This window comes from Pipistrellus hanaki, assembly GCF_964339955.1.
Source record: "Pipistrellus hanaki genome assembly, chromosome: 4".
NCBI lineage: Eukaryota > Metazoa > Chordata > Mammalia > Chiroptera > Vespertilionidae > Pipistrellus > Pipistrellus hanaki.
In genome coordinates, this window is record NC_140506.1 from 48555954 (window position 1) to 48844311 (window position 288358).

The window sequence follows — 288358 nt, forward strand, 5'->3', positions numbered from 1 at the left end:
CTCAGATCTTCATTTATTATGATTTTCTGAGTAGGATCGGGGGTGATGTTCCTGTCTGAGAAGAGATAAAGGTGAAAGTAGCAAGAGTGGAGGGAAAGAAGAAGTGGAGAGTGGCTTAAAGCACATGCAGAATGTCTATGTGGTAAGTTTGTCTGGTGGTATAGAGGTTATTTCAGGACATTCTGGGATCAGCAAAAGTGACACAGAATTGCAGAAAAGGGAAAGTAATTTCCCCCAGCCTTTAAAAATACAAATCACTCAGGGAAGAGTCACATCTTAAATCTTTACAAACTAATACCTTAATATTATGGGGAGAAACATATAAAGCTATGTTTCAAAATGGTTCCTATATTTCAATATATTTAAATTAAATGTTAAGATATTTAAAAGAAAAAATAAAGCACAGCTCCTAAAAGAAATATATTGGAAATTCTGAAATTCAGAGTGAACTCAACTGTTCCCACATTTGCCAAGGACTTATGAACACAAAATTGGCTAAGATACATGTCTAGTTCTCAAAGAACTCACAATATAGTACAGGGTGTGGGTGACACACACACAGCACTGAATAAATACTGTTCAATGTTGTAGATGGCCTATCAGGCTAGATTTCCTCCTATTATAATGGGGTGAAGGATGGGCTGGCTCTGGGAAGTTTTATTATCAGGTATTCTCCCTTTTTATCCTTGTTTTTTTGTTAATTGTATGTGTGGCTTTTTGTGCAAGTCATCTCAAATCCTTTTGAGAAGTAGAAAATATCCTTTAACAATCAATCAATGAAGATAATCCTCTGATAAAGTAAAATCTGAATACATGAATCATAGAGTAATCTTAAATCATTATGTATAAGATATCCCTCAAACAAGTAGGCTGTTCAGAAAAAGTCTCAGAGTGAGTTAGCTGAAGGACTTGTCAGGGGTCATGTCCCCCCCTCCCCCCCATCCCCCTCACAGAGAGATTATCTCTGGGTAATTTCCTTGCATTCATATGTCAGTCTCCTGTTCTTTTTACTCTAGCTGAGTCATAAAGAATCTGGCAAGGATTTTGAAGGAGGATTCTCCCTGTGGGAATGCTGGTGAAATTCTGATTCCAGGATGTTATAGGAGGGGGGAAATGGGACCTGCCTAGGTGGATTAGAAGGAGACAGTAAAAATTTGATCTTCTGTCTAATTCCATGTCTGATGCCAAGGAGCAGGTTGAAGAGATACTCTTTCACTCAGTAGCTCCAAAGCACAATCAGGTGACTGTCTATAGTGGAAATGTTTCCAACTCTAAAAATTAAGCCAGGGAGAAATTTTGTTTGGGCCTAAGAAGCAGCATTGCATTAAATTAGACAAGTAGTAACAGAAAAAAAAATCATGTGATTTATATGTGTTTGCATTTCTTTAAATCTTATTTTATGTAGTATTAAAACAATTTTATATTGTTTACAGACAGCAATGTTAATGAGTGGTTTTCTTTTTATGTTGTTAGTTTAGTGAATGCTTCTTTTATACCAAAGGGGAAAGTGCTAAATATTCAGAGAGATTGTCTGGCTAGAGACGGCTGGAATACATGACAGTAATCCAGGGCTCCATTGTATTCCTCAGGCGCCACAACAGGCCCAGTGATCCCGCCCAGGAAGAATTAACCAGCCTTGCAAATCCGAATGTACTGAGTGACAGTACACATTAAATCATGTCAGGGATGGTTGGCAAACACTTTAAATCAAGAATGGGGCGTATTATATTGTCATTTTTACTCCTGTATCCTCCATTGGGTGATAATTTTATGGGAGTAGGGACTACATTTTACTTACTTAAAATTACATCTCTAGAGCCTAACAGTCTGTCATTCATAGTTGGTATTTGAAAAAAGTTATTAAATAAACCCAAAAAATGGGATGAGAGGTGAGGAGGGAAACAAATCAGGGAGGTAGGAGGACCTCAAAATATAACTATATTTATTTTCCAATTTGCCAACAGACCCTCTTGGTTTTCCCATGAACCATAGATGGTTAAGTATTAAAAACAATCTTAAGTATCAGCCATATTAAGTATCAAAGACAGTCGAAAGTATAGTTTTCAAAGTATAGATTTGTCTTTCCATTGCCAGCATATTTCTTAACAACATTAGTAATTTCACTGGTAGTTTCTTTGCAGCCTTAGAACTAATACTTCAGCGCAAAGATGTGGGTTTTCAGACAAAAATATATTTTCCATCACCTAAAATGCACCAAATCAAATAAGACTGTTGTCTCCAGTGAATCCTCAGCATGTGGGCTGTCCATTTTATGGCCCTGTTTTGCAAGTGTCTATTTAATTCATCTGAATCAAGTGGAAACAACAAAACAAGAGTTTTAACTGCAGAGATAAAGTCACCATTTGAATTACAAAGCCAAGAATGATTCCCAGTTAATGGACACACAGTAGAAAAGGCTTAGGAGAGCCCAAAAGAACAGACACTGCAAAAATACAAGTGGGGCCTTGCAAATAATCTCCTTTATAAAGATTAAGGATTAGTGCTTTGAAAATATGATAGCACATAGAAAAATAGCGCTGGGAACTGAAAAAGCCATCTTCTAAAGGAGCCTTTCTCACCCAGAGTGCATAAGACGCCTTTCAGCCGGCGTGGAGTGTGCCGCTGCCCGGTGCCAGGGAGCTGCAGCATTGGCAGACAGCTTCACCCAGCAACTTCCCCGCAGGAGTGCCAGCAAGGAGAGGCTTCCAGAGCGTGTCTGCACAGGAGACCAGGAGGCTCAGGTTCCTTAAGGGCTAAATAAGGCGATTCATTCTGACTAAGATTTCTCCTTAGTCCTCGGTGACTCCAGAGACAGTTGCTCTGTTGGTTTCATTGTGTTATTTAAAACAGTGTAATGAGGAAAATGTTAATAGGATCCCAGGATTGACTGTGTACATCGTACCACAATGAAGTACACATGATACACTTTTTGTCATCATCAGTCTCTCTCTTTTATCTACTGCTAGCCAGACTTCTTAGGCCTTCCTAGAATTCCAGTGAACAATTCCAGACATCCCAGAAACGTTTTATGTCAAAAGTACTATTTTTCAGTATCGAGCATATGAAAGTAAAAAATTGACCATCACTTCTTGGCAAAGGTACGTTTTTTTTTTTAGAAGGTAAATAAACAGAAACTTGTTTTTAAAAATGCAACAAACCTGGGCAAGAAGTAGTAGTCTGGAGATAAATTCAAGAGCATGAAGGACAGCAGAAAGGGAGGAGCAGTCTGGGTGGAATGTTTTACAACCCTGCGACTGCAAGCGTGGGCTGTAGACCAGCAACGTCTGCAACATCTGGCAGAGTCTCGGTTCCCCTCCTGCCCCCAACCAAATCAGAATCTCATTGTTAAAAGGATTTCCAGGTGATTTGTATGCACGCTGAAGTTTGAGAGCTCAGTTCTGAGTAAATCTGCAATTGCTAGGGCTCTGAAATTTCCATATGTATATGAGAAATACTTGGGGGGAAGTTAAAAAGCAAGTTCAGGGCCCCAGGTTAAAGAGGTTCTGATTCTGTAGGCCTATGTAGTATCTGGAAAATCTGTATTTCTAACAAATTTCCCAGGGGTCCTGGACCACATATTAATAAATCGCTGCTACTGATAACAAGATCTGGTGAAGGAAGAATATGCTTACAAAATAAAATCTATTGAAGCAGTAAAATACGTTGAAGCAGCCCTAGAAGCTTCCTTTCTGGAAACAGTATAATAAAGCTCCCTGGGGGAGACATGGTAACTGCTTGCAGGACTACCACATGCTCACCTTGCTGCTTTATCTGTGTTCTAAGTGCTCTGAGCTCTTTGCTATTTCCCACAATTCACTGTGCCACTTCAACAACTCAGTCTTTGATATGCCATTTTCTCTGTGCAGGTCTCAAGGTCTGAAAGGCTGTGTTTGGATTCTAGCTTAAGGCATGTACTACTTTATTGACTTCATATAAGTGATCCACAATCTCTGACAGTTTCCTCAGATGTAAAATGGGTACTGGCCAGCAGGCAGAGGTGGTTAGGAGCAATCTGACAGGCAGGAGAGTAGTTAGGGGCATCAGGCAGACAGGGGAATCAGGTAGGCAGGCAGGTGAGTGGTTAGGAGACAGTGGTCCCAGATTGTGAGAGGGTACAGGCTGGGTTGAGGGACTCCCCCACTCCATGCACGAATTTTGTGCACTGGGCCTCTAGTATGATAATAAAGGCAAGGTACTTGTTTATATACTATGCACTATTCCAAGCACTCTCAATATATTGACTTATTTAATCCTCAGAACAAACCTAAAAGATAGCTATTGCTGTTATCTCTACATTAGAGATGATTAAGTGAGGTTAAATAATTTGTCCCAAGTCACACTGCTAAGTGGTAACCTATAATTTGAACACAGGCAGTCTAGTTTCAGAATTCACAATTTAGTAGCCCCTTAATGAAAGCTTGTTGAATTGCATTACACTGTGACTACACCAAATCCAGGTGAGGTCTTTCCCCCTCAGAAGATGATGTTCTGAAGATGACAAAGGAGCAAGTCAAATCATTGTTCAATTTTATGATGAATCTTATTAAGTTGAAACAATATGAAAATAAATTAGAGATATAAAATGTTTAAAGAGTTCCTTTTGAAAGGAAACCTCAAATCTATTGTGAAATTGTGATAATAAACATTCAGATTATTTAAAAGAGCAAGATTTTATAGACTTCCTGACTCAAAGATTTTTTTCTTTCTTTCTTTCTTTCTTTCTTTCTTTCTTTCTTTCTTTCTTTCTTTCTTTCTTTCTTTTTGTGTGTGTGTTTAGGTACAATTTACATATCATAATCTTGCTCATTTAAGTTTTCAATTTAGTGAATTTTAGTAATCATATATAGCTGCATAACCACCATCACAATCAGATAAAGAAAAATTCCACCACCTATTAAGCACCCTGTGCTGCTTTGCAGCTGATCCTCTCTTTTGACCCTTTGGCCCTAGGCAACCATTGATTTGCTTTCTGTCACCATAGTTTTACCTTTTCCAGAATGTCATATAAATGGAATCATACAAAATGGTCATCTTATCTGTGAGGATTGTTTTACTGAGCATAAAGTTTTTGAGATTATCTGTGTTTTTTATCAGTAGTTTTTCATTCTTATTAATAAGTAGTGTTTCACATTATAGACATACCATAATTTCTTTATCCATTTGCTAGTTGATGGGCATTTGGGTTGTTTCCAGTTTTGGATTATTGTAAATAATGCTGCTATGAACATTTATGTATAAGTCTACTTGTGGAAATATGCTTTCATTTCTTTTGGGTAAATAGCCAGGAGTTGGATTACTTAGTCATATGGCAAATCTATGTTAACTTTATAAGATACTGCCACACTGTTTTCCAAAGTGGCTGTACTTTTATACGTTCCCCCAGCAATGTACTACAGTTCTGTTGCTTCTGTTCTTCACAACACTTGATATTGTCAGTCTTATTAACTTCAGCTCTTATAGTAGATGTTTAGCGGTAGCTCATTGTGGTTTGAATTTGCATTTTCTTGATGGTTAATGATGTTGAACATCTTTCTTGGGCCTATTGGCTATTTGCATATCTTCTGTGATTGTCTGTTCAAATCTTTTGTTCATTTTAAAAATTGGGCTATTTCCTTATTGAGTTGCAATAAATTCCAAATAAATACTCTGATTATAACCCTTTATCAAATGCAAGGTTCGAAAATATTTTCTCTCAGTCTGTGGGTTGCATTTTTGTTTTCTTAATTGTGCCTTTTGTAGAGCAAATGTTTAAACTTTTGATGAAGTTCATTTTGTCCAATGTTGTTTTTGTTTTTGCACTTTTTGTGTCTTATTTAAAAAAATCTTTTCCTAACTCAGTGTCATAAATATTTTCTTCTGAAAGTTTGTTTTTTACATTTAGCTCTACCACCACAGTTAATTTTGAGCCTGACAAAGAAATTTATTTATTTATTTATTTATTTATTTATTTATTTATATATTTTTTTAATATATTTTTATTGATTTCAGGGAGAGGGAAAGAGAAACATCAATGATGAGAGAGAATCATTGATTGGCTGCCCCTTGCATGCCCTACACTGGGGATCAAACATGCAACCTAGGCACGTGCCCTGACTGGGAATCTAAGCATGTCCTCCTGGTTCATAGGTCAATGCTCAACCACTGAGCCACAGTGACCAGGCCTGGCATAGAGATTTAAATTTTGCTTTTGCTGGAGTCCTCTCTTCTTGCTAATGTGCCATATTGCTCATCATGTAACCAGTTAGGTGGAACATGGCCGTATAGAAACTAGAATAAGAGAGCTGGGTATGAGACTCAAAGTAACCTTTTAAAGCTGGTAGGTATTCTTTTCTCAAGTCCCACAATAAATGGGATTGTTAAAGTGAGCTTGTGACTTTTTTGTGGGGTGTGTGAGAGAGAAATATCTCATGGTAGATATGGAGTGCCAGTCATTTTTTGAAGTCATTAAACTTTGGGTAGACAGATATCTTCGAATCAGTTAACAAGATAATGTAGAATAAGGTCTGACTGAAATGCCAACTTAGGACTCCAAGTTTTGTTGAATCTTCTAAATATTAGTCCAAGTGATATTATTTTGCTTGATTTTTACTTTTCTTCTCATTTCTAGGAAGCACAAAGTTCTTTTTGGAGGAAGAAAAGCACTCTTCTTTTTTCTTTTAATTGGTGCAAACCTGTTTGAAACAGGGAAGGACCAATCTTGGGGAAAAAAATTCAGCTTGATGTCTTTTTTCCTAGCCTACTTTTTGCCCAGAACCACTCCCGCATGCTCTGTTCCTAAGATAGTCTGAAGTTTCAAAATGCCAACAAAAAATTCTCTATTTAGGCTGTTTTGGATTGTTAATTATTGGTGGCAATGGATGAGTGTTCAGCACCTTGGAACTTTTGCAAAAGAAACTTAATAAGGATACATTTGCTGTAGTTGGAAAAGTATTTGATGAACAGCTGACCTTTCAAATGTTTACATGAGTTGAATCTCTGAACTGCTAATGTTAGGAAGGTCCAAGTTCTAATTCAGACTCAGACACTGAATCCCTTTGTAGGGAAAGCCTTTAAATATCTCCAGTTTTTTTCTTTTTCTTTCTTTTTTTTTATAGGCTGACTTCAACCACCAATTAATTGGTTAATATTTGTGAATATTTTGAGAGGATGAAAGGCAGTGCCCTATTGTTCCCTCGCATGATTGTGGTTTGCCCCCCACCTGAAGTACGTGGGTAAGTCATGTGCCAAGTTTGCATTGTAAAAAGGAAATGGTTCTACAGGTCTTTAAACATGGGATGGAAAAATATGTTTCTTTCACTTGGAGCTTGTGAATAAAGCTCCCACTGTTCTGAGGGGAAAATGCAAAAGGAAGCCTAGTTGTCTGGATTAGGTCACTTATAAATACCTTTAAAAATATTTACATAGATCTCCACTGAGTAACCAATTCGCTGAGCACATTCTATAAAAATTTCTTCTCAAGTAATTTCTTTTGGAAATTAATGCATATATATATTTTTGTCTTTGGATGAAAGGGGCCACATGCTAACCTGACAAGCTCAGGGGAGGCCTGCAAGGCGGTCCTGCAAACTCAGAGACCTAAAGTATCCACAAGGGATGGTCTGAAATGAAACTTTAACTAAAAGCAGTTATGGTGGGCAGTTACGTCCTGGACTGGTATCTTCACTGACAAGGTCAACCTTTACCTTAACTGAGCCTATCTGTCTTTTTGCATCTATGATAACATATCCTTAAAGTGTCTGGGTAATTTGTAACTTCCCTTTTTCTGGGCCCCCTGGGGCACAACCAAATGTGGTGGGTGCCAGGACAGATGCTTCATTATCATGTTAATTGTTCCTGCACCCACCTAAGTATGTGTCCATCATTTTACTCCCCCCCCCCCCAATCCCTGCTTTGCTTTCTCCCCCCTCTCTAATCTATCACCAATGGCTATCATATAACCCCCCTATGTCCCTTCCTTGGATGGCAATGTATAAACACAGATGTAGCCAGGCATTCTCCGGAGGGAGCATTATCTCAATTCGTTGAGGTTCTGCTTCCCTGCATATGTTGACAGTTTGTCTCAAACAAACTCACAAAAATTCTTTACAGGTTTCAGTGTTGTTGTTTTTTATGTTAAGATGTCTATTGTGTCTTTCAAGAGCCCGAAGTTCATGGTGCTATTTTAACTTGAAGAAGCCAATGCATACATCTAAAAGAACTAGGTTGATGGGCTGAGGAATAAAGCTAGGGCTGAGGAATTCTGAAGGGCCTTTCTATTGTGGCTTCTCCCAACCCCCACCCTAGGTCCTCTTTCAGCAAATTTTTTTTCTTACGCTCAGAGTTCCTCTTTTAGTTGAGTTCCTGCATCCCTCAGCAAGTGCCCCAGGCAACATGGCTCTCTCACAGTAAGCAGTTCCGAAACTTCTGTTTCTGGACATTATGCAGGGAGCAGCAGCCAAGGTGTTAGGTGGCCGAAGGGCACGAGGCCGGAGTGGTGGGATTACAAGTTTATTTGGGCACCTGCACACCAGGTGGCTGAGCCAGGATAGCTCCAGCACCCAGAGAGAGGAGTCAGCAGCTTTTGGCATTCCCCCCCCCGACCTAGACTTCTTTATGCATACCTGGAGGGGAGAGAATGGAATATGGTCACAGCAAGTGAAAAGTGGTCTTCAGCAAAAGAAATGTCCATAGTGAAATGACCTGAAAAGCCAGTTCTCTGGGGAAGGGTATCAACTCAATTGCTCCACTAAACCTAACACAGGGCACTTCCATTTCTTTACTGGATAATGCCCTTTGGAAGTTGTTCTAAAAGCATAGGTCATTTTAGTTGCATTTAGAGTATGAAGGGAATTCTCAGGGAATTACATGTCTTAGTCATAGACCTCATCTCATTGCCAGAGGGAAAGATAGGGTTATAATGTTATGATTGGAAACAAGGAAAAAGAAAGCCAGACAGCTGGTCATCTCTGTTGCAGAGTAATCTGGAATGGAGAAGAGAGGCCACATTTAGGTGTTTAGTTGATCTATAGTGTTAAAAAATTTGAAAAAACACAAGAAACAAAAGCCAAAATCCACCACCACCAAAAGTTTTTAACTTAATACTAACAAACAAATAAATAAAAACCCAAACCAAATTTTCCAGCATTTAAAATTTTCAGGTTTCACATTAAAATCTAGAATCTCAGTTTCTTTTGGAAAGTTGGAAAATCTGGTGTCTCTGAATCTGCATTTTCATGTGGCAAAATTGACTAGATTGGAGCAGCAGTGGTTCCTTTAGAAGCTCTAAAAGCTTGTATTGCCAGCTTGTGCCCTGGAGAAATTATCTGTAAGGTTTATATACTTAGACTATATCATTTTAAATCATTCTTTTCACTCTCTCAAGATCATTTTTTAAAAAAATAGGAAATAGACATGGGAAAGCATGATAAGAGAATGAGTGGCTCTTTATCATGTTTTCCCATGTCAATTTCCTGTTCAAAGGACAGGAACTATCTAGAGAGAGTGAAAAGAATGATTTAAGATGATATATTTGGACTTTTATTTGGTTCTTTATGGTCAGAAATTCATAAGGTTATTCAAATAATTTGAATTTAAATACTATACTGATTCAAGTATACTTCCTTTGATTCTTCTGAGGACAGGTATATATATGTGTTATGTATCATGTAGGCTTAAAGAGAAAATTCAATGTTTTTCAAAATGATTTATTTAGACATTCAGGGCCTTTTAAGAAAAACTTTGTAAGTGTGACCACTTGACAGCAAACTAAACTAGTCTCCAATGTAGTCTGATAAGTACCAAGATTAGTATATTTATATCTAGAGTGAGGTAAAGTGATAATCGAATATACCAATACCTCTTTGCTGAAAAGTATGGGTCAATATCTTTTGTTTATAATTCTGCATTTATCAACTAGACATAAATTGCTTTTTAGACTAGGCTTCTTGGCATTCATTCTTTTTTCCTAATAGCATCCTGATTTCCTTCTGTGGTGTTATCTCTCTCCCATCTTATGTAGTCCTGGGGGTTTAGAAGGTGGCGGTGGTAAATCAGACTAACTTGGATTCTCACTAGAGAAGCTCTCTACTGCTGGGTATGGGCTAAGGATGGGCCTGTGACTCAAATTTGTAAAATTCAATTCTCCTGGTCATTTGAATTTTAAGTGGTGCAAATTTAGAAGTAATAGTTGAAACATATGCATTCCTGGAATTTTGGTCTGATGGTCAGGTAGTACCTGGCCTTGTTCCTATCCTGTTCCCAAATCTGGTTCTCTAGGTTCCTTGCTGATTTCATGAGATTCACCAATGTTCTGTTTATTTATTTACTAGAGGCCAGGTGCACTAAATTCATGCACTGCAGGGAGCATTGTCCTTCAACCTGGTCTGTGCCCTCACATCCTCTTTACATTTTCCCCTACCCAACATATGCCGATTATACCAAATGGCACTGTGACCAAAAGACAAATGTAATTCTAATCTAAATTTAGTCTATTCTTTCAGTTTGAATATTTCTTTTCTTACTTTTGCAATTAAGCATTCTAATTTTCTTTTCCCACTCCAAAATCATGTCCTTTATGTTGGCAGGGCTTTAAATAGTATTAATCATAATTTCTAATTATTAAGCTATTTCAATGATTGAATAGAATTTCTATGATTATAGGATACTGTTGAATAATGAAGTACTTTTAGAATCTCATTGGACAGTTTCAAATTTGTTAGAAAAAATTACAAAGACAAAAATATGAGTTTTGAGAAACTACTGTTTTTAGCTTCAAACACTAGCTTATGTTCTTATTAGAAGTAGAGAAAAGATTTTGCTGCAAACTTGGGATAATATTGCTTAAGTTACACTTCTTTATAAGAGGATGAGAACTTTTCTGAATTTCAGCCATTTTGAAATGCTGAGATACTTTCATTTTTTCTTTATAACTTAACTCTGAAACTAAGAATTTGTTTTTTGGATTGTGAATTCATAAACCTCAAGAGCATTTTTAATCTTTTTTATTTTTTTAAACAACAACAAATAACAAAAATAACACTGGTAATATTTAAGTTAGATAAATCCTAAATAGGGGCAGGTCCTCTTGTATTAGACCTGCTATTCAAGTAAAAATCCTGGGGCCTGTGGTGGTTCTGCTGCACCCATGTATGTGAGAAAACAAGTGAGGAACCTAGTTAAAGGGAGTGGAGTGGAGTTAACTCTCAGACTTCATGTGCCCTTTAAGAGGAACTGTCTTGGTCTCCAGTAGCCTCAGTGTCACTCAGCCACATTCCCACTGATTTTTATAGCCTGAAGTTATAAGGACTTTCTTCCCCCCCCCCCTCCTCAGCTCTAGAACCCTGGGCTGGGGGTCTGGTGTGGGTCTGGGACCCCTTGTGCCTCACATGGTGGGGGGGGGATTGCTCTTCCCTCCTGACTGAAAAACGGCACACGTGAATGTCTGACCAGCCTGTTCCATGCCTCTGCCTCTTTTACCAGTCTCAATGTGCTTTCTTCTTTACTTCTCTAATTGTAGGACTTCTATTCAGCCAGAATTCAGGCAGTTCTGAATGATGGTTATTTTGTATTTTAGTTGTAATTCTGATGTGGTTGTGGGAGGATTCAAGTACCGAGTTTACCTATGCCACCATATTGGTTCTAAGTGTAAGAGTGATTTAGTTTTTTGACTTATAGAAATGTTATCTCTTTGATATGTTCCATTTTCGTGGGAAATTCTTAGGACACACATATTAGGCTTATAAAAATATCTCCTTGAATTTGAACAAATTTATGAGAAACACTCATATCCATTATTTTTGCCTGTTTACACCAGCTCTCTATGAAATCAGAGGCATGGAAGCCTATAGGTTAGGAGATTGTTCATCATTTTTTGCTCTGATCTTTAGATCAGGGCTTGATTTGTTTTTACTAACAATGTGATGGGCTTAATAAGTACATTATTAACTTGAAATAAAAATAATTTCCTTCCTAGAGGCTTATTTATATTAAAATAATGATGGGGGGACATAAATTAAGTTTCTGACATCTTTACATTGTTGTCATGAGTTTTAGAGTTTTATTTTAAGAAGCTATTTTCCAAATTGAAGTTCAGCATGGTGGAAAAATCACCTCTGGCCTATCTGCTTGAGAATTGTTTACTTGGTGGATTAGTAAAATGGTTGTTTTTTTCCAAGGCTGGCTTCTCACTGGGGATTCCACAGAGTACAAAATCGTTTTAATAGAAAAGTCAACATATTGAAAATAACTTCTGAATTGTTAGACTAATGTACGTATTGTCCAACTTCACAGTGAGGAGACTTGAGAGATGATTTTGTGAATACTTATAATTGAAAATCTTACTTAAGGCTTGCAAACATATTAGACACAAAAAGGCCTGTCTTTTCTGATAATTTTCTGCTTAAAATTTTTCCTCCACTTGGCCTGTTTCATAGTCTTTTTATTTTCTTCTCAGTGTTCTGAGGCTTTAGGGTCTATTCAGTTGCCTCTTCTTTCTTCCATAAACAATGTTTCCAGTTGGTGCTGCCAGATAGGCAATATTTGTTTGTTTGATTGATTTTTTAGAATTTTAAATCTGGAAAAGTATTAAGTTTTCTCATCCAAATTTAATCATCCTGATCATTGAGATTGTTTGTTTGCTCAGATCAAACTTTCCCCATTTCTTAATTTTTTTTGGTAAAGATAGAGCTAATAAAACATCCAAAAACTTTTATTAAGGCAGTGAAATTGAACTTTAATCTTTTGTTTTTTTTCTCTAAATAAATAATCTAATCCCAAATATTTAAAGATGTTTAATTTTTAAAGATCTTTGTGTGTGTGTGTGTGTGTGTGTGTGTGTGTTTTTTAATGCCCTCTAATTTTCAATATCTTCAAACATATACCCAACTATATGGTTAGGTCAGATTTAACTAATTCATTAGAACTTTTAAATTCTTTTCACCTAATTGTGCAAACCCCTTAAGTACAGAGACCTGACTTTGTTTCATATTCCTGCATGGGAGTGGGGTGTGGGGAGAGAGGTTGTCCCTCAACCCAGTCTGCACCCTCTCCAATCTGGGATCCCTCAAAGGATGTCTGACTGCCCGTAGGCCCGATCCAGGTCAGACATTCACCTCACAATCCAGGATTGCTGGCTCCCAATTGCTCACCTGTCTGCCTTCCTGATTGTCCTTAACCGCTTCTGCCTGACAGCCTGATCAACCCCAAACCACTCTCCTGCCAGCCTGATTGCCCCTAACTGCTCCCCTGCCATCCCGTTTGCCCCCAACTTCCCTCCTCTGCAGGTCTGGTCACCCCTAACTGCCCTCCCCTGCAGGCCTAGTCACCCTAACTGCCTTCCCCTACAGGCCTGGGCACCCCTAACTGCTCTCCCCTGCAGGCCTGGGTTCCTCCCAACTGCCCTTCCCTGCAGGCCTAGTCACCCCCAACTTCCCTCCTCTGCCAGCCTGGTCCCCCTAACTGCCCTCCTCTGCAGGTTTGATCGTCCCCAACTGCCCTCCTTGCAGGCCTAGTCCCTCCCAACTTCCCTCTCCTGGTGGCCATCTTGTGTCCACATGGTGGCAGGATCTTTGACCAAATGGGGGCAACCATCTTGTGTATTGGAGTAATGGTCAAACTGCATATTAGTCTTTTATTATAGAGGCCTAGTGAATGGGTGGGGGCCACCTGGTTGGGTGTCCTTGATCAGGGTGTGGGTTCCCTTGGGGCGAGGGGCCTGTGGTGGTTTGCAAGCCGGCCATGCCCCCGACAACCCAAGTGGAGGCCCTGGTATCTGGGATTTATTTATTTTCTATAATTGAAACTTTTTAGCCTTGAGCAGAGGCCAGGGCTGGCTAGGGCAGGCAGGAAATTTGGCTTCCTCCATTACTGGGGGCAACCCAAGCCTCCTGTTTGCTCCAGCTCCGTGGCTGCTGCCGTATTTGTTGGGTTAATTTTCATACTCACTCCTGATTGGCTGGTGGGCATGGCTTGTGGGCATAGCAAAGGTATGGTCAATTTGCATGTTTCTCTTTTATTAGATAGGATAACATAGAAAGTACCTGGTACCTCATAGGAGAAGCATCATACATAATTACTTGCTTGATGAGCAAACTGATTGTAATCCATACCTGTATTTCATAATGATAACAATAAACACTTTCAGCATTGAGCTCATATAAATATTAAGCAAGTTAGAAAGAGTGGTAACAAACCATGCAAATTATTGTTTTAGAACTAAAAATTATGGCAGCCATTAATGCATAAACATGTATACTGAAGATAAGGTAAAATTATCTCAATCTCATTTTATTTTATATCCTATCACTTTCTTTTCTACATCCTTTGATGTTTAAATAAGACATCAGTTGACTTTAATGACTAGTCTTACATAGTTATCCTTCTCCCCCCCTTGATTAATTTTTTTAAATGACTATCCCCATTCTTAGCACAAAACCTCAGGATGGGGGCAAAGATGGGATAGTTTATGTGAATGTCAACTGCCCACATCTTACCAAATCAGGCTCTGATTCTGTGCACATTATTTTAAGTCTGTTATTTAACTAGGATAACTTTGCAGCCTTTAAGAGCAAAGTAATCATCAAATGTATTCTCCAAAGTTGATGATAGGTTTTTGCTTAACATTTCACATCTAAAGTGCCTTTAAATTCAAAGAATAAAATTTTGGGTTGCTAGTCCAGTGATTAAAACTCTATAAATGTCATATTTTATGGATAAATATAAATCATTGTAATTTATTTATAGTGACCTCAATGATTTCCTTCAGTGGTAGAGCATGCATTTAAAGGTTAGCTCTTTAAAGTTTAAAGCTAACTTAGATGATGATCTTACTTGATCAGTTGTGCGAATGAAGTTTTTATCTGATGTGAGGCTTTGTGGAAGAGCTTTGGAGTTAAGCTGCCTGCCTTTGAATCACTGACCCTGCCATTTGCAACCCAGGTGGAAAGTGCCAGAAAAAAGATTGGACATTTTTCTCTCTGTTTCTTTATTGGCAAAAAGAAAATAATAACAGTACTTTCCTCGTAAGGTTGTTATGAGCTGGAAGTAAGATTATTAGCTTGAAGTGGCCAGTTAGTATTCAATAAAATTCAGGTATTGTTGTTATTCTTTTTCTATGACATGCTGTGGAGAGGGAGGGAGGGAGGGAGGGAAAGAGAGAGAGAGAGAGAGAGAGAGAGAGAGAGAGAGAGAGAGAGAGAGAGAGAGAGAGAGAGAGAGAGAGAGAGCTGTATGACTGCAAGAATTACCTGACCCCCTGGACTATTTCAAAGTCTATTCCCTAGGACTTCTTCTCTCTAATTTGTTGTCCTTTTCATTTTCAGGTTTTAACATTACTTTCTAAGAGAAAACAGAATTTAACAAGCATGAGAGAAGATGTGAGAACTTCTACAGAGTTCTTAGTTATGATCTCTGGTAGGATTCTTGCCCCCTTAAAGAGATGTTCTCCATTCATTCAACCTATTTTAAGGCAAAAAGTGTAAGGTTTGAGGCACAGGAAACTGAAGTCGGAGACCAAGACATATTAAAGGAAGATTTATTTCCTAGTAATGAGCAGGACTCATTGCGGAGGTAAAGAAATCAGAATTAAAGGAGGTGGGGGAGGAAAAAGGAGGGACCCAACAGGGCTGACTCCCAGACAGAAAGAGAACAGCAACATGTGCAGGGGTGGGGAGCCTTTTGAGGGGAGGAACAGGAAATAGTTGAACCCAGGGCAGAACAGGAAGGGGTGGGCCACAGAGCACTTGGCACACACTGATTGGTGGTTCAATGTCTTAGGGATGTCTGGGTGGCAGATGCCAGTAATGTCATAACTCCACCCACCAGTTGTGGGGAGGGAGGATCTCACAAAAAGTGCCTGTTTTCTCCTTCCTTTATTTATGGATGAAGGAAGAGGATATATTGATGAAGAGGATATATTCATATCCTCTTCTACAATGACAAGTATAGAAGGTGGTAGGCTTGTTTGATGAGGTGACCTTTATCTATTGCAAATTTCTGCTTCATGCATGAATGATCCCTTTGGGAAATTCTTTGTAAACCCAGCACAAAGTCTATTATCAATTTCTCAAATTCAAAAAGTGCTTTTGTTTGCTTAGTATGGGATTTCTGACTTTATAAAAACCACTACAATATCAAGAACATCTGTGAAATTTATCTTTTGTAAGGATATTATTGAAGATGTTTTTCGTTCTATTTATTTTCTTCAAAGGCTCTTGGGAAAAAAAAATTTGTTTTGCTTTATTGTCAGCTAATTATTGATTAATTTTCCTAAGTAATTATTCTGTTTTAGTTTAGAAATTGTACTTTTTGTAACTGATGAAGCTCATCATTTCTGATATTTTGCTTTTTAAAATATGTTTTAATTGATTTTTTTAGAGACAGAGGAAGGGAGAGGGATAGAGATAGAAATATTGATGAGAGAGAGAAACATTATCAATTGGCTGCCTCCTGCATGCCCCCTACTGGGGATCAAGCCCACAATCCAGGCTTGTGCCCTGATCTGAAATCGAATCCAGTGACCTCTTGGTTTATGGGTCAACGCTCAACCACTTAGCAACACAGGTGAGGCTGACAATTTGCTTTTTGAAAGTTAACTTAATTTTTTTTCCTTTTGTGTGTGTGTGTGTGTTTACATTTTGATTTGATGACTTTGTATTTTAAATATCTTATTCTACCTTAAGATTTCCTGAAGCCATGGTAGTATATAAAAGCTATTTATAAATATTCAAATGATGGCATTCTAAACATCCTTGATTTCCTCTTAATAATTATAGTTATCATTTGTTGATCTCTACATGCTACACTTTGTAAATAATCTCTTAATTGCCACCGTAGAGAAAGTTTTTCTTTTTCTATAGCTGAAAAATGTAAAGTATAGAGAAGTAAAGATCATAACATTAGTAAATTAGGAAGTCATGTTTTGAGCTCCAATTATACCCAAAACTTAAACCATAGTTTCTAATTTCTTGAAAAAGGTGAGTCAACCTTCCATGTTTTGGAGACTTAGTAATTTATGTTTTTTTGTATATTAAAGCACTAAATATGTTTGCTATCAAAATCTTCATTGGCATTGGCATTTGAACAGCTCAATGTTCTGGGCCTTTAAAATATGTTGAAGTAACATAGCATTATAATCAAATGTCAAATTAGACATTATGGAGGGCATAATAAACGTTTTTATTTGCAATCACTTCCAAGATAATTTTACCTAAGCTGATTTAAAATTTGTAGAGAGTGGCCAGAGGAGATCATTAGGTGCATTACTACAAATTGTGATTTTTGTAAAGTTGTGAAATTCTCTAATTGCTCTTGTGAAGACCATTATTAAGGGATCAGTTTTACTGTTGCAGTTGGTTTAGAAGTGAATTGTAAGTTAATATAAAAATGAGCAAAAGTACTTGCCGGTTGCCACTTGCTGTGCTTGAAAGCTGGAGTGATTTATCTCAGCCACACCTCCTGGTTGTACTGGTGAATTGCAAAGGAAGGGAAGAAAGAACAGCCTGTTTTCTTGAGCTCTGGATTGAGAAGTCTAAACCCCTGTTTTCTTTATTTTTCAAGTACCCTTTATGGTCTTTATACAGAATATTAAGCGACAGGAAAAAAGTGTTTTTTTGTCTCTTCTTGTTTCCAATTTCTTACATTATTTTTCCCTTTTCCAAACAGTTTTGGAAAACATCCTCCTTCCAGGCATTTAAAAGCTTTTTTGGCATCCAATGCTGTGTTAACAGCAGCAGTTGGTGCAATTTACAATAATGTATTAAATGTAAATCTCATTTTTACATCATTTGCTTAAAGTAATGATAGATGTGTATTATGAATCAGTGCGTATCTAGTCCCGGCCGTTGAGCTGTAGGGAGGTAAGCAATTACGTGTTTATTTAAGGAGTACTAATGCGTTCCTACAACTTAATTTTTGTTGTGCTTTTGTCAGTTTTGAAACAGGCCCTGAGGAGTTTTTATGTCCTTGAGTTAGGTAATTTCTGTTCTGGGAAACAGACACCGAGCAATTAGATTAAATGAATTTAAGCACTTTTTAGAATTTTAAATTAACTTCTGACATAAACCTTTCTCATCTGAGTAACTTCTCAGCCTTGGGTTTTTTGTGGCATGCCTCATTCCCTTTGTGCGATTGAAACACTGTTTTTAGGATATGTGAGCATGTAACAGTTTATCTCAAAAGTTTTGGGAACCCCCTGAGGAGTACAGAGAAGCGTGATATTTTCTAAGCTTTTCTGGTCTCTGTCCTTGAATGGGGACATTTGTTTTGGTTTCAGCTGCACTGTGTTTGACTTTAGTCTAACTGGAGTTTCCTAGGCCCTGGCCTCTGCCCAGTTCTGTTTTCTTTAGCACACTCACCCTCAGCGGGTCTGACTTTTCTCTTTGAGACCTTAGTTCTCTAGAGACGTTCTGGCTTCTGGTTTATTTTTTATTGTTGTTCTAGGGTCTGTGCCTTTACCAAATTAAATCTTTCCCCCAATTTAACCTTGCTTTTTTTTTTTAAAAAAAAAATAGAAGGTGAAAGTGATACTGTCCTTCAATATTTCTTAATTTTCAGCTGAGGTTGGTGTGAGAGAAGTAAACCTTACTGAACATGACTTGATAATGGTTTTCTCAAATCTCCCAAGGGTGGTACTTAGGTAGTAACCTCCTGGATGCACTGGAAAGAAGTTAATTCATAGCCTTAGGACTCAATTCCCTTGCAGAACCCCAGTTTAGAAGGGTGGTAAGACTTGCTTTAAATGTATACCAAAAAAGGAACGGGCAGGATGGTAACACTTCCTGAGGGCCTACATTGCACCAGGCACTGTACAGGGAACTTTAACTGTAGTATCTCATTTAACGTAAGACTTGACTTGAAAAACTGTGGAAATAGTTAGGGCTATTGATAGAACTTTTATGAGACTCCTCCCCCACTCCCCCTTTTTAAGGTTTACAGGAAAATAGAGCTAAGTTGAGTAAGTTTGATTCCCCTTGCTGATGGAATGATAACACAAGGGCCCTGAGACCCCTGAGCTGCCTGATGGTAGGGATTGTCTGTAGCACCTGGAGTTTCTGTCCTATTACAGGTACACAATAATTTTTTTTGTCAAATATTTTTAGAAAAATGTAGTCTAGACAGGATAGATGACATATAGTTAGTCTTAATCTTTGCATGCTTTTATTTATAATTTGTGGAGATTTGAGATATATTGTAAGCCTGATTATGGTATTGCTGAGCCCTCAGATCTTCATCAAAGTGAGTCAAGATTCAGAGAAAGTTAGGTGTGAGTAGATTTGTTTTGTGAACCTGTGGATGAGAGAGGCAACTATCAACAAGAGCACATTCTTTTCTCCAGAAGCCTCTTATGAGAAGCTGGGTGTCCTGCTTCCTGGGCCTCTGGATGCTACTGCACCAGATCAGATGAAGCAGATACAACAGCATGCTCCCCATTGGGAACTGGCATGAATCACTGCTCTTATCAGGGAGAAATTGCTCATGGTAATATGAAGACCTTGATACAAGAACGACTGTCACTGGTACAGAAATGCATCAAATAAAAACTTGTACCATGTCTAGTCCCATTTGAAAACAATTAAGTTTAGAATGACAGCAGAGATGTTTTCCTACATTATTTGTACAGTGTGACTTCAGTGATAGGGACTCCAGTGAAATCACACAATCACTTAGGAAATGTAGTAAGGCTCTGAGGAATATAAAATCTATACAATTTCAAATACTGTGAATCTGTTTATAAAAAGTATTCATTATAATACTATTGTCTTGATTACTTTGGGTGTTTCCACCCCTCCCCACCCCCTCTGGAGTGTTGCATTGTAAGGCATACCTTAAATTAATTGTGCTTTGTTGAAATTAGTATGCCAACCCTGTGGCATTGCATACAGTGCCATTAGTTTTGTTAAGAATATATGCCGAAACCGGTTTGGCTCAGCGGTAGAGCATCGGTCTGCAGACTGAAAGGTCCCAGGTTCGATTCCGGTCAAGGGCATGTATGTTGGTTGCGGGCACATCCCCGGTAGAGGGTGTGCAAGAGGCAGCTGGTCGATGTTTCTCTCTCTTCGATGTTTCTAGCTCTCTCTCTCTCTCCCTTCCTCTCTGTAAAAAATCAATAAAATATATTTTTTTAAAAAGAATATATGTACCAAATAAGGAAGCCATCACATATTTTAAAAATGAAAGGGACAAAAAAGACAGTGATTGAAGGGCTGACAGCAGTGAGTGGAGGCTGGAGGTGAGAACACAAGAGGTAGAAACACAGGATGATAATGAGATCCTAAGTCTCTGGGAAAAATCCTTGGAAACAGTTCTCCCTAAGTACAGAGCAAAGGTTCAAGGATGTCCTATGTAGGTCTCAATAACTAGGGAGCCCTCAATGATACTGTATAACTTTAGTCAACATCTCCAGTTCTCCCAATATTGCACTACTTTCCCACTCTTCATTCCAACCCTCACCATCCGTCCAACTACGCAAGCCAAACCCTGGGAATCATTCTTGACTCTCCTTTTGCCCTTACCTCCCCTAGCCAACCCTATATTGTAGTTCTATTTCTAAAATAACTTTGAAAATGTTTACTTGTCTCATATTTCACTGCTACTCCTGGTTTCAGGACACCTTCAGTTCCTTCCTGAACAGCTGCAAGAGATTTCTAATCTCATTCTAACCACGCTTTTCCTACTCTTGCTTTGGCGCTCCATTCTTCCACAGCAGAGTGATACTTGAAAGCTAAATGAAATCAAGTCTCATGTTTAAAATCCGCCAGTGGGTTCCCATAACTCTGAGGATAGACTGCAAACGCCTACAGTGCTGTGGGGGAAGCTGGTCCCGCCCCCTGGACCATCCACTCTCAGTAGGCTATCTCCTGCCTTACAGTTTATTTTATTTTGACGAACTGAAAAATACATTTAACATTTCCTTGGAGGGAAAGCTTGAGCCCAAAACATGGTGATAATTTTTTTTTAATTATTATTATCTAGAGTAAACATGGCTTTAGTATTATTTCAGGTACTGAAGCTTTTTATTATAAAAGATTCAAACATCTATGAAAGAAGAGAGAATAAAATAAGACCATAAACCCAGTTTACCAACTATCAACTGGTTGGGCTTTTATTTTTGCTTCCTCTTGGACATGATTTTTTCTTCTTCTCATCCTGTCCCCATGTGCTCATCCTTCCATATCAGTTCAAATGTCCCTTTTTGTGGAAGTCTTCCCTTCTGTCCTATGGAATTGTCTCCATTTACAGCATTGCTTTCTTTCTGAGCACTTGTTAAGACCCATGACTTATTGATGTACTATTTCTCCTCTGTCAGGGGCAGGAATCTGTGGCCTTTTCACTGCCGTATTCCCATTGCCATTGTGTAGTGAGCTCTCCGTAAACGTTGGTTGAGTGAAAGAATTATTTATTCAGGCATCCTCCTGTGCCTTTGGGCACCACTGCCTTACCACCAATCTCTCTCTGTGGCTCAGAGAAATCCACGAGCCTTGCTATCCTGCATTTTGATCCTTAAGTAACTTCTGCTTCTCACAACAAAGAAATTTCCTACAAATCACCTCAGGCAAATAGGCCTCAGATAGAGTTAGAGAGCAATCCTCATTACCAGGCCAGATGAGGATTTAAAACATTGCAGCCTTATTTTCAGGAGCAAAACATGAGAAATTGGCTCAAACTGAGAACCATAAGTATAAGTTAGTTTCCATTTAAAGCAAACCAACACAAATTGCAGTTACAGTACAAGATGTACTGGAGGGGATTCCTCACTTCTCTCATGAAAAAGGGAATGTTATAGAAAAACTCCAGGGCCTCAGAGCCAAGACTAGAGCCTAAGATTCCTAACTCCTATTACAACACTTTTCTAGTTCTTCTGCCTCTTTCTCACATCCTTTTCTCTCAAAATCATTTCACTGAGGGAGATTTAAAATTTCTAGGGAAAAAAATATACTTTTCATCACTATGTTGAGGCACTTTTGACACGAATCAAAACTGTCCTTTGAATCAGAATAGACATGTTTGCAAATCTCTGTGTTCCTGTGTGAGATCTTTTGTAGTTAAGATGTAACTGTTATGTGACAGGCACGGTTACAAAAGAAAGCACTATAATTTTGCTGCCTCTGGGGCCTGATTTGCCTGCAATTTCTTAATATTTCTGAAGCTCTAATCTGCTTAAATGCATTTATGTTTCTATTTGATATGTAGATTCCTCTCTACCCCACTCCTTGTAGTATATTATCTTTGTTCCACTTTTCTAGAAAACTTAATATGAAGTCTAGTGGGTGTGCTTCAAGTTTGCTCATTAAACATTCGGTAGCTTCCTTATAACTGGGACATATTTTTCTATTTGCAAGATTGGTGCTAACCAGGTTGGCCATAAAACAATAGATTTTACTAATCTTTATTCTTTTAGTCCACAGAAACTCTAGATCTTCCTTTTTATGATTATAATCTTTCAAATTTGAGATTAGTTATTTGTTATTTCTCTATTAAAGACTTTTATAATTTTCTTTACTTATTTTACTTCTAAATGCCTTCCTCTATCCCTTTCTTTTTCCTCCCCTTCTTCCTTCAAAACACATTCATTCACACTGCTTTGTGTCAAACAGCATATGATTCTAACGATGGCCAGGTGTTTGGTATTAGACTGAGTAGCTTTAGATGCCATCTGTCATCTGCATTGCTGAATGAAGCTTTGACTATGTTGAGTGTAGAAGAAATTGAGCCATTCTCAAATATTCTGCTAACTTTCATTTCTAGCTTTTTCTTTTTAGGTTGGGTTTGTGCCTCTTTATTATATCCTGTGGCTCTTACTGACTAGACTTCTGGTTTCAAACCTTGTCCATGGTTGTTGTTATCACCTGAATTGAATTTATTGTTTTGGTTCTCCTGAGTATGATTTGGTACTTATGTACACTGGACTTCATTTTATTTTTTAAAATGCTGTTTCTATGAATTTTCACAGGCAATTTGAACCCTTTTGCCAGTTTCTAGGAAGTGAACAATTGCACTCACTTGGAGGCAAATACATATAGACTTACTGGATTCATTTTGTAGGTCACTGATAAAAATAAACAACTTGATGCTTTTTCTCTTAATGCAGAAACTAGGTTACTGTGGTCCCATGAAGAATATCTTCTCATTTTCTTGTTACAGTGTTGCTTCTATACAGTGATCAGGTGAGTCCTTGCTGGGGTTCTGGCATACATTTGTTCTGAACTCCCCACAGCTAACTGTAACATATGCCAATCATGTTTGAAGTGTTATATCATTTTTATTTTAATACTAGAGGCTTGGTGCATGAAATTTGTACATGGGTAGGTCCCTAGGCCCGGGGCCTTCCTTCGTTCTGTGCTGCCCCCGGTGGTCAGTACACATCATAGCAAGCTATCGAACTCCTGATCTTCCAATCAAACTCCCAAGGGACACTTTGCATATTAGCCTTTTATATATATAGATATGTGTATAGAAAGAATAATTAGAGATTAATCTATAGTTGCATTCTACTGTCTTGTGGTAACTGATTTTAACAGCCATGTGTGTAGTCTTCCAAAAATACTTAAACATAGAGGTACATACAGTGTTTTAAAAAATACTTTCACACTATACATATTATTCTATAATTTTCTTTTACCACTAAAATTATGTAACAGTATCTCTCCACATTAATAGATTACATTACAATAAAAAATACCTGCATAGTATTCTACAACATGGATATGCTATAACTTATTTAACCATAATTCTATTAATAGACATAAAGGTTGTTTCTAATTTTCCCCCACGTAAAATACTGTATAATAAAACTACAATGTTACAATGATAACTTTTATGTTTATATCTATTCATTTTGGTGCTTTTATTGCTGATTTTCTGAAGTAGAAATCCCTAAATTAGGTCGAGGTGTTTATGTGTTTCTATTACAATAGTTGTTTCCATATTACTTTTCAAAATCTTGCAGCAATTCACACTTCCATCAGCAATGTAAGAGAGTGTCCATTTTTTCTGCATCCTTCCAAACACCAGATGTTCTTATTCTTTTAAACATAGACAGGCCAAACTGATGGGTATCATGTTTTAATTCTATTTCCTTTTGGCCACTGATAAGGTCAATGACTTTTTTAAAGTTTGTTTGTTTATGTTTTATGGTCATTTGGATTTCCTGTCCTGTTCATAGTCTTTGCTCATTCTTTTTGTGAGTTGTTTTCTTCTTTACAATTTGTAGCTCTTTATATTTTAGAACTAGTAATCTTGGATTTGTATTTCTAAAAATGTTTAATTTTAGAACAGTTTTAGATTTACAGAACAACTGTGAAGCTAGAATAGAATTCCTGTTACCCTCATTCTCTATATGCTCAGTTTCCTATTATTAACATATTAACATTAGTACGTTATATTTATTATAATTAATGAACCAATATTACTACATTATTATTAAATAAAGCCTATGCTTTATTCAGAATCTCTCCTCTCACCCCATGACCTTTTTCTGTTCTAGAATATCACCCAGGAGATCACTTTATACTGAATCATCAAGTCTCATAGGCTCCTCTGTGCTGTGAAAAGTTTCTCAGACTTTCCTAGTTTGCGATGATCTTGACAATCTTCAGTAGTATTTTCAAGTACTTTGTAGAATGCCCTTTGGGACTTGTCTGTTTCTCATGATTAGACTAGGATTATTGGTATTTGGGAGAAAAACCACAGAGATAAGGTGCCATTTTCATTGCATGTTATCAAAGATACATTCCATTAACATGACTTGCCATTGTTGGTGATCACCTTAAGCATTTGGCTGAGGCAGTGTTTCTCCACTGTAAAGTTACTGTATTTTTCCATGTATAAGATGCCCCCACTTTTCCAATCCAAAATTAAGAAATCAATATTTTGAACATAAACAGAACACATTTTTATTTAGTCATTACTGCAGGTAATGCTTGCATACCAGTACTATGATATTATGCAGCATATCACTTTATTCAGCCTCTGTTGCATCACTACTCTATTCTTCAATGCTATTAGTTCCAGACATATCAATTTCTTCAACTTCTATTGTATCACTGCTGTCTTCTGAGTCACTGTTTATATATGTGAGATCATCCTCAGTTCCATCCATGGCATTGCTGATTCCACATTTCTTTTTTTTAAATTTAATAAATCTTTATTGCTCAGATTATTATAATTGTTTCTCCTCCCCCCACTCCTCATAGCTCCCTTCCACCCTGCTCCCACCCCACCCTCTGCCCTTACTCCTCCCCACCCCCATTGTCCTCATCCATAGGTGTACGATTTTAATCCAGTCTCTTCCTGCATCCCGCACATTCCTTTCCCCCGATAGTTATCAATCCACTCCCTTTCTTTGCCCCTGATTCTATTATATTCACCAGTTTGTTTTTTCCTCAGATTTTTAATTCACTTGATTTTTAAATTCACTTGTTGATATATATGTACCCACCTGTAAGTCCACCAGGAATAACTGCTAGGTGTGTTTGCAAATATGATGCAACCTTTTTGGTTTTTCTGTTAAATGTGTAGAGCTGGCTTATTTAACAGCCCCCCAGGTCTTCTGGACCAAACCTCTGCAAACCAAATGGCCATAATATCTTCATTCATCCATCCCTTCTCTTGAACTTCCACAATAATGCCAGGTGGGATAGTCTCTTTAGGATTTGTTTTTCTCTTCAAAAATAAGCATAGGAGGCAGTTTAATACCATCTGCACAGCATGAAAGCACAGCAGTTATAGTTTGTCTTTTCATGGCCACTTGTTTGATTGCCACTGTTATGATTTCTTTCACATCACCAGTTCTTTTGGAAGGCACATCAAAATTGAGAGGCATCTCAACCATGTTTGCAATCTGACTTGGTTCAAAAATCATATTTTTTCCAAAGTTGTATGACATAGAAATGAAACTGTTGGATTTTATCCTCATAAATTGGTGGCCACGTCAGCATTTTCTGAGCTAACTTTGTGATCTCATGGCCAAGCCTTTTCTCATTATGAAACTGAAGCACCATTTTGCCTTTCCTGTAAAATCAACAATATTCATTTTTCTTGCAAACATTATTGCCTGACATTGAATAAGCTTGGTTGACACACATAAGCCACTCTGTCGCTGCTCCATAATCCAAGTGTTAAGCCTCTCCTCCAAGTTTGCCCATTTTGCTGGTTTTCCTCTTAAGGTCTTCTTCTTTTTTGGCATGTTAAGCAGTTGTTCTTTCTGTTTTCTCCATTGTCTGATCATACACGCAGTGGGAGGAGGTCCAAATTGTCTCTCTGCCTCTATTTCCATGCTCTTTTGCACAGCTGATTACTTTCAGTTTGAATTTTGCAGAGTAAGACAATTGCTTACCAGTAATTATCTTTTTATTTTTTGACATTTTTATGGGATAAGAATGCTCCAGTCCCTGTTGCATCTGTGCACTATCCACCTCCACCTCCAATTATGGCATCAGCTGACGGCAGTAACAATAAGGCTTGTGATTGGAGGAAGCCTGTTTGACAAGGTATGGGCAGCTACACACCTGCATGACTCCCTCTTCGGCTGACTTCCGTGTATAAGATGCCCCACCATTTTCAGTCTAATGATTTTAGGGGAAAAAATAGCATCTTATACATGGAAAAATATGGTACTCTTCCCTCACCACCCCTCTTTCCATACTTACTGTATCTTTGGAAAATAGTTACTATGTACAGCCCAAACACTTATGTGGTGGGGAGTTATGCTCCACCTCTTTTGAGGGTGCAGTATCTACATAAATTATTTGTAATCCTTCTGCAAAGGAGATTTGTCTCTTTCACACCCTTGATTTCTTTATTCATACTCCCATTGTTTATTTTTTAATTGTTATTTGTTTTATTTTGTTTTTAGCACTTCCTTACTGGTACTATATGATGCTCTAGGCTCATCTTGTATTTTTCCTGCCTCAGTCCTAGGATTAGCCACTTTTCCAGGGGACCCTTGTTTATTCTAATGAACAAAAGTATTAGAAAAGATAAACTGGTTTATTTTACTGGACAATGATATTAGAATAGTATGCTATTGCTACAGGAGCAGCTCACAGAGCAAGGAAACGTATGTGTATATACATATATAAATAAATTTGTATATTACACGAAACACCAATTCATACTGATGTCTCCAACTCTAATTCATTACCACATGAATCATTCCAGTCTCCTCCTCTGATTTATTTGTCACTTCCCACTCTAACAGTGAGAAACCTGGCTCCCCCAAACTGCCATTCATTTTCTTAATTGCACTATTATGTATAGTGGTATTAGAATTGTCAACTTCGTGTACTCTCAGGGAAGACAAGTTTATCAGCCAGGGTTTAGTACTTATGCCAGGATTGTTTTTGCTCTTAGTCTTATAGATTATACTAATTTCCACTAATTTAAGTCCACATCCTTTATCCCTTCTCCCCTTCTGTGAGGTTGTTTCAGACATTTGTTATATAGTTAGATTTTTTTTTTTTCCACATTCTGCATTCCATCCTGAGATTCCCCTGACCTCCTAAGTTATATTTTTAAAATTTGCATACATCACGGTTCACTCTGTGTGCTGCAAACAACTATGGGGTTTTGACAAATACATGTTGTCATGTATCCGCCATTACAGTAACATATAGAATAGTTTCAACACCCCAAAATATTTCTGGTGTTTTACTTATTCAATCTCCATAACCACTAATATTTTATCATCTCACTAGTTTTTCATCTTCCAGATTGAGATATAATTAGATTCATAGAGTAACTAGCCCTTTCATACTGATTTCTAATACTTAGCAGTATATATTTAATATTCACACATGTTTTGTTCATAGTTTTATAGATACATTTAAAAATCATTGAATAATATTATATGGCTGTATCAGAGCTTACTTATTCATTCACTTAACGGAGATTTTTTGAATTGCTTCCATCTTTCAATGATTAGGAATACAGATCCTATAATTAGCATTCCTCTGAAGGTTTTGGGTGGATATAAGTTTTCTGCTAGGCAAATTGCACCTAAAAGTGCAATTATTGGATCATATGATAAAACTAGGCTTAGCTGAGCTTTGTGAGAAGCTGCCAAAATGCCTTCCAAAGTAACGGTAACCATCAGCAATGAGTGAGAATCCTGTTGCTTACAGTCTTGTCAGCATTTATTACGGTCAATTTTTTAAAATGTTAACAGTGGCTTTATTCATAACTGCCCAAACAAGAAAGCAACCAAGATGTCCTTCAATTGACGAAAAGATACATAAAATGGGGTACATCTATGTACCCCTAGGCAATGGAATGTTATTCAGAGAGAAAAAGAAATAAGCTATCGAGCCATGCAGGGACACATGGGGAATTTTAAATTCATATTACTAACTAAAAGAAGCTACCTAAGAAATTTACCTATCATATGATTCCAACTACTGGACATGCTAGAGAAAAAACTAAAAAGATCTGTATGTTGAAAAGGGGTAAGGGTAGGGAGTCAGAAGAACCCAGGTGTTTCCTATATCAGGATTCCCTTTGACAGCCCTCGAGATCCCGCGAGATCCCACGAGATCTCGTGAGATCTCACTTACTGCGAGGAATGGTCGTGGCAGTGCATTTCTGTCCTGATGCCAAAGTTTTCTGAGAGATCTTTCATGCTCTGCACACGCATTTGGGATTTAACATATCAATAGGTATATAGAGATATCTCATTTTTAAAATTTGCAATTCCCTAATGACAAAGGATGTTGAACATAATTTTACATATTTATTTGCCATCTCTGGTGAGGTGTCTGTTGAAATATTTCTTCCATTTTTTTTTTTTTTTTTTAGTTAAACTGTTTTCTTATTTTTGATTTTTAAGGGTTCTTTGAATGTTTTGGATATTAGTCCTTTATCAGACATATATTTTGCAAATATTTTCTTGCAGTCTGTCCTTGTTTTTTCATTCTCTTAGCGTATTTTACAGAGTAGAAGTTTTTAATTTTAATAAAGTCCAACTTACCAAGTTCTTCTATGAGTTGTGCCTTTGATGTAAATAAAATTCATCACTACACCCAGACACATATTCTTCTGTGTTTTCATCTAGAAATTTTGTAGTTTTGCATTGTACATTTAGGTCTATGATCCATTTTGACTTAGCTATTATGAAAGTTGTAAGGTCTGTTGCACTCAGGGTGTTTTAATAAAAAAAAAAATATGGGCATCTAATTGTTCCAGTACTGTTTTTGAAAAGACGTTTTTGCCCCCATTGAATTGCCTTAGCACCTTCATCAAAGATTAGGTAATTTTATTTGTGTGGACCTATTTCTGCACTCTCTAGTCCTTTGTTTGATATTTTGCCAATACCACACTATCTTGATTTACTGTAGCTTTATAGTAAGGCTTAAAATTGGGTAGTGTGCCTCTTCCAACTTTGTTATTTTTTAGTATTGTGTTGGTAATTCTAGGTCTTTTGTCTTTCCATATATACTTAAGAATTTGTTTTTTCAATATCTATCAAATAGCTTGCTAGGCGTTTGATTGGGATTGCATTAAAGCCACAGGCTAATTTGGGAAGAATTGACACCCTAACAATGCTGAGTGTTTCAAAATCATGAACACTGATTATTTCTCCATTTACTTAGATTTAATTTTTTTTCTATCACATTTTTTAGTTTGACACATATAGATTATGTTCATATGTAGAAGTATTTTATTTTTCAAATATCTTTTCATTTATTGCAGTGAGAGTAAGGGAGAGGGAGAGATAGAAACATCAATGATGTAAAAATCATTGATCAGCTGCCTCCTGCACACCCTCTACGGGAGATTGAACCCACAACCCTGGGCTTGTGCCCTGACCAGGAATCAAACCATGACCTCCTGGTTCATGGGTTGATACTCAACCACTGAGCCACACCAGCTGGGCCATAAGTATTTTATTGTAAATGCCATTATTTAACAAAAAATCAAATTCCATTATTGTCGCATCGGAAAGCAATCGGTTTTTCTATATTAACCTGATATGCTGTGATCTTACTATACTCCCTTACCTGTCTGAGCCTCAGTTTCCTCCTCTGAAAAAGTTGGTGTATTGAAACTTCCTCAAAGGGTATTTTAACATATTTATATGTGCTCAACAAATGGTCACTATTATCTTTATCTTTTATTGAGAAATTTCCTGTATTTTTTCTTGAAAGCATTTACTAGTAGATTATACTATCTAGCTATGTAACATCTGAGGAGCAAAAGTAACCAGAATATAGTTCCATTATGCAACTGTTTCTTCTGTGAGCAGAGAAATATCTTGGTTATATTCTAGGTTTAGCCATATTATATCATTGTTATAAATAAGTAATTTCCTTCTAATTTTTAGCTTTGATATTAACAATAGAAATGCTATTAAATTTTTGTTGCAGAAAAACTTGATGGAGTTAAACTTTCACAGACATGAATAAAATGCCATGACTATAAACTGGACAGTTGAATGCTTAAATGATTTACAGCAATTATAAATCAAGGCAAAAAATGTTATTGCCCTGAACAGTTGCTCAGTGGTTAGAGGATCAGCTCATGCATCAAATGGTCTTGGGTTCCATTCTTGGTCAAGGGCATGTACCTGGGTTACAGGTTTGATCCTATTAGAGTGGGGGACTGATAGGAAACTAGGCTGGCCGGAGGGGAGGGGCCTTGACCAGGCTGGTTAGCTGCTGCAGTACGCGTCATAGCCACTGGTCATTCAGGTCATTCTGTCGTTCTGGTCACTTGGCTTTTAGATAGATAGATAGATAGATAGATAGATAGATAGATAGATAGATAGATAGATATTCAAGTGGGATTTTTCATTCTTGCATACACAGTTGGTAAAGAGAAAAAGTTGATGACTGCTGCCCTTCTTTGTCATAGTAGTGACTTTGCATTTCTCAGACTGACATTACAAATTGGGAATTATGTGGCTAGAAATATCTAAGATTCTGCTTAGCAGAAGATTTAATTGGAAATATGCTTTTGGAATTTCTGAATTTGAATTAGTATGATTGTTGAAAGCATACCAAATTTTGAAGTGTAGCATTTGCCAACTATGTAAAGCCAGCATGAATCCTGGGCTAGAAACTGGCCCACTAGAGTAATAGAACCTATTGTTTCCTTTGCTTTAAATTGCTTAACCTTTCATGATTTCTCCAGATATAAAATAGTAATCATACTTTCCATTATTTAGCTCATAGAATCTTGTAAGAACAGAACAGAATAATGTGGGCCTACAGTACTTCATTTGTTTTCCATTAGTTATAGGCTGAAATCCAAATTCCTTAGCAATATCATAGTGGCTGAAAACACAGGTTTTGGAATCAGACAAATATTGTGAGCCCAGATTCTGACTCTGCCACACACAGCCATGTTCTTGAACAGTTTACTTGACCTTTCTAAGCTTCAGATTTCTCATTTATAAAATGGAGATAGTAATAGTTCCTTTACTATAATAGTTGGTGTGAGAATTAAATTGGGCAATGTATGTGGGATACAAGCACAAAGTTTGCTGCATTTTATATGTTCTGTAAATGGTAGCTGCTGGCATCCACATCACCATGGCATATAAGGCCTAGTTAGCTGGGTCTTTTCAACCTCATCTGCTGTTATTAACTCTCCTAAATTTTGAATACATTTCTCTATATACATTATATACACACTTCACTTATCTCTGGACTTTTCTCCACCATTAGGCTGTGTCTCTTTAACGTCAGATATGTTAGCTTATTTATAGTTAGCTTATTTAGTTAACACATAGTGAGACCATAGCAGCTGTATCAAGAAAATTATATAGAATTAAATTAACATAGGGATAATCATAAAATGTAAGAATTGATCAGATAAATATATATTCAGTGCATTAATAATAAAGTGAACAAATATCCCTGTTTATATATAATATTTTAAACTAGTGGTCAATGGTCCAAACTAAATATATACCTATTTTGTTTGATTTTTCTCTTTTTCTTAATCCTCACCCAAGGATATTTTCCCATTTATTTATTTATTTATTTATTTATTTGGTAATGAAAGAGAGAGAGAGAAAGACAGAGAGAAATAATGATGTGAGAAAAACACATTAATTGGTTGCCTCCTGCACGCTCCCTGACCAGGATCCAGGCCAGGGAAGAGCCTGCAATCCAGGTATGTGCCCTTGACTGGAATCAAACCCGGGACCCTTCAATTCGCAGGCCAACACTCTATATCAACTGAGCCAAACCAGCTAGGACTGTTTGATCTCTTGATGTTAAAATAAATCAGGAGAACTTACAACAAAATTTGTTTTCTGGCTTCTCTTGAAATGGGTGAAGATTTAGCAACTGAACTTCTATTGCTAAAAAGAGATGATTGGGGTTCTTCATTTAAATTAAAGAAACATAGACAATCCACAGTCTGCCAGCAGAAATTTCCGTTTTTGATAGAAATGTTGATTTGATTAATGCAGCAAAGGGGAAGTACTGCCCTTTACTCATTCTTAGGTAGGTTGGGTATAACTGACCTACCTGAAGAGCAGTAGCCACTCACAGCACATCCCAGTTTACCTAACCAAATGGTCTTAAAAATGATTCATCTTGGTTAAAACTTATATCCCTGTTGTTATGTATAGTTTTCTTATTGAAAATCCTATTCAAAATTGCTGTTGTTGATTTTGTTCTGTGCTCTTCTGAGAAACCCGGTGGTTTTTGAAGATGAATTTGAGTTATTTATGGACATGGTGGCTTTGTTAGTTGACCACTGTTCCTTGATAGTCCTATGATGCACTGGCATTTGAGATTGGCCACATGGTGACAGGGTTGAGGGACCATGTTCACTTATGTTAGGGGCAGTGTAGAGTATCAGGCCTGTTTACAAGTTGAGTTCTTTTGGAGTGTACACTCAAATTTTGACTACTTGAGTAATTGAATATTTGTCATCTCTATGGCTTACAAGTGCAGCCCATAAATTCCCGTGCTTAGGAGAATACCCATGAAAAACAAAGGGAAATTACTTAGCAATGATTTAGTTAATTTAGTCAATGTAGACACAACAATTTGCTATATCATATTCTGGTTTGAAACTTGAATTGTGCACTTTTTATTGTTTACACTGACCAAATTGAGCATAAAATTACCAGACCACTTTAGTCCATGTTTTACAGATACAGCATAAAAGCCAGATTAAGTAAAGAGATAGTATTTTTCTTTGAGCAGAATGTGGGAATTTGAGGTTCTTATCAGACTTTGAAACCAGTGAATGTTAAACTATACTAAGTTGGTACTTCCTGTTTTTACTTGTTGAATTTATTTTCTTCTTTTGAAACCTAATGTAAGCTTTCAACTGTATAACCTTTAATGCACTGACTGATATGGGAAGAGATGTGGTAGAGTTGTAGCCAGGAAAATATTTAAAAATTTATTCAAGCACATTTTGTATAATTTAGTTTAAGTATAGGAACACACATGACTTACATGGTATTTGGCAACCTCTCATTTTTCCTTAAAAATGAAGTGCATCCAAAACACCTTCATGAGGCATGTACTAATTGGCTCTTACTGCTTCTAGTTATTGTGTATTACATAATCTTATTGAAGCAGACATCTGAAAGGAGACCTATTTCCAAGAGACAGTATGACTCAATGGATTAAGTACAGAGTCTGAAGTTTGACACTCTGGTACTTCTCACTTACTTACCATACTCTTGGGAATATCAGTCAACATTAGAATGTCTGAATTTCAATAAAGGGTATAATGCTTATCTTTTCTACACCTCCAACATAAAGATATTATAATGACTTAAAGGTAAAATTATAAAAGAAAATAATACAATTAAATGAAGATGTAAGAAGTAATTAGATGTGTGTATACACAATATCCTATCTCCTATCTAATAAAAGAGAAACAAGCAAATTGACCATACCTCTGCTATGCCCACAAGCCACACCCACTAGCCAATCAGGAGTGAGCATGCAAATTAACCCAACAAATATGGCGGCAGCCACAGAACTGGAGCAAGCAGGAGGCTTGGGTTGCTGCCAGTGATGGAGGAAGCCAAGCTTCCTGCCTGCCCTGGCTGGCTCTGGCCTCCACTCAAGACTACAAAGTTTCAATTATAGAAGATAAATAAATCCCAACAAAAATGGCGGCAGCCATGGAGTTGGAGAGAACAGAAGGCTTGGGTTTCCCCTGGCTATGGAGGAAGCCAAGCTTCCCACCTGCCCTGGCCTGCCCTGGCCTCTGCTCAAGGTTACAAAGTTTCAATTATAGAAGATAAATAAATCCCAGATACCAGGGTCTCTGCTTGGGTTGCTGGGGGGCATGGCTGACCTGCAAACCACCATAGGCCTCTCGCCCAAGCTGCCCCATGCTCCAAGGGAACCCTCACCCTGATCCAGGACACCCTTCAGGGAAAACTAGCTGGCCCCCACCTGTGCACCAGGCCTCTATCCTAAATAGTAAAAGAGTAATATGCACTCCATCACATAAGATGGTTGTCCCCATGTGGTCAAATATGGTTGCTCCCAGTGGACACAAGATGACTAGTAAGGGAGGGAAGTTGGGAGGGACCAGGCCTGCAAGGGAGGGAAGTTGGGGGCAATCAAGCCTACAGGGAGGGTAGTGAGGGGTGACCAAGCTGGCAGAGGAGGGAAGTTGGGGCAACTGGGCCTGCAGGGGAGAGCAGTTGAGGAGGACCAGGCCTGAAGTTGAGGGCAGTTGAGGGGGACCAGGTTTGCAGGGGAGGGCAATTAGGGGCAATCAGGCTGGCAGGGGAGCAGTTGGGCATCAATCAGGTTGGCAGGCAGAAGCAGTTAGGGGTGATCAGGAAGGCAGGCAGGTGAGCAATTGGGAGCCAGCTGTCCTTGGCAGTTGGACATCCCTCAAGGGGTCCCAGATTGGAGAGGGTGTAGGCTGGGCTGAGAGATAACCCCACCCCATGCATAAATTTCGTGCACCGGGCCTCTAGTATATATAAGAAAATGTAATAACAAATTGACTCAATTTTTATCTCCATATGACTAAACCACATACATGATCTTTCTTATGTAAGCAGCAACTTTCCACAAATAATACTTACTTCTTGTCTGACCTGTGAAATAGGCTTGACAAGTTAACATAAACTCCATTGAAATAAAGATAATGCCCTACACATATGAACTTTCACTATATGGCTAAATTCTCCTTCTCTGAGAAGTTTGCTTCAGCTAACTCACATTCCCTGACCCAGTTGAATTTGCTATTTTGTTGGTGATAGCACTTAACTTTTCTTACAGAAGCTGTGACCCAGAATTGCATTTTTAAGTTTCATGGTGGGCCTATCTCTAAACAGAGTGCCCTGAAGGCAGGACCCAACTTCTTCATCCTTATATCCCTAGGGCAGGTAGAGTGCCTGGTCTGGAGTTGCCTGCTCAATGCATGATTATTGAGTGGATGAATCTATCTATCAATAATGATTTTTTTGGGAGCCACTTACTCTAATAAGGCTAAGTTACTTCAACTCTATAGGCCTTAGGCTTTTCTATCTGTGTAATGAAGATTTGGACTAGTTTGCAAAAAAGTTTTCTTACAGCTCTAAACTTTGACTCTGTGATTTTAGGTATTGGAGAATATGGAAAATATATGTAACCTAAGTGTTTGTGGGGCCTTTGTTTGGATGATGTGGGAAAATAGATTTTGAGTTTGATTTATTGAAATATTATTGTTTAATTTTTATTTATCTGTGTATTTATATTTGTATTTTAGGAAATATTCAGAAATAAGTTGTATTTCAGAAAGTATTCAGAAGTAATTATGCATTTGGTGCACTGTTTATTTAGATACATAAACTTGATAGGATGGCCTCTGAAGATTAAAATAAGAAAATGAATAATGATTTAAATAACATACATAAATTAAATAATGAAAAGAAATTAAAACAATAAAGCAAAAATAATAAGGTGTCTTAATGGCCAATAAGCATCAACCATGTTGATGTTAGCATATGACTATTATCCTAAATGAAAATTTGTCTCTTTTAGTGGAAATTTTAATGTTGAAAGTTATCATTAAGAGTTGTGCTGTATTAAAAATTCCAGGTACAGTGAGGCTTCTGTACATATGGAATTGACTTCCTCTTAATTCCAGGTGACCCCTCTTATTATGACACTAGAGGCCCGATGCATGAAATTCATGAAGGGGCCTTGGCCCCGGTTCCTACCCACTGCCGTCACAGCCCCAGCCCTCTGCAGCTTTGTCCAGAAGGAAGGACATCTGGAAGTGTCTGATCTAATTAGCATATTACACTTTTATTATTATAGATGACTACTGACTACCTTCTCTTAAAGATGTAGAGGACTGGCCAGGAAGGGATGTGGGACCTTCCTTTTCTTTACATTCTCTTAAGGTGTTGAAAGTATTGTTTCTCTTCTGCCCAGGCTGACTTGCCTTGGGGAACTCAAAGCTGTAGGATCTGTTTAGCTGCTGCTATTTATGTGTGTAGATCAAGGTCTATATTCCTATTGCTTATGTAACAGAATTCTGTAGTTGAGAAAGCACCTTTGAAAAATTAATTGATGCCTATTCCTAGGGGGATTTTTATTTGAAATTCTTGCTCATTGCTGCATCCTCTTCATTTTGGTCTCTTTTGCTTCTTTTGCCATGACTCTTCATTCATTCATTCATTCATTCATTCATTCATAAACTGAACACTTTTTATATACCAAAACTGAGTTGGATCCTGAAGATAGAGAGCTAAAGACATGCTCTTCACCATCTAAGAGCTTACTACCTGGTATCATTTTTGGGATGAAAGATCTTTGCAAGATTGGTCCTTTGCTATTTATAACTTCTGGGCATCTACTGACATCTTGAATGCTTAGTTTTTGACTCTTAGCTTCAAATTTTCTAAACTTTGTTAGGTAGTTATGAAAGTCAATTAGTCAAGGTTGTCTCAAGTCATCAGCTAATAGTTATGACCACTTCATATCAATTATTTTTCATTTGACAAGTGTCTTTTCCAACAAGAAATTCAAAACTGCATAATGATTTTGAAGCTTAAGCTTTCTGGTATCCAGGTTCTAATTTGTTTGATCACCACATTTGGGGGTAAATGTGGAAAGCAAAATTTATTTATTTAAGTCACAATATCTCACTAAACTCAATTGAGTTCCTCTGATGAGACTCGAAACTGCTTTTGCATTCTTTTCTTTCTTCTGAACATTTATGCGAATGGGAGAAAAAAGACTCACATCTTTATTTGAAGCCTATGGGATAGTTAGATAAATTATTGGAATTTATCTTGCAGACTTGAGGATGGAAAAGCTACTTAAGACTATTGTAGCTAAGCTAAATGAGAGGAGCATATTAGGAAAAGTCTATTTGAAGGAGCCGTAAGAGTCCATCTGAACCAAAAAGGAATTTTGAGTAAACAGAACCTACTGAAATTTGATTTTGACAGTACTTTTTAAATGAAAATGAAATTGAAATTTTTTATTCTTTATTACTTCATAACTTTCCTCTTTCCCCAAACTTAGTGTCTTAAAACAATAACCATTTTACATTTCCTAATTCTCTGGGCTGACTGGGTTCAGCTGAGTGGTTCTTTTGCTTCATGTAAATCATCTGGGGCTTCAGCTATCTTAGAGCTCAATTGGACCAGAGCATCCAAGAGGGCATACTTCGATAGTGAACAGTTGACACTGGCTGTGAACTGTTAGTTCACCTGGGACTATCACCTGGGGGCTTTGATTTGCCTCCAGGTTTCCTCTGAGCCAAACCGGTTTCGGCTATGTGTCTTCTTGTGGTTGCTTAGGCTTCCACGTAGAATGGTTTTTGGATTTCAAGAAGCAGGAAATGGGAACTGTCAGTCCTCTAAGGCTAGGTTTGAAAGTGAGACAGCTTCACTTCCCCTATATTCTATTGGTCAGTGCAATCACAGGTCCAACCTTTATTCAAGAGACATTCTTTAGATTTCACTTCTCAGTGGGGGCAGTGACAAAGAATTTGCAGTTGTCTTTAACCTGTAAATCTGTGTGTAACCAATTAATATAAAAGCTGACGTTTGGAAAAAAAAAAAAAAAAAGACAAAAAGACTAGGAATTTCAGTATTAGGTATCTCCTGAACGCATATGATATAAAGGAGGAAATTGGCTGCATGGTGATCTCACTCAGGACACTGAAGAAAAAATTACCTATATCCTTGGTTCTCAAACTTGAATGTTCATCAGAATTACCAGGAGGGCGTGTTAAAACAGATGCTGGGCCCTTCCCCAGAGTTTCTGATGAAGCAGGCCTAGGGTGGGGCCTCAGAATTTGCATTTCTAACTAACCCCCAGGTGATGCTGAAAACCACACTTTGAGAACCTTAGACTGTGCAGGGCTAGAAAAAGTAAGAAAATTAAAAAAAAAAAAAAAAAAAAAAAAAAGAGAAAAGAAGGAAATACATTCTTTTTCCTCTAGTGGTATTTTTGAAAGTTTCATGTCAGTAGTATAAATTTAAGTTTGAGGCCATCATGAACACATTAATATAGGGCCTCTATGTATGTCAGGGTAATTTATCAGAGTGCTCCAGCATTAACCATGAAATCTCATTAATACAAGAAAGGTTTAGTACTACTTATGTAAAGTCAAATGTAGTCGCTTTCCTGTGTATGGCAGTACAGCATCTGGAACGCGTGGCCTTCAATGCTGCAGAGAAGAGAGAGATGAACAAGGCATACTGGTTCTTAACTGACTCAGCCTGGACGTGAGTGACTCGGGTTACCTTCCGTCAGAGCCCATTGACCAGAACTAGTCACATGACCTTAACCTAAGTGCAAAGGCAGCTAAAAAAATGTAGGAGAGTGCAAACATAGTTGATAAGCCCTAATAATCTCTGCTCCAGCATCCAACCAACTTCAGTGTTCCATATTTTGTGATTGGGGAAAGCTGGAAATGGAGAATCCCATGAATCATCAAAACCATCTTTATACTACCTGCAACAATAATTATTGAAATATCATTCTTATTACTTTTAAAATATCTATTGTCTCCTATGAATAATTTGTGCTTTTACTCCTAATTTTTTTGTGTGGCATTAATCAGAGTGCTTAATGACATCACTGTCTCAAAAATAAAATCTGCTGGATAAACTCTTTTCCCCTGTTAAAAATAATTTGGTAAGTAGGCCCTTATTATCAGGCCATTTTAGTTGTTCTGTTAAAGACTGGTTAAATAAAACACCATCTCTTTGCTGATTTTTCCATTCTTTAGGTAATTTCTGAAGTGATTAATTATGCTACTGGAGTCTAGACAGCTTGTGCCAATTGGCAACAGGGCGTTAGCAGGACTTTAAAATCATCTTGTGGGCATTTTTGAAAACAAAAGAATGAAATTTATTTTTATCCCATCCATATAAATCCCACTGTTAGCTAAGTATTAGATAAAATGGTGCAGAATATTGTTAGTAAGAAACAAAGCACAGTTTAATTTGTTCATCAGATTCCCTATTACTGCTATTGTCTAGCATTTTCTGGAATTCTTTTCTTATGGCACCGCTACAAAAATTGATGCTGGTGAGCAGGACTTCTGGCCACAGAGAGAATCTGGTTATAGAAAAGCAGGTCCTATTTCCCCTGCTTTTCCTTATGGGAAGGTCTTATTTAGTAGGTAAAACCTTAAGAATATGTTACACACCCAGTCTCAGTAGCTTTGAGGCAAATTTCCATTTCAGTTTTGTCTCTAAAATTATGCAGGCTTAATTAACACCTCTGATGTGTTGAAACAATATGATGATGATATGTTTTCTGTAGAAACATGCTTGACTAGCAGTCGTCACCTGTCTTTGTTTGATAAACTGAGATACTGTATGTCACAATTATTAGAAAGCATTAAGTTAGGTACTTGGATGCTTTAGTTATATGGTCTCAGTTTATGCTTGAATCTTGATAAAAATTTCGCCCCACAATTATTTAGTAGCTACCAGCCAAAGCAGCTTTGTAAAATTAAGTGACAGATCAGCATTACTCTTCCCACTGAGCAGATGAAAAAACTGAGACAATTTCGTGACTAGCCTGAAGCATCCTGGTGAGTCAGGGAAAGAGTTAGGATTAAAGTTCAGTTTCTGTGTGCAGGCCAGAGTGCCTTGTATAACTCCAAAGTTAAATTTCTGGAGGCAGGAACACTATCTTATTTTAATATTTTCTAGAACAATCGAATGATGGGAGGTATAAAAATTGGACTATTCACAGGCCACCACCCCCCACCCCCATCCCTTTCACCACCACACACACACCTGGAAGTATCACTCATCCAGGAGCCTTCAGAACACAGCCCAACACATAGACACACATACCTCCCTTCTCTTGAATAATGAGATGGAACTGACTTTTTGCACCTAACCTGTTCTTCAGAAAAAAATGAAGATGAAAAGTAAAAAAAAAAAAAAAAAAGTTGGAGGCTATTCAAAACAACTTATCTATCCATCTCAGAAGTGCAATTGTAAATCTTCTGCCTGGGATGGGTAAAGAAAGCCTTGAGTATGCCCAGAATGCTGTGTAAGGTTGTGGAAAGAGCAAGACACTGCAGTTGGAAGAAGCAGGTTTCAGTGGGAGCTGTGCAACCTTGGTCATGTCACCGATACTCTCAAGAATCTGTGTCTTCACTTATTTAGAATATAAGGCATCAGAGAAGACATTCCCTAAGGTATCAATTTTAATTGCAGAATTTTGAAACAATTATATTTGTTTTAGGAAGGATCATCCTTAGGTGAATCTTAATCCAACCAAAATACCCATTCTTTTAAAGATTTTTTTTTTTTTAAGTACAACTGCTAGGAGAGATAGTTTCCTTGGCTTTGACTAGGTATCTGGAGTTTTCTCTCTGTCATCAGTTCTGCTGAAGAGCACAGAGGGAATTAGGGAATAAGACTTGGCTGTGAGGAGCCTGCGTGTGCAGAACAGGCACAAACTTGTAAGGCCAGGCTCTCTTCGTAACCTTGCTTCCCATTTTCCCAGAGTTGGAGGCTAAACTCTAAACCACCTCCTCATACTCACACTACCTTACTCTTGGACAAAAGAAATCTTTTGAGGGTTTGTGTGAGGTTCTTTTGGTATCAACTCTTCTGTCCACCCTCATTATCATGCACTTGGTTGGTTTACCATGTAATGAGTTTGGGGTATTTGCCTTTTCAGCTTTTTTTCTCTTCCCATCTTTTTATCAAGTGAGAAGAAAAACGTGGCATCAGGCTGGTGTAGCTCAGTCGGTTAAAGCATTGTCCTAGGTACCAAAAGGTGACAAGTTCGATTCCTGTCATGTAAGGGCACATACCTATGTTGCAGGTTTGATCCCTGGTTTGATTCATGTGGGAGGAAAACCGATTGATGTTTCTCCCTGTCTCTCTCTATCTCCTTTAAAAAAATCATTAAAAACAAACAAACAAACAAAAACAAAAACCAATGGCCCTTCCTATTTCTCCACCTGCCTCTGTGAAAGATGTTTGGTGAGAATCATCAAGGGCAGAGCATGAGGGGTGGAGTCCCTTTAAAGGGTTTTTTTCTGCAGCGGTCCAGGCTTATTTCTGAATATCACTGACCCAGAGGCCAGCTTCACATCCTGCAAAAAAAGCTCTGAGAGAATGTGTCAGCAGAACCGGCATGGCATGTCTAGACAAAGAATTGATATTAGCATCATCAGCCAGCATCCAATCTGTTAACTCTTGTGTAAGCATTTGCTGTCTGTGTCTCAGACTTTTTTTTTTTTTTCTTTTCTTTTTCTTAATATGAAAACGGTAGTTCTAAGATTTAGACTTAGGTCTTTCAGGAGGTTCCTTCAAGGGAAAGAATCCACAAGGCACTTTATTTGAAGAACAGATATTCTATTGTTTAATATGAAAATCTCATCTCGTTTCCCCCCCTTTTCAGTAAAAGGGCAGCTTCATCATCATCATCTCATTTTATTATATATTCATTATTTCAAGAAACATTTATTACGGTAAGCATCCACTGGAAACCTATACAGGGCCTTCTGCTGGGCTCTGCTGCTGCATTGGTGAATAAAAGAGCTAAGGTCCCTGCCACCTGGAATAGCTTAATGGGGCAGACTGGCCACAAACAAGAGTAACAGGATAGTTCTGTCTTGGTTTCGCTGAGGCACCGAGGAACAAAGCAGTATGTGTCAAGTTCCTTGGCTTTCTGACTTGAGGTGCTAGACTAACTCTGCAGGATTTGCTGAAAGGGAACCTCAGAACTGGTTCTGCTGGTCTGTACCCATTGTTTACCTCCAGGGCATTGAAGAGAAGGCTCAGTGTTCTTGGAGGTTCAAATGTATGGCAGAAAGGGTTTATTTGAGGAGAGTTGTCACTAATGCTGTGTGACTCTCCTCACCTCAGGGATGGGTTGTGTGTCTCCTCATTCAAACCTAGTTGGGAGGTGGCTTCTTAGGAACCACTCAGAGAGAGTGCTGTTGTGTGTTTCCAGAATTGGGAACTTGGGGACTGACTTCTGAGGCATAACAAGGCAGAGATCAGGGTGGGGGTAGGCTTGCAGCATGAGGGTGCAGCAGAGAGAAGAGGTGGCTGCATCGGGAATGGTCAGTACTTTCAGAGTTGACTGGGCAAGAATTGACTCTGAGGAAAGAGCATACTGGGTAATCTTGAAAGAAACTTGACAAGGAGGACTACATGGAAGGGTGAGGGGACAAAATACAGTGGGTCACTGGAATGGGGCAGCTAAGTGGGAATGAGAGGGACTTCTTAAGGGACCAATCAGAAGGAAACTTGCTCAGCAAGGTAGCTCTAGGTAAGATATCTGCCCTGATGGGAGTCGCTGAAAACCCCCATAAAGAGGAGGTTTGAGAAGCTTGAGTATCTGGTAAGTGCAGAGGCACCAACCCCAGATCACAGCTGTATCTGATGAGTTAGATCCATTTTCCCCTACTCTCATCCATCTCCTGCCTTAACCTGGAAGGGCCCAAAGCCACAGGGAGCAAGGTGGGAGTGGGTATAGTGAGCAGAAAGCTGACAAGGCTGCCTACCCTGATAAGCTTCCAAGTCTGAAGTAAAAATGAGCTGTCGGGAAATTGCAGATTAACTTAGGTTTGGAGTTTTGATAATAAAATCACCCAAGACAAGCAAATATTTGTTTATGACCAGGAAGTGACTAGGATAGCCATGGAACCCATAGGAGATTTTCATCTAGTGACAGGGAAGAACCAATTTGAAGGCACAGGAGTGGGAGAGGATAAATCATGTTCAGGTCATGCCATACTGATCCTTGTTCCTTTAATAACCTGGTTATGCTAGTAAATGAATGAAACATAGAATTATAAAACTCTTCTTAAAGGATAATGGGGAGGGGCAGTAGTGGTAAGGTTCCTATTTAGATAGTTCGGTAAGGATGATCTCTCAGGAAATAATAGCTAATGAACAAGAAGAAGTCAGCTGTGCTGTATTTGGTGGGAGTTGGGAGAGGGAGGTACCTGCAGGTGCACATGCAGACAGAGGTACAGGCAAAGGGAACAGCAGTTTTATGTGGAATCATATGATTGGTGTCCAATAAACATTTGGGTGGCTTCATTGTGTAGGACACTGAGTTAGATGTCATGTCTATAAGGATAAATGCCTCCTTCAGTGAGACTTAAGATTCAATTGATCAACTTTAGAAAAAAAATACATTTTGATAAAAGCTAAGATCTAAAGGTTCTAGAGAGCAAAGGAGCTCCTGCTTTCTAACCTCAAACTCCTGATGGCCCCTGATAGCATTCTTCTCTTCTGAGAATTGCCAGGACAAGCAGCCTTTCTCAGTGCACCTGTGACCTTTTATGGAGAATAGGGGCAGCTGGGTAAAGAAACACAGAGCTCCCTTGACAGTCCAGGAGGGAGGGCAAACCTCTTGACTTGGGCTAGGACTCCGTTTATATCTAAGGCTTAGAAAATACTACTTGTAAACATGCCATCCAAAATAATAGAGGTAATATGTCAGCAACTTCATCAGTAGGGGCAGATAGAACTCCTCCAGCTAATACAATGATGGAAAAAGTGGCTCTCTTTTGCTGGCATAAGTTTGTTTACTTAGGAATTAAAACTCCTAGAAAGATGAACTTGTGGCATGGTAAAGGCCTAGGAGAGTACCCACAGGAATGTGGACTCATCCATTTAAAGCTGAGAGCCCAGGTAGACAGTGACATCAGGGAGGGTGGCACGTTCCCAGCCCTGCTGGAGTTCCAGCTGGCACACAGAGTCTACGAGGACATGGGGCATTTCAGGGCTGGGAACAATGCACCAAGGCCTATGGGGTCTCCTAGGTGACAAGGACTGGTTGACAGCCCCTACTTTAAAGGAACTCTTTAGTTGGGAGACAGAACCTATATTGGCAACATATCCAGCAGGCACATGTGCAGAGATAGCCCAAGGAGTAAAATATGCTTCCTGAGAATATAAAAAAACATACAGTGCAAGTCAGATTACCTGAGCTTCCCATGTATCCAGCCTTTCTTTTACTAGTATCTATGTACAGTAACACATGCTCAACAGAGAACCTGGAAAATGCTACTTTTGCTTTTAAAGACAATCCTAAATAATAAAAAACACTAATATGCAAATTGACCCCTCAACCAGGAGTTTGAGCAGGAGGTGGGGCACCCGGCCAATCTCCTGCGGCCCTTCTCCCCATCTGGCCAGCCTGATCAGCCCTGATTGGGGTTGTCTGGATCCCACCCATGCGCGAATTTGTGCACCAGGCCTCTAGTCTATATAATAAAAGCCTAAGCGACTGTGACAGCAGAATGATCCGTCACTATGATGTGCACTGATCACCAGGGAGCAGACACTCAATGCAGGAGCTATCCCCTGGTGGTCAGTGTGCTTACACAGGGGGAGCGACGCTCAGCCAGAAGCCAGGCTCACAGCTGGCAAGCACAGCAACAGCATTAAGGAGCAGTGAGCCAAGCTGTAAGGAGCAGCAAGCAGGTGGGTGATAAGGAGTGAGGTGTCCCAGACTGGGAGAGGGTCCTGGACTGCAAGAGGGCACAGGCTAGGCTGAGGGATCCCCCCCCGACACACACACACACAAATTTTGTGCACTGGACTTCTAGTTTTTTAAATAAAAACTGATTTTTGGAGGAAAGAATTTGTGCTGTCTTTCCTCTTTTCTCATTGTTGGGGAGAAATAATTTGCCCCATTAGAACCTGCACTCCTCAGAAGAGCTAATCATCAACAGAAATTTTTAAATAAATGTTTTTAAAAATCAAAGTTGAGCCTGGCCAGCATTGCTCAGTGGTTGAGTACCAACCTATGAACTAGGAGGTCATTGTTTGATTCCCAATAAGGGCACATGCCCGGGTTGGGGGCTCGATCCCCAGTGTGGGGTGTGCAGAAGGCAGCCGATGAATGATTCTCATCTTTAATGTTTCTCTTTCTCTCTCCCTTTCTCTTCCTCTCTGAAATCAATAAAAATATTTTTTTTAATGTTGATGGATTTAAGAATTTCAATTTTACTTTAAAATTTTTGAATTAGGATCCTCTGTCTTGCCAATCTTCCATATCAATATCAGACTTTTAAGACATGCTCTTTGATACTCCTTAATTTACAAATATAATGTGTTTAAAAATCAGTTTTCAAGTTGATATTGTAGACCTTAGGTGCATTTTTTTTCTTGGCAACACATTATAGTAGTAGGAGTATGAGCATTTGAGTCAGGCAAATGTGCATTTGAACACCAGTCCTACAACCTTTAGATCTGGAATCTGGGACCCTGTCCTAGATTTCTACTTTGGAGGGTACAGTCTGACCACCTGACAGCTGCAGTCCTCTTTATAGAGAAAGAAGTCTGAGGGACCAAGAACTCATGCTCACTTTAACCTCTGTCCCTGTACTCTCAGGACTCTGGAATTCCCTGCCCAGGCAACTGGGAATACATTTCTAGGGACTGCTGAAGCCTGGGATAGGCTGGCTGGGATAGGCTGTCCATCGTAATGGTGCAGGGTGGGACCTGAAAGGAGTAGGTGTCAGGTGGGAGGCTGGGGCCATGGACTGGGGAACTCCCATATATACTCTTACATTGGGTCTTGAAAATGTCGGGTGGGTCCCTCATATCTGAGTCTGGTCACACTGCTTGCAATGACAATATTTCTGGAGCTCATTTTCCTCCTTTGAAAATGTGTATAAGAATTCCTGTCTTACAGATTTTAAGGATCCAATTAGATTATTATATAAATGTAATTGTAGAGTTTCAGGCTAAACTGAAAATGTCTACTGAAGCTAAATGCATATAAGTGAAATGCATTGCTAATTATATTATTAGCACTAAGAATATTTCAGATATATGGTCTCTTATCTGAAACCTTTGGGATTAGATGTTTTTAGAATTCAGAATTTTAAACATTTTAGAAATATGTACATAACCATATATTGCATTATACCTGGCATATTTGAGGTTGGACCATGTTATCAAATACATTAATATTTTCATAACAAAACCTATTGAATGAATAGGTGCAAGACCATATGTAGTCTCATGTCAGTTTAAAAATACATTTTAAAATTTTAAAATAGTTTTAGATTTACAAAAAGGTTGCCAAGATACTGTAGAATTCCCATATGTTCCATACCCAGTTTTTCATATTGCTAGCATCTCATCTTACTTTGTATGGTATGTTTGTCACAATTAATGAACCAATACTGACACATTATTATTAACTGAAATCCCAGACTTTGTTAAAATTTTCTTAATTTTTACATATTGTCCTTTTTCTGTTTCCAGATTCTGTCTAGGACATAGATCAGGTTTTGATGCCAAATGGGTTAATAATATTTTTTCCCTTTTAAATGTTTGTACTATGGATAAAGGCTTATGAATCAGAACCAATATTATATATTATATATTATATCTAAGTTTAAAGTCTTACATAGTGTTTGTACCCACTGTTCCCTCTGGTGAGAGTTCCTCATTGGAAGTTCCTTATAAGAAGAGAGAATGACAGGGACTAGTAGGCAGGGATAATGGTGACTTGTCTCTCTGAGCTATGGATGACTGTGCATTCTTAAACAAGAAGTATGTTTGGTTGTTTCTGTACCTTAATAACAGACTCAGCCTGAGGGGAAATACTGAAAAATATGGCAATGTCCAAATTAAGGATGTAAGTTTTCAAAAATATGACACATTTTCCCTTACATGTTTTGTCAGACCTTTTTAACATTTATTTTCATTGACATTCTTGAATTGGCATTCTTCAGGACTGGGAGAGGTATGCATAGAAAAAAATCTAGGTGGTTCTCGCCCTGGGCATGCAGAGTCATTTCTCACAGTCACTGAGGGTCCCACTCTACTTTCCTACATTTCTGCTTCCCTCCAAAGTGCCTCTGTTCATCCTCACCTGGAGGTATTTTCTCATTAATATTTACAGAGAGAGGAAGGGAGGGGGAGAGGCAGAGAGAGAGAGAAACACTGATGTGAGAGAGAGACACATTGATGTTGCCTCCCACACATACTCCAACCAGAGCCAGGGGTTGAACCCGCAACTGAGGTATGTGCCCTTCACTGGAATAAAACCCAGGACCCTTCAGTCCACTGGCCAATGCCCTATCTACTGAGCCAAATAAATAAAGTAAATATTATTAATTAAATTATTATTTAAAAAAAATTTGTATCATATTGGTCATTGAAGCCTTCCAGAAATGGAAGCCTCAGTCTCCACTTGCTGATTACTGACACATTGCTTACACACTCTCAGAGCTGACTTTCTGGCTTGTGGAGTTGTTCACTGAAGCCCCAAAGAGGCATCTATTTTATTCGGGCAAGATTATGACCTAATAGTGATATGCTGCTGTTTGAAATTATCCCTGGAACTTAATAGCCTATGTCATTATGTTAACGCTAACTCACAAGATAGTATGAGCCCTGGGCAGCACCACTGTTTTTAGCAATGAAATGACAGGAATGTAGTATGATGAAGTTTTTCCTACTTCAGTCTTCAAAGGAGCACAGGTCAGGAAATTTCTCTTCTATTGATTTCACTTGATCCCTCTCCATGAAGCCAAAGACTTCATTTCCTACAATTGTATGCATTTCTTTAGTATACTCTGATTCCATCTAATTTAGAGAAATAATGTGGATGTCTTGAAAATGGCACAAATTTCTGAGGAACAAAAGTTATGTAATTTAGATGATGAATAATCTTCAAATAAGTCCCTGAATTTGAGCTCCAATTAGGGAGAAATAATTTAGCAAGTTGGCATTGACAAAATAAAATATTTAAATCCACTTTCTGTTCTTAGTTGAGTCTCTTTATCAAAGTCCAAGAATTAAACATCATAATGATCATCTAGATGAATAAGTTTATTATCCACCATCTGGTTATGCTGCTTGATGAATTGACTGGAGTTTCTCAGATACCTTCTTTTCAAAGGCCCTCCTGGTGAGCGGCACAATCCCCTCAAACCGAATTTCTATAGTGTCTTTAAAATGCATACCACTGGGTTTAATTGCCTATAGAAAAGGCCTCTACACTTTTTTTTTTGTCAAACTCATCTATTCGTAAAAATATTTGACTACGTAAGTCATAATACATTTACTACTAAAATAATATATTATGTATGTGACAAAACTGTTTATACAGTTACTTTGGAAATTCCTTCTGTGCTCCCTTGTGAGAAATCTCCTATTGTAGCTTAAATTGTTTTTAAATAGTTAATTGTTATTTGCAGTTTCACTAGTTTATGTCTTTCCTCCCTCTGGGTAGATTTATAAAAGTATTAAGGTCAATAATTTTTTAAAAATGTTCTCTATTTACAGCAGAAATTTTTGCTTAACTGTTTTTTTGGACTAGAAAGACCTGGAGTCTTGTCCAGTTTTCCCTGATCTGTGTGTCAGCAGCAAGCCACTTAACTTCCACAAGCCCTGCTTATCTCATTGCTAAAGGAAGGGCTTGGACTAGATGATTTCTAAGATCCCTCCAGCTTTATAATTTGGATAAAAGGCTTTGATTTGGCAAATATCCCAAAAGGATGTTCTCTGAGTTTGAAGTCTGTCCTAATTTGACCATGGATGTTATAAATTTGGAAAAGTCTCTTTTAGAAAACTCCCCAAAGACAAAAGCATACTCTGGCTCTAGAGGCTTGGTGTCCTAAGCCATCTTTCTGCTGCAAGGTTCAGATAGTAGGGGAGTGTATGGGAGGTGACACTAGTAGATGTGTCTTAGGTGTGGAATGCCACACCCAGAGCATCCTGGCATCAGGGGGCTGACTACACAAGAAAATCACCAAACTGTCAGCAACAGCATTATTTAAAAAGAGAACTTAAGTTGAGAGCTGAGTTCAATACATTTAAGCCCACTATGCCAGCATTTGGCCTCCTTACTTTTCTTGGTTGTATTATGTTAAAAAAAAATTTATACTTTGTGTACGAGATAAGCAATGGTGTTTAGAGAAATGGATGCCCAAAAATACACATCAAAATGTCATATCCTGTAAACCTATTATAAACTGATTATTTTCAGCTAGGAGCCCACTGCACAAATTCCTGTATCTTGAAAGGAACTCTGGGCTGCGAGGATGCAGTAGGCACAGGGGTAGTTCTTGGCTCATCCTCCACACCACCCTCCCACACCCCTCCCGCCATGGCTCCGGGTCCCTTGTCTGCTGGCAGCCCTGCTCCCACCGCTCCCATGTGCTGACATTGCTAGCCCCGCTTACACCTGCTTAAGGTGCCAAGGGATTGGGGCTGACACCAGCAGTGGGTGTGAGCAGCAGCTGCTGCCCTGATTGCTCCTCAGGAGCAGGGGGAGGTGGAGAAGCCCTCGGAGGCAATTGGGCCTGCAACCACTGCTTGTACCCACTGATAGAGCCAAGTGTTTGGGACCAGTACTAGGCACTGGCAGTGGGTACCATCAGCGGCTCTGGTACCAACTGCAGGTGAGAGTGGGGTTGGTGCTGGCAGTGAGTGGGAGCAGAGCCTGCCCATACCAACAGCAGGTGTGAGTGCTGGGTGGGATCACAGCATGCGGGAGCAAAGTATTTTCAGTAACCACCAGAGGCTTGCCCTGATGACAGTGACCTGTGCCCCATCTTGGCTTGGCATTCCTGCTCACCTGCTCCACCATCCCACCATGGCCAATGACTGGCATATTTCGCACACGCCCCCTGGTGGTCAGTGCACATCACAGTGGCTGGTTATTTGGTTGTTCGGTCTATTTGCAGATTAGCCTTTTATTATATAGGATGTTTTCTTTACTCAAGCAGATACAGTTTGGGTATTTAGGACATGATGAATAACAAACACTAATCTAAAGAATATATTTGATTAAGGAAATCTCCCATTGGTTTCATGTTTAATCTTTATTCTGCTAGTTTTCCTAGGGCAAAAATTGCACAAAAGAAACCAAAGCTCTTGACATATAATACATACCATTAAAAAACAGCCGAAACTGATTTGGCTCAGTGTATCGAGGTCAGCCTGCGAACTGAAAGGTCCCAGGTTCGATTCAGGTCAAGGGTATGTACCTTGGTTGCAGGCACATCCCCAGTAGGGGGTGTGCAGGAGGCAGCTGATCGATGTCTCTCTCATCGATGTTTCTATCGATGTCTCTATCTCTCTCCCTTCCTGTCTGTAAAAAATCAATAAAAAATATTAAAAACACACACACACAAAAAAAACAAAAAAAATCCTAAAAACTAAACCTGAAGACAAAACTGGCCTAACAATGCAAAGTAGAGATTAATTTAGATCCCACCACACCTAGGCAGCCACCCATATCTAGTCTGTATCCTGGAAAGACCTATGACTAAATGAAGAGAGGAGAGACCATGAAAAGAGTTAGTCATGGATTTTTAATTTGTAAGCATAGATTGATCCAGGGAAGACTAACAGCAAATTTTATTCCAATGTCTTTTATTGTTTTCTTAATCATACAATGTGTGTCTGTCAGCAACAGTCTTTGATTGCTTTTTTGGCCATTCTGAAATGCTAGGAGGATCCCTGTTTGACCAGTTTTTAATAACTGCATCTCTCTGCCACCCTCACCATCATTTTATTTGCTTTCAGGACCAGAGCTCTTTATTCACATATTTTAAAGGATATACATTAATGTGTTTAAGGGGAGTGGATTATAATTTTACATAAAATAAAAATATCAAAAAGCTTATATTTCTGTCCCAGGCAAGAAACATAAGTTACAGTTCAGCTATCGTGGCCCTCTTTCCCATGGGGTCATTGTTATAACACTGGTGACAACACATTTAACATTTTGTGTAAAAGGTGATTTATATTTGTCATATAAAAAATGTGAATGTGCAGTAAGTATGGGCATGTAATGTATAAGCAGATGTAGACACTGAGGTTAAGTACTAGGGGAGATTTCCTAAGAAAAACTGTCAGTACTACTTTTAGTAGATAATGCTGCCCTTACTAAGAAGAATCTATAATAATAAAAGTGTAATGTGCTAATTAGACTGGTCGTCCTTCCAGAGGACCTTCTGGACAAAGCTGGGGCTGCAAGGGAAGCCCGGATCCTGGGTGCCTGCTGGCGGCCGGAGGGAAGCCTGCGTCCCAGGTGCCAGAGGGAAGCAGGTGCCAACACCTGGAGGAAGGAAGGCCAACTCTTGCATGAATTTCATGCATCAGGCCTCTAGTGTAGAATAAATGCCAGCTGTTTTATTTTATGCCTCAGTTTTTGTGTTAGAAGTTAGGTTAATTATCCTGCTGATATGACTAATGCTTAGATTGATTTATTAGCACCGATTCTGTATTTCATGGTCCTCACTTGTTTTGCTCACCAAGTGTGCCAAACTGGAAAAAAACACAAAAGTTTAGGAGCCAACTGAAGTCTGATGTAGACTTTCCTTTAGACCTAAAAAGAAAAATTTTAATATTGAAATGCCACAATAAGGAATATACTCTATTGTCCTTTTTTGTGTGTGTGCCAATGAAATCACACAGCATGTTCAGGAGAGGATGCTTACTTTTTATAGTCTGGGAATTTGGGAGATTTCCTGTGTCAGCACCCCTCCTCTGTGCTTTCCTCCCTCCCTGCCTGGGAGGGGCAGTGTGGTTAGGTCTAGCCTTACCTATGGGGAACAGTATAATGGGGATTGGGCCTGAACTGGCAGTCCAACATCACCTGAGTGCGCAGACCAGGCTGAGGGACGTTCTCCCCATCCTTGCAGTGCTGTGCACAAATTTCATGTACCGGGCCTCTAGTATAAACATGATATGATGTAGAAAGTATCAATTTCTATAAAAGTATCAATTTCTACATAAGAGATAAAATGCTGAGAAAGAGAAGATGCTCGCAGAATGAGCGGGAGTCAAAGAGGGGCTGGTAAACCAGGTTAAAGAGGTAAGAGTTTATGCTGAAGCAAAGGACAATATTCATTCATTCAATGCATTTTTACTAAGTGCCTCCCATGTCCCATACACTCACTGTTCTAGGCACTGGAAATACATCAGTGAACAAATAGAAGCCCCTGCCCTCGGTCAGTCTATATTCTAGAATCAGAGGAAAGTAGATAGTAAACACAATAAACTTTTAATCAAGAAAGATAACAAGGTTTTGAGGATTTTTTAGTTTGATGCAATATGAAAGGTTAACACAAAGAAAAAAATATATACGGTTGACAATGGCACTTGAGACTTTGGCATACTTTCTGAGTGAAACTAAACTACCATTTCTAAGGCACAAGAACTGTCTTTCCCTTTGTCCTAAACCTCTTCTAATTAGAATTACTCCATATCCCTGAACCCCATAGATTCCCAGTAGTAAGTATTAATTAACTAGAAAAGGACCATCATTAGAAAAGGACTGGTAGAGAGAGTGCTATTGGTATTTTAAAGTTATTTGGAATTCAGTGAAATTATATAATTTTGCAAGTATTCTTTAATAAAGTTACTTTGAGGTTAGGACTGCAGCATTCAAACTTCTCTGCCATAGAACTCTTTGGGAAATTATACTTAGTTTGGAAGAATATGCTATTAAAATGCCAATTCAAGGGAACTTTCTGTTTCTCAATGTATTTGTTCTATAGTAATTCAGAGTTGGTCATATATGTGAGCTGGATCTAAGAAGTAAAGTTTTGTGATAAAAAAAAAAAACTTTATTTTTAATATTGTGATGACAGTGAAGTTACATTTAGTTAAAAACAACAATTACATCTTACCAACAGGTTAGTTTCCACTAAGGCTCTGACAGAATACTCTAAAAAGAGTTCCAAATTGCCATCAACTTCCTATTTTTGGAGAGAAGAAAGGAATCCAATTTTAAGCCTCTGTCTCTTTAAAACAAAATGCAAAGTGGCAAATTTGCCACTTTTGATTATATCTTGAAACTGCACTAAGTCGCCAAAACTGGTTTGGCTCATTGGATAGAGCGTCGGCCTGTGGACTGTAAGGTCCCAGGTTCCATTCTGGTTGGGGGCATGTACCTTGGTTGCGGGCACACCCCAGTAGGGCGTGTGCAAGAGGCAGCTGATTGATGATTCTCTCTCATTGATGTTTCTGACTCTCTATCCCTCTCTCTTCCTCTCTCTGAAAAAAATCAATAAAATATATTTAAAAAGAAAGAAAGAGAGAAAGAAAGAAAGAAAGAAAGAAAGAAAGAAAGAAAGAAAGAAAGAAACTGCACTAAAATCCAAGAGAATATTGTGTTCCAGTCCTTTTTGCAGAATGCTCACATGAGTGCTCACAGGAACCAATCCAGAAGCAAATTGCTACTGATAGTAACTGATAGCATGAATTATTACACTTTCAGAAACTCTGCCAGCATCAACTCGTATTATCTCACTTTTGCTCATATAGCAAGCAGAATTTTTGCACGTACTAGAACTAGCCTCTCAAGTTCAGGAAAAAGCAAAGTCTCTCAGCAGTTGTTTGAAAATAGCCAGCACTTTTGAAATAAATCACTCTGGCAGATTGTCAGCACACCCCTATAAAACTGGGGAAAGTTTTTCTTTGTGGCACTTCTGACCCTAATCATGTAAAGTCTCTTAGAAAAAGGAGAAACTGACTCATCTGTTTATTTGTCATATGAAAACCAGACAAGTCGGTGACTGTGGAGGGCAACATCAATTTCTCCTCAGCAGGCTGACCTGCCTCTGGGTCTGCCACTTGCTGTGGTCCATTTGGAGACATTCTGCTGCTGGTAATTGCCATGTTGACTCATAATAGCCTTCATAAATCCTCATCTAATTTGGAATAACTAAAAATATTGAAAGAATAACTATATTCTTCATTAGAAATACTCAATTGAACATTTAGAGCATTGATGGAAAATGCCTAAAAATGAACTTATATTTTTGTATATTAACACAACCAAGATTGCTAATTCAAACATAAGAATCATTCATTCCAAATATACATGCTTGGAAAGAAAAGCAAGAAACATTCTTCCAATGGATGAAATCATAGGCCCAAGCTCAGTCTTGATATTTCTTTTCTTACTTCAAACCGTTATAAAACTCACTTTAACACTACCAAATTTATAGGGGGTAAATCCCATATGGTTTAATGTCACTGCCTATCATTAGCAATATAATCTATTGTTTCTGGGAAAACAGACCCTTATGAGGTCTTTAACTTTATCCTTGGCAGGTAAAAAGCCTTCCAGGTCATTTTTAAAGGCCTATTTATTTTTGATTCTTAAGTCTACACATGTTTTCTGTTAATAAGTTGAAATCTTAAACGAGATTGTTATTCACTCTATTTATTTACCTTAGAAAGTATTCAGTTCTTCTAAAACAGTGGTCCCTTTGAAAATGGGCATTATTAAAATGGAAGGAAAATAGCTTTTCTTTATACAATCCATGTTTTTGCTTTCTCTGGAAGGATTGATGGACCTCAGCCTTTGCAGTATATTTGCTCTCAGTTAGTAGTGCTCTAATGAGAGAGAGAAAAAATGGGAGAACCTTGATTGTCATAGTGAGCACGGGCTAGTTGAGGAGGTTTTTAGTTTGGACAGCCCTTCTTTTTGAGGGAAGGCAGACATGGAAGCCAGCTATCCCCAGCTTGGTAGCTTGGTAACATGAGGTAAAACAACCGGGTGATTGGCACACAGAAGGATGGGCACTTAACCTTTCAACATGGATATTCCATAGGCCAGTCCTGTTCAACAGATTCAATACACAGACATTTACCTCTTGTTCCTCCTTCTGTATTCTCGATCTCAATAAAGTCCCACTGTCCACCTAGCAAGAAGCAGAGGAACCTGGGCTCCTTCTTGACTCCTTTCAGTCCCTTGTGCGCCACAGCCAGTCTATCACTTCTAACTCATGCATCTCTCTCAAATGCTCTTCCATGTTCTTCATTTCCATGCTAAGAATAGATGTTATCTGCTTTACAAATGTCTCCCAACTGCCTCAGTCTTGTTCATGGCAATATGATTTCTATTATTTCTAAAAGATATATTTGACCATCTGGTTCTTATGCTTAAACGTATTCCCATTGCCTTCAATAAAAAAAAAAAATATATCTAAACTCACTTGAATGGCATATTTGTCTGCCAAACCGCATCATTGCTTCATACCTTTGTTTCATTATAGTTTTTATCTTGAATGCCCTTCCCCCTTTTTTCTTATATAATCCTACTTATCTTTCAAATTAATTTTTTTTTTATTGATTTCAGAGAGGCAAGGAGAAGGAGAGAGAGATAGAAACATCAGTGATGAGAATCATTGATTGGCTGCCTCCTGTACACTTCCTACTGTGGATCGAGCCCACAACCCAGGCATGTGTCCTTGACCGGAATTGAACCTGGGATTGATGCTCTAGCTTAGGGGTGTCGAACTCAATCAGAGAAGGGGCCAAAATCTAAAATCCAGCCTAAATCGCGGGCCGAATGGTTTACTGAACAGTCATAAACTGACAATGTCATAAACTGACAGCGGAGTGCAGTGATGACAGCGTGGTGCGGGCCACATTGCAAGGCCTGGCGGGCTGGATTTGGCCCGCGGGCCTTGTGTTTGACACATGTGAGCTACTGAGCCAAACTAGCTAGGACTCTCTTTCAGATTTTTATTTAGCAGTCACCTCTTCCAGGAAATCTTCCCCTAACGCCACTCAGGCCCCATCACAAAATTCTGCCAAGGTAGTACCTCTTTTGACCTTGATCCAGCATTTTCATTTTGCCACCTCAGCATTTAGCATACTGCCTGGCACATTGCAGGTGAATGAATGCAGGGAGTAGTCAGAAGAAATCACACAGAGAAGGTGGAGTTGAACTGACTGACTCTTCAGAAAGAAATAAGACAAACTGGAGAAGGGTTTTTGAGACAGAAGGAGTAACATGTGCTGGAGCATGAGAGAGATTGCTATGTTTAGAGAACTGCAAGTAGTTTAGAGCTGCTAGGAAATGAAAGGTGAGATACAGAAAACTGTCATGAGCCATGTTCAGAATAACACATTTGTTATAATCTGTGACAGCTTCTTTCAAGGGTTAGAAAGGCCTCCTGCTGCTTCACTTGAGGCTCTAAGAATAGTTAAGATTGAAATGTCTGAACAGGAGTACCCAAAATAATAGTCTATCTACTTACATTTAACAAATTAGTCCTTTTGAAAAAAATTCCAATGCAGTTTAATTTTATTATTTGTGAGAAATTATACTGTGTGTGTGTGTGTGTGTGTGTAACATGCTCCAGCACATGTTACTCCTTCTGTGTAAATGAGTATTGTTCATAGGAGACTACTAGAGGTATGTCTCACAGTTTAAAGTTGTGTCATAAATGTCTTCTGTTAATATTGTTGCATATGTATGGGACTATGTAGAGCCTCCTGGAGAGGTAATATCAAAAGTTTAACTTTGAAATATGAGCTGGCCCTTGGCAACTCTCAGTCCCTTATTTCATTTTTACCTGCCCTGCCTGTGAAATGCTTTGGTAGGAAAGTTGTGTAGGAAGTATTTACTCCTGCGAGTTTTTTTTCCTTATCTCTCTAACCCCCATTAAACAGCTTAGAAAAGGGGAGAGGGGAGTAAAATGAGAAAAAGGAAATTTTGAAAAATGAGAATAGAAAAAGGAAGACTCATTTAGAAAAAAAAATGTTTCAAATTGATAAGGTAAAGAATGTTTTAGAAAAAAAAAGAAAGCATACGTATTTACAACTTCAGGTATAATAGTTTACTAACTCAATGGAAAGACTTACTAGTAATGTAATTGAGGAAAATTGTCAAAATGTAATTTCTTCATGCAAACAATGGAGGCAGGAAAAGGTAACCCAGCTTGGATGAACCTACTGAGCAAACAGGCCTCTCTGACCTTGTTGGAAGATCAAGCTGTCCACCTCGAGTACTGGAAAAGTCCAGACTCCATCTAGAACTAAGGTGGTAAACAAAATAGTTTATTTAAGATAATTGTTTTATGTGCTAACGTATATCTATGTACAAAGTTGTTACTGAATACTCTGCTTTTCTTTTTCTTCTTTACACCTTATTGTAGTTGGTTTCTCTTCTTTCCATCAGATAAGAATGCCTGGCCCTAGCCAGTTTGGCTCAGTGAATAGAACTTTGGTCTTCAGACTGAAGGTCCCAGGTTTGATTCCTGTCAAGGGCACATGCCCGGGTTGTGGGCTTGATCCCTGGGGGGAGGCGTGCAGGAGGCAGCAGACTAATGATTCTCTCTCATCATTGATGTTTCTATTTCTCTTTCCTTCTCTGAAATAAGTGTGTGTGTGTGTGTGGGGGGGGGGGGGGGGAGCAGAGGGGAGGGGAAAGAAAGAAAAAAAAAAAGAATGCCTGGGTATCTTTGAGAATATTCACAACAGGAAACATGCTTACATTTATAACATGATCAAGCTGTTATTTCTTCATTCCATAATAGAATCTCTTAAACTCTTCATTTGGACCACATTTTTTCCAGATTACTTTTAGTCCCTGATTCAATTTTGTTAGAAAAGTACAAAATTTATATATCAGGATTTTTCTCCCTCTAGAGTCAGTGTAAAAATTTTCCTTCCTGGGGTGTGGCCAAATCCTGGTGAGTTTCCAGTTTCTGTGCATCAAGGCCTACCTTTGTCCTTTGCCTCCTTTCAGGGGCTGCTCTCACCTTCTGGAGTAGACTTAGGACACAGGGCATCCAATGGTCTTAAAGAGCCACAGTTAAGTTCCCAAGGAAGTTGGCAAGACTTGCAAACCACTGTTTGCCATTTTTCTCTGTCACATAACTGACCTAGGTCTTTGTTTCTCAGGTGCAGGCAAGCAGAGTATCACTGGTGACTCAGTGTTAAAAGCCGATTTAGGAAGAAAATAGCTTCTTACTCCTTTGTTTTTTATTTCTATTTTTCTAAATATTTGATTTTATTAATTTAATATTTCTTAATATTTTATGATTCTTAATATTTTGGCTTTGGTATTTATTCATTAGGGTAATAAGAGAAAATGTAATTTTATACTGTAAGTGACTTTGTATACAAAAAACTGGAAAAAGTGACCAAATTTATGATATTTCCTTCATAGTTACATAATGTGCAAATATTAAAATAAACAAGTTAGGGGTTTTTATAATGTTGTTTAGATTAGACACAATTGTTTCATTTGTGGATTTGTGGTTTTTTAAACAACTGGATAACCTCAGTAATATTTTAAAAACACACATTTTTCTCATTACTATAAAATGGAAGAGGGATAATGTGAGCTTTGTTAACTTCTTATTTATATGCATAACCTTTAAATAAAGTCCTCATGATCTAAAAAATGTCTTTTATATGTAGTATCCATCTTTAACTTTCTCCGTAAGAGTCTTAATATCCTTGATAAAACTGTTAATTTCTCTTTTCTTTTCCTGAGGCATATATACTTCTGGTTTATGCCCTGGCAAAAAGTCCTCCTGGATAAAAAATTTTCTCCACAATATCTAGTATCTTGTAGCTAGCCTGTTAGCGGTCTGCAGTGTTGAGAAGCCATTTGGTGATTTGAACTAGAGACTCTTGGCTAGTCCTGACCTGGACTTGGGAGTAGGGTCTGGAGCCAGATGTAGCCTCTTTGTGTTGGTGTAAGGAAGGGGAAAAAGCAGTATTCTACTTCTGCACTGGCTCTGGCTATCAATTGGGATTTAATTACAGGTAGTTCTGGAGGAAGACTTCTAATTATGGAGTCTGCTTTGGGAATGGATGGATTGATTTTAAATTTAGACAAGGCAAAATTTTGAACTCATCCAGATAATGATGTTATATGTCAGATTTGGGCTACATAAGTATTGGACATAATGTGTTATATACAAAGGCTGATAGAGAATTTCAATGTAATATGGTATTAATTAATTTATTTTTCCAATTAATATTTATTGATTAGATTGTTTAGGGCAGGTGCTATGGTAGATACTGTTAGATGATGATAGTCATAAGCAAACATAACACAGTCTCAACTTTAATACAGTCTATTTAAAAGTATGATGCTCCTAGATATATAATATTAAGAAAAATAAGTACTTATTTAAAAATATTTTCTATTTTTGCTTTGATGAAATAAATATTATGTATAAGCAGATTAGCTAATTACCATTTTTGTGGTGACTTTAACAGAACAAAATTATTTATTTTTAGTAATTATTTATTAATGTAAATAATTTAAAATTAATTAAACTAGTTTGAAAAGAATATTTTGTATTTTGGTAGCCAATATGCATACATTTTATCCAAGTAGGAAAAAAAAATCTCAAGAAAAATAGAACTCTTAAAAGCTATTTTGAATTTATTTCAGAAATACTGGTAATTCTAGATCAATTACTAATAACTTAGTAAAGCATTACTTTTTATTTATTTATTATCTTTAATATTTTTCTATCCTCTCATTTTTCTTTCAGCATAGGATACAGAAGAAAGCGCTTCTGGACCTGCATTTGAAAACCTAGTGTAAGTCCAGGCTTTATTACTTGTGGTTGTATAACCTTGGGAAGTCACATTTACTCTATCTTGGCCCAGTTTCTTCATCTGTAATATGATAGGGTTATATTGAATAATAGTCAAGGTCCTTTCCAATTTTAACATTCTCTGGTTCTTTAATCTTCTGGATTTGAGGGTAGAATGTAGATGCATGGACATGAACACATGTTGAGATATGCCATTAAAAATATAAACAACCCAGAGATTTTGGATTTAGTGGAGTTATAAATGAGCTCTGGTTTGCTTATACCACAACACAGACTCATGTAATCTGCTAGGTTTATACTTGACCAATTCATGTTTTCCAAAGAAAATGTATACATCTTGGTAAGCTAGGCAGGAAAAAAAGGGGACATCTATAATACTTTTAACAATAAAGATACATTAAGAAAAAGAAATTCAGAGCCACCCCAAAATAAGAGATACCAATGTTGTTCTTTGCAAGGGCAGGTACAGCTCAGGTAATAACACTCTCAGATTTCCTCCTCAGTTGCATCACAGCACTAGCCTGCAGGCATCCTGTTGACTCAAGGCCCAGTATCTCAGCTCACTTAGTCTTTCCTGACCCCTTCCTAAGTTGGAAGCTTCTTTATGCTCCAATTAATTTGTGACAGTCCTTTATTAAATTAGCTATGCACAACTCTCTCATTCAGTTGTTCCTAAGTTCTCTGATATAAACAAAACAGATCTGTCTTATTTGTGTATTTTCCATGGCACCGGGCACAAAGTGGTCACCCTGTCATTTTTGTTGAAGGAAATTCGAAGTTCAACTCAGTAGCTGAGACTACTGAAGTTGAAAATACTTACAAAAGTGTTGTTTTATCTCCTTAAATTCCAGGGCAAGGTTGAGGTTAATAGAGATATTAAAACCTGAATAGCATCCAATGAAGGTATGGGAGCCTTGACAGCTCAGTCAAGTCAAAAACAGATTCTTGTCTGGGATTCTGGGAAGAGACTCCAATGCCTTGTAGTTACCTAAGGGATGACATTCACTGGTTAGCCCAGTCAGTGACCTACTCTTCTACCTGGCTGTCTACTTTCTCCCATAGATGATGGCCATAGTTCATGCTATTTTATTCCATGATTCATTACTTGTTTTCTGTATAGGCCTAGGACTTTATGTTGCACCCAAAGGTGCTAGCCCGAATAAAGAATGAGACATTAAATACGTATCAGGTATAGAAAGACTTACTAGCAAAATATATTGCTCTCTGACCTTTTGCTAATCTCATTTTTCTCAGTAAAAATCACTTTTAACTTTTTAAATGTTTTGTTCTATAAATATAGTAACATCTTTATACTGCTATTTCTTGATTAATCAACTTTGTTACAGATGTTTTCTATGTAACTTTTCCATGTCTACAATAATAGTGTGTTTTATTTCTTGTTCCCTCAAAGTTAGCTATATCTTCAAACAATACTATATGTAAGATGCTGATAATATTCAGTGGCCTGTTTAATGTGATGGCTTGTATATTTCTACATTTTATTCATTGTTTTTTCTTTTTAATAATTTATGTTCCTGTTTTCTCTGTTCTCTTTCAACTGGTTGAACTTTTGTGCATTGATACTTTGTGACTCTTACCTTCTCTCTTATCTGTCTCATCTTTTTATTTTTCTATTCAATGTTTTGATATATTTTTTAAAATTTTATTGCACTTCATGAATTTTTGATTTTTATACTCACTTAAAAATTTGTTAGTTACTACGATGTATCCAATTTTTATAGATCCTCGTTTTTAAGGTTATAACATCATTAGAAACTCACACAGAGTCTAGTTAGAATTTTTAAAGACAGATTTCTTCTGTTCCTTGCATTTCTATTATGGTCTCCTGGGCCTAGGGTTCTGACTTTATCTTGATCCTTTTCTTTAATGTTGTTAGACTTCCTCATTTATTTGGTGGTCCTTGCTTATCAGTTTCTATTTTAGGCTAAATGTTTAGTTGATTATCCCAGGTTTCCTTGGCTGCTTTATAGGTCAGTTTCTTTTTTCCAGAATGCCTTGTCGCTGAATTGAAGGCTCTTTGTAGGTATAGGTAGGGCTTATTATCTGCAGAATTGCATAAGGGTGAGTAAGTGAGTGACTGAGAAACCGGGACTCATCCTAGCAGCCTGTACTTCAAGCAGCTTACTCAATTCCTTTAGGTGCCTGTCCTTTTTTTATGCTGTAGGAGTGAACATTGGGTTGTTTTTTATTCTGAATGTAGTGGTCCTAGGGTGTGTTGTTTGTGTGTTTGTAGGGGCACCTATTGAAGCTATGCTATTGAAGGACTTTCAATGACCCCCACCCCTTATTTTCACTTTATCACACCACCTCTCCTCTCCCTGACCTGGGAACCTCTCCACAGCCCCACTGGAAATTAGACTCTGCCCTTTGCTCTGGCCACCTTCTGTTATCTGTGCTGTGGCCTCCTGTGCTCCATTTCACTTGTCCGAAGGATTGTCTGCTTTCCATTCTTAGGGATTTGTTAATTCATCTCTCTTGTTCTCTTTTCTGTTTAGGCCTTGTTCCTTTTGGGATTCCTCTATTGTCTTTTTCATGGTCTTAGAAAGAAGGTGGAACAACCTGAGTTGTTAGCTGGGACTTTCAAGATAAAGTCAGAGCCCTAGGCCAAGGAGACCATCTTGAACTGGAACTCTTTTTCCCATACTCTTGCTGTGGGTACTAGTTCCCAGCTTGATGAGTACATTAGTAAGCTCTGAAGGGCATAATTAATTCTAAAGAAGAATGCTATATATAAGAATGGGAGAAATTATAACTAATGTATCTCAGTAGAAGCAGAAAAACTGTCATGCTTGAGGCACTTGAACTGTATGAACCAATAACAGGCACACGGGGCTGCTTATGTGCCAGGCACAGGGCTGCTTATGTGCCAGGCTCTGTTCTAAGTACTACACACACACACACACACACACACACACACACACACATCATTCTTATATTGTAATACAGTATAAGGAAAAGACTATAATCATCCCTATTTTGAAGATGAGGAAACTGAGGCACAGAAAGATTAACTAACTTGCTCATGAGTAAAAAAAAAAATCCAAGATTCAAGTTTATTTCCAGAGACTGAACACTTAACCTTAATGCTATCCTGCCTCTCATAGCCATGCCATTAAAAATAAACCATGAGGGTATAATAAAGGTGAAGTATCAAATAATAGCTTATGAAACATTTTCTTTAAAAAAATAAAGACTTTTTCAAGGGGAGGCTAAAAAAATGAGTATAATTTAATAGTGGTGAGGAAGGATGAATTACAAAATTCTGACTACAAAATTAAAGATATTCTCAATTGAAAGAAAATAAGAAGCAGCTAGAGGACCTGGCATGTTTGTCCTATAAGTTGTCTGATAAGGCTGAAAGACAGCTATGTACATTGTGAACGGGAAAACATGTAACTAAGGAGAATACAAAGGAATGGAATAATACTTTCAAGAGAGTTAAAGTCAAGAATTAGCTGAGGTCCACAAAAACCACTAGAGACAGCAGCAGTAATTTTTAGAGCTATTTTCAGAAATATAGATGAAAATTATAGGTCCATTGCTTGTTAAAAGAAAACACTGCACTTCCGCTTTTCTTGTATATACCAAGAAGAATGATCTTTATGCTGGCAACATAGAGACATCACTGCATTAAGAGGTCATTGACGTCCATAATAAGAAAAGCTTAATGATAACATATATTTTAGATGAATCCAAATCTCCAGACCCAGACAAATCACATTCTAGACAATAAGAAATCTCAATGATAAAATTATATCACTATCATATTTTAGTAATTTTGGATAACAAGGAAAATAATTTAAAAGAATAAAGGTACTTATGACCTCAATTTCCAAAATGGGTGGTGTGATAGGCTATGTTATGTGCTTAAAATATTTGCCACTCTTTTATGTAGGCACCTTCCAATGGGGCCCTTTTGTACAGGGAGATTATATTTCCTATTTCCCACACCATCAATCAGACATGGCCTGTATCTTGTTGTGGCCAATGGAATTGAAGAGTGACAAGTAGAATCATTAACACTGTGCTTTCTGCTGTCACTATTAAAAAAATATATCACGCTGTAGCCAGTTTGGCTCAGTGTTTAGAGTGTTGGCCTGTGGACTGAAAGGTCAGGGGTTTGATTCTAGTTAGGATATGCCTGGGTTGCAGGCTCAATCCCTAGTAGGGGGCATGCATGAGGCAGCCAATCAATGATTCTCATCATTGGTGTTTCTATCTTTCCCTTCCTCTCTGAAATCAATAAAATTATATATATATATATATATATATATATATATATATATATATATATCACCAATTACTTGATTGACAGCATAAAGTTATATTTCTTTCTTTTTAAAATTTTATTATTTATAAATTTATTTTTATTATTTATGTATTTATTTTATGTATTTGTATTTATTAAAGTTACAAGTGTAATAGATAAATGGAAGGAACATGAGTACTTAAAAGGACATAAAAAGGAGCTTCTTATTTTAAAAGCATATTCTAAGATTATATATTTTAGATCTCTAGAATCCCAAAATTTTAGCTGATATTTTACAGGTAAAAACTGATACCGGAATAGTAATGCCCTATGGATAGTTGGAGGCAGTCAAGGCTGGAACTTAAATGTTTTCTGTCCCAGTCTTCATTTTTCCCTCCTCTGTGTTGAAAAAGAAGTTATATTTTTCAAGTTTACATAATATAGGACCCAATTACATAAGATATTTCCTGGAAAGAGATTCAATAGGTTGGAATTTAAAATTATATAATCTGTTTAAAAGATAATGTAGCAAATGTGATAAAAGTTACAGCTTAAAGTTGTGTAACTTGAATAAGTGGTAACTTGAATTTGTATTTTTAAACACAGAATGTATTGGATGAAAGAAAGCTGCTTGTTGAAATTTAGGTGAAACCAGATAGTAAGGATTGGTCCAAACCTCAAATAACATCTGTGTGCTGGTGCCTCTATAAAAGTGAAGGTGATCTGAAGCTATATTAATAGATGTTTGGTGTCCATATTAATAAATATTATCTTGTATTAGTTTTGGCATTATGCTTTAATAGGAGTCAGTTTATTGGGTAGGTTAAGCTGGTAGAGAAAATGTGTTTAAACCTAAAGCAGAGGATACCTGGCCTAATAAAGAAAAGCTAAAAAAGCAGGAAAATGTAATATTTGCAGGTGTGTCTATACCTAAGGGAGGGAACAGGATAACATTTATATATCAAGATCTGCTTGGCTGCTTTAAGACTGTTGACCAGTCGGCTGCTCTCCTGATCAACCCTGCTCCTTGGTGACATTGAGTTTTAAATACAGAGAGGAGACATACCAATAAATTCACATCACAATAGAAAGTGCTTTCTAATCTTGGATACTCATCAGGATCATTTGGGAAGCTTAAAAAACAAAAACAAAACAAACAAAAAAAACACAGTTACTGAACCTCACCTCCTGAATCATAATTTCTAGTGGTGGGGTCTGGGGATTTGTATTTTCATAAAACTCAGTTGATTCTAATGATCTAATGATTCTAATTATTTGTGAGACACTTTATTTTACGGTGGGTACTCAAGAGTTAGATTAGAGAATGGAGGTATATCAGTAACAGAGGCAAGGCTAAGGCAGTAGTTCCCAGATTTTGGTCTGTATGGACCAGTACAGCTCTTAAATGAAATAGGCCTACTAAGCATACAGTGGCTAACTTCTAGTATAACAAAAAACAAAACAAAACAAAACAAAAACACAAATCTACCAAGAAAACTACTTATTATACTTATAGTTTCATTCAAAAAAGGAAATTAAAGTTAAGTAGGACCTGGGCAGAACATCATAATATCAAAAGAAAGTACAGTCTTTTAGGTTGAATGAACTTAGTCATTTTTCTCATGTCACTTTGGAATGGTGACAATTTCTTCACACAGTTGCATCATTCAACATGCCAGCATTTGAGAACCAATAGTACAGGGTATGTACAGTGCTGTATGGTCTCTGGCAATGTGTCATTCCATTGCTCTGCATAACCAAGCGGCCATAAGCTGGGTTAGGGACCCTAGTTCTAACAGTGGTGGAAGGGAGGGCTCTGAGAAGAGAATATAAATGGTGTGGTAGGGTGCAGGGATACCTCCAACAATAAAGGATCTGTGAGCAATCGTTGAAACCGGCCGTTTGGCCGTAGAAGAACAACTTGTGGGGACCTGAAAACTGTATTAAAATTCATGAAGGGCTTTCATGTTTAATAACCCTTGTTATATCAGAGGGCAGAACTAAACCTATGCAAGGAAGTCACTGCCAGACCCATTTTAGTTTAATGTAAACAAAAGCTTTCTGACAGCCAGACCTTTCCAATAAAGGTTAATAAATGACATAGAGATTACTTCCTCTGGAAGAGCTTAAAACACATCAGAGTAACAGTTTATTAAGAATGTAGATGAAGGGGTTCTAGACTGAGCTGGAAGTTGGACTAAAATTCACTGTTTTCTAAGCCTGGCAGGCCTCCATAACACCTGGGAAGCCTTGTAAGCAAATGCAGATTTATGGACCTCCGCCTAGATCTATAGAAATAGGACTTCTACCAATAGGGCTCAGGAATCTCCATTCTTAATAAGCCTTCCCTTCCCCCGCCCCCCACCATGGGGAATTATGAGTTAAGTTGATTGCAGCTTTGAAAAACAATTGACAAGCAAGATCCAATGTCGTTAAGCATCTATGATGAATGATTCTATAAAATTCATAAAGAGAGATAACGTTTTGTTATCACATGAATATTTGAATATCTACTTAATATCACATGTTTTATTATTGATTACTTAAAAGTTATGTCTGAAACAACCAGTTATCTGAACATCAATACAAACTGGAAGCATTGGCCTGTTTTTAATACAAGATTTGCTTTGAGCTTGAAAGGAACTAGTTTCACATGAGTAAAAGGAGTCATGGACCTAATTATAAAATATGGATGTGTAAAATTGCCAAACAGATAACATGTTTGTGCCAGATTTTTTTTATTTACAAGATCAGTGACTCATTCTTTCCAGTCTCAAAGAGCATGTTAGTTTTATACAGCATTAAGTATATGTTTATTCATGTGAAAGAGAAGTTTTATTCAGCCTTTAGTTATTTTGAAATAATTTTTCATTTTCATGAATATTTTATTCTGTTATGGCTTGAGTGACTGTTCCAGTAAAAGAATTGTCAGGGCAGAATGGCAGAGTGGCTCAAAGGTCTGCCTCAGTTTTTAGAGTCTGCAGTTCTAATCTTGACTGCTTCCTCTGTTGCATGTCTATCCCAAGCTTCTCTGTATAGATTATGTAATAGGCTTTCAACTGTTTATAGGAGGCTAGGTAAGCCCTAAATTATAGGCAAAAGAGATAAATAATAAAAGCATAATAAGCTAATTAGACCGGACATCCTTCCGGATGACCTTCTGGACAAAGCTGGGACTGCAAGGGAAGCCCAGGTCCTGGGTGCCGGGCAGCTGGGGGAAGGAAGGCCTACTCTTGCATGGATTTTGTGCATTGGGCCTCTAGTGTTCTAATAAGGAGAAAGAGTTTATGAACTTGTAGAAAATACATAAAACTTGCAGGTAGTGACAAGTGCTGTAAAGAAAATTAAATGGATGAGAGAATTTTGAAGGACCTTTTGTTTAGATTGGGTAGTTTGGAAAAGAAAGTGATATTTGAGGAAGATTTGACTACTCTGAGCAGCTGTAAGAAGAGAGCTCCAGGGAGAGAGACTAGCCAGTGCAAAGGTCCCAAAGCAGGAATAGGTTAGGTATTGAGAGGCCAGATTATTATTGCCGTTAACACTGTAATGAAAACTTGGGGTACAAAAGGAGGTTGAAAAGAAGACAAGGGCCAGATAATGCAGGATTTTACATGCCATGGCAGGAAGTTGAATTTATTCTAAGGATGATAGGTTCTAACCAGGAAGTGATATACCTTTGTACTTGCAAAGATAACTTAAGTTCTGTGTAGAGAATTGACCACAGTCAGGTAAGAGTAGAATGAGGAAGATGAGCTAGATGGCTGCTTTTGCATTAGAGATGATGTCTACTTGTTAAAGTAAAGCTTTTGGCTAAGAGAGTGTATATGAAAAACATACATATGCCTCTTTCAATAGACATTCTCAATCAAGAAGGTCCTATATATGACTCTTACAACATGATCCTTGAACTTGTATTTTTCAGTCTTAATGTACACATGTCCATCACTTTTAGTTAATTTCTCCCTGCTCTTAGCTACTACCTCCTTCAGTTGAGAATCACTAGGTTAGATAATTGGACAGACTTTATCAGGCAAAATGGCATCCATCCAAGTTAAAATCCAGAGACCAACCCTCAGTTGTTTCTGCCATTTCCTTTTTTATTTCCCATAGGTTTCTCTTCCTCAGTTTCTAGCACTTAATTTTCTGTCCCATAGCAACACAGCTCTCGACTTCTCTAAAAGGCACACAGGTCTTTTTTTTTCTTTTTTCTATTGCTTTAAGAATTTTTGTGTGTAGAAGCATACCAGATGAATACAAATAGAAAACTCCATTTATTCCACCAAAGAAATGGAATAAGTAAGCAAGTTACTTTTCCTTTGCATTAAATTTCAAGTAGAGCTGAAGAGGGTAGGACACGTTTTCAACACATTTTTTTTTAAAGCAAGTAATATGTTCATATGGCTGTTGATAAGAATATAATAAAATCTAACATTTTTTCAGTCATTGCTTTGTGCCAAGCACTGTTGCAAGTGTTTTCTCGGACTGGTTCTCCTAATTGTTATCCTTCTTCACGGAAGAGGAAACTGAGGCACTGAGCTGTTAAGTAATTGGGTTTAAGTCCCACAGAGATTGAGGTGCCAGCCCAGGATTTAAAGCCAGGTTTTCCTATTCTATGTGCTCTGCTGTGAGATGATTTGGGAATTTGCAGAGCCTTTGCGGGTTTGGACCTGAAGAACAATTCAGCAGGTATGTGCCTGCCTCCCTGCCTCCTGATGTAGTTCTAACTCCTTCTCCAGGTGCATTATGGTCAATCCACTTTTTACCTCTGCGCCTTGCTTTCAGCTGCCCTTTGCCTCAATTTGCCCTTCACTTAGGCCTTAATTGAAAAGTGTTTCCCTAAGTACGTGTTTGCCAAAATGAAGAAAAATATTTTCCCTCTCCTTGTCACTGAGTTTCCGACTTAGATGGTCCTGTAATCATTTGGTTTAACAGTTGCTGTCTGCTTCTCTGGGTGCTCGCCTTGTGTCTGAAGGGGAGACCAGGAGAGCAGAGCTCCCTAAGCTAGAGGGACACAAAGCTTTCCTCTTCGTGGTTTGCCCCCTTACGTGCTGAGACATTCAATTATCAGCTTGTCCTTCTCACAGGTATACTCTTGGTCACAGCAGGCTCCAGGAGATTACTTGTCTCGCTACTGAATTTCCTTTATGTGTTTTTTAAAAGTATGTATGAAATTATAGTCTTGAGCTTTCCTTTTTCATACACAAACTAATCATTATGAAACCCAATAATGATCCCCAAGGGAAAAACCGCATGGAGCTAAAGGGCTCAGACGTGGAGCGAGGGTGTTGGACAACAGACATCGTTCTGGGACCTGTGGACATAATTCTCTCCGCGGGGGTCAGTGCACTGCATTTTATGACTTGAAGCTATTTTTCAGGCTATTACAGCATAGTTTCCACAAAGCAGAACTGTGTTGTATAATATCTATTTTGCATGCTCCATATCATTCTTGAGCCTGAAATTGCAAAGTTTGAACATGTATTATTGATCTGATGATTTGACTTAAATAAAGGGAAGGAAAAAAAATTTAAAGGACCAGAAAAATCAGAAACGCTTCATAGAATAAAGAGACTGGTTTTCTGCATTCCTTCTGACAAAACCCTTTAACATTTTTTTCTTCTGGGTTATGTGACTATAGGATGGGTAACTTGATAATTTGCTTTTGAGTATAAGAATGGAGTGTGAAAAAGAAGCTTTTTTTTTAAAATTTGAAATTTAAATAGGATTTCTCTTCCACAGTACAGAAAATAAATATACGTCAGATTTTACTTTTGAAAGAGAAAGATTTTGGTATTTAGCTTTAAAGTTAAAGCAGTTCTGTTCTTGTGCCAAAATCAGAACAAGGGAAAGTTCTGGCACACTTGCCTCTTAGAAAGGAGTGAGAAATTTCACTTCTTATTTTCTCTCAAAATCTGTTCTTAAGAAGGACTCAAGTACTTTACTTATGCTAAAGTGAAAATGACTTAAACACAGCTTAAAACATGATCTCTCATACAGTAAGTTCTAATTTCACAAGGATCAAATCCCTAGATAAAAAAGTAGAACCTTCCAATGATTAATTTGTATTTGGTTTCTTTAAAAAAATTATATTGCACTATGTTTCAAAAAAGAGACTCAAAGCCACGCACCATAAAATAAGAAAAATAGTTAAAAATAAATACTTGAGAACATTAGTGTGACTTTAACATTGGGAATTTTGAGTTTTGGGGGGAAATGGAAAGAATTCTATTTTGTGATTGTTAGAAACCCTTATTTTACCTTGAAATCTTACTGGGGCAGTGGTAGGATGGAGTCACCAACTCTACTTACGACAAACCACCTTTCAGTGTATATTAGATAATTTATGGGGAACAAATAGTTGTTTTTAAAAATCTCTCAGCTAGCTCGGGACATTTAATAGAGTTTACAATTCTAGGTTTAGTTCTTTGGTAGCCTTCTCTTTGGTTCTTTATTAACCTCCATTTAAAGTACAACTTAATCATTTAAGGTACAAAGTTCAGTTAATGTTTCTGTTGGTCCTCATTATGATAATACATAAGGCCACTGTATAACTTGAAATACTTCCTAAAACATAAAATTCATATATGAAATAACCTTTGTGGCCCTGACTCAAATACCAGTATTATACAGGGTAATCCACAGTAACAGAAAAATGCTGCCCATGTTAATGGAATGTTTATATGATACCTTATATAAACAAAAAGTGTCCCAAAAAGTGTATATGCTTCACTTCTTACTTCCACATCCTCCTGACCCTCCATAGCTATCCTTATAAGGACAGAATGTCAAAGGAGATCAAATACTTTTCCAGGGGAATCCAGAGAGAAGAAAGCAGATCTCCTCTCTAAAGATATATATATATATATATATATATATATATATATATATATATATATATATATATATATTGCAATTCATCAAGGATGGTGATTGCTTAGGATCCAGAATTTAAACTGAAGGCAGGGATTCAGATTATTCCCCACTGGAAGCAGTGAATAAAGGATCCTTAGAAGATATGAGTAAGTTTCTAGAAGCTACATTTATCCATCAGAATAAGATTCTGAATATCTCACCTGCTCTCTCAGAACCTAAAACAGTGCTTGATTATCGTATGTATTTAGTAAACACTTGCAAGATGATTGTAAAGCAAAGTCTTCCTTCTGAAACCTGGTTTTGATAGTCAGTGTGAGGGGAGCTCTAATGTACTTTTTAGGTATAGGAAATTCTTCAGTTTTTACCTGTTGATTGACTGAAGGTAAATGAGCTCCTGCTCCTTACTATACTGTGTTGGTCAAGGGTAGGGTACAGATCTGGAATCAGGTTTTCTTGATTAAAAATGTATCTTCACTTCTTATTAGCTGTGTAAAGGTAGGGAAATTGCTTAGCTTCTCTGGGACTCAGTTTTCTCAACTATCAAAGAGGTTGTTAGGACAAGAAAATGATGTATTAAGTGCACAGCACTAGACACCCATAATATGAAAAATATTGGCCAGCAGCCACAGAATATTAGCCTTAGCTTCCAAAAAGCCTCATGGCCTCTCTGTTAAAAGTAAGATCCTATTTGGCTAGAAATAATAGGAATTATAAGGAGTTAAAGACAGATTCATATCTATCTGTGGCTTATTAAATCACGTAATAATTAAAAGAGCATTATATGCATGACCATGAACACAGACAATAGTATTGGGAAGCCTGGGGGAGGTAAAGAGGATGTGTATGGGGGGGAAAAGAGAGTACATTTGTCATACCGTGTTTCCCTGAAAATAAGACATCCTCCGAAAATAAGACCTACTTACAGGTTTCCTTCTGAGTGAAATATAAGGCATCCCCCTGAAAATAAGGCTCCCCCCTAGGCTAAACATGAGAAATTTGGTCCACTGATTCTGAAAGAAATGGAGTCACAAGAAATTCACCAGGAAATTCAGAAATTGGATTGTTATGATGATGTTCCAGAAGATGATGACATGATCGTCATTGAATTATGAGTAAATTCTTGATACTGTAGGATTCACAGTTTGTCTGGTTTGTGTTGACAACTACCGTACTACCGTACCGTATACAGGTAATAAATTTCCTTTATTTTCATTTAGCAATAAATGTGTATCGTATTCTTCTTCATGGAAAAATAAGACATCCCCTGAAAATAAGACCTAGTGCATCTTTGGGAGCAAAAGTTAATATATGACACTGTCTTATTTTCGGGGAAACAGGGTACTTTCAACAATAAAGATAAAAAAATTATTTTTAAGGATATTGAAAAAGACTTCTTTCCAGAGAGAAGTAGGCAGCTATCCAAAGGATTTGGGGTCAGGACTATATATTCGTGAATTTCTCTCTTCAAAGAGATTTTAAAAATGGTCTCCAATAAAATAAAGACAGTAAATAGGTCTAAAAGATAAAAATAATTTTTTAAATTCTTAAATATGAAATTTTACCTTGAAGTTATTTTTCTTTACAAACATGCCATTTATTCAACAAATATTTACTAAGCAACTACCATATACCAAGCATTATGCTAGGTGTTAGGAAGAAAAAATAAGAAAGGCATGGTGACTGTTCTTAATGAATTTAGAGAACCTACACATGGTATTCAGATAAGCAATACTTCAAAGTCATTATTTGGGGATCCTACAAAAATACATTATTCAGATAAGCAATATCTACAAAGTCATTTTTTTGGGATCCTACATGTTTATTCCAGTATTGCAGCTGATGCTCTTAATACCTTAAAACAACTTTTGGGCAGTGCCTTCAGAGTCAGTGCCTGCACCACACAAAAACAGCAGTGGCCTCCTTACATTTTGGAAGGACCAATATTCAGTGGACATTAAAGTATCCCAAATATCTTTTATTGGTTGTTAAATGCCACAGCTCAGAAACCCCCATGTACCCACTCATTCCCAGTGCTATCGTTTCCTCTCTAGGACCCTGTGGAATGCCTAAAAACCCAGCTACTAAAAGGTTAATATCTGGTTTTAAGTCAGAGTCCTTCAGGACCTTGCTATATCTATTCTGATTAATCTGTGTCCTACCATGCCTGTTACTGAATATTTTAATATTTTAAATATCACCCTGAATGCTGCATTTCACATTGAATTCCCCCCAGGCCTTTTATCACACTCACGTTTTCTACCTGGTGCACCCAGGGCCCCATCTCCTACTCTAGATTACTTTTAGCTATTGATGAAGATCAAATCTAACTTTAAAGAACATAGTTTGGCCACCTTTAAAGACATTTGTTTAAAATAAAAAGGAACAGACTAACGTATGTCCAAAAGAGAGGTAAATGTCATTGAAGTTTGTCTGGGGTCTCTCAAGGTGACTGCTCAGAGGAGGTGACATTTATTTTTTATGTAAATTCTGATTTTATGAACAAAAACAATAATATCAGGCCAATTATTCCATAGTCACATTTTTCATATTAGATGAATGTCTATTTTTAGAAGAATTGTATTTTAAAGTCATAAAACCTTCACTTAGGAGCATTATTAAAATTCATATTTTTCCAGCTAACAAAATATTAGCATATAAGGGATATGATAGGCATTTTGGAATACCCAGATATAAAAAATGCCAGATGCAAAAATAAAATAAGAGTTAATATTCTTCCCGGTGATAATACAATTCAAAATTATCCAGAATTGTAAAGTATGACACAATTATTGAGGAAAGCGACATTTTTGTCTCAGGGGATGTGAATTCAGAAATATGCTTATTTTTAATAAGAGGATTCTATAAAGGGATCCAAATTTATTTTACCTTGATACAAGACACTCAAAATAAAAATAAAAAAATACAAATTAACAAAACAAAATAAAAAAGACTTTCTGAAGACAAAATTATTGATCAGTGGGAAACAGTTTTGAAAGGAATGACTATCTGATACTTGTGCAAAAGACAGAATTGCCTAGAGTTTATAAATAGTGCTTAATTAAAATTTCTACTGTGTTAGCTGCTAAATCATTTGTATGAAAACCAGTACTTTTTTTCCCCCATGATGATAGTGGATCTTAAATATCATTAATTTATTCTATAATATTGATAATTGAATTGAGGTTTATTTGTTGAATGAACAAACATATAGCTTATCAGAGATAAAAATAACTCATCCTTTTGATCCTTTTTTAGGACTTATTGATAGTTCTTTTAAAGATAATAATGTTTATATATATTTAAAAAAAAAAAATAATTACACATTGATAGAAAAATTCTTACAAATGAAATAGATTACCCATAGTGCCCACCATCTGTAAATAACTAGCATTAGCATTTTTATTATTGTTGTTGTTAATCCTCACTCAAGGATATTTTTCCATTGATTTTTAGGGAGAGTGGGAGAGGGAAAGACAGAGATAAACATCAATGTGAGAACACATTGATTGATTGCCTTCTGCATGAGCCCTAACTAGGGCTTGGGCTGGGAGGAGCCTTGACTGGAATTAAACCAGGGACCCCTTAGTCCACAGGTGATGCTCTATCCACAGAGCCAAACTGTCCAGGGCCACCATTAGCATTTCTGTGTCTGTCTTGACACCATTTTCTATACATTTTATGGTATGTTTATGTGTGCATGTGTGTTTGATTTATAAAAAAAATGACATGTATAGAGTTTTATTTTACCTAACACATTGTGATATCTTTATATGCCATTAAATAGTGTTCTACAGCATTTTGTTTAGTGACTGCATAATATTCCACTATAAGTATGTGTCATAATTTATTTTACCAATCTTCTGTTATTAGGGATGTAGTGGCTTTTAATCTTTTTGCTATCATGTTATAGAAACTTTTGGTTATTCCAGGAATTTTAAATCATTTTTGTGCTATTCTTCCTTTGGACAATTTAGTTAAGCCTATAAATCCCTCCTCAGAATAATGTTGGTCTTTATTTTGTATTTTGTGTGTGTCTTTGTTGTTGTTTTGCATAAAAACCTATGGTTACAGAAGAAACCAATTATATTGAAAGAGTTATCAAAATATTTTAAAATTTTGTGATATAATATATGTGCTTCATTATAAACATTAAATAACAAGACTAGTGGCATGTTTGTTAATTACTATAATTTTAATTAGTGAACATAAACGAATTTTGAGGCACCTGAAACAATTAGAATGTAGTATAAAATTAGCTATGTAATTTGTTGCTTACACTAATAATAGAAGGAAATGTTCAGTTTCAATGAAAGGTATATGAAAATAAAGATATGAAACTTGTTCCCATCCAAACTCATGGATTGCTAGAATTTTACTCATGAACCTTCACAGCCACAGACCTAAAATTAAGAACCTCTGTGAATAATCAGATTAACTTGGAAACATTGAAAATAGTAATCAGGGAGGAGTACTGGTATGTATCTTCCCCAAAGATTAGCAATATGGACTTAAAATAACAAAGTGATACTAAATGTGGTGAAACCAATGGAGGGTGAGAATCATAATCTGTAACACAAATAGACTAGGATGATGAGTAATGGTGGAAGAAACCTAGGAGGAGTTGTGGGAAGCTAATTATGAGTAGGATTTCAAAGGAATGGAAGAGCAGAGAAAAACCCTGCTATTTCAGACTTCTAATGAAAAGACATTGTGTTATTGAAAAGGAGAGCGTAATCTTGTCTCTTAACATAGTGAAACCAAAATGTCTCGGCCTCAACAACCAATGACTACAAAATATTATCTTATTTTCTCTAAATACTCATATGATATGAGCTGCAGTCTCACAGACTAGCTTGACTGCCCCAAATTGGCCCCTCTCTCAAAGGTTCCCCAATTTTCCTGCTTTCCCATGGGTGCTGTCTTGGGAATGTGCAGGATGGAGCAGGTCTTCTGTGTTCTTTCATTTGGGCTTTCTGTAAAGAAAACATGCACTGACATGCTTCCCCTGTTGTCAATGATCCTTGTGAGGTTGATGCACAAAGATGTTTTACCATCTCTCTGACCTGGGGTTGGGGTAGGGGCCCAATTTGTACTCTTAGCTACTCAGTCCAAAGCAAAAACAAGTTCTTCTCTTAATTTCACACACAAGAGAGACCAGGCTGAAAATTGCCACAAAATTTCACCAAACTTGGTGAGCAGGGATGATATTGGGAATTACCACACAGCATAATTTATATCTAGGACAAAGCTTCTACAATCAACCCTGTCTCGGGGCAGATAAAGGGATTTCTCACTTTGTAGCTCAGTCTGAGCATTTAAATGTTTCCAGAGGCCCCCTGAGAGAAGAAAGTTTTTCTTCTCTCCAGCCCCATAATCTATACTTTATTAGCCCAGATCTCTCTTGGGATTGTGTGTGTGTGTGTGTATGTATGTATAGAAAACCCCAACTCTCTCCACAGAGGTTATTAGTTCAGCATCTATACATTCTGAATTATTTAGTCCTAAATAACATCCTATATAATAAAAGCCTAATACGCTAGGTGTCCGGTTGTCCTGTTGTCTGTTCTACCAATTAAAACATAATATGCTAATCATATGCTAAGGTCACACAACCGCTCACTATGATGTGCACTGACCACCAGAGGGCAGATGCTCCAACCAGTAGTTTAGCTTGCTGCTGTGGACAGGCTGATCTGGACTGAGCAAGATGGACCAGACATGCCCTGGAGCCCTCCCGTAATCCCTACCTGGCTGGCCAACCCTCCCGCATTCCTCCCGAGCCCCAATCATGCGCCAGTGGGATCCCTAGGCCTTGTTTGTACCCTTTTACAATCCAGGACCTTTCAGGGGATGTCTGAGAGTTGGTTTCAACTAGATCCACAGGCCATGCCGAGGGACCCCACCAGTACACGAATTTGTGCACCAGGTCTCTATTCATGAATAAGAATTCCAAGTCAAGCCTATTTATTTTTTTAGTTTCTCCTCCAGTGCATGGTAAAGTTTATATCTGCATATCTTTTTTATAGTCTTTAAATTCAAGTCATCTGCCAGCAACTGCTATAATAAGGACAAATGCTTCTTCATGTCTTTTGCCCATTTTATAATTAGCTGTTTTGTTTTTTCACTGTTGAGGGTTTTTTTTTTTTGTTTTTTTTTAATATATATATATATATTTTATTGATTTTTTACAGAGAGGAAGGGAGAGGGATAGAGAGCTAGAAACATCGATGAGAGAGAAACATCAACCAGCTGCCTCCTGCACACCCCTTACCGGGGATGTGCCCGCAACCAAAGTACATGCCCTTGATCGGAATCAAACCTGGGACCCCTCAGACCACAGACCGATGCTCTATCCACTGAGCTAAACTGGGTTTCAGCCACTGTTGAGTTTTAAGAGCTCTTTATACATCCTAGATACTAGTCCCTTGTTGCATACATGGTTTGTAAATATTTTCTTTCAGTTTCGTATCATATGATTTTATTCTCTTTACAGTATTTTACAGGAAAAATGTTTCATTTTGAAGAAATTTGATTTGTCAATTTTCCCTTTTATGAAATGTGCCTTTGGTGTCAAGTATAATGTATCACATTTATTGATTCATGAATATTGTACCAGCCTTGCATCCCTGAAATGAATCCCACTTGATCATGGCGTATGATCTTTTTAATATATTGCTGGATGTGATTTGCTAATATTTTGTTGAGAATTTTAGCATCTATGTTCATCAGGGATATTGGCCTGTAATTCTCTTTCTTTGTAGTGTCTTTATCTGGTTTTGGAATTAGGGTAATGATGGCTTCAGAGAAAGAGCTTGAAAGTATTCCTTCCTCTTGAACTTTTTGGAATAGTCTGAGAATAGGTTTTAGTTCTTCTTTGAATGTTTGGTAAAACTCCCCTATGAAGCCATCTGGACCTGGGCTTTTGTTTGGTGGGAGTTTTTTGATTGCTGCTTCTATTTCCTCAGTTGTTATTGGCCTACTTAGGGTTTTTTATTCTTTCTGAATTTGTTTTGGGATATTCTATTTTTCTAGAAATTTGTCTATTTCATTAACATTATCCAGCTTGTTAGCATATAGTTGTTCACAGTATTTTCTTACCATCCTTTGTATTTCTGTGGTCTCCACTTTCATTACGATTTTATTTATTTTGGTCCTCTTTTTTTGTTTCTTGATGAGTCTGGCTAATAGCTTATCAATTTTGTTTATCTTTTCAAAGAACCAGCTCCTGGATTTATTTGTTTGTTTGTTTGTTTGTTTGTCTCTATGTTATTTATTTCTTCTCTAGTCTTTATTATTTCCTTCCTTCTACTTTGGGCTTTTCTTGTTGTTCTCTTTCTAGTTCTTTAAGTTTTAGGGTTAAATAGTTTAGTGCAGATTTTTCTTCAGTTTTTGAAATATGCTTATAGTGCTATGAACTTCCCTTTCAGGACTGCTTTTGTTGTGTCCCAGAGATTTTAGGTTTTTGTGTGTTCATTTTCATTTGTTTCCAAAAAAATTTTGATTTCTTTCTTGATCTCATTGGTATCCCATTCATTGTTTATAACATGCTATTTAACTTCCATGTGTTTAAATGTTTCTGGGTGTTTTTAATGTAGTTGATTTCTAATTTCATTCTACTGTGATTTGAGAAGATGCTTGATATGATTTCAATCTTCTTGAACTTGTAAAGACTTGTTTTGTGTCCTAACATGTGGTCTATCTTTGTGAATGATCCGTGTGCACTTGAGAAGAATGTATATTCTGCTGCATTGGGTGAAATATTCTATAAGTGTCAATTAAGTCCATCTGATCCAGAGTGTTTTTTAGAATCTCTGTTTCATTGTTAAGTTTTTGTCTGGAAGATCTATCCAGTGCAGTCAGAAGGGTATTAAAGTTTCCTACTATGACTATATTGTTGTTGATCTCTCTGTTAAATTCCTCTAGAAGTTTTAAAAAATATATATTTAGGTGCTCCTATGTTGGGGGCATATATGTTTACCAATGAACCAAAGTTATATCCTCTTGTTGGAGCAATCCCTTTAGTATTATGTAGTGACCTTTATTATCTCTTGTGATGACCTTCATTTTAAGATCTGTTTTGTTAGATATGAGAATTGCCACTGCAGCTTTCTTTTGTTTTTCATTTGCATTGAAAAATTTTTTCCATTCTTTCACTCTCATCCTGTGTGTGTCTTTTGTTTTGAGGTGGGTCTCTTGTAGACAGAATATACAATAGTTTGGTCATATTTTTGTATCCATTCTGCTACCCTATGCCTTTTGATAGGAGCATTTAATCCATTTACATTTAGGGTTATTACTGATAGGTGCTTATTTATTGGCATTATATTTCTGTATGGCTAGGTTTCACTCTCTGTTTCTTCTTCCCATTACAGTCATCCCTATAGCATTTCTTGTAATGCTAGCTTGGTAATGAACTACTCCTTTAGCCTTTTTTTTTTTTTTTTTTTTTTTTTTTTTTTTCTGAGGAGCTCTTTATTTGACCATATATTTTAAATGATACCCTTGCTGGATATGATAATCTTGGCCTCAGATACTTACTTTCCATTACCTTGAGAACTTCATGCCATTTTCTTCTGGCCTGTAGAGTTTCTGATGAGAAATCAGTGTCAGCTTTATGGGAACTTCTTTATAGATAACAGTTTTCTTTTCTCTTGCTGCCTATAAGTTTCTCTCTTTGTCTTTAATTTTTGGCATTTTAATTATGATGTGTCTAGGCAGAGGCCTATTTGGGTTCTTGTGCCTTGTTTGGGGTTCCCTGTGCCTCATGAACTTGTGTAACATTTTCCTTTTCCAGGTTAGGTATTGGGGATCAGATCCCAGAGTTCTCAGTGGCCATTATTTCTTCAAACACCTTCTCCATGCCTTTCTGCCTTTCTTCTCTTCTGGCACACCTGGGATTAGTGGCTATTCTAATATTGTTACCTTTCACATTGCCCCACAGCTCCCTTAAGTCAACAGTGTGGGGGCAGGTATTACTGCCTGGAGGCTACTTATTATTTTTAATCTCTTAAGTGGCCTCAGGGCAAGGTGTTTTCCAATAGGGTGTGTCAACGGTCATCGCCCCCCCCCCCCCAACCCCCCAACCCTCTGAAAAGGTAGATGTCTACGTGGGAAAGATGTCTTCCGCTGCGTGAGGGAATGACTTAGCCCAGGAAACTTGGAGTGTCTGCCTTCTGAGCTCTGTCTCCCAAATCCCCAGTTCTGGCTTCTTCCCTCAGAGCTCCAGTCCACTTCACCCTCCTTCTGCTGGAACTCAGAGTGGATGGTTCCACACGGAATTTTTTGCATTGGCCCTTTAAGAGGGTGCCTGAATTTTTAGCTGTTACTCTCTGGTGGATAGTGCCACACTGTTTTTCACAGCCAGGTGTGATGTGGGTAACCTCCTCAGTTTTGATGCTCTTTGGGGGTGGGAGGAAGAGCTTGGGGATTAGATCCCAGAGTTCTCAGTGGCAACCCCCCACACCTCAGATATCTCTCCGGGACTTCAATTGCTGTCTGTGGGTGCTCAGCCAGCCCTTTTGCACCTCTGCCTTTCCTACCAGTCTCTATGTGGTCTCCACTTTTGGTCCTTGGGTGTCAGGGTTTTCCATTGATTATTCAGGAAGTTTTTCTCTATTTTAGTTGTAATGCCAGTTTGTTCCTGGGAGCATGTCCATGCAGCATCCACTTATTCACCCTCTATTTTTAATCCACCTCAAGCCTACATTCTTAATGCCTAGGTGTTAAGTACAGCCACCACTCTCTAACCCAGTTTCCTTGTATAACAATGTTTTAAAAATATATATATTTTATTGATTTTTCACAGAGAGGAAGAGAGAGGAACAGAGAGCTAGAAACATTGATGAGAGAGAAACATCGACCAGCTGCCTCCTGCACCTCCCCGCCCCCCACTGGGGATGTGCCCGCAACCACAGTACATGCCCTTGACTGGTATCAAACCCGAGACCTTTCAGTCTGCAGGCCGATGCTCTATCCACTGAGCCAAACCGATTTCGGCAGTTGTATAACAATTTTAATCTATTCTTTTACTTTCAACCTACCAATATTATATTTGAAGTGAATTTCTTATAGACAGCATATAGTTGGGTCATATATTTAAAAAATATTTTATTGATTTCAGAGATGAAGGGAGAGGAAGAGGGAGAGAGAGATAGAAATATCAGTGATGAGAAAGAATCATTGATTGACTGCCTCATGCACATCCCACACTGGGGATTGAGTCTACAACCCAGGTATATGCCCTGACTGGGAATCGAACCATGACCTCCTGGTTCATAGGTCAATGCTCAATTGCTGAGCCATGCTGGCCCAACAGTTGGGTCATATTTTTTAATTCTCTCCTCCAATCTCTATGTTTTAATTGGCACATGTGGACACCAATTAAATTTTATCTATAACAGTTACTTCCTTAAAGTTAAATAATTAAGTAATGCACACGGTGTACACGATTAAAAAGATACCAAAGAGGGAATATTAAAAACGTCTCTTTCCTTTTCTCCTTTCCCCCACCCAGTCTTCCCATCCCTTACCAAGAGGCAAACATCTCTGGTTTCCTACTGTCATCTATTAGAGTCAGTCTACACACATGTAAAAATTTATAGGACTATATACGCTTTCTTTAAAAAAGAAAATACAAATAAGAACAAAGTATATATACTGTTATTATCTTTTGTTTTATATATACTTAGCATATCTTGAAGATCTTTCTATGTTGGTATATATAGAGCATCTGGCAATATTTAAATAAAAATATATTTTCTTCAAGTTTCAAAACTCTTACGAGATAGTCTAGGGAAATGTGCTCTCTTAACAAGAAGATTAAATCTGAAAACCTGTATGAATTGAAGACATTTAAGGGATAGAATGTAGAATGTAAATTATAGTGAAATATGTAAATTGCTAAAAATAGAGAGCTTAAATAAGAAATAAAAATAATTCAGAAGAAATGTGGTAAAAATCTATTTATAAGTCTATTTTTCCAAAGAGTTGTGAAGTCATTTAGTACCAACTGTCCTTATGGCTAAGAATAATAGGATGAGACCAAAAATAAAGGCAATGTTTTAAGTCAAAATATATAGTTCTTGAAAAATTTGTAAGTTATTTTATGCAATTATTTTCTCATATACCCAAATAGGGAAAAGCCTAATTTCCCATGAAATAACACAGAATTTTCTCCTTTTTTATAAATTGCAAAGTAAACAGGGTTTTGAAGGAGGAATGATTAATCTATTAAACAAATATATATTAGGAACCTTCTGTCTTCCAGACACAGTTCCAGTCATTGAAAAAGACAGAAGTCTTTACAATCTTGGATCTCACAAGCTGGGAAAAGCAGTAGGGAAGACAGAAAATAAAGGAATAAAAACCGAGAAAAAAGCCAGGTGGTGATAGGCATGTTGATGAGAACAAAGCAGGGTTATGTGTTACAAAGACACAGGGAGATTGTTTTACATTTGGTGTTAGAAGATGCTGTTAAACTGAGAAGCCTCGGAAACCATATCCATAATCCAAGAAAAAGTCTATTGCTTACATTGCTCTAGTTTGCTCTGTCCTCCTCTGACCTCCTTCTGGCCAAATCCTTAAAGCCACAGCACAGTCCCACATTCTTGGTAAAGCCTTCTGGGATATTTCTGCCAGGAGGAATGAAGTGCACCTGATGTAACAGCCACTGTAAGTACTAGACTGCAGAAAAACCTGATTGGCCCAGCACAAGAAGAGTTGGAAAGAAATAACCACAAGCAGAAAGGCCAGATGAGGAAATTAAGCTAAATATATACTATCTCAAGAATATTCCCAGAAGTTACTGTTAAAATTAAATCTCTGCTTACAACGAAATACTGTATAGCAGAGATTCTCCTGCTTTTTGATCTGAGGACCTTTTATGTCCTTAAAAATTATTGAGGACTTTAAAGAGCTTTGGATTATGTTAATTACAACTATTCATATTACCACATTATAACTTAAAACTGAGAAATTTAAAAAGTATTTATGTATGCATTCATTTAAAAAATAATAATAGTAAATTCATTGCTTGCTAACATATATATTTTTATAAAATGACTTTATTTTCTCCAAGCAAATACAGGCATTGTTTTATATTTTGCCATTTCTTTAATAATTTATGATAAACTAGCTACTTTCTCACCTCTGTTTTTCTATTTGATCTATTTCAGTATGTTTTATTTAAAGTATATAAATAAAACACATAAGTAATATTTTTAGATAAATGTGGATATCCTTCTTTGATTCTACATTAAAACTTTATGAGTGGTATTGTAGTTTCTTTAAATCCTCAATTGAGGATATATTTATTGATTTTAGAGAGAAGGAAGGAGAGAGAGGGGGAGAGAGAAAGGGAGAGAGAGGAGTAGGAAAGTAAAGGGTGAGGGTGGGAGAGGGGGGGGGGATATCTATGTGAGAGAGAAGCACCCATTGGCTGCCTATCATATGCTACCCAACCGGGAAATGAATCACAGCCTAGGAATATGCTCTGACCCTGAATTGAACTCACAACCTTTCAGTGTATAGGTCAATGCTCCAACGAACTGAGCCACACCAGCCAGGGCACAAGAGATAGTTTCTTAAAGGTTAGTTGTAATGTTAATTATGAATCACATTGATGAATTTTTCATATTCTGGTAAATGAAATTCCATTGGTTTATTATGAACTTTGAATTGATCTTTTACCCATACATGATTTTGTACTTTAGGATGTACTTCATGCATACTTTACATTACATCACACAGAACATTAAAAAAGACATGACTCAAGGATTGAAAGTAGATACAATTAATACTTTTTTACTAAAGACATTATTAAATGAAATTGATATTACTTTTTGTTTTATATTTTTGTTGACTGATAGTACATGGTGTTGAATAATGATAGAATGAGGACCAATACAGTTTGGCGCCATTGCCTTGATTTGTACTATCAGAACAAATATTAATAGAGTAAAAATTATATCTCAATAAATTTATGAAAATTGTTCACTTCTTGAACATATTTTGATCAACACTTATGAACCACACTTTGAGAACTACTGCTGGACAAAATTGAGAATGAATGATCTCTAACTACTCACAACATATGGATGAATCTCAGAAATATAATGTCAAGTAAAAGAAGTCAAAATAATACATGATGTATTATGTTTTATTTTTTACCCTAATTACTTGAAAGTTCTGTGTGTGTGAGTTTAAATAATAATAACCAAGAATATGTGACCTTGTTTTTTTAAACATCAGCATTTTCAGTTCTTTAAAAATTTTTGCCCAAGTTCAAATTTGAGTCTATCATTTTTGGGAACACTATGTGACTTGCACTAATTATTTCTTTTTGGGTTTTGTTTTGTTTTTGTTTGTTTTTTGTCATTTGGCATTCCTTATATACATTTTTTTTTGCCCCGTAATCTATTTATGATTATTTAACCTTATGAACATTGACCATTTTTCCTTACTGAATTTTTAAAAATTTATTTTAATGCAGTATATATGGTTGGATGCAAGTTTTCCATTGGGTTTCTGACTTAAATGTGGTTTTATATTTTCAATGGATTTTTTTTTTTAACTTGACAAAGGTCAGAATGAAGTATAAGCCACATTTTATGCCAGTAGTCCAGCATAAGGGGCAGGCTGACATGGGAATAATGCAATATGCTTATTCATGCTATGGCATAATGAACTATGCAACTAAAAATGTTCTGTTGGGGAGGTAAAATTAGTACTCCAAAACATTTTAGGTATTTGGCTTTTGCTAAAATAATATTCTTCTTTCAGAATTCTCTTCCGTCTTTCTTACATCACCCAAAATGCCTTGGCCAACATCTACAGCCTGGATTACCTCTACTCTTCTGAACCCAAACTCTTTATTTTGCCTACTTTCAGTTTATTTGTTCATAGATTCAACCTATATTTGTACATTTATCTAATTCCTACATTATGCTAGGTTTAGGATTCAAAGATAAATAGCTTTAACCAACTAGGGAGAAAGAATAGTTGAAAGCTCACTTCAATATAGTGTGGTAAATGTGACACTAGAGATAAGCACAGGAGTCTGGTGTTATACACAGGCTAGGCACTGATTGGAGCAATATCAGTTGGAATTTTGAGTCAGTCTGTGACAGACTTTGCTCTCTAAATCTTAGTTTCCTCATGTGAAGAATGGAAATAATAAGTGTTCCTATCTTAGGGGGCATTGTAAGGAGTAAATGAAGAAATGTGCGTAAAATACATAGTATATGCTTGACACTGGATGAGTGCTCCATGAATGTGAGATATTATCACTGGTATTTTTTTAATGTGTATAATATCATGGTCCATGTTGTGGATTGATTGAGCTATATCACAACAGCAAATGTGTAATCTCAATTTAATTCAAATTTTGGTATTTCTTGAAGTCATAAAGGGGCAGGTTTAACACAATTATGCTCAAGAAATCTTTTTTTTCTTCTTTTTCACCTACTTTCATTGCACACTCAAGAGCTGGGCCCATACATTTCTTTCTAAAGGTCATCATTCAAAACTATTTACTGGTTTTCTTCCATGTTGTCCCTATCTCATGATCCAAAGATGGCCACTGGATGGGTTGGGAATGCTTTAGGCTTAACCAAGGAAGATAAATGGGGAGATTCCTTAGCTTAGTCATTGTACATAATAGGCTCTCTATAAATGTTTTTGCTTCATTGAGGAATATTTCTTCTAGATAATGTGTCAATGACCACTGTTTTATTGAAATGGGATATGGGGCCCATGCTTGGGTGACTCAAGTTGTTTGGGCATTGTCCCATGTACCAGCATATATACCTGGGTTGTGGGCATGCAGGAGGCAGCTGATTGATATTTTGCTCCCACATTGATGTTACTCTTCCTCCCCTCTCCATTTCTTTCTCTAAAAATAAATAGGATTCATTAAAAAAAAAAAAAAAAGAAAGAAAGAAAGAAAGAAAGAAAGAAAGAAAGAAAGAAAGAAAGAAAGAAAGAAATGGGAGATGGGGTGCCATCCAAGACTCCAAATCCTCCTGTCATCTTTAGTTATCTTTCATCACTAATCTGGTTTCCTTTTAATGATTGTTTATGAACAGCATGAATTAGCAACTTCGGAGAGTCTTCTCTTCTCACTGTGACTATGACACCAAGGTACCTTTCCTGAGGAAGCTGACCAGGAAGAGGCCTGCTCAGTTTATTCTTGAGAGAGTGGAGCTAGGCATCATAGTATACTGTGCCAAGTCATTAACAACCCACTTTTAAGGTTGTTTTTCCACAGCCCCTTCCGAAGAAGTATGTAGTTAGGAAAGAGAGGAAAAGAAAGCGAGAGAGGGGAGAGAGATGAGGGGTAGAGAGAGGAAGAGAGAGAGAATACCTAAATATAGAATTAATATAAATTAATTGTATTATCTAATTACATATAATTAATACAAATTAATTACATTAAGGGTTTTCTAAGAAGAAGAAGTGGAAGGGTAAAATTGGGAGAGAGAAGGAAACTAACATTTATGGTGTATTTACTACCTGTCAGACGTTATACAGGCACTTTACACTTGATTTCTTATTTAATCTTCAGAACAAACAAACAGAAAGAGGTATTATATCTATTTTATGGCTAAGGAGGCTGAGCCCTGTAGAGATATTAAATTATTCATCTAAGATCATACAACTAATAAATGACATTTTCTAGGCCATGCCAAAGTTGTTGGCAAGACTGACAAAAATTGGTATCACTGAAATCCTTGTTTCTCATTGAATCCACTGAAGACCTTGCTCTGTCTTGTCTGCTATGGGGCTGTCAGAATCAATTACAAAGGTTCTAAAGTCATTTTCTTTTAGGGCAGAGACGATTTGGCTGCTTGTTGCCTAATGAACAGCCAACTATTCCTTCTTGACTTTCTTTGCTATTCGAGCTCATCTTCAAGGCAGGGGCTGAAAAAGCTAAGTACTTAGCTCACCTCTGAATCAATTGGTATGTCGAGGGAATTAGATCTTCTAATTGGGCAGATCTGAGCCATGTGCTTTGCTCCCTGTATTTAGTGAAGGCCCACTTATCCACGTGAACTGAGAGTTGGTACAGACTGGTATCTCCATAGGCCTGATTCTAAATCTGGCCAATGGGACCTAGGAAGAGTTTGCCTTTTTAGTACAAATATGTGTAAGAGGAGTCTCTGCCCTTCTATTGTTTCCGCTTTGGACATTGCTCTGTGAAGATGTCCTGGATCTGTGGCAAACATCTGGTGACCATAAACTTTCCTTATGCTTTTTATTTTCACATGATTAAAGACATCCTCAGACACACTAGGACTTACCTATAATTTATTTTATTGATCTGTGCAGAAAAGTTTGCATAAATGTTAAAATGGCTGTGATAATAATATATATTTTTTTTATGATGACATTTTTAAGGAGGAATGGACCTTTGAAATTATCAATCTATTTTCAGATATTCTGCAGCAGAGAAACCAACAGTTTCTCTCTGCCCTTGCTCAGTATCACTTACAAGAGAAAGGAGCTGTGTAACTTCTCAGTGCAAGTATTTATAAGTAGAGGCCCAGTGCATGGATTCGTGTACCGATGGGGTGCCTTGGCCTGGCTTGCAGAGATCAGGTTAAAATCAGCTCTTTGACATCCCCTAAGGAGTCTCTGATTGCTATAGGGTGGAGCCAGTCCGAGGGACCTTATAGATGCACAAATCTGTGCACTAGGCCTGTAGTATGCATATAAAGATATTTGGTTAGTCTCTTGCCACCCTTCTCCCTCCCTCCTCCTCACTTCCCTCTGAGATTCATCAGTCTGTTCCATGTTTCCATGCCTGTGGTTTCCATTCCTGCATTGAGTATCTGCCCCCTGGTGATCAGTACTCATCATAGCTAATGGTTGGCCAGTCAAACAGTCAGCTGGTTACTTAGGCTTTATATATATATATATATATATATATATATATATATATATATATATATATATATATATAATGCTTTACTAAAGGAGCCTACAGTTAATTTCACTTATAGCATACACTTTCAATGCTAAGTAAAGCAGTAACAGCTCATTATGGATGACTGGAAGGTCACTTTCTCCTCTGCTTTGTTGTGGGCTGTTTTGTGGCCCTTAAAAAGAGATGTTGAAGTCCTGAACTCTGATACATGTGAATGTGACCATATTTGGAAATGGAGTTGTTGCCAGTGTAATCAAGTTAAGATGAGGTCATATTGGATTAGGGTGGCCCCCAATTCCAGTGACTGATGTCCTTAAAAGGAAATAGAAATGTGGACAGACACAAAGGAAATACAGGTAGGACACCATAGAAGATGGGGATCACAGATTATCTAGCAGCCAGGAAAAACCAAGGCTTGCTGGTAACCACCAGAAGCTAGGGAGAGGCTGAAACGATTTCTCTCTAGAATCTATTGAGGGAGCATAGCCTTGCTGACACTTTGATTTTGAACTTTATAGACTTCTGGCTTCCAGAACTGTGAGAGAATAAATATCTGTTGTTTTAAGCGACCAAGTTTGTGGTGATGCTTTTATGGCAGCCACAGATACTAATTTTTCTTCTCAAATGACACATGAATGGCAAGATGGTTGTCCCCTCAGGGTTCAAGTAGATTAAATAAGAGAGTATTTATTATTGTATCTTACATACAAGTAACAGAATTTACTCTGAAGTGACCAACTTAGCTCACCCCTGAATCAACTGGTGTGCCAAGGGAATTACACATTCTAATTGGGCAGATTTGAGCCGTGTGCTTGGCTCCCTGTATTCAGGTAAAGGCCCACTTATCCACATGAACTGAGAGTTGGTACAGACTAGTATCTCAAAGGAAGTTTGTTAACTGGCCCCAAACCAGAAAGCATCCATCATAATATGCACATCGGAGCTCCTTCATGTAATGATGGCACCCTCTTCTCAGCCCTTAGTACTTTACTTTATAGATCAACTAATTAAAATAGTATACTATGGTTAGTTTTGTATTTCTAATGTTTCTCTTCTAGATTGTAAATTCCTGACAGTTAATGAAGTATTTTATTTTTAGTTGGTGGCCCATATTGTACATATTTTGTTGTTATATTTAGTATTAAATGAATAAGTAATAGTAAATTATAGTGTTAGTGTACTAAATACTTCACTGTAATAGCAAAATTAGCCAAGAATACATCTAGTCTATATTCATGGTCATTCAGTATAATATAACTTCAGCTCTATAATATTTTGTCTGTTACATATTTAATTCACAGTACACATTTTCTTTCTTCTACACCCTCCATCCAGTTATCTTTTTATTAATCCATTACACCCAAAGTTTTACTTGATTTCTAAACAATAACAGCTAAGCAGTCATGTATCTTCATAACCTATATTACTCTGTTTCTGACCTCTAATATTTGTGTTATAGGTGTCTCAAGAAACAGAAATTTATTTTTCAAGACTTCCGAGGCAATTGTATCTGTGCTATACAGCCTTCAAATGACAACAAACTCTGTCCTCAGTGATAAGAAATTACTAATAGTAACCATTTTCTCCTTAGAAATGTGAACTTGACATTTATCTAAATTACTAGTTAAGTGGGAAATGAATTTTTATAAGAGATGCCTTGGATCTGAAAAATAGACCAATATCAGACTTGAAAAAGAATTAAAAGTCAATACTAACCCAGTGGAGAAATGAAAAATCAAATTCCAGATCTATTTGAAATATAGTCTCTCATCCACTGTGAAATAGAATGTGAAAGGTGAATTTTCTTTCATATGTTCAAGAAATAAGCACCCATAGTAGCTGGGTTAAAAAACAGCTATTTAAAAAAAATAATACATGAGAAACTATCTTTTAACGTATTGGTTGATCCTTAGCTATTTTGCATTCTTTAATTTTAACCCACTTAAAAAGAGAGATTAACAATAGTATATTAACCTGCTTATCCAGAAGTTATGATTTTGGAATAGATATGAAAAAGAAAATGAAATTTAAAGACTACTATACCATAGTAATTAGGGATACTTTATTATAATTTCCCGATATTTTAGATTAATGTTGAAATATTTTTATAAAATTAATTCTTTCTATATGAGTATATGGACAAATAATTATCAAATTGTGAAGTACTCAGTGCTGCTTAGTAACCATGAGTGTTTTATATTTTCCTAACCGAACCAGAGTCACTTCCAATAAGTTTGAGTATTTACACCTCTAGAAGAGAAAGCATAAATAAAGGAGAAAATGCTCTTTTTACCAAGGAGAAGGAGAATGGGGCACACTTACTTACCTTATATATTGGGGGACAGAGGCAACTCTTCTAGCTTGATCTTACATGTACTCTAAAGTTAAAATCTTGACATATACATGGGATGAAATTAAAGTCACTCCACTTAATATGAATATAGAGGCATTTGAACCACCTCTCTGCTGTTTGCCAACAATAGTATTCAAAGTATTTATTCACTTAGCTTCTCTTCTTTTATCTTTTCTTCCTCCTCTACTTTCCTCCTTCCTTATTTACTCTATCTCTACTTGGGTTAAAAAAAAAAAAGATCTATGGAAGTTTACAATTACACACACACACACACACACATTTATATGCAAGGCAATGTGTAATATGGGGGAAATAGGAATATAACAATTTGAGCAATAAAATTGGATGCAACTTATACTGCCATGTGCTGTATAACAATATTTCAGTCAACACTGGTGGTTCCATAAGATTACAATAGAGCTGAAAAATTCCTACAAGGTAGTGACTTTGTAACCATCATAATGTTGCAACATGCATTACTCACATGTTTATGATGATGCTGGTATAAAGAAACTTACTGTGCTGCCAATCATGGAAAAGTGTAACACACAATTATGTACAGTGCATAATACTTGATAATGGAAATAAGCAACTGTCACTAGTTTATGTATTTACTTTTTACTGTCATTTTAGAGTATACTCTTTTTACTTATAAAAAAGAAAGTTTGCCCTGAAATAGCATGCCATGTTACCCTGGCAGCAGCCGGATTCATCTTGTATTTACAGTATTTTGATTATATCTTTTTATTTTGTGCTTGATTTAATCTTGTTTTGTTCATCATGGCCTGTGAGTGTACAAGCTGTACTGATAATATTGACAGTAAGAAGATATGTTGAATGATTGACCTGGTAATGATAGCAAAAGTGATTAAGAACTATGAAGATGGGAAATTATTGATGGTTATTTCTCGCCATTCAGATATGTCTACCATGGCTACAGTCTTTTTGGGCTTGTTTATTTTTTGTTAATCCTCACCTGAAGATATTTTTCCATTGATTTTTATAGAGAGTGGAAGGTAGAAGGAGAGACACACAAAGAGAAACATCGATGTGAGAGGTAACATCAGTTGGTTACCTGCCCCAAGTGCCCCTGGCCAGAGCCAGGGATCAAACCTGCAACCCAGGTATGTGCCCTGGACTAGGAATTGAGTCCATGACCCTTCAGTGAGAGTGCCAAACATCTAACCACTTAGAAACACCAGCCATGGCCCATAGCTACAATTTTAAAGAAAACAAAACAAAACAAAACAAAGCAGCAGAAGCTGTCAAAAGAGTCTGCTCTATTGAAAGCAGCAAGACTAACAACAATTTGAAAGGGTGTATTTCAGGCATGAGGAAACTTCTAATGACCTGGAAGCATATCCCCCTTGGCATCATGATAATCATAGCTAAAGCAAAAGTTTGTTTGTGATGTTGAAAGGAAAGGCTGGACCCAACAACAATGTTGGATATTGAATTTATTGCTAGCTCTGGGTGGTTTAAACGATTCATTGTGAATGTGAGCAGTGAGTCTGTGAGTGCTGATGTGAAGGCAGCTGAAGAATTTTTGGAAACTCTAGATACGTTTATTGAGAAGGAAAATTACTTGCCAGAGCACATATTCACTGTGGACAAAACCTCCTTATTCTGGAAATGGATGCCTAAAATGACTTTCATCCATAAGAGCATCAAATCAATACCAGGTTTCAAGGTTTTTAAGGACAGGAAAGCACTCTTACTTTGGGCAATGTTGCAGGGCACAAATTGAAAGCCTTTTGTTATCTGGCACAGTGGGAACCTCAGGCCCCTCAAGTAAGCACACACTGCCAGTGTCCTACAGGAGCAATATGAAGCTCCTCTTCTAAGAAGTTCTCCTGAATTGGTATGCTAGTGAAATAGAAAATTGCTGTTTGGAGAATAACATGCTTTTCAAGATTTTACTTGTTGTTGATAATATTCACAGACATCTACTTTTTATTGATGATCTTCATCTTAATATCAAATGATGTTTTTCCCTTCATACACCACCTATTTGATCTAACCAATGAATCAAGGAGTTATAGCAGGCCTAGTACCTGAGGAGGACTGTTGCCCAGGCTATTGCTTCAACTGAGCATGACACTGATGCAACTCTGGAAGGATCAAAATATCTATCACTGAATCAAGAACCTTGCTTGGGTTTGAGGTGATGTCGCCAAGGAGTGTATATGAGTGGCATCTGGAAGAAGACACTAAAGACACTAAAGAGATTCATTTATGATTTCAGAGGATTTGCCAAGGATGAGGAAGTTGTAAAAATCAAGACTGTGGCTGAGATGGCAAACAACTTTAACTTGGGTGTGGATGAAGTTGACATTAAGGAGCTCCTAGAGGTAGTTCCTGAAGAATTGACTAAGGAGGAGTTCTTGGAGCTGGAACAGGAATACACAGCTGAAGAAGAAGCAAGAGATGGTCTTAGGTGACCCTGCCAGCGGTTCTCAACCTGTTGAGAACTGCAGCTGTAGAGCCTAAGACCATTGGAAAACACAGATATTTATATTACAATTCATTAACAGTAGCAAAATTACAGTTATGAAGTAGCAATGAAAATAATTTTATGGTTGGGGGTCACCACAACATGAGGAACTGTATTAAAGGGTCGCAGCATTAGAAAGGTTGAGAACCACTCTTCTAGTGGGACATGATGTGAAGGTGGACGATAGTGATATCGATGATCATAATCAAATCCTAGCCCCATGGTCGGCAAACTGCAGTTCAAGAGCCACATGCAGGTCTTTGGCCCCTTGAGTGTGGCTCTTCCACAAAATACCATGGCCTGGACAAGTCTATTTTGAAGAAGTGGCATTAGAAGAAGTTTAAGTTTAAAAAATATAGCTCTCAAAAGAAATTTCAATTGTTGTACTGTTGATATTTGTCTCTGTTGATATAATGAGTTTCCCGACCAATGGCCTAGCCTAATTAATGTGTGTGTTTGTGTCTCAGACTTTAACAAGTAAGTTAAAAAATGAAGTAAAAATTTTTAAATAGGAAAAAACATATAGAATATGTATATAAAGAAAAAGACTTTTTACACCCATAAAATGTGTTTCTGTTTTAAGTTGTGCTATTACAAAAGTATTAGAATGTTAAAAAATATAGAATAAAAATGCTACAGTAAGCTAAGGTTGATTATTGAAGAAAGAAGGTTTTAAATAAACAATGTAGCCTAAGTGTATGGTGTTTATAAAGTCTGCAGTAGTGTGTACCAGTCTCTCACTGACTCGCCCAAAGCAACTCCCAGTCCTTCAGCCTCCACTTATGAAAAGTGCCCCATACAGTTCTGCCATTTAAATAATATTTTATGCCATATTTTTACTGTACTTTTTCTATGTTTATATATGTTTAGATACATAAACACTTATCATTGTGTTATAATTTCCTACAGTATTCAGTACAGTAACATGTTTATAGCCTAGGAGCAATAGACTATACCATCTAACCTATGTGTGTAGTAGACTATACCATCTTGGTTTGTGTAAATGCACTCTATGACTCTATGATATTCGTAGAACGTTGAAATTCTCTAACGTTGCATTTCTCAGAATGTATCCTGCCACTAAGTGATGCATGATTGTATATTAAAACACACGAGGAACATACTAGATAGTAAAAGGTTAAGTGCAAAGTCTGAAAATAAAGGTCACTGAGAAGATAGAAGAGGGATAGGGAGATAGGGAGGGATCATAGGAAGGAAGTAAAATAGGGACGTCCAAAAATAACAGAATACACCGAAACCGGTTTAGTTCAGTGGATAGAGCATCAACTTGCAGACTGAAAGGTCCCAGGTTCAATTCTGGTCAAGGGCATGTACCTTGGTTGTGGACACATCCCCAGTAGGGGGTGTGCAAGAGGCAGCTGATCAATGTTTCTCTCTCATCGATGTTTCTCTCTATTTCTCTCTCTTTCTCTCTGTAAAAAAAATCAATAAAATATATATATTTTTAAAAAAGAATAACAAGATATAGCTTGCTGACTAGTTGTTAAGGCAGCCCAGCTGGGGGAAAACCCAAATAGGTGGGAGTTGCTGGGGCAACCCAGCTGGGCAGGGAAGAACCAACACTCCTACATAGATGGAGAGCTTCCTCTACCCCTTGACAGAGAGCTTTCTCTTCCCCTATACAGAGAGCTTCTGTGAAGAACCAATCAGAAGCCAGCAGGATATATATATATATGTATATGTATATGTATATATGTATATATAAAATATATGTATATATATCCCCCTAGACAGAGTGCTTCAGTGGCAAGCCACTTGGGTTCCCTCCCTGTGAGAGGGAGTCTGTCTATCTCTCAAACTTTTTTTTTTTTTGCTTAACTCTTTGTTTGTGAACTCATTCTTCGATTTTTCGAGACAATGAACTCAGACCCAAACACCCCATCCTGCTATCATTACTATAGAGATGGAGAAGGCATTGGCTTCACTTGTAAGGCAGTGAAAGTGAAATGATAGACGTGGAAATTTTCTGAGAAGTTTTTACTGATGAGTTACGGCACACTGTCTTACTAATGTATGTGTAGATAGCCATTTTTCTTTTTATTTAGCTGATTTTTAAGGGGCCTGTTGTGACTTCTGAGTAGGCACATAATTGATAACTATCATTGATGAAAACTGAGTTGTCTAAACCAGGAACTCTGTACTTGGAAAGAGATCTCCTATAACACAAACCTATTTAAGGAAAAAGAAAATTAGTTTTCTCTGCCTCCTTTTTCCTCTCCCTCTTCCACTTTTTTTTCCTTTGAATTTCTGCAGTTACTAAACTGCTTACCTTAGCAGCCCTCTGAGGAAGGTCAGACTCCTAGTGTGGCATTAACTGTAGTTATTACCTGATCAGCCTCTCTTCTCACCTGTTCTCACTTTGCCCTTTCCAGATAGGAAGTGAATAAAAATAATGTGAGCATTTTTAAATCCGCAGAAATTCTTACCAAAAGGACTAAGTTGTCCATTGGCCATAGCAGCTGGGAAAAGAAGAAAAAAAAGAAGAAAAAGAAAGAGTGGGAGTCACCTCTTGTCTTTATATAAACTGATTGTCTTCTCTTAGGCGGTTTTTCAACTCAGTGACTGATCCAAAGATGAACAGTTTGTTACCTTTGTGACAATGAGTAGTAGGGATTCTTTGAAATAACCAACCTTCTGGGTGATGACAAATAGAAGGGGAAATCAAATTTATTTTGGATTCTAAGAATCTATTTTATTGAAAATAGTAAATTTTCAATAAAATAGATTGAAATAGCCACTTGGGTTCCCTCCTGCGAGAGGGAGTCTGTCTATCTCTCAAACTTTTTTTTTCCTTAACTCTTTGTTTGTGAACTCATTCTTCAATTTTTTGAGTCAATGAACTCAGACCCAAACACCCCATCCTGCTATCATTACTATAGAGATGGAGAAGGCATTGGCTTCACTTGTAAAGCAGTGAAAGTGAAATGATAGACATGGAAATTTTCTGAGAAGTTTTTACTGATGAGTTATGGCACACTGTCTTACTAATGTATGTGTAGATAGCCATTTTTCTTTTTATTTAGCTGATTTTTAAGGGGCCTGTTGTGACTTCTGAGTAGGCACATAATTGTTTTACCTTTCTCGGCTCCTTGTTCTCTGTGTTTAACTTTTCCCCCACTCTTGGGTCTGCCCAACATCCATCTTGGCAACTCCTCCCTGGAATCATTTCCTGCCATGCCATTTTTAGAAACCAAAATAACAGCATTTACAATGTCACAGCTAAATATTCCCATAGAGTATCTTGGTAAAACAAGCATTTTTGCACAGTAGTTTTGAACATACCACTGGGTATATATTCAGATGGAACCTTTTCTGGGTGTCCACAGTTTCTGGCTAACCAATAGGCTGATTGCAGCATTGTTCGCTGTTGCTCTATAATCACATCTGGCATACACAACTGGTGACATTCTGGCTTCCAAGCCTTTCTCATGTAGTGTCTTGTTTTAATTTTAGAATGGACATTTATTCAGCTGGAGGGGTGCATTTAATAATAAAGGGCAGCTGTACACATCTCTGAAAAAATGAAGCAGCGATACATGATAATATTACATGGGAGTATGAGTACCACGAATGGAATGTCAATTGGACAAATTCAATACATTTTGAATTCTTTGGATTTTTTTTTAAGAAGATGATCACTCATGTTTTTTCCAATAGAATTATTTACTTAGCCTTTTACATCATTATTTTCCATTTTAAATTTAGTGCAGCATAAACTCAGAGAGATGCTGGGAAAAATATCCAAAGTTTCTACAGACAGTGTTCTTAAACCACGATGGCAAAACCTCAAAAATAGATGCAGTCCCATCAAAGTTAAATTGAATGACTCAGTGTCTGGACCACTCAGGTTTGTTTATTTTTCTAGTTAGGGGAGGGAAGAGACTGTTCACTTTAGAACTTTGGAATTATGGGTGGAGGAAGTTTGTTTTGCTTTTAGAGGAAGGGAAAAGTGTCATCACAGGGAATATGAATAAAAACTGAAGCCTCTTAAATATATATATATATATATATATATATATATATATATATATATATATATATATGTCAGGTTACTTGTTTTTATTACTTTTTGTTTTCAAAAATTGCCCATTAGCCCTAACTGGTTTGGCTCAGTGGATACAGCATTGGCCTGCGGACTGAAAGGTCTCAGGTTTGATTCTGGTAAAGGGCATGTGCCTTGGTTGCGGGCACATTCCCAGTAGGAGGTGTGCAGGAGGCAGCTGATTGATGTTTCTCTCTGATCAATGTTTATAACTCTCTATTCCACTCTCTTCCGCTCTGTAAACAATCAACAAAATATTTTTTAAAAATTGTCCATTAGTCTAGAGCTATATACCTAAGGGATAAGTTTACCCAACTCCCACATTTTATAGATAGAGCCATGAAGCTCCCCTTCCCCTTGTCTGTTTTTCTCTATAAAGATTAGGTAAGCCAGATACTCACTTTCCCCATACTTTCTTTTATATAGGGGTGGTCATGTGACCAGCTTTCATCCAATAACATATCCTATATAATAAGAGGCTAATATGCAAATTGACCAAACAGAGGAATGACCAGTTGCTATGATGTGCACTGACCACCAGGGGGCAGACGCTCAATGCAGGAACTGCCTTGGTAGTCAGTGCACTCCCACAGGAGGAGCATCACTCAGCCAGAAGCCCTGAGCTGGGCTCACAGCTGGCAAGTGCCATGGTGGTGGTGGGAGGCCTCTCCCGCCTCCACAGGAGTGCTAAGGGTGTCTGACTCCTGTGGGGAGCAGGCCTAAGCCCTAAGTTGAACATCCCCTGAGGGTTCCCGGACTGCAAGAGGACACAGGTGGGTTGAGGGACCTTCCCTTCCCCCACCAACTTGAGTGTACAAATTTTGTGCACTAGGCCTCTAGTAAGGGATAATCTGCTGGATTGCTTCAGGGAGAAAGTAGATACATAAAAGTCTTTTTCAGCCCCTCTGGCTTCATGTTTTTTGAATGTGACTGTCAGACCTCTGGAGTTTGGCAGCCATCTTGGGATTATGAGATAGAAAGCCTAAAAATAGAGTAGGAAATTGAAAAGAGCTTGGATCTTTGATCACTGCAGCCAGCCAATGCACAAATCTGAAACAGCCTATCTTTGGATTTCCTCTAAATGAGACAATTAATTGTTCTTATTTCTTATTTTAAATTTATCTTCATTGTTGAAAGTATTATAGATGTCCCCTATGTTTTTGTTTTATTCCCATTGACCCCCAACCTGTACTCAGCCCTCACAGGCCTTCACCACTCTATTATCTGTGTCCATGGGCTATATATATATATATATATATATATATATATATATTCCCTAGCTAATCTCTCTATACCCACCCACCCCTGCCTTATTTCCTAAGCCAGTTTTCCTTAAATATATTTTATTGATTTTGTACAGAGAGGAAGGGAGAGAGATAGAGAGCCAGAAACATCGATGAGAGAGAGTCATCGATCAGCTGCCTCCTGCACACCCCCCACTGGGGATATGCCCGCAGCCAAGGTACATGCCCCTGACCGGAATCGAACCCGGGTCCCTTCAGTCCCCAAGCCGACGCTCCATCCATTGAGCCAAACCGGTCTCAGCTCCTAAGCCACTTTTATTCCATTTTTCTATTACTCATATCTCTGTACATTTCTAATATACCCTGAGAAATTAATTAATTTGCTCAAATTTATAACAGAACATAGTAGTATAGTCTTTTTTTAAAAATATTTTTTTTTTATTGATTTTTCACAGAGAGGAAGAGAGAGGGATAGAGAGTTAGAAACATCGATGAGAGAGAAACATTGATCAGCTGCCCTTGACCGGAATCGAACCTGGGACCTTTCAGTCCGCAGGCCGACACTCTATCCACTGAGCCAAACCGGTTTCAGCCATAGTAGTATAGTCTTGATTGGAATTCAGGCCTTGTAATTTTTTAATACCCTCTTTAGAAGATTTTTATTTTTTATTTTTAGGAAGAGAGGAAAGGAGAGGGAGAGAGAGAGAGAGACATAGATGTGAAAGCAAAATATGGGTTGGCTGCCTCCTGCATGCCCCTACTGAGAATCTTCCAGTGCATGGACCATGCCCAACCAACTGAGCTACACTGGCCAAGGCTAATTTTTAAATATCTTTTCTTTTTTCTATCACATTCTGTCACCAAATTAGGCTCTGTATAAAGAAATGAGTTATGTCTCCATTAAACCTGTTTTTAAGTGTGATGCTCTAGTAAATTTTATTTGTCTTGTAGATTACTATCTGCATTTGCAGTCCATTTAGCTAAAGAACCTTTTATAAGTTTTATAATGCATCTTTGCACAGAAAGCATTGACAAAGTAAGTTTAGGATTATGGAATGATTCATTTTTATATTGAAAGCCCTGATTTGAGAAGAGGTAAACTGTTCTGAGTCACATTAATACCAAACAAATTTAATGTGTCAACATCCTTGCCAAGTTGATTGTATTTCAAAACCTCAAATACCTGCCCTGGAGATTGTTTTAAGGAACGAGTAGATAACATTATGTCAAAATGGGAAAATATGAGCAAATATTTAATGAAAATTTATGAATAAAATGTTTATGTAACTACACCTCAAAATGTTTAGAATTCTGGACCAAAATTATCTGACCACTGAGATCTATGAATTATATTTGTGTAATAAAGAATACTTACCTAATTGGGTTGCTCTGTCTTTGAAACAACTATTGTATGGCATCATAGAATTCTAGGGTCAAAAAGACCAAAATGTTCAGGTTATTCATTACTTGGCTTTAAGAGTGTACCGATAAAACCATTCTGCTCAGATAAGAATAGATTTTCTTGCAAATATTCTTTATCTGTTCAAAATAGAAAATGACCACATGTCAAGAACTTATATCAAGTCATGAATTAAAAGTACTTATAGCTTGTTACACAAAGGATGCCAACTAAAAAGAAGACTGCTTTTTTCTCCATCGGGGCCAACAAGACATTTTGTTGTCCACGAGGCTGTCATATGACCTTTCACGCTTTACCATTATATTGTGATTGGATTTCTTTTCCATAAATAATGCCTTCTAGAATGCCTTCACAGTATAGTGACTTTGTTTAGAAAATATTCATTGGAAAAGATATAAGATTTCTGTGACAGGGGCAGCAACATAAATATAATGAAGCTTGGGGAAGCAAAGAGATACAGAGGTTAAATAGTGAGACCTTCCTAAGAGTAGCAACCATGATAATATTACTGGGTAGTTCTTTCATAGAACACTTAAAAAATTAGAGGCTCCTAAATGCATTGAATGTGTAGTGCAATGTATCAAATAGTTTACATTGAACATTATGCATACTTATTCTGTATTGTGTTTTGAAGGGAAGGAATAATGTTTCAACACAGCATACTCTTTTTTTCATTCCAGTGATCTATTCATTGAATTAGGAAATCTTCTTTCTTCACATATTGTAGGAAGTGGATTCAGAATCCCTATGAAAACAGTTGTTTCTCTCTGATTTATTTACTTTGACAGGCCATCTGTAAATTCTTCTTTTATCCTCTCCTGTGTCCCTTCTGTTATAAAACAACAGAATTATAGCATAACAGTCTCTTTATTGTCCTTCTTCCTGCCTAGACATAAAATAGTTAATCAATGGCCCTTGGTGTTTTGGCCATTGGACCTGAGACATAGCATCTGTGGAGTGCCAGTGATAGTGACAAAGCAGACACTTTCTTGTGCTCATACATGGCTCTCTACCAACTGAAGAAAGATACACCTCCCATTTTCACTAACAAATGAATGATTAAGTCTGTATGATACCAGCCTGTACTTCTGGTAAAACCTAGAAATGACTTCATTCCTTCTGGCTGATGTCCTGCAGTATGAGGGCAGCAGTTAGGGTTCCTGATTTATCACCTATGGCTCACAGCTCTCAAAACTACCTTGGAGTGTCCCTCAGAGTTGCCCTTAGCAGAGGGACATAGTTCTCCTATGACTTCTCACCAATCCAGGTTCCCTACCTACTCCTTAAGTACTTTTAGGTCCACCATGACTGCAATTTTCTCTTTTTGATACTGTCTTTTCTTTACCAATTGATCTGTAGTTAGAGTTAATGCCCAGGAACTATCCCACAATCCTAATAATTATTTGTAAAATTAAGTTATTGAAACATTTTCCCTTGATAACTGATTATTCCACTTTAATTTTCATTTTCCATTTATTCACATGTATAAAAATAATCATGGTAATAAACTCTTAGAAGAAAACACAAAATTAAATCTTCATGATCTTGGGTTATGCAATGACATCTTAGCTACAACATTAACATCACAACAATAAAAAGAGAAAATTGTTAACTTTAACTTGAACTTTATCAAAATTAAAAACTTTTACACTTCAAAGGACAAAATCAGATAGGTGAAAAGAGCCTACAGACATAGAAAATATTTTCAAATCATAATTTAAAATATATTCAGACAATAAAATAATTCTTACAACTCTATAATAAAATCATAATCTAATTTTAAAATGGGACAAAGCATAAGAGTAGATGTACAAATAACCAACAAACACATGATAAGATGTTCAACATCATTAACCATTAGGGAAATGTAAATCAAAGTCACAATGAGATAATAATCATATTTGCTAGAATAGCTTTAATAAAAAAGACAGACAATAGTAAGTGCTATTAAGGATATAGAGAAATTGGAACTCTCATACATTGCTGGTGGAAAGTCAAGTGGTATAGTCACTTTGGAAAACAGTTTGGCAGCTCTCAAAATGTGAATCATAGAATTATCATGTAACCCAGCAAATGTCTAAACAAAAACATGTATATGGATGTTCATAATATTATTCATAACTAGAGCCTGGTGCATGAAATTTATGCATGGAGCCCGAAGGGGAGGGGTGTCCCTCAGCCCAGCCTGCATCCTCTCTAATCTGGGACCCCTAGAGGGATGTCCAACTGCCCATTTAGACCCAATCCTGGTGGGATCAGGCCTAAACTGGCAGTCAGACATCCCTCTCATAATCCAGGACTGCTGGCTCCCAACTGCTCACCTGCCTGCCTTCCTGATTGCCCCTAACTGCTTCTGCCTGCCAACCTGATCATCCCCTAACCACTCCCCTGCCAGCCTGTTTGCCCCCAACTTCCTTGCTCTGCCGGCCTGCAGTCACTCCTAACTGCCCTTCCCTGCAGGGTTGTTCACCTCCAACTGCCCTCCCCTGCAGGCCTGGTCCCCCCAAATGCCTCCCTTGCAGGCCTGGTTCCCCCCACCCTCTAACTTCTCTCCCCTTCCAGCCTGGTCCCCCCAACTGCCCTCCCCTGTAGGCCTGGTTGCCCCCAAATGCCCTCCCCTGCAGGACTGATCTCCCACAACTGCCCTCCCCTGCCAGCCATCTTGTGGTGGCCATCTTGTGTCCACCTGGGCACAGCTTTCTTGTGTGTTGGAGTGATGGTCAATTTGCATATTACTCTTTTATTAGATATGATTCAGAATAAGCACATTTATAGAAACAGAAAGTAGATTAACAGTTAACTAGAGTTTGTGAGAGAAGGAGAGAAGAGGAAAAGAAGTAACTGCTATTGGGTATTGTTTTCTTTTAGGGATGATAAAAAATGTTTTTAAATTAGACTATGGTGATTGTTGCACAATTACAAATTTGACTGAGTTCTTTACTTCAACAGACTTAAAAAGGTGAACTTTATGGTATAAATTAAATACCAATAAAGTTATTAAAATAATTATGATATAATAACATGAAAACAATGACATTGGTAATATTTTATTATTTGTTATTTTCCTTGTAGAGCAACAATGATTAGATTATTAATAAAAACATTTAAAAAAGAAAGTAAAAAATGCATATTGGATTTTGGCAGTGACCCAGCTATTCGATGCTATTCACTAGGCACTGTATATCAAAACAGAGGAGATTATTTCTTTTATTATATTGTAAAAGTAAAGCATAAAAATACAGAAAAACAAAAATTTATCAATTTTACTCTAGACCTATGAATCAAATATTTAAAAAAAATTTTTTTTATTGATTTCAGATAAGAAATGAGAGGGAGAGATAGAAACATCAATGATGAGATTTATTGATAAGCTGCCTCCTGCACACCCCCCACTGGGGAGTCTGCAACCCAGGCACGTGCCCTGACCAGAAATCAAACCATGACCTGGTACTTGGGTCAGTGCTCAACCACTGGGCTGAATAAAATCTTTTGAATAGGGGATGTCAAAAGATTCAAGAAATTTGCAATTTTAATAATGTTACTAGGTGATTTTTTCTTTCCATCTTTACTAGAAGCCCAGTGCATGGATTTGTGCACCAGTGAAGAACTTCAGCCTGGCCTGTAGGGATTGGGCTGAAACTGGCTTTCCAACTTCCCCTGAGGGGTCCCAGATTGGGCGAGGGCACAGGCCAAGCTGAGGGACCCCACTGGTACACAATTGGGGCTTGTCTAGATCAGCCAGACACCAGCAGCAAGCTAAAATACTGGTCAGAGCCCTAGCCAGTTTGGCTCAGTGGATAAAGTGTCAGCCTACAAACTGAAAGGTCCCAGGTTTGATTCCTGTCAAGGGCACATACCTGGGTTGTGGACTCAATCCCCAGTGGGGGACTTGCAGGAGGCAATCAATCCATGATTCTCTCTCATCATGGATGTTTCTATCTCTCTCTCCCTCTCCCTTCCTTTCTGAAATCAATAAAAATATATTAATACCAAAACTTTAAGATACCTTTGCGGGAAAAGGAGAGGAATGGCATGGGTGTGGAATTAGAGCTTTAGCTGTATCTGAAATACTTTACTAAAGAATAAAGAAATAATGAAGCAAAGAAGGTCTAATATTAACCTCTGTTAGTTCTGGGTAGCAAATAATTAGTTTCTGTTATATTTGAAATATTCCAAAGAACAAAATCAATAAATAGAAATTGATTTGTAGAGTAGACTTTTCAATACTCTTTTAAATGAGCTGGAATAAAGTCCTATACTTAGTTTAGATTCCCTCATCAATATTTGCCATACCTGAAAGCTGGACAGATGGCAAATATAATCTTTCTCCTTGACAGATGGATGAACAGGAAGGTTTAATTACTTTATCCTAGTTACATAATAAGTAGCTCTAGAAATGAAATATTTTGGTCAGTAACTTTGGGGTTTGGCCACCACAAAATGCCTTAGTTTCTACTATGAGACAACATGACATTCACATATATATTCTACAACCTATACAAAACAGAAACTCTTTGTGTTCATGTATAATCAAAAACTGTAAAACAGGGGAAAATATTCTTAAAATGTTAGCTTTTCTCACGACAACTGGTATAAATGAGCTTTTCATTCTGACATATTAAAAAATAAATAATTTATTGTGTGTGTGTTTTTTTTTAAGTGAGAGCTTGTAATATTAAAGAAAAGCAAAGAGTAAATCAAGTCTTTACCAGAGCATTTGACTTTTCTACTCTAGATATGGGTATTTAGGGCAAAGAACATCGGGTTTATGTTCAGGAAACATACATTTTCTTCTCAAGTCTTTCACTGGCTAACTGTGGCCTCTATCTATTCTTTAAATCTTCCAGGGTGTGTAGGATTATAGAATAATGATGTATCAGGTTGAGAGAATAGTATTAATCTTAAAACATATTGCTTGTTTGCAAAATAGCAAAGAGCCTGCTGGAGCTAGAAGGGTATACCTATGGAAGGCTGTCATACAGTAGAGTAGTAGTAGATGAGACAGGTGGCTTTGGATTTTACTTTGCAGCAATTAAAGATTTTTGAGGAATGGTGTTGCATTATCTTCATTCTATTTTGCTTGGGAATATTGTCATTCAGTAGTTACAAGCAGCATATGAAGAAATCATACGCTATCAGGTCAACTAAATAGAGACTTACTTTGTTCACAGAACAATAAATGAAGGAGATGGACGGGCCAAAGCAGATGCAGCCCCTCCAGTCAGTCATCAAGGACTCAGGATCCCAGTCTAGTCCCTGTTTCACCAGCCTTAGCTTGAACCTTCGTCCTCATTTCCTCAGGATGTCAGTTTCACCACTAGGCAGAAAGAAAAGGGAAACTCAAAAGGTAAAAAGTTCATTACAACTTAACAGTAATGAAACCTCATCTAGTAGACTTATGCTTATACTCATTGGCCAGAAGTAGTTCACAGGAAGTCTGGGGACAGTCTATGGTGTGTGTGTTTGTGCACACTTTAATATTTTATTGAAGTGTAACTTATATACAATAAACTGCATGTATATAAAGCATACTATTTGAAGAGTTGGAAATCATTGCAATAATTAAGATAACAAATATATTTAGGAGGTGAATATTTTAAAATGGAAACTTTGTGACCTGAATAAATCAAACTTCTTTTAACAACTAGAAATATCTGCAACAATTTCTGGATTCATAAATTCTCCCAAGGGTTCCCTTCCAAGTGGTTCTCCCAGTTCAGTTTGGTGGGCCCCAGGAGATCTTGTAGGGAGAGAGTCAGGACAGGAGTTTGCCTTGGAATTGGTCTGGCCTGAGACTACTTTGGCTGGTAGTGTGACATAGAGGCGAGTGTGGTTTTTAGAGTCAGACTAGAGTTCAAATTCAGATTCCCTCTACTAACTCATTGTGTAGCTTTGAATAATTTAGTTCAATGAATACTTATTAAGCACCAACTGTATGCTGGTACACTGCTATTCCTTGATCATATAGCAGTAGAAAGGGAAGACATAGTTCATCCCTTCACAAAACTTATTTTTTAGTGGTGACTGAGCTTTTGTATATATAGGAGCTGTGAGAAGGATAAAATTAGTTCTTCTAACATGTAAATGCTAGTTAAATGGGAATTGTTCAGAAGCTGTCCTAGATTTAGTTTCATTCTACTGAAACTAGTACTTACACTTGGGAGCTTAGATCTCTCCACCAGAAGTTCTGCTTGCTTTTGGATTAGTCCCAGGAGTTCTGAGCTTTTTTTGGAGCTAATTAAGGCCAGCTATCTTCTCTCTCCCCCCAGCTGTGACCTTAAACCTCATTGAGTTAAGAGCACATAACCTAGTTTCTTCCCTTAGAGGAAAAAAAGTTCTTAAATCTTCTTGGAATCTCAATATTCCCTGCCTCTGAAAGTCCATTCTGGCTACTCAAGGACTAGAACATATTTCCCCCACCCTTCTCTGGGTAACTGGTTTCCTTTTCTAGCAGCGGGAACATGGGAATGATTCTAGAACTCCAGAGACTTTAGAGTGCTGGGGATACTGGAAATGACCCTAGATTATGGGGAGCTGGATTCTAGACTACAAGATTCCTGATTTCTCTCATTGGTATGAAGAAACACTGGAAAGATCAGTTCTTATTATAATTTCTTTGCCTTCTGATAATATCGAAAATATATTGGAATATTATGATTACTACTTATTTAGTAACTACTGTATTATGAGATAGACTATATATACAGTGTGTGTGTGTGTGCTTGTGCATGTGTGCACGTGCACACGCGCACGCATCTAGACTAATAAAAGGAAAATATGCAAATTGACCATACCTTCGTGATGCCCACCAGTCAATCAGGAGTGAGTATGCAAATTAAACCAACAAAGATGGAAGGTTAATTTGCATACACATTCCAGGAGTGAAGACTGAAGGCTCTGGCCTGAGCACAGATAAAGACTGAAGACTGAAGACGACTGAGGACTGAAGAGGCTTGGCTTCTCCGCTGCAGCCAGAGTGAAGGCCTGGGTCCCAGGTGCCAGAAGAAAACTGGTGCTGGCAGCCAGGGGAAGGAAGGCCTATTGTGCAACAGGTCTGTAATATATGTATGTGTCATTTAATAACCTTGGAATTATTCCCATTTTACAGAAAGAAAACTAGTCTGCAGAGATGAGGAGCACTCTGCCTAAGGCCACTTAACTCACAATGGGGAGAGCTGAGATTCACACCCAGTTCTATTGGACTTCAGACCTCATTTTTAAACCACTATGCTTATACTGTGGCTGTATTTGGAATTACCTTGGGAAATATTTATCACAGTCATCTTTGGGCATAGTTTTGTGGAAATCCCAAATAACATAATGGTCAGCTCTATTTCCTTTTTGAAACTCACAATTTAGTGACATGTCCAGGAAAAGTGGCTGTCATTGCCAAGCTCCTGGATTCTTTTCCTCAAGCCTGGCTATTTACTCCCTGGCCTGGCCCTGTAGGCAGTTGCCAGTTCTGAGAGCTTGGTGCACATACTGCTGTGATAGAGACCAGAGCTGGGCTCATTACACACACTTGCCTCTCTAGGACTGCCTCCCTCCAGGACTCTGGAATCCTTCCCCTTTCTCAGCCCAGAACTATTTGTGCTTGCATGGGCATTTTTAGTATATCCCTCTAAATTTTTAAGTTAGTTGAGGGGTAAGGAATGGAGGAAAGACAAAACAAAATATCCTGTGAATGTTCAGAAATAATGTAAAGCATTCCTATTGAACTTGATACTCCACTGCTGGCCTGTGGTGGTTTTTCTCAAATATTGCATATTTTGGGCAAATTTATATTAGGTATCAATATTATCTGTTTATTAAAATTTTATTGGGTAGCCCATATCTTATCTTGGACAATGTATGTATTATAATTCTGACTGACTGGACCTGGGTGCTTATTTTTTGTGCTATATTCCTCTCCATGTGTTATGATACAAATGTGTCCAAACCCTGCCTTCGAAGAAGTAACTCATATGCTGCCACGTTCCTGATCTTTGTCCTGCCAATCAGAAGTATCACCTTCTTTCTCTGAATCCAGTAACCTGCCTCTTGTTTTGTTTGTGTGCTTGAAAAATACTGTGTAAGGATTTCTCAGAGAGGAGCTATAAGACCCAGATGTTTCTGGTGATTGAAGTTAGATGACAGTCCTTGTTTTTTTAATGATTTGAATTAGTTGATGTTCAACAAAAACTCAAGCTGCTTGAGGTCTGTTCACAATGTGAGTTCATAAATCTCACTTATGGGCTGAGGTGTAATGGGCTGAGGTGACCAGCAAGAGATTAATTTTATAGAGAGAGGGAGGTATAGCCCCAAGAAGAGGAATCTCAAATGGTGAACTACCCTAGAATCTTCATATTGGGATATGTATTGTTGGTTTGTATCTGTTAGAATTTTGCTTACATGTATTTTTTTCAGTATGAGTTTTGTTTTTGTTTTTGTTTTAAGTATCTGTTTACTAATTTTGTATAATATGGGAATTAGGGATAAATTTGTTTCTTAAAACAGTGTCTAGATGTTTTATATTCTTCTCTAGTCTGTGGAAGTGACTACTAATAGTTTGAAAATGATTAATTGCTTAGAAATTTTCTATAATTTTATATGAAAACTAAAGGGGCCTAGAACCATATTCTGGGAATAATAGTTGACAAAGTTTTAAATTCTTTTCATAATCATTGATCTATTAGCTTGTCTATGTCTTCTTGATTCAATTTTGGAAATTTGTATTTTTTCTATAAACATTTTTATTTCCAGTTTGTTTACTTTTTACAAAATTATATGTACATATTTTTAACAAATGAAAAAGTTATGTCTGTTGACTTGTCTTCTTACCCATTCTTAATTTTTCCTAAAACTTGTTTTTATACAAAAGGTTTACTCATAGAGTTGTTTTTAATTCTATCTTTCTCCATTTTCTAATCTAATAAAATATATTTTTACCTTCAGTTACTTCTTTTTTTTTTTTAGACTTGTTTCACTCTAATTTATTGATACCCTTAGCTCTTTCATTTTAATTATTTCTTTTAAAAATACATTGTTATTGATTTCAGAGAGGAAGGGAGAGGAAGAGAGAGATAGAAACTCAATGATGAGAGAGAATCATTGATTGACTGCCTCCTGCACGCCCCCATTGGGGATCGAGCCCACAACCCAGGCATGTGTCCTTGACTGGAATCAAACCTGGGACCCTTTAGTCTGCAGGCTGGCTCTCTATCCAGTGAGCCAAACTGGCTAGGGCCATTTTAATTATTTATTGATGAATAATAAAAGATTATGAGTATCACTAAAGAAAGTTAAACCATCTCCAATAATTGAAACAAATTTAAATGCAATGTTATTTTTTCAAACGATTTTCAGAAAAGTAAAAAGAAAATAAAAACTATTCATAGTCCAACTACCTTTGGGGCAAATTATTTTGGCTTGTTCTCATTCCTCTGTGCTTGTTCTCTCTCTCTCTCTCTCTCTCTCTCTCTATATATATATATATATATATATATATATATATATATATATATATATGAGGCCCGATGCATGAAATTCCTGCACTGGGGTTGGTGGTGGTGGTGGTAGTGTCCTTCAGTCCAGCCTGCACCCTCTCCAATCTGGGACCCCTTGGGGGATGTTCCTGTGGGATCAGGCCTAAACTGGCAGTTGGACATTCCTCTCATAGTCCAAGACTGATGGCTCCTAAACACTTGCCTGCCTGCCTGCCTACCTGATTGTCTCTAACCACTTCTGCCTGCCAGCCTGATCACCCCCTAACCACTTTCCTGCCTACCTGATGAACACCTAACTGCTTCCCTGCAAGCCCTATTGCCCCCAGTTGCCCTCCCCTGCTGGCCTGCTGGCCCTCAACTGCCCTCCCTTGCTGGCCTGGTTGCCCCCAACAGCCCTCCCCTGCAAGCTTGGTCTCCCCCCTACACTGCCCTCCCCTGCTGGCCTGATGGCCCCCAACTGCCCTCCCCTAAAGGCCTGGTCCCCCCCAACTTCCCTCCCCTGCTGACCTGATTGCCCCCAATTGCCTTCCCTTGCTGGCCTGATCTCACCCCCAACTGCCCTCCTTTGCTAGCCAGATTGGTAGTGTCATTTTATACTCTTACCAACATATATGAGAGTGTTTGTTCTGGGACCAATAGCTATAACTAATAGCTGTAATCATTGTCAATATGATAGAATAATATAGTTTGTAATGACCTTGTTTAATGATGAGATTGAAATTTTGATTATATATTGACCAGTTAACTATATAAATATGATTTATATATGTAAACATATATAATTTGTTTACGTCTTTTAAATAGCACCTGGCACAAAATAAGTGCTATGTAAGGGATTGCTATTTTATTATTTATTGTTAATATTAATTTTGTTTTATAAATTGCCTTCATTACACTTTACTTATTTTCTACTGAATTATTTTTAAATTGTCTCTTAATAGGAGTATTGAGTTTCTTTTGATCCCAAAGTTAATGACTTTAGTGAAATTTGTGACTCCCCCATCCCTCACCCCCAGTATGGACTTTATTATATTTGCTTCTTTGTTTTTCTAACTTTGCTTTTTTATGCCTAGATGCATGTAATATTAAATCTTCTCTCTGAAAAGTTAAAATTTCAAGAGGTATTGGCCATTTTTCATTAATCTTTCATACTAGGGAACCATTTTGTTCTAATATCTTTCAATTTTCTTTTATTATATCTTTAGTTATTGCTTTATGTTCTTCAGGTATTATCTGAATACTAATTATTAACATTGGATTTTTATTTTTCATCATTCTTCTTTTAACATTTTTCCTCATCTTTTAAGTCTCTACCCTTTTTCTCTGCATATTGAAATAAATGTTTTTTCTTCACATCACTAATTTTATTTTCTGTAGTGTCAATTGTATTTTAACTGCCTCCATTCTACCTTTGTTTCCTTTTACCCAAATAAACTTTCATCTAATTTGTAATCTAACCTCACTCACCTTTTATAGTTCAAGTTTTCTTAATTTTATTGGGGACATGAAGGACACATTTTCTGATATTCTATTTTTTTATATAGCAGTTAACTTTTAAATTTTGCTTTTCAAAAGTCTTGAATGTTTTCTTAAATTTATTATGCTATAGAAATTATTATAACCTTATCCCTGTATTTATTTTTCTCCCTGCTTCTCATTCTTATGTAAGCAGTGCAATACCCATGTTTGGGTTTTGCTCACAAAGTAGTAGGTTAGACTACAGCTATAAGCTCTTAAGCTTGACTACAGCTTAATATCATTTATATTGTAGGTTCACAGGTTCATCTTCCACAGCTTGCAAGGAGGAAGAAGGGAGATGGACACATTGTGGAGTTTAGCAGAGTAATGTTGACTGTGCCATATTTTCTCTCCATATTTGGTGAAGGTACTGTGCAGGTGTCAGGTTTCTGGTTCTAGTTTTCTTTACTGCCTCTTTCTCAGCCAACTTGCTTCATACTTTAAGCTGTGGCTATGCCCAGCTTTTTCCCAGCTTCAACCTTACTGTTTGGTATAGCCTCTGTAATAATTCAGCTTCAAGAAACACTCATTTCAAATGCCAGTGATATGCCTCAGCCAATTGAATTCCCACGGGTGCATTCACACTCTGCTGCATTAGAACCCCCAGCCATCAGATTTTTTCCATCCAAATAAACACTATGCATGGAGAATTTGAGAGTTATTCCTTGGTGACTGGTCTTATTTGATTTTCCTCTGATCTATTATATTTATAGCAGAAACGCCTATAAGTTTCTGCTTTGTGGATGGTATTTCTCTGGTTTCTAACTTGAAAACAACCTTCTCTTGTCTTTTACATATGAACAACCTTCTCTTGTCTTTTATATATGAACATTTCAGTGGAAATCTGAGAATATAGGTGAGCCACCTATACTCTGATTCAGACCTCTAATTCTTTTAACATTAGCCTGTTGACTTGAATACAATAGACATTCAAAGTATATCTAATGACTGAATGAATAATGAATATAATCTTGAACTTAAAGGTTGCTGATGTTTTATTCTTGCATATCTTAAAAGCTTTGAGGTTTTTTCATATTTCTAGGTACGTTAGATGGTAATAACGATGATCAGGTTCTAATAGGAAAAAATGGAATGTGGAGTGAATTTAAATATTTATTCCTTCATTTGTAAAATAAGTTTTGACTATTCCTTCAATGTAGTCCCTATGTTAGGGACTAGATATAAGGATGAATAAAATATGGTTCCTACCCTCCTGCAAAAACCACGCTTTATAATAACACTAGAATCCCGGTGCACGAAATTCATGCACTGGGGGAGGGGGGTCCCCTCAGCCTAACCTGCACCCTCTCCAATTCTGGACCCCTTGGGGGATATCTGACTGCTGGTTTAGGCTTGATCTTGGGGATCAGGCCCAAACCGTCAGTTGGACATCCCTCTCACAATCCTGGACCGTTGGCTTCTAATTGCTCACCTGCTTGCCTGCCTGGTCACCACTAACAGCCCTTATTGCGGGCCTGATTGCCCCTCATTGCCTTTGCATGCCGGCCTGGTTGCCCTCAACTATCCATTCCCTGCCGGTCTGGTTGCTCTTAACCGCCCCCGCTTCACCAGCCTGGTCATCCCTTACTGACCCCCCCCTGTGGTCTGTTCACCCTTAACTGTCCCCCCGCCAGCCTAGTCACCTCTTACTGCCCCCCACCTGCCTGGTTGCCCCCAACTGTCCCCTCTGCTGGTCTGGTCACCCCCAACTTCCCCACTGCTAGCCTGGTCACCCCTCACAGCTCCATGCAGCCTGCATGTTCAGTCATTTGGTCATCCCTCACTAACCCTCCTGCCAGCCTGGTCATAGGCAGTCAGTCATCTTGATGTGAGGATTAATTTGCATGTTACCCCTTTATTATATAGGATGAAAATTGGCAGCAACTGATTTTTTTTTTCTAAGTCAAATATCAGAATTGTGTGTGTGTGTGTGTATTAATGGAAGTACTCAGAATAATGAAATGTCTCTTTTTCTCTGGAAATGGAAGTATTATTTATTTGAATAAATCAACGAAGGAATTATTTTACCAGGGGCTTATAAGAGATTGGGAAAATGTTTATTTCACTAATCCTGTGGTAACAGGGAGAGAATTTCCTCTCTTCTATGATTCCTAGACTTAGTGGAGTCAGGCAAGTTAAACTGGACTGAACTTACATTTTCTTTAACTAATTTTTGTTAAATACATATGATTTTTCAACTTAATAACTGAAAGCTATACTCATTTTAAGTATTACTATATTCTTACTTATATATGTAAAAGAAAACAAAATATGATTTTACTTTCTGGAGGATAGGCATTTTATTTTTGAACTTTCTAAATGCTAGTCATTGAATATCACTAATAGAAAATATTTTGCCAACTAGAAATAAAAACATGGATCTTTCCTAGCTAGGCATGTGAAATGCAGTGTGCATCATTTAAATGAGCCTGCCCAGCTGCTTATTTAACCTTTCTTTTGTGAAAATTATCCTGACTTCCTTATTCCATTGTGCCTTGGTGAGGCTATTGAATGCAAGGGAATATGACTCAAACTACACTGATGAGACTTTGTTTCCTGAGAATTGTGTTCCTCATAAGCCTGTTGTGAGGATTAAATGAATTAATGCATGGAAAGTACGTAGAATCATTACTGGCATAGGTAAGCAATACATAAATGTGAATTTTTATTATTATTAAATAGAGTGACAGAAAATTAGAAAGTGATTTGAATTGGAACATTCTGTCCACATTGCCCTAACCATACTCCTTTAATTCCCCTATCTTGATCCATCTGGTTCTTTCCTACAAAATCTGGCTATAAAGCATTTCCTTCAATTCTATGAGCTACCCTGTATCCTCCCAATAAATTAGTTTTGATTCAAGTTTATCTTCTTTGTAATTCAACAATTTTAATGGCTAAAAAGAACCCACAGTAAAGCTCCAAACATTGGAATTAACATTCTAAAATTTTAAAAAATAATTAAATTTATTGGGGGGACATTGTTTAGTAAAATTTTATAGGTTTTAAATGCACTCTTCTATGGTACATCATCTGTATATTGCAGTGTGTGCCTATTACCTAAATTCAAATCTTCTATCACATCTCATCTCCTACCCTTCACTACTTCCACCTCCCTCCCTATGGTAATCACTATACTATTGTCTGTGAGTTTTTGTGTGTTTGTTTTTTGTCTTCTTTGTTCATTTGTCACTTTCAGTTTTATGTCACACATATAAGTGAAATAATATGTTGGTTTTTTTTTTTTTTTTAACTTATTCTCTCCGATTCTTTTCACTTAGCATGATCATTTCAAGATCCATCCATGGCCAACAGATATATGAAAAGATGCTTAATTTCACTAGCTATTAGGGAAACTACAACGAGATACCATCTCACACCTGTTAGAATGGCTATTATCAACAAGACAAGTAATAACAAGTTTTAGAGAGGTTATGGAGAAAAAGCAACTCTCATGCACTGTTGGTGGGAAAGTAAACTGGTTCAGCCACTATGGAAAACAGGATGGAGGTTTCCTGGAAAATTAAGAACAGAGTTACCGTATGACCCGGCAACCTTTCTTCTGGGTATCTACCTGAAAAATGTGAAAACATTTATTCACAAAGATATATGCACCCCTATGTTGATTGCAGGATTATTCATGGTGTTCAAAACATGGAAACAACCCAAGAATTTCCTCAATAGTTAATTAGATAAAGGAAATCTGGTTCTTATATACAATGGAATACTGCCTAGTCATAAGAAAATATTAAATATTGCTATTTGCAACATTCTAAAATTTTTAATTATTTCTATTTATTTTGGAATGTGTATTCTTATTCCTTCTATTGTTCTGGGAAATTAGATCAAGGAAAATAATAAAGTCATAGTAGGCACACACAAAAGTTGGAACATGCAAAACGATAGAAATAAATAACTGGACTCATAGTAATATTAATTCTTAAAGAAAACTCATCCTTACCATCATCAAAATCATATGCCAGAAATTATGCTTAGAGATTGACAGATATAACTTATAATCTTTACAGCAAGTCTGCAAATAGTATTAACCCATTTTATAGATTGAAAAGCTAAATGTTTGAGGCTTGTCCATTAGTTAGGGGCTAATGAGAATTCTAGCCCAGTTTTACTCACTACAAAGCCTGTATTCTCTCTACAGTGAAATAGTTTAGTTTCCTTAAGTTGTGAAATTCTTTTTGTTTCCATGCTTGAAATACTAAGTTGAAAATTTAAATGGTATTTATTTATTCTTTCTTTAAATATTTATTGAGTATCATGTAGATAAGGTCTTAATGAATGATGTAAACATAGCCTAGGCAGATATGTTTTAAGAAGTGAGGAGGGCAAAATATGTAGAGGGAAGAACTTTGTAGATTATTTATATTAAATCTAAAATATGTCTACTAGCTAAGAGCAAGGGAAATTACTTTACTTTTTGTTCAAGATAATCCACTCACAATTTATTTCAGTTGACTTCACAAAAATCTTATTTCTCCTCATTATCCTAATTCCAATCTATTCTACCCACCTAAATATATTAATACTGTGGTGTATTTAGAAAGCTCCTTTAATTTGCAGGCATTACCATGTAGTGTCGCTTGATAAAGAGAGATGGAAATGTTTAGAAATTAAATGGAGTTCCAAATATACCGATACTGCTATATAGGGCCAGAGAATAATAGCCACAATCCCTCAGTCTCAAACTATATACTATCCCTGTTCAGCAATAGAAGAGAAGAGGTTAAACAAATTGCCCTGTTGACAGTAGAGTTTACTTAGTTTTTACAGAAGAAAATTTCTATGTGTTTAGAGATATCAATGTTTGTTTTTCATGTAATGGAAAAAAAAAACCCATAAAGGTAAAGAGTAAACACTCTGACAGCTGAAATACCAAAGAAGCATAGCTAGGCTTTAGTTCTATCCAGGCGGAAAGGTTTGAATACATTACTAATGATTCATTTTATTTTTAAGTGTTGGTCTATGTGAGGTTTTATATGAAAAATCTGTGCAATTGGGGGACTGTAAATTTTTTTTGTGAAAAATTCAAATAGTGCAAAGATTGAAGTTAGAGAGTATGAATGCCTAAATAAATGATTCAGAACAAAACAGGCTAAGCAATACCTATGAGAGAGAGCTCTTATCATCATAAATAGAGTGGCAGAAGGTAAGAGCAAGGTCAGAGTTGGAATAGTCTGACCACCACTGTCAGCTTCTTGAAGAAACCCATCAAAAGCAACAATAGCAACAGTCTTTGCTTTTCTCATAGCTCGTCTTGATACAATAAAATATCCAGTCTCCTTTATATTTATTTTCAAACAATTTTTTTAAATTATTTTTGGTGGGTGGGTGGAGACCAATTGCTTCATAATAGAAAACCAAGTTGTGGCTAGTGTTATGTTTCTTGTTCTGTCTTAATGTCTTTGAACTCCTAGGGTGCTAGCCAGGAGTCTCCCTGAGGTCCTATGGGAGAATGAGCTCTGTGTGTCCACAATGGGAGCCCAAATGAATGTTAGAGTATCACTGGAGCATCACCAACAGATCTTTGGATTAGAGATCCCTCAAGCTGGAGGTGAATTAACTGGGAAGCTTGGGCACTCAGAGCACCTCCCCAAACCGCAGCATCCTAGGTCAGTGATTCCAAATCTGATGAGGTTTAAAAAAAATGCAGACTCCAGGGTCCCAGCCAAACATTCCAAACTAGCATATCCAAGTGCAGATCCTGGAAATCTGCCTGCTTAACAAGTAATCTGAAGGCCAGTTAGGATGCCGAGCTCCATGATGTCTTTGGTGAAAAAGAAACAACTTCCCACCTCACTCCACCAGCAGGATTGATGCTGTGCGTGGTGCAAGAATAATATATTCAGAAAGATTAAAGCCTGTGTTTGGAGGAAGGTGCTCAGTCCATCCACCTTTGTTAAAGACTTTATCCGCCCCTCCCAAATTGTCAGCTTTATAATGCAGTAATCAGAATCTGAAATTTTTATCCTCTTTCCCATTTTCTGACGTGGCTTTGCCCTGGCCAAATATTAGGTGGCTAGAAAAGTGACTATGTGCCTTAAAAATAATATTGATGTATGATAATTTCAGTAATTAGTGGAGGATCCAAAAAATAGAACTTCACCTATTGAAGTGCCAAAACTTTTTTTAAAGTATGAAAACTCTTCTGCTTTCATAAAGTATTGAATATTATATTTTTGATGATTCAGAATTGTCATTATATGGTTTATTTTACTGTGGAGTTGTTGAAGGAGATAGATCATTTTTATTTTGTGTTGTTACTGGTTTTGGTTTCCCTGTGTAGTACCATTAACTCTGCCCCATCTTTGAGGGCCAGCTGTTTCTGGACCACTGTCAGTATATTTGTCTGGGCAGTACATACCATTTCATTCTTCTGTTTCTAATCTTTGTGGCTGCAGTATCAAATAATCAAACTGCCTAGAACTACATCTTTATTAGAATGAGCCAAATTCTGGGCAAAGGGCCTGGCACTCTGTGCTTTGGGAGATGAATGTCATGACGTGTATTCCTGCTGCCCAAAAGATTTTGTTTATTTACTTTGTTACTTTGGTTGTGTTTCAGAAGACTCTGAATTGTTGAAATGGTTGGTGCTGAATAACTGAAGAGATCTGTCTATAACATAGCACGTGGAGGGAGCATCTGTCCATGTGTGTCAGCATGTTAATGTTTAACATGCTTAAACTAAGAGGAAAGGACGAAATGCCCAGTTGGAATGCAGAGCAAACATAGTCAGAACATTGATTTTTCTTCCCCTCTCAGGACATTAGCAGTGCTGGGTCTGGGCTGTAGCAATAAGGGAACTTGACTTCTCTCCTTTGTTATTTTATTTTACCCTTAGAAAAATCATAGTCACACAAACCCTTGCCTGCTTGGTAGCTTAGGAAAATGCAACCTTTTTTTTTCTTTTTTTTTTTCTTATGCGCTGATAATCAGGGCAAAGAAAAGCACCTGCAGGGTTATCTTATGGAAGTACAGAAGGGCTAATGTGCAATCTCTAGAGAAAACCACTACCACCCTGGCTGCATTCCCGGGCCAGGTGTGCGGTGCCACAGCGCAGCTGTGGGCAGGGACACACAACTTGAGTACAAGAGGAAGGATGTTCCTGCCTTACAGGGTTGGCCCACAATACCTCCTTGGTGGCAGTAGGCAGGGCCACCACTTAGAGGGGACATATTTACCAAAGCAAGTTATTGATCTGTATACCCTTGAGGTCAGTGAGAAGAGTTTACCTCCTGGGTTTCTGCTCTTTGCCATTAACACTGTAAATCCACCTAAATGGTAGCCATCACCAAGCATTCTTGGCTTTTCCTTTATATTAGTTTTGGTTTTTTTTTTTCTACCAATCTGACTATTTCTCTCTCTTTCATCCTCTGTTTCTCTCTCCTTTGCTTCTTATCCCTCTTGGATTTATTTGAATGTATATTTCATTAACTTAGTTGATCACCTGATGCACATTGGTGGAGTGTAAAGGAAGAGAGAGCTGTTTCAATGACTTGTCAGACTTTTAGTGTATGCAGTCAGCATGGTTCAGCTGAACTAAATGGGATGGTATCCATGGTGAGGGGTGGAATGACAAGGCTTTTGTGCTAAAGGGATATAAAACATGTGTTAGATATGTGGACGTTTAAAGTTAGTTATTTCAAATTCTGATCCTGAATTTATCATTACTTGTCAGTTTACAAGATAGAATAAGAATATAACAGAACAAGTGGCAAAATGGGATAAAGCTGTAAGAAGACTTAAAATATAACCAGATAGAAATGGGTTAGAATGAAAAAATGCCTAGTAACTAAACTAATGTTTAATCTGTTTATTTGTAATGTCAGTGACTATTTTTTAAAAATAATTAAGCAACGATTTCAGCTTTTAACAGACAATGATCCACAATGAAATAATTGTAATGTGCCAACTTGTACATTTTCATATTCTTGTATTATCAGTGTTGTAAGAGAAGAGTTTGGAACCTTTGCAAACGAGGTGTTTTGTTTCCCAAATGTAGAGTTAATATATGGCTTTTAAAATTTGTTGTCAGATTTATTGTGAAAAAGTATTGCCTGCTTACACTTTTAACATTTTCTACTCTGTGGGCTTCCATCATTTATTGGTGGAAGAAGATTCAGATTCCTGTTGGGGCTTCTCTGCCTTATAAAAGTAATTGTAGCTGTTTGTTGAGAAAAGTTGACCACATAACCCCTCATCAATTTTTCCAGAAACTACATATTTACCTTTGTCACATAGCTGCCATATGCCATTGTAACATGCATCATTCCAGATTTGTTTTTCACAGGGTAAGGTTTAGAGACAAGGATAAAATGACACTGAATGTAAAAGAAGAAAGTATTGTTAAAGAAATATTCTAAGCATGCCTTCATAATTTACAGTTTGATATTATAGTACTCGTAATTCACTTGCAATTTTGTTATAATCCTTAGATAGACATGTCTTTCTGAAGCTATATGTAGAATAGGCATGGAGAGTATAGTTTGATCATCAAGGAATATTCTGAAGTATGATTGCTGAGTTCCATTCTGGCATTACCCTTAGTTGTATAATCTTGAAAAACTGTTTAAATTCTTTGTGACTTATTTATCTCCTTTAAAAAGAGGAAATAATAAAACCACTTTATTTATAGGATTATTGAAAAGCCATAGATAATCAATTTAAAGTATGTGGCTCAGTACACAGCATGTGGTAAAGATGTAACAAATGTGTTATAATTACCACTTAGGTTGTTCTAGCTGTAATTAATTTCTGTATAAACTCTGACAAACTAAAGACACTTCCAAAATTAACTGAAAAGCCAGTCGTCTTTGAAAGAAGCCTACCAGTGATGTAAAAGTTAGGTAGATTAAACACAATAAACAAAGCAAAGCAATAAAAATCTGCTTCACAGGCATTCAATAAATATTTGTTGTATTAAAGAGAATTGAGTATTAGATGTTAGGGACTCATAGCTCCATTGACTTTCTGAGTTGGGGTTGGAAATCTAAGTAAATATAATCTTTTTCATCTGTCTCATTCAGTGATGTCATCTCCATGGAGTGGATCTTCACCCTCAGGCTCAGGATGTGACCACTTTGGATACAGCCACATTCCAGTCAGGAAAAAATAGGATGTGCCCAAAGCAACATGGTGCATACCTCCTGCAGCTGCCTCCCTTATTAGGAGCTCTTTTGGATACATTAGCAGCAACTTCTACTGATTGGCCAGAATTGTATCACATGCTCAACTCTAATGTAAGGTAGGCAACTGGCAATCTGCATCAGGATCTCTTCTTATCCCTTTCTAAAATGTGCCCTCCTCTATTTCAGCTCACTCTAGATATGGGGTGATGCTAAAGAGTAGAATGGGACTACATCTGTCTCAGAAAACTAGACTTCTAGAAAATAGTACTGATAAATTAAATGTCAGAGAAAAAGTACAGAGTAGTCCTTACTTGGGCAGCGCTTTTTCTGTCCAACTCATTTGAACTCAGAGCCAATAATCCTAATGTTTACCAAGGCTTCCTACCTGTTGAAAGTTGAAAGCCTGCTCTTTCCTGGACTGTTTTCTGCTTTGCACTATAAGTGTAGTAGGTCTATAAACCAGCTTCCCAGTGAGCTAATTTCTTCATAAGGGCATGACTTACCAAAATGCCTATGAGTCAGTAGCATAGTTGTAAAATCATTTTAGGAAGGTGTAAGTCAATTAATGAAGTTCTTAATGATATATGTTAATGCCAATAATATTTTAAGAAAAATTTCTGGAGTACATTCTTTTTTTTTATTGTTTAAAGTATTGCATATGTCTGTTTTCCCCCCAATTGACACCCCCCCTGCCACTCCCACCCCCCAATGCCAGGCCCCCACTGCCCCAGTGTCTGTGTCCATTGGTTATGTTAATATGCATGCATACAAGTCTCTAACACCCCCTACCTCCCACCCTGCCTCCTCTATTCCTTATCTCTGGATCTATTTTTGTTCATTAGTTTCTGTTGATAATTATATACCACATATGAGTGAGATCATGTGATATTTTATCTGACTGACTTATTTCACTTAGCATAATGCTCTCCAATTCCATCCATGCTATTGCAAATGGTAAAGGTTTCTTCTTTTTTAAAAATTTCTTTATTGATTAAGGTATCACATATTTGTAAGGTTTGTTCTTTTTTATAGCAGCATAGTATTCCATTATGTAGATGTATCACAGTTTTCTAATCTGCTTATCTGCACTTAGGCTATTTCTAAATAGCTATTGTAAATTGTGCTGCTATGAACTTAGGGGTGCACATGTCCTTTCTGATTGGTGTTTCTGATTTCTTGGGATATATTCACAGAAGTGGGATTATTGGGTCAAATGGGAGCTCCATTTTTAATTTTTTGAGGAAACTCCATACTGTTTTCCAAGTAACTGCACCAATTTATATATTTCTCAAACACCTATCTTTCTGAACAAGGTAGGAATGGAATGTAAGACTATAATCCAGGAATAGTTGGATGAATGCAAGTTGTGTCTTGTCTTCCCATACTCTTAACAGAATTTTATCTGATAGTCACTGAAGACTTCTCTAAATTTGGTCAGAAATATGGTTACTGGTTTTATAAAGGCAACGGTACTTTGGTGACTCATTTATTCATGTATATAATGAATATTACGTATTTACTTAGAATGTACTCTTAGCATTGCAGTAAGTTCTGATGATGCAAAAATCTATGAGAAACTGTTTCTGCCCTCATAAAGCTTATGATTAAGTAATTACTTACAGTTTACCTTTGTACTGTATATGGTTCTTCAAGTACACAAGCATTATAATAAAACTCTTTAAGAAAATCTCAAGGAAGATAGAGTAGGTATTAATAGTTCCATTTTAATACTGAAGAAATTGAGACTTACCGAGGCTAAGCAATCTATCTGGATTGAACAGAGAGTTAATTAGTAGAGAAAGGTAAATGTTAATTCTTGGTTTTATATTTTAATGTAATGAGTTATTTATATATTAATTTATCATAAGAACTTTAGGTGATGGAAGTTTGTTTTTAACAACTTTCAGTAATAATAACCTATTGAAAAATTACAATAAATTCTTGAAATGAAGAATTTCATCCAGTTGATTCATGGACTGCAGAGTTGAACTACTGATAAAATAAAATGAAAAGAAATAGCGATTGAATCTGTTGGTTGTTAAACCTATTTTGTGGTCAAAATTCTAGTGGTCTCATAATAACCGGAGTCTGACAGTTATGGTTTGACTACTTTCATATGGCAGCTGTAATGGACTTGATAAAGAAATATAGGAAGTGTGTATTTCAAATCATACTTGAAGGGTTACTTAAGAAAATGGAATTATGTTTTCTATATTCCTAAATAAATCAAATAACCTTTTTCTTTTTAAATAACCAAAAATACTTTTTTCTTTAACCTTCTTTCCACAACTTTTCTTTCTTATTGCAAAGTATGTTGTATGGTAGTTGCTATCTCTCTTAACATAGCCCACTGTGAGAGAACTTAATCTATCCAGGGTTAAAAACACAGAAAATATGAACATGGTCAGTAAATGTTATTTCTCTTTACAGGAGACAGAGAGTGTCTAGAACAGTGATTCTGAAGTCTGGTATACACTGGAGCCACCTGGGAGCTTGTTAAATGTGCTGCTCCTGGGACTCTGAGTTACCCAGAATCAGAATCTTTGAGAGTGGGTTCAAGGCATTAGCATTATTTTAAAATATCCCTAAGTGATTCTAATGTGCAGCCAGGGTTGAGAATAGCTACAAATTCCTACTTCTATTGGAAAGCAAAGTAAACAAAGTAAGCTAATTGAAACTAAAGTGTGAATAGCTTATAATGTCATTTGAATTTCCTAAATTAGTACCTAAGGGAGATTCTGGTCAGTGTGACAAAGTGAAATGAAGACATTCAGGCAAGGGCAGAAGATACTCAAGCAGGAGGGTCTTCTGTATTTCTTAAATGTCACCACTTGGATGGCTAGCCCATCTAGTATAGATGACTCCTTTATTTATGTGGCCCTGGCTTTGAATTCAGCCTCCTGAAATCAACTGTTTTAAACACTTACCTGATGCCTATATTTGAGTAGATGTTTTTCCTAAAACTGAAATTTGTAGGAATGTAAATATGTTTGATTGCCTAGAGTAGGGGTGTCGAACTCAATCAGAGAAGGGGCCAAAATCTAAAATCCAGCCTAAATCGCGGGCCGAATGGTTTACTGAACAGTCATAAACTGACAATGTCATAAACTGACAGCGGAGTGCAGTGATGACAGCGCGGTGCGGGCCACATTGCAAGGCCTGGCGGGCTGGATTTGGCCCTCGGACCTTGTGTTTGACACATGTGGCCTAGAGCCTTGTTTGTACATCTGTCTTTGTCTTTTTGTCATTAGAGCTATGCCTATATTAATCAGTGCGATATTAGAGCATTTGAAATTTTATAAGTATTTTTGTTTTGGTTTTAGGTATTTTTGGCTAAAACAGAAAGGGTAGATTTCAAATTATCCAAATATTTCTCCAATTTTCTAGTTACTTAGAGTGTATTCTCCTATTTATTAGATTTCTCTGTGTGTTAACCTCAACACATACACATTCATGATTGGTATGCCTATATTCTTCTTTTATGGGTATACAGTAATGCCTATTACATTTGTCAAGTTCTTCAGTATAAGGTGTGTGAGCAATGGGTCAAAGAGAGCAGAATTTACATTCTGCTTTAGCTTCCTTACCAGTTGTGTGAACTTAGGCAAATCATTAACCTCTCCAAGTATAAATTTCCTTATCTGTAAAATGGGAATAAAAATAGTTCCTGTTTCTTAATCTTGTTTAGAGTCAAAAATTATAATGTATGTAAATCACATGGATGGCACTGTGCTTGGTACAGAAGATACTGGATATGATTATCATTTTTGCTATTCTTATGCAATTCTTTTTTTTTTTTTTGAGGGGGGAAGGTTGAAGAATAAATAATTGCTTTAGAGATTAAGCATTTTCCAATGGAAGAAGTTATGTTTGTTTCTATTGCAAATATTTGAAGTGTAATAATTTGATATCTAAAATATAAAATCAAGAGCGATGACAGCATATTTAATCTAAAAGAAAAGCTATGAAATTTAAACTATTTTGGTGTATGTTTTATTAAAGTAATCTTACCTGCCTCTAACATTTTGTGGGAGAGACTAGGAAATACACACCCACTAAAAAGTAGGCAAAGAGTGTCTGGACCAGTGACTAAAGCCTGGCACACACCATAGGATTGGTGAGGGTTGGGTGGGTTGAGATGTGATCAAACCAGTAATGTGTTGCTATAAACTCTTAATTCTTTTTTTAAATTTTAAATTCTTTATTGTTTAAAGCATTAGAGAAGTCATATTTCCCCCTCATTGACCTGTCCCGAGTGATCCCATCTTCCAGCACATGCCCTCACCTCTCTCACCTCCCCAATCTGTGTCCATTGGTTATTCTCCTATGCATGCATATAAGTCCTTTGGTTGATCTCTTGCCCGCTCATCCCCCGCCTTCCCTCATAGCTTGGACAGTCTATTTGATGCTTCTATCATTCTGGTTCTATTTTTGTTCATCAGTTTATGTTGTTTATTAGATTCCAAAAATGAGTGAGATCATGTGATATTATTTATCTTTCCCTGAGTGGCTTATTTCACTTGCAAAATGCTCTCCAGCTCCCTCCATGCTGTTGCAAATGGTAAGAATTTCTTCGTTTTTTACAGCAGTATAGTATTCCATTGCTTAGAGGTACCACAGTTTTCTAATCCACTTATCTGCTGATGGGCACTTAGGCTATTTCCAAATCTTAGCTATTGTAAATTGTGCTGTTTTGAACATAGAGGTGCATATATCCTTTCTGATTGGTGTTTCTGTTTGTTTGTGTTTTTTTTTTGGGGGGGGGGATATAAATTCTTTTATTAAAAAAACAAGGCTTCCAATCTTTATTTGAATGTTAGTAGATTGATTTATCTTGAAACTACTAATAATTTTACATGTTTGTTCACTGCTAAACCTTTTCAGTTATTCATGATCCTCATTAGAATTTTTAGACAAAATAAAATGCATTGCATTGTAGATTACATTGCAAGCATCAAATGATTAAAAAATAAAATTCATTTTTCTACCATGTGCTTAAGGTATCATGTGTCATATTGTGGGGGTTCGTAGGAGGAGAGAGGGGCATGAAGAAAAGTAAAAAGTAAAAATCAGGCATGTATCAGAAAAGCCTCTCAGCCAGGACTGATGAACTGAACTTGATCGATGCTGCTTTATATGTGTCAAAATAAATGTAGGAAACAGCTTTTGCTGAAAAGTTTGGAATGTTGTGGTAACTGATATTTAAGTGAAGGAATGTTACAATTGGAAGAGCTGACCTAAAATTCTTTCCAAAACCATCAATTGTATTTATTAAACTTACTGAAGAGAAGAAAAGTGACAAGAAAAAGCATAGATTATGTATTTATTTGACTAGGTACTCAGAGTTCTTTTCCTTGGTAGAGCAGCACGGCAGATGGATTTTATTATGCTCAGCTTATGTGTTTACCTTGTTTAAAATTGTTTACATATTTACCGGCGAGGCACTAATGAAAATAAATCGGCCCAGAAGACTTTTATCTTCCTGTCTGTGGAACACTGTGAACGTTGCATTTTTAACAGATGATGACCACAGTTGTTTTTAGGATTCCTGAATGAAGTCATGAAGTCTTAAAAATTTTGGAACCCATAGTTTTGACTCAAGTTACAATTTGAGTAACTGCTTTATGGAAAAGGGCCTGGTCTAATTTTGAGCCTGTGGCTTCATTCTCATAAGTTGGAGGCTCAGTTCCTGAGTATAATACTTATAAGCCCCATGGTTAAGGCAATGCTTAGACTTATTTAAGTTGTGAGGAAATAGATACATACATCCAGGTCATATTAGGGCACCGTGTTTCAAATCAGGTGACCTCTGCTGCACTTTTGCACTTAAGTGTGCTGCAAATAAAGTCTTCAGGGCCCTTTTCTAAATAGAATTAAACTTTTTAAAAGCAATATTTCTAAGATACTTAAATGTGCAAGTAGACATTATGACTAATCAAGAAAGGACATGGAATTCAGCATTTCCCAGACTATTATCAGGCAGTCTCTATTTTAATCTCTCAGAATTCTGTTTCTTAAAACAGTTAAGAAAAAGCTGCATGGAGTAATAGGATTCCTTATAAGTACACAACTGGCAGTTAGTCCCTCTGGACCCTGGTCTTCCAAAAGCTCATCACTATGTCTGATTCAAGAGCTCATGACCTTCTCTCTGCTACTTGTATTTGTACTTCCTGAGAAAGGATTCAGTGGAGTTTATTGGCCAGTTTGCAATATGGGGCACTCTTTTTTTTATTGTATTTTTATTTTATTTTTTATTTTATTGATTTTTTTACAGAGTGGAAGGGAGAGGGAGAGAGAGTTAGAAACATTGATGAGAGAGAAACATCAATCAGCTGCCTCCTGCACACACACCCCCACTGGGGTTGTGCCCGCAACCAAGGTACATGCCCTTGAACAGAATCAAACCTGGGACCCTTCAGTCCGCAGCCGACGCTCTATCTTCTGAGCCAAACCGGTTTCGGCAATATGGGGCACTCTTATTGGTCCATCTTATACCAAGGTGTCCAGAACAGTTTGGCCTTTATACATGATCCTTTCGCCTTAGCAGCCAAGATAGTATATGAAATGGCCAAATAACATAATTTTATGCTGTTTTTTTTTTTTTCTTAGAGGAAGCTATGACAGGTAATCATAAGAACTGTTCTCCTTAGGCAGCATCCATCTTTCCATAAAACATTCATTCATTCATTCATTCATTCATTCATTCATTCATTCATTTATTCAGCAAGCAGTATTGGATACAAAACATTATGTATTAAGCATCATGTTAGACTATGGAGATACAAACATGAATAAAATATCATCCCAGTTCTCAAGCAACTTATGGGTCATTTAAACAGTTCATATAACTTTTGTTCTTGCTTGCTTCAAAAGATATTGTTCAGATATAAAACCAGCTGCTTCATTTCTAAAAGCCAGTATGAGTGATTTAAATATATAAAAATATTCTTGTTATTTTCCTGTTCCTCTTTGATCTTATATTTTGTCTAAATGTTCTACAGTAATCTCCACAGAAACCAGCATCAGACAGTGCTGGCAGAGGCATGGGGCCCAAAGAATGCAGTATTTCTTAGACGTTTAATTGATAACAAGGCCAGATTTTGGCCTCTTTCCCATGCAGGAGACATGATGCAAGTCTGCATGATGTCATCCTATTTTTCCTTGTGTATTCTCAGGACAGGAAGCCCAAAGAGCACTAGACTGATTGTGGGGCAGGAAAGGGACATGGCAGCAGCATTCACAGCACTGCCAGAAGGAGCCCATCTGCAGCAGCTGTGTGAGTCCTTGCTGCCTGCAGGTTGTTCCTTCCTGTGCTCAGGTGCAGGTCTTGATTTAAAAAACACACACTCCCAGGGCAAGAGAAAAATTAATTTGTTCTCTTATTTGAGTTTAGAAGGATCCTGGGCTCATGGCTTTCTGAACTTGAAGTTCAATACTGCCGGTGTAGAGAGATCCCTGTAGCTGTTGGCTTCTGATTAAATATGTTGTAAATTATATGCAAGAACATCAGCAGGTTAAACATCTGGTTTGGCTTTTTAAAAAGTAAATATTTCCACCTGAGAAGTGGAAATATATCTTTTAAAGTCTACTTCACAGTTAAAGAAAGTTGGGATATCATGGGGCAGAAAGGATAAAAGGCAAGCTTACTACTGAAGTTAGTGTTGACACTGACACCAGTTGCTAAATACATTGTTTAGGATTGCTTTTTATTCATAGCCACACAGAAATGGTGAATGGGGCAAAACACTCTTCCTGGGCTTTCTCATAAGAACCTCACCATTTATCCTTCTGGTTAGTGTTCTGCAAAGCAACAATCTCTTGTGTTGCTCTCCATTGATTCATTGGGTAACTGCTAACCCCAGAACTAAGTGATAGCATCACTTCTTCTTGGATCAGTTCTTTGTTCATCTTTTCTTCACCATGTGGAAGACAATATGGAAGCCACCTGGGGAAATGCTGCAGTGCACAAGGCACACTCCCTGTATCCACTGACAGGTCACAGCTAAACATAATACAGAACGTGTGCGGTACATTCCATGCAAGTGGTATACAGGAAATTGGCACAATGTTGTTGTTTTTTACATTTTTTAAATCAGAATGTGTTTTATAGTCAATGTCATACCATAATTTATTTGGCAGCATTCCTCCTCATCCTTTAAACAAATCTTTAAAGACACATGCCTCTACTAGGAGAGCTTGAAACTTCTACCATTTTTTTTTGTAAGTGATTCATTATAAGAATTCAGGGATTCTTACCATTTGGGTGCTATATCTGTGAGAAAACCAGGGAATCTTATCTAATATCTTGGCATATTATTGTATCTTCTTTGAGAAAGTGGGAACAATAGCATAGACAGATCTGGGATAAAATTGGTTCATAATGTGGAATGTTTTATTATGAGCTCATCTAACATTCAATTAATGCCGCAAAGTATAATATATATTCTCTCACTATGCACTATGCCCATGGACATATTTGAGAAATATATCAGGTAGAAAAGACACTTCCATATGATAAGCTAAATGACTATGAGAGCTGTTAAATGAAAAATACCACATGATAGAGTCAAACAATCTAAATCTTGAGTAGGATGGGGTTATTTTGGATTGAGAAAAATTAATGTAAAGTATGAAAAGTGGACCAGCTTTTGGAAGCAATAAAGGATTTGGATAAGAAGAAATGGAGAAGAGGGAAAACAAAAATTTTTCTTTTCAAAAAAAAATTTTAAACAGCTATCTCCAGTAGACACAGCCATAGATGAATTCAAAGTGAATGTGTATTTCTAGGTTCCGAACATGCATTTGAAAATACATTTATGAAATTGGCTGTTTTACTAAGAACCATTTAGAATATATCTGCTTTTCTGGGAATTTTGAACATTTTTTCACTAACTTGGGGTGGCAAAAGAAGATAGCAAAGTAATGATTACTCATGTTTGAGATAGCACAAAAAGGGTCAACTTGGCAGATTTAACTCCAAAGAGGTTTTAAGGAGACTGCTATTTTAGACCTGAATGTGAAGTGAGTACTAGTATAACCCATGTCTCAGAAAGCCGACTTGAACTGATTACATGACAAAGCTATTCTTACCTGAAACAAACTAGACTAGGCCGCAGTTGGGTTATTTAGCAGATAATTATGAGGTCTTCTAAATAAACAAGTCACAATTTGGGAAGATAATCTTGGCTTCCTTTGGGATTATGCCACTTAGGTTTTCAAATCACAACGAACCCCTTGTTTCTGAGCTTGGGCTATGCTACACGTAGGATTTAATTGAAGACCCGTTTTCAACTAAATGTTATTCTAAATGGGCTGGATTTTCCCTTTCTCATCTCATTCATTTTCTTCCTTCTAACACTTTAAAGCTCAGTTTGAGCATTACAGAAGAGTTTATCAATAGCATTTGATGTTTTTTTTTGCAATTGCAGTGGCGCTCTAAGCTTTTAAATTAAGTAATGAAGACCCACTTTGCAATCACAAACACCAAATATCTTGCTTATTAAAAATTATTTTCTTATTATCTTTGTTCCAAATTATTACATTTAAGAAGTTTTCTTCCATTTTAATAATTGTCCCAGACTTGGAATATCAGATTCCTTTATTTTCTCTCCTTTCCAACTGCTGGAGGGTAATTATTCCCATGCTGCACATTAGATACTTTATAAAATATGGGTGCCCAGGCCCCACCCACACAGATTCTGTTATTAGAGTAGGGTTCAGAATCAGGTGTGTTGTTTTCTTAAATTGAGAAATATTGGCATATAACATATTAGTTTCAGGTATACAACATAAAAGTTCAACATTTGTTTATGCTGCAAAATGATCACCACAAATGAGTCTGGTTAACATTCATTACTACATATAGTCACAATTATTATTTTTTTCTTGTGGTGACATCTTTTAAGAACTAATCTTATCAACTTTCAAATATGCAGTACAGTATTATTAACTAATAAAGGCCCTATGCACAAATTCGTGCATGGTGGGGTCCCTTGGCCTGGCCAGTGATCAGGGCCTATCAGGGACATCTCACCTACTCCCAGTCAGGCTGATCAGGGCCAGCCGGTCAGGGGAAAGGGATTGTGGGAGTTTGGCCATCCATGGGAAGTTGGTTGTGGGAGCACACTGACCATCCGCATTGAGCATCTGCACCCTGGTAGTCAGTGCATGTCGTAGCTTCTGGCCGGTTGTCCGATCATAATAGTCACTTAAACTATAATATATATGTAGTCACCATGCTGTATATTACATCCCCATAGCTAATTTATTTTATAACTGGTAGTTTGTACCTTTTGATACAAAAGGTATCCTTCACCCATTTTTGCCCACCCCCTATTTCTTGCCTCTGGCATCCACCAGTCTTTTCTCTATACATATGAATTCAGGTTTGGAAGGGTATTTGAATCAAGTATTTTCTTTTTTTAATCTCCTTAGGTGATTGTAGAGGTAGGCTTGAGAACTACCATGTCAGCACTGAAACCTGGGCAGAAGCAGTGAAAATCTCTAAACCCGAGGGCAAAGTTTCTCTAGTTCAGTAAATCATGAGGCAGAGTTTTCCCAAAAGCAGTTGGAACAAAGACTACTTAGATATCCAGAATACTCTTGGGTCTCACTGCTGAATTACCCCTAGATTAAGGATTTTGCCTTCTTTAACTGTTTCTTGTCCTCTAGCTTCAGAGTGGCCCACCCACTTGTATGCCTAAAATACACAGTACCTTTATGAAAGTTGTTTTTGTTTTGTTTTAAAAAACCATCTCATGTTTAAAATATGTATTGCTATTTTCTGGGAAATTATAATAATAAACGTACAAATTTATAATCATTTTGTAATAGTACACTGTGGAGCTATGCAGTGCACAACCTGCTCAACTGCATGGGTGACCCATCACATTCTTGTTTTTTCTCTTTAAACAAGTCACGATCTGAACTAGTGACCTGGCAACTATAGGCCTTAAATGCCCATTGTTGATAGGCTGGTCTAGGCATAGCAATTAAAATGAAAGGCAACTTCAAAGTCTGAGATGATGGGTTAAGATGTTCTCAAAAGGCTCTCTGCCTCATAGCTCTGTCATGTTGCTTAATTTAGCCCAGGTTGCTACGGAAATGAATTAAAATTGACCGAGGCAGCGTCTAGAAGCTGTGTGTGAATAATAAATAAAATGCATAACAAATATGCCTTTTCTTGACAACCTTGGATGGCTATATTTGCTTATGCAGAGCTAAAGACTAACATAATCTGTGTAGCCTCGGCAAATTGCTGAGTAAGTGGGGTTTATTTTTTTATTCCTCAGCATTTTGGGTGTGTGTGTGTGTGTGTGTGTGTGTGTGTGTGTGTGACTTTCTTCCTGAAGTGGTCACCAAGAAGAGGCAAGTATATTGTATTTGGAATATTTTGATAGGAGGATTTAGCCCTGTACCTCACTGCCCGGCCAGTGGGTTCTATGGATAGTTCCCATCTTCACTGTAACTGCGCTTAGGTAGGCCCTCGTAACATAGCAGCACGTCCACTAGATTGTTCTTCAGTGATGGAAATGGCCTACAATCTGTGCTATCCAATAGTGTGTGTGTATGCATAGTATAAATATACATACATATGAACATGTAAGTGGTATGTATAGTTGCTATATATAGTTTTGTATATGGTATATATAGCTATATATGTTATATATTCATACAGGGTGGGGCAAGAATAGGTTTACAGTTATTCATATGGAAAATAACACAATAATTAATAAATAATTATACAAGAATAGAATATTTTGCATACTTGCAACTGTAAACCTACTTTTGTCCCACCTGTATATATTACTAACTATATGTGTCTATTTACTACTTGAAATGTAGCTAGAGAAATCTAGGAATTGAATCTCTAATTTTAAACACTTTTAATTAATTTAAGTTTAAATACCAAAGGTGGCTAGTGCAGGTCTGAAAGATAGGTCTTATCTAGAAGGGGAGGAAACTAACATTTGCTGTGTACCTTCCAATTCTCAAGAACATTCCTTTTTATTATATTATTTAACTCTCACAAAATCTGGCAGGATAGATATTATTATCTCCATTTTATAGATTGAAAATAGCGGAAGCTCAGAGGATCAATTGTTCAAGGTCTTATGACTAATAAATGATCAAATCAGCATTCAAACTTTGGCCTCTGATTCTAAAACTAGTGCTTGAAGCTTTCCTGGGGAAGTAGTCTTCACTGTGAAGAGTCAGAAATGAAATTCATAATAAAAGCAATAATAACAAATATAAAATAATTGCCATCAAATGTCAGCATTTGCTAGATATAAAAATAGTCATGGAAACATTAAGTACAGCATAGGGAATGTAATCTACACTAATAAAAGAGAAATGTATCAAATTGACTGTACCTCTGCTACACCCACCAGCCAATCAGGAGTGAGTATGCAAATTAACCCAACAAAGATGGAAGTGCTAGAGAGGCTTGGGTTGCCCTTGGCAATGGAGGAAGCCAAACTTCTCACTCGCCCTGGCTGGCCCTGGCCTCCGCTCAAGGCTACAAAGTTTATAGCCAAAGTTTATATATAGAAGATAGATAAATCCCAAATACCTGCTTCTATCCAGCCCTGGCCTCTGCTCAAGGAGGTGCTGGAAAAAAAAAGAAAGAAAGAAAGAAAGAAAGAAAGAAAGAAAGAAAGAAAGAAAGAAAGAAAGAAAGAAAGAAAGAAAGAAAGAAAGAAAGAAAGAAAGAAAGAAAAAGAAAAAAGAAAAGAAAAGAATGAGGGGCTGGGAGCCTGGATCACTGGGGTGTGTGGCCAGCCTGAAAACAGCCCTCAGCTCCTCACCCAGGCTGGCCACACTCCCATTGGGTGATGGTCTCTGCTGGGGGGCTTGGCCAGCCTGCAAATGGCAATCAGCTCCTCACCCAATTGACTAGTGGCCCAAATTCTGTGCACCAGGCCACTAGTCAATTATATTGTGATAACAGTGAATGGTGCTGGACGGGCATTAGATTTATCATGGTGAACACTTCATATGGGGTATAGTTATCTAATTGCAGTGTTGTATGCCTGAAACTAACATGATATCACATGTCAACTATAATTAAAAGATAGATTTAAAAGAATTGCTGGGAGTGAGAAGAAAATGTGTGGTGATGCAAGGCACAAGCAACAAACTTAGCAGATAGGAGCATGGTGTTGGCGGATATTGACACCACTTACTGGTTACACTATGGCCTCCTCAACTTTTCATGTCCCTGAGAGTCATGTACTTTGACCTTGCTATTTCCTTTCTCCATCAAAATGAAATTGGGCTTTAGTACCCTGAATAGAACCACCTGCAGTCACTCAGTAGTAGCTGCTTAGTACAGGTATGTCTCATAATTGCCAGCTTTTTTTTTTTTTTTCATCAAAGCCCAAGCCCTGGCCAAGGACAAGTCCTCTGGTGAACTGTCCCCCCTCACTCCTTCTCCTCCTTTATCCTTCAATGTGCCTAGAGTTCACATTCATCGCCCTTTCTCCTACATCCTGTTTTATTCAGGGTTTTCCCCTACATCTCATGAATTTATCTTATAGGCAGTATTTCTCAGCCCTGGTTACGTCAGCATTAACTGGTACACTTTTATAATTCCAGTTGTCAGGAATCTACACTGAGTCTGAATTTATGAGAATGGTATCTGGCCAGTTTTATAAGTTTACTAGAGGCCTGATGCATGAAATTTGTGCAAGAGTAGGCCTTCCTTCCCCCTGCTGCCAGCACCAGCTTCCCTCTGGCACCCCGGACCCAGGCTTCCCTTTCAGCCCAGCTTCACTGGAAAGATGTCTGGTCTAATTAGCATATTAAGCTCTTATTATTATAGATGTTTCCCACATGATGCTACTGTGCTCATGGGACTGAAAATCATAGCCCTTCTTGATTAGCCATCTGCTTGTATCCCAGAATTCTACTGCTGCCAGACTTTTTGAACCAGAGCAGTAGGTATGTTAGTGTTGTGGGTAAAAAGAAATGGGTGTTGTGGGTGATAAGTAATAAGCAGTTAGACAATCGACTCAAGGACCCTGAAGGTGAAGAAGATGAAAGAGAGAGATGGCAAGGGCCCCTCAGATGGCTTCTGTCACAAGACATTCTAGATAGGTGGAGCACAGAAACTTTGAGGAAAGAGAACTTTAGGGTGAATTATTGATATGACTTTTCTTCCATTCAACATCATTTGTTGGGAACCTTAGCCTCAGACCTTGCCACAAGGGCACAAAGAGAAAAGAAGGGGCTTGCCATGGAAAAAAGTTGCCAGGTATGGAATTAAAAAGAAGAGAAATCATAAAAGTTTATTTGACCAAGTAAGAATAACCCTCATTTAACTACCTATGTATACCACTTGCCACTTACTACTCAACACAGCTATCTCATACACATCATTAAATGTATGTTGGATTATCTTTATAGCAGTATCCTCTGCTTATATCTTCTTAGCCTTCATGTGGTCTGTATATGCACAGTTTAAACAAATTGAAAGGGAGCCTTAATGCAACTTCATCTGCAACTTCTTCCATAAAGATTATGTGTGAAGTAAATGTCTATAGTAGTTTTTGACAAATTCATTAAATAAGCTCACTCATCTTCTTTTGCAACCCTACCCATTGCCAACCCATTCCCTCTACCACATCATACCTAATAAGTTTCCATTTCTAACCATAACCTAAGTCAAAGTATTTCCTGTACTTTGATGGGGATGTAAATCGCAAGATTAAAGAAAACCTTTGCTGGTAGTCAGGGTCACAAGGAGTTTGTGTTTGGGGAACAGCTTGTTATCCTCTCCCCTGGAAGCAGTATCAGGTATCGCTCCATGGCTTTATGCCTGCTCATCATGTGCTTCTGTATCATATTCACCCGAAAACTTTATCATGTTTTAGTGTTGGGAAACTTCCCCTTCCTCCCAGGGGAGATTGAAAGATGACAAGTACACTCATCCTCTGGGCACTGGACATCCTCATCACACTTCATAACAAATAACATAAGTATGGCATAAATTAGTATCATCCGTCTTTGTGCTTTATGTAAATGAAATCATACAGTTTACTTCTGTGTCTGGCTTCCTTCATGTAACACTGTTTGTGAGGTTCATTCATATTATTGGGTGTAGATCTTGATCATTCACTTTCATGGGTATAGGGTTTTCCATAATGTGAATACACTTTGACATATTTATCCATTCAACTGTTGATGGACATTGGGCAGTTTGTAGTCTGAGGCTCCTACAAACAATCTGGTGCATGTTTTGCAATGAATATACACATTTTTGTTGGGAATATTCCTTAAAAAATGGAATTTGGGATAATGGGCTATACATGTATTCAGTTTAAACCAGCGGTCACTAGCCATTTTTCCATGGACCACTGGTGGTCCTTGAGGTCTAAAAGGCTAGTTACCTCTGGTTCAAGGAAACCTTTGGAGCAGCTGTCACCAGCCAGTGGCTGTCAGAGAGGAAGGGTGAGGGGGGGAGAGAGAGATAGAAACATCAATGATGAGAGAGAAACATTGATTTGCTGCCTCCTGCATGCCCTACACTGGGAATTGAGGCCACAAACAGGGCATATGCCCTGACCAGGAATCGAATCATGACCTCTGGATTCATAGATGGATGCTCAACCACTGAGCCACACTGGCTGGGCAGTGTGTGAGAGTTTTGATGTCTCCACTTGGCCTTTCTGTCTTTTTTTAAATATTCATTATAGTATATGTATAGAGTCCCACTGTAGTTTTAATTTGCATTTTCTTGGCAACTATTAAAGTTGAGTAACTGTCATGTTTTTTGGCCATCCATTTACAAATAATTTTTGGTGCTTGTTTTAACTTAGTTATTTTATTAACATGTAGACAAATTTCTAATCCCACTTTTTTCCTAGTAATTTTCATAACTTTAAAAAATCAGTATAATGTCTTAGAGAAATCAAATTCCCTCCTTTAGGCTAATCTAATATAGTTTGTTTTCTCAAACTGTTAAGTTACCATGTAGTGAAGGGAACAATGTTTGTCCCTCAAAGCAAAGAAGATGATTTTACTACAATTAAATGACTTAAGGTATAATAAATGTGAACAGATTTAAGGAAAATTATGCATTATCATTTTGGATCTTGAATAAGCAATTAATAAGTCTTTAGATGAAATAAAATATTTTGCATCAATTATATATTTTTCAAAAGATAGTCAGCTTTAGTGCTGAGAAAGAACAAGCCCACTGAAGAACTTATTCTAATGGAGTTTGCTTTTTAAATGAGACTATTGTTCTAAAGTTGATATGATATGACAAATTTGATTAAAATCAAATGGGCTATTATTTAAGAGGCCTTTTCTATTATTGGAATTCAGTGCTGCCAAGCTGTTCTATGAAATACAGTCATGGAACTTCAGAGAAGGCATCCATAGTTAGGTGAGTTGAATAAACTCATTAAACTAACAGAGAGATTGGAGCATTTGGGGCTTTGCCCAAGACCACATGGGCAGTGTGATAGCGGAGGAAAGAAAGCTAGAGAATAGTAGGACTCATAGAAATATAATAAGCAAGATTGTCTAGCTGTATCTTTGTTTCTGTTCTAAGCAAACATTGCAGTGGATTTATTGCCTGTGATTGACAAAGGTATATAAAAAGTACTGGCTCTTCTTGTTGGAGAAAAATATTTTAGTTGGCCATACACTATTGAGTGAACCTTGTTATCCTTTGAAGCATTAACAGTATTGAAAGTGATCTCAAGACTGTACAAATTGTTTGCTTAGATAGTTTTCTACACAGAGGGTATTCTTATGAAAATGTCTAATTCAAGGGATAGCTTTCATTCAAACTCTCCACCGATCAAGAGTGAGCACAAGGGCAGATCTCTCTTTACATGTCAATTCTTGCTCACTTGTGTTCCTAATTGGACTGAGCAACAGTGCTGCACTGAGAGGTCACTGAGGCTTGACCCTTCCCCCCACCTCACTCCTGTGCCTGTCATCCTCTCATTATTGCTGTACTCCTTTGAGTTTTGAAGGCTTTGGGATTTTGGAGTGGACTTTTAAAAATACTTGTAAACTTGGGAGAGGACCTACTTGAAATTTTTATCATTTGATATTTTAAGCAAGGACTTGCTTAACAGATCCTTTATAAAAAAGAGGAGGAGAGGAGAGGAAACTTATGAGAGAAGAAATTAATTAGGGAAAATACATTTCACCTCAAATTTGTGATGATACTAGGGTGAAAGTAAATGTATACCTTTCAAAAGTGATGTTTTTGGTAAATTTTTTGGACAAAATCAGGACTACACTGTGAAATTGGTAGTTTTGATTTTGTCCAAAAAATTTTTTGGACAAAATCAGGACTACACTGTGAAACTGGTAGTTTTGATTTTGTCCAAAAAATTTACCAAAAACATCACTTTTGAAAGGTATACATTTACTTTCACCCTAGTATCATCACAAATTTGAGGGTGAAATGTATTTTGAAACAGACATCAAGAAATATGTTTAAATACAGTTCCTGCCATTATTAAATTCTTCCTTTGTCCAAACAGGATTGTGTGTGTGTGTGTGTGTGTGTGTGTGTGTGTGTGTGTCCATTTTCACCCACTACCTCCTAGAGATGTTGGGTGTGACATTAACAAAGAGTAAGGGAGTGAATGATTATTTCTCCTTGTCACTGGCCTTTGCCTCTAAAATTTCTTGTGCTTTGTCAAACTGGCACATTCTCCTTTGCCTCTAAACAGCTCATGATTCAAAAATATTTCAGGAATTTTTCCACTGTGTTTTTCATTTCATAGTGAAAATCTCTGGTTATATGTTCTAGAGAAACAATACAACTAATAAACAGAAAAAATGATCCACAGAAAAGAATGTAATGAACAACACAAACTGATGAGCACAAATAGATCCAGAAATATACCCTGCTTCCCCGAAAATAAGACAGTGTCTTATATTAATTTTTTCTCCCAAAGTTGCGCTAGGTCTTATTTTCAGGGGATGTCTTATCTTTCCATGCGCTAGGTCTTATTTTCGGAGGATGTCTTATTTTCGGGGAAACACGGTAGAAGCATTGAACAGACTGGCAAATCTCAGAGGGAAGGTGCTGTGGGAAGAGATCAACCAGTTAACTTTTATGCATATATGCATAACCCTGGACACAGACAATGGGGTGGTGAAGGCCTGGGGTGGGGTTTGGGGGTGGATGGAAGAGGTCAATGGGGGAAATAAGAGGACATGTGTAATACTTTCAACAATAAAGATTTTTAAAAAACTCCTAATCTCTCCTTGAGCTCCCGACCTGTTCTCCAGTATACCCTTTTCTTTTTCCCTTTTGAAAATGCCTGAATTATACCCGTATGGCCAATCAATTTTTTGTGCTTTAAGTGAGGGAGAGATCAGGATCTGCTCAACTTTTGCTGAATTGAATCAATATCTCGAGGTGATAGCAGATGTTACTCCCTGGAAGACACATTGACCTTTTATCTGAAAGAAACCAGACTTTGAAGTTTCAGATTACTGCATCTAAGGCAATTCACATCTGGTCTAGAGCCCTTGGCTCTTTTGTTGACAGTAAGCCATAGTGTAACTCATCCCTAGATGTGCAAAGTTTATTCATTGACTCAATGAGTTACTGATTGCCTTTAAAGTTTCATTAAAAGAAGAGACAGTACTAAGGTGCTTATATTAATCACACTTTTGATGCAGGTTCAATTATTCATTTGAGGCAAAAATTGTTAACCAATGGTATATATAAAATAAGATTCCATTGTAGCTATTGGATTCTCCACTGTTCAGGTCCAACAAATATTGAAAAATGTGAAGGACCTGTTGGAATGGCATCTGTCAGCCAGACTAACATGCTGCAGAAGGGATAGATATTATATTATTGAAGACTAGAGGCTTGGTGCATGAAATTCTGGTTCCTTCAGCCTGACCTGCACCCTCTTGCAATATGGGACCCCTCGGGGGTGTCCTAAACTGGAAGTTGGACATCCATCTTGCAATCCAGGACCACTGGCTCCTAACCGCTCACCTGCCTGCCTACCTCATCGCCCCTAACAACTCTGCCTGCCTGCCTCATCACCCCTAACAACTCTGCCTGCCTGCCTCATCACCCCTAACTGTTCTCCTGCCTGCCTGATTGCCCCTAACCACCCCGGCCTGCCTGCCTCATCTCTCCAACCACTTGCCTGCCTGCCTCATCATCCCTAATTGCTTGCCTGACTGCCTGCCTGCCTGATTGCCCCTAACCCCCTCTGCCTCGGCCCCCACCACTGCAGTTTCATCTGGAAAGAAGGACATCTGGAATGACGTCCAGAAGGTCATTCGGCTATCTGGTTCAATTAGCATATTATGCTTTTATTATTATAGATAATAGTTTGTGTAAGCTGTCATGTTTGTCCAGCCTCTGCTCCTTTCCTTGTACTTGCCTCTAGTATGCCATTCTTTGCTTTCATCCATTCCACATAAATGGCTCATCTGCTCAAGACATAGATTTTATTTAGAAGGACACAGGTAATTCAAAAGCTATTTATGTCCAGATATTACTTACCTAGTTTAAATAGCCCAGCAATAATGAAATACTAGCAGAATCTAAGATAGTTTAGCCCAGCTTATTAAGTTGTTATGATGCACATTATAGTCTCATTTGCTATAATTAATTAGTGGAGAGAGGATAGAGCCTCAGCCTTAATTGCTTCTATTCAACAAATGTTTTTGAGCAGAGATTATCTATTAAGGAGAGTACAACTAAGGAAAATACATATACAAAAGGCCCATTTATTCTCCCTTCACTTTAAATTCCTCTCCAATGCTATTATTTAAAATAAAAAATTCAAAGCTTTTAATAGAAGCATGTATTGTGTTCCATTGTTAGTGGTATTATATACTAAATTGACATTTCCTAAAACAGGATTTTTGCATGCAATGTGTTTTTCTCCCAGTGGTTGCTGGCAGATCTTTGTGCTTTAACTCTAAATCCTTAGAGTGTTTAGCAGGTAAAGTTAGGAGGACTGTTGGGACTCAATTATATGTTTTGCAAATGTCTTCTCCCAATATGTGACTTGTCTTAACTTTGTTTATGTACATATACACATATGCATATATGTTTTATTTACTATCTAATATTGTATAGATTAGAAGAAAATGAATATTATATTTTTGCAATAATCTTATAACTAGCCACTATTAACATTATTATATAAATACTAAAATCCACATGGCTATTACTGCTATGGCAAAAGTATAGATTATACTCATATTTTCTTGTCAGCATTCTATTTCTTTGAAACAGAGAAAATTGAAAAGAGGGCATTTCTTTTTTTGCCAAAGATCTGGAAACACTTTGTCCCTGGAGTAGATTTCCAGCCAAATGAGTATCTCCATAGGAATGGAAGAAATCACACACTCTGCTCCAGTATCCAGTGTTTGCCAGGTCACATTGCTTTACTTTGGATTTCTACCATCTGGGAGAAGGTCAGTGAAAAGACCGAGACCCACTGTGGTGCTGCAAATTGCTGAGCATCACCAGGGAAATGTGTCCTCTTGCATCTTTGCCAGGTAAGGATCTGAAGATGAGATGTTTGTGTCCCTGGTGCCTCAAATTTTGTGCCAAACCAGGACTGTACTGCAAGACGTCCACTTGCCAATTTTCCTTTATTAAAAAGATACTCCTTTCCATGCCCAAGAATAACATTATGGAAAAACCTAACCAGTTAGCTATGTTTGACCATCATCCTAAGGAATTCTGCAGGATCCCACAGAATTCCAAACTATGCATTTTTTAATTCATAAGCAAAGGATGAAAGGTAAGTCAATGACATGATAGCAGAGGTGTGTAATTCTTTAGAATGCTTTACAATGTCACCAGAGTGCCAAACATCAATATTATAAAGGTGATCATACATGATGACTCTGTATATAGTATGCCAGTGTTATATTTTGAGCAATAATAAAATACGCCTCTTTGGAAGTTGTGAAAACTGAGCTGATAATTAAGGTTTTTGGCATTTCATTTTGCTGTATGGAAAGACATTAGCACGAGGTTTCACACCCAGCATTTGGGAGTTCGTCCAAGCTTAGTGGTCCTAGACATAGTCAATATCTTCTTCTTCTGGAGTTTAGATAGCCCCACAAACCTTCAGAAGCTCCAGGCACACACTGCACTATTATTTTAAAAGCACATCTTTCAGTGCCAGACAACAGGCAAACACTAGTGAAAGTCCAAGTAGAGGCAACTTTATTTGTTTTCTGTGGTTCAGAAACCATTTCCGTTTGCTTGAATAAGACACTGTCTAAAAGCAATTTCCTTTTCTTCCCATGTCTCCTTGAAATGGTAAATTATTAAAATGTCAGGGTTACTGGTGCAATAATGAATGAGAGGTGATTTCGTGTTGGAGGAGGCCCTGAGCAGAGGAAAAGATTTGAAAATGTAACATAAATTTGTTCCGTGGACTCAGGTTAGGGCTGTTGGTGTTGTTGGTAGCTGCTCTCTCTTCCCATGGTGCACACACTGTCCTTGGTGCCAATACTGCCGTATAAAGATGATTCATTCAGGGTGAAGTTCTGTCTTTTAGCTCACCGCACTGCTCAAGAGAGGTCATGAATAAGAAGAAAACAAAGAACAATTAGGTAGAATTCATAAACAAAACTGAATGAAACTGCTGAAAAGGAAACTGTTTGTAGATGGCTCTCTGTGTGCAGAGAAGCCCAGTTCATCTAGACTGAACTGCCAATCAGGAAAATGTGGATTCTGGCCCTTGCTCTCACACACCCATGTGACTTGAGGCAGGACTCAGAACCACTAAGTGTCAGTTTCCCACTTCTGTAAAATGATGAACCTAGTTCCCTGCTTGGCCTTCTCCAAAGAATTATTGGTAGTTATCAAAAGAGATAGCATGTGTCATAAACTGTAAAACACTTTATTAATACAGAATGGGGCAAAAGTAGGTTTACATTTGTAGTATGTGAAAGTTTATTATTGTACTATTATTTATTTATTTTTTTAAAGTAAATGAATATTTTATTTATTTATTTTTAAAATATATTTTATTGATTTTTTTTGCCCCCCTCCCTCCCTCCCTCCCATACATACCCTCCCTCCCCAGAGTTTTATGTCCATTGGTTGTATTTATATGCATTGTAATATTATTTATTAATTATGTTATTTTTCATATGAACAACTGTATAAATATCAGTAGTACAGAGTAAAAGTTAAAGATTGCAATGTTTTTCTTAACTTTTCTTCTTTTTTATTTATTCATCCTGCTTCTAGGCTCCCACCATCTCAATTCTTACCCATAACTGGTCTCCTGCGTCCAGTCCTATCCTTCAAAATCCTTTCAGTCCTTCCTGTACTTTTAAGCCAGGTAAATCTGCCTAAATTACCATTTTCCAGGGAATTGTCTTAGCTTGAGTCCCATGTAAAATTTTAAAATAATAAAAACAACATGCCTGGTAAATAAATAATGTGGATGCTAATGTTATCTAGATGTCAGTGTAGATTTCTGTCCTTGGAGAATCTATATATCTATATAAAATTTTCCCTATTTCTAATTCCACAGCCCATAATTGGTCAAAATAGTGCCGTACAAGTTGTTGAGAGCATACTTCCTCAAGAATGATAGATTTATCTGGATTTCAGTTAATAACAAACTCAACTTAAAATCTCTTAAGCAAAAAAAAGTAAATAGGTTTGCTTATATAACTGAAAAATTGAAAGGTAGTGTGACTTCAGGCATAGCTAGATTCAGTAACTCAAATTATATCAAAAGAATTCTATCTTTTCTTTCTCTTCTACTTTCCTCTGTATTGTCTTCACTCTTAGGCATTCTCTCTGCCCGTATATATGGTAGACATGCTGATGAAGCCAGCCTGAATTAACAAAGATCAGTTAGCATTTAATTATTTTTGGAAGTAACATAAAATAAAACTTAAAAAAGACTTAAACAACATGGTTTATTTCTCTCTCACATCTGGGTCTTGTAAACAATTCAGGGCTGGTAAAATTATGTCCCATAAAATCTTCAGGCACCCATTCTCACAGCTTTCTGAACTGCCATCCCTGGAGTGAGGAGATTGCTCCTGGTCCAAGATGGGGCTCCAATCATAACATTTATATTACAAGCAGAAGGAGAAATATAATGATGAAGGGTACAAAGCACCTGCCTCTTAAAGATTTCTGAACACTCTCACATGACATTTTCACTCAATGTACCTTATTTTGACAGGGCCTTAGGTAGCTACAAGGAACACTGGGAAATGTAGGCTTTATTCAACATACTCTCTAAGACCAATTATTATTGTGGAACAAGGAGAGAGCAGATATTGGAAAACAAGTAATAACCTTTGCCACACAGCCCATTATATTAGCTTCGTTCAAGGAAAAAGAACATCTTTTTCAAGTAGGCCTAGCAGAAAACTCCTGGCAATTCTCTGATAGGCCTATCCTGAACCTCATATCCATTTGTCAGTCAGTCAGTCAGTCTCACTGGTGGGGTGAGTGGCCAGACTTAGTCTTGTGCTCATGGCTGTAGTGAGAAAAAGAATGGAGCCCAGAACAGTCACATAAGACCACATGGAATGGATTCCTCCAGAAAAACAACAGTGTAGTAGGGAGATTATGATGGTTAATTTTAAAAGTTAAATTGTTTGGGTAGAGGGATGCCCAGGTTGCTAACTCAACATTATTTGTGGGTGTGTTTGTTAGGGTGTCTCCAGAAGAGATTAGCATTTGAATTGGTAAAGGTCTTCCTCAACAGTGTGGTGGGCATTATCTAATCCTTTAAGGGTCTGAGTAGAACAAAAAGGTGGAGGAAGGACACATTCACTCTATCTGCTTGAGCTGAGATATCCATCTTCCCTGCACTTGGAGAAGTGTTCCTGGTTCTCAGGCCTTTGAACTCAGACTGAGTTACACTGCCAGCATCCTAGTTCTCCAGCGTACATATGGAGATTACAGTCTCCATAATCACATAAGCCAGTTCCTTTAATAAATCTACTCATATATGTATGTATCTATATCAGTTCTGTTTCTCTGGAGAACCTGAAAAATACAGGGAGGATACCTAATAGTAGACAAAAAGAGATATCCACCGTAGCTTCTCTGTCTCCAGCTTCAGCATCAAGACATTCTATCTTAAGCTAAGATTTGGAAATAGCCTAAGTGCCTATCACCAGACCAATGGATTAGAAAACTATCGTACATCTATACAATGGAATACTATGCTACTGTAAAAAAGAAGGGAGTCTTACCATTTGCAACAGCATGGATGGAACTGGAGAGCATTATGCTAAGCAAAATAAGCAAGTAAAAAAAAAATAGACATCACATGATCTCACTCACTTGTGGAATCTAATGAACAACATACACTGATGAACATAAGTAGAACTAGCATCATAGAAGCATCGAACAGACTGTCCAACCTATGAAGGAAGGTGGGTGGTGAGGTGGTAAAAGATCAAGCAAAGGATTTGTATGCATGCATATGAGCATAACTAATAGACACAGACAATATAGGGGTTATGGCATAATCACAACTTAAACACATATTGTATTTTTTTTTCCAATTTAACAAATATGTTTTCTATTTCTAGTAGGGGTTATTTTCCAACAGGGTCCCAGAATTGTTAAGAAAAATAAGGTTGAAAAAATTAAAATTAAAGAAATGAATAAAAACAAAAAAGAAAAATAATGTTGAGTCTCTGATATGTGATCTTTGGACTGGAACACATGGTGTTCCCCAGATTCTTTGTCAAAGTCAAAGGATGAATCCACTGAAGAAAGCATAGCAAAGGTGGACATTTATTGAAGAATAAGTACAGACTCCCACATGGGGAAGGGGAAAGAATCTCACAGCAGACACCCATGTGGGGAGGGGGAAAGAGCCCCTGTTGGAGCCTGGTAGATCTGCAGCATCTTGTTTCCAAATGCCCAGAGTTGTGTAAAAGGGGTTCAATATATGATATCTGTAGACCATGCCAATTACATAGGATAGAAGATACCAGAAAGAAAAAAACACACAGAGTGGATGATGAGACAACAAATATGCTAGCAGGGCAGCTTAATTTAGGAAAGTGATTAAATGGAAAAGAAGGCAGAGAAAGGTCAACAGCTATAGCTTTAGAGAAGGACATGAACTTATTAATTTCTTTTTCTCTTCCCTCTTTCTCCATGGAAAGTGAAAATAGACTGATTCTGATGGCAGTAAATCTTTGACCACCCTAGCCTAGTTCATTTGCACCAGTAAGCAAAGTAATACTAGAAGAGACCTGGAATTAGGAATTAGATCTTTTTGCCCTGATCCTGGTTGACTGTTTATACTGTCATAATTAATTTGATGTTTTGAGGTCTTAGTTTTCTCTTCTGTAAAGAAGGTGAAGAATACATGTCTTACTTTTCCCCAGGGGTTTCAGACTGAATTGAAATAGTATTTGTTCACTTATTTACCTTATTTTTTCATTTAAGAGATATCTATTGTCTACCACACACGAAGCACTGTTCTGGGTCCTGGGGATATACTGTAGAAGTGAATAGTGCAGACAAGTCCCTGCTCTTATGGAGTTTTGATTTTGACAATAGGAAAAAGGTAAATAAATAGGCAAATGTATAATATATCAGGTATTGATAAGTACTATGAAAAAGAGACTTAAGATTAATAGCTGAGGCAGACCAAATTACTTAAAAAGCTTTATAAAATCTAAAGAGCTATACAGATGTAAGATTTTACCCTAATTTCAAGCTTCACTAATTAATAGGATTTAGCTCAAGGTCTTTGGCTCTGGAAAATATATTCAGTTCTTTCAAACAAGGGGAATTCTCACTATTGCTCATTATAAGTTTAGCCTTTTTTAAAAGGCCCTATTTCCCTCCTTTTTCTATGTCCTATATTGACTTGACACTACTGTGAAAGGGCTCATTCCCTTTAAAACAGAGAGAGTGAAGTCAGTGTCATCAATATCTAGAATTTGAGTGTTTCCTGAATCCTAATTCTAGTCTTCCTCTTTCTATGTCTTTGGAAAGTTCTCTCTCTTTTTATTCCGTTCTGGAAAACAGGGTCAATCCATTTTTGTGGGTTACTCGGTGCTTTGTTTTGTTCTTAGGCCTGATGAGGATGAAATTATGCTGCCTTTATAGGTGCCGTGTATTAAATATTAATCTTCAATAGTGGTTATACTCAGTTCATTTTATGTAATTTTTTGGTTAATGTTAAAAACACTTTTAAAACATTTATGAATGTGTCTGTAAATTGAAAGCATGTCTTTGAATAGGGAGAATAGAAAATTGCTCTATTCTTCCACTGGGGTGAACGCAATTGAATTACAAAGTGATACTGAGAAGTCAATGGCAGAGTTTATCTATATAATAAAAGCCTAAGCAACCATTATGTGGAATGACCAGTACGACCAGTCACTATAATGTGCACTGACCACCAGGGGGCAGACTCAATGCAGGAGCTGCTCCCTGGTGGTCAGTGCACTCCCACAGCCAGAAGCCAGGCTCATGCTTGGTGAGCACAGTGTGGGAGCCTCTCCCACCTCCACAGCAGTGAAAAGGAGCAGTGAGCAGGCAGGCAGTAAGGAGCGAGAGGTCCTAGCTGAGGGACCTCACTTCCCCCCAGTGCACGAATTTCATACACTGAGGCTCTAGTCTATATTAATAAAAGGGTAATATGCTAATTAGACTGGATAGACCGGACATCATTCCAGACATTTTTCCTGACAAGGCTGGGGGTGTGGCCAGCCTGCAAACCACCCCGCAGCCCCTTACCCAGGTTGGCCCCGCCCCTCAGCAGGGACCCCACCCCAATCAGGGGTATAGATGGCCCCACAGCCCAGCAGGCCCCACACTCCACCCAGGCTGGCTCTACACCCCAGCAGGAACCCCCACCCCATGGGGGAGTGGATGGTCTGCAAACCATATTCAGCCCCTCGCTCAGGCTAGCCCCACCCCCCAGCAGGGACCCCCACCCCATTCAGGGTGTGGCTGACCTGCAAACACTGGTGGCTCCTCATCCAGGCTGGCCCCAGCCCCAATGGGGACACCCCAATCCAATCTGGGGCCCCCTTCAGGGCAGGCCAGCTGCCCCACCCATGCACCAGGCCTCTATGCTATAAAATAAAAGGGTAATATGCAAATTGACCCTAAAGGCAGAATGGCCAGAACAACCACTGGACCAGTGACTATGAGGCGCACTCACCACCTCTCGGTCCCTTCTCCCAGCTGTCAGTCACTGATCACCCGATGGTGAACTAGGAACCGGGGGTGGGTGATATCAGGGGGCAGGGCCAGCTGCGAGCAGCTGGGGAAGATGGCCCTGATCACCGGCCAGGCCTAGGGACCGTACCCACACATGGATTTCTTGTGCCGGGCTTCTAGTTTTAACAAAAAAACAGAACTCAACTTCAACTGGAGGATTGCTTCCATATAATACAAGAGTTGCCCCAGTTCTGCTAAATCAAGGTAATGGAATTCAAATTAATTTAGATATTCTTTCCATTAAGCTTGGCTACTCTAAAATGGAACTCCTTATGTTAACATTTAATAGTGACAGTTCATTATCTCTCATTCTAAGATGCTTTAAGTACTCTTTAGACAGTTTCTAGTTGCCATAAGGTAGCTGACCTGCAGAAATATTTCCCAAGCCTATTTAGCAATGACATTACCTTTCAAAAGTCAAGCAGGGGCCCATAGATCAATGCTGGGAACAACTCCTATAGAGAATTCTTCCTTCACCTGCTTCCTGGCTCAAAGAACAAGTCTGAAGAGAATCACTTCAGTGTTTTATAGAAGAATGAGCCCCTAAAGTGAGGGACAGGGTATGGATTGTGTTGTGACTTTGGAAACACCATGCTTTGGACCAGTTATCAGTTTCATCAGCTTTAAATTGTCCTGAAAGCTTACATCCAGGAACTTTTCTCTAGATTTGTTTCTCTGAAAATATTTGTCTGCATTTTTATTTTTAAAAATTGCCAGAAAATCTAGAAATTAAGATAACATTGAGATCACAAAACCTGAAATCTAATTTAATAGTCTCAGCATGAGGCTATTTTTAAAAACAATTGTTCATGATCATTTTCCTGTCTTCAATCTATTCTATTTTTTAAAAAAGGGAACTAAAGATTTTATTTTTTTGCAGTTTGTGAGAAGAAAATAAAGTTTTACATGATACAAACACCAACATAAATAGCAATTTAACTTGGTACTTAAATATTTATTGAAACATTACTTACAAATCAATTACTTATTTTGAAAACTAGAATTTGATTGTGTGTGTCATAATTTCTATATGAAACTTGACTTTTCAAAACTAAGGATCTTAACATTTACACCTAATAAACCATAAGGCTCATTCCATTTCTTCTTTTCTTATTTTTTTCTATCTTTTCTCTTCAGTTCTCAACCAGTTGTGCATTTGTGTACCTGAGGGAAAAGACAAGCATCTCTTTTGATTAAAGCTGTGCTACCCAGTTTGCTAGCATAAGTGAAAATTCTCAGGCACACTCTTTTCTTTTTTTCTTTTTTTTTTTTAATCTCCAACCATCTTGACCAGAACTTTCTCTACCCATACTCAAATCTTATAATTTGAAAAGAAAAGGAAAACATTGTTCTAACTCATTCTGGCTTGAAATGGGCTTTTGAGCAGTATTTACAAAGAGTCATTGCCATGACAATATCAAAGCCCTCAATCTCTATTCCAAGTTATGAAGAGGAAAATCTCTCATTCAAGTGACCCTGAATATTTCCAAGGTGTGAAATGTGAAATGAACCCATAAAGAAAGTGGTTGAGAAAAACCACTAAGCACACCCTTGGATTCTTTTCTCTGGTGTTAAGGGTTTCCATGTAACTCTCAGCTCTATTTGCATTAGTCCTCTGTTGAATATAAGAATTATAGAAAGCACTTTAAATAAGGAAATGGAAACTTTATATACTTCTATTCTAGATTCTATTGTAAGTCCAGACACATCTAATAAAATAAAATCACATTTGTATAGGTTAGTGGCACATTTGCTAAGAGATTAAAAAAATCCAATTTACCGAGGAATTTGCGAGATTAGTATTTAAAGAGCAATCATATCTGTTGCCTCTTTGAAACTGATGAAAGTCATCCTACAAAAAGAATTTCAGTATTTTCTGTAGTCCTAGAAAAAGTAAAAAAAAGAAAAAGTTTATGGTAGGATTTCTGAGTAGTAATTCAGCTTTTGGTATTTTTAAAACACTATGATAGTGAAATGAAATATAAGTATACTAAACTTTAAAAAAAATCGCTTTTTGAAAAGCTGTTTTGGGTTTCAGATGGAAATTCAGTTTTTTTCTTATTTTGTGGGAAGGAGTTTGGCTTTTAAACTACACAGTAAATCTGACCCTCGAGAGCAAGAAAATCTTGGATGCATGCTGCTCTAATGCTGTAAATTCTCTTCTATGTCTTCGCATGCTTTGGAGAATCTACACAAGATGAAATGTCTGGCTTAGGTTTTTCCTCTTCATTTGGGAAGTAAAGAGTACTACTGAACACATAGTTTAATAATTGCATAATTATTTTATTTTTTCATGATGCCAGCATGCTGCTGGTGAGGTGCAGTAGCACTGAGAAGTCATCTGAGAACTGAATTCTAACCACTTACAAAATATTTTCTGCAACCACCCTTCTTCCTTCTCATTTGCAAAAAAACATTTCAAAAATTTTTGAGCAATGACACAGCTGCACTGAATGAAGTGATGAAATAGTAATTTTAGCCCTAGCTGGTTTGGCTCTGTGATTAAAGCATCGGCTCTCAGATTGAAGGGTCATGGGTTTGATTTTGGTCCAGGACACGCCAGATTGCAGGTTTGATACAGGGCCTCAGTGGGGTCATGTGCAGGAGGCAACCAATCAATGTGTCTCTCTCACATGGATGTTTCTCTCTGTCTTTCCCCTCCCTTCCACTCCCTTATAAATAAATAAATAAATAAATAAATAAATAAATAAATAAATAAATAAATGGAAAAAATATTCTCGGGTGAGGATTAACAACAAAAGTGATTTTATAATCATAACTACATTACTATTTACTCCAAATTCAGTGCACTAAAGTAATAAACTTCACCTTGTTTTATATTCATAACATACATTTTTTTTTTTGTCTGAAAGATTTATTTTCTAAAAGGTTGGGAAACCGCATAAGACTATTTTACAAGGACAAATAAAGTACTCTACTTGAAGTCATGGGGCAAAATTCTTCGGCGGATTCATTTGCATTGTTATGGAAGGGTGAATTTCTGCGTCATAGTTTCTCTATTTTAAAAAAAACATGGATAAAGAGGCTCTTAACTAAGAAACTCAAATGTTCAAAGCTCTCAAAGTAATATTTTTCTTCTGAAGTTGCAACTTTATGAGAATGCTATGGCATACAGTATAAAATGTAGATGAGGGATATATTATAAAATGTAGGCAGGCAAGGTTTTCTCTTTTGTGAACGCTAATGAGCAGACCTTTCCCCTGACATTGGAGCAATTTTGCAGGCAGCATCTCAGTCTGCCAAGTTCGTGTGTGGTAAAGACTTTTTCATTTCAGGTGTCACGTTCCATTTTTCTGCTGCTGTCATGCCACACTGCTCAATTTTGGAGCTGTATGATTTTCTTTGTTTTTTTTAATCTTTAGAGTACTTTGGGCATAGTGAGTCCTTGTTAGAATTGATAATGATGGTTCATTTTTTCTCCTATGTTGTACATATGTTGTTTTTATGTTGGTTCATTTGTAAATGTTTACCTCAAAGTATTTGAAATATGTCTTGCGTTAAAAGAAAGGGGGGGGGGGAGAAAGAAAAAGACCACTTTATTGGAGACAGTGTGCTTAGAGTAGTCAGCAGATGCTTTGTTGGAGTCAGGAATTCCAATCCTGGCTTTATAAAATGTCCTTGGATAAATTATTTAACTTTTCTGACTCTTAGATTTTTCTTTTTTTAAAAAAAATATTTTATTGATTTTTTTTACAGAGAGGAAGGGAGAGAGATAGAGAGCTAGAAACGTCGATGAGAGAGAAACATCGACCAGCTGCCCCTTGCATAACCCCTACTGGGGATGTGCCCGCAACCAATGTACAGGCCCTTGACCGGAATCGAACCTGGGACCTTTCAGTCCGCAGACCAACGCTCTGCCACTGAGCCAAACCGGCTTCAGCTCTTAGATTTTTCAACTGAAAATTAAAAGGAAAAATTCACATTTCTCAGTGTTTCTGGGAGACAAATGAGATGGAGGAAAATGTGCCTAGTTTAGTGGTAGGTATATAAAGAATTTATTTTATTATTATTAAAGTTCTTAATAGAGGCTAGACTACTATGTAATTTTGTTTAAAATCTTCTTGAATATTTTTTAAAAATTAAGGTGACTAAATAGAGTGACCAAATGGATTAAGTTACTTAATTGTTATGTTTTATGTGGATAGAATTAGTGATATGTTTGTCTTCTACTTCAAGCATTGGTTTAATTTTTATCAGAATACTTGGGGAGTGGGTATTTTGGATATGTATGATAGAGAACCTACATTCTGCATCTTAATTTTAGCTCATGCTTTCTTAGTGCTGTTTTGGATTCTACCCACCTTTCCAGGGTCATAAACAGGTTTTGGAGGCTTATATATAATTCCAGGGCTCTGGGATGAGAATCTGCAGATTCTCCCTTAGTCATTGGTACACACCAGTCACTGCTGAGAATTTTTGAACAAAGATCAGGAAAAACTTCATTTTCTTTGCCAGGTCCTACATTAGTTGACTATTTTCATAAAGCAATAAGAGAAAGGTTCAGGATTGTAGGAAACATACATAAATCAGAAGAGTTTATATAGCAATACCCCTTTCATTTTACATTCAAAGTAAAATTAAATAAAAATCAGATATCACCCACAGTGGTTTCTCACAATGCTTTACTCACATTTTTATTTCTTTGATCTAAGCAAAAAATGAATCTTTCCATATCCACCTGATGCCTGGTCCTTGAGAAACAGACAAAAACAAGTTCATTCAAGTCAAGTTCAAAGAACACAGCCTACTCACTCTTCTTTTTGAGAGTGGAGTAAACTGCCTTCCTCTTTTATATCTGAGATGATTGAGAGGGATGACATTTAATTACTAGGATGTTTCCTTCCTTACTTGGGGCAAGCATCCTTTATTCTCTAGTGGGAATATTATAAAGTAGCAAGTTGCGGTAGGCTCCAATCTTGATCTTGTATAATTCCTTCCCACAATCAGTATGCTTGACCTGTGTAACCAATATAATCTCAGAGGAAATGACTGTGTGTAATTTCAGAAGCTTTGTCATAAAAGACATGTGGCCTTGCACTCTTCAAATGATAGTCCATCTTTGTCAAGTTCATTCCCTCCACCCCCACCCCCACCTGCCAGAAGAAAGCACATTGTTAAGCTTTAGTCAGCTGAGGCAAGACAGTCCAAAATTGTCCGCTTTGTGTCCACATGGCTCTTTGCTCCTTCATCTCTTTCTCATCTTCTGTGCCAGTCATGCTAGAGGTGGGTAGCTGGGGCTTAGGAAATGTTTTGCTGTTTTTGTGCCAAGTTTTAGAGCGAAATAAGTATGGGAGATTCTGTATTCTCTTCTACTTACGTCCACCGCAGTTAAGCCTTTCTCCAGGAGTCATGCCACAAGGCCTTACTTGTATGACCTTCCGAAATCTATCATCAACGAGGAGGAGAACTGCTCCTAGTGTTTCTGTGTGGGTGGGAGGTGGTGGGTAGAAAGGGATATATGTAGAATCCCACTGTTTCTTCCAATTATTTTGTCTCTACTCCATATATTTTCTATGTATTTTCTTAAATACTTGAAAAACAAACCCAGAAAGATTCTCAGACTTTCTGTTGGATTTTTTTTGTTGTTGTTGTTGCCTTGATTTAATCCTCCACTGAGGCATCCTATTTGTTTGAATAGGAGGAAGGGAAGAAGAAAACACTGGGAGGAAAAAAGTTACCACTTAAAAAATATTATCTCAACATTTGTGACAATTCTAACAGGGGTTTCAAGTTTCATCCATCTTTTGTCCCAAAACATATGTGAATAAAACTTACTGGAATGTGGGGATAGGCTTTGAGAATAAAATTTAAGTAAAGCTTAGAGACTTTTGTGGGTCCTAGGTGTTTTGGAAAACCTAAAACACCCCATTCTGCCAAAACCGGTTTGGCTCAATGGGTAGAGCGTCGGCTTGGGGACTGAAAGGTCCCGGGTTCGATTCCGGTCAAGGGCATGTACCTTGGTTGCGGGCATATCCCCAGTAGGGGGTGTGCAAGAGGCAGCTGATCGATGACTCTCTCTCATCGATGTTTCTAACTATCTCTCTCCCTTCTTCTCTGTACAAAATCAATAAAATGTATTTTAAAAATAAATAAATAAATAAATAAATAAATAAATAAAATAAAACACCCCATTCTTATCACCCCCGAAATAAAATATTTGACAATAGTATAATTTAGACACATCTTAATAACATAACAATACTGAATTCCTATAAACATTTCACAAATTTAAAATTAGTTCTCAGTGCTGTTTATTGCATATGCCTGCCAATTGGTGACAGTGGATCTAAATATCACTTAGAGCCGAAACCGGTATGGCTCAGTGGATAGAGCATCGGCTTGCAGATTGAAGGGTCCCAGGTTTGATTCCGGTCAAAGGCATGTACCTTGGTTGTGGGCACATCCCCATTGGGGGGTGTGCAAGAGGCAGCTGATCGATGATTCTCTCTCATCAATGTTTCTAACTCTCTATTCCTCTCCGTAAAAAATCAATTAAAAATATAAAAATAGCCGAGACCGCTTGGGGACTGAAGGGTCCCAAGTTCGATTCCGGTCAAGGGCATGTACCTTGGTTGCGGGAATATCCCCAGTGGGTGGTGTGCAGGAGGCAGCTGATCGATGACTCTCTCTCATCGATGTTTCTAACTCTCTATCTCTCTCCCTTCCTCTCTGTACAAAATCAATAAAATATATTAAAAAAACATATATATATATAGCCGAAACCGGTTTGGCTCAGCAGTAGAGCGTTGGTCTGCGGACTGAAAGGTCCCAGGTTCGATTCTGGTCAAGGGCATGTACATTGGTTGCGGGCACATCCCCCGTAGGGGGTGTGCAGGAGGCAGTTGGTCGATGTTTCTCGCTCATAGACGTTTCTAGCTATCTATCTCTCTCCCTTCTGCTCTGTAAAAAATCAATAAAATATATTTTAAAAAAATAAAAAATAAAATAAATATCACCTAGAGAGCTGTTGAAAATTCAAATGCTCAAGGTTCCCCTCTCTGCCTGCCCCCTCTCACACAGTTCTACTTCAGACTGAATTGCCTCTGTTTCATTTAAGGGTGTGGTCATTGTTATTCCTCAAGTTGCTTATCAACTTATTAACTAATAAGTTAATGTTCTCAGATTATTATGTTGAGTTTTGGAATTAATAAAGGAAGGAGAAAATGATCATATTGGCTGGGAGATTTGTATATAGAACTAAACAATTTATAAAGTACTGTCAGAGGGATATATGTAGAATGGTAGGTGGTGGGTAGAGAGGGATATATGAAGTGGAGCAAAGCTCGGAGACTCTGATGACACCAGTTATTCCTCTAAAAGCCAGTATACACCTGGAGTATATAACCCCTCTGTTACATGAAACAAAGTACGCATGGGGTGGGGGTCAAATAATAGCCAGCTCTTCCTGGCATTTTTCTTTGGGACGCAGACATCTCTGTTATGTTATGCAGTTTCCATGATTATCATTCCTATGGAATATATTATAAACGATGCTCCCTAGGATGTAGGCAACAAGACAGCTCTGGGGGAAGGTGATTGTAGGATGAGAGACAATCTGTGGTTCTTAGTTCTCGAATATTTAGACCCTGGATTCCCATTTCCCAAAAGTGGGCAGGTCCAGTTCTCTAGATTCCCTTGTGCTTATATATGCTTTATTCTTCAAGGGCTCTGCTCAGTTCCCTTTTCTTCCAGGGAACCCCAGAAGCATTTCATTCGGCTATGTGAAATAGAACTTAGAATATGTGTATTTTTAAAGCTTAGGCCTCGTTTTTATAGACTTATTTATAACATAAGTAAATGTTAGATTATTTTTATTGTATTATTCTATTACAATACTCATTTACCCACCCATGGTGACTCAGCTTCATAATGTATTGTTCTGTAAAATATTCAACTAGCTACATTTTTTTTTAACAATTGGGGAATTCTTGCTGTATATCTATGCATTGACTTGGGTTAGGTCTTTCCTACTGGTTTTTTTTTTTTTTTTTTTTTTTTTTTTTGTGTGTGTGTGTGTGTGTGTGTTTTGTTTTGTTTTGTTTTTGTCTTGATTTCTCTCTCCCTCTCTCTCTCCTTTGTACACTCACTCAGTGATTTGAAGAGACATAAGGAGGAAAGCATGGAGAAGAAAGCTGGCCTGTTGTTCAAATTTGGCAGTATGCATTCTCAACATAGTTTACCTCAGGAATTATTTTAGAATTTTTTCCCCCCTGGAATTCTGGGAACCCCATTGCATTGAGTTTTTTAAGTGACTACTTTTGTTTGACTGGCAGTAGGTCCAGCTGAATTAGTTCCCACGGAGAGTTGAGAAAAGTCTGACTCATTTTTCCCTATTTACGGAGAAGGAACACATATTGCTATGCACAAATGTACAAGCATTTTTTGTTGGGTTCTGAAAATATTATATCTCATAATATTTTTGCAAGTGGTCAAACCTAAGCAATATGTTACACACATTTTATCATTTAATAAAACTAAGCCACCAGCCAAGATTTCCAACTTTTCATTGAACATTCCAGTAGGCTTCAGAAGGGTCACCATATTCTATATCAGCGGTCTCCAACCTTTTGGATCTCATGGACCACCAGTGGTCCACGGACTACCAGTTGGCAACTGCTGTTCTATATGATAGAAGAGGTACACAGTTCTGTATAGCAGCCAACACAGGTAACTTCTCTCCTAGAGTTTTCATCATTCACTGAAATGCTCCATCTCCTTAACATTTCTAAATTTAAAACATTTGACTGCTTATGACACCTTGCCAAGACTTCTGGGCAAATGAGCATCTCCAGAGAAAAGCTTCATCAGTTAACAGGGAAATATTCTCCAATGTTTCCTCTATTTGTGGACCATTCACAAAGTGAAAAGATACTTCCCTGTGTCTGTTACTCTGGTGAATACTGAAGCAAGCATTCTATAGATAGAAATTTACAATATAAAATGAAATGCATAATAGACATAACTTTTTATTTCAAAAAGAAAAAGATTTGTAATCTTATATGGCCACATTTAATATCATAGCTTTTTATAGCTCTCTTTTTAATTCTATATCTAACTCCATGAGACATATTAAAAATGATAATTATACTTTTGTATGGGAGTAGGATGAACTAATTTTGGGATATGCTGGGTTTTGGTCCATGTCACACTATTTAGGGATCAATAGAAGAGTAGAGCAATGCAACATTTTGAACCAATGGGCTCACTAAGGACTTTTTGCCATTGATGTGACCCAGTTTGTTTACATGAGATTTGACAATAATACTGACAATGGTGAAGAAAAGCACCTCCTCATTTATTTGAAGACAAGATATCTAGTTTCCAGTGTGACACATGAACATTCTAAAAGCCCAGAAGAAATTTGAAACAAGTAATAAGAAAGTAGTCCCTTATTGCATCACAGAATCAGGATATACCAAACCTTTACTGATGTCGTCATCTCTGAATATTTTAATCTAGGAATCAAAATATACTGATCTCAAGATAAGTGATTCATTCAATATAAGTGGGGCTTTTATTTGTAATTGCTCCAACTTCTCAAATAGTGGGGAATGGGAGGGGGGGGAGCATTAATGAAATCAGAACAACAAAAAATTCTGTAACATCACCTAAAACTGATGTTAGTTTCAAAATATTCAAAGTGGAAAAATACATAAAACTTTATTGCTGTAAGCTATCCAACTTTGTGTGTAATAAGGCATGCACATGATGAGTACATCCACAGCACAACAAAATGATTGAAAAGCTATAAGTATTATCAGTTAAATCTAAATAGTGGTATTATGGAAGTTTTAAACCCCTTCTTTCCTATATTTTTCAAATGTTCTACCATGAATACTACTTAGTTTTATAAATAGAAGGAAAGTAAATGCTACAAAATATCTAAAGTCTTATACAAATTTTAAAAATAGTATTTCATATTAAAGATGAACTATATTTTTTCGAGTGTAAAACTACCCAATGTACAAAACTCTTAAATGAATTGCAGATTCTCATTACAGCATTTTCTTCTACAGGACTTGCTACATTTTCCAGCTTTGTTGTCCTTTTTCATTTCTCCACACCAAAGTTTTCCCAGTAGAAACAATACACTATCGTTTTGCCGTTGCTGGTATCTTCCACTCTTCTCACTGAAAAATCCGTGCCTGTAAGTTTCTTTAAAATGTATCATAAAACTATGTCCTTTCGGCAGGTCTTTTCTGATTAAATCTATACCAGCTTGATTACTTTTTACTGTAAATCTTCAGTTCTTGTGCATTTAATTTTAAAGAAATTACTTAATGGTTGTTATGTTGCTTTATAATTCTTTTCAAATCATTTTTATTAAAGCATTATTTTATATCTAGGGGGCACATTCTCAAAGTACAGAGGCTCGGGCTTTGCTATTTTCGTTTTCTGTAAAGCAACTAGGAGAGAGAACCTATACTAATTAAATGGCTGAAAATACATAGGCGAACCTAGAATCTTGTGTGAAAAACTGATCAGAGATATTTGGGTAAAATTCTGAACTCTTGGATGCTGGTTGACTTATATCTTTCCTGCTGCCGTCTGCTCAGCTCTGCTGGTTGCAGCATTGTGGGTTTAGAGGGAAAGTTTCTTGGCATCTGGTCTTTATTTTACATTATGGACTTACTGTTTTCAGAGACAGGAACCCTAGGAAGTTGGCCCAATGTCAGATTTCATAATGGCATTTTGACCATTAAGTAGTATTTGATAATTGGTTATTGTATTATTTTGAATTATTTATGTCTTCCAGTGTTAGTTCTAAAATCACACAATGTATAGGACTAGATGATATTTGTAGTGTGAACAATTACTTACGTTCTCTTAGAAAGTATAATGCATAGGTTGGAAGTTATTTCTTTCTTGCATACTTCGGCAGTCTTCTGTTTAAATAGTCTTCTTTTTAAATAGGTTCTTTACTCACTGAAATGTGGTATTTGACAAAGAGTCAGTATCAGTCAAAGTTTTGAGCAGGGAGCTAATACGGTGCTGGGTGCTTGTTCTTTCCAATAATGTCAGTTTTAGAAAGAGGAAATCCAGGAAACCACTGCTTTATACAAATAATAATCTGAGGGGGAAGAACTGGGGCTCAAGAAGGAAGCTACATAATTGACAACTTCATGTTTGGGTTCTAAAGAATGTTTTTCTCTGCATCCACACAGATGTACCTGTCCTTTGTCGTGGCTGTGTTGCTGCATGGCATTGTGCTGGTGGAGAGAGAGGGCTGAGAAATGTCCCTCACCAACCTTGAGGTTGGAAATAAAACATGGCTCTTGGGATGGCATTTTGCAGCAGCTACATCAGCTGGTGGCGTATTTCTTACACTCTCTTCCTGTCCTACTGTTGACTAAGCAGGAAGATAACCTAATTTTGGTAATTAGAAAGGTGTCCTTTGCTAGTGACAGAAGAGCCAATGATGGACTAGGCTCAGGCAGTCCAAAATAGCAAGCTTGTTTATGTTTTGTTTTATTCTGTTTACTCTTTTTCTTGAGTAGTGGTATGGCTGTGCCTGGCTTTCAACTTTACAGAATTCTAGTAGACACAAAAAAAATGTTTCTTTTCAGTTTATTGTGCCTTCCATATACTAAGTCTGGGAAGCACTGTGTTTGGAGTAGTTCCCAAATATAAAGTTTGTGAGCAAGTTAGCCATTACTGGAGTTGACCTACAGTCCTTTCTATAGTGTGAGTGCTTATGCCCCCAGAGAACAGAGGCACAGATGAAGCATCTGATTTGCATCCATTTTACTCCAGCCAGGCTCTCGTGCCTCTTCAAAATACAGATGCCGTGTTGCCATGTGTCCCTGCTGGATGTAAAACAGAGATCGTGCTGCACTTTAACATGTGTATCCAGCATGTTTGCTGCCTGACCCTGGGCCCACTGGGGATTGTTCACATTCATCCCCGACTTTTTGGAAACCAGCTTCTCTGTGTTAGGAACATAAAACTTGAAAGTGGCCGCTTGCAAAGAAAGAATGGAAACAATCTACAATACAGGGGCCTGGCCTCTGAGTACTGCCTTTCTCCTCTTTGGCTCTAAACCTAGTCCTTTCGGGTGCTGCTTGGTGAGAGCTGCTTGTGCCTGGGTAATGCAGACCTTCCTTGCAAGGCAGTCAGACAAATTCATTTTTGTTTAACATCGGCAGTCTTTGTTTATCATTGTCTAACTTGGGATGGCAAGTAAATGGCAAAGACAAGGTTACAGATGCAGGAAGAATGTGTGACTTGGTTTCTCACTGTTAAAGAAATTGTACCTGCCTCCATGGATTGTTGTAACATCCAAATAAGTTAGTACAAGTACAGTGCTCAGGCCAGGACCTGGCACAGGGTAAAGTTGAGCTATTATTATTAATTCTGTAGTTTGGGATTATTAATGTCCTTTCCCAGTATCTGAAAACAAAACCTAACTGCATCTGACAAACACACTGATTTCTGGAAACTACTGATTATGGGTTGAACGATCAGAGACTTTAGTCTATAAGTAAACTTTCAGGACTTTAAAAATGAAAACGGAAACAAATAACATTTATAATGCCAAATACTTGATTAAGGGGTCCAGGGATAAGCTAAGGTTTCAATCAGGGAGACTTATGAAAAATGCAAAGCTCTTGGGACCCTAAGTTAGGTGCTTGCATGGGATGTGTGTGAAAAATTAAAGGCAGAGCAGAGGAGTGGCCTATTAATTTGTTAGTTAATTTAGTATTTAGGATCAAAATCAACAAGGTACTAAAAAGGAAGGCAGTGTAAAAACACTAAAATATTCTGGTAAGATAACTGTAAAGTGGTTAGCTGTGGCTTCCCATAGACACTTGAAATGGTAGGAGAACAAATCACAGTGTTGGAAACATCAAAATGTTCTCTTTGGTAAAGTTGTACTCATGCGTGCCCAGACCCCGCACTCCCCTGAATGGGTCCCTGGCCCTGTCCCACCACACCTGGTTACTGCTTTGTTGGAGCATGCACATCCCACTACCTCCAGAAGCACTGTGTGGAAGACACTGATACAAATTAATATTTATAGCCAGCAGTTCACATGCACATTCACAGCATGTATTTTAGTATAAAATTTTCCTACTTAAGACTGAGCTTTATAATTTCAATGCTACGTGGATTTTAAAGTTCATTTTCTCCCTGCCTCTTACTTGGTGGGTGCTTTTGGTTATAAACTTAGTGCCAGATGTCACCTAACATGCCTTGGTATCACTGTAGAAAAAATAGTCTAAGGGTTACTCCTTTGTTGTGTTTTTTATTTCAAGGTAAATCCACCACCTTACCTCCAGCTACCAGCAACCGTAGACCTGATTTTTTTTTCCCAATTTTTTTTCCTTTTTCATAATATCACATAAATTGAATAAGTCATTATGTAATTTCTTGAGTCTGACTTTTTTTCTCTTAGCACAATGCTTTAAAGATCACCCATGCTGTTGTGTATATCTATAATTCTTTTTTTTTTAATTGCTATATAGATAAAAACAGTTTATTTAGCAGTTGAGGGATATTTTGTGTTGTTTTTAGCTTTTAGCATTTATGAATAAAGTCGCTGTCAGCATTCATATGAAGGTTTTTGTATACACAATTTTTTATATTTGCAAAGTATATAACTACTTGGAAGTTCAACTTTCTAAGAATCTGCCATATTTTTTTCCAAAGTAGAATTGCCACTAGCAACATATGTGTTCAAACTGCTTTGCACCTTCATTAGCACCTGACATTGTCATATATAATTTGAGCCATCCTAAAAGGTGTGTAGTAGTATCTCATTGTGTCTTTCAAATTTTAAGTTTATAAGGTCAGTTATGAAAGACATCAAATAATGGAAGATGTGTCATACATCAGGAAGATAGCTTCCATTGTTTTGTTAGCCTTAGACATTAGTTCTTCACCATGTTCGCCTACTGATATCGTACCACCAGGCCATCATGAATCATAAATCATAACTATGCAATACCCAAGCATAAATGGCATCAGCAGCCAGGTTAGAATCCTGCCATCTTGAAATTTATAATAAATCGTAACAAGTTTCCCCCACCCCCACCCCCTCTTTTTTTTTTTTTTTACACAGTGTGTCAGGTAAAATGTCTATCAGGGCAATATTTCTGCTCATCATCTCCAAATGGAAAAGAACCCAATTGTTTTTTGCAGCCTTCCAAGCCAGCCTCACATAGAAAACTGGCACTTTCCATAGTAAGAAGGGAATGAAAGCTGCTAGAGCTACAGCAACAGTTTACTTTTTATCCTTGCAGGAACTGGGCATCTTTCATCGTATCTTTATCTTGCTTATTTGTTGGGCCCTGTGATCATTTGCCTTTGTTACTCCTAATGATACCAAGTTTTACCGTGGATCGAGATCCTTCCTCTGTAGCTGTGTGAGAGTGAGGCGAGTGACCTGCCATGACCAGACCACAAGCATGTCAGCTCCTTCCTGACCTCATGACTCACCTCCTCACCCCCCAACCCCCACCCCTGCTAGTAATGCCCTTGCTCTTCTCTGCCTAGGAAGTTCCTGTCCTGCTTATCTTTCATGATAGATCAAATGTCACTTCTTCTAAGATGCCACAGTCCTCCACCTCCAGTCCTGTTAGTCATACCTACTAAACTCTGCTCTTGTTTTGATTGAAGACCAATTCCATTGCCTTGTCATTATCTATTCACATTTCTGTCTCTCTCCTAGACCCTGAACTTTTTCCAGGAAAGAAACACGTGTTAATCATTTGACTTAATGCATAGTTCACACTCAATAAACATTTTGACTATTTCTTTACATTTGCAGTATAGCTATATTTAAATGCAGATCTTTTCTCCAGCTTAGAAAAGAAATGATAGAAGCATCTGCCAAACCAAAACTTTTGTTTATTAAACCCACACATACGTAGTTTGGCAAAGTGGTGGTTGTAAGTTTCCATTGATCCTGGATAGAAGTGGATTCCTCTCATCCTTACACTTACCCAGCCAATGTGGTTATAAACCTCATGCAATGAAAAAGAAAAGTCAAAGAATTAAAAGAATTCTGTGACCCTTGTCTCCATTATTACACTTTGATATGTAATTGTTTTAACCATGCCAGCATAAAGATGGGACTAAACAAAGAATTGTTTAGTATGAACATATCCCATGCACGACCTGGGACATACTTATACTAAAAAAAAAAAATGTTTATTGTGTATCTGAAATTCAATTTAACTAGGTGTCCTATATTTTATCTGGCAACTGTAACCAAAGTGAAATACCTTCACTTGGCACACTGTAATGACAGATAGGGAATAATCAGTTGTCTTGCAACTCAGTTCAGAAATATATACAAACAGTGCGAGGTTAGACTGGCCAATCAAAAGTCACCTCAGCTGGATAATCATCTTGGCCAGTGTAGGGTACAAGACCAGGAAGAGGACTGAGATCAGAAAGAGAAGCAGGAGCAGTGAAGTCACTAACCTGTGGCCATTTGGGACATGTAAAGGTCTGTCACTATGGTAAAAAAAAAAAAAAAAAAAAAAAAAAAAAAAAAAAAAAGGCACATGTGTGCTAGTCTTTTCAGTGAGAATAGAGGTCTATTGCCTTCCCTTTGAATGTGGGAGGGCTCTGTAACTGCTGTGATGAATAGAATAATAGTAGAAGTGACACTGTGCCAGTTTCTGAGCCTAGCTCCAAATGCTCTACTTCAGAACCTGCTTTTTTGGGAGCCATGAGTCTTCACAGACGATGTCTAACTCCCCTGACACTCTGTCACAGAGACCTTGTGTGGGAACCTGTGTGGACAGGCAGATAAGCCAACCCTTGCTAGCATTCCTGTCAAGACACAGGTGAGTCGAGCTGCTGTGGACCCTCCAGACCCACCTGAGAGGTGAATGTCACCAAGGGAAGTTCCTTCAGCGCCACCTGGAACAAAAGAACCACCCAGCTAAGACCTGCCAGAGTTTCTGGCCCATGACATCTGGAGATATAATAAAATGATTGTCTTTTTGTGCTGCCAAGTGTTGGATGATTTTACAACACAGCAATAGATGACCAGAACAGCGAACACAAACAGTACATCCTACAATCCAGTGGTGACTTTGTCAAGAAAGGAGTGCCTTCAATTATTGAGTATTCAAACTTCTCCATTTGCTTGTTTGCCAATGAGATCTTGCTTGGAGTGAAATCTTTCCTATACAAAATAGAGCTCAAGACCAAGCTGCCTCATCTGAAGCATAGTTGCCTGAAATACAGACAGCAGCACCTGCAGCAACAAAGACACTTCTGCAGGTAGAGGTGAAGGCTAAGAGAACACAGAGGGAATCTGAGAACTCCCGCAGGGAGTGTAAGCAAGAATCCCAAAGGTGAATGATGCAAGAAGGACACCGACACTCAGATCCAAGACACCCAGGGCCAAAAGACGACTAATTCTATTGTGAGGAAAGATTTCATAGGACCACACCTGCGTTATATATGCCGTAATTAGTGATATGTATCTAACTTAATTGTCAAGTAAACCTATTTCCAGTTTTACTTTGATTCTTCTCAAACAAGGTCATTTGTTTTGTGGGTTTTTTTTTTTTTTTTTGAAATATTACACATACAGTCTCTGTTTAGGTATTATTGAATGAGAAGTGCCCAAACTTGGGCAGTCTCAAAAGATTATCTAGTTATGTCCTTGGTGTGTGAGGAGGGATAAATCTGACTCAGCAAGCCCCCTAAGTAACAGATGCTAGGGGATAACAGACACCCACCAAGCGACTCGCCCAGCTTGGGCATTGACAGGAAACTCTTTCACACACATTCAATTGCTCAGAAAACCACTGGTTTATTTAAAGTGAAGCATATCTGCATTGGAAAGATGTCATCCTATTTTAAAATTAAAGTCTAGCGTATTTATTCTGTATCTACTTGAAAAATAATTGTATTTGATGAATATGTATGATGATTAGAATAATTATTTAGTCATATTACATGAACCCTACTCCCAAGGAAGTGCAAAGCTTTTAAACAAGCCACTTCTAAAAATCATCACATCCTATTGCATGCAGCAGCAGTCAGAAGCCCTAATTCAAATGTTACTCTATTAACTTAATAGGCTGAGTGAATTCCTGGGTTAGCCGAGGAGGGCCCCTTGGAGGACCTTACAAGAGTTTTATTAGGAAACAAAGAGCACATATAAAGGTTTGGTGATATTTGTACCCTAGAATTATTCATAATATCCATTCACAGCCTACAAAGCTAATGCTTCCTTCAGAGCCAATAATGCTGCATGCTGGAAAGCAGATCAGCAATAGCTCCTATTTATTCAGTATCTATAATGCTCACCACATAACAGCAGAAAAGCAGTCATGAAATGCTATCATAGCATAGTCAGTTATTACAGCAGTAGCTTAGTGGCTTGACAATAAAATATCTAGACATTTGAACTTTTAAAAAAATCACAGCGATTTTTAGGCCTAGCAGCAAAAATGTGTTTATAACCAGAAGACGATTCATTTTCTGGCCTGTTAACCTTCTTGCCGGAAGGTTTCTCCCCTGGCTGGCTCATTTGATGATAAAATGATCAATTTCTGGGCATCTAGCAAGTCACTGTGTATCTGAAACTCTCTAGGGCAGAAGTGGGCAATTATTTTGACTTAAAGCACAGCTTAGTATGTTTGGCTGAACTCAAAGAATTCCCTTTGGGGCATGAACACTTTTTTGCTGATGGTTGATGACAATAGCTTACTCTGATTGACTCTATTCTTTTGTACTCGTATTCATTTCAAAGGGTCATAATCTTCTCATAAATACCTTCTCGGTTCTGTTCAAAGTAAGATGGGACTAACTGTTGTGGTTCAGACCTTCATCCCTGTTCTCTCACATGTGCTATGCCACCCAAGGGCCACAGGGTGAGGTGGCTAGACACTAGGTCTGAGTCAAGAGACCCAGATTTAAAATTCCCAGTCTCCCCCTTGCATGATGAATGCCTGACCTATCACTCAGCAGTTTGTTTCTTGGTTTCTTCATTGAGTAAGAGTGAGATGGTAATGAGGCTATCCTCTGTCGTCAGACTGCCTGGGTTCTCTGTGCTTCAGTTTCCTCATCTGGAAAATGATGGTTTTGATGTTAACTATAGTGCTTACTTTGTGCCAGCACATCTCCTAAGTGATATATATATATATATATACTCATTCAACTTCTCATGACAACTCTCGGAGGTAGATACTACTATTCTCATTTTTTCAGATGATAAATCTGACTGTCCAAGCTCATACAGCTGAAATAAGATGATGTCAGGGTTTGAATACAGGCAATCTGGCTCCAGAGTCTGTGTTTACTGCCTGCTCCATAGGTTGTTATGTTGATCAAAAGTTGGCTATACTATGTGTAAAAGAGATATAATAAGATCATACCCTACTGTCTCACAAGGTGTCTATGTATCCTAGATGTGATAGCAACACAAGAAGAACTTAAAGTGCTTTAGAAACTAACAAGAGTGTAATCTCCCCTGCAAAGTTACTCTAACCAACTGGCACCTTTGGGCTCCAGAACTTTCCAGAAGAAATTACATGATAGAAAACTGATTCATTGCATCAGTATTTAGTCATTCAAAAAAGTAAATGCCAAGTGCTCCAAAGTGCAAGTGCCTGGTGTCTGAGTCAGCTGACTGAAGCCAGGAAAAGGCCAGATGAAAGTTGCATTAACAAGCCCTGGAAAGCCCAGGGCCAGCCAGATGCTTTACCATTTGTGATGCAAATGAGGATCTTCTCAGATATGAAGAGATATCATCACCTTTCCTCTCTACTAAACATGTCAGAGATCCTTTCGAGCTCACCCTACTGAAAGAAGTTTCTGGAACCTCCATATTCCCATGCCCTGATGAAGCAGGAAGGCTCAGCCTATATCACTCCTCCTGAGCAAGTCACAGCATCCAAGAAACTTGGGCCAAAAATCACTCATTAAAGGGTCTGTCTGGTTGAATAAGGCTTTTGCCCAATCACCTGAGCTGGCTTGAGACTCTGGGATTTAATCTGATTTGAAGAAAGAGAAAATCAAATTTGCATTAAAATCAAATCTAACCTGACTGTAGACTAAACTCAAGATCGAGGAAGAAACACAGGCATTTCATTTGCTGCTCCCTATCACTCACTACATGTATCTCTTAATTATACAATTGCACAGTACCCTGCACCCCCCAAATCTCTATTTAAACTAATCTTACAGAAATAAACAATAGCTCAGGTGGCCATATTTCTTTTGAACACTTTCTCTTGAAGGCTAGAGGAATGCAGTTGTTGATTTTTTAATCTAAGGTTTAATACCAAGGTGGCACACTGGCTGCCTGAATCTGACGTCTCCTTTCCCACCCAGGGAAGGTTAGTATTTTGAAAGAATTGAATTAGTTGTCACCAAGATTTAAAAGACAGATGAATTCATATGAAAATCTAGATTAGTAACTTCGGAGGAATTGGAAGATTTGACCACAGTGTGGCCAAGATAAGTGGCTGCCTCTCCAGGATTCACCCCCCCCCCCCTCCCTCCGCTTCATCACTCAGTCAGTTGCCTGGCCAGTGTACACACAGAGAGCTCCTCCTCAGTGGTTTTAGTGACCTTTGGGGCCAAACAGTTATTTGCGGTAGGGGAATAGGGGGGGGCTGTCCTGTGCATCATAGGATGTTTAGCAACAGCCTTGGCCCCTATCTACTGGATACCAGTACCACCCATCCCAGCCTTCACTCCCTTAGCCCCTCCCTCCCCCACTCCACACCAACTGTGACAACCAAAAATGTCTCCAGACATTGCCAACTGTCTCCTGGAGCAAGGGGTGGGAATGGTCTCCAGTTGATAACCAACCACTAGATTAGCATCTACAAACTAAAAAACAATATTTTAAATTCTTACACATTGACATTGTTCCCTTTTTATGCTCAAACTGTCACCTGGGAAAAATTGGCAAGGACTACCCAGGACCTGTGGTTGTCTTGAAATTTTTGACCAGGCTGGAAAAATTGTTCCCTTCCAAATAAACGTTCCTATATTCTTGATCCAAGATTGGTGGATTATTAATTGGCACTGGGAGGAATTTTACAGGTCACCAATGTCCTCATCTTATAAGTAAGAAAACTGAATCCCAAGGAGGTGAGTTGCTCAAGGTCATAAATTGGCTAGTGGTTTGAACTAGAATCTAGAGTTAAATTCCTAGCTCATTATTCTCTCTAAAACATCAAACACTGGAGACATAAAGAAAATCTAAGCATAATACATAGATGTCCTGCTGAGAATATTTAATTAAATTTATCATGGATGCTCTTCTAGATGACTTCAGGTCAGTTATAATTATTTCTATGCACTACTGTGATATAACATTTCACTTCTCCAAATAAGCTGTTTGTGTTATTGTTGTTGTTGTTTTTAAAAAATACAAAACACCAATTGTTTCATCCAATAATAATCTATCCAGACCTGTTATGCTAAACACATGGGCTTTAAATAATTAATCACAAGCTATTTTTTCAAACCATCAGCTGTCAACATAATCTTTTCACTGCTTGGGGAACCAAAAAAATAAAACAAACAAACAAAAAAAACCCCACAAAACCAGGCTTCCTTTTGGGTCAGGCTCCTTAGGGGAGATTCAGAGGGGGACACTGTTTTTTCTTTTTTTAGGGTGTCTACTCTTGGACTTTACATGCTCAAAGCATGCCCCGGTACTTTGCTAGGGAAACAAGGATACAAGTGGGAAACAAGGATCGCAATTCTTCTGTGGCATTTTGAGAGATCCCTGGTTGTTCCTGAGGGAGCTACAGAAACTGGCAGGCTACACAGTGAGTTTGGAAGAGGAGGCACCCTTGTCAGAGAGTACCAAATGCTCCTGTGGTCATTTGCAAGGAAACTGGTCTTGGGGCCATTCTCACCCAGTTCTACTGGAGCCTGGGCGAGGTGGGGAAGAGCAAACATGCCATCAGAAACACTTTCAGGCCTTCCCATTTACCCCAATGGTCTGCAGCCTCCAGCCCAGGTGAGAGCAAGGCTCCCAGCTATGCGTTTAGTTTGCAACAGGCAGTGTCTTTGAAAAAGCTCCTTTGTTGGACTTGTTTGTTTGTCTTACTGGCTTGTTTCCATGCTGTTGCTTCTGATAGCTCTATATTCTAGTTCTGAAAACCCTCATGGTGTCTTAAGATACCAAAAATTACCAAAGTTTGCAGAATGTTTGTTTTTCCCCAGCTCCACTAATACATGACTGAATCAGACTCCAGAACTGATCCCCTTCAACTTCTGTGGTGGGTTTACACAGAAGAAAGGACTCTGAGCTTACACCTGCCATTGTTCTTCCCATGTAACATTTGTTTTGGGGTGTATACCTGGTGGTGTGAGGGCTTTAATCCCCTCCCGCTACCCCACCCTAACCTGGCTTTTTGGCCAAGGAAAATTGACTTTAACAATTAATCAGCCTTCCCCAGTGCCTGTGCTGACCCTTCAGTCCAATTGAGTAATCAAACTTCAGCCTAGAAACTTCCAGGGATTTTTCAGGATTTGCAGCATTTTCCAGAAGTAAGAGGTAAACGGAGGTCCAGACAGACAGCTGTTAGTTTTCTCACTTGCTTCTGCATATGTAACGTATTGATGCCTATCTTCAAAGCATTCACCAAATCACACAGTGTCTGGTTAGCAATAACACTTTCTAGTTGAACAAGTTCCTGTGAACTTTTAAGCTTTGGTTTCCAGAGAACACTATTACTGAGGGGGTTGAACTTTGAGATGAATGCCTTATGTTGTTTCTTACAACCAGGGATATTTGTTGATAGTTGTGGCTAGACCTCTTATAACAGCAAATTAGCTACTTACAACTATCTAAAATTGTACAGGGAAATAAACAATAGTCTCATTATGCACTTCTCATTTTTTTGTTTTTGTTGTCAGATGCATGATTTAAAATGTGATGCTTTTTTAAAAATATTTTTCCTTAAAATCTAGGCCTTCAATGCCTCTTAGTACATTTTCAACACCAACAGCCAACAATTATCACTTCTTTTTCTGGCCACAGTGTTCTTTTTTTTTTTTTTTTTAAGCTCCTTTTTGGTTGTTGTTGTTAGGAAACTGTGTTTATAATTCAAATTTCAGAGCTTCCTGGAACTGTAGAGGCCATAGAGTTCATTTATTCCATTTGACTAATGAAAACATTGAGGCCCCAAAGTGAGATGCCTCATTCAGTTTCTATAGCTAATCTTCAGCAGGGGTGGGAGTGGAGGCAAGACCAGGACCCTTGCTCCAGACCTTGCACTTTAGCCATGGACATCCCCTTCTTCTTTATTCTGCCTATTTTTGCCATTTTCTTTGTCTTTCTAGGACATAAAATTCTAGGACACAAAGTTATGGGAAATATAATTCCAAGCAACCCTGTTTGACTTGAGGTGTTTTTTGTTTGTTTGTTTGTTTGTTTTTTGCAGATGGCCTTTAGATAGTAACCCTTCCTTAAAGAGTAGCTCATATCTCATTGATAGGAAAGCTTTATGCTGATCTTTATTTAATTCAGTTTCTCAGGATCCTCATCCTTTCCAGCTGGTTACTAATTATCAGGCAATATCCTCTTGAGCTCTCTCTATTTCTTAATTACTTTTTAATTGTATGCACATAAATTGATCTCTCTGACATTTTAAGTATGACTCACTGAGGAAATAGTGTAATATTCACAGAAGACTCCGACAATCTCGCTACCTTTACTTATTATTTCCATTATTCGAACTGATATCACTAGAAGCCATATGTGACTGCTTAGCTGAATAGTCCTTTATCCTAATTATAATTAGACTGTCCTTTAACAATTCTCTCTTGCTCATCTTTCTTGCTTACTCAAATAACAAGACATATCAGTTCATATCCACCCTACCTGCACTCTTTAATCTGTAACACAGGGAATTTCCTCCCTGGTATTATCTTATGGTAATCCTTTATTTGCAATTCAAGGTAATTATGGGGCGTAAACATGAATTTATTTTAGTTCTTTGGTTTTACTGTACACTGTGCCCTAAGGACCCGATGCCCAAGAAATCTATGCAATTTTATTAACCAATGTCACCCTGGAAAATTCAATTAAAATTTTTTTAAGTCAAGTTTTTATATACAAAGGTAATTTCTTAATTGTGTCCTATTTTCCCCCTTCCTGACAAGGTACACTACCGTTTAACCCCAGCTTTACATTCAAATTCCTCTTTACTTTTATGAAGTGATAAGGGTAAACAGGTTCTTGTACCTAAGTTGGTTATTGTTCCATACAGTCCTCTGTGTATTTGTATTTGTATGAGAAATGGTTGGTAGGAAATTAGAACTGAAGACTAGAGTTTCTATGAAAAAAAAAAAAGTATATGAAAAGGAATTAGAGAATTCCTATGCATGTTTATTGGTAATTGGGGAAAGTGATCCCTGATATTTTAGAAAGAAAGGAGTTATATAAAGTCAAAATGCCTCTTTTTTGAAGGGCATCCTGGAAACCCAGAGTTGATCATTCTCTTCATTGTGACCCCTCTTTAATTTGTACATACCTCATAATTACACTTATTAACTATATTTCAGTCTTTAGTGTGCCTATATTTTCTTTTAGAATATAAGTTCCTTGAAGGCAGGAAGTATTTTATTTTTCATTTTATTTATCTTCAGCATCTAGAACGTTATTTTGCACAGTGATTTTCAACTGGTGTGCTGGAAGAATTTATAAAACATGCAATACCTGAGCAATATTTGACCATTTAGCAAGGGGCACTAACCTCTTTCCCCTTATATTGTCAAGTGAAAAAAATAACAACCAACTGTTATAGTAAAATATAAAAATGTTTAAAAATGCTTAAAGAATGTAAAAGTGTTTGAGTTAACTTCCCTTAAAACTTAAAAAGTCTGATATTAAAGATACATTCTCTACTGCCCTAAAGCACATCTACTCCAAAGATAAGGATTTGAATTGATGCAGAGTGACTTGTATCAAGATAAACACTTGCCTGAGTGACGTACTCTCCTTAGCCCCCTCGCAGTGTTTAACATTAATATATGTGCATTGATGTAAATCATTGATAGGCACCTGGGCTACTACGGGTATGAACAAGCCTTAAATATGGAATCCTGCCAGCCAGTGATGCTTGTCTTGTCGGGACATTACAAAGGCCCGTCCCTTTGTCAGTCTGATAAGTGACTGCTCCACCCTCCTCTTCCTGCCAGATGACAGAAGAACGGCCAGTAATCCCCAATTGAGACATGACTGAGCTCTTGGGAGAAGAACGGCCACCTCCTGCAGCAGGACCAGCCCAGCCCAGCCCAGCTGTCGGACCACAGAGGACAACACCACAGGGATCCCTAAGTTTGTACCCGCAGCCGCTCATGGTTAAAGTTTTCTCAAGGGATACTTTAGATAAATGCCCCAGATCCTTCCCCAGTATCTACTTGGAACACCAACACAACAACAGCCATCCAATGTGAATAATCAAAATTATACCTTTTCTTTGTCAGATCAGCAAAAAATATATTTTTTGGTGTGCTGCAGAATTTTTGTAATTAGTTTATCTATGCCAGAAGATGAAAAAGGTTGAAAATCACTAATTTAACACAAAGTAGATTCCCAGGGAATATTATTTGAATGAATGAAGGAGTCTATGATATCTTGTGATTCCTTTAAGTTCCATTGACATATAAAATTCATGATAGTATACTTATTTTAGCTTTCAACATTGATTCAAATATTAAGGGCCAATTTATCATCCAATCTTTTTTTTTTTTGTCAGCCTGCTTATAAGCCTGCCCTTCTTCTGAAACGGTTGAGGATGGGATGGAGAAAAAACAGTCACCATGTGCAACAAAGAATATGGTATAGTGTTGCACCTGTCATGGTATAGTGTAATGGGTAAGGGATGTAAGGAGTAAAACTGACTTCAGTTTAAGTTTCATTTCCTCCCTTTATTCCACATGTGACTCCAGACATGCTTAGTTGAGTTTTCTAAGCCTCAAATTGGCCATCTGTACAATGCTAATAATAATAACACCCACCTTCCAAGCTTGCAGTGAGAATTTAATCAGGTAATGTGTGTAAAACACTTACCACAGTCTTTGGCATGTAGTAAATGCCCAGTAAATGACAGTTGTCATCTTTGTCATCACCCTCATTGCATAGCCTCTGTAGAGCATGAACAGAGAGAAGTGGATCACTGCCTTCCTGTCACCAGCGTTCTTCTTCAAAGAAAAATGCACCAGGTTCCTTTATCCAAACCACAGAACAGACAATTGTGTAGGTAACCTTTCTCAGCTCTCCCCAGGATGGTAATTAACTAGTGCCATTCTTTGCACCGGAGAGGCATCCATTCATTATATGCAAAGAATGACTTGGGACATTCATTTTCTCCCTTCCGAAAGAGCAGGGTGACCACCAGAATCTGGCCTAGCATCAGTGGGCTGTTGCAATGGAAATGTACTTTTCAGTATTAGTAATGAAGTTCTCAGGAAACTCAGTAACATCCTGCATTATAGTCAAAATAAAAAAGAAAGGTTTGTTTATATAAATTCTTTTAATTGCTTTGTGCCTCTAAGGTAGAGAAAACAATTTTGTGGTCAAAAGACCATTGGACTAGAAGTCAGAAGAGCAGTCAACAACTCACTCTGGAAGGGTGGTTACTTAGCAATGCACCAAGAGCTACTTTATGGCTACATGAGAGTTAAGACGGATGCTGTTGAGCTCACTGATTCTTGAGCATTTTAAGTCAGATCACATACTTGAAAGTGTTTTACAATTTCTTGTTGTTGTTGTTAATCTTCACCTGAAGAAGATATTTTTCCATTGATTTTTAGGGAGAGTGGAAGAGAGAGGGAAAGACAGAGAGAAACATCTATGTGAGAGATATACATTGATTTGTCTCGGGAGGAGCCTGCAACCAAGGTACGTGCCCTTGACTGGAATCTAACCCGGGATCCTTCGGTCCGTAGTCTCTATCCACTGAACCAAACTGGCTAGGGCTGTTTTTACAATTTATAAAGTGCTATACAAATCTCAGTTATTATGAAGACTATTAATTCTGCTTTACTGCCATCCTGCTCATGGTAGCGCTAAAATTTTCTGCTCTTAACATAGCTGCACAGTTAATGTCGAGATCCATCCCTTGGGGGATGTCCGTCTGCCGGCTTAGGCCTGGGGAGTGGGCCTAAGCCAGGAGGCAGACATCCCTCTCATAGTCAGGGACCTCTCGCTCCCTACTGCATGCCTGCTCACTGCTCCTTACGACTCGGCTTGTAGTTCCTTAGTGCTGCCACGGAGGCATGAGAGGCTCCTGCCACTGCCACTGCAGTTGCCAGCCGTGAGCCTGGCTTCTGGCTGAGCAGCATACCCCCTGTGGGAGTGCACTAACCACTAGGGGGCAGCTCCTGCATTGAGTGTCTGCCCCCTGGTAGTCAGTGCACATCATAGCAACCAGTCATTCTGGTTGTTCCTCCATAATGGAGGCTTAGGTTTTTATTATATAGACCAGGGCCCAGTGCATGAATTCGTGCACCTTGAAAAGTACTGTGGGCTGTGAGGTTGTGGTAGGCACAGGGGCAGATCTTAGCCCATCTTCTGGCCCCTCCCACTATGGCCCCCAGTCCCCTATCTGCCAGCAGCCCTGTTCCTGCCACCACTGTGCCTGCTGATGGTGCAGAGTGATTGAGACCGGTGCTGTCAGCAGGAGCAGCGGCTGCTATGCTCGCCCTCAGGAGCAGGGGGAGGTGGAGAAGCCCTCAGGGGAAATCAGGCCCAGCAGCCACTGCTTACACCCACTGGTGGCACCAAGTTACACCCACCCCCAGTGTGAGCAGTGGTGGCTCTGGTGCTGGCTGCAGGTGTGAGTGGGGCAGGTGCCAGCAGTAGATGCAAGCAGTGGGAGCAAAGAATTTTCAGTAACCACCAGAGGCTCACCCCAATGACAGTAACCAGTGCCCTGCCTTGGCCTGGTGCCCCTGCTCACCTGCTCTACCATCCCATTGCAATCAACACCTACCATGTGCCACAAACACCCCCTGGTGGTCAGCAAACATCATAGCTATCAGTTGTTCGGTTATTCCAATTGTTCCACAGTTCGTTCTATTTGCATATTAGCCTTTTGTTATATATAGGATATTCCATGGTGTAAATGTACCACAGCTTTTTTATCCACTCATCTGCTGAGGGGTACTTGGGCTGTTTACAGATCTTAGCTATTGTAAATTGCATTGCTATGAACATAGGGGTGCATACATTCTTTCGGATTGGTGTTTCAGGTTTCTTAGGCTATATTCCAAGAACTGGGATCATTGGGTCAAATGGCAGTTTCATATTTAATTTTGGGGGGAAACTCCATACTATTTTCTATAATGGCTGCATCATTCTGCATTCCTACCAGAAATGTATTAGGGTTCCATTTTCTCCACATCTTCACCAGCACCTGTCATTTGTTGATTTGTTAATGGTAGCCATTCTGACAGCTATGAGGTCATTTTAATTTGCATTTCTCTGATGATCAGTGACTTTGAGCATTTTTTTCATATGTCTCTTGACCATCTGTATGTTCACTTTGGGGAAGTATCTATTTAGGTCCTTTGTCCATTTTTATATTGGATTGTCTTTCTTTTGTTAAGTTGTATGAGTTCCTTATGTATTTTGGATATTAAACCTTTATCAGATGTAACCTTGCCAAATGTTCTCCCATACAGCGGGATCTCTTTTCATTTTGTTGATGGTTTCTTTTGTTGTGCAGAAGCTTTTTATTTTTATGTAGCCCCAGTTGTTTATTTACTCTTGCCCTAGGAATTGTATCTGCAAACATATTGCTACAAGAGATGTCTGAGATTTTGCTGCCTAAGGTTTCTTCTAGGATTTTTATGGTTTCACAACTTACATTTAAGTCATTTGTTTATTTTTGTATATGGTATAAGTTGGTGGTGTAGTTTCATATTTCTGCATGCATCTTTCCAATTTTCCCAACACAATTTGTTGAAGGGACTATCTTGATTCTATTGTATGCTCTTGCCTCCTTTGTCAAATATTAATTGATTGAGCATTATGGCTTGGGTCAACTTCTGGGGTCTCTGTTCTGTTCCATTGATTTTTATACCTGTTTTTGTGCCAGTACCAATCTGTTTTGAGTACAGTGGCTTTGTAGGATAGCTTGATATCTGGTATTGTTATCCCTCCAACTTTGTTCTTCTTTCTCAAGATTGCTGCAGCTGTTTGAGGTCTTTTTTGGTTCCATATAAATTTTGGAGTATTTGTTCTAGCTCTGTAAAATATGCCATTGATATTTTAATAGAGACTGCATGGAATATATAGATTGTTTTTGGTAGTATGGACTTTTAATGATGTTAATTCTATCAATTCATGAACACAATATATTCTTCCACTTGTTTATATCTTCTATTTCTTTTTTCAGCATTCTATAGTTTTCTGAGTACAAGTCTTTTACCTCCTTGGTTAAGTTTATTACTAAGCATCTTATTTTTTTTTGTTCCAATGATAAATTGGATTGTTTGTTTAGTTTCTATTTCTCAAAATTCATTATTAATGTATAAAATGGCATTGATTTCTGGATGTTAATTTTGTATTCTGCTACATTGCAGAATTCATTTATTATATCTAGTAGTTTTTTTTTTTATAGAGTCTTTAGGGTTTTCCATGTACAATATCATGCCATCTATGAATAATGACAATTTTACTTCCTTCTTTTTTTTTTTAAATATATTTTATTGATTTTATACAGAGAGGAAGGGAGAGAGATAGAGAGCTAGAAACATCGATGAGAGAGTCATCGATCAGCTGCCTCCTGCACACCCCCTACCGGGGATATGCCCGCAACCAAGGAACATGCCCTTGACCGGAATCGAACCCGGGACCCCTCAGTCCCCAAGCCGACGCTCTATCCATTGAGCCAAACCGGTCCTGGCTGATTTTACTTCCTTCTTTCTAATTTGGATGGTTTTTATTTCTTCTTTGATCTCTGTGGCTAGGACTTCCAGTACTATGTTGATTAAAAGTGGTAAAACATACATCCTTATATTGTTCCTGTTCTTAGTGGAAATGGTTTAATTTTTTGCCCATTGAGTATGATGTTAGGGGCAACAGGGCCTGCAGGAAAGGGCAGTTGTGGGGGACCCAGGCCTGCAGGGGAAGCAGTTGTGGGGGACCAGGCTTGTAAGGGAGGGCAGTTGGGAGGGACCAGGCCAGCAGGGAAGGGCAGTTAGGGGTGACCACACCTTCAAGGGAGGGCAGTTAGGGGTGACCAGGCCTGCAGTGGAGGGCAGTTAGGGGCAATCAGTCCAGCAGGGGAGCAGTTAGGCATCAATAAGGCTGGCAGTGGAGTGGTTTGGGGGTGATCAGGCTGGCAGGCAAAAGTGGTTAGGGACAATCAGGAAGGCAGGCAGGCGAACAGTTGGGAGCCAGCAGTCCTGGATTGTGAGAGGGATATCTGACTAAATGGGCAGTCAGACACCCCTTCAGGGGTCCCAGATTGGAGATGGTGCAGGCTGGGCTGAGGGACACACACACCCATGCACGAATTTTGTGCACTTGGCCTCTAGTATCTCAATAAAACTAGGGGAAACTATACAAGGCTTTAAAATTTGCTCTTTCAAACATGATCTTTTAAAGTGATAAATTCTCTAAGGAAAACTCAGGGACTTTGAGTAGCAAAACAATTTAAATAAGAAGTTTATAAAGCCAATTGAATCAGATTTTTCCCTTGGGTTGTTTGTAGGACATAAATACCTTTACAAGTCTCACCCACTGGATGAGACTCATTAGAGAGGAACTAATAGACTCCATGCTTGTGAGAGGCTGAGCAGCCTAGCTGAATGCTACTTCTATCCATTCCTAAACTCATAGGGCACTTTAAACTTTAACATTTAAACTTTATTTGCATAAAATAATCTTATGCTGATCCCTACTAATTTTAGTATTGAATATTATTAATTATAGAAAATTTGATAATATTAAAAGATCTAAGTACCCAGCAATTGGGTATTAATTAAATTATATTATATCAAGACTTGTATACTGTGATTATATGCACTAAGAATTTAAAAACGAAAGATCTAACAATTTCAGAGATGATGCTGATGATTCTGAGCCTTTCTTGGTTAGCAAATTCTTTCTGAGGGGTTAGTTACTCCCCATTTATTGAAGGATTTCTTTTTTCCTTTAAGATTAATCCCAAGAATCCCCGAGAAGGTCCTTGTACCCACCAACCTCTTCTTTGTGCAAAATAGGCTTTGGACAGATATTTGTTAAGCTAAATTCTTTAAGAAGCATAACTCTATTTTCTGGGTTGGCTTAAGAGATGTTTTAAAATTTTAACATTTCTTCCTTTTTAAAACATTATTATAACCATAAAAAATGGGCTAACTTGATTTCATAGTGAATAGCTCTTGTCTTTTTCTCCAGGGTCTTAATTATATTTGCCAAAGAAATATGAGCCAGAAATGACTTGTTAATGCCCAAATAACTAGAATGTCCTGCTTTGGGGGTATTTTTGTCTACTAGGTTGAACCATATGACATTGCCAATATGTGACTATTTTTATTTACAAAAGTGGCAAATTTATGTGGTTTCTCCCCATGTCTGGTAAGAGTTAGCTTGACTTGCAGATGTGGACAGAAGGAGGCACTTCCCCTGGCCTCTCCCCCTCCCCCATCTCTGTGCCAACAAGGAAGTAAGGAGGGTTAGTGCCAGCTTGACTCTCTCATTTAGCCCAGTAAGTACAGAGTGACTGTGGTGGTGTCTCCAGGGGGCTTCACTTTATGGGAAAATATGCCAATTTTGGATTTTCAATTGTTATCTTTTTAATAGCTCATCATTTTATTATTGCTTCTTATTACCCTTGTCCTCCACAGTTCCCATTCAGTTTATTGGTCTCTGTACTTTTTTAGAAGGCAATCAAGAACTATGCTCTTAAGAAGCCTCTAACAGCCATTCTGTAGCTTCACTTAATAGTTTCATGAAGAATTTTCCTTTCAGTCAAAGCTAATGGAGATATGTGGTAGGAGTTATGCAAATCTAGTTTGTGAACATCCAAGAATTCTTCTATGATTTAATAACAGCAAATGTCGTTTTCTGTATAGATTCTGCATGCAGGGCTCCCTTCCTCCAAGGAGGCAGCCTATCATTTATGAGTGTATGGACCCTGGAGTTGTTTTGGGAAAAGGTAAGCAGCACAGAGGTGCTCAGTATTGGTAGAGGAACAAGGAAAGCAATAACTTCTGGGCCTACTTTCTGTAGCTGGCCCACCTTTATGCCTGTTTACTTCCCTGTGGTCCTCTGCCTATTATAATAATAAAAAAAGAGATGAGGAAGTGGCCTTAGAAGTCATCTGGGACACGGTTGTTGACATTTACAAATCAGATGAAAAGTATGGATTCTCTATTCAGAAAAGTGAAATTATATAATTACCACATTTTAAATTTGACTTTAGAAGTTTTATGTGGCCCTTATAGTATCTGTGGACTCCAGGTTAAGAATCCATGATAGAAGTTGACAGGAGAGTTTTGTGAAACCCCCCCCCCCCCCCACACACACACACACACTTCTAAACTATGCAATCAGGAGATGCAGACAGAGACTATATCAAGAGCATTGATGAACTTGGTCAATTAATTGAAAAAAAAATTGCTTTTTTAGACAAAATAGAAAATCAGTCATGTTTTTAGTTTTTAATTGGATCAGTCGGCTTGTGCTCTATTGCAGTTTGTCTGTTTTTTTTTCTATATATTCAGCAGCACTAAAATAGGTCTTCTTGCTTTTGTTTATCTTATTCTGAAGAAAAACCAGCTGAAACAAAGGTCAGAGTTTAGGAAATTCTTTCATTGGCAACATCAAATATTTACCGAATTTCTACTTTATCCTGGCACTGAAACAAGTTACTATCTCTGTCTAGTGTGATTAGAGACAGAAATGTCACTGATTTGGAAGGCTTTTCAATGGTAGAGATTACAATGGATTAAATCCTTGTCTAACTGGTTTTGCTTTTTCTGCTTAAATGATGAGGAGATGAAGAGGAAAGATGAGAGTATAACCATTCATGGGCAAAGAATGTCTCATGTCACAAACGAACATCCATGTGGCCTTCCTCTTGTGATTCAGCACGTCCTTGGAAGAAGCTGGGAGAGTCACTCCTCACACTTTGCTCTTCTTCCTGTAGGTCTTTCTTAGGAACCAGATCCTATAAGTGACCTGGGATTGAGGAGGCCCTAGGTTCCCCCAATTCTAACATGAGAATATGAAATACACCCATCTGGAAAGTTTAAACCAAAGATCAATAAAGAGGCCTTCCACACGGGAAATAAAACAAAAACAAACCTCCAGGTATCCACGCAGGGTAGGAGAAGTCACACCACTTATTGTAATAGGAAGCTCCAAACCTAGCTTTTCTTTCTTTTTTTTTTTTTTTTAATATATTTTATTGATTTTTTTACAGAGAGGAAGAGAGAGGGATAGAGAGTTAGAAACATCGATGAGATAGAATCATTGACCAGCTGCCTCTTGCACACCTCCTACTGGGGATGTGCCCGCAACCAAGGTACATGCCCTTGACCGGAATCAAACCTGGGGCCTTTCAGTCCCCAGACCGACGCTCTATCCACTGAGCCAAACCGGTTTTGGCAAAACCTAGCTTTTCTTGCACTCACGGTGAGATCAGCCGGCTGCGGCTGGCACTGCCTGGGAAGACCCTAGGCAGTGTTTCCCGGATTTCGGGCTGTTGTATATGACCTTCATTGTTTTTGTCAGGATAATTTTCTCTAAATTGACTAAGACTTTTCTTTATAACTTAAGTAAATTTTTTCATTACAAATGGAAAACCAGTATTGTTTATTATAACTGATCACCTAATAAACCTATAGCTATTAAGTAAAAATTACCATGTGCTTTTAAAATCAGTTAGCATACAGCATATATTCACCCTCCCTTCCTTTGAGATACCCTGGCCTTAGAGATCCTGGAAACTGAGGCGTAGGTCCCAGCTTGGAAACAGAAGGAGCCAGGACAGGGAACTCTAGGAACGCAATGTGATGGGGTGCTTTTATTATAGTTCCAGGTGTAAATCAGGGTGAGGATAATCAAGAAAACTGCCCGGCTCACACAGCAAGCTGCTGTGGGGCCTTTGCTGGCTCTGCCCAGCCTGTTTTCTCCTCCCCACCTAGCTGTGTCTCCTGGCTTCGGCTCCACCTGCGCCTTGGGGTTCAGCCACAGTTTCCTTTTGGCCTCCGTGTGGATTTCTGCTTTGGTTCTTGCTGTTTGGCCTTCTTTTTCCTGAAGGGCCTGGTGCTTGGGCTGCCAGTTTTAAAGGGGAAGCCCTAGTCTTTTTATAGCTTCTCTCCTCTCATTCCCTGGTTCCATTAATATCCCATTAGCTAAGTGCAGAGTGCTGCTTTCCCTCCTTCCTCAGCCCGAAGCAGTGACCCAGTTAACAGGAGGCAGGAGCACCGGGCTCCTGTGCTTCTGTCAGCACTTCCAGGTCTCAGTGTGGGCCCAAGTTAGAGTGACCTGTACAGGGTGTCCTTGGTGGGGATTTAATACAGGGAGGTGTTTGCTGTTTTCCGAACAGTCAGATGAAGAGCGGAGTGTTTGCAAAAGAAGCTTGGGAAAAGAAAAAAACAGAATGAGCAGGCTTCCTGTTGATTTAGGCTCAGTAGGTGCCTGGGCAAGCCCCTGGGCTATGCAGAGGCCTCAGTTCCCTTCTGAGTAAGTGAAGTGGGTGAAAGGGACTGAAGCCCTAGGGCCTTCTCAACTTTGATTCTGTATTTTCCCCCCTCCCTGAACAGCAGCAGCTGAGAGCAGCAGCTGCCTGTTCTGGCCCAGGACAGCCTCCTGGTGTCAGGTGGGGCCAGGGACCAGGTCCAAGGCCGAGGTGCCTCTGTCCCACTGCTGGAGGTCAGCTGTGGGAAGGCGGCTGGGCTGACCAAGCTGCTCTCACCTTTAGTGGTGACACTTGAAGCCAGGGCAGCTCTGAGTGGTGTAGCAGCTCTGGGTCAGGGTCAGGGTCAGGGTTGGGGGGAGGGGGCACAGCTAGGTGGGGAGGAGAGAACCGGCTGGGCAATCAGTGATCTCCTAAGGGAGGTGCCGAGAACAGCAGTATGGAAGAAACACAGTGGAACCTAGAATAGAGAGTTCAAGAGATCCCTGCCCATGTCAACGTTCTTTGATTCCAAGAATCTCAAGACTTCTTATTTAACAATGAGTTTATGTATCTCAAACCCTCACTTCCACATCCATTCCATACTCTGGTTATTATTATTAGCAAACTTTCTACCTACTTTGTCAAGAAAATTGAGCTGTATTGACAACGTTTCTCCTGGATATTTGGGTGCAAAAATGTCATACTGCCCTTTAAAAAAAATCAAGTCCAACATTCTCCTTCCAGAGCAGCAATGCTCAGAAGCAGTCATTGTGGGAGCCCTCTCTCAGGCATCCCTGGAAGATTGCTCAGGTCGGGAAATTTGGGAGAGTCCTCCCCTTTCCAGTCTAGCATAGTTAGTTTAGTTGTTTATTATCTAGGCCATGATGTATATTCTGAGTGGAGTCCCATCCCCAGACCCATCTACCCCACTCCACGCTTTGACCAACTCAGGCAAGGTGGCAAGGTTTTCAGGACCCCTCACCACCACATGCCACCTCTTTCAGAGATCTGCCATCTTTAAGGAACCGATTCTCGGAAGGGCCTGGCTTTTAGCCTCTTGCCCAACTTGCTACCACTGGCCCCTTTTTCTATTCCAGAAAAATCGCCCCCAAGGTATTGCACCCACCTTCTTCAATACCAGCTCTACTTTCACTTTTTCGGGTACAAACATAGATAAACAGTTGGCAGTATAATGATCATTTATAGAATCCCAATTAAATCACCACTTCAAAAAAATAGCAAGGGAGCTCTCATTCTGCTCTCCCAGAAACTTGCTTTCAGCTCCAGAAACATAAAAGCTATGCTAATGAGACACGATCAGGAAAACACAATACAATATCTGATTTGATTATTAGTTGGATGATCAATAGTAAGAGCAACTTTAAAAATATTCTCAATAAATGATCCTGCTACAGGGGAAATTTAACATGAAGCCCCTCAATTTCTTACCTCCAACCTGAGCTGCACCACACCCCTCATTACCTTTCTCCAGTTTCAGCTGTTGTGTCCCTTTCATTCTGGGCCTGCCCAGTTGTACTTGCCAAAATCAGGCTCCACAGTCATCCTCCCCCTTGAAACATCATCCTTTCCTCCCACAGGGTCATGCTCCCTTCACACTATAAGCTTATTTGTCTCCCTGCCATTCTTTTATTTTATTTTTTAAATTGATTTTAGAGAGGAAGAGAGGGGGAGAGAGAGAGAAACATCAATGATGAGACAGAATCATTGATCGGCTGCCCCCTGCACACCTCACACTGGGGATCGAGCCCACAACCCAGGCATGTGCCCTGACTGGGAATCGAACCTGGGACGCTTCAGTTCGCAGGCCGACGTTCTATCCACTGAGCCAAACCAGCTAGGGCTCCCTGCCATTCTTGAAAAATAAATCTATCTATGGTCTCATGTACCCTGGAAAATGTTCCCTGTCTTCTTTCTTCTTATCCAAACTTCTTAAAAGAGTAACCTGTGCTCAGAGTGACCACTGCATGTGCCTTTCATTCATCCTTCACCCTGGTGGACTGGCTTCTGCTCTGGTTCAGGCCACCATATTCTTCTACCTACAAAATCCAATGGACATTTTCCAGACTTTGCATTGCTCTATATTTCTCGGCATTTGGCATGCTGATTACATGTACCACCACTCCCCAAAGTAATACACTTTCCCAGTTTGTCTCCTTCCTTCCTGTTCCTCCCTAGTCAGGAGCTCTCTCTCTGCATCCACTACTTACAGGTTAGTGTCACTGCTCTTTTCATAACTGACACTCATCTTGGGTGAATTTATCCACACTCATGATTTTAATTGCCGCCTCTATGCTAATGATTCTCTAATTCAATCTCCAACTCAGATTTCTTCCCCCAACTTCAGACTCACCAATTCCATTACCTGACAGGCACCTTCACTTGTGTCCTCTTTTGGTATTTCAGATTTGATTTCTCAGTAGCATTTCCCTGCAATCTCTCTCTCTCTGTTTGTTGTTTCATCTTCTCTTTACCCGGTGACCAAAGTTATAAAATATGAGCCTTCACTTTTCTCTTTTCCTCATCACTTCATTACAACCTAATGTTTTTTCTCTCCTATGAGTTTCTCAAATCTGTCCTCCACTCCACTCCTATATCAAATGTACCTTCTCTTGCCTGGAAAAATACAACAGCCTCCTAACTGGCCTCCTGGTTTCTAGACTTGCTCCCCTCCAGAGCTACCAGAATGATCCATATAGTCACTTTTGATTCCATGGTTTCCTGGCATCGACATGAGGAAGTTCAGCTTCTTCCCAGGCATGCGCGGCTCTCCGTGGCGGTCTCTTGCCTACATTTCAGGCCGTGGTTTGGAATTCAGCAACAGCAGCACTCACTGGCAGTAGTTCTCTGCACGCATCCGTTCTCCCTCTGATCTTTGCTTCTGCCTTTAAAATTAAATGTTTTCCTTCCGAGTGTTAGGTTGGTTTCAAGTTTATTTTATGTTAAACATTAGAGCCTGTGTGCTTGGGGAGGGAGGGAAGACCAGAAGAGGCCCTCCCAGCCACATACACATCTCAGGCTCTTCCTCCCTTACCCTGGGTCCGGGGACTGAGTTATTTGTGTGCCAGTTTGATTTAGAGCTGTTAATAAGTATGTCAAACATTTCAGGTTTTCACTGAAGGGAGTTCTTCTCAACTCAGGGAATCTGTCTGTTACAAAGAGAGCACTGCCCTCTAGAGGTGGCTTCCAGGGAAGGAACACATCAAATCCACACTATTAAAGCATCATGTTGATTCTCATGTGAAGCAAATTTTATAATAAGACTATGCTGTTTACTGCTATCTGTCCAGATGGTGCTTTGCCAGATAACTAGTTCTGATTCATAATGTTTTATTTACTTTAACAGCAATGTTTGGGGAGAACGCACACAACGTACCTCGAAGAGCACTAACAGAGAACTCAGATTCTGTGGGAGCCCTGGCTCTCCCAGCTTAGCTCTCTCATTGGTTAGTCAAAGGAAACAAGATTCTACCCGGAAAACTGAATCATCAGAAAGTGTATTTGGGGAATAAAACTAGAAACAGAAATGTCAGTAAATATTTCTTAGACACTAAGTATATATGTGAGGCACTAGCCTAAGAGTTGTTTTGCAGAAGTTGTGTGTTTACATTTGATCTTTAGAAACTTAAATGAAAATTATTTGGGAAAAAATTTTGGAAAACACACAAGGTTTCAATTTAAATGGAGGAGTTTAACCATGATACCATGAAAACCTGAAAATGAAACTAAGCTAAAACAAAAGTAAAACTTAATCTGGAGTTTCCAAGAGTCTATTCCAATATGAAAACAAAAATGAATCTTAGACACTCTCTCTCTCTCTTTCTCTCTCTCTCACTGTAATTTGCCACTAAGCTCTGGCATCAACCACCTTTAGTTCCTGATTTCCCCTCCCCTTATTTTTAACCAAGAGAAGTAAAAGGGAGTTTTTTATTTAATGATCTCTATATATTTATGTATAATGATTGATGATAGGTAAAATTTTATTTATTATCTTACAATGGCAATTGACTCATGAGAATTTCTTAGAATGCAAGAGAAAAGGAAACATGATTAGGACACCATTTATGTTCATAGTCACACAGGAAGGAAGCTGCCCCAAAGCTCAGAACATGGGAGCTGGGAGACAGGAGGAATCTGGGGACATCAGGTGAATCTTCTGTCATGCATGGCACCACATCTGTATATGTGCTTACAATGCTTCTGTGCCGTGCAACATTAATGCCCTCTTTGGCACCCAATTCCTTAGATGAAAGATACCACCACAATCAGAGCTCGACTGCTGAGTGAGGAGACGGGCACCCTGAACAGACTGTAGAAATCTTTGGACCTGATTTCTGACATCAAGCCAATCACTTTACCTCTTTCTTCACTAGTTTTGTCTCTAACTTGACAAAGTCCTGTGCACATTATCAGAGAGATTTACCTAAGAGAGTACCCCATACATTTTGAACACATTCAAGACATTTTCATTCGAAATTCTTTCTTATGATTTTTAACCTAGACTACTCAGATTCCTTGTTGGAGGCACAGCAAGAAAATAAATCTTAAAATGAGAAATGATAAAAGTGAACACTTTACTAATAGTGTCCATATTTTTGTTAACTGAAAGTTGTGGCATAACCATTGCCAGACCACAATCGTTAATTAATTCTCAGCATCATCTTCCCAGTGTTTGGCTGAAAACACCAAAACAACAGAAACCAAAAGCAAGGGCCTAGTTTACCTTGCTCTCGTATTTCAAATGCATTTCAGAGTTTAGTTTCAAATGTTGTGACAGGAAGTATCTTTGCTTGGTGTTACATAATGCTCTGATTTATGACTTAAGGCTAGACGCCACTTTATGCACTTTCATCTGACCTCTTCAGGCTACATTTCACTTACTTCTTCCTTCATAATCCTGGTTTGCTATATTAACAGAACTTCCTCTGTGAGGACTGGGTGTGGTCATATTGTAGGTAACTCACAGGGCCTAACAGTCTATTTAGATAATGACAAGTATTGAACACTGGGTCTGGATGGAGGAAGTTGTTCTTATCACTTCTCCCTCAAAGTAAACTGCTCTGAGAATCAGCGTGCAGCAACTGCATTTGCAATATGCAGAAATGTAATTTGGCTGGCCTTGCTGCTCTTTCTGTGGCATATCCTGTTGCTCTGCCTAGAGGTGAGCCCCTGGGGGGAGGGCACGCAGTGAGCGAGGACTGCCCTCCCAGAAGCCTGGATAATTGGAAATGCAGCAGGACGTCCTGTTCCTGGGAGACCTGCTGCCTGGTTGTTTGTTCTCCAGAGACTTGGCTCTCTCTGTTCTTGCCCAGACCTTTGTACCTTGGCAAGGCCACTTCTCATGTTTTCTATCTTAATCCATGTGCTATTCTGGCTCCCTGGGAGGCTTGGTTTTGTGTGTATGTTGCGGAGCGGAGGCTGCATGGACTACCCGGCCATGCACTTGCCCATGGACACTCCATTAGGCTTCTGAAGCAGCAAAAGAATATGCACTTACGTTGGACATAAAAGCTATTACTCGAGCAAAAGTCTAACAACATATCCTTCTTAATTATTGCTTAAGTAATGAGGAGCCAAGTTCTCTGGTGTTAATGATGATTATTAACACTTTTTACTACTGCCAGATACCAATGCTAAGTATCAATACTTTTAGACACACAACTTGATCTGAACAGTACATGCCAGAAGGGCACAATCAGAGGCTTTTGAAAACACAGTGCCCAGGGAATGTGACAACACCATGTCCAGAAAGCCATTCAGACATCTTGGTGGCTTGGTATCTGCATCTATAAAATAGAACTTAAATGTAAAAACAGCATGAATAGCAAAGCCTTCCTCCCTGGGGTTTTGTGAAGGATGCCGGGTAATCATGAAGTATTTTAAGTCTCCCAGAAGGAGGGCCCATTTTCTAATTACTGGTTAGAACATGGCGCGCCGCTATAAATGGGAAATAGAAGAGTGGCAGTGCTGAGTGGCGAGGCTAGCCTCGCACAGGGAGCTGGGGAAAACCCCCGAGTAGAGGGAGATCCAGACTTGCCTAACCCAGAAACGTAGCCACATCTGGGGAAAGCCCCAGAGTTGAAATGACAAGGGCACCTGACATAGACCCTGAAGTCACAGGCATGTAGACAAATAACACCACAGGTGTCGTCCCACCAGGCCTTGTCATTGAAGGAGAGCTGAGGTGTGTCCTGTGGTTGACCTGCAGGTGCAGTGAGCAGGCGACCCTCTGGGAATTCCCCCCAGGTTCCCTGGTGACAGGGGCAGAGTGTAGGTGGAAAGAGACAAAAATGTGTAGAGCTCTGTGCAGGGAGATCCTATTTTCAACCCGAAACACTTAAAGTCTTGCCTGCACTCATGGCCTTTCAACTGGGAAGGCCTGATGGCAATTGGTTCTGAAAGAGGAAAAGATGACTGGGCAAGACTTCACAAGCAGTCACTGCGAAGAGCAGGAAGAAATCCAGGCAAGCTCCAGCCGTTGCTGTTTGCCTCAGGTTACATTTCGCAACACACAATGGCAACCATTAAACAAGGACACAATACTATCTCCTCTGTGCTGCTGTCTTCCCAGGATCTGGATCGTTCTCTGTGGGACCCCACCTTTATCTCTAGGAGCCTGTGGCAAATAGTTAGGTGTCAGCTCAGGTCCTTTAGCAGCAGAGTTTGATGCTGAAAGAAATTGGTACCTTCTACCCTCACCCCCCTCTCTGGTTAATGTGTTTTTCATCTTTGTTCTGAGCTGCATTTGCCTGGTTTAGTTTTATACCCATTAATTATTAATGAGTTAGTAACTCAGTGGTCCTGGCTTTGAATCTCAGGAATCGTAGGTTCTTAGTAATAACCGAATCAGCTTGTTGGCTCTCAGTGGACTCTGAAATCCAGTAACATTCTCGGTGTGTTTATTTACTTGGATGGCGATTGGGTCCCAGTAGGAGAAATGACTGGAGAGAAAAATCCAGTCAAAGCTTCTTCGGTTGCCAGGAGAACTCTGGTTCTGCAGTCTCTGCTCTCACTGAAGCACCACGCTTCCTCGGAGAATGCTACTACCCCCTTTTATCATCACTTACTTGGCCTTACATCTGCCAAACCAGTTAAGCACGTTTAGACTTGCTCTAAGTTCTATGAAGTACATGCTAAAACGATTTTCTAATTAGAAATTAATTTACATTATAGCTCTAACTCTATATGCTGAACCTTCTGCAGCATGATAGTGAAACTTAACTGAGTAGTCAGTAATTTATATGTAAAAGCTACCATCGCCACATACACCGGGGGAAATATTAGTGTGTATTCTTAAGATATATTTAAATGAGGGGAAATTAACAGAAGTAGTGCTGTAGAGAAATCCTGACTCTAGAATTAATAAAGCCATATTTTGTTAAGCTCAAATGCCTACAAGATTATATACAGAAGAACAGTTTGTGCATGAGAGGTAAATAATCACGATTCTCAGTGGGAATTATTTGCATTTTAATGGTTAAAAGAAATGGAGAGTAGTGTCTTCTCATTTGTCCTCTTCTCATTTTATAAAGGATAGTTTACTATACTTTTAACTCAAGTTTTTTAAAAATATATTTTTTTATTGATTTCAGAGAGGAAGGGAGAGGAGAGATAGAAACATCAATGATGAGAGAGAATCATTGATCAGCTGCCTCCTGCATGCCTCACACTAGGGATTGAGCCTGCAATCTGGGCATGTTTCCTGACCAGAATCAAACCATTGCCTCCTGGTTCACGGTCAACACTCTACCACTGAGTCATGCCTTCTGGGCTAACTCAAGTGTTTATCTTCAAAATGTTACCCTAAAAATCTTGGTCATGATCCCTTTTGTTCTATGTCCTCCTGTCTATCTCTGTTTTTGATGTTTTTATTGTTGTTTTGGTTTTGTAAAATCAACTGTTATATCTGATTAAGGCTCAAGATAGTATGTATATGCTTTTCTGAAAGCCAACTTGAAGGTTGAATTAGGAGCTGAAATTGAAGTATCATTCGTGTAAGTGTCAGGGTAGCAGCCCACAGTCTTCCTTAAAATAGTGATTCCATTTACATACCCTATCCTTAAACCACCTCTACTATAACGTTTTTAATGTTTTTTCTTTAAAGTGGTATATCTTTCACTTAAATAAACTTCCCTTAAATAGAACTTCTAGATCATGACTTCAGATGAAAAATCAGTATCCCCTGCCAGAGTATAAGCTAACCATAGAGACATGAAGAGAACAATAAAGTATTATTGAATTCTAGCTAGAAACTGGATCTTGCTAAGCCTATGGCATATTCTCTCTCTCTCTCTCTCTCTCTCTCTCTCTCTCTCTCTCTCTCTCTCTCTCTCTCATAAAGTGTTAAAGATGTACTAAGGAAACTAAGGATGTACATTTCTCTACACAAAATGAGGAGTGTAGGGAAATGGAAAGGGAAGAACTTTTTCACATGGGATTTACTGGTATTAATGCCCTTTCCTACCCCAAATCATCTTCACCTAAGAAATCAATGCCCCAGTAAAACCAACTAAAGTCCCCTAAGTTTAATAATTGGGGGTGGTAATATATAACTCTACAAATGAAGCCAAGCTGGACCCATGGCGCTTTTTGTCCGATATTCTTTTCCTGGGGATTCTGGCTGACTGCTGCTGCTGCCCCGGAGATGGCCTCCAGGTGTGCCTTCCTGGACATTCTGGTTTGAGCAAGCACACATGCTCCCTTCCGTACTTCCTCTGAGGACACCTGAGAAGGGCCTAGAAGTTTAAATAAGACTTTATAAACAAATGGGCTAGCAAAAAGAAAATAAACTGGATGACTTAATTTTTCTTTTTTATCATTGGGTTGGAGTTGCCCTGAGACAGTGGTCTAATTAGCATACCTGGACTTCACCTGGAGGGCTTGTTAAACTGCTGTGCCAGGCCCACCCCCAAATATTCTGATTCAGCTAGTCTGGGGAGGGGCTGAATTTCCAACACCTGCCCCGGTGAGACTGAGACTGCGAGTCTGGGAATGAGGCGGGGAGACCACGAGCGGAGGAACCCCACTGCCGCCTGGCCTGACTGCCTGCCCACCGTTAAGCCAGGCCCATATTGGAGGTACGTGGAGAAAGATCCTTAAGGGAAAGATCATATCATAATTCTAAAACGGAAAGGCAGCTAGCTTCATAATAAACATGGATTTCTCTTTCGAGCTAGCTACCCACATCTCCCTCTTATTGAGGTCACCCAAACCATGTTTCCTCAATTCTAAGGTGCACATTTCCTGTATTTTCAAATCATTGAAATTGCCGTATGTTTCACTGTTGGTCACGTTGCAAATGCCTGAATCTACAGAAACCTGGTTGTAGTTGTTTAAGTTGTCATTGCTTCGTGAGCTATGTGCATTTTGGGTATAACTACACGAGTGGGTTTTATTGCCATTTTAAATTGTCTTTAAAATTATGATACTGTGATCAAGCATTGAAACAAAAAGTTATTGTGTATGAAGGAAGAAAAGCATGGGAATAGGGCAGTGGGGCTTACATTTGTTATGGAAGCAATTATTTTGTCACTAGAAAATGATTGCAATTCCATATTTTTACAAAGAGCTGTAACAGTTTTATTTTAAAATAGCAACATTTACATCACACTCTTACGTAATTTTAAATTATGTAAATTACAGTGAAAAAAGTTAATCTCACCTTAAAAAGAAGGCAAACGTGGATCTTTTAAATTCTTTTAGGAGATACAAAAAAACAAAACAAAACAAAAAAAAGGTGAAGCCCCCAGCTCTAGATTAGTTTCCCAAATGGTCCTCACCTTACTGGCGCCTGGCAACCTGAGAAAGTGAGGACAATGTATCAGTTTCTCTTAATGAAGCTAAATGTTTTCAGTTTAAAGTTCTGTCCTATATTCTGAAATTAGGTCCTTTCCATATTTTTGGAAGAGAGGGAGTTAAAATAGTCTTTAATTTCAAAATTATGATGTTAATACTTCATAGGCTTTTTTTGAAAATCCTTTTCCACATTTCCCTTAAGCAACAACCTATGCTGTACAGCTCCAACATGAGAAGGCTACCCATAAATGTAAGGATAAAGCTGAGTTTCCTTTTCCGAGATACACACAAAAGTATTGGAAAGCAGAAGAAATTGCCAAATTTCTGAGAAAATGTGACATACATTTCAAAGACACAGGGCTATCATTTTAGGCATTGCAGCAATTTAATTAGTATTATTTTTCTTAGCCGTCCAGAAACAGGGGTGTGGTGTACAAAGGGTGATGAATGCTTTAGATTTGATCAAACATTTATCCCAGCACCTATGTCAGCCAATGCTCAATACATGTGTGCTGCAACTAAAGGCCTTGGGCGGAAACGCCTACTTGGAATCCAGCCTTTTACATTTACCTGGTGGCCTTGGTGGAACTAATTGTCCTGCCTTTGTCAGGGTGGTCACTTTAAGGCAGATGCACATTTTAGGTGAATTGGAAGACTGGCCCAGGAACACTATTTAAGAGTTCAAGCCCTAAAGCAGTAAAAAGATTACACAGTTCCTGTTGGGAGGCAGTAATATAGGAAGAGGAAGTGTGTTGATATGGGGAATCAGAGTAAATAGCCTATGGACTATGACCTCATGAGAAATTAAACATGCTCTATCTTTTCTTTTTTTTTTTTTTTAAATATATATATTTTATTGATTTTATACAGAGAGGAAGGGAGAGAGATAGAGAGTTAGAAACATCAATGAGAGAGAGTCATCGATCAGCCGCCTCCTGCACAACCCCCACTGGGGATATGCCCGCAACCAAGGCACATGCCCTTGACCGGAATCGAACCCGGGTCCCTTCAGTCCCCAAGCCGACGCTCCATCCATTGAGCCAAACCGGTCCCGGCTATCTTTTCTTTATGTCCTTGTTTATTTGTGTTTGGGTTTATGCTGACTTAATTTGTGTCTGATAATTGTATTCTTCCTGGGAGAAATGGAGCAAGTGATTAGTACCTGGAAAGGGATGGACAGGGATGAATGGAAGCAAAGCCAATACACATTTTTGGTGTGGAGCACAATTTCCTGGGCCGAATAATATTTGGAATTTGTTTGTGTTGGTTCTTTCATTACTACTTGCACAAACAGTTGGAAAAACAGATCAAGTGTTAAAGCACAGAATCTCATGCTTTAATGTCTTGTAGACACAAGGGGTCAGCATTTCAACACAGATTATCTGTGGCTGGCTTGCCTTTCAGATTCATTTCTGTAGCTCCACGCTGGCTTGCGCTTCTGGGTAGGAGGGTGAGTATAGACATGAAATTCAGTTGTATTTTGCAAATCACTCTATTTTCCAGTGTACAATTTTATCATCTCTCTTTTATATTGAATCATCTGCTAATTGCCTTGGGAAATGATACCTAATAGTGAATCTTCCCAGTCTGGTGCTGCTCCCATGGTTTCAGCAAGCTTCAGTGACCTCCTGATTTACATAAATTGTCCTTAATCTATGTTTGCTTAATAAATGTGTTGGGTGATTTTCTGGACTGCACCATTGATGCCAATTTGCCAGGAAAGGGGGCTATGGGAGAAGTGAGATTGTATGTTCATTCTGGGCTAATCTGGGGCTTTTGATTTAGCATTGAATTTCACGATCATGACTCGTATCTTTGATCTGCCTTTCCACTTGTCATTCCTAACTCAGCACAAATACATGATATCTCTTGGGGCATGCTATGTTCCCCCCCCCCCCAATAATTAAAATTTTACATAGTAAAATTCACTCCTATTAGTAAACATTTTTGAGTTTAGACAAATGAATAGTTCTATAATTTTACCACCACAGTGAGATAAATTTCTATTTCCCCCAAATGTTTCTGTTTTCTACATCTTTCTGATCTGTTAACCTTTTCCAGCACAATATGCAAATGGAATTATATAGAATGAGAAGTTTAGTCTAGATACATACTTTCACTTAGAATGATGCATTTGAGATTCATCTATGTTGCATGTACTAATAATTTGTTGAGGTGTTTTTGTTTATTTGATTTGCTGGCTAGTATTTTATCACGTGGTTATACCACAATCTGTTTATTCACAAGTTGAAGGACATTTGAATTATTTCTGGTTATTAGTGATTATGAATAATGCAACTATAAACATTTACATACAGGTTTTTCTGTGAGCATAAGTTTTCATTTCTCCTGGGATGAGGGATGATTTAAAATATTCTTTTGTTAAAAATTATGGTGTTCCCTGGCCAGGCATCATCTGTGTATTGAGAGGTCCCTGGTTCAATTCCTGGTCAGGGCACATTCCCAGATTGTGGGCTTGATTCCCATTGGGGTTGTGCAGGAGGTAGCCCTTCCATCTTTTCCACTTGCATTCTTTTTCTCTCTTTTTTTTCTCTTTCTCTCTCTCTTCCTCCCTCCCATCCTCCCTCCCTCTCTCTCTCTCTCCCTTTTCCATCTCCCTTCCTTCCTCTTTCTCTAAAACATCAATAGGAATATTTTTAAAAGTATGATGTTAATGCATAATCATATAATAACCCTTGCACAATCACATTGGAACTGATTTTTCCAGCCTGAAAATGGCTCTTGGTTTCCCCTAATGACATTTGCAGACCTTCATTATAACTGAAGAACCTTGGTAACCATGTCACACATTTTCCTGTGGTCTGAAACACATCTATTTAATGAGATGATAACCTTTATTTATCTACAAAATGTGACACCATTAGCTGTTAACCAAACAGAGTAAGGTTGAGACAAGCAGTTGGGTCTTTGAATCTCAGAATTTAGATTTTTTTAAAAAAAACAACATCTGGACAAAATGCACAAAAATTTTCTCTATTACTAGGGATTTTGATGTAAGAGTAGATCCATTATAACTCTGGCTGAGTGGCTATATTAGACTGTGCAGCTGTTTACTAATATTCAGTGCCTGCCCCACTAGCAAAAATATTATACTCATCTGCCCCTTTGCAGTTAGGTTCAGTCATATGAAATGCTTTGGCTAAAGAAATGTAATGGCAGGGACATGCATGACCCTTTCTGGTGGAAGTTTAAGAACCTTGGCAACTGGCAAGGTAGCCACTGGCTGCTGTCACAGGCTGGGTCACTGGGTGAGGACAAAGTGAAGCAGAGCCCTCACTAGCATGTGGTGGAAATGTATTATGAGCAAGAATTTAAAAAAAAAAATGTTTCTTTAAGCCACTGAGGTTTGGAGTTGTCACTACAACTACAATGTAATCAACCTATTTTGACTGATAAGTGGTATATATTTCTACTGTATGCTTGTATACTATATCTGGAGTTATTTTTAAAAGAAAGAAACGTTGGGGATAAAAGGTAGCGTGGGTGTAACAGAAAAATTGGTAGAAAATAGTCTTTAAATTGTCACTAGAAATTGGTGAAAATAACTCACTTGTTCTTTTATGTTTGACTATATACACCTGTGAAAATGATCAAATATTTTCTTTAAGTGCTTAGGGGTAGAAAAGGAGATAGAGGAATTGGAATTTCAAAATAATAAATGTACCAATAAATGAAAAGTTCTCTAGGTTTTAAAAAAGGGTTAGAGAGGGGTGAACTAACAGAAATGCCTTTAGCCACAGAGACCAAAACAACTGAAGACCCAATGATTTCCTGCCTTCTTGTCTGGGATTAGCGTTTGTCTACGTTCCCCACTCTGCCAATCACATTTCAGAGGATCATTCCAGTGCTTAGGACAGTGGAGATGTCCACATATATGCCCATCACCCACGAGGTGGGCAAAGTGTGATAGCCAACGACTGATTAGAACACAAGAAAGAAGTCCCCAAAGAGTTTTTCTCTGTGGCGGTTAAAACTTCATCAGATTGATATGTTTCCTTGGTTTAGAAAGGAAGAATTTCCTTCTTGTTGCTTGGAGTGATTTCAAGGAGAATTGTGTAATGTGCATCAAAAGCCTGATGGGATAGGTACATTTATATATTGTGCTAGGATTACCACCGTCATGTTAGTTTACTCCTTGCATATGACATAATTATCATTTCTTTTTCTGTGTTGAGAGTTATTGAGATGAATTTTTAGTTTATAATACAGTATTATTAATTATAACCATATATAAATGTAAAATAATGAAAACATTGTATACCTTAAACTTACCCAATGTAATATGTTAATTACATATCAATTTTTAAAGTCTGATGAGAGGTTAAAACCAGGGCCTGACTTTCAGTAGTATTTGGAAGCAAGTAAACAAGAGTTGCTTCCTCTGACTTGAATGCATTTATCTTTAATTGCCTTGGGGTGAGTGTCTGTGTGTGGAGGGAGCTTCAAGGAATTAGGCATAATTGATTAACAGTGTCCCAGTCAACTGTCTCCAGGGGGTCCAGAGGGCCTGCTTAGCTGTGTTACTTATACACATGACATCCATGGCTCAATGCAATGGGAGATCTGGCTTTAACATTTTCTTCAAATAGGAAGTGTATTTCTACCAATGGGGCTACAAACATCCCTTTTAACAAAATAATTAGAATAGAATTAAATTCTGCCTAAAAGAACCCAAGTCTAGGTAAGGCATGCTTAGGTTTCCTGTGCAGATGTGCAGTCTTACCTGGCCATGGCCAGGATTTGCTGACAATACCAGACAGAAGCAAACACTTGCAAATGATGATTTTTTTTTTTAAACAAGAATACTTGACAATTTACTTGTTAAGTGCCTAAGCAAATATTAAGACTTAGTTTACCACTATCTCTAAGAACAAGCATACTAAAGGGGTCAGGTAGGGAAGAGAAAAGACAAATCTAAACTCTATCCTGAGCCTCGCAAAAACAGAGCTCCAGGGCTGGTGTATAATCTGCCTTTACAGATTAGATGTCTTCTTAGCATCCAAACGTATATGTCCCAATTGCACTCTTGATCTTCCACTTAGATGTCTACTTAACATCCAAACGTATATGTCTACTTAGCATCCAAACGTATATGTCCCAATTGCACTCTTGATCTTCCCCTTTCCTTCATCTGCTTTTCTATTGTCTTTCTCATCTCAGGAAATTGAAACTTCATTATTCTAGCTGCTCAGGTCCAAAACTTTGCAATTACATTCAACTCTTATCTTTATCTCACATTCAATGCATTGGTAAATTTGGTCAGGTTTATTTTATTTATTTTATTTTTTAAAATATATTTTATTGGTTTTTTACAGAGAGGAAGGAAGAGGGATAGAAAGTTAGAAACATCGATGAGAGAGAAACATCGATCAGCTGCCTCCTGCACCCCTCCCCCACACACACTGGGGATGTGCCTGCAACCAAAGTACATGCCCTTGTCTGGAATTGAACCCGAGATCCTTGAGTCTGCAGCCAATGCTCTGTCCACTGAGCCAAATGGGTTTCAGCTGGTCAGGTTTATTTTAAATATATATCCAGAATCTGACCACGTATCACTACCTCCATTATTCTCAGTCTAGTCCAAACCATGCCAGTCCCCTCTGGACTAAGCAAGACCCTGTACTCATCTCCTTCCTCACAATCTTGTCCTTTTAGTAACACCTCCACAAAGCAGCCAATAGGAATTTTTTTTTTAACATTTTTTAATATATGCATATAGATAATTTAAGGAGTCAGATAATTTCAGAAAGTTGTTACTAAAACAACCTTATCACCACCTTCCCTCAATTTACTGCTTCCCACAGGTAGCCACTTTGAACTCCTTTATCTGATTCCTTTGATGATGAGCACATTTTATTAAATCAACAATGTCTATGGTTATATAATGCAACAAATGCTGCCAGTTACACTGGACACATCATGGGTTGAGACATATCTAATTATGTAAATGTTGAAATGTGAAAAAATAATGTATTTCAGAATTAAAGAAATGTGATATGTTCATTTCTTTGAATAACTTGCTTATAAAAATATATATTTGTGTGTGTGTGTGTATCTACACTAATAAAAGAATAAGATGCAAATTGGCTGTACCTTCATGACCCCACAAGTCAATCAGGAGTGAGTATGCAAATTAATCTAACAAAGATGGTGGGTTAATTTGCATATGATGGTGCCAAGCAGCTGGGGGCCACTCCGGATCTCTGGGCAGTGTGGAAAGGCAGAAAGGCAGCTCTGGCTGGAGCAAAGGTGGTGTCAGTAGCCAAGGGAAGGAAGGCCCATTCTTGCATGAATCTTCGTGCATCAGGCCATTCTTGGATTTAGGCATTACACATTGACTTCCCACTATGAAGATTAAGGTCTGTTGTGTTTTTATACCCTCTTCCCAGTGTTCCCCTCATCTACTACTATAAAGTAATTTGATTTTACTAGTGTTCAACATTTTCATAGTATGACTATATAAATATTTTTACATCTGGAACATACAACACTCCTTTATTTTACTTTCTGTTTTCCCCTGGAGTTACTAGTTATCTTTTTTCTTTTTTTAAAAAATATATTTTATTGATTTTGTACAGAGAGGAAAGGAGAGAGATAGAGAGTTAGAAACATCAATGAGAGAGAGTCATCGATCAGCTGCCTCCTGCACACCCCCTACTGGGGATATGCCCGCAACCAAGGTACATGCCCTTGACCGGAATCGAACCCGGGACCCTTCAGTCCCCAAGCCGACGCTCTATCCATTGAGCCAAACCGGTCTCGGCAAGTTATCTTTTCTTTTTTTAAAAATGCTTATATTTTTATATAATTATTCCTCAAACTCATTCTGTGGCATATAAATCTCATTCTCTGTTCTTAGAGTCTCTGACCCAGGACAATCGGGAGGAACTGCCCTCTAAGCCTGCTGCAGAGCTGTGAGTGGCATTTCCATCTTTCCAGAAGTCTTTTTCAACAGGCCCTTGTGCCTTAGATCCTACATATAGGACAGGCAAAACACAAGAGTTTATTCTTGTATTATTATCTATTAATTACCGTACTTTCCATACAACCACCTTTCTTGATTTTCTCCCTTGTATAGAAAACCTGTTGTATTACTTTTCTGAGAAAGTTTTAAAGTAATGTTTTGAAAACTTACTTGTCTAAAAAGAATTTCATTCTACCCGTACATTTAATTGTCTGGTTACAAAATTGTAAGTTAGAATTTCCCCTAGTATTTAGAAAGTATGGCTCCATTTCCCCCCTAAAGTCAGGTGTTGCTGTTATATGATTTATGTTTTCTTCCCTTTTTAAAAATGCTCATTTCTTTGTGACCAGGATTCTGAAGCTTTACAATGTTGTGTCAATAATTATTTGAATTATTTCATTGATGATTTCATTCCTCTTCCCAATATTCTCTCTTTGTTTAGACCTTTATTATTTGAATAATAACATTGTGAATTATTGTCTTTTACTTACATGTTTTATATATTTTTATATAAAAGCAATCTAATAAATAGTAGTTGCGGAAACTCAAGTTAAATGGTTTGCCCCAAATTAGACTGTGTTAGGTGGTACCTGTGACATATGATTATGTTGTGTGTACCAGGCCCTATTAGAGGCTCTGGGTTAAACTACTGGCTAAAATAGACATGGTCTCTACTGGGTATTTCTGGAGTGAGAGAGAGAAAAAAACACACAAGCAAACAATATAAAGGATATTAGATAGCATTGTCTCTATTATGTTGCAATTTCAGCTAAAGGCCCCAAACTGGAGACAACAGGCTCTAAGAGCCTTCATAAACTAAAGAGAGCAGCATGGAGCTGCCAGACAACCCCAAAGGTCCAGAATGTTCCTTCAACTCCTCCCTGCCAGCCCCCCACCTCCCACACACAACTGTATCCTTCCTACGTACTCAGAATACTGAACTTCACATGGAAAGGGCACTGATTCACAGTAAGGGGTAGGCCTAGGAATGGAGAGTACTGTTGCTTTATCTGTGCTTTATCTGGGATGGAATATGATAAAGAGTTTGGATTGTAAATGCCTGGTCTGATTGCTTCTACTACATGGTGCAACTATTATTTCAGGGAGATTTAATGTGATAAAATTATGAGAACACATAAATAACAAATCTTCAAGCAAAGTGATGGAGCAAAGCACATATTCCTATATCTCACATGGTAGAGTAATGGGAAAGCTTGAGATACTGAGTCATCGATTCACCTGTTCACGACGTAAATCGAATTGGAGGGCTTTCCGACCATGTAAGCCCAAAAAGGAAAGTTGACGTTCCTAATACGCTCACTTACACTTCAATTCCCAGTATCTATCTTCATAGTTAAAGGAAATGAAAAACATTCATTGGGCAGATGGCAGTCTACAGAAGGGCCCATGAAATACACCTGTCTCTCACAGGCCACAGTTACAATGGAAACAGCTGTTGACCCGGACCAGCGTGTGTTAGTTTTCCATTAGCTCACAGTGTTCACCGGGCCATCTGTATCTCAAAGCTAAGTAAATGGAGTCATTTTCCCCTGGTTGGCTCATTTCCACAGGTCGTCATGTAGAAACGCTGATAAAGCCTGGTTGCTTCAAATGAGGGGAAAAACCTTCATCGAATCCGCCAGTTTCCAGGAACATCATCATTAACAAGGCCATTCAATAAACTTTGCCTGTGGACACTTACTAATCCTATGGCAGCCTGTAGGGGAGGGGAGGTCTACTTGAATTGATGTCAAATGTCAATGAGGTATGGGGCAGGAGCTTGACGCATTTACGTTCATTTTATTTTCTGATGGCATACTTTCTCCTCTCCCTGGTGTCTTCCTTTCTTCATTCAGAAACGTTTTGCCAGTGAAGAAGTATTTTATAAGGTGACTAAACTCTCAAAGTGCAAAATGGCACTTCCCTTCAACTATCTTTAACCTGTTGAACGATACTTTCCAGAAAGGAAGGAACCATTCTGAGTATTGGGTCCTTATTGCCTGTCATAGCACATAGTGCTCAATAAATACCTATTGGCTGAAAGTACCAAAATAATTACATATATGCATTGGGAGGAATTTTGGTCATGAGCCTAAATCTATATTAGTCTTTAAATAGCATACCAGATTTATAGGCTGAAAATAGGAAAAAATAAAAATAAAAAAATAAAATAAATAAAAAAAAGAAGAAAAGCAGGAAAAAATATTTAAATACACAAAATTTATAATCAATATAGAATAAAGGCACTTTGCATTCTAATACTATGGCAGTACACCTGGTCATCTTTGTACCACTGATATAAATTTTTCTTGCTCACGTTCTGATTTATTTTTCAATAAATTGCCCTTAATTAAGTTCCTTTTTAAAAACCAACATTTAAATTAAGTGAAGACATTGTGCAGAGATGTTTTACATATGTTTTCTCCCACAAATTTCAGAAGCAGACATCATCATTGTTTTGGAGCTGGAAAAGTGATGCTTTGAGTAATTTTGCCATTGGTGGTAATTTTTCCACTGGTGGTAACTTAAATGGTTAGGATTTGAACCTAGATTTACTACAGCACACAATCTAACACCATAAACATACCTCTTAAATTTCAGTTAGGATAGAATTTCCTGTGAATTTTACTCTTTAATCCTTCATTATTTTCCCCTTTTCCTATGATTTGATGACACTTAATTTACACCCATGACTTTTAGAATTTGATTGTAAGAGTTAGCCCTTATAGCCAATGAGTACTGTGGTAGCTGTCTGCAGAAGCCAGAAGAACTTACAGGAGGACAGCTTTGGAAGGATCAACCCCACTTGCTCAAGTACACAGCTGAATACTCCTAGAAACATTAGAACTGACCAGAGGGTGCTGTAATGGCCATACATGTGGAGATCATGGACTTGGCAGAGGATGAACAAACCTGACTCAGTTGAGAGATAGCCTAAGGCCCTAGCTGTCTCCAAATTTAAATGGTCTTCCTATCTCTACAAAAGCAACAAATCCTGCTGTGGCTTCCCTCACACCTTCCTGTGAATTTTACTCTTTAATCCTTCATTATTTTCCCCTTTTCCTATGATTTGATGACACTTAATTTACACCCATGACTTTTAGAATTTGATTGCAGAGTTAGCCCTTATAGCCAATGAGTACTGTGGTAGCTGTCTGCAGAAGCCAGAAGAACTTACAGGAGGACAGCTTTGGAAGGATCAACCCCACTTGCTCAAGTACACAGCTGAATACTCCTAGAAACATTAGAACTGACCAGAGGGTGCTGTAATGGCCATACATGTGGAGATCATGGACTTGGCAGAGGATGAACAAACCTGACTCAGTTGAGAGATAGCCTAAGGCCCTAGCTGTCTCCAAATTTAAATGGTCTTCCTATCTCTACAAAAGCAACAAATCCTGCTGTGGCTTCCCTCACACCTTCCTGGCTGAAATCTGCAATGTTTCTGCCTTTCTTCTGGCTGCACCTAGGGAATCACTCTTATTTCCTTTATCTTCCATGACCCTTCTTTGCTTTATTAACGACCTCAGCCTGAAGCCCCATTAATGCACACTGAAAAAGCTCATTCTACATCATCTCAGATTAGCTCTAAGATGTCTCATCCACCAAGTTCTACTCAACCCAAATGAAGCGGATTTTTATTGATTTTTTAACAATCATGTTTCTGCCCAGCTTTTGGATAGTAGGTGTGGAGCCACTGCAGGACGTGTCCTGTGAGCTCACAGGTATCTCAGCTCCTCATGTCACTGAAACCCCATTCAAAGCCTATCCTTCTCTTTTTTTCTTCATGAGTAGGTTTCCTAGCAGAACTACAGCAGTTCTTTCCCACTGGCTTTGGCATTTCATTTTGAAATTCTTTAGTACAATACCCAGGCAAAGCTAAGGAAAGAACTTGTTTGCTAATTAGGACAGCCCCCCCTCTTTCGTTTGAGCTGACCCTCTATTTTCTTTGCTTTCTCATGAAAGAATCTTTAGTACCTGCTTGAATCCAAATGTGCACATCTTTCCCCTGTCACACTTTTCATTTGACAGGCAGGGCTATCTTACAAGAAAAAAGCTGAGCGTCCTGACAGCTGATTATGTTACACGCTTTTTAAAATGTTACTCCTCAATGAGCATTGGATAACAATGATGATGACCTATAAAAAGCAATTAAGGTTTCAGGATCATTTCTCCTTGTGAACTGGGGATGAGATGGCTGCGAGCACCTAGGGACTGTTGATAATAGGTAATAAATAAGCTCTTTGGAAAGAATAGGACGTGAAGTATCTCAGGTCTGTAACACTTGTTTTTCTCTGCCAAAAGAGTTAAGACAAATGCAATAGAACTCTCTAATGCTGGTAAATCAACTTAATCTTCTCTACTTTTGCGAAAAATATTCCACAGAGAGTGTAGCCATTTGTCTTTTTCCAGAACAGCAGATTTTCCCCTTTTATGAAGGTATAGAGCTCCTAGAAAATTACGCAATACACTAAAGATTTGCAACCCTGTGGACATTTTCATTTGGAATTAAAGTGGTACTCTCTTTGAAGATAGGCCTGCGAATAAATTCACACCTAAGAATGAAATTGTAATGTTTAAAGGCATGACAAGAGCAGTTTTGTGTCCATGAGGCTGGTTATGCTGGACATGGAGCATGTTTCATGTTGGTGCAGTCTGAGTTTGGGGAACAATAGGAAGTCTTGTCATTCTCTGAATCACTGGAGGAAGTTACCTGGACAGATTATTTTCCTAATTCAAATAGGAGTCAAAAAGCTTGACATAAATCTCAATCTACCAGGATTCCAGAAAGCTTTGCCCTTGCATGCTATCTTGTTGAACTGGTTGTTTTTGCTGGAAAAAGTGGATGTTTTGCATATTCTAAGCATGGGCAGGATGCTTTGCTGTTATATTAGCATATGAAGTTGATATAAAATGTGTAAAAACATTAAGATTGGGCAGCTTATGTAGAGAACTTGTTCCACTCACTCAAAATTGGATAATTGCCAGCTATTCAAATATATTTGGTGGAGAAAAGAAGAGCTTCCATGACACCAAAACAATGTCTGCCTGAACCATATGTTTTATAGTTCAAATACAAGGTTGTTGTTTTTAAATTCAGAATGTTCTCCCCATTTATTTATCTGATTTTTGTTGATATGACAAGTGAGAAAACGCCATAAAATACTTAGGACTATATGACACAAATTCATTTCCAGAAAACAGCCAATTCTTTAAAAAAGTATATCCCAGAAAGAAAACAAAAAACTTTTATATTCCCGATAAATACTTAATCTATTTTGGAACTTTTGACACAGTGCAGGTTTAATGGAAAGTATATGAACTAAAATAATTTCTGATTTCTACTCTAAGTGAGGAAGGGTAAGAAGCTACACATTAAGAACACTGTCCCAAGCCTTCTTTGTGGCTCACCACCATATTACCTACTGCAGTCTAAACAATCCATGTGCCAGTGGGTACAGTGGGCACCTGTGATGTCTTACCTTTTAAAAACACTCTCTTATGTCTTTATAATTTCCACATTTTGAAGAATGCACCAAGATATGATGCAAAAAACTGCATCAGAATTCCTTGTGTCTTAGGGTACAAAAGCACATGACTTGGATTTCCCCATTTGGAGGCACTTGGCCAAGATACAGACAAGGAAGGGAACAATGTTAGGATGTGGTCCCACACACATCCTGGCAAGTGTGGTGGCAGAGGGGTTCTGAATCTTCTGAGTTTGTGGTGGTGGCATGTCTGGCCATAAGAATGCTTAGTTTTTAGCAGTGGGGGATGGCAATAGTGGTGTTTCAATAGGACATTTCCCCATAGGTGGATGGCCATTGTTCCCATGTGCTTTATTACTAACTACTTAGCATATCTCCTTGAGATTTTGATGTAGTTCTTAATATACTTTAATAAATAATACTTAGTTTAAATTAGCTAGAAATCACCCTGTGATCTGCAACTACACTCCTCACCAGACCATGGAAATAAAACATGGTATTAGAGTAGTTTTACTGCAGCCATAATAGTTAAGAAGGACATTGGAAATGGAAGATTCGAAGTGTCTATAGGATAAAAGAATCTGATATATTTTAGAAGTCTTTATATTTGGAAGTTCTTTTTTTTTTCTTTTTTTTTATTAAATATGGGATTTCCCCTCCTTAATTTCCCCATAGCTATACAAGGAAAGGCGCTAGGGAAAACAAAAACAAACAAACAAACAAAAATGCACAACAACAACGAAAACTTAAGTATTTTCAAGAGTTTGTAAAATAGCTTAAAAAGTAAAAATTATCACTAGTCATCATCTGTGAAAACTTATTATTAGCCCCTCCCCAGCAGCTTTATTGAGATATAATTGACATATAACATTGTTTAAGTTTAAGGTATACAACATAATGATTTGGTATACATATGTATTATGAAATGATTACTACAATAACATTGGGTTAGTTAACACATTTATTACCTCATATAGTTATTTATTTTTGTGTATGTGTGGGGGAGGATTTTTAAGATCTACTCTCAGCAATTTTCAATTATACAAATACATTGTTGTTAACTATATTAGCATGTTGTACATTTAATCCCCAGGATTTACTCATTTTATAACTAGAAGTTTGTACCCAGAGACCATTTTCACCTATCTCTTCCCACCAGCACACTGCCTTTGTTTGACTTATTTCACTTAGCATAATGTCCTCAAAGTTCATTCATACTATCATGATTGGAATAATTTTCACCTTTTTATCTATATATATAAAAGCCTAATATGCTAAGCGTTCAACTGTTTGACCAGTCACTATGACATGCATTGACCATTAGGGAGCAGACGCTCCAACTGGTAGGTTAGCTTGCTGCTGGGATCCGGCCAATCAGGATTGGGTGAGACAGGCCAGACACACCCTGGTCCTTCCCAGGCTGTTAACCTCCCATGGTCCCTCCCCAGTCTCTAAAATAGTTCTTCTAATTAATTTCCTTTCAGTGTGCATGAATCTGGGCACCAGGCCTCTAGTGGATAAATAAAATATCACCTTTTCTTTACTCATTCTTTACCCATTCATCTGACAATGGATACTTATGTTCTTTCAATGTTCTGGTTATTGTATAATTATACTCCTTCCTTTTTCAGCTATATCTACTAGTATGTGAGGCTACATTTTCTTCATATGCTTCAACCAAACCATTCTGTAGCAGGTTGAATGCTGAAGTAGATAACAGAATCTAGTTTTCTTCTATTAAGTCAGATATGAAAGAGATTTTAAAAAAATGTAAAACAGTGCCATTCTTCCCACTAACTTTATTATTTATGTTAGTATGCAATGGGATTATTATTGTAATTTTTAAATAATAAATATGTATTTTTAATTTTAAAAAGTTTCAATAGTTATAACCCACATCAACAAGCTCTTTTGGGGGTACTTAATAATATTGAATTATGATATTGTTTCCAAAAACTTAAGAACTGCTACCCTAATAAATTATTCTTGGGGAATTGTGCATGTGAATACCAAGCAAGTTAATGTATTCAGCAATAGAATAGGATGACTTGATTTGAATGTAAAATTGGTTGTAATGATCAATAACCATCAATAATCAAATTGGGTGTAATGATCAATAAAGGAGTAATATACAAACTGACGATCATTCCAACACACAAGATGGCCGCTCCCATGTGGTCAAAGATGGTCACCCCCATATGGATACAAGATGGCTGCCACAAGATGGCCAGCAGAGGAGGGCAGTTGCGGACAATCGGGCTGGCAGAGGGGGGCAGTTTAGAGCAATTAGTCTGGCAAGGAAGGGCAGTTGGAAGGGACTAGGCCTGCAGGGGAGGGCAGTTTGGGGTGACCAGGCATGCAGGGGAGGGCAGTTTGGGGTGACCAGGCATGCAGGGGAGGGCAGTTAGGGGCAACCAGGCCTGCAAGGAAGGGCAGTTAGGGGTGACCAGGCATGCAGGGGAGGGCAGTTAGGGGCAACCAGGCCAGCAGGGTTGCAGTTAAGCATCAATCAGGCTGACAGGGGAGTGGTTAGGGAGTGATCGGTCTGGCAGGCAGTAACAGTTAGGGGCAATCAGGCAGGCGAGCAGTTGGGAGCCAGCAGTCCTGAATTGTGGGAGGGATGTCTGACTGCCCGTTTAGGCCCGATCCCACCAGCCTCATGGAGTCCCAGATTGGAGAGGGTGCAGGCTGGGCTGAGGGCTACACACACACCCCTCCCCCCATAGACAAATTTCATGCAAAAATTTCAGGCCTCTAGTCACATAAATAATTGATTAAGAGAAGTCAAAGGAAAAGAAAAATTTTCAAAAGCCTCTTCAATACTTTGTTGATGTGCACTAAGGACAGCTGAGCTTGGTTACTGCCATGTGATAGTGAAAGCAGCACATGGTCTCCTAAGGTAAGCTGTTTGCTTTGTCATGTCACACATGCTTCTTTGATCCTAGATTCTAGTCTGTCTGGCTTCCTTGTGTTTAATACATTTGACATATGGCCTGTTTCTCTATCTGCCTTTTATTATGTTATTTCATCAGGGTACTTTGAAATCGGTATGAGAATAATCAGCAGACTACAATTCGGTTTTAAGTGCCTTTCCTTATCAAAGTACATAGAATTATATGGTAGTTTTAGGACTCAATGTTTCAGCTGATGACATATAATATAAAGTTGAATAAAAGTATACAGCCCGGCATAGTGAAGTCTATTATTATCTGATATAGAACATAAAAGGAGAAAAGGGAAAAAGTTGGACAATATTTTAATAGATAGCTAAGCAGCTGGGTGAACATAGCCAGAGAAAGAAAAGAAAGATGTTTCTCACTGCTTTCCTGATGTCAGTATTTCCCTTGCTGAGCTTTGAATGCTGCTCGTTTCCTCTCTCCCTAGGACTCTGGATTCTCAGAGTTTGACGTGGCTTAAGGGTGATGTCAGTATAGTGAAGTTACTTGTGTCCCAATGCATCTTCACCACCTACTAGCTATGTGGCCTTGATCAGGCGACTTCAGCTGTTTGTACTCTATATTATTCCATAAAATGGGATAATAATAAGTGGGTTTACTTCACTGAATGAAGATTAAATGAAATAATTCACATACCATGCTCAGCCTTCTGCTTTATACTCAGAGTCCTCCATGAAGATCAGCTATGACTTATCTTCTCCACTTTTACTCATTGGCACTTTTATCTTAACTGCACTTCAAATGGGTAGGAAAATAAAGAACGACATTAGATAATTCAACAAATACATATTAAACTATTATATACCAGGTACTATACTAGAGCTGGGGATACAATGATGAATGAAAGCAGTTTCTGTGGGCAGAGGCCATGTTCATGTAGCACATGACTCTATTTCTGGCCTCTGGCAGAGTACCTGGCATATAGTAGATATGTAACAAATATGTGCCAATAAGCAAATAACTAACCTCAGGAGATAAGTATAGTTACCCTCATCATTTTATAGATGAAGAAACAGACTTAGAAAGGAAGAGTCATTCATTCAATGTCATGTGGCTAATAAGCCACAGGATCAGACCTGAAACCGCCTGGGCTTGACTCGTCTAGAGCCCTTACCTGTGCAGCCTCTATGGGAAGGATGTGCTCACATCAGCTCTCCATGCTGCTTGAGAAGTGTGAATTTGGTTGCCAGTTTCTAATTTCTAAAGTGTACCATTGCCCTGCAGATGAACCACATGCTGAATAAAATATTCCCCAAGTAAATATTGAATACTCACCTTCTTGAACATTACACTGTTCTAATTTTTGAGGGTGTAGCAGTTAACCTGAGAGATGTTAATGGAACTTACACTCTATCCAGAGATACAGGCACTAAACAGTTAGTTATATGTGTGATCGCCTTTGTGATGGATGCGGTATTGGAGCAGGTGCCAGAGGTTCCGACTGATTCTAGTGCAATGGTCAGAAAGGCTTCCACAAGGAAGGAATTTTACAATTAAGCTCTGCGGAGTAAGTAAGAAAAAAATTCACTAGACAAGAAAAGGAGGAAGAGAATTTCTTGCAGGATAGTGTGTTTTCAAGACTAACTAGAGGCATTTTGGTAAAAGAAAAAATGGAGAGGGAGAGGGAGAGGAAGAGAGAGAGAATGAATGAGAGAATGAGAAAGGCAGTAAGATGACATAAGACATGAAGCTATAGAAACAAGTTAAAACAAAAATTTCTAGGGCTTCCAAAACAGGTTAATAACTTTGGTCTTATCCTAAATACAGTGGATTTTAAAGAAGAGAGTGGTGTGGAACATAGACATTTTAGCAACACCACAATATGAAAAGAGACCAATGAGAACTCGGTTGAAAGAAGAGAGCAGTGTGGTCCAAGATGGTAGCATGGGAGATGGAGATAAGTGGATAGATTTGAAAGATAGAATCCATGGACTTGGTGACTTAGATCAGGGAGATGAGCAGGAGGCAGATCCAGGTTTTATGGGACCTGAAGCTTATAAAATTGGGGAACTCTTCCAGAAATGATTTACTGTATAAAGGAAGGTCCAAAGTGGCCGGTAAAATCCCAGACATTGTTTATAAAGCGATGGAGTCTGGATGAGGAGGAGAGGCTTTCTTCCCTGCATCTCTTTATATAAAGGAGAAATCCTTCCCCAGAATCCTTCCCACATTTCTCTCAACTATAGGAGTTTGGGTAAAGAAAATCGAGACTTTCTGATTGTGCTGGGAAGATAATTTAGGCAAATGCATTTTAATCTGTAAGCCAAGAAGGCAGTCCATACTTATGCTCTAGTAGCAGGGTATAATTAATGTCCAACAAGATATTTTCAAGTAATAATTTATTCTCGGAAAGCAGAGGTAAACTGAGCTCCCCTCAACAAAATGAAACAAGAGCCACTCTATCTCTTGTGAGCTCCCCACATCCCCGTTGTCTTCCTTCCTGGAGATGAGGTCCAGCTCACCCCTGTGGCACTGTGGTAGGCTCTGACGTATCTCCCTTTGATAATGGTCGGTACCTGTTTTCTGTCAGCAGTGTGGTGCTGCAGCATTTTGTACTGAGGCAAGGAGGAGGCATGAGCTGCTGTCACAAATAACCGGGCGCATGGCAATTACAAGTCTTACTTCTGATAGAACCCAGAATCAAGCTGGGGAATAATTAACTGAAGAGAAGTGAAGCAACCTGCTCAAGGGTACAGAGCTAAGAGATGGGAGAGCCAGGATTCACTTGTGGCTGATTCAGGAACCCACACCTCTAGCCACTTTTTGTTGCTGTTACATTTTCAGACCTTTTTCCCCCTTTAATGATTGGAACAATATAATGTATATCAACTAAGCGAGAAGTCTAAATCTTGTGTCTTTTTCGCTTCTGGAGCTGAAAATAGCATCATAGCAAGGTGGCATCGGATTCAGGTCCTGAAGCTTAGTGAATACTAGTAAAGAATGACTAGAACCAGGGTGTGGATGTTCAGATAAACAAGATGGGCCTAATCCACTGTGGGAGCCCTATTGAGATGGATAAGACCTCCCAGGTGGGCTTTCTGCATTCTGGTTCTCTCTGACAAGAGAATTTGAAACAACCCATATATTTCTCTTTCATTACAAATCCCCCTTATCTTAAAATTTTTTGTTAAAAATCTACACTCTCCAAGAAGCTGTTTATAATGACTACAGTCACATCCTTGATGATACATTGACAATAGAGCAATGTTTATATAATATCTATATATGATAATATAAGCATTACATATTGTATAATTATATAAATTGCAAGCCAAACTCCATGTGCACAAAATTACTTTAAAAAACAAACAAACAAACAAAAAACTTTGTTCCTGTTAAAAGTTGCCTTTCTAATAAGTGTTGTGAACTGGCTATCAGCCAGTGAGTTTTCTTCTCTTACCCTAGGATTGCATGGAAGTACCAAGGCACCGGATTGGGTGGGGATGGGGAAGTGAGGGAAGCATGTCTGTTTGAGTTATCTTCTATCAATGCCATTCTTAGGTGAAGTGTCCATTCTAGTCTTTGTATAAGTACTGTGATGATCAGTGTTACTCCATGCTACTTGTGTGTATGTGCGAATCACTTCTGCTCTTTACTATTACTTCCTAAATAAACTATCCACACACAAGTCATTCATTATCTGCAGCTCTGCATACAGTAGGAACTAAGCTAAGACAGGCCTCTAAAAATGAAAATGTCCGGGCTTGGGCAGGGTCTTTGTTTAGCTATGGGATCAGCATAAAGAGGTATATGGTTAAATGCTGGCCTCTATTTTGTATTTCAGAATCAACAAGGCCCAATTTGAAAGGGGTGGTATTATTAATAGGATGAAAAAATGAAACTTTTATTTTATTATTGAGTTGTTGACATAGTAAGGCTATGTAACAAACTACCCCCAAACTCAGTTGTTTACAACCAGCATTTATTCATTCTCACAAGTTGCCAAGATAACACATGCAGCTTATACAGGCTGCACTCATCTGGACAGCTCTGTCTCGTGTTGTGAGTTGCCTGGGTTTGGTTCCAGAATGTAAATCTGCTACAGATACATTTGTTCTGGAAACAGGCTGAAGAGGCAGCAGTTCCCTGGGGCATACTATTCTCGGAGCACTGAATCACTGAAAACAAGAGCCAAGCCAAACTGTGCAAGCACATTTAAGGTCCTTACTTACATCACATCCACTAATATTCCACTGACCAAAGCAAATCACATGATCCAGCTCAACATCAATGGGCCAGGAAAGTACACTCTCTCCACAGGGGCAGAGGGTGTGGAGTGAATATAATCATCATCCTGTGTGTTAGTGCTATAACCTTGAAAAATTATGAGGCAGTAAGGAAACATTACTCTTCCTTCTTATGGGTTTAAATTTGTATTCAAGAGTTAATGTTTATCTTCGGGACATGTATGCATTTGTGTTTGTACTCTTGGCTTGCACCGGGTTAACCCAACAGTTACCAAATAGGGATTCAAAGGAAAGAAAGCAGAGGCATATCTTGAACCCTTCTGGTGGGAAGACTTTGAAGATGGCTGCATGTGGAGGATAAGATCTAGTTAGAATATTCTTTCTTGAATTCTTGAATAAAATATTTGAGTTTGACTGAATAATTATGACTTAGAAGAAAGGAATGGAGTCTGAGGGAAAACCACCCACCCAGGGTAGGAAGATAAAGTTTCAGACATGGGGGGTGGAAAGTCAGGGAGGCAGGTTTGGAGCAGGAGAGGAAAGTGGGCCAGAGGGCAGGATGTTAAAGTTGGGAATTGGGGGCTTCTGATGGGAAAGAAGGATCTGATGCTTAGCTGCTATAATCTGGCCTATAAACAAAGTCATGTAGTAAGACCCTTTCCCTCACAGGTAGTAAGTCCCTTTAGGTTTTTTTTCTCCCTCAATACTTCAGTTAAGGCTCAGTTATAGAACTTTTTATGTTGTCAAAAACTAAAAGTCTGAGATACAAAGAAAAATAAAATATAGCTATTCAAATAATTCTTAAATTGCCTTTTAGAAAGCCCATTATTCTCCAAAGGAATTACCTTCTTTATGTAAACCATCAACTAATTTGGGAAACACAATAAGAAAAAGAGATCCTATTTTTGTTGGAAACATGAGCTTTTTTCTTTTTGACTTAAGAAGTCATTTATTCTTCTGATTTTTTACATATTTTGGTTAATACATCAAGTGTATAATGGAGTTCCCTTAAGAATGTTAAAACCACACATATTAAAGTCAGCTATACATTATATTAGGCTATTAGACAGATGTCACTTTTAGTCACAACACTTACACATTATATTTTTTATTTTTACTAACAGAGGAACATGCCTTCCAAAAATATTTTATTGGATGAAACTTTCTTATTCTCAGGAAAATTTTGGTTCTTTAATATAATTTATTATGCATTTAAAATTCTGTTTGATAAAAGCATTGCTACATTATAAATACCTGTAAATAAAATATAGTTTAAATTTTTGAGGGAAATATTATATGTTTCTTCTCTTACATTTTCACAAAAATTCACACAGGCACTAAGAAAGACTGACAAAAATATTTTTTGTCTGAACAATATACTCCAGGTTGGAAACATTCAAACATGACTTTATTTAAATATCAAAGCTTCTCTAGAGTGAACCTTGGCTGCAATCCAATGAGCTGGTTGGGGGTTTAGTCAGAAAAAGATTCTGTTAGAAGGATAAAGAAGAAAGCTTCGGATAATGAGGAGTAGGCTAGGAATGGGGAAAGGATGAGTTTTCATTTATTACTGTTTATTGTCCCCTCCAGGCCTTAACTTTGTTGTTGTTTTCAGTTGAAAATGTATCTCATAACTCTTGGCCCTTTTCAGTTTTAATACTTTTTGATGGACTGAATGTTAAAAATTCTATCTAACACTCCATATCGAATAGTATGTGAAACTTCCAAGAACAGACTGATACTATAATTCTTTTAAAAGAACATCCTTAAAGCTTCATGGGTATTGCTCTGGAAATAACCTTGCCTGCACAATTTCATATGGTAGCATAGGGGGCGATATTGTGTGTTGCAAATCATACTTCAAACTAAAGTGCTTGACAGACTCTAGTATTCTCTTCCTGGTCTATAGTTCATGTGTAGCCTGATAAAGTTCAAACTTTGTGGAAGAACAGCAAACAATGAGCCCACTGGGAGAATGCCATTGTAGGTGACCAGAGCCTTTGTGAGCATAGAGAGAATGGGAAGCTAAGTGGCTGGCAATTAATGAATTAGTATAAACCGGCATCCATGGGAGGTGAGGTTAAATGAACATGTCAGATTAGATATCAGCGGTACTTGTAGGAGTCTAAAATACCATCTGGGGGCTAATAATTTAATTAAGTCATGGACAATTCTCATAGTTATTATAATACAGATCCTGCCTGGAAGAAGTTGAAGGTATTTTTTTCCTAGTGCATTTACACTTTGAAAATGTTCATTTAGTGCAAGAGTGGGGCCAAATGAAATGCCTATCGAGTGCTCATCAGTAAGGTGGCTGCCGTAAGTAGCATGAAGCAGAGAGCCTTGGGCACCTGCCACTCAAGTTTAGCTACTTAGCTCCAGACAACTGTTGCCATGGTGGATGTTGGGTCTGAGTATCAGGTTTTATGTAAAATCTCATATTTTCAATAATCACTCACATTTAAAAAGCATTTTATATGTAAAAAAAAAATCTACCTGAAGGACAAATGTGGCCTGTGGGCTGCAGCTTGTGTCCTCTGAGTTGAAACTTGGAAGCAGTTTGATGAGAATTTGGATACTATCAGCTCTACCATTAGGGAAGAGCCTTTAGTGTCAAGAAATGAATACTGGGTCTTCAGGGACCCAGAGAAACCTATCCTAATGAATACAATTTTCAAAACAAACAAAACTTCCCATTGGCTCTCCCCTGTTATTATATTGGTTCTCCATGTTATGCATGGTTTTCTGTTATTATTAATAATGAAAATTATGATTAGGAGTTTGCTGGGTGCCAAGAGTAAGTTTATTTTAAGAAAGTAGTGTAAATTAGGTCTCTCAGTATTCTGTTTGTGGCTAAGACGAGTGAAGAAAACCTTCAGAGGAGGAAATGGAGGAAGACCAGAACACACAGCATGTGTCTCAGTCATCATTATATCAACAGAGGCCTCTTAACGTGGCACACCAAGCAATGAATGTTCTAACACTGCCCAAACCAGATCACACAGATTCTGAGGTCTGTTTATGGATCTGAGTACTACTCCCTGAATAAGTAGTACTTTGGAATAGAAAAGATGGGCTAGGGGTCTAATTATGAACACTTTCATCTGAAACTTTCCAAAGCCTTCTTTGGTATCAAAATTCAAAGGACCACAGAGCAAAGACTGGAGACAAGCTCTCAGAACAGATTTCCTTCCTCTCATTCTTTGCAGATTTCTTTTCAAAATTATCTATTGCCCCAGGTTATGACTTTTCTTTTGAGAAATGGAATGGGAGGGCTGAGGGAGGTATTCTAATGTGGTTTGAGGACCACGTGTGGTCTGTGGCTCTGGAAAGAACAAACACGTTACTTGTGTAGGCAGGAAGAGGTGCTTGTGAAAAGAGCCATGATCCATTCAGGAAGTTGAATTCACTGTTGGAGCTCATCCCTTTCAAATATCCATTTTGGGGAGAAAAAGGAAAAGCGTAACAAAAGATATTATAAGCGTAAGAATCAATGGCAAAAACAACCACTTCAGACACAGGCAAAAATCTATGGGTAAGGTCGGAGCATGAATATTTCCAACTCAGGATCACAGGCTTCTTTAGTTTTCCTCCCTCAGAAGGTCCACCAGCGCCTGCAGCAGCCGGTCATCTCTGTGCTTGTAGGGTTTGGTGTTATAGAAAACATCGACATAGTCGTTGTACAGACTGTCCTCGGTGTCTCTAAGGTGGGAAGGCTTGTTCAGCTTTTCCAGGGCTTCATAGAAATTTTCGTAAGGGATGTTGGGCTTTGCACCTGGAGACTTCTTTGGTGATTGCTTCGGTGGTGAGTTTTTGCTGAAAGCGCTTTGTAGGAGTCGCAGCATGGCCTCCGATGGGTCTCCCTCCACCTGCTCCTCCTTTCTGTTTCTCACACTGCCGCTGCCGCTGCCGAGGCTCTTTGCAGCCAGGGGCTTCTCATTCCGGTTCTCTTCTGTGGGCTGCTCCTAAAACACAGCAAAAGGAAGAAAGCTCGTTATTTAGAGCTGTGGTTCATGCCCACTGCTTGCTCCCCCACAGGCAACTGGGGAGCAGAAAGAGGACAAGGCCTCGAGATACACTAACTCAGTTTTCAGCCCTCAAATTTCCTTTTACTGTTAGATCCTTAGCACCTTTTAATCTCCCTAATTTCACCTGTAGGAATAAGAATGCCTCTACTTCTGGTGATTTGAAAACGGAATAAGATGATACATTATAAGTGCTCATACTGATGGGTCTCCCTCACTTTGGTAAATGAAGTAGAATTCATGATAGGGGATTCAGTAATTTTGAATTCATTAATTTGAATTTCCAAATCCTCAATGAATGAATAAATGAATAAAACAATAGAGTTTCATCCTACGGAAACGAAACAATTTACCACTCCCACTCCCATTCTTTCTTACCCATGTTTGACTCACTCCCTGCTGAAAAGTTAGGGGCAGCTTCACTCACTACATTGTCAATCTACAGTTCAAAAAAAGGGCATGCCAAGAAGAATCCAGCCACACAGACCTCTCCTGAGTCCACCACCTTCTCCACTCCTCTTCGGTCATTCTGCACGGTGTTGTAGGATGTGTACACACGGGGCTGTTTCATGTGTTCTGGCTGAGAGGAGGTCCCATGCAAAATCAGCTTCCAGTTCACAATTCTCCCTTCATTTTGCTTTCTTCCAGACTGATGAATGAGCATATATATTTTAAGCAGAATTTTTTTTTACAACTGACAGTACTAAATTACAACTTTAGCTGTCTTTAAGAGAAAGGTATTCTCAGAGGAAAAAAGCAACAGTGTGTGTTCTGAGTAACATAAAACAAGATCCTTCAAACTATCAAAAAAAATTTTCTGTAGTTTAAATCTGATTTTAAAATTTTGTACATTCCACATTTAGAGCTCTGTATGAAAAGAAATACAACACTGGGGGATAAATGGTGATGGAAGGAGACTTGACTTGGGGTGGTGAGTGAACACACAATACAGTATACAGATAATGTATTATATAATGGTACATCTGAAATCTATATAATCTTATTAACCAATGCACTCCAAAAAAAAAAAAAAAAAAAAAAAGAAAAACAATTTTTTTTTTTAAAGATAATAAAGGAAAAAAAAAAAAACAAGAAAAAAATCACTGTATTCTTGCTGTGAAAATTGACAATTTACAGGCTCAAGGATTTTTTTTTAAATGATTAATTGCTTCATTTAATTAAAAAAAGCAGAACTTTCTATATTAATCTCTATATGGAATGTATTCTTAAAAAGTTGACTTTACACATATAAATAGAATTCTATTAAATAATTATCAACTTTTAGAAACATTCCATTGGGGGAAAATGTAGGAGCCCCTTTCACATCCTGCATGATTCAGGGTTCCAATTCTGGAGAAGGCCGCACACAAATGAAAAGAGACTAGAAAATGTATTAATTTGGCGATGTTGGGGCCAGGTAGGAGCCCACCTCCAGTGGGAGGACTGCACACTGCTCTGGCCCTGCTATCCCTTTTATTGAGGCTATGGGGTACACCATAGCCCTTACACAGGAAATAACAGAAATTTACATAAGACAAAGGAGGTGGAAGCTGCTTCAGCTAACAATGTCTCAACTAAACAGTAAGTGGTTAGAGCAATTAAGGTTGTTGACCAGCCTTCCTGGCTTCCTGTCCATGTCTCTCTATTAGTGAAACAGTGATTGGTTTCCAGCAGGAAAAAGTCAGCCTTAATAGAATATTACAAATAGCCTTCAGCATTAATCAACTCTTAAAAACTGTACATTTATGGGAAGAATAATACTTTTCAGAGGCTCAAAAATTATGTTTAAAATAATGTGCTGAAATCTAAAATGTCTACAAGTATTCAAAAACATAAAGTCAAATTTTGCAGATTAAATTTGGAAAACAGATTTTCTTAGTTTCCTGATGATGAAACATCACCAAAATCCCATTTATTCACAGAGTGGAGTCCACGTTCAAGAACAGGACAACCTACTAAGAACATTTCCTTGTTCTCCACATGAGGGAAGGGATTTTTACAACTGCTAATATTAAATTACAACTTTAGCTATCATTAGGAGAAAGGTATTCTTAACTATAGAATTTGTATTAATTTAATTGACATCTTTAGGAATTTGTATTAATTTAATTGATATCTTCAGGAATAATTCCTTTTTAAAAAGTTATTTAGGTGGGTGTGGGCTTGAAAGGTCAGTGGAGGAAATAAGAGGACAACTGTACTACTTTCAGCAATAAAAATAAATATCTCTATATAAAAGGCTAACATGCTAAGTGTTCCTCTGACCATCTGACCAGTCGTTATGACACATACTGACCACCAGGGGGCAGATATTCAACACAGGAGCTGCCATGACGTGCAATAGCCATTTACAAAGAAATGGCACCATGGACCTGGAGCCAACAAAGCAACACTTGGCTTCCCCCAAGTGGGACACATGACTCCCCACCACCCCAGAGCAACAGCCCACCAAATGCTGCCTAGACCCCTTGGCACAAAATGCAGCCCACAGCCCAGATCAGCCCAGAAACGGTTGCTGTGAGCACTGGGTAATGACGTCACATAGCAACATGTGGCTTCCTCTCCCTAGCGACTAGCCTCCTTGGAGTTTCTTCAGTCCAGGAACATGACTTGATCTTTAGGAAGGTGCAAACATTTTACCCCTTAACCAAATGTCTGTGAAGCATCTTCCTGTGCCTCATCTTATTTGATCATCATAGAAATCCTTGAGTAGGTAGATAGAAGACTTGGTAGAATCCTATTTTCTTTTTCATTAGCTGGAAAATGGAGCTTTAGAAAGTTTAGAAACTTGACCCAACTGAAAAGAAGTAAAAAATGGTGGACCTTGAAAATGACTTCAGGTTTTCTCACTGCACAAAATATAGTCAAACACTGTTGCAGTTAAATATTTTACCCTTTGTCCTCCCTGTATGATTTATAATAATAATCTGCTTTGTGTTGATATTTACTGCTGTGTTGCTAACAGGTACCTGAAAGAGTAATTGTTGCTTTACTGGGCTGGGAAAAGTTTAGCTACCTTAGTAAGCAGGTCTAATTAAGCAAGTTTAGTCTCTCTCTATATATATATAGAAGGCTAAGTTGACTTGCATGTGCACAATACATATAAAGCTCTTGCTGGTGCCAGTCACACACATGTGTTTCGATCTATCATTGTCTAATGTCAATTTGGTTGGCACTTCTATTACAGAGAAAGGGAAGATAGTAATATTAAATTATTTCTTCTAATTTCCTTTCAATGTGCATGAATCCATGCACCAGGACACTAGTTTAAAAAAAAAATTATTGAGACATTTAAATCTGACACTGCTGATACTTTTAACATATCTATCAGACCAAAACCCCATTTATTTATGGGCTCACCTATAGGAAATGCTGAATAAATGATGCAAAAATAAATAATTCAGCTGTATAAATCAGTGTAATTCAGCTGTATGTATAATTTGGCTCTTTGCTTAGACACCCTTTGCTTTATTTTTGTGACTGTATGTTATAATTATGAAAGATATCAAAGAGTGTTAGTAAACATAGTGAAAGAGAAAGAACTGAAACAAAATAGAGTCATATTAAATAAGAAGTCTTCTCTAATAAGTAAGCTACTTCTAAATGGCCCCTGCAGTAAATATTTGTAATAGTTCATTCATGTGACTTCCAGCAGAGTATCATAGGCAAAGATAGTCTAGCATTTAACTATGTTGTTTTTTTTAAAATATATTTTTACTGATTTCAGGGAGGAAGGGAGATGGAAATAGAAATATCAATGATGAAAGAGAATCATCGATTGGCTGCCTTCTGCACACTCCCTATAGGGGTCTGAGCCCACAAGTTGGGCATGTGCCCTGACCAAGAATCAAATCTTGACCTCTTGGTTCATAGTTCAATGCAATCATTGAGCCATGCTAGTCAGACTATGTTTTTGAATATAGCTCATTCTGGTGAGTAGATCATGTGGGACACTTGGATTTGTCCCACAGTCTGTCTCACTGTATATCAGAATATCTTTTCTTTCTTTCTCTATGGCCAGTGCCTAATTTATTTATTTTTAAAAATCTATCTAGCCAAGTGGCAGGACTTGAAACACTACATCTTTTCATTACTTCAACTACAGAGGGATCAAAGTTCCTTAGGGCCCTGATGAATGATGACATCAACCTTAAAACTCCTTCCATGTGTTTAAAAGTAAGTTTGTGTTTCTATAGCCTTTCCTTCTTACTTACCATGTCTGCAATTCGCAAAGTCCAGGTGCCTATTGGGTTCTCTCCCCACGTATGAACAGACATGAAGTCCCAATTTTTAAAGCCATTAGGAGATTTATCCCGCTCTCTTTCAGCTAACAGAACAGTGCTGGTTCCTATTTTCATACAAGAAATACAAGTTAATAAATGTCCTACCAGCTCTGATAGGACACACTATAGCATCTCTTAATGAAAATAAAAGCTGGAAGATATTAACCCTCCAAATGTTTTTATCCACAGTACATTGTACATTATCTGACATATAATAAGTTCTCAATCCATACTGTAGAAAATGAAATAATGAATGGATATATTAAGGTTTATCTGAATAAGAAAAACTCAGAGAACTACATTAACAAACTACATTAAAGAAGAGAAGCAAAGACCTAAAATACATTTTAATGGAACTGTCATTTTTAAATATAAGAGGACATTTTGAGAATTTAATAGGTGCCTGAGTCTACAATCTTGTGTATACATTAAAAGGCTATGTTAATTTAATAATCTCTTGTCATAAAAAAAACTAGTAATAGGAGTAACTCTAAAATTTCAAATCCAAGCTTTCTAAAGAACAATAAATATTACTTTCTAAGTGAAAGGGTCAAAAAAATTACAGGGCCATTAATGAAAAAGCAGTCCACCAACCTTTCAGGACAGTTCTAAGATATCTAGAAAGTGTAACTCCAAAATTAACAGAACCTATTCAAATCTGTAAGAAGTTCATATTCTGGAAGGACATTATAGAGATAGCTCATTTTTCTGCACACATCACCTACAGGCATGGAATTTATCCAGAGACTGAATGTAGAAGAGTGCTGGGACAGCTTCTCCTGATGGATTATGGTTTGTGTTCAGAGACTCTTCCCATCCAGAATCCCATCTAACGTAGTGCCCTCTCCAGAAAGAGCAACTGCCCATATATCACATCATATGCCTTAAGATCATTATGAAAAATTTTAGTCTTCTCAACCCTCTTTCATGGATCAGAATTCTCAGTTTTTCAATTCCTTGTCTGATGTATCTATCAGCTTTATTAATTAATTATCAGAGTAATTTTCACTAACGTTACCTGAGAGAAAATAATGGTAGATCAGTGACTTGGAAAAATGAGTACAATTTGAAAATGTATATTATGGTATCAATTAACTCCAGAAAGGCTTATTAATTACATTATTATTTGAATAGACCTTGTTCTTTGCTTATCTAAGGACCCGTGGGAATGAGCAGGGCAGAATTCTGATGTTAAAGAAAGAGGTGGGTGGGGAGAAAGCATATTTTTTAAGACCTGAAAATATCTATTGGGAGACTTAGTTCTATAAAGAAACAAAACCTTATTGAAATAATTGAGTTTATATTTAAACAAATGGTTTAAAATAAAAATTTAAAGTTAAAAAATTACCAGCAGCAGAAGTGAGTGTGACATGAAGATCTCCTCTTCGGGTATATTCAATTGTTGCTTCAAATTGTACATGTTCCAGGAATGTGATAGCATTTTCCTGTCCCTCACAAGCTGTTGTTGGAATTTCAATGATAACTTCTCCATTAGCGTTCAGGGCTCTAAATATATTAATGAATCTCCATTGAATAAAGTGTATCTCTTCTTCCTTACACTTTACAAATATGTACACATCAGTCTTGTACTTGATACTCAACTAAGCTTGTTGTCTCTCCCTATTATGAATAGAACCTAATTCTGAATTATCTACATATAAATGAATTTTAATGCATAGAAAATGGTAAGGCTTTTACAGAATAGGGAAAAAAAAAACCACATTCTACAGTTTCATCATAAATAGCAAAATCAATCCTGAGAAAGAAAAACAAAGCTGGAGGCATCATACTTCCTGATTTCAAAATATATTAGAAAGCTACAATAATCAAAACAGTATGTTGGTGGCATAATGACAGACATATATAGGCCAATGGAACAGAATACAGAACCCAGTTAAGTGTTCTTACCACAATAAAATAAAAAGAAAAGAAAACAGTAAAGAACACAGGTACTTAAAAAAAAAAATGCTGTTTACTGTGAAATCGAATTCAGGCAGGTTTGCCTTGGACCCATCAAAAAGTGGTCTATTATCACAATGGACATGTCCTCCAGGCCTTCTACCCTTGGGTATTTTGTGTGAGTGGGTCTTCAGTATAATCATGATTGTTGTGATAGAATTAACAAGACAGTCATAGCAGGATCTGCTTCTGGGGCTAGATGTGGTGGGTCAGATGTGGTCTGTGTAAAAGCGGTATGATAAAGGTTCCTTCATGAAAGAAAGATGATGAATCACACAGCACTGTGGTATGAAGTGAGGCTCTTGAGGTCTGGATAATACTGGTTGGCGAGTACTGTATTTCATCAATTCTAAAATGCATTTTTTCAACATTTTATCATCTTTGAATTTGGGATAAATCTTAAAACTAATGATTGATAATAGTTTAATTAGCTATGATTTTCTTAGTGCTATATAAAACAATGGTACACCTTAAACTTAATGCTAGATGGTAGGTAGGCTATGAGAGGAAAATGCAAATATGCCAATATGATTTACAGATCTTTGATCTCAATATACCCCCTGGACCTACAGCAAAGACTGGCAAATGCTACCTCCATCTACCTCAGAAAGAAAGGTGAGAAAAAATTAGACAAAGTGACAAATACATCAAATAGTGCCATGGACACACATTTGTTCAAAATTCCTGAGACCCTTACCTGGGCTCAAAGTCATTGTCCTTTACCACACACACTTTCTTCTCAGGCACACTGATCCAGGTCCTCGGATCAGCTAAGTCCACCAGAGCTTTGGCATTTAGCAGCCCGAATCCAAACCGACTGTTCACCATCAAGCCTGCACCATTCTTTTTCCATCCAGGGTTATTGGCCAGTGGGTCATACTCAGAGGTCCAGACAACCAAGTGCTGCATATCTCGCCAAGTTAGATTTGGACTAGATGGAAAGTGACCCAAAACATCTTTCAGGGACAAAATGAAGTTTCCTTGCAAAAGCAAGTGCTAAGAACAAGCATTTCTATTCAGAAATTATGAAGTACATTTTGTAACTGTACTTAATGTAATTCTAGCATTACTATTTGTATGTCTTTTCATTTAGAAATCAAAATACAGTATAGAAAACTTCTCATATCATGTAAGTTAAGTTCTTAATTATTAAAATTTTGTCTTCAGCCTTGTAGAAATACAGTACTTGGTTTATGATTCTTAATTAGTTAAATTTACCTGGAGCAAAAATAAAAATGACAGCACCTCCTTTCATTCTTCCAGTCTTCTGCTGTCCATTAACATCCTTGGCATTTTTAGCATTATTAACAAAGTCCTTGACTTTCTTCTTGAGAAGACTCAGATTTTAAAAATATGGACTGGCTTCCTACTCAAATAGGTTTTTTGGTTCTTTATGTATCGAAAGTGTCAAGGAACTCTTAGCTACTTGAGATCACTCTTGTAAGATCACTATATTTCATACTATGGGGATATTTAAAGAGGTGGTTCTTGTTTTTAAGAAACTTACACTCCAGTAAAAGAACTAAGGTAATTTTTTATTACTATAATATATCTGCTGAATAATGTGTTTATGGCATAATGCACTGCAGGAGTTTAGTAGAGAGATAATTATTTCAGGTTAGGAAGACCTAGAGAGGTTTTGCTGGGAAGAAATATTTGAGCTGAACTTTAAAGAGTGAGTAGAATGGCATGAAGTGGAGTGAGAGAAGAGAGAATGAGGCAATGGAGCAAAACTGTTCAGAGGGTGGAGTGAGGGGGAAGAGGCAAAGTACATGATGTGGCTCAAGTACAGTGAATAGTCTGGCTTGCTGGAGCAGGAAGAGGTGATAAGGAATACTGAGCCAGATGGTGAAGACTTTGACTTCCAGGTAAAGGACTTATACTTTATTGTTTGGGCAATGGGGAATCATTGAGAAATTTTGAGCAAAGAAGTAGTTTAACAGAAGACCAGACGTATTGATACAATTAATTTAGCAACAATATAAAGATAATCATAGGATTGTTAGGTCTACTACAATGCAGATAATATTTTCTTTCCTCATCACCCTATGTAAAATTTCAGTTCTCCCACTTGCTCCTGAGCATTATTCTCCTACTCTTCTGTTTTATTTTATAGTATTTATCACTTTCTAACATACCAGGCAATGCATTTGTTTTGCATATCATTAATGTCTGTCTCCCCTACTAAATTTAGCCATGAGAAGGGCTGAGATATTAATCAGTCTTGTTCTCTGATGTGTACCTAGCATTCAGAAGAATTGCAGGCACAGAGAGAGTATAAGCTGAGTAAATATTGATTGGCTGAATGATTGAATGTGACCACATGTTAATTAGCCCCCAAATATAACTTTAAAACTTACTGCAATTTATCAGTAGAGTCTTTCAAGATCTCAAGTTTTCCCTTAGCTTTGAGACTTGCATTGTGTCTATTATGTCAGTCAAGCATTAGTTCTCAAGGTTTCTATCTTATCATCCTCAGGAAATCTGGCTCAGTTTGCTGTTTTCTCCCTAGAGTCAATAGTATATTGGTTAAAATGTCTTCTGGTAGGTATTGCAAAGGATACCTGGCAGGCCTCACAGGGAAGCTTCCTCCCCCCATCAGCCTGGGTGCAGAGCCCATGCATCTAGGTCTTTCTAGGGAGTTGCAGTCAAGGACTCAGCCCCTCCACTTGGTCAAACTCTTCCCATATGTACATTCCTAGCCCCCCACACCTTTCTTTCTTTCTTTCTTTCTTTCTTTCTTTCTTTCTTTCTTTCTTTCTTTCTTTCTTTCTTTCTTTCTTTCTTTCTCTTATATATTTTATTGATTTTTTACAGAGAGGAAGGGAGAGATAGAGAGCTAGAAACGTCGATGAGAAAGAAACATCGACCAGTTGCCTCTTGCATACCGCCTACCAGGGATGTGCCCGCAACCAAGGTACATGCCCTTGACTGGAATCGAACCCGGGGCCTTTCAGTCCGCAGACTGACGCTCTACCACTGAGCCAAACCAGTTTTGGCTCACACCTTCTTTCTTAGGTCTCCTTATCTGAGGCCTTGGGCAGAGGTCTCCTCTGCTAAGGTCTCCTTATGGGGGGAATGGAAGAAACCTTGAAGACATTTTCCCCCCTCTACTTTTTTACTCCTAGCCTTCCCCAAGCACCCTTCTGCCCCCTTCCCCACATCCATATAACTACCAGAGCCTTGGGGTGGGGGGCTCCCTCAACAGTGAGAATACCCTCATGAATGTGATGCTTCCGCTGACCCTTAACTGGGGCACCATACCTTGGAGGTGGGGGAAATGGACTAGGGTAGTCATTGTTCCTCTTATTTTAGACTTTGCCAGCATGGTAAGAGATTAAAGGCTTAACTCTTTGATTTTTGGTTTATTGCTTTAATTTGCTACTCTGATGCCTAGAGGCTCAGTAGACTCACTCTCATATCAGCTAACCTCCTGAGAAATATATCAGCCAGAGAGTGACTGATGGAGGTCTTAGAAAGACTCCAGTTCAGTGATTCTCATGGGCTCCAGATTGCTTTACCATAATCATCCTGGACACTTGTAAATATTGAAAATTCCCAAGTCCCATCCTAAACCTACTGAATCAAAATATCAGGGTAGAGCATTATTTTATATTCATATTTGAAAAAGCTAACCAGTTCTATGTTATAGCTAAAATAATGAGTTGGAACATAAGCATATAACTAAGAAAATTAGAAGTCATTTCAAATCATGGAGGACAGAATAGGGAGTAATAAAATGCATATTACAATATATCTACTATCAAAGACTTGTATGACTTTAAGCAAGTCACTTTATTTCTCTGGTCCTGAGTTGACTCATTTATAAGAATAGAGGGATGAGTATAATAATCTCCAGAATTCCTTACTGTTCAGATCCCCTCTCTGCCCAATATCATAAATACCTCATCATGTCTCCAACTTGACCATCCCACATTTAGGAATAATTAACTAGTTGAAGAGAAATGGCTGTTTTTTGAATGTAGACATTAATTCTGTCCTATAAAGCATTTTACTGAAATTCTTGCATCTTTCCAGTCCTTTAAAGGGAATTTTAGGTAAAAAGCCTTTTATCAAGGTGATCAATGGGCAAGTCACCACTTTCTGATTTGACCATCTCTGTGAGCAGGTGTTTGGAGGGTGGGATGAGGAAGTGTACTAAGGAAGCATAAGGCAGGATCTTGATAATCAAACACAAAGCATAGACTTCCCATATTTATATAGTAGAACATTTGTTTTACATTTAGTTTCATGTTTTATTGTTGTTGTTTTTTTAATTTTCTTTTACCTATTCTGTACAAAATATTCAAGGGGTTTCATTGCCATGCAATTTGGAAAATTAAGCCTATTTTCCCAACAGAGTTATTCTTCATTTGTGTGATTGCATTTCATAAATGAAAAGGAGCTGCTAATAATCGTACATTTCATTCCTGACAGCCTCCCTTTGTTAATTAGTGCTCAACAGCACCACAATAATTAAAAATTTTAAAGCTGCATTAGATTGCAAACCAAGGATATGTTTATAGAAAATAAGGGTTGTGGAATTAAACACTGAAATTAAGCATTGCTTCCAATTAGAAGGGTGTAGGTAAAGTAATTGGAAACAAAATTCTAAAGTGAAAGAGTCCTAGAGGCTGCCTCATTCTGCCTCTAATTATAACTTGTTAAGTCCAGTATGTTGAAGATTTCATAATCTGAGACTTTCCAATATTTCACAACCCACCGGGTCAAGGATTTCTTTGATGTGGTTTATTCGGAGATTTCATGCAGCATTGAAAGTTTATTTTCCTTTCTCCAGCCTTTAATGAAAATAGAAGATTGGTTCATCTGTTTATTTAATACCTCCAAAACATGTCCAGGGATTCAGTATTTTACTACAGAATTTGTGTTCTCTACTAAAAATTAATCTGATTCCTTTGCTCTCACCACAGAAGACTGAGGTTATTGTCTGCCATCTTTCTAACATATACTCACTACATGACAATAATAGTACCGTAGGCATTTATAGAAGAAATTCCTATCCTTTTTATGCCTATTAAGTACCAGAATGAACATCTTCACAATTACAGTTTGATGAGGGTACAGAAAAAAAAATTGTAAATTAACTCTTTATAGCAGTGTTTCTCAACATTTGGTTAAGCTAACTACTAGCATTCAAACTTCCTAGGACACTTATTTAAAATGGGGGTTCCTTGGCCAAATACCAGAAACTTCTGAGTCTGAGTTGATGGGAATAGGACATGGGAATCTGCATACTACATAAAACTCCAAAAGGGATTATGATCTAAGCTGGTGTTTGAGAAACACTCTTCTAGGGAAGAAAATCCCTCTATACATATTTGAACCAGAAACTATTCTTTCTCCTTCCCTCTCCTCATTTCCCAGTGCTCCGGCTAATTCATAATTAATGCAACATAGTAAGTAGTTTGCTTGTGACAAGGAATCTTTTATGAGGACTCATAAACTTGAGAGTTAGGATGTTCCTTTATCAGCCTCAATCTTATTAACTTCCCTTTGTTTGAGAGGATGATCAGCTACCATTCAACATTTCCTCTGCACCAGGGCCATGGCAGGCAGCACAGTGTACTGGCTGATAGCACAGGCTTTTCCCAGATTTGCTCTTTCCTTACCAGACATCTTTCCAGCCCATCCAAGTAGGTAGACTCTTGGTATGAGCTTTGCTAGGCCTGTCTTGCTTAGTCACTGTGGCTGTCTCATAGCTGAGATACCTGGGACTAAATCATAGCTCCACAGGTGCCCCAGGGCTGCTGGAGCTACTCTGGATTAATCCTCTTAGACAAAGACTTAGCAACTTCTGGGCTCTTCCATCTGTGGCATAAGTCCAGGTGTTCTCCTTTGCTACTGTGAACCTCATCTACTGAATATGGCATGAGGAGACTGCCTTGTCTTCTCTAGAGAGCATGGATGTTCTTCTAAGATAAACTCCTTGGTAGGCAGGGTAATGGTAATTTTAAAGTTTAATCACTTTCTTGATCATGCAACCATAGCACCTGACCTGACACTTATATATTTCTCACCACACAACACTAGAACGAATAAAAAGTAGTGTGAGACAGTTGGATTTTCCCCCTCTGTTTTAAGTATTAGACTATTGGGTCATTATTATAAAGGGAAAACACTGCTGTTAAATCCCTTTTTAACATCATACACTAAAATAAATTCCAGGGTGATTGAGGACTTAAATATGGTAAAGGAATCATAAAAAGAAACATATAAATAAATGTTTAATCTAGTTTGGGGTTGTAAGTATTTTTCTGAGTGTAAAAACAAAGGAAAGAAACTTAAAAAAAAAAAAGACAGGCAAATGTAACTATATATATATTAACTTAATTACCTTAAAATTATATATAAATAAAATTAAAAGGTAAATGTCTAAATAACAAAACTAAACTAAGGCATGAAACCAAATCAAGGCCATAAACAAGCAATTACAGATGATAAATGGCCAAAGAATATAAAATACTGAGCTTCATTAGTAATGAAATAAAAATGTATGAAGATTAGATACCATTTGCATGTATCAAAATAGCAAAAACTTTTAAATATAATAAAAGTAGCTCTAATAAGGGTTTAATAAGGGTTTCACACATATAATGCTGGTGGAAATATAAAATGCTATAGTGTTTCTAGACAGTAACTTGTCAATATATATTAAAATCATTGAAACATTCATACCCTTTTACCCAGAAATTCCAACTGGGAGTGTTTATCCTGCAGAAATTATTAGAGATAACCAATATTTATGGACAAGGGTGTTTAAGCATAATTAGATAACTTCAATAAAATCTTCATTTATATAATAGGATATTACAAAAAGATTTAAAAAAAATTGTTTTATTCTCATTCCTCTAATACTGGGATTATATAATATGAAAAAAGGATGTTTTATAAACTTATCATTCCTAACACTACCCACAGAAATTACTTGTATAAAGTATTTCCTGGTGGGAATAAACAGAAGTGAGAAGGCCTTGAAGCTGAGTGGGAGAACTTGGAGGAAACCATGAGTTTTTGAAGGTCAAGGAACATTGATTTACGCAAGAGAAAATGCTCTTAACCGATTATAGGGAGGATTTAAAAACATCACAAAATAATGTATATATGAAGATCCCGTTTTGTAAGATATGTTTGTACTAAATCTACATTGAGATGCTAACAGGAAGAGAGTTTATTTTAATTTATAGCTTTTTGCTGTAAGCATGTATTCAGAAAACAATACATGTTATTAAGGAGGGGGAGAGGCAGCACAGACTCAGTACCGGTGAGTAGAAGCTTTCTGGGCCTTACTTTGCTTCCAGGGCCAGAGCGAAGATGCCAGCAGCCAGGGGTGCCGAGGCCGAGGTGCCCGTGTGGGTCCCTGTACAGTCGTTGTGCAGGTCAGCACTCGTCTGTGTGGCGCCAGAGGGGAGAGAAACATGGGAGAACCTGTGAGGAGTGTGATTCTGTCCCTGGGGGAAACCACACCGAGGGCCGCATCTGTTATGATCAGGAAACTGAGCTGATTGGATTCCCTGCTTCCTTCTCTAAACCACAGACGAATGCTTGCCATCTGCTGATATTTTAGTTCACTCTCCTCTCCGTGCAACTTGTCTATAATTCTGGCATCAGGGTGCCTTTTGGGGGGGGATGAAGTACTCCCACTATGAATATTTTCTGCTCTGAGATTCCCAAACGAAACGCTGTCTGTAAAAAAAAAAAAGGACTGTTTCAAAATCACTGTGAATCATGCCGGCCCATTAATCATCAGATCCATTGTGTTTGGTCTGGCATATTTAGAACTTCTGCCTCATGCAAAATTCCCTGTTGCCTTCAGATTGACGTTTGACTGCCTCTTCGGTACAAGAATATAAAGCCATTCTGACTTTGGCCACTTGAACTACTTGTTCAAAACCTGTTTAGTGTGTAGTTTGCACTCACTGTTGATATGATTTGATGCCCATGAGTTAGTGTCCACATCTGCACATTGATGAAAATGGTGCTTTTTCCAAATGGAAAGCATGCTAGACTTAGACCTAGTGCACTGAATTCTAAAACTGCTCTTCAGTAGATGTATCCCAAGGGCAAGGCACTTGGTTTCCCCGTCTGTAAAATGAGGTTGGCATTTTCTGACTCACATTTCGAGGCTGGAATGAGATCCTGCTTATGAAAGCATTTTTACGCAATATTATTGAATGTGAAGAATTATCTAGGCTTATTTTAGCTTAATTGAAGGGGTTGCTGAGATGAAGGGAAGAAACCAGAGACCTCCAATCGGTCTGCCTGAAGAACCACAGTCCTGCTGGTTGAGCCAAAGGATTACTAACAAGGCGCCCACCAAGGCTCCCACTCTCTGGTTTTTAGCTGGTGATGTCCATGTGTGGGAGGGAGGATTAAAAAATAATCTGTTCTGTTATCACCTCCTTTGGCTTCCCACTTGGCACAGCTGAATTTCTCCAGTTATGGTGGCTCTGCCCCACAGAGGGTTGCAGAAGCAAAGCTGCCCTCTTTACCTGTTGACGCAAGCGAGCCCCCAGAGATGACTGCTGAGGAAGAGGTTTGCGCAAGACAAAGGCTATTTATTGCCCACCATCTCAAATAGAATTCACCATCTGTCTCTATGGCTGATTACCTAAGGAGCGATCTTTACAAAGTTGGAAAAATGCCTCCTTCTTCAGAGCAGAGCAGCTCAGAGGAGGGACAGTCTGTGAAATGGTGATTCTGAATTGCATAGCGGACCATTTTCTCAAAAGCAACTCTTGGATACACACAGGAACAACAGCAAAATGTGTCTGATATGCTCCTTTCCAAGGCAATAAAATATGCCCGCCATACAGAATCCCTTGGTAGCCCTGGCTGAAGTGGCTCAGTCCTTAGGGAGGGAGTCATTCTGTGTACCGAAAGGTTATTAGTTCAATTCCCTGTCAGGGCACATGCCTGGGTTGTGGGGCTTGATACCTGGTAGGGGGCATGCAGGAGGCAGCTAATCCATGTTTCGCTCTTACATGGATGTTTCTTTCTTCCCTGTCTAAAAAATAGATTAAAAAAAAAAAAAAAAGAATCACTATTATTTGTGTAATTGAAGATGCGGGCACGAGAGGAAGGCCAATGCTTTTCAATTGAGACCACAGCTTTACTGTCTAAATTAGAGTAATTGACAGAAGCAGGCAGAATTCCAGAATCGTGTTCCAGTGTGAAGGGGACAGTAATCCTGACAATTTTGTTGAGATGCTATTAACAGGAATTTTACAGACTTTTCAAATTCTAGTCATCTAAATGACCTGTTCTTTCATATGATAAAAGAGCTAGTTGGCTCTTTCTGTGTCAGAAGTTAAACGTGGGTTTTAAATTTTTAAATTAAAAGAGCCTCTCTGTTCTCAAAGCTCCACGTGGCCCTTCCTCATCCTGCCCTTGGAGGAAAATCCAATAATTGTCCTTGGCAGTCTGACTCACGGAAGTGAAGGCACAGCCACACGTGGGCTGGGGATGCTCTCTGAGCACATACCCTTCCTGAGCTGCTTATTCAGACGCTGAGAAGTTCACCTCAGGGGAAATTCAGCCTGTTATTTTCCTGCAGGTCGTTTATTCTTAGGAGAGATAGCTGGTGTATGCTCTGTATTTTTATCATCTGCTAAAGGGCAAGTCAGACCACATCCCTGCTATTAAAGGATCTACAAGTACAGGGTGATAAAGCCCCTACAATCTAGAGATGCCCTTTAAGGCTGTTTTCAGGGAGGCATCCCACAAGCTGAGTGGACATTTAGAGTCTTGGCTGTAGGTAATGACTGACTGGTGGCTTCTCAGAGCTCAGTTTAAAAATGACCGAGAGGCAACATCTTCCAGGCAGAAGCATAATTATCACTGAGAGAGAAAACTTCCCAATCTATGCCAGCCTTTCAAGTGAGCAAAGGACGAGTCTCCCCAATTAAGACATCACACCTAAGCAAATCAATTTTACCAAAGGTACCGCCCAAAGGATTCTTGCGAATGCAAGTCATGCTCTTCTACCTACGCAGAGAGAGTTAGACAAAAGCCACATACGATTCGCTGGTCCCTGTAATCCCCGCTGCTGTACGAGGTGGCCAGCGTGGAGGAGCACTTCTCGGCGTACCAGGGGGACAGGCCCTGCTGCGAGGCACTGCTGATGGAGATGGTGTAGATGCTGTCTGTGTACCCGTCGCAGTCACAGTTATCTCCCTGACGGCCCCCGTTCCCAGATGCCCAGACGAAGATGGAGCCCTTTCCTTGTCTCCCCTGAAAGAAAAACCCGAATCTATCACATCTATTATCATCTGTTGGGATCACTGTCACACCTCAACAAAATCCCCAGCAAATACATGCTGAGACAGTTATCCTGGTCTTTTTCACCTCAATCTGGTTTTCATCGTGTCTGTTTCCTCAATGCTGGGAATCTTGTGAGACTTCCTATTATGAAGCCCGGGCTTCTGGCTCTGCCTGTCCTTTCTCTGGGCCCTCTCTGGGATAGGGCAGCGCTAGGGCTGGCTTGCTTTCTTTTTTATGCAGACTCATAATCTGGCCCTGAGCACTTGCTCATCTTTTTCACTCTTCCCTTGCTTTATGTCACCACATTTGAATCTTTGAACTTCTTCTCCTTCTTTCTGCTTGAATCTTCTGGCTAACTAACAGAACAAAATAAATCCGGCATTATTCAGATCTGCTTTGCAGCTGCATTGAGAGGGTTTCTTCAATTGAATGGACCTCGTCAAGGCTACTCTTTCTGTGATTTTTCAATGTGTGCTCTCCGGAGTTTCTACTTTTGTTTCATCCAGTGCAGAACAAGGCCGCAGAACACTGGCGAGAATGCAATAAGCCCAAGGCGCACATATTCACAGGCACGTGCAGAGCGGGCAGTAGCACTCCGTTATATTTAAGGATGCATTTTCAGAGCATTTGAAAGAAGTCTGGGTGTAATTTATCTGGTGTGAAAATTCAAAACAGCAGGAAAATGAGAAAGGACATAATCCAGAGTACAGTGGTGCCTCACACAACGAACTTAATTCGTTCCAGGAGCAAGCTTGTTATGCAAAAAGTTCATTATGTGAAACGCGTTTTCCCATAACAATACATGTTAAAAAAAATAATTCGTTCTGTAGCATAAAATATGCTAAGATGACATAAAAAAATATGCTAAGATGACATATTTTTATTTAGATACATCTAAAAACATAATTTTTTTTAAGAAAACACACATTTTTTTAATTTTAAGACAGACTAAGTAGAGTCTACCGAATCTTGCACATCTTCATCCATTTTCTGCTTTTTGGCCGATGGTTTCATGAAAAACCTGTCCAAAGTTCGCTGTGCGAGGCGTTCGTTATGGGAGGCACCACTGTATTTCTTTACAGTATATGTTTTAGCTGAAACCGGTTTGGCTCGGTGAATAGAGCATTGGTTTGCGGACTGAAAGGTCCCAGGTTCAATTCCAGTCAAGGACATGTACATTGGTTGCGGTCACATCCCCGGTGGGGGGTGTGCAGGAGGCAGCTGGTCGATGTTTCTCTCTCATCGACGTTTCTAGCTCTCTATCCCTCTCCCTTCCTCTCTGTATAAAATCAATAAAAATATATATTAAAAATATATAATAAAGTATATGTTTTAAGAATAATAAAGCTCTATTGAATGTCAGACCCAAATGGGGAAAAAGATCTCAACCCTTATCCCTCTTGAAGAATGATTTGGCTCTCTGAAAGCATTTTAAATCATAAGCAACTGCAAGAAATTGACAACCATTTCTTTCCACATAAGCTAAATGTTCTTCCCTTCTCATAATTGCCACAGTCAGGCGTCATAGCAGGTGGTGTGCGCGAAGCATCTCACCTGTTTAATACCATATTCAAACGCCTTCTGGGCTAGCCGGCCAGGCCCCTCCACCGTTTTCCCATCGTCGTTCGGGCCCCAGCTCGCACTGTAAATGTCCACATGCCCAGGATTGAATCCAATGGAACTGGCTTCAATAGCATCGGTCACAATGCCATCCAGCATTCTTATGCCTGGATCGCAAAGCACACAAATAGTAAGTTGATGTCAGCATGTACATGTAGAATGGCATATAATGCTCTCAGTATTTATTTTTTAAAGGACTGCCAAAAGAGTAAAAAGCAGGGTAACCACTGGATGTCCCAAATGCCTATGGCCTGCTGCTAACAGCACAAAAGAGAGATACAATCACCACCTCCACAAACTTGCTTACCCGTTTGTTTGTTTTTTAGAGATAACTATGTGCTATGTAGTAGCCATGGTGAGAATAGATTACAAAATGTCCCACCTCCCTCCACTACACCAATAACCTAGAAGTGACACGATAGCTTTTAGAAAGAGGCTCCAAACAGCCCTCCTTTGATATACCTGCTCATGACTATCCCACGAAGGGCTGCGGCCCAACCTGTGCCATACAGATGACTCTGTACGGGAAACTGTGGAGCTTGCAAAGGTCTAACCACAATAGGAAACTAACAAATAGGGAAATAACTCTTGTTTCTAAGCACTGATTAAAAATAACCCAGAGGCCATTCTTTTATGTGTTTGCTAAGAAACATTTTCAAGGAACATGCTTCCTTTTCTTCTAAATAACCTCAAAGATGAAATCATTGCCGTGGATTTTGTTCCTGAGGGAGAATCGTTTTTCATCAGGAGCAGGCAGGCAGATGCGGTAGCTCCTGGTGCTTTCCTGCAGGCTGCCACCATCATTAGACTCATGTACTCAAGTGCCAGGAAGGCAAAAGCAATTTAAACAGATACAGGAAGCTACCTGGTTATTCCTGGCTCCAGGCTTATAATGCAACAGAGTGCACAGCTTCAGATTTTCACACTATAATTTACAATGGAGAACAGGTAGAAGAACACGTAATTGGCATTATTCATGGAAGTTATATGTATTTTGTTTAAAAAATGCATTTGGGGGAAATTTCCAGCTCTCAATTTTGAGGTGCATGATTTTGGAACAAGTCACTTAACTTCTCTCTACCTTTAGTTTCTTCAACTATAAAGTGGGGATAATAACAGCTCACATGTATTGATGATATACTATATGCGGCTACCATTCCTCAGGCTTTAAGTGTATAAACTCATCTATCCTTCCGACAACCATTTGAGGCAGGTCCTATAATGCTCCCCATTGTAGAGGTGGAGAAACGGAGGTCAGAGACGGACAGTGACTTACTCAAGGCCACCCAGATTGAAATTGGGAAGCCAGGACTTGAGTACCTAAATATGTCCTGTTAACTTCCAGGATACACTGCCTATAGTGTGTTGTTGGATAAGTGATGGCCATACAGTAGATGCTTAAAAATGAAAATTATTATATGAAAATGCACTTGGGGTAGACTATCAAAAGGTGGAGTAATGGAAGAAAATTTGTAGACTTGGAATGAGAAGTCTTGTGTTTTAGCTCTACACTGCCGCAAGCTATTACCTCGAGAACCTTGCTTCTGATTCTCCTTCATAAAATAAAGAGATCAGGTGATTCCCTCATAAACTATAGCTGCTTAGTTTATTATGATTTAAAAAGTGAATTCTTTTTCTAGGTGATTACATAATCTGTACTTCTTCATTTTTGTCAAGTTAACATGGCACTTTGATGGTATTCGTGTCAAAGTAATTAGGAATGACAAAATATGAGTGTGCTGTATTAGGGAGAGAGATTTTATGTATGCCAAGATGGATATTTATTTTACAGTCTCTGTGAGCTCTTTCAGATCCAGTTTCCACCACCCTTTTCCACAGGAACTGCATCAATGGGTTCTCTTGTCTTCCCACTGGGTTCCACCAACTGAGGGCACAGCAGGAGGTTGGGGGGTGAGGGGAGAGGGCGGTACTCACTCCCCCGATTCCTTCTTGTCTGGAAATAGCTTGGTGGTTGTACTCAAGGCTGTAGCTCCTGTCCCATGATTCTCTCCTATGACCACAGCTTTCTCTCTCCAGTTTTCACTGACTCCTTCCACTTGCTCCTTTAGGCTAAAGGTGGTAACATCTGCCTACATCTGTTAGCCCTTGTTGGTTTCCTTTGAACTCTTGTAAACAGTTTCTTTATTTAATTGCCTTGATGAAACCTACCATGTTTCCCCACAAAAACACCGACTCAAACAACTAGAGATTCTAAATTCTTGCTATTGAAAATAACCTTTGGCTTCTTAATATAACAAGCATGTATTCTTTTTATTTTTAAAAACTGTTCTTTGCCATGAAATGAAGAACTGCAGAATGCAGAGGCAGGGAAATTTTTGCCTGAATTTCTTCCCCCTCTTGTTCCCTGAATAAACACACAATAAGAAAGTCTTCTAAATCAGAAAACAGAGAAAATTATATTTGTTTTAAAAGCTATTCAACATATCAAACCCCCTCCCCATATGTATTGGCCTGTATTCAGCTATCATTTTCTAGGAATCCAGATCTATTAATTCATTTGCACATCGCATCCAAGTTCTACAGCACATTTTGTATGGAGTCCATTTCTTCCTCAGGTTATTGAAAGCCCCCTCCCCACCTCAATTACACCAAGTAATGCAAGATTCAAGTTAAAAGTGCAAAACTAGGCTGGCCGGTGTGGCTCGTGGTTAAGCATTGACATATGAACCAGGAGGTAACAGTTCGACTTCTTGTCAGAGCATATGCCTCGATTGCGGTAGGGGGCATGCAGGAGGCAAAATCAATGATTCTCTCTCGTCATTAATGTTTTTCTTATGCCCTCTCACTTACTCTCTGAAATCAATAATATATATATATATATATATATATATATATATATATATATATATATATATATATATATATATATATATATTTTAAGTGCAAAACTACAGGAACAGCCCTCTGCTTTACCTCCGACTTTGGAATTATATGCAACTCCGACGCCACACTTGTGATTATTGGCTTGCATGGCAATTTCTCCTGCACATCTGGTCCCGTGTCTGAAGATTAAAAAAATAGGAATTATAAAACATAAATGAGGACAAACATTTGTTCTGTATATGAATCCATGGTACATGGATATGTCAACTTTTTAAAAAAATATATATTTTATTGATTTTTTACAGAGAGGAAGGGAGAGGGATAGAGAGTTAGAAACGTTGATGAGAGGAAATCATTGATCAGCTGCCTCTTGCACACCCCCTACTGGGGATGTGCTCACAACCAATGTACATGCCCTTGACCGGAATTGAACCTGGGACCTTTCAGTCCTCAGACCAACGCTCTAGCACTGAGCCAAACCGGTTTCGGCTATGTCAACTTTTTGTCTGCCTTTTCTCTGGTTTCTTCCCATCAGCATTAGATGAAATACAGGTGTCATATGAAGGGCATAGGCACAGGAGCTAGAGTATATGAGTGTATGAGTCCACATTTTAGCTTCTGCCACTAACTAGTGGTGTGACCGTGGTATCCTCAAAGGGTTGTGAGATCACATGAGATACTGTGTATAGAGTGCTTAGAATAGTGGTTGGTACATAGTAAGAACCTAATAAGTGAGCTAGGGATATTATTATGAGGAACTCTGACACTTTTCAGAAATTGTTTGCAAATAAGTGGCTTCTGCCCATACTTTCTGGTAGTGAAATGGCTTCTCACTTTCCCTCCTGGGGACATTTTTGGATTAGGTTACCCTGGACCAACCTCAGTAGGATATGATAGAACAGAGTCTTCTCCCAAGATATCCTCCTCCTCTAACCACACACCAAACTAAAGCATTGAGGGTTTCCTGGTACTCAGAGAAGTCTGAGATTTTAAGAGGACACTACAGGCTAATTGGGAAACCGGGAGACTTCTACACTCTAATTGGGACCAGAGGCCTGAATAAGATGGGGCTTGCAATCAGGCAGAAAGGGTAATTCATGATTTCTGAGAATTTGGAGGGGGGGGAAATCCATCTATAACCATCTCTAATTCAGACCAAAGCCCGCCCTAGTTGGTATGGCTCAGTTGGTTGGGCATCATTCTGTGCACAAAGGGTTTCTGGTTCGATTCCAGGTCCGGCCACGTGCCCAAGTTGTGGGCTTGATCCCTCTGTTAGGGGCGCACAGGAGGAAGCCAATCAATGTTCTGCTCTCACATCTATGTTTTTCTCTCTCTACGTCCCTTCTTCTCTAAGAATATATTTACCATAAAAAAAGATAATAAAACAGGACAAAGCCCACCATTAAGCATCAGTTCTGAAAGTGTGCCCTTTCTTGCCCTGACCTCAGAAGGGCCTGTAAATTAAGAAAATTTTCATGTAAATTTGTTGATTTGATGACATATTCTGGTATGCAAGCACCCGGGAGCATTGTGAAGGCTGTTGGTGCCTTGGAGGAGCTGTTGACCAGATATGCTGACACCGAGGAAAAGAGAAGAAGGGTCAGTTAGTGCTGAGCAACGCGGTCAGCCAGCTACTTTTATAACCTGTGACCCTAGACATCTATTAATTTTGCCTGGTAAGAAATATATAAATCCAAAATTAATTGAGTAATCCAAAATAATTCTGTTTCACTTATCTCTTTTTCTTAAAGTACCAGAGATGATTTCCCACTAAATGATAGTCCTGCTTCTTTTGCATATTGGCTAAGAATCCTGCATCAGAACAATGTAATTATCTGGAATGCAAGGTCTTCCCTAGTGCAGCAACATCTGCTTCTTTTTTGCCTCCTTGAATCTTCCCCTTTTGGGAAATGGCCCTCCCCTCGCTCCTGGTGATTCTTTTTCTCTCACGAGGCTCCTTCTCCCAGACAAGCTTTCGATTAATGCAGACTATAAAGAGAATTCTATTCTTTTTTCAGAATCTTCAGCTTTAGGCTCCATCTGCACCACGTGGATCTTGTTGCTAGGCAAGATTCTATTGAGAATGAAATGTTAGGTGAGCAGCACTAGGAGATGGAGACAAAGTATTTGGTGTCCTGATGGCACATTACTTGAGCTCCTAGATCTTGCAGTGCTTGAAGCTAAAGCATCCGTTGGGTGAAATTATTTTTTAATTGGATATTATTTAATCTTTGAGTTAGGATTCTCTCACTTGCAACTGAAACTATCCTGACCATCAAACCCATTTTCTATGAAATGTGTTCACATTGAATACATAGAAGGTGCCTTGTTTGATGGATTAGCCTTCTTTGCCTTTCTACAAAGAGAAATCCAGTTGTCATCCTCCAGGAAATCTATTCCCAATAGTCTCCACTGCCTATATTTATATTTAAATAGTATGGGAGACAGGGCCCAGGATAGCAACATCTCTCATCTGAGCCAACAGAATCAGCCCGTTTGAAAACATCCCTAGCATTGTACACCTGTCCTATAAATGATGCAATATGACATGACCTGTTATTTATATCTCCTTACACATTGAGGACCATTTTCTTGAAAGCTGTAGTAGGATCATGCTACAAATAAGGGTTAGTATTTTTTCCTCCACTTTTCCTCAGTTCCCACTTGATCCTTTGAAAAAGGAGGAAGACTTTATCAAAGTGGTTCTACCTCATTCTTTATAGACCTGTAGCCTTTTCTCTTTCCTTAGATCAGGCTCTGAGGTAAAATAACCCTCTGTTATCTTAGAACAATGGTAGCAACTGACATTTAAACAAATTGGCTTTTAGAAAAATATTCCACAAGATAGTTTAAAGACTACTATTATGCTGGTTAAAATATCCTTGTCACATATGTTACTTAACTAGAATCTGTAATTGGTATTGAAATATGAATACAGATTCATGCCATCTTAATAGTAAGAGTTACCTGCACCTTTAAGATTTTATTATTTAGTGATTCCTTGTTTGATTTGCAGAGGAGAATTCAAATACAGCTTCTATTAATCTTATTTATATGTTACTTGAGCTTTTGGGTCTTGCACTGCTTAAAGCTAGAGCATTCCTGGGGTTAAATTGTTTTTTAATCTCCATATTACTTAATCTTTGAGTTATAGCAGCAACACAGATAGTTTGGTGCCATAATGCCCAATGACAATAGATCTCAAACTGTTATACGGCCAAGATAACATAGGGCATTCATTTTCCAAACCTGAGGGATTTATTTCTGACAACATGATTGAAGGATAACTATTTTTTTTATGATACCCTCTGAAAAATTATGAGGATGCTACATTTTTGGTTCATAGTCAAAAGGATCCTGAGAGATAGTTGCTTATTGTATAATTTTCAGATAGTAGATTCTGAACTGGCTCAGAAAATTGACTTGTCTCTGCTATTTCCTTTTACATGGTAATATTCTTGTCATGCTGATTTTTCACTGAAAAGAGGTCTATCTTAATTCTTACGTGAGAAGCTTTAATCATCATCACCAGCACAGCAAATACAATTTTTTTTTTTTATGTCTCAGGCACTATGAAAGCCAATTACATATATAAACTCATTTAATCCCCACCGTAACCCAATAAAATAGATATTACTACTACTATTATCCCTTTTTAATAGGTGATAAAACAGAGGCAAAAGAAGTTAAATAATTTACTGAGTCACTTAACTTTTAAGTGGCAGATCTAATACTTGATCTCAATCTAGCTGCAAAGTCTGTACTTAACTGGCTACTCTACAATCACTGTGTACTATGTGGGAGACCCAGGCTATGCTCTGAAGCTCAGAGTTCTCAGGACAAAATAAGTACATTTATATGGGCTACTTCCTTATGGGCCTTTGGAGCTCTGAGTTGGAAGAATCTATAATAATAAAAGTATAATATGCAAATCGAACGACTGAACAGCAGAACAACTGTCCAGATGACCTTCTGGACGACCACACTATGACACCCACTGGCACCAGGCCAGATCACCCCATAATCGCCCCGCAGAGGGAGGCTAAGACCACCCTCTGTGTAGTGATCAAGGGGGGCGGGGGGGGGGGAGTTCCGTGATTGATTGCCCTAAAAAGGGAGGCCCAGGCCTCCAGCCAGAGGTGCAATTGATGGGGGGCCCGGGGATTAAGGATGCTCTGCATGAATAGTTCTGAGAGCTCAAATAAAGGCACTTTAAAGTACTACACCAGAGCCCCCCACTCCACTAGCAAATCCACCTTTACTCACTTGTTCTCATTTGTGGGATCATAACGAGGAAATGGATCATGGTCGTTATCATTAAAATCATAGCTAGCTTCTGGATCCTGTAAAAACAACAAAAATAACACTGTAGAATCATAAAAAATGACACAGCACTTTACAAGCCTTCTACCCCTTTCCAGTTTAGCTGACAGCTTGAAAGTCTGCATTTCAGAGTTTCTGGCCCAATGGTTGATCATGTGTTAGAACCATAAACCAGGAAGAGACAGAAAAGCAAGCTAGTATCCAGTTTTCAGTGAACGTTACCAAACCAATAGCTCATGGACACTCATAGGATATGAAAACCAGAGGAATCAGTTCAGTTAATTCAACCACCTCATTTCCCAAACCAGAAAATTGAGGTCCAGAGAAGTTGACTGGCTTAATTAACTAAGCTACCGAGCAAGTTAGCAACACCATGACACTCCTCTCTCTTATGATTATAGGTGGGAAAGGGTGGGTCAGGTTCACAGCCATCTCTTTCTGCATCCCCAGGTATACCAAGTGAACATGTAGTTTAACTCAAGAGGGTGTGCTTGAAGTTCAAGACAGACTTCCAGGTCCCACCCCCTTTTCAACCAGATGGCTACACTTAAAACATCTCTCACTAGGAATTCTATCACCACTACTGCCAATTCTCCGTATTTTCATATCTTTTCATAATTTCTACTTTCTGCTAATCTTTATCTCTTCTTTTTCTTCCCCACCCCTCCCCTTTGCTTTTTAGCTGTGGAATGTAGCTAAGTGGAAAGGATAAGAGAAAGACAAGAGACAATGTTAACGATGAAGTGCTGATCTAAATGAAGGCCTGAGCTATTATGGAAAGCTTCATAAATAATTAAGTAAATACTTTTCATTTACTTATTTCCCACTTCTTATAAGCTTTCTTTTATCTGCTTGTCCTTTTTGCACTGTGTGATGCACGCTTTGAATTTGCATGGAAGCCATCCTATTCATATAGCTTCATAGTGTGAGAGATGCTGACTCATGAGGGAGGTGAAGAGGAAGACTTATCTCAGGCATCAGGCTTGATTTGAAGTCACCCATACTGAATGACATGGAGTGTGAATGACTTTTAATCATTTACTTGGTGTAGGTGCCTTTTCCCACCCCCAGTACATATGATTTTTTTCTATGTCCATAATTTTTTCTATGTCCCCTGATACAGTAAATTCATATGGGCTGCCAGGGAGGAGAAGGAAATGATAAAACCTTGGCTCATCATTCCCTAGGCCAACATCTGAGCAGCTTCTTGTTTGAGGGAAGGAAAGCCCTAACTGTGTCTTTGTAGACAGTTCCAGACTCACGTAATTGGCATAGATGTCTGTGTGATTCCACTCCAAGCCATCATCCAGTACAGTGATAACAACTCCTTTGCCAGTGATGCCTTTTTGCCAAACAGGTATCACATGGAGATCCAGCTTGGGCAGGAATGCAGCCATCCTAGTATCTTGCTGGTAAAGAAACACAAGGAAGTATTGGTAAAGGCATAATTTCCTTGCTACAAAATAAGAACTAAAGCCACAGGCTGGTGACCCATCTTTGTTTTTTCTGAAGTCACTCTCCTCTTTAGAAGCAGGCAATTAGGTGAAATAAAAACAAAGCTGAGGATAGGGTCCAGTGAATCATCAGAGTGCTGCTCTTCCCAGTTGTTCCAATGGAAAATCACTCCAAAGAATGAATCACTCTGTGACCTTCTCTTTGAGGTTCATGACTTCAGAGAAGACATTTGTCCCTAACTTTCTTTAATTTATAATGACATGTTCCAGGCTTTCCTCTACCTAAGCGTTATGTGATAGCCCATGTTTCTATCTCCCCAAAATCCTAAGCTTCTTTTGCCACAACAAACCTACTTTACATTGTCTTGTTCACTTGTCATTTGTGTATGTTCTTTATAACTTTTTTAAAAGGAAAAACAGAACCAAGAATGACCAGGATGTTGTGGTCTCACCAGGACTTGCAATTTAATTGTCTATTTACAAATACGTGTGATTTAGGGAGTGAGTATCTGTGGGAGGAAATTTGGATAGCATTTCTTTTGCAGATAGCATTTTTTTATTTTTTTATTTTGCAGATAGCATTTCTGAAATGTGTGGGACTGTAGGAGAGAAGAGCTGGACAGCAAGGGAACACAGACCTGAGCACATCCCGTGCATTTGAGAAAGTTATAATACATTAAAAGCATGCCAGGTTTCTGGTAAAGGGGTCAATATGATGTTTATAAATAAAAATCAAAAGTTTCAATGAGGGGACTGCTGATATACCTCATAAAGAGGTGAGGGAAGACCTTACTAACCAACATGTAGCTGAGTTACAGGAGGCTGGAACTACAGACAGATTGTTGGCTAAAGCCGGGGAAGAAGGTCTCTATGTCAGTCACAAGAACAATAATAGAATGTGGTTATTAAGAGTAGGGCCTCTGGAGCTCTGAATTATGAGCCACTAGTAACCAGATGACTTTGGCAAGTTATTCAACTTGCTAGTGTCTCTACTTCTTCATCTGTTAAAATGGGCATAATTGCTACTACTTATATCCACAACATAATGTTATTGTAAAAATTAAGTGAGTTAATTCATGTCAAATAGTATAGAATAGTATTTGGCATATAGTAAATGCACAAATGTTAGCTAACGAGACTCTTTCAATGAGCAAGTAATGCTTAGGTTAAGAAAAGGTCAAAAGGAATTGATCCCTTTGTGGTCCACTATGCAATAAGAATGTCTAAGCCTTAGCTTATGACCATCATAAAAATGTATCTTTTATAATATTCTTAACATATATTACTACTCTGGAGGCTTTATACCAAAACAGAAGGGAGAACACTTTGTACTCTAGCAACACCCACATACCAGTAAGGACTTGGTAACTATCTTAAAGGTAGAATGGTTTGCAAAACTGGACATCTGCAAATAGATATCTTTTATCTTTCCTTGTATTCCTCACCTTGTTAAAAAATTCTCACCTGTAAGCATGTAAAAATTGTCACTCAGAGATTTATATACGGAATCATGTTTACTGTTTTCTTTGAGTGATAGTTCACAAGAATAACTTTAACCAAATTTGTTATTTGCATTAATACTGTTTTGGAATCCCTAACTTGCAAGACATTATTCTAATGCACTTACTCCAGGTAAGTTTAAGAAGGTATGAAGGTAGCCCTAGCTGGTTTGGCTCAGTGGATAGAGCGCCAGCCTGCAGACTGAAGGGTCCCAGGTTTGATTCTGATCAGAGGCACATGCCCAGACTGCAGGCTCGATCCCCAATGGGGACGTGCAGGAGACAGCCAATCAATGATCCCTATCATTGATGTTTCTAACTCTTTCTCCCTCTTCCTTCCTCTCTGAAATAAATAAAAATGTATTAAAAAATTTAAAAAAGAAGACATGAGGGTAACTCCCCCCCCCCCCCCTCTCCCTGCCGCCAACCATAGCAGCTGAAGATATGTGTTTCAGATACTCTCAACTAGTAAAACAGAAGATCCAGGTCATGGAAGGTCCAAAATTAGCCCTAATCTCCAAGTAACACAGCCCTCTGCTGAATTCTCCATCATTAAAACAAATCTATTGTGCAGATGTAATAAAATAATGAGGGTCCTACACACAGTCCTGCAGGTACTTACCAAGTACCACTGCTGCTTCCACATTGGATCATTGAAGAGATTATCTGCTGAGTCTCTCAGAACTGAACGTTTACTTCTCTCCTTTCCGTACTGTTGTTCAGCCCATATGACCTACAAGGAGTTTTATAGCAAAAAATAAAAAATCAACAGCCAAATAGCCACCTCTGTGTAATCATCTTTCCTCTAACTAGGCCTAATACCCTTCCCATCAGAGTTTAGGCAGCTCCACAATGTTTATGTTTAACTACAGATCAAACTGGCGGCTCAGTGAGAAGGATTTGCCCACTGGGGAGATGAACATTTCCTCTATTACAGTCAAGTGAACCTTTAGGCGGAGGAGAAGTGATGATTGCCTCAAATTATTTACACTGTGATTACAGTGGGAGTAAAAGTTCAGCCTGCTTTCATCAGCAAATGGACCATAATACCCATTTTTTATATTGAGGTTCCTGGACTCTGTAGGTGAAAATTTGTTCATGTTCATGGAGTGAGTCAACAGACTAAGAGATCCCAGAGACTGTTTTTATAATGCTCTTACAGCTTAATTTCTCTTCCATTACACACAAAGGTAGAAATAGCAAATGTTACACAAGACAAGGAAGCTGCTGTGTCTTTGCAAATCTGGCTCCCTGGGTTTCAGCCTCCTCCTTAAGAGTATTTAATATAAGAAACAGATCCAGAGCGATGAATGAGCACTACTGACCATGCACTCTTACCATTAATTTAGTCTCATGTATTATGCAAAGAGATCTGACAGTACAAAAATTACCTGCCCCACATTTACGGCATAATCCTATTATACTGGAGGCCCTGAGAGGGAGAGGGGCTGCCTTGTGGCTATATTCTTTAGCAGATAATATCCTGTTCTTATTTTGCTGGGCAACAAGACTGTTTCCTACCCAAAGCCATATCCTCCTCTCTGTGGTAACCATGATGACAGCCCAGGGTTTGTTGGGATATTGTTAATGTGAGGATACTTAGGAGTCATCCAAAAATAAAAAATAAAAAACAATTTGCAACTGAAGGATAAAACTATCCACTAAGGCTGAATTTTCTATTAGAAAATATACTGCAAACCAATTATAAGTATTGGAGGGACTTGAGAGCTAGAAATTAGTCACTATAACTTATTTTTAAAGTGCCTATATTTTCAAGCTTAATTATTTGGCTTAACATACCCACTGCTTTGAATATACGGCCTGTCTCTGAGTTGGTCTTTGAAAGCTGGCTGCTAGGGAATAAGAATTAATTTTTGAGGAAGAGAGTAACTTGTAGTTGGAGATTTCTTTAACAGCCTTATAAAGATGGAGAGTTGCTGCATTTCAGAGGGCTAATTTGAAAAGATATCATTCCCCATAAAAAAAAAAGGCAATAAAATGACGAAAGCAATTTTTTAAATGGAATATAAAAAGAAGCACTCTGACATTCAATTGTTGGAAACAGTTGTGATCAGTGTCACTGACTGCAGATGCCTTATTAATCTCTATAAGAGCAAACCAAGTCGAACAGAATAAAATGGTGCTCTTACTATTATGTGTATAATAGGTATTATGCACTTAATTTTGAAAATAATCCTTTTGATTTGGAAACAGCATTAAAGATCACTTAGTCCACCTATCCTCTCAAGCTTCTATGGGTTCTAGGATTTTTTCCTACAATTAAATTATTCTGGAGATAATTTTATAGGATCATACAGACTTACTTCTTCTGAAGTGATGTTAGAGAGTACATTCTTAGCTCTTCTTCATTATTCCTTGAGATGTCTCCCCTAAATCAACTATTAAGGAAATATCTCAAGAATGGAACTCATGTATCTGTTCATTTTAGTGAGATTAAGTAATAATAACAGTTAGGGATGCTCCACTCTATCTAGTTTTCTCCTATGAAGATGAGGAGGGAGGTCAGTTTGATTTCCTTGTGCATTGCTGCCAGGCATGCCTTTAATAAACAAGGAAGTCTCTCTTCTTTTGCCCAAGGATTAAGCTTAGCCAGAGTCCTGAAAATTGTCCTTTTTCCCAGAGCCCACAGATAATAAGCTGCCTGTTTTGGGATGGTGAAGGGAAGTTTTCTCTGGACAAGAAACTTTTAACGTAGTATTCTGGGCTCTAATTTGGTCTCCCACTTCTAGCCATTAATGCCAGTAAAAGCCAATAATGGTTGTGTATGAGCGTGTGCCACTGTCTGTGGTCTTGAGACAGAATTCTTTATCAGGGTGTGGTTACATTTTACATTGGAACAGTAGTATCCTAGACCCAATTATTCCCTACCCTCATATCTGTCTTATTATTTTCTTAAAAATTTTTAATCCTCACCCAGTGATATGCTGCTGTTGATTTGTTTTTGTTTTTTAGAGAGAGAAGAAAGGGTAGGAGAGAGAGAGAGAGAGAGAGAGAGAGAGAGAGAGAGAGAGAGAAACCCTCCTGTATGTGCTCTAACTGGAGATTGAATAGAAATCTATTAGACATGTGCCCTGATAGAGAATTGAACCCACAATTCTTTGGCATATGAGATGACCTTCCAACCACCTGAACTATCTGGCCAACGCTGTCTTATTCTTTTTTTAAAAATTCTATTAGTTGCAGAACAAATGAAAAAGCAAATTATTTCACAGGGTTTATGAATTCCATATACTTTCAACAGTTCTACCACCTTCCTTTCACTTATACATTTCTTTCTAGGAAAGTTTGTGTTCTGTCTCTCACAAAAATTTTGTAAATCTCTAGCCTGTCCTAGGTAACAGAAATCATGTGTACAGATATTAGTCTAGACAGCATAAGTTTCCACCAGTATACACATTTTCGAGAAAAGACAACATTTTATATGCAAACTGCAATATTCCCAATATAGTTAACATTTCTATTAATGTTTGCTGACCTTAAAACAGACTTCAAAAATCAATGGTTTTATTATACATACATTCAGATTATCCCCATATCATCTACCTTTATTCATTCTACACATTTTGTGCTTTTGCCTAATCATTGAATATTTATTCAAACCAGGTTAAAAAGAGATAACATGTTTTGTATCAAACAATATAATACTTAGGAAAACATTTACTTATGAGACATAGATTTAAAGCTCCCTCATAAATACTAGTTTTCTATACAACCAAACTAAAATGGCAAGATGTCATTTTCAATTACAGTGAAATGTTATTAACAGCGAGGCTCATATATTTCTTTGGCATCCCCACAACAGATATTGAAGTGCTTGGTACATAACAGGCATAACATAAAAGGTTGTTGATTGATTGTATTGTCAAACATTTTAATTAGAGCTGCCACTTTATTTTCAATGTTTACTTTCATCCCTTTAGACTGGATTTGTGAGTGTGTGTGTGTGTGTGTGTGTGTGTGTATAATTTATTAGATAATTCAACCAATTCAATCCAATCCAGTTATTATGTATAATTTCTACAACCCTGTGGAAATAAACACCACAGATGAATAATTGTGATCATAATAAAGAAGAATCACATTTGCAAAGTGCTTTTGCTCTTGTGGGCAATCATATAGAGAGCAGATAAGTCAGGTTGTTTTGAAGACAAATGCACAACACTTACCCGATCATCATCAGATAGTCTCTTAGTGATATGAAGGGCACTCCTTCGAGACCTCCGGGGGTGGTTTTTATGTCTGAATAAGTAATGATTCTCGAGTGATCCGATCTATAAAATAAAAGAAATTAAAAATAAAATCCACTTTCCAAAATAAATATATGGAGTCGATTGAAACCAAGATAAATTAGAGACAGCTTTTATTAAGCCCATTCCTTGTACATGAAGATGACTGTTTTTGTCATGAAGGAGATACTGTTAGAAGCCATCCCTCTCTGGTTAGTATGTTGAGTGAGATGAACCTCGTGAAGTTATCACTTGGGCTCCCATTATACTTGGGGGCTGAGGTGCTTCTGTTTCACACATTTCAAAGGAATGCCATTTGTTTTTCTATGAAACAATATTGTGTAATTGGGTAGACATTTCTTTTTTAAAAATCCATTTTTTATCAAATTCATTCTTTCAGAGAACAATAATCTGTGGAAAGCAAGAAAACCCTTTACATACTATATATGGTCAGTGCCACATTCACTTGCAACAATTTGTTGTTGTTGTTATCAAATATAGCCATTGACTCCATAGTGATAATTGTTACGAGCTACTAGAAGTGACCATTAGATTTTCCACTAGTTTACAGCTTTGGGGGAAAAGCCAACATGCCACATTTAGGGCAGGTGTCAACTCCCTTGAGTGACTATCAACACCTTTGGTTCACTTAGAACTATGTTCATTATTCTTTTAAGCTAGTGTCCCTTTATTCAAAACAGTACATAATTTGCAGCGACCAAATTCGCTAAATACCCTGTATTTCTTTTTAAGTTAAGAGACAAATAACTGGCAATGGGTTATTTCAGAAGAACTGTATTCTGTAATTTGGTGGTTCTCAACACCTAGATGATTTTTTAAAATCCTCACCCAAAGACATGCTTATTGATTTTAGAGAGGTGGAAGGGAGGGAGGGAAGGAGGGAGAGAGGATGAATATCAATTGGTTGCTCTGATTGAGGGTAGAACGTGAAACCCAGGTATGTGTCTTGACCAGGAATCAAACCCATAACTTTTTGGTATATGAGAGGACACTCCAAACAACTGAGCCATACCAGCCAGGGTATCACCTAGAAAATTTTTAAATAGAGATCCTTAGGCCCTGCTCAAAGCCTAAACTTCACGGAGTAAATCTGTTATAAGTTCTAGATTGAGTTGGGCAGGAATAACAGCAGCTATAGGAAAGATCACCAATGCTTCGCTCTATTTCTGCTATTAAACTGGTTTTGCTCACCCCCCAATCCTGAGACCTTAAGGAGTTCAGCTAATTTAGTGAAATAAATTAGAAATAAGCAGAACCTGGAAAGCATTATTAGCTATTTACAAAGAATTGTTATGTTTTAGACATTTGTTAGTAATGCCACTTTAACTGAAAATGGCTAGAGAAAATATAGCATATGCAAATCACGTGTAAATATAGATAGTTTTTCCTACTATTTTTTTTTAAGCTTGTAACTATGCCATTCCTTCCTTAAGGATCCAACCAAGAATTCTGATTTATTGTGTTTTTAATTTTGGTATTTGTGAATTTGAAAGGCAATTCCTATAATGAATAGTCCAGGTTTGGATGTATGCCCAGGGCTAACAGGTGAGTACAAGAAGAGGGATTAGTTTTTGCTCTCTCCCACAATCTCCTTTCACAGTTACAGTGTTATTTAGTTGTCCAAGGTTATAGGATTAAGCCCCGAGTCTGCCCCCCATCCTTATAGGACACACAAGATCTCCATAATGTCCCTGATACACACCAGTACTATTCTGCTCACTACACACTCACTCACTCAAATACAGTTCCTTGCAGTTTCCAAATTACTACTGAGCAGCTTTCTTTGTATCTCTGTTTCCCACAAGCGATTTTCGATGTCTGGAGTGCCTCTCCAGTCTCATCATGCTTTCCTGTCAGACTCTGACTTCTTCCTAAACACTGTGCAAGTGTTTCCTCCTTTGTACCTTCCTCTTTCACCCCTCCCCAATTCCCTTGCCACTTCAATCCACAAAGATGGAGACTCTGGGTACAGCTATTATTACACCAATGACATGCCATTACTACCATTTGTTTCTAAACCAGTCTCCTCTAGATTCTTGACTTTTTTGGGAGTCTTTTCCTCCTAGTCCTCAGCCCCTAACAGGGAGCCTGGCACAGAATAAGGTGTGAACAGAAGCACAAGTTTTGGTCTGCTGCGGGGACACAGAGAAGTCGGTCTGTGTACTGACTTCTCTGCTGGGCATTTCAAAGGCAGTTTGGCTCATAGAGTTGGAGCACGAAGCTTCTGGCGAAGGGAAGGCCTGTTCCCCGGTGTATTCGCTGTATGCCGTAGCCTACGCCCACGAAGATTACTCATCTGTGACTTCGGGCACAGCTCTGCCACCACCTCCAGAAAAAACCGCGCCAAAATGTTTTACAACTCCCTCCTCCTCCGCTCGACTCCCAAGAGGTGAGGGCTTGAGTCTAAGCCAAGGAACACTTAGATTCGAACTCACATCCAGGGGTTTTCTCCCCTGAATTAAGCAGCTAAGCAGCCCATCCTGTTCCCCCGCCCCCCACGCCCACCCTCCCCCAGCTGTCTATTAACACAGTCCTCACTTGGAGGCAAGTTTCCCTCACAAGCTGAAACCCCCAGGGATGCTATTATGCATTTGACGGTGGAACAGGAAAGAAAGAAATCCTTTCTCCACAGTCAGCTTTGAAGTGTGACCCTTTGGGTGGGGGTAGGAGGGCTGCTGACCAAGCAAAGTTGTGAAGCTCGGACTTTGCAAGTTTTCGGTGAATTTCCCGGTCGTGAACAGTCGGTCCCTATCTTTTACCCATCTTTCCCCACATCGCCAGCTCCCCAGGCCCCCTAGAGAGCCCCCGGCCTCTGGATTGCTAGTCCCGGCCACTGGTGCTCTCCCCACGCCCCAGACGCGCCCCCAAAGGCTTCTGCGGACACCTCCAAGCCTGTTTAGCCCCTTGCAAACAGGACGTGGGTCTGATGCTGCCATATTGAAAGGAAGGAAACAGCCGGCTCCTGACGCAGGCTGGCGGAGTCCCAGGGGACGGAGCGCACTGCCTCTCCCGGGGGCGCTTTGCTGGTAAGAGCTTGCGTGCATCTCAAGTTCGGTGAGTAAGTGTGGAGGGATTTTTTTTTTCTTCAAACCGTGCGGGAACGGATGTCAGTTCCCGAACGGGCAGCAGCCAGAATAAGCTCTACCCAGCTGCAGCCGCTTCGTTCAGCCTGGCTGCGCCCAGCCCAAACAATAAATAATGCAAGCGTTTTCGCTCCCAGCCCGCGGGGGCGACAGCTGAAGAAGCTCCCTGCGCTTTGCCAGGGGGCTCAGAAGGGTGCAGCCCGGAGCTTACTCTCTTGGGAGACAGCGCTCCAGTCCCGCCCGTCCCCTGGGACCCCAGAAAGTTTCTTGAAAAGTGCAAACTCTTACCTGACCCAAAAGGTCGTAGCCCAGCTCTTCCGCTATGGCCGAGGCTGCCTCCTGTCCCCCGGGGATCTCCGCCGCCCATTCGTTCACAAACTGCCTCCTCGCCTTCACGATGCTCAATGCACACCAAGCGCAAAAGAGAGCGAAAGCGGTGCACTGCAGAGTCCAGGCTCCTCGCTGCATGGCTCACACACTTCGCTGCCACAGATGTGGGAGGCAGAAGCTGGGAAGAAGCAAGATAGGAGAAAAGCCAGAGAGATTCAGAGAGATTCGCTCTTTCCACACTCAGGCTCTGGACCCCCTCTCACCCCGGCTGCTCTGCGAGAAGAGTGGATGGACTCGAGGAGAGGCTGGGCGGTGGCGAGCGCTTGAGTGCAGTTCTTTCGTCTCCGGCTGAGTGGAGCCCCAGCCCTTCCCCGCTGGAATGGAAATGAGTGTTTACACGTCAAATCTACGAAAGCCATCTCTTGACGTCAGATCTACCTGGACTCAGATCTAGATGGTATTCCTGGCGGGGTGGAGAAGAGGCTAAAATAAGCAGCTAAGGGATTAAGAAAAGGAAGGAACCATTTGCTGGGAATCAGTTAGCACTGTCTCTGTCTGATCATAAATTCTGTAGCTGTAAGAAACACCTTCACTTCTCCAAGAGAAGTGCCCCATTTGATGTAGCTGTCAAGAACCAAAGGCTGGGAATGCAGTACATTTTCCCTCCCTTCTGTCCATTTTTTAAAATATTTATTTGATTATCTCTTGGGGGAGTGGAGAGAAAGATTTTTATGATGATTCTGGGGATGTCAATCAGCACCTGCTCTAAAGAGCAGGGCGTTTAAATCTTTCCAATGGGACATGGGCTGGGAAGGCAGTGGAAGAAAAGCTTCTACTCCCCAGATTCTGATCTAAATTGCCTAAGAAAGTGAGCACGTCTGGAAAACAATGTTAGAGCAATATTTTTAAAAATGTATTTAAGCCATTCAAACCATCTTAATGAACAAGGTTACTTTTTTCTTTCCTCTGTTTCTCAATCTCAGTAAAAAAAAAGAAAAGAAAAAAAAAGTCTAAAATTCTATTCTACATATTGGAATGCCCAGTATCACTCACTTTATAATGCTTATTGGAAAAATGATTAAGCACATGTTGTTTTTTTTATAAAAGAAAATTATTTCTTTATTCACAAACCAGGAAGGAACTAGGGACCCAAATGCTGTTCTGTTGACTGGGCAGAGAAAGAGCAGGTTTCATTAACTCCTAACTTTCCATTTTTTCTTCAGTAGAGCTCTTCACTTTGGTTTTGAACTGAAACTATGCCATTACTTTCCTATAAAATGCACATTGTCTACTTGTGGAAGAATTTTTTTTTTCATGGAAAGAGAATTATCAAATGTCCAAATGAATCCCCGCCCCAGGGAATGAGTTTAGTCTACCGTGGCAGAGCCTATTCCGATTCTGGAGGTTGAACCTGGCCGGGAAAGCCCTGGTGTGTAATTTTCAGCACCGATGAGTGGACAGCGCCACAGGCACTTGTGGTGGGAGCTGCCCTCCCTTCCTTTGGAGCCCAGACTGCCGCCCTTCTCCACTGGCTAGAGCCAAGCTGTTTATCTTTTGTCCTGCGCCTTTCTTCTCTTTGAAATAGAAAATGGGATTTGACTGCAGGAAGAAGTGTGGTTAGGTTCATGATCGTGACTACTTACATGGAACTCACGGGAACGTATTGAACTTAGCCCAAAAGTAAAATTGCAAGGAATCAAATATATGTGAAAGGGTTTTTTGTTTGTTTTTTTCTTTTCTTTTTTTAACTCCCAACCGCCGGGGGGCGCAATCTATTTTAGAGAAAGAGAAGAAAAGGGATAAGATTGGAAAGAAGGCATGTTAGCTTGTGAAGAAAGGAAGCAAAAGATATCCTTTACAGACAGCAAATGAAACTTGGTGGAGAACGCGGCTGTGAAGTTCTAATTATTCAGTTGCCTCCATGCTTGCAGAAATTTGGACTACATTGATAATTTCTTTGAACATAAAGCTTAACAACAAAAAAAAAAATGCCAATGCTAATGAGCCATGCGATGCAGTTACGTGTATCACAATAATCTAACTCACATGAGATGTTGTAGAATGGTCTCTGATGGCTCTTCTGTCTGCTCTGTAAATTCACATGTGTGAGTGTTGATAGCTACATAAACTGTCTTTTTTTCCCCCCTTCATGCCTCAGCCTGAATTGTGGCCTCAAACTCTCTAGGGTGTTTCATTTTCGCAGTAGACAGATGCTGTCTGCTAGCAAAGCTAAAGAAATGGTGGCAAATGTTCAATAGAGGTAGGCAAGGTTAGAGCAGAAAAAATTTGCCCTTTCTTATTATTGTTTGAGAAAATCAATTTGGCAGAGTGTTGACAATGAGACCAGGGTCTCATTAATGAAACATTTGTCTTAAATGGAGCACCGTGCAAGGCTGGAATAAACATTTGGTTGATGTACTTAATAGGGTAAACTATTTCTCATACTAAGAAGGTACTATCCCCATCCAAACAATATATATGAGTACTTTATTTGGAAATTGTTTGAATTTTAGCTGATGAACATTATATGCCACAGTTTCTGGGATGTAGAAGAAATGAATGTTTACTAAGGCTAGGGGTGCACCTTTAAATGTAGGATCCATCTTTTTTTTAAAATATATTTTATTGATTTTTTACAGAGAGGAAGAGAAAGGGATAGAGAGAGTTAGAAACATCGACGAGAGTCATCGATCAGCTGCCTCTTGCACACCCCCTACTGGGGATGTGCCCGCAACCAAGGTACATACCTTGACCAGAATCAAACCCGGGACCTTTCAGTCCACAGACCGATGCTCTACCACTGAGCCAAAGCGGTTTCAGCTAAATGTAGGATCCATCTTAACTTTGTCAAATTAAGGGCTAACTAGCCTATCCTACTGTGTGGGTCATGATAATAACCTCCAGGCCCATCAGTTTTGTATTTATATCATGAACTAGAAGAGACAAGTTAGTTTTAATAGCATTTGTTTCATTTGATTATTTACATATAAAACAGGATAATTAAGAAACTGAAGAAGATTGTATTTCTATTGTGAATTATCCAGTGAGTATCATGCCTTTCATGATTGCTCCCATCTGCCCAGTAATACAGTTAATTATTTATTAAGTTTTCTTGGAGAGCAATAAATATTCTATACCCCAAATAAGAGCAAGGCTAGTATGAACAAGAAGTAAGAATATATTTAAAGACCTATAGATCAACATATCTCTTTAGTCTTATAAAACAAATTTTTAAACCCTGTGAAATGAAGTATTTACACTAAAGTGCCCAGAACAATTTGCTCAATAATTTATCACAAAGTGAATACTGGGGAGACCTGTATAGGGCTTGGGAGAGATTCATTACATTTTTAAGACATTTTATTTTATTTTTGTTAATCCTTACCCAAGGATATTTTTTCATTGGTTTTTAGAGAGAGTGGAAGGAAGGGGGAGAGACAGAGAGAAATATCAATATGAGATTCTCAGGGCTGGGGATGGAGCCTGCAACCAAGGATAGAACCCAGGAACCTTAGTCTGCGTGCTGACACTATACACTGAGCCAAACAGGCTAGGGCTCATTACGTTTTTTTTATATAAAACAATTTTGGAAAGAAAAGAAAATATAATATTTGGGCAGTATATTAAAATTGAATATATATTACTTTGAATTGAGAAATATGAATATACTGAGGGACATCTATAATTCCACCAGTTGGGAAGTTCTATTCTATAGGAATGGGGGTAAGAGAATAATAAAGCAAAGTCTCTACACTGGAATTCTCTGAGGTAGATAACTAATTATAAAGGATTTTTGTTGAATGAACTAGATAAACAGTTAAAGTCTTGAATTTAATATGTAATTGAATTATTAGAATGAAGAAATGAGTGCTGTAAATTACAATTATTGAAAATGACCAGTCATTTCTAATGAAAATGGATAATTAAATCTAGTCATATATAAGTATTTATTAATAATTTTTATTGAATTAGAACTAGTTGTTTTTTGTCTGTTTTGATTATTTGTTGCTTTTTCTATCTCACATATTAGTGAAATTATACAGTTCATATTTTTTTTCCCATCTGACTTAATTTACTTAGCATAGTACTCTCAAGATTGATCTATGTTGTCACAAATGGCAACATTTCATCTTTTTTTATGGCTGAGTAGTATCCCTTTGTACATATGTATCATATCTGCTTTATCTAATCATCAATCCAAGGATGCTTGGGTTATTTCCATGTTTGGACTATTTTAAATAGCTAGAGGCCTGGTGCATGGATTCATGAAAATTGAAAGGAAATTAATTAGAAGGTGGCTGGCAGGGCGGCACTGGGCAAGATGGGCTGTACACCCCTTGGAGCCAACCTCCTGCAGTCCCTCCCAGGCCAGCTGCACGTGGGGCGGCAACGGGGCTCAAAGGATGTCTGCAGAGTGAGCATGGTCCTTCCAACAGGTGGGGTCCCTCGGCCTGGCCTGCGGGGATTTGGTTGAAATGGCAGTCTGACATTCCCCAAGGTGTCTCCAAGTGTAAGAGGTCACTCTGCAAAGTTGCTATCACTTGGCAGCTCCTGCATTGAGCATCTGCCCCTGGTGGTCAGTGCACATCAGACCTACCAGCCCATTGGTTGGTAGGCCAGTTGGCTGGTTGCTTAGCCATATATATATATATATATATATATATATATATATATATATATATTCTGCAACAAACTTAGGAGTACATATATCTTTATGAATAAGTGTTTTCAAATTTTTCAGGTAGCTACCCAGAAGAAGGATTGCTGGGTTGTATAGCAGCTCTATTCTTAATATTCTTATAAGGAACCACCATACTGTTTTCCACAGTGGCTGCACCAATTTACATTCCCACCAGCAGTGCATGAGGGTTCCCTTTTCTCCACATCCTCTCTAACACTTATTATTTCTTGTAATATTTATAATAGCCATCCTAACAGCATGTGAGGTGATATGTCATTTTAGTTTTGATTTGCATTTCTCTTATATTTTATTATTTAAAAAATATCTGTTGGCTATTTATATATCTGCCTTGGAAAAATGTGTATTTGGTCTGCTATCCATTTTCTAATCATCTTGTTTGTTTTTGTTGTTGTTGAGTTTTATGAGTTCTTTATTTATTTTAGCTATTAGCCCTTTATCAGAGATATTGTTTGCAAATAACTCCTTCCATTCATTTGGTTGCAATTTTGTTTTCTTGATGGTTTATTTCGTTGTGAGGAAACTTTTTTAGTTGGATATAGTCCCATTTATTCACTTTTACTTTTACTTTCCTTGCCATTGGGGTCGAGTTCACAAAGACCCCCTCTGATACCAAGATCTATGTTTAGTTCCTATATTTTTTTTCCATGAATTTTATTGTTTTAGGTCTTATATTCAAGTCTCCAATCCATTTTGACTTAATTTTTGTGTATGGAGTCAGAAAACAGTCTAGTTTTGTTCTTTTGCATGTGGCTTTCCAGTTTTCCCAATACTATTGAAGAGATTTTCCTTTCTCCATTGTACATTTTTGGCTCATTTGTTGAAAATTAGTTGCTAGTATATGCATGAGTTTATATCTGGGCTCCCAATTCTGTTTCATTTGTCTGTTTGTCTGGCTTTCTGTCAATACCATTCTATTTTGATTACTGTAGATTTGTAATATAGTTTAGTCAGAGATTGTGACACACCCAGCTTTGTGGAAGAGGTTATTTTAAAATATGAATTTACTAAATGAGTTTTGGAATATTCCTGCTTCTGTTTCCAGGCAATGCTCCTGCTTCCTCTGTGCTCTCAAACACTGCCATTTTCACATGGGGACCCCAGGATATAACTGCTTTCTCCCTGAAGTGCATTTTCCCATGAGAACTAGAGATTATCAGAATTGAAAAGTGACTTTAAGAGCTTTCTAGTTCATTTTTCTCAGAGTGTGGTCCACACACCATCATGATAGGTATCACTTTTGAACTTGTTAGAAATTCAGTCTGTCAGGCCTCACTCTAGAGCTACTGAATCAAAATCTGCATTTTTAATGAGTCCCTGGTGATTCATATGCAATTAAAGTTTGAGGAGCATTGACCTAGTTAACCCTCGCCTAAATGTATGACATCCCTGCAAATATTTTCAAGTGGTTAGGTAATTTTGGGTCTCCCCAAACAGCCCTTTGTTTAGTTTTGATTGGCTCAAATGATTACAAAGTCCTTCCTCATCATGACATAGATCTTTCCTCATTACCTACCTTTAGGCAAGCATACTGATTTTGCTTTGTAGCACCATACTGGTGAATCCCAAGTTCTTTTTTATATAACAACATTTCAGACTTTACCTAACTTTTTTCTACTAGTGGTTAAACATCTTTAGTTTCTTAAAAATAATTGCATTCTGGTTACTCTTATCTAGACAGAAACTTTTTAACATACATTTAAAAATATGGCACCTGTCTCGCCCTGCTAGCTCAGTCAGTAGAGCATGAGACTCTTAAAAATATGGCACCTATGCTCTAGCCAGTTGGCCTGCAGACTGAAGGATCTGGGGTTCGATTCCAATCAAGGAAACATATCTAGGTTGTTGGCTTGATCCTTGGCCCTGATTGGGGCACGTGCAGGAGGCAACCAATAAATGTGCCTCTCTCACATCGATATTTCTCTCAGTCTCTCCCCCTCCTTTACTCTCTTTCTAAAAACCAATGGAAAAAATATCCTCAGGTGAGGATTAACTAACTAACTGACTAAATAAATAAATAAAATATGGCACTCAGAATTAAATGTAGTATAATTGGCCATACATGTGCTGATTAGAGCAAGAATTTTACCTCTTTTTGGGAACGATCCTGCCACTGCAGCCTAGAGTTGAAATAGCTTTCTTTTTTTATTTATTGAAATAATAGTTTACTAGAATCTCTATATGTAATCACATGTGCTGCTATTAAGTCACAGCTTAGAAATGTGACTTAATAGCAGCACATGTGACTCACACTATTTTTATGTTTCTGTTATCTGTGTGTAAATAAATGTAAGACTAATTTTATTTCCCTGACTGAATTTTAGCCTCTCAGGATGTCTGAGATCTTGATTTTATTTAAAATCAAATATTAATGTTGAATTACTTAATGTAGATAAAATAAAATGCTATAGAAAGATAGCATGTAATTAAATTAAATTAAATTCTTTAAAATTGTTTAAAATAGATATAGGGAGTAGGGTTATGAAAAAAAAGATAATTTCTTTTTATGTTTAAAAAAACTTTTTATGTTTTAAAAAAATATTAGAGTTCAAAGGGTGCAAAAACAGTACACAGAGCTTTCACTACACAGTATACCCTTCACTCAAATTTCCCAAAGGTTTACATTTTACATATCTATAGTACAATTAGTTAAACCAGGACATTAATATTTATATGATAATAGTAGCTACCCTACAGATCCTCTTCAAGTTTTTTTTTTTTAAATATATTTTATTGATTTTTTACAGAGAGGAAGGGAGAGAGAGCTAGAAACATCAATGAGAGAGAAACATCGACCAGCTGCCTCCTAAACACCCACTACTGGGGATGTGCCCACAACCAATGTACATGCCCTTGACCAGAATCGAACCTGGGACCTTTCAGTCCACAGACCGATACTCTATCCATTGAGCCAAACCGGTTTCAGCTCAAGTGTTTATTTTATGATTAGATTGGATTTAAGCATTTCTTAGCAAGGAGTGATGGTGTGTGCTGTTTTCAGTGCCTTGATTCAGGAGGTATAGAATATCCACATGTCTAATTCTAATGACCCTATCTCAGATCACTTGATTAAAGTGGCATTGGCCAGGTTATTGTCAACCATAAAGTTACTAATTAAGAAATAATATTTTTATTAAAAATAATTGCTGAAGTCATGATGAAAATACAGTATACTAAAAATATCCAAATTTCTTTTTTATTTTTGGAGAAAATTGAAATTGTACTTTCATGGATTTTTGTATTCATGACCCTTGTTATTCCACATATCACGAGATTGCTTTTCAGTATCACTGGTTCTATTTGTTGCTTGTCCTCTTTGGAATGAAGGTTGGCCCACTCTTTTAGCTGCAATTAGAGACAGTTGTTTGAAGCCTACTTTCTCTTGCCCATTTTTTATAGCTTCAGTATAGTTCTTCAACCATAAGCAGATTAATTCCAGCATTCCATAGAGAGAGATGAGAAGCAGTAGTAGGTTAGATCAATCCATGTTGTTTATTCCTCAGTGGTTCTGTTAGAAAGAAAGCCAGAAGATGACCAATCCTGCAGCTGGGAGGGGTGGGAGATCTTAAGCTGGTGGACAGCTCTGTTCTCAGTTGCTTATCTCTCTGCTCTGCCCTGCTGGGCCTCTTTGATCACCTCTAGCTGGAAAGAGAAAACAAATCTGTGAAAGCAGAATTGATCCACAGCACATTCCTTTAAAAATTCTAAATTGTTTTCGGACACTTAAACTTAGATATCATATAAAAATCTGGCTTCCCAACTTCTTTTAAAAACTGGAAAATATGGGTTCTGAATTCCTTTATAGCAACAGTCATTTCAACATTCTCAAACACTGAGACAAAGTTCAATTTCTGCAGTAATGTTTACACCCACTTTTTTTTTTTCTTATGACAGAGTGTAGGTATCCTTAACTGTATCAAAAGTGGGAAGACAAAACATAGCAGAGGGAATCAGTGCTTGACGGCAATTTGCTCTTACACCTGACTTACTCCATTTCCTTATGGCATCTGCCTGTCTCCTCTGCGCATTTGTGTCTGCAGCTCTTTTCCCATATCCTCCCATGGACTCTTCGATATTATTCTGACCTGATCATGCTGTAGCCATAGCTCTTTATCCACAGCAAGAACTAGGCAAACACCAGTGGGTCTAGTATCTTAAGTAAACATGTTTTGGCTAGGTCAGGGTTGTCACATCCCAGGGAGAAACTAACAGGTGGCAACAAGTTCATTCCTAGTCCTGAACTTGGAAAAGAGATGGACTTGTGTGTGTGAGGGGTGGAGTGGAGGTGTGGTGTTAACAAGGCAGAGGGATCAATTTAAGGTCACTCATATTCTTCTGACTCTCTAGACCAGATTAATCAGAAATCTAGGGTGGGGCTACACCTGCACACGGGGAATGTGAAGGTTGGGATTGGGAAAATGAGTGTGCGAATGTTTTGTGGTATGCCATGGCGGGTGATCCAGTTTCTCCTGTGCTGTTGCTGTTAATGGACAACGCAGAAGGAGTAGCTTTCATTTTATTTATAAGGTGAGTTAAGAGTTGACTGGAAACCCACATCATTTGAAACACTGGGCCCAAACTCTAGATGGACACTCTTTTGGAAAGCAAGGAACACAATGGTAAGCGCCAACTCTGGAGCTGGACTGCCAAGGATTGAATCCCAGCTCTCCTACCGATCACCTGGGAGGTTTGGGCATGTTTTTGACCCTTCTCTGTTTTAGTTTCCTCATTTGTAAAATGAGGAAATGGTAACTTGCCTGATGCAGCTGTAATGGTAACTTGCCTGATGCAGCGAGTATATAAAACATGCCTATAACATTGTCCAGTACAAATAAATGATTGTTATTTTTATTGAGAAAATAGCATCCTGAAATCACCAGTTTGTCATTAAAATGTTTTCAAGTGGGGAGAGGATTGTGTGGTTGTGGAGGCACGTTGGATAGAGTGATGACTTCAGAGCTTAAACCTGCTCAGCTCTGGCATCCAGCTCTCATATGTCTCTCTCCTCTTGGCCTACTCACTAGTTTCTAATGTGCTCCCCTTCCTTTTTTATTTTTTTATATCCTACTTTTGCTTATTCTTGGTGGATTTTTCCCATAAGCCTGCTGAGAGAAGCAGGATAGATTTGATTAGCTCCAGTTCACTGCAATGCAGATTAGTGAAGAAATTTACCCACGGCTCCACAACTGACTTCACCCATTTGAGCAGTTGGATTTGATTTCGTGGTGGAGGATAAACAGTGACTAAGGGTAATAGGAAGACCTAGAGTGTTGCTCCCTCTAAACACATTCTTTAAAACTGGCACCTTAAAAAAATAAGGTGCCACATAGACTCAACATCATTATCAGTAAGTATAATGGAAAAGTATTGTGTGAAAGTATGAGTCAGTGTGTCCAACAGTCAACATCAGGAGTGGTGGTCAGGCCGGGAGGCTCACAGAGAGAATAGTCAAAGGGGGCACCTTTTTAAAAATTTACTTACTTTTGTCCTGGCCAGGTAGCTTAGTTGGTTGGAACATTGTCCTGTGCACTAAAAGGTTGCAAGTTTGACTCCCAGACAGGGCACATACCTAAGTTACAGGGTTTTGTTTGTTTGTTTTTAAATATATCTTTATTGATTTCAGAGAGGAAGGGAGAGGGAAAGAGAGACAGAAACATCAATGATGAGAGAGAATCATTGATTGGCTGTCTCCTGCATGTCCCCTACTGGGGATCAAGCCCGCAATTCAGGCATGTGCCCTTGACCAGAATCAAACCTGGGACCCTTCAATCTGCAGGCTGACACTCTATCCACTGAGCCAAACCAGGAAGGGCCTAAGTTACAGGTTTGATTCCCTTTCAGGGATGTATGGGAGCCAACCAATCTATGTTTATCTCACATCAAAGTTTCTCTCTTGCACTCTCAAAACAAAACAAATATATATATATATATATATATATAGATAGATAGATAGATAGATAGATATATCAATAAAAGCATATCCTCTAGTGAGGATTTTAAAAAATTTACTTACCCTTCCACCTTGTCCTTGTGATATTAGAACTAGCCTGTGATCCTACCTGTAATTGAATAGTAACACACTACTTCATTTCCATTTCCTAAATTTATGTGGGTACGGTTAGAGCCAGCCCATGTGCACCAGGATTATGGTGTTGTAGTGTAACCCCCATCTTACTAAGGACACCTCAAAAAAGTCAAATTATGGAGTCATTTATTAACTCCACAATTTGATTTTTTGTCAAATTATGGAGTTAATAAACTGTTTGGTGGCATACAAGGGAGCAAAAGTACTCCAGACCTCGCAGCCCCAAACACCTTGCTTGCCACACCTGGCTTATATTGGCAGAATATCACAAAGGTATGTATTATATCTTAGGGTCTGGAATGAGGAACCTGTTTCGAGATTTTACAGAAGTGAAACAGCTAGTTAGTTATCTAAAGTATCTATAAATCACTGAGTCAACAGAAACACATTATCTGGGACCGACCACCTGGACAATTTAGAATAATTGTGCTGTCCAGATTCTGGGATCACTGAGTCAACTGAAACTCAGTTATCTGTGGTTACTGAGACATTTAGGATAATTGAACTTCCCAGAGGAAATGTGTTTCGATGACCAGTGAGATCACAATCAATGTATGCTATCCCATTACTCCATTAATCCGAATGGAGTAATGGGATAGCATACATAAATTCAGAAAATCAAAATAATTTTCTATTGTTTTAGCAAACAAATAAGTACCCTAACAGCAGTTTCCACCTGAGGTGATTGCTACCATACTTCAATGGGAGTATGATGGTAACCGACATTTATATGTTACTTTGTACTTCTCACAATGATTTCATTATTCTACTGGCTTCTCATTACACCGTTGTTACCAATCCCATTTCACAGACAAGTAACCTAAATCCAAAGCAGGCGAGACCATCAGAGATTGCATAATTAAAACTACAGACCTAAAATCGGAACCTGGCCTGCAGTGCTTCTATTTCTATTTGTATGCAATGTTTTGACTTTTAATAGTTTGAGCATTTGAGGGTGTGAGTCCTCTCTGCCCCTTATTAGCATTGTTAATTAGTACCATTTACTTAACCTGAAGCTTCAGCTTTTTTTATCTGTTGAAGCAGGGGAAATAATATTGACTACTACTTATGAGGACTGAAGGTGACTCGATCATGTAAGTCAGTTAGAACAGGATGTGACCCACCTTAGTGCTCAGGAAAGGCTAGCAGTCACGATTATTGGTCTGTCTTCTCTTGTCCCTTTCTTGGCTATGCATCAAAGAGAACTGCCTATTGTTTGAGTTTAATCTCAGGATCACTATGTCTCTGGGTTTATACTATCCTTAAAATATTATCTTAAAATATTATTACTTAAAATATTATTACCCTTTTTTGGTAAGACTGGAAGGTTGAAAAATAAATGAGTTAAATTGGACAGCACCTCTGGTTTTAGTGCCCAGCGTATAGTAGGCCATAATTTTCAAACAGCTTATTATTACAAAACTCACTTGGAATGCTTCTTTAAATTCAAATTTCTAAGCGTCCCCCTTCCCATTATGATTCTGGGATAGTGTGAAGAACAGGAATCTGCAGACTTTAACATGGACCCTTGGAGGTCATAAGAAACCCTATTAAATCTCTTCACTAGTGTTGGCTCCTCTTCCTTCTCACCACTCTCCTCCTCTCTTCTTCCTTCTTCCTTTTGCATTGTCACAGCCATCATCATCCTTTTCTCTATCTTCTCATTTCTTTCTTCTTCTCCCCCAACCGCTTCCTTTTCCTCATCTCCTGCTTCTTAGCATTTCCAATAGGCTGTCCGAGGTTATTTTCCACTATTAGGCTAGCTCTATTATTATCTCTTTAGAGAAAATGCCACTGAGCCTAGGGGGGAAATACAGGGTAATTACTGAAAGAAAAAAATATATATATAACTTCCTTGGAGCCAATTAGGAAAAAAATCATTAAGTTGGAGTGATACTTTGCTCACACATTGCTGTGGGGCTCTAGCCCTCTTACTAAGAGTCAAATAGCCCATATTTTTTCCCAGAGCTTATTAATGAATGTTGGAGCCCAACTTAATGCCCTAACAATAAATTTTAAAGTCTTTCTATAAAGATACATAACTAGATATAGAATTAATATACATACAACCCAATAGAAATCTTACTTATATTAGTCTTTTGCTTCAAGTCAGATAGGTATTCCAAGAAAAATGTCAGTCCCCAGTCCCCGCTCCAATTCCCAACAAATTGTACCTAGGTGCTGAGAAACTAAGGAAGAGAACTAAGTGCCTGTAAGCTTCCAAGGTACAGTCATCTGTTTGGGCACTATGACTACATTGCTTCAAAGAAAGTATGTAGTCACAATTATTGTTACCAGTAGAAATGGGGTCCTTGCAGTGTCACAAGAAAAGCATTTTGGGGACCACAATGGGAGGATGAGGTATGGTAGTAAGATGTATTGAAGCTGGAGCAGACACAAATGTACTAGGTCCAGCACTGCCCCACCATGGAAAAGTCCAGCCTTGTCTTCATCAAGCCCAGAAGAAAGGCTAAAGTCCAGGAATTCTGTGCCATTGGTTTAGTCCATGTCAAAGCTTAGTTCAGTTCAGCCTTTACTGTCTGGCTAGCTAGTCTCTATTCCCAGCTGCACTCTGGTCGGCTCTATGTTTCTGTACCCAGGCTTGCACTTTGGGGCCACATGGCTGCTAGGCCGGCATGGCTGCTACAAACAAATGGGGCACATGGCAAGTGCATGTTACCTGGAGTGAGGGAGGAAAGAAGAAAGAGAGGGGTGGGAGTGAAAGAGGAAGAGGAAGAGAAAGAGAAAGACAAAGAGAAAGAGAAAGAGAATAAAAGAGAAAGAGAAAGAAAGAGAAAGAGTAAGAGAAAGAGAAAGACAAAGACAAAGACAAAGAGAAAGACAAAGAGAAAGACAAAGAGAAAGACAAAGAGAAAAAAGAATCTCATGCTTGGGAAGGACCAGGTGCTCTTTCAAACTAACCAGCCAACTTCCCAATCCTTCCTGTAAGCTGGTGCTGGGTCCTCCGCTCACCAATCCATTTCCCAGATCTTCCAAAGTTCTGTGTTCCTTATCCAATCAGAACCTTTTCCAGACTAGATAGACAGGCCTTTAGGCTCCTAGTATGCATGCCTCATAGTAGAAGCACCTCCTCCTATGCCATCTTGGCTTCTACTTGGCATGTGCCTAGGAGAGGAATTTATCCTTTATTGTTTTATCTCTCCCTTGGTAATCCTGGGTAATGACTGGTAATTATCCTTTCTGCCCACTTTGGGGATTAGGTATGGTGTACTAAGGATGTAGCAGTCCCCTGAGGACTGTGTGAAGCTGTAGCTTCTTAGTGAAGCAGGCTTATGGTCTGATTCATCTCCCTAGTTTATTAGGCTTAATAATGTCTGATTCCCTTTGCTCCCTTCCTTTATTAATATCTAGCTATCCTAACATTGCTAGCTTTTAAATAAATATAGTCATTCAAAGTATTATTTAGCCCAAATTATAGATTTGATTATCTGTAATTGTCAATTAATGTTGCACATTAGAATCATTTCAATAGCTTTTAAACAATACTGATGCCATTGCCCTATACCCAGAGACTTTGACTGAATTGGTGTGGCGTGGAATATGTGTAGGTGGTTCTACTGAACACCAAGGGATGAAATGACTGCTAATCGACCTGGATCAAATTTACTTTGCAAGCCCTGGTTGGGTATCTCAGTGGGTTAGATTGTTGTCCCAATACGCCAAAGTTCTGGGTTCATACAAGAAGTAACCAACGAATGCATAAATAAGTGGAACAACAAATCACTGCTTCTCTCTTTCTTCTCCCTTCTCTCTCTCTAAAATCAATACATTTTTTAATTATTGGCAATATATTGCTCTCTGTCTTCCTCTGCAAGGAAGATTAAGACTAGATATAAAATGAAGCAGAATACTTTAATATTTTTGTCTCAACTCATGCCTATTTTAGGGAAAGTGAAATATGGAGTGTAGGATTTCTTCTTAATTGTCTCAATTCTCCATTTCACTTTGATAGGGTATACTTGATTGTGTCCAAATATTCTCAGCACTTAATAAGATATAGCATCTCAAGGACATTCCAAGTGAATTTTAGTAATAAAAGAAACAAAAGGAAGAAGCTAATTAAGTCTGCTGGTTAATATTTTCTCTTGACTGAATGAGAGTAGACATAGAAGCAGCCATAGGAGTTGAGAGTTTATTCACTCCATCTAACCCTTCCAGAGCTTGTAAAGACTAGCTGGAGATATTTACATAAAGAGGACATTCTCTGCCCTGGTCTTCATTTCTCATTTAGGCCTTTTCAGTTCTCATGGAAGACAGGTGCACTGGGAACATAATTTGCCAGTTAGCCCAGCTTTTCACTTTGTTGGCACTAGGCATAAAACACTCTTACTTCAGAAAGATCACTCACTAATATAGTCTGCCTTGATGTGCTGGCACTTAGGAATAAATATTTATTTTAAACTTAATGACCTTTTAGAAATGGATTTCTCTTCTGATTTTATCTCATTCTGCAAAATCTGGTTTAGTGATTTAAAATCTTCTCTTTCTTTCAAATATTTCTACCAAATAATTGCCTATCATAGATAAAAATGACCTTTTCAGGAACATGATTAAAGAAGTAGCTTTCACTTCAGTCTTTAACTTCTTCAGATGACTTCATGTTGGCACCTCAGTCCCTTGCGTAGCTTTCAGTTTTCTTCTCCCACTTTGCTGTTATCTGGGCAACTCTCAGTCCTTTTGGGTGAAGGGACACAGGAGCTTCTCTGAGTCCATTGTGATGACGGATGTAACACTCTGGCACCCGAATTGGCTGCATTGCTCCTTAGGAGCAATCATGTTCCTGCTCATGCTAGCATCTGTTAGCTTCCAGTCTTCTGCAAAGTCTTGTACAGCAAGTCCAAGGACTCTGAGTAAATCTACACCAGCAACAAAAGAGACTCATTTAGTAGCTAAAAATGTTAATATGTCCATAGTTCTGATTTCTTATATTGTTGTTTTGCATTGGCATTGTTATTATTTAATAGCGAGAGTTTTGCTCTTGACATTCAAGTTTTGAAAATAACATGTATGTAATTTAAAAAAATGACCTTTTCTCTTTCATTTACAATCCTTTCTTTTTTCTTTGCTATTATTTCTGGGAAATTTTCATTAATTTATATTCCAGCCCTCCTACTGAGTTTTTCATTTTCATTTTTGCCATCACAGTGTTAATGATCTTTTTTGTTTTATGAATTTTTTTATTTGTCCCTCTTCTCTCATGATTGCAGTATTTTCTCATGTTTTAAAATTTCATGCCTGTTTTTTGCTTTCTAAAGTTTTCCCCCCCCTGTGTAGGCCAACATGTTCTTTTTTCCTGTTTGGCTTCAGTTCCCTCTGTCATGATAAAGGCCTCCCTCAGATCTCTGGTGATCCTTGGTTCCTGGACCGCACCTAAGAGTGAGGCAAGGAGAGGCTGATTGGAAGTTGTGATCATTTCAGCAGAGACTAACAACACTGCACTTTGCCGTAGGCTGGTCTGGCTGTACAGTTGAGCTGAGAAAACTGCGATTCCAGAGTCTTTAAGTCTTTTCCCTTAGGTTGGTCAGGTTCCACAGAGAAGACTCCCAGCCTCCAATCTGGAAAGAGAGGGGTTGGCTGCCAGAAGGAAAAGAACCCCAACATCCATTATGTCTCACTTCACTCCATATGAAACTTCCATGTTTAACTATGCCTGTGTCCCAGGTGAATCCCTGTCTACTCTCTCCAGGGAAGGAATCTTCAGTCTGGCTGGTGTGGCTTATAAGCGGCTTCCTGGCAGTGGGAGTGATGAGATCTAGGGATATGGTGCTTCTGTAGCAGAATTTCAAGTAATGATTTATTATTTTAGCATCTCTTCCGTCTCAGTTTCAGGGCTATTTGGTGCTCCCAATTCCCAAGCCTTAGGGAAATTCTGAAATGTAGAAAGGGCGTTTTTAGCTTTCCCTGCTGCTAGTTTAAGATTCCATTTTCTTGGGTTTGCTAAACCCCTATTTGCTTTTCTGTTTCCATAATTAGATTGCTATTGCTTCCACTCCTGTTCATTCCATTCTGTGATTTTATGCTTTTAAAAAATTCCCTCACCGAAACTGGTTTGACTCAGTAGATAGAGCGTCGTCCTGCGGACTGAAAGGTCCCAGGTTCGATTCTGGTCAAGGGCATTTACCTTGGTTGCAGGCACATCCCCAGTAGGGGGTGTGCAAGATGCAGCTGATCGATGATTCTCTCTCATCAATGTTTCTAACTCTCTATCCCTCTGACAAATCAATAAAAAATATATATATTTTAAAAATTCCCTCACTGTTGTTTGGGGAGTGAATGTAGACACATATATTTAATTTGCTAACTTTACTTGGAAGTATAATAGCCAAACAAACAGGCACAATCTAAATACCTCCAATATTTGATTAGTTTAATAAAACATATGGTACTCATATAATGTAAAACTTCAATCACAAAAATATGCAAATGAATAGTTATTGACATGGGAATATGTGAACTTAACATGATCAATAAAAGTAGCTATAGGCCCTGGATGGATAGCTCAGTTGGTTAAAGTGTCAACCTGATATGCCTAGGTTGTGGGTTCAATATCTAGTGTTTATAGCTCTCTGGCTACAGCCTATTTTATAGAAGTAACAAGTAAAATTTAAAATCTTCTCTTTCTTTTAAATATTGTATTTCTACCAAATCATTGATGCACTAAATTTGTGCAAGAGTAGGCCTTCCTTTCCCTGGCTGTCGGCACCAGCTTCCCTCTGGCACCCGGGACCAGGCTTCCCTAGCAGAAGGAGGCCCCACCCACTTGCCACAGCCCACTGGTCAGTGACCTGAGCCTTCCTCTGTGGGGCGATCATGGGCAATGGCCAGGCCCCTGACCAATTGCATCGCACCTGCCTTGGCTGGCCTGGCACAGTGGGTGTCATAGGGTGATCCCTGATGGTCGTCCTGATAGTCGTCCCACTGTTTGGCCATTGGTCTAATTAGCATATTATGTTTTTATTATTATAGATAATTCAGTTTCTGAAAAATAAAAAGAAACAGGTATTCATAACTCATTTGAAATTCTCTTTTTTGAAATCCCAACGTGCATATCCCTGGTTCTCCTTGGGGGTCTCTATAGGCCTGCACTCCACAATGAAGGCATTTACCCATGTCCATGGAGGGAGGGAACTTCCTTTCCTTTGTAAAGTACCGCCTTCACCACTGGTACCTAGACAGAGCACACATACAGGTAAATTCAAACTGTCCAGATGAGGTTGGTGGAGAATTGAAAAACAAAGGTTTTGCGGAGCTACCTTATCTGCTTGCCTTGCAGAAGAGAACTGGCTTCATTGCCCAGACACTCAGTGGGTCCCTTTTGAATTCTCACTAGACCTCCCAGGGCTGCTACTTTTAATCATTTCTGTTTTTCCAACCTTACAGGTGTTCTCAGTCTCCATTTTTTTTTTTCAGATCTCAATTATTTTCATTTCTGCTCTTTTTGATACTGGGTTATGAAGAAATATGAGTCCAGTCCCATTGCTGTGTGTGAAGCCAGGGCAGAGATGAGGGGTTCTGGGATTCTATTAGGAATTGCAAAATAATTTTGTGTCCAAAAGGACATTAGAGAATGCCTAGGAACAAAACACTTCATTAAGTCTGTATAAGAAGCCCATCTTTCTATACTTAACGTGATTTACTGTGACATAAGAACTATTTGCTCATGACCCTGTGTTACATTACATACTAGTTTACAATTAACGTGACTTTGAAGGCATCATGCCCAGTTGCTTCTCTGTAACTTCTGAGCTTTAATTTTGTGTTTTTAAAAAAGGAGAAATTAGACAGACTCATCACCCTAATGGATATGTTAGGATGAAATTTTGAGATATTAGCCAGAGTCCTACCATCTCCTCTCCTATTCATTCAGTAGCAAGTATCACTTCAGAGAGGATGTGGGGTTTTATGCTGAGAATACAAAAAAAGAAAATAAGCAGAGCAGTCAGTGTTCAACTTTTGAATTTCTAAAAATAAAACATCACTGTAGAGAAGGTAGCCTATAAAGTCAAGGGTATTGACATTCAAGATCCAGTTTCTTTTGAGCTTCAAGAGGCCAAGCTCCAAAGGAAGTTGGGCATGACGTTGGTGCTATAAACAATAGAATGGAACGAGAATAGATGAAGAAGCACAGTGCTCTATACTAGAGACTAAATAAAGGCTGGCTAGGAGAAAAGAGTTACTTCAAAGAAAAAGCAACAGTGAGTTATGTGCATGAAACTTCAGCTCCTGTACCCATGAGCCCCCAACATCTAGGAGAGCTAAGGGGTGACTGAGCTTTCTTTGATTTTGGGTATTTGAGAATAGAGTCATGATTCTAAATACGTAACAACCAGAATAGTACAAGGATTGTGCAATTGGGAGAGAGGCCCGGTCAATCCAAATGATCATTCTGGTGCATGTTGATTAAATAACAAGCCTCAAGAGAGAGGAGCAATGCCTGATTCCCATCTGAGATTGCAGGGTGGCAGTAGCCTTGCATTGGTATTTCATAGGAAAGTACCAAGGGAGGAACATAATGAACCAAGACATAAGAAGCATGAGACACTTCTTTAAATTTCTCTCAGGCTTTTAGTAAAATGGTGAGAGCTGAAAGTGTTCTGCCCCAAGCGGGCTTGGAAGCAGCTGAGAACACTAATGGACTATTAGAAGTTTAAACCCACGTTAGGAACACAGACAGTAGCAGTAGTGGCCATAAGGGCCAATTTTCAAAGGGTAGGAAAGACAATTTAAATAGCAGGGGAGAACAAAGAATGCCAATTGACCACAAACACTGAAACACACACACACACACACACACACACACACACACACACGGGTGCAAGCCCTCTGGAATTCAAATGTCATTCGGGGGATAAAGCAGAGAAGGGAAGAACCTTAAAATTGTCTGAGTCTGATATTAAAGTAACTGAGCAATGCTTTTACTGAGTTTACTTGGGAAAGTTTTATCAAGTTTTCTGATTTTAGAAAGAAATACGGATTTGTGATAGAATTAGATTTACTTATAGAAAAGTAAAGCTGAATTTTTACCCATTAGATGGTTACTCATGTATGTGTCTGCACTTATGTACACAGATGCACACATCTGTAAAACTTTGACTCTAAATTAAATAGTCTAAAATTCTGTCCCTTGTGTGGCGAGACTCTATGTCCTTTCTTATATCTCCAGGAAATATGCAACAAGAAGTAGAACCCTGCTCTGCTAGAACAGCACATTGCTACATCAGTGATTTTAATAAATTTTAAGCAGTAGAGACGGAATGGAATTCTTATGTGTAAAAAAGAGAGAGAGAGAGAGAGAGATAAAGCTGGGGCCATTCTGGCTGAGCGGAGATGAGGGACCAGGAATCAGCTCAGGACATCTGTCTCTAGTATTTTCATGGAATTGAAGTGCCCTTATGAAGAAAACCATCTTGAAAACTATTGCTCTACTCATTGCCACTCTGGGAGTGTTACAGAAGTGTATTAATGGGTGTGTAGGCTATAAATTTTAAAGGCCTAGGTTTAATTCCAAAAGGAACAGGAAATTTATGCCTGAAATGTTTCTAATTATGTCCTTTGGGGTTTTCATTTTGAGTCCTTGCCTTTCTTAAAGGAGACATGAAAGCAGATATTTTACGCGAAATATAACAGACTACTCTGTCAGCTGTCCAAAGAGTAATTTGCTATATTTCATTCATTCACTCAACAAATGTTTTTATGCTTTTACCAAGTACCAAGCACTGTGTGGGTGCTATGAACAAGTTTCCCTGCCCTCTATTGGCTGTTATAGATGCTTAGAATACAGATGCTTCTGCTGCTTGCTGACTTTTCATATCAAAACAAGCTGTGAATATTCAGATGTGTTTCTGTCAGTATTTAAAGTCTTGGCCTCTCAGTGGGGTGTAGTCTCTCTAAATAGCAAAGCAGTTCTTTAGATTGTCATGTCACCTTTGGAAGGACTCTGTTCTAAGACACTGGGACAACTTCACTGATCAAAAGAGATAGACCAGCAGGGAACTTCAAAGGCATTTTTCTTTGCTGCTTAATTGGATGATATGTTATTTTTAAAAAAAGTAACCATTCTCTAGACCTAGACTTTCTGGGTAAACTGTAAGGAAAAGTTGTACCTTTAAAAATATTTGGTGTTTTATTTGTACCAAGTTATTGATATTTAATTAGATCAAGCACTTCCGCTAGGTGTATATTGAAAAACAACAGTCCTCTGCCTTCTTAAGTCTACCCATTCCAAACTCGCCCAAGAAATTTTTCTACTTTCATAACGTTCAGTATTCTTCATTTTTCCTACATCTCTAAATGCTGTTATTCTCCTTCTCTTGATGTTTTTAAACATTAGGCATTATCTAGCCTAAAAGCACCATACACAGTAACTTCTGTTTCTTCCCACACATATGTTGCAGTCCTACTCAAACATGTATTCAGTATTTGTATCATTAGAACATCTAAACTCTATTAACTTCTGAAGCATATTTCCTGCTATGATTACTTTTCCCTTCTTATACACCTCATCATGCGTGTTCTTGGCTTTGTTTTCTATATACTTATCATTGTTCCTCTCTAAATTATCACCCATTTATCTAAACCTACTCTTGTTATGTTCAAATGCCTCAACTAATCATCCATCAATATAATCTTCCTAGAGACATTTTTCCAGAGCCTTATGGCCTGTCTTGTCAAGACAGGGTTCACTTTATGCCTGGGGCACCTTTGTGCTCCTTCATCATCATCAATGAGTTGGATCCAATTTCCTTGATCCTATATCTTTTACCTTCTTGGTATTTTCCTTTGTTTTTATAGAGCACGGCTTTTAATAGAATCCTTGAAAAGGGTACACATCTGAAAAGCCTTAAATCTATCCTGTTATTTACAATAACTAAGAATTTAGTTGGATGTGTAATTCCATGTTGGAAAAATAATTCACGTTGGAATATTGCAAACATTGCTCCAAGGTCTTACTGCTGCCACAAGTTTTGTAGAAAAGTCCAAAGTTGTTATGATTTCTAATTTCTTTATTTTATTCTGGAGATCTCACATTTCCTGCAATGTTCTAAAATGTGGTATCCCTCAGTGCAGGTCTGTTTTCATCCATCAGGAAACCTAAAGGACAATTCAGAAATTCATTTCCTTGCATCAGTATTCCTTATTCTCTCTTCCTGGAATTTCTATTATTTGGATATTAGACCACCTGCATAGATCATTCTTAGGATATGTCATACACATATTTATCTCTCACAGTTCCAGATATCTTATCCTTAGCAGCTGTGCAGTAAATGATGGTTACATGAGACTAAATTGAATTCGTTAGTATGAAGGAAATTCTCTCCTGACACTTTCCATCTACACCATCTTCATTTAGTGCCATTCTACCCATCCTCCAAAATCTGACCTATGTCCTCTCCTCTGGTTATTCTACAATTTCCCTACAGCATTCTAGTGCATCTGTCATTTACTGCTGCAGTATATTCTTCATTGCTTATATGAAGTCTATGTAACCTTTGATTGTAAATCTCTGGATTGCAAGGACCTAGTTTATACATCCTTGTGTACCACTTATCACCCACATATTACCTCCAAGGACCTAACCCAGTGCTGTCCACTACATAGTTCTTATGAAAAGTCTGTTAAAAGAATGAGTAAATGAAAGAAACTAAGGCAATTGGTGCCTTTCTAAAAATCTTGTCACAGAAATTCCAAATACCTAAGGAATAACTTCAGCCAATCAATAAATATGACCCCCAACATTTATAAGGGGGAAAAAACAAGTTGTTTATTTAAATTAAGAAATGGGCTTGGAAGGTATGATAAAAGTAGGTCCTCAAAGTCATTGTTCTTAATCTCAAAACACAGCAGAAATAGCTATTAAAAGATACCAATTGAATATGTATTTTTCTGTTAATTTTTACCATTATGTGTATACAGCAATTCAATTTTGAATTATACTGGCATTGACCCAGGCAAAGCTGTTCATTGTATTTAAGGAAAATATATAAACAATATGATTTATAGTTAGTCTAAGAAACTATTTTCTAGATTAACTTTATTTTGCCACTACCTACATGTGGTAAATCTTAACAGAATGCTTCCAGAGAGGTCTGTAAGTAAAGGAAGCTGTGACTTTTAATTCTATTTAAGAGAATTGAATTTATTTTTTGAAGTGGTTTTTTAATTTAATTTATTGGGGTTACATTGGTTAATAAGATTATACAGGTTTCAGGTATACAATTATATACTATCATCTGTATATTGTATAATGTATTTACCTCACAAAGTCAAGTCTTCTTCCGTCACCATTTATCCTCCTTTTCCCCCTTACTCTCTTCTACCTCTCCCTCAATTTCTTTATGAAATAAGATGGAACAGTATTAAAGGAACATGGCAATTCTGGCTCTATCACAATAATGCATCAGTTTTGGGGTCACTGTAAAGCACCATTGGAGGGCATTGAACTGAAGTGTGGTTTTCCTCTAAACCATGATGACCTGTGCTGCTCCAGTGCAATGTGCAGCTGAGGCCTGCATGAGCAACTGTTTCCATGAGTAACTAACTGTACACGGGATATGATTCACTGACCTTTCAGCTAACGAGACTCTGTTGAAGTTTTTGGTATATTGATCTAATCAGAAAAAAAAGAAAGAAAAAAGTGCCTTGGCATTAAGTAAAAACCTTCAATCTAAAAATAAACCTTCAATATGAAGAAAAGATCCTTGAAGCAAAAATGGGCAAAGTGGTGCCTCCATTGCTCCTTATTACAGCTGTATCTGTTCTGCAAAAGAGAGAAGAATTTAGGAAACCATTCAAGTTAATCAAGAACAAACAAAAACAAACCAATGCAACTGGCCTTGCTTAGGTCTAATGAACAGGATTTTATTTTACCTGGAATGTCTGTATAATTTCCTCAAAATTTCTTTCATTTGTCTCTATAGTAGTGATTTTTTAACTTTGCCTAACTCTTTAAATATAGTTTTTTCTTTCTCAACTGTAATATAAAGCCTTAGAGCTATTATAACCTAACTATGTGTTATCCTCAAAAATAGTTCCAAATTATTGTGACCATACTATGTGATAGTCATATTATATATGTTACCTCATTAATCCTAATGCCATCCTTATGAGAAAGGTATTATCACACCCATATGACAGGAAACCAAAGCCAGAGAGATGAAAAGGGACCTAGCCAAGGCCTAAAACTAGTGAGTTTCTAAGCTTATATTTTATTTTCAAATAAAATAGGTCCAAAGTTATTTTCCTCTTTAAAATGCTACATTATTACAGGTCTGTGGAAATAATACATGTTAAATAATAATTCAAGAATATGGCAAAAAGCCACCCTGGAATCTGAATGACTGACATATGGCTGAAAGACAACAGGCAGAGTGCTACAGGCAGTCCATCCTGTAGCATGTCGTGGACGAAGCTTTGCCCTGGCTCAATTGCTAGGACAAGCTGTCTCCATCTTTTGTAAAGAATGAAAAAGTAAAAAATTTTTTATAGACAAGAATTGTGTGTTAAAAAATTACTCATGTAAGCCTCATTCTCAGTAATTAGGTGCCATCATAAGTAAACAGAGTGACCGAAAGGTGACTTCTATTCAAGGCAAACTATAAATACCCTCTGAAAATAAGATCCAGTTGTTTATAAAAAAATAAAAAAAAGATACAGACAATAAATCTTGACATTATAGTTGTAGTAATTAAAAGAGTTTCATTTGAGGAGATAAAATCAGAATAAGTAGGAAATACGTCTTCGACTTAGTTGTGACAAGTAAGGAGGGTCTTGCCTCCTGTTGGAACTTTCTCCTTAGGATGCGACTACAGTCAAATCAGTGACCATCTTCCTGCCCGATACCAGCTGAGATATTGCTCCACATAAAGCAAACATCCCAGATGCAAAGCTTGGTGATTTCACCCATCATCTAGCTTTAACACCTTCGAATGGTGGCATGTGAATGGTCAGCTGGCTCTGTGGGGGTGGGATTTTTGTCTCTGCTACTGAACATGTGGTAAGCAGTCCTGAATGTTTGCTGACTGGCTTACTTGAGCTCCTGATGGGAAATAACCATCCCAGAAAGAACCCTTCTGTATGTTTTTCACCCTTCCCCAGTTTCTAAAACAGACTCTCTATAGTATGATTCAACATTACCTCCATGTGTCAGGGCTGTCACTGTGAAATTAAATAAATGGAGCACAGCTATACACCTCCTCAGGTGCTAATGAGCCTCTTGTGGCTGTTTCCCAATCCCCAGTGCCCTTAGGTGGATAAACCTTCCAACTTTTTGCCACTACTTTTTATATTCTCCTTTCTCCTCCATTGTTGCAAGACTGTATATATACATATCCTATATAATAAAAGCCTAATATGCAAATTGTCCCCTCTACTGAGATTTCAACTGGGAGTTTGACCACGGGGTGGGGCTGGCCCACCAACTGGCCACAGACCCTCCTCTCCCCTCTGCCAGCCCTGCTCCCATCAGCCTCCCCCGACCCCCTGAATCCCATCAGAGGTGGGGTGGCCAGCCAACCACGGGAAGGGAGGCCCCGATCAGCAGCCACAAAGGACCCTACCCATGCACTGGCCTCTAGTTATATATAAAATACTTATTTCTGGTTGGAATCAAGTGCTCTGGAGAGGCAGAGGGAAGCTTCTCTATAGCATGATTAGTGGACTGCTGCCTAAGCTTAATACACAGGCTGTGTGACATCTGTTTTACCTGCTGAAAACTTTTTTCTCTATTTCTTCAGTCTAAGTTTGATCAATCTGGTTGAAGTTTCCAGATAAATGACCTCTGAACAAGTGGGGTGCTGGTGTACACAATCAATAAATACAACCTAATAATATTATTAAAGCTCAGTTTTCACAGTTTGGATTTAATTCTGTGACAAATTATTTTCCAAGGTAAGAACCTCATTTGCCCAAATATATCATTTCAGAGATAATGGGTCTTCATACTCTAGAATCCATGCTAATTAATTTCATTTTGCCATAATTAATGTGTTCTTTTAATTAAAAGTTTTGATTAAAAATTCACCTCCACTGAGAGATGTAACACATTAACTCCCACCAGTGGGTATAGTTCAATACAAAAACACTCTAAATCCCTTTTAAAGAAAGTTTTTATCTTTATTATTACGTGAAAATATATGTCACTGAAAATAAAACAAAAACTCTCCCCATTGCCCACAATGTCCTATATTGCAGTGGTCAGCAAACTCATTAGTCAACAGAGCCAAATATCGACCATACAATGATTGAAATTTATTTTGAGAGCTAAATTTTTTAAACTTAAACTATATGGTAGGTACATTGTTATTAACTTAATTAGGGTACTCCTAAGCTGGCCTTTGCTAAAAACTCAAGGGGCCAAAGAGCCACATGTGGCTCACGAGCCACAGTTTGCAAACCACTGTCCTATAGGATTTGATTCACCTGCCTCCCTTCCAATCTCCTGCTTTCTCCTCTGGCTCAGAATCATGGCCTTGGCCTCCTTTTATTGGTGCCCAAGAATTCCAGGCTCTTGTCTGCTTCAGGGTGTCTGTTAGCTGTTCCTTTAACTCACAACCCTCTCCTCCCTGACTCTTCACATTCCTAACCTATCACCTCCTCAGAGAGGCTTCCTCTGAACAACTTACTTAAGTTATACTTTTCTTCCAAAAATTGTCCTGTTGAAAATTCTCTTTTTCCCCATAGCTTTTACCATGTTTGTAATTATTTATTTGTTAATTTGCTATTTTCTTCTGTCTCTTCCCTTATCCCTTAAGATATGTGATGGCAAACTTGCTGCCCATTTAGAGACTGCCATGTCTCTGTCATTGGGCATGGTAGGCCTTAAACAATTTTTGATGAAAAGAAGGAAGATGAGCAGAAACCGGTTTGGCCTAGTGGATAGAGAGTCAGCCTGCTGACTGAAAGGTCCCAGGTTCCATTCCGGTCAAGGGCATGTACCTTGGTTGCGGGCACATCCCCAATGGGGGTTGTGTAGGAGGCAGCTGATTGATATTTCCCTCTCATCGATGTTTCTAACTCTATCCCTCTCCCTTCCTCTCTGTAAAAAATCAATAAAATATATATTAAGAAAAAAAGAAGGAAGATGAGGCTCCTGGTTTAACAGCTTATCTGGTCTTCTTTCAGTAAACTATGGACCAAGAGCCAAATCTACCCAGTCACCTATTTTTGTACAGCCTGAGAGCTAAGAATGATCATTACATTTTTAAATGTTTGGGACATTGAAGGAATAATATTTTGTGACACATGAAAATTTTTTGAAATTTAAATTTCAGTATGCATAAATTAAATTATATTGGAATGTAGTCATACTCATCTGTTTATGTGCTGCCTTTGGCTGCTCTACAGTAGCAAAGCTGAGTAGTTGCAAAAGATACAGTATGGCCTCCAGTGCCTAGCATATTTACTATCTGGCCCTTTATAGAAATTTAGACCCAGAGAAATAATTACTAGACTGGGATTCCATGGATCAGTACAATGAAAGGGTTGAAGAGGAGGGAAAACAAACAGAGCTACAAACTTTTTGTCTATTTCCAAGACACTTAAATAAATGTCTCTGTCGTCACCAATATGCAGAGTAGGGCAAAAGTAGGTTTACAGTTGTTTGTATAGAAAATATTACAATAATTAATAAAGAATAAGAATAATATAATAAACTCTGTGTTTCACATACAACTGTAAACCTTCCTTTGCTCCATCCTGTATATAGAAGAAAATATATTTATAGCACAAATAAATAAGAATGGACATACTTTCAGGATAAAGGGAATATTTTGAATTTAAGAACATGAGGCCTTAAGTTAAACCTAACTGGTTTGGGTCCATGGTCCAGTTTCTCTATCTGTGGGGTATTAGTGTCACTACTTAATCCTTTTAAACTTGAATTTTCTTGATTTAAGGGATAGGATGGAAATTTTCAGAATTAATCCTTTCTAAGCATTATTTTAATTAACTACAATAGATTACCCTATTTTCCCTTGTTATGTGATACTAAGAGGGTAGTTAGTGCTTTTATCCTATATATAATTAACCATCATGATTGAGTGTTCTCTGAGCTCTCAATACTGTCTCTTCTACTTTATAGAAACTACTAGGATTGAAAACCAAATAAAATCATCAGTCTTTTCTATTTCCCGGAAATAAGTGGTCCCATTCCAGGGTAGTACAGTGTTGGCAACACAAACATGGCAGAATGCCTCCATATATCTCTTTCTATATAATTCATTTCTCTCACATAATATGATAGAGATTGCAAGTTCAGGAGCAGTTTGTGTGTCAACCATGTGGCACAAAGGTAGTAAGGTCCCTATCAAAATGGATGACTGGGTTAATAAAGCCTGTGATCATCCAGAAATAATATTGAGAGGGAAATTAACATAGTCGTTGAAATATATAGTTTGCTGGCTTAGGAAAAAAATGGGCCATGATGGCTCTTCAAAAATAACATTTAAATAATTACAGGATTCAGCTGCTTAAGCTTTAATTCGACAGAGGACCAAAGAGCCCTCAGGACTCCCATGGAGCATTCTTTCTCCCTCTCTGCTGGAGCTAACCCTTCAAGTAATTAAAAAAATAATTTCAGAGTAGCCACACATGTAGACAATCAGTCCTAATATAAGAAACACCTGTTTTTACTTTAATTCTGGCCTGCTTCCTAATAAGGCATATTTGTCTTGGGACATTGTGTTTGCTTGTGTAATTGTGCATAGCACATTTTCAGATTTTACCACAGATGGATCCTGAAAGCAGTTCTGAGTGAGTGTGTGTGGGTAAGCAAGACACAAAAAGCCTTCCTCACCTTCTGCACAAACAGATGTAAGCAGAACGAGGCCTTGCCTTACCCTCCACCCACACCGCGCAGGGCAAACAGGAAGCAGTTAGTGAACAGCTTTGGTCTTTCCAGGCTTAGCAACCAGGTTTCTTTTGTTTGATTAACAATTCCAGACCCATCCAACCAAAAGGGATAGAAAATATACAGGTCAGTGGCTAGACAATGAAAGCACTTACAGGTAGCCCTCATGTCACAGAAGTAGAAGAGGCGCCAGTGGGAGGATTTGCTTCGAGTTTCAATATTGTGCCAATTAGCTGCACTTTGACAAGTGTTTTCATGACCGAGCCCAGGGATGCTCTGAGTGTCAACAAAGAATGGGACAAGTTGCTTGAGGACATGGAGTACACAGAGACAAAGAGGAGAGTTGCAAGGAGAACATGATTAGAGTATAAATAAAACTCAAGTCCACAGAACCAGGTCAGAAAAAAAAGTTGAATTCTCTTTGTTTCTGTATGTGAGTGGAAATGAAGTGGAGAACAGAGGCAGTGGAATAGAAAATGTCATGCATACATAAAGTATAATAGCTGCATATTTATGGGAAAAAATATTTTAAGGCTTGAATGATCTCATATTTTCTTCAACTTTATACTTTCCTTTGAGTAGACAGGATATATAAAAATATTAACTATATTTACAAGCTCTACATAAACTATATGTCTTTAATAAAAAAATTTTAGTAGTTTTACTAGAGGCCCAGTGCATGAATCCATGCATGGGTGGGGGTCCCACAGCCTAGCCAATGATCGGGGCCAATTGGGGCCATCTCACCCAGTCCCAATTGGGGCTGATCAGAGCAGGCCAGCCGGGGTGGGCAGGTGGGGTGAGGGTGACCACAGGAGGTTGGCTATGAGAGTGCACTGACCATCAGGGAGTAGCTCCTGCTATGAGTGTCTGCCCCCTGGTAGTCAATGCACAACATAGCAACTTGTTGACCAAATGACCAGTCATAATGGTCACTTAGGCTTTTATATAGAGAGTTAATTCATATAATGTGACATTCACTATTTTAAAGTATATAATTCAGTGAAGCCTTTTTCATATACCAGTACTTTCAGCATTGTACAACTACCACCACTATTGATATTTAGAACAATTGATCAGCCCCCCACCCAAAAACAAAACTCATGCCCATTAGTCATCAGTCACTCTCCATCCCTCCCCTACCCCAGCCTCTTCAATTACTAATCTGCTTACTATCTCTATGGATTTGTCTATTGTGGACATTTCATGTAAGTGGAACCATACCGTACCTTTTGTGTCTAGTTTCATTCACTCCATATGATGTTTTCAGGATTCTTCCATGTTGTAGCATATAGCATCATTATTTCATTCCTTTTATACCTGAATAGTATGCCATTTTGTAGGTATTTCACATTTTGTTTATTCATTCATTAGTTGATAGACAGTTGCATTGTTTTCATTTTTTAGCCACTATGAATAATGTTATTATCTGTGTGAAAGTTTTTGTGTGGACATGCATTTTCAATTGTCTTGGGTATAAATGAATGAAATTGCTGAATCATATGGTCACTAAACGTTTAATTTTCTGAGAAACTACCCACAATTGTTTTCCAAAGTGACTGTCCCATTTCCCATTTTCTCCAGGAAAGAATGAAGTTCCAATTTCTCTAAATCCTATTCTACACCTTGGAAGATGTTATTGTCCATCTTTTCTTTTGCTATAGCCATCCTAAGGAAGTGATTCTGAGTGGCCCTCCCAATGTCCTAGTACCGGTAAATCAGGTCTGGTTCTTTCATCTGGTTTCACCATATGGTCCATATTTGGGGTTGCAGATTAAATTAATTAAACTAAGAATATACATTTTATCCTGACTTAGCACTGATTTTATCTTCATAACTATCAGGAGGAGTCATGTTTTAATAATTTTTTATGGATATAATACATACATGCTTTTATTTGCAAAGTCAAATTTTGTGTTAAGTGCTGATGTACAAGTGATTAAGCGGATACCCAGATTGAAGTAGATAAACATTCCATTTGCTGGGGCATGATCAACACTGATTATAACTGCTTACTGACCAAACAGAGCGGCACAGGTAGATGGTCCTAGTGGTGCTGACCAGGCCTTTTCCTAACGGAGGCACAACAATGCACCACATGAGGTACTGGAAAGAGCCCTGGCCTGGGAATCAAGGGCTCTGGATTTCAGTTCTGTGCTTGAACTCAACCCTTTCCCTAGCACGGACTCTTTCCTACCTGCTTAGATATGTCTGCTGTTTGCTTACCGTAGTCTCCCTGTACTGATGCTGAGTACACTTAAAAGGTTTCACATTATTGCTCCTCAATTGATTGCCATTGGCCCCTAGGTGGGTTGTAAGTCATGGGAGGAAATCCTTTCTGCTTTGTCTACTTCATTCTCAGCATGTTAGCCCAGGACTTAACATAAAGAAGCCAGGACTTAACATAAAGAAGCTGGTTATTAAAAAAAAAAAAATAGAGATCTTACACAAGTCAGTGAACTACAAATTCAATTTAATGTTAGTATAAATTATCATTTACCTAAATAGTATATTTACTTACAGATAAGCTTTCTTATCTGTAAAATATAAAGTGGGGATACTAGAAGTACCTACACCATTGTGTTATTATGAGGACTAAATTAAATATCAGTTATGACATATAACTTGGTGTTACATAGTAAATAATCAGTAAATTTCATCATCATTATTATTATTTCGATTCTCACTCCAAGGTAAAAATTAAAAGGGGTTGAGTGAGAGTCTCTGTAACATGCTTTCCATCGCCAATATTGTGATAATGTTTGTTAGCATGATCATCCATATCCATGGTGTTTTTGATATTCCATTTCCAGGGCAGGTGGTATGGTGTCCTAGGTGGACATGTATATGTAGGAGCTTGATAACAGTGGATGTGCTCAGTTTCATTCATGGAGACAAAATTACATTTGAAAACTGCTGTTTTTCTCTAAGTCATCTGTAATTTGAAACCCAGCTTTATTTTTCTCTTGTATATTGAGAGTCCACAGTGAAGTCTAAAAAGTTTCAGAAAATGTCAAGTGTCCTTTTCAATGAAACAAAATCCCATGGGTTGGTTGCTTTCTAAAACATTTCAAATTTCCAAAGTACAGCGACTTTCAAAGCACTTTATAGGAAAAACACCATTCCTTTCTGGTTTTATAACTATACTCTGAAACACCAAACTTGAATTTCTGATCTTAACCAGAAGTGAAACACAATATTAATCCCTGCTCTTTTGGAAGTATTTTCTTGAAAGTAATAAACCTCCGGTTAGAAAAAAAAAAAATGGTTATTATTCAGATTTAGTCCATTCATAGTGATACTGATTTGTGTTAAAGGGCTATCTAATTGGCTCTGTTGGTAATATTTACATTCATGGCACATTAATTAAACCTCATGGGTAATTTCATTACCTTCAATCTGTCTTTGTGTTTCTTCTTCCTCTTCCACTTCCCTACCAGAGACTAAATGTTCCATGTCTCTTCTTCTTTATCTTTCTTTGTGTTCTGTGATCTCTTGGTTTTTGCGTTACCTTCATCTCTTATTCTATTTCTGAGCCTCTTCTTTCTTTAACCTTTCTATTTTAACATGAAGATTCAGAAAGTGATAGAGAAGAAAAAAGTAGAATATGAGAAGAATCTGGAGGAGAATGTAGAAGCAAAGATAGTTGTGATTTAAGAGAATAAAATGAAATAGAGGACAGGCTACCAAAATACTTTGAAAAACGTATGTAATACATTTTCTGGGAAGAATAGAGCTAAAGGGTTTAAATGAAAAGTACCCAGACCAGATACTTTTACTGACAATAAAAAAGAACTGCAGCCCAGCTGGTCACAGTTAGATCCAATCAGGGCACATGCCCAGGTTGCAGGTTTCATCCCTAGAGTGAGGCATGCAGGAAGCAACCGATCAATGATTGTTGGTTGGAATGACAGAAAGAGGAGCCTTTTTATTTTTTAAATTTCTTTGTTCAAATATTCCTCTAATTGTGAAATGCAACACAATAGAAACCATCTATTCTAAAATGCAGTGAATAAACCTAACTTTATAGCTTAATGTATATATTGTGAATACCTGTATAGATATTACATAGGTCAAGAAATCCAACATTGCCAGCTATAGATTTTTAGGAATCTTGATATCTGCTTAAATCTGAATGTCTGCTTCCCCCAATTCATGGTATTAACAGGTGGGCCTTTGGGAGGTGATTAGATCATGAGAGCCCTCCTGAATGGATTAGTATTCTAATGAAAGCTCTCACAGAGCTCCCTAACCCCATCTCCCGTTTAAGGAAACAACCAGGAGGAAGGCCTCTACCCAGCCATGCTGGCATCCTAGTCTCAGATTTCTAATCTCCAGAATTGAGAGAAATATGCTAGTATTTCTGTTGTCTAAAAGCTCTCCTGTCTATAACACAATGTTACAGCCCAAAACCTATCAAAAATCCTGCCAGGAATTTCATTAGGATTGCATTGGATTTATAGATGAATATGGAGAACATAGCATATTTGTCAATTATTTATTAAGATCTTTTTTTGTGTAAATTTTTCTAATGATCTCCATAGAAGTCTGGAATATGGTTTGGCAGATTTATTTCTAGGTATTTGATCTTATAAAGATTATCTCATAAATATAAAGATTATATTTTCAAGAAGTCTTGGAATACTTTGATAGATTTTTCCCTAGGTATTTGATATTTTATAATATTGTAAGTTTTCTGTTCAAATTTCACTTCTTGTATAGTTTGTCATTTAAAATGAAAATTGATTTTTGTAGATTGATTTTCTATCCTGCAAACTTGCCCAGCTGTCTTTTTTAATTCTAATAATATAACTGTAGATTGATTTATATTTTTACTAATAATGTACAAAACCATACATCTATAAGTGATAATTTATTTCTTTTTTAATACTGATACTCTTTTCTTTTTCTTTTTTTCTTTCTTTTTTCTATTTCTTTTTTTTTTCTTTATACCAACTAAGACTTCCAATGCAACATGAAAATAGAAGTATCAATGGCAGACATGGTATCTTCAAAGAGAAACTTTCAATGTTTTTACCACTAAGCATAATATATGTTATAGGTGTTTATAGGTAATTTTTTTGTCTAGTTAAGAACATTTTATTTTTTCCTCAGTTTTGCTATGGGATTTTATTTTTTTAATCTTAATAGATATTGAATTTTGTCAAGATGTGAATGCTAAGATGCTCATTCCTTCTAGACCTTTTTAGTGAAGAGAGCTAGGAAATAGATACACCCACATATACATGAATCTATATCTATCCCTATATCCATTTGTGTGTGTGTGTGTGTGTGTGCGTGCGTGCGTGCGTGCGTGTGTGTGTGAGAGAGAGAGAGAGAGAGAGAGAGAGAGAGAGACTAGGAGTTTATAACTGACACTCCCAATACTACAGGGTTCATTCTAGCCTTCCTCCTTTTCTTATTTGCAATTCCTTTCTCCAACAAGAGAAACCCAGGTCTCACCTTCCAATCCTAGGATGTACATAAAATAGTTTTATAATTTCTAATCCATAACCCTGTAGGAAATATATGTACTGCCCTGACTGGTATGGCTCAGTTGGTTGGAATATCATCCTGTATACTGATAGGTGGTGGGTTCTATTCCTGGTCAGAGCAATATCCAGGTTGTGGGTTTGCCCTAGGCTGGGGAGGCAACCAACCAATGTTTCTCTCTCACATCAATGTTTCTTTCTCTCTTTCTTCCTCCCTCCCTCGCTTCTTTCCACCCTCCCTCTCTTCTTCCCTCTCTTTAAAATAAACAAAAACATATCTTCTGGTGAGGATAAAAAACATTTACTAACTGGAGTACTATATTTGTTTATAGTTCCTTTAGCTCTTTAGACTTAGAGTTACTGGGAACATATTGTTTTACAAAGTTACTTATATTCCTTCTTCCCTTCACCCGCTGCCCCCTTCAATATGATTATGGTGTTGACTTGTATGACAGTGAGGTGTGTCATACAAATGTATATACACAGACTTTGAATAATTATAAAGGCAGTGTTTATTAAAACACATTTCATTTTAAAAATTGAGCTGTCAGCTATTAAAGTATATATACTTTTTTTGGGGGGGGGGGGTGGAGGAGACACCCTGTATTTGTATTTCATTTAGGGTTGCTTTCACATCGTAGATGAATTTAATTTTTTTATTTTGAAATTAAATTAATAATTATAAAACATTATTATGGTTCTAAAATTCAGAACTATACAGAAGGATACACTCAGAGCAATATCATGCCTATCATTTCTCTTTCCTATTTTAATTATTCCATTCTTTTTGTGCTATTCCCACCCACTTTTGTAAGAAACCTATCTCATTGTTTTCTGTTTTTGCCTTCCTGTATTATTTTTGCATAGATGAACACATAAATGTATTGTATGTCATATCCCATTTCTTTTACAAGATAGCTTACCATAAATATTCCTTTACATTTAATGATACATTATGGAAAACACTCCACATCAGTTCATAAATATCTTCCTTATTTTTATTACTGCTACATAGTACTCCATAATTTATTCAACAGTTCTCCTTTATATAAATATTTATAATGTCTCCAATATTTTGCAATACTGACTTTGCAATACAGCAATGAATGACTTTATATATGTGTATTTTTACAGTGTTAGATGTGTAAGTTCCTAAAAGTCAAGTTGCTTGGATAAAAGGTAAATACATGCATCGCTTTGTTTAAAATTACCAAATTTTCCTAGAATATCTATACCATTTTGCATTTGCATGGGCAGTATATGAGACTGCTTCCCACAGCCTTGTGTTGTCATACATTTTAATAGTTGCTGATCAGATAGGATAGAAATGTTATTTCAGTGTTTTAACTTTTATTTATATAATTATGAGTAATTTTGAACATCTTTTCATATACTTAAGAACTACTTTCTATTTTTCTGTAAACTGTCTTTTATGTCTTTTTTCATTTTTCTCTTGGTTTTTCACTCTTTGCCCTTCAAGTTTAAGAAGAAGAAAGGAAGATGAATCTCTTTATTGGGCATCTTTAGAAAGGCTAATAAGAAAAAAATAAAAGATAAAAGGGATCTCTTGTGGTAGAGAGGTAATTTTTTGTGTGTGTTACAGTTAAACTAAAAATAATATGTGCTTGATTTACACATGAACTTAAATTTTATGGTTAATTAATGGGTGAGCTATTAGAGTTACTTAAATTCTCTCCCCAGCTACTCACAGTAATAATTAGACTGATGCTACAAGCACATTTATTGTTTAGAACCCATTACAGAAGAATGCTGTCTCTATGTCCCTTACTCCAATACTGAGATAAGCAGCAGGTGACAGGGAGACCGTAGCTGATTCATTCACAAGCATTGTGTATAAAAGTAATTTTTGTGGCAGCTCAACCACTGAGTGATTTAAAATTTCTAAATAGATGCTAAAGTACATCAGCATGACTAAATGTACTCCCACAAAATCAAGTGTTTGTTCTCAGTATCATAATGTGGTCTATACAACTCTAATTTGAGAGTCTAGATGTTCAAAAACACCTGTCACAATGCATCGAACATGATTATGTTTTGTGTGGTGGGATTGTGTGTGGCAATAGTGCTCAGCCTCATAACTGAACAGTAAACTATGAGATGGCCTCCTTCCCCAATAAGGAATCAACTCCGAAGGCAATGCTTTCTTCCATTAGCAAGGAACTTTTTAAAGATTAAAAACCAACTTTGCATATTTATAAAGCTTGGTCATTTTATTCCAGTGGGATGACTTTTCAGGTAGTTGAGTTTGAGGAATCACATTTGTATTTGAGATAAGAACTTCCCCTGTTACATTCTAATAGAAAAAAGAATGTGTTGAAAATACATTCAAGGATACTGTACAAATAATACACACTCATGTATATACATACATACAGTGATTTATATTAGATACTGTTCTTTAGTTTGACAGTGACATGCAGTCTCTTAAAAAATATCTCTATAAAAGGAACACCCCTCATATAATACAAGGGGAGAAGAGGGCAAATAGATATATGTAATATGTTTATAGAAACTTTCCAAGGAAGATATGTGCTTAAGGGATTTTAAAAGCATTTAAAGATAGTGCAAATTAAAATGTAAAGCATGAGCATCATTTTTTATGACTATATGTTACATCTACCTCATTCTATTTCATTACATCCAAGTCTATATCATTATATGTCAGATTTCTTCAGTGGGTCCTGCCAAAGAAGGACATACTATGCCATACCATGCGTACCACCCCATTTCCAACTTCCCAAAAGAAAAAATAGGTGGGGACAAGGAGATGTGATTGTACAAGCAAATGCATACTCACAAAGTAAGGGTAGGAGAAGAGGAGGGGAAAAGGGGAGGGAGAGGAAGACAGAAAGAAGGCAGCTAGACTTTAGGAATGGTAGAATGGATGGTTCCAATTGAGACCACATAACATAGACACAAAATCTAGTCATTATAGGAGTTATGGGCCATGGGCTATGAGCTGAAAATATTGTGAATGAGGATACGCATCACCATAAACTGTAGCATTAACCAAACTCCCACAGCAAACAAACAGATAATAATGTAGTTAAAATATTAATAAATTAGAATGGAAAGGCAAAAAAGAACAATATCTAGTATCTATTTTAAGACAACTACCACTGGTGCTATATCATGACTAATGTTCTGGCATTTTAATTATGTGTATGCATGAAATATTCAAACTCAGCCACATTTTATAGCATAATGTATCAGTTGGTCTTCATAATAGAATACTGAATTTAAGTCCTCAGCATGCTCCATATATGTGATAATTTATTTGGCAAATATATAATTCAAGTAACTCTAATAGTTCACCCATTAATTTACTCATAAATATCTTTAAGTCCTATGTGAAAATAAAAGTGTATGGATTTGCATATCTCTTACCTGTAAGAACTAAGAAGGCACTTGGGTTTTGAGAGAGTTATGTAGTCTATTTAGTAGCCCACTTGCAGCTTAATTTGAGAATCATTGGTTACATAGCCAAAGGCAAAGTGCATAACGGACATTAAAAATAGCCATAAATTAGTGTATACAGGTATTGTGAGTCCTTTGACCAGATAGTTCACACTGTCAAGAGCTTAATTGGATTCGGTACTCAGTGCCACGGCTCAGGCTGACTTCAGGGCCTCTGTGCACAGAAACACCTTATGAAGTTGAGAAGGGCTCTGAGGTCATGGAGAGAGGACATTCTTTCCAAAAACCCTACAGCTGGACTAGACAGACTCTCAGGTCTTTGTAATGTGTTAGGCTTGAGCTCTAAGTGGCTTGATTGGTGTCACAAGCCAGATTGAAGACAGGTCAAATTTGCTGAGTGCTGGCATTTCTAAAGATAGAGTCAATAACTCCCAGAGTCATTTTTCTCAGATGCCAGCTGACAGAAAATAAAATGTTTGCCAGAATATTTACCATAAAATCTACACTGAAGCCATACCTCACCTTGAACACGTGTTCCCGAGACTATCATAATATCCCAGATTTTCTCAGTCTGCAGCCAAAATTCTTTCCCATTTTCATCAAATTATAATGAAAGAAATAATTTTGCTTTAAGTAGATGAACAAAGACCTCAAGTATGGTCAGAAGGGGTGGTATAACATGATTTGAGGTGTCTGCCATGTTGATATGAAAATGCCTGCTCTTCACAGACTGAATAATTTAGCATTGTCACAAACACTGAAATCTTATTAATTTGGAAAAAGGATTTGCTACAGCATCTGTTTCTAATTGATTTTTGATACATACTAAATTTTAGAGCTGGCTTGATTGAGATTAAGGGAACACCTTAAGTTATCCTTTCAAATTGAGTGTGTGTGTGTGTGTGTGTGTGTGTGTGTGTGTGTGATTTTCCTTTGTATATTAGATTAGCTGTATTTAAATTTAAAATGAATTATTTCCTTATTAGCTTGAAACCATTACTGTTCATTGGGTAGGCCCAGGTAGACAGACTCTCAGGTCTTTGTAATGTGTTAGGCTTAAGCT

The 288358-nt window shown here is 38.2% G+C and overlaps 1 protein-coding gene and 1 long non-coding RNA gene across 4 annotated transcripts; one reads left to right on the forward strand and one right to left on the reverse strand.

Annotated features, from left to right (window-relative positions):
• The first annotated feature begins 7098 nt into the window (after positions 1 to 7098).
• Positions 7099 to 171424, forward strand: LOC311621664. 3 transcript variants are annotated; one of them, XR_014794858.1, is made up of 7 exons: positions 7099 to 7211; positions 59647 to 59695; positions 104525 to 104700; positions 119398 to 119615; positions 139789 to 140016; positions 156751 to 156881; positions 170876 to 171424. It is a non-coding gene; the product is annotated as an uncharacterized lncRNA (long non-coding RNA). The 3 variants fall into 3 exon arrangements; XR_014794859.1 differs by lacking the exon at positions 156751 to 156881; XR_014794860.1 differs by lacking the exons at positions 104525 to 104700; positions 156751 to 156881.
• Positions 171425 to 211720: 40296 nt separating this feature from the next.
• PCSK1 (proprotein convertase subtilisin/kexin type 1) lies at positions 211721 to 250061 on the reverse strand. Its single transcript, XM_084881944.1, has 14 exons — positions 249674 to 250061; positions 246222 to 246326; positions 242657 to 242767; positions 240344 to 240490; positions 239025 to 239101; positions 234849 to 234937; positions 231849 to 232021; positions 230052 to 230264; positions 227322 to 227422; positions 220711 to 220944; positions 219403 to 219560; positions 217986 to 218119; positions 214259 to 214420; positions 211721 to 213711 (listed from the first exon to the last, which is right to left on the reverse strand). The coding sequence occupies exons 1-14, from the start codon at positions 249851 to 249853 to the stop codon at positions 213328 to 213330; spliced, it is 2268 nt and encodes a 755-aa protein (XP_084738070.1). The 5' UTR covers positions 249854 to 250061; the 3' UTR covers positions 211721 to 213327.
• Positions 250062 to 288358: the final 38297 nt, after the last annotated feature.

Bases quoted from the DNA above. Each gene is read 5' to 3' on its own strand.
- PCSK1 (XM_084881944.1), bottom strand. From the start codon at position 249,853: ATGCAGCGAGGAGCCTGGACTCTGCAGTGCACCGCTTTCGCTCTCTTT. The intron at 234,938-239,024 runs GTGAGTAAAGGT...TTTAATCTTCAG, and splicing joins GATCCCACAAATGAGAACAA to ACACGGGACCAGATGTGCAG. The intron at 218,120-219,402 runs GTAATTTTTTAA...GTATGAAAATAG, and splicing joins CACACTCACTTCTGCTGCTG to GAACCAGCACTGTTCTGTTA.